General features: G+C 38.3%; 4 protein-coding genes across 21 annotated transcripts; 3 read left to right on the top strand and 1 right to left on the bottom strand.

Moving 5' to 3' along the window:
* Positions 1 to 21,127: 21,127 nt before the first annotated feature.
* Positions 21,128 to 24,001, top strand: LOC103025634 (carbohydrate sulfotransferase 12-like). The gene has a single exon (XM_007255222.4). It carries the CDS (start codon positions 21,743 to 21,745, stop codon positions 22,934 to 22,936), a length of 1,194 nt encoding a protein of 397 aa, XP_007255284.3. The 5' UTR covers positions 21,128 to 21,742; the 3' UTR covers positions 22,937 to 24,001.
* A 6,014-nt stretch (positions 24,002 to 30,015) lies between these two features.
* On the top strand, positions 30,016 to 55,494 carry senp6a (SUMO specific peptidase 6a). 7 transcript variants are annotated; one of them, XM_049479608.1, is made up of 25 exons: positions 30,017 to 30,376; positions 30,532 to 30,642; positions 34,613 to 34,706; positions 36,117 to 36,180; positions 36,748 to 36,851; positions 37,132 to 37,281; positions 37,579 to 37,599; positions 38,559 to 38,632; positions 41,869 to 41,966; positions 43,049 to 43,445; positions 44,036 to 44,274; positions 44,559 to 44,699; positions 45,286 to 45,319; positions 45,514 to 45,702; positions 45,799 to 45,989; positions 46,208 to 46,464; positions 46,717 to 46,833; positions 47,013 to 47,135; positions 48,155 to 48,247; positions 48,380 to 48,720; positions 48,837 to 48,913; positions 49,325 to 49,413; positions 49,722 to 49,790; positions 53,252 to 53,402; positions 54,530 to 55,494. In XM_049479608.1, exons 2-25 carry the CDS (start codon positions 30,612 to 30,614, stop codon positions 54,758 to 54,760), a joined length of 3,375 nt encoding a protein of 1,124 aa, XP_049335565.1. In that variant the 5' UTR covers positions 30,017 to 30,376; positions 30,532 to 30,611; the 3' UTR covers positions 54,761 to 55,494. The 7 variants fall into 7 exon arrangements, with proteins under 7 accessions (XP_007255281.3, XP_049335565.1, XP_022520795.2 ...); XM_022665074.2 differs by having other exon boundaries at positions 30,017 to 30,440; XM_007255219.4 differs by having other exon boundaries at positions 30,016 to 30,642; positions 36,751 to 36,851.
* A 6,904-nt stretch (positions 55,495 to 62,398) lies between these two features.
* Positions 62,399 to 229,485, top strand: myo6a (myosin VIa). 9 transcript variants are annotated; one of them, XM_049479581.1, is made up of 36 exons: positions 62,399 to 62,556; positions 95,326 to 95,451; positions 106,335 to 106,404; positions 106,558 to 106,631; positions 108,671 to 108,800; positions 110,563 to 110,668; positions 111,571 to 111,626; positions 111,712 to 111,809; positions 112,614 to 112,778; positions 119,599 to 119,679; positions 127,426 to 127,606; positions 134,631 to 134,775; positions 141,722 to 141,879; positions 144,920 to 145,011; positions 149,128 to 149,200; positions 160,450 to 160,577; positions 160,996 to 161,091; positions 162,194 to 162,364; positions 165,251 to 165,289; positions 166,359 to 166,452; positions 168,535 to 168,665; positions 170,439 to 170,516; positions 171,933 to 172,062; positions 172,927 to 173,017; positions 176,402 to 176,552; positions 183,438 to 183,646; positions 186,126 to 186,204; positions 194,724 to 194,881; positions 195,177 to 195,212; positions 195,609 to 195,644; positions 198,847 to 198,885; positions 200,553 to 200,656; positions 210,850 to 210,981; positions 217,455 to 217,481; positions 226,039 to 226,257; positions 227,749 to 229,485. In XM_049479581.1, the coding sequence occupies exons 2-36, from the start codon at positions 95,335 to 95,337 to the stop codon at positions 227,946 to 227,948; spliced, it is 3,894 nt and encodes a 1,297-aa protein (XP_049335538.1). In that variant the 5' UTR covers positions 62,399 to 62,556; positions 95,326 to 95,334; the 3' UTR covers positions 227,949 to 229,485. The 9 variants fall into 9 exon arrangements, with proteins under 9 accessions (XP_049335538.1, XP_049335539.1, XP_049335540.1 ...); XM_022665038.2 differs by lacking the exon at positions 62,399 to 62,556 and adding an exon at positions 67,523 to 67,649; XM_049479582.1 differs by lacking the exon at positions 195,177 to 195,212.
* A 2,702-nt stretch (positions 229,486 to 232,187) lies between these two features.
* LOC103023947 (interphotoreceptor matrix proteoglycan 1) lies at positions 232,188 to 282,546 on the bottom strand. 4 transcript variants are annotated; one of them, XM_049479574.1, is made up of 21 exons: positions 282,163 to 282,545; positions 277,107 to 277,319; positions 271,102 to 271,268; positions 267,199 to 267,233; positions 267,044 to 267,109; positions 266,758 to 266,823; positions 266,573 to 266,638; positions 266,411 to 266,476; positions 266,223 to 266,278; positions 266,005 to 266,144; positions 264,965 to 265,114; positions 261,432 to 261,490; positions 260,739 to 260,759; positions 259,425 to 259,618; positions 259,123 to 259,178; positions 254,982 to 257,418; positions 252,047 to 252,636; positions 249,258 to 249,477; positions 245,503 to 245,713; positions 238,602 to 238,685; positions 232,188 to 233,109 (listed from the first exon to the last, which is right to left on the bottom strand). In XM_049479574.1, exons 1-20 carry the CDS (start codon positions 282,227 to 282,229, stop codon positions 238,646 to 238,648), a joined length of 4,920 nt encoding a protein of 1,639 aa, XP_049335531.1. In that variant the 5' UTR covers positions 282,230 to 282,545; the 3' UTR covers positions 232,188 to 233,109; positions 238,602 to 238,645. The 4 variants fall into 4 exon arrangements, with proteins under 4 accessions (XP_049335531.1, XP_049335533.1, XP_049335536.1 ...); XM_049479576.1 differs by having other exon boundaries at positions 277,107 to 277,316; XM_049479579.1 differs by lacking the exon at positions 260,739 to 260,759 and having other exon boundaries at positions 282,163 to 282,546.
* Between the last annotated feature and the right edge of the window lie 5,812 nt (positions 282,547 to 288,358).

Below are 288,358 nucleotides of genomic sequence, written 5' to 3'. Positions count from 1 at the left end.
TGTTTAATACGCAGATTACAGTCTGATATACTCACCTCCGAATGGTGAAAGAGCTAAGCACGGTTAGCGGCTAATGATAATACTACTCGGGCCCAGGTGCTGGAGACCTAAACTAAAACTCCTGTATGATACTTCAGCAGAGTAGCTTTACTGCTCCTTACAATCTGTCTGGTAAAATTCATACATAAGGCGATTTTTGGGAAAATGTAAGTACTTTAAGTGCACCTTATAGTGTGAAAAATATGGTAATTGACCACTTACAGCTGAAAAAAACTCGCTACACATTCCTGAGGCAACCGACCTAACATAGCACTGATTCTTGAAAATTTGGATAAAGCAGCTTTTAAATACGAAAAAAAAAAGAGTTAAATTACAAAATTTTACTTGGCTGTTTAGAAATGTACAGGTGCAACCTCCTATTTTTCTTTTTCAGAAAATATGTGAAAATAATCCAGAAAATATCTTGGGGGTTTTTTTTCAGTACAAACAGATACAATAAGCTAATAATTTTTTGTTTATTGGTTCTAATATGTATTTGAAGTGTTTAAATCATGCACTGTTGTTAGCTATTTAACATAATACAATGGTTACTTTAAGCAAAGTCAAGTTTTTATTTACCACACATATTTTTGTATTAAAAGAGACTATTACTTTAATAGCACTGCAAAACATTAAACATCAATTAACTAAATGAATAAAACTCAAAACTTCCTCTGACAGTGGGGATTTTAGATCTGATGGTTAAGTTAATGACTTAACAACTTCATTTAACTATTTGGTCCAAAAATGATAAAAAAATCAGCAATATTATTATAAAAAGTACAATATCCTCATATCATTAAATATCAAATCATCATAGTAAAAATAATGTAATTCCCAGCAGGAATAATGTACTATGCATCACTGAGATCATTTTTAACTGTCAAATAATGGCCCCTATTCAACATTATGTTCTTATGTAAACTATGTGATATGTAGGTAGCTAGCAGGTGCACTATTTGCATCCCAAATTATGTAAGCCAAAACAACATGGCATAGTAGTGCATAGAGAGGGAAGGCATATGGAAGAAATATAAGGGTACATACATGAATAAAAATGAAACATTACAAGTCATATTGGTATTTATTGTGATTATTAATACAATTCTAGCCTCTGTTGACGAGCATTTGGAGGTTTTTAAAAACATTTATTTCATAATCTAATCCAATATTTGTCATATAAAACTGATGGTAGTTTGACATGTTTTAGCAGTGTCCAAAAATATGAAGAAGTTAAGAGGAAAATATCTTGAAACATGCAGTAGAGCTGAAGGTTTGAAAATGAAATGTAGTTGACTTTGTAGCTGCCTGATTTTATGTCTTTCATAAATATCTAACAGTGGTGACGAATATGTAGGACACATTTTGAGTAACCACAAAATAATAGCAAATATTTCACTCACTCTCATTCTCTTTCATGTGGTAAATATATTATTTAATTAAATTATTACTTTTTTTAAATAAAGTTTAAATAATTATATCCTATCTGAGGACAACTGATTTTGTATGCAATAGTCCAGCATACAGATATTAAATTTATACAAATTATGAATAAACCTATAACAGAATTGTACACAAGTTATTCATTTCCAACAGAATTAGCACTTTTCTTAGTGGGACATGTTTTATCCAAATTCTCAAGGATTATGGGTAAAGTCAGTCTGTGTATAAAAAATAAAAGCTTGAAAGGGTCAGTGTATCATTTCAATTGTCTGATCATTTAAGGCTAAAAAAAATGAAAATTTTCAGATTCTTTAAGTTACATTATATCATCAGATTTTTTGTTACAAGATGCAAAAATGGAAAAATCTTAAAACAAATGAGAGAAGACTAATTTTTCAATTCTGTTAAAAGGCAGAAAGGAAAACCTGAAGAACAGGTACAGATACATAAAAACAAATACATTTCTTCTTTACCAACGTAAATGTAAAACATTAAATAATTAAGTTTTATACCCAACTTAGTCTGAAACGGTCAGAAAAATGAACTGATATACTCGAAAGCTTTATTTTCTTCAGTTGTTCGAGTAGAATAGACTTATTTGTTAGTGTTTATTGGTTCTTTGCCACCATAGCTATTCACTATTAGCTCTATTTGATAAAGCCATATTTGCATTTGCTGAATTTGCATTCATATTTGCTGAAATGTTTCTCCTTTTTTGGTATGTTTTGGAAAACAGTTGTTTTACTTTAAAAAATATAAAAGGTTTAAAATGTTGAAAATAATACAATAACAATAAAATACAGTAGCCAATTACTGCAGGGTTCCTGCGGGTCCTTAAAAGTCCTAAAATGTCTTACATTAAAATCTTGATAATTAAAGTCTTAAATTGTCTTAAAAGGTATTAAAAAAATTTTGATGGTGTGTTTAATGCCAGTGGGAAAGCACATACTAACATTAGCGGCAAGTTACTGGGGAGAGAAATACGGTTATCGTAGAGCGACCTTACATAATCAGCAAGCTAGCTAACATTACTGGGGAGATACCTAAGGTTAGCGTAGAGCTAGCTAGCGTTGTGTGTGTGCTCTTACTGTGAGACTGCACCGAAAGGGGGGGAGGGAGGGCTCCACGCTGACAGTCACGCTGTCTACTGCTCTCTGGTCCAATGAAGGTAATTTAAAAACAAGGACATTTCCTCACTTTCTGAAAAAAAAAAAAAACCCGGGACGCCCGAGACAGGACGTGAAATACAGACATGTCCCGGGAAATACGGACGTTTGGTCACCCTACTTAACGGGAGAGAACTAGGGTTAGCATAGAGCTAGCTAACATTAGCGGAGAGCTAGCTAACATACTAACGTTAGTGGCGAGTTTGCTACGTTACTGGGAAGAAAACTAGGGTTAGCAGAGAGCTAGCTAACATTAGCTGTTAGCTAGCTACCATGCTAGCATGTTCTGAATCACAATGGAACAAAACTGATAAAGAAAATTCATAACAAATGGGAAACGTTAAGTTTTAATTTTCAATACAATAAATTATTTTCTACTTAAAAAGTTAAGAAGACTACATTTTTTGACCTTAAAAAGGTCTTAAAAAGCATTAAATTTGACTTTAGAAATGAAGCAAGAACCCTGTAATGTGAAAAGAGGCAGTACTGTGAATATTAGTATAATAATAAAATACAGTCTTTTATATGTACTGTAATTAAATGTTCAGTATGCATAATGTAAAATGTACTGCATCAGCTGCCAGCAAGTTACTGTACAATTCACAGTGTTCGCAGGTTTGACAGCATGCTCTACAACTTAAACAAACGTACAATTGTTTGAACCCGAATAGAGGTGATGTATTCACATCAGTAAAAATAGATGTTTATCTGATATTAAAGAGATCAGAGAACAATTTTAATGTTTTAATATTTAGCTAGATAAATGATCTTCATATCTCTAGTATCTTTAGTATTAAGGTCTTTATATAAATAAAAAGGTTCTATATAGCATCAAAACAGTTTTGACAATGAGTGACAATTATGAGTCAAAAACTTGCTTAACAAAAACATTAAATTAAATTACATTGAAATGTCCAGCAAAGACCTATAACCTGTGTAGCATATTTTTTAACAAATGCAGATTTTGAGGTAAAATACAGTTAAATAAAAACTTTAAGTGAACCTCTCTTAACTCCCTATCTAAATTGTCTAAATGTCTAACAAGTTGTTGTTATGTGAAAAAGAACATAATAAAATCATTTTAAGTAACAAGGTGGTAGGTACTGAAACATTTCTAGTGTATTCTCAAACATGGTTTTCAGCAACTTATTTAGTGTTAAATTAGCCCAAAAGTGCTCATGGTGAGAAACTATTACAGTAATTACACTAATAACTCAGTAACGTGAAGTCTCTAAGTGACATATACTAAACATCCTAAGAGCATCACAGGACACGGTGTGAATGTGTGTTTTCATCAATCTCTCCTTATTTATAGAATATAGGTGTGCTGGGTTAGTTCTGTAGATAAACTCCTTCATAAAGTGTATTTTAGCTTTTACAGGTCAAATACTTTAATTAAAAGGGTTACTTTCTATATAACTAACTCTGATAACATTTCTAGAACAAAATATTAAAATACAGGTGTTATGTTATAAAGGTTACATTGTTGTCATTTATGTTATGTCAGGATTTTAGTCTTAACAAATTTACAGTCAGACAGTAAGAAAAAACATGAATGAGTTGCTCACTGAATTTATCAGATTAATTTTGAAATTTGAGTGGGCCTGGGCTCTTAAGGGGGTTAAAACAGACATATGCATACTACATATGAGATATTTAAGTGCATATTTATGCAGTATATAAATATGATGATCTGCTACTTTCAGATCAGATTTTTGGGATTTACATTCTTGCCTAAACTTCTTACATTCACAAAACATTGAAAACACGTATAGTGCATTTTACATATGTAGAAGCTCTTCAGGATTTCTGTATCCAAATAATTTGTAGTCTGTCCCATATATTTTGTAGAGTTTCCTCCTCCATTTAGTGGGAATACCGGAAAACCAAATCTTTATCCAGCTTTTATCTGTTATGTTGCTTCTGCTCTTTGGGAACTGGACGATATTGTCGACCTGAAGCATTCGTAGCAGCTGAGCAGCATCTTGTTCTACAGTCTCCATTTTTCCTATGAAGTCATAATCGATCAAGCATGGGTGACACAGGTGAGCAGCTTGTCTCCAGTGCTCATCCAGCAGCGTGTATTTTTCTGCTGGTAAGCTCAGTATGTACTGGATGAAGTTGGAGAAAGATGGCACAATGCCAGCAGCAAATGCTTTTTTCGCAGAGGCTGGTGGGTTAGATAGATAGATAGATAGATAGATAGATAGATAGATAGATAGATAGATAGATAGATAGATAGATAGATAGATAGATAGATAGATAGATAGATAGATAGATAGATAGATAGATAGATAGATAGATAGATAGATAGATAGATAGATAGATAGATAGATAGATAGATACTTTATTGATCCCCGGGGGGAAATTCTTGGCATCCAGCAGCAGGTTACACAATACACAAAGTTAAAAAAGATAAAATATAAAATATAAAGATACATATAAATACAATCAAATAAGAAATAGAATATACAGTGTAAATGTACAGTCTTCGTGTGTGTGTGTAATGGAGATGGAGAATGGAGGTAGTGCAGTTGAACACAATAGACAGTGAACACCAGTTGATGTGCATAATGTGAGGATAACTGATGTCAGCCAAACAGAAAGTGCAAATACACAGTTATATAATAATTTAAATTAAATTAAGCAGTGCAAAAGATACGTAAACAGTGCAAAAGATACGTAAACAGTAGATGAATTAACTAGTGAATGAACTACTAGTGCAAAATATGGTAGAACTATAAAAAGTGTTCTAGGCATCAGCAAGTCTGAGAGTGTGTCCATAGCTGGGGGTGTGTCCATGGTGTGGCCAGAGTGGCCGGAATGAAAAAGTTTCACAGAGTCTTTAGTTTGCTGTGCTGAGAGGAGTTGAACAGTCTTATGGCCTGAGGAACAAAAGACTTTCGGAGTCTGTCTGTGGAGCAGGACTGGGACAGCAGTCTGCCGCTGAATGAGCTCCTCTGCCTGGTGATGGTGCTGTGCAGAGGGTGGTGAACATTGTCCATGATGTTCAGCAGCTTACTGAGGGCTCTCCTCTCTGCCAGTGGTGCTAAGGACTCCAGCTCTAATCCCAGCACAGAACCAGCTTTCCTCACCAGCCTGTCCAGTCGTCCAGCATCCCTCTTGCTGATGCTGCCTCCCCAACACACAACAGTGTAAAAGAGGACGCTGGCTACCACAGACTGGTAGAACATCAGGAGGAGTTTCTGGCAGATGTTGAAAGCCCTGAGCCTTCTGAGGAAGTACAGTCTGCTCTGAGCCTTCCTGTAGAGGGAGTCAGTGTTCACTGACCAGTCCAGCCTGTCGTCCAGGTGCACACCAAGGTATTTGTAGGATTTGACCACCTCCACGTCGACCCCCTCGATGGAGATTGGCTGCTGAGCAGAGGGCCTGGACCTCCTGAAGTCTATGCACATCTCCTTGGTTTTGGAGATGTTCAGCTGCAGATGGTTCATCTTGCACCACACCACAAAATCCTCAACCAGGGTTCTGTACTCCCTCTCATCACCATTACGCACACACCCCACGATTGCAGTGTCGTCAGAGAACTTCTGCATGTGGCATGACTCCGAGTGGTATTTGAAGTCTGATGTGTACAGTGTGAACAGGACTGGAGAGAGAACAGTCCCCTGTGGTGCTCCTGTGCTGCTGATCACTGTGTCAGAGGAGCAGTCCCTGATCCTGACATGTTGTGGTCTCCCAGTAAGGTAGTCAGTGATCCAGGTGACCAGGTGCATATCCACCTCCATCTCCATCAGCTTGTCTCTCAGTAGTAGGGGCTGGATGGTGTTGAAGGCACTGGAGAAGTCGAAGAACATGACCCTCACAGCACCTCCCCCCTTGTCCAGATGAGAGTGAGCTCTGTGCAGGAGATAGAGGATGGCATCTTCCACTCCCACCTTTTCCCGGTACGCAAACTGCAGTGGGTCCTCAGCATGGTGGACCTGAGGTCTGAGTTGGTCCAGCAGCAGTCGCTCCATGGTCTTCATCACATGAGATGTCAAAGCAACCGGCCTGTAGTCATTCAGCTCCTTCGGGTGTGCCTTCTTGGGAACAGGAATGAGACAGGTTGTCTTCCACGTGGCAGGAACTCTCCCTAGACGCAGACTGAGGTTAAAAACATGTTGGAGGGGCTCACCCAGTTGAACAGCACATGCCTTGAGCATTCTGGGGCACACTCTGTCCGGGCCAGCTGCCTTCCTGGGGTGAAGTCTCCTCAGCTGTCTCCTGACCTGGTCAGCAGTAAAGGTTGGTGGACTGGAGGAGATGATTTGTCTGCCAGTTGATAGTGTTGATGGTGGTGATGATGAAGATGGTGGAGGTGAGGGTGATGATGGTGCTGATGAAGATGGTAGAGGTGAGGGTGATTGTGCTGATGGTGATGAAGATGATGATGGAGGTGAGGGTGGTGGTGGTGGTGATGATGATGACGGTGATGATGTTGATGAAGATGGAGGTGAGGGTAATGGTGGTGGTGATGAAGATGGTGGAGTTGGAGTTGAAGGTGATGGAGATGGTGGTGATGATGGTAGAGATGGAGAAGATGTTGGTGATGCTGCAGGAGGGTAGGAGGAGGGGGCAGCAGGAGCAGGACAGTCAAACCTGTTGTAAAAGTTGTTGAACTGGTTTGCTCTGTCCACACCGCCATCTACTGGGTTGCCGTTGTTGTTCTTGCACCCAGTGATGGTTTTCATTGCACCCCAGACTTCCTTCATGTTGTTGTCTTGCAGCTTTCTTTCCACCTTCTTCCTGTAAGACTCCTTGGCCTCTTTAAGACGTACCTTGAGTTCCCCCTGTACGCGCTTCAGCTCTACCAAGTTTCCGTCTTTGAACGCCCTCTTCTTTTGGTTGAGGAGGTCCTTGACGGAGCTGGTAATCCAGGGTTTGTTGTTTGGAAAGCAGCGTACAGTCTTTGTGGGAACAGCAACATCCATACAGAAATTCAAGTAGTCCGTAACACAGTGAGTCACCCCCTCAATGTCCTCACCATGTGGGTGCAGCAGCATGCTCCAGTCAGTGGTGTCATAGCAGTCCCTTAGGGCTTCTTCTGCTTCAGGAGACCAGACTCTGAATGAGCGTGTGGTAGTGGGCTGCCTCAGTACCAGTGGTTTGTACTGAGGCTGCAGGAACACCAGATTGTGATCTGATTTCCCCAGCGGTGGTAGTGGAATAGCCCTGTATGCATCCTTCACATTAGCATACAGCAAGTCTATGGTCCTGTTTTTCCTGGTGGGACAGTCCACAAACTAGAAAAAGGCAGGCAGGGTAGAGTCCAGCGTTACGTGATTAAAGTCACCAGTGATCACATAGAAGGCGTCAGGGTGCTGTGTCTGCAGCGCTGCGACGGTGGAGTGGATGACGTCACACGCCGCCTGCATATCCGCTCTCGGCTGGATGTAAACACACACGAGGATCGCGTGAGAGAGCTCCCGCGGCATGTAATAAGGTCGGAGACTCACCGCTAACAGTTCAATATCCCGACAGCAGATCACCTCCTTCACGTACACATGTCCAGGGTTGCACCATCTGTTGTTAATAAACAGCGCGATTCCTCCACCTTTCCGCTTCCCGCAAAGCACCGGGTCCCTGTCCGCCCTCACTGAAGAAAAGCCGGGTAGCTGCACGTTAGCATCCGGCGTGTCGGGGGTGAGCCAGGTCTCGGTGAAACACAGCATGCTACACTCCCTGTAGAGCTTCTGATTCTTCACCAGACAGGCTAGCTCGTCGGTTTTGTTGGTCAGTGAGTTAACATTCCCCATAACCACCGACGGAACTGAGGGTTTGTACCTCCAGCGCTGCTCCGACTTCTTAGCCTTTAGCTTAACCTTTAGCATAGCGCCGGCCCTGCAACCTCGGTACCTCCTTCTCAGATCATCCGGTATTGTGTGGACAATGCCCCCACGTCCCGCGGGTCGGAGGGCTAGCAGTTCTTCCCGGGAATAAACACGGTATTCCTCGCTGCCCCGCATATTTACACCAAAAATATCCTTAGGATATAAATAAGATGCACACTAGACGTGTGTAGTAGCACAGAGACGATAAATAAACGTAAAAAAACTCAGAAAAACACACAAAGAGACGGAGCTACTGGAACAGGCAGCCACTCGCGTCGGCGCCGGAAGTAGAAATGTTGCCAAATCTTTTCAGAATATCGACAGCAACGTACTTATAAAATGGCTGGTTTTCTTTTAGAAATTTGTCTCTGAAGGCTGAAATCAGTCTAACGAAAGGATCTCTGACAAACATGAACTTCTTGTAGTGCTGCAGTTTGTGTTTCATCACCTTTCTGGGATACTGGTTTAGGTACTGCTTGGGGTTGCCATGAATTTGTTCCTCAGGGATGTCTGAAGGGTGTCTGTAGGGAACGCCATCCACCTTTAGACTCTCACTCAGAACAATCATGATCCTCTTCCACTCAGAACATGCAACCTTTGGAACATAGCAGTAGATGATCCCATGCCGGTCGTCCACAAGCAGGTTGCTGAGTTCAGAGTTCGGGACTTCATCCACTGAGCGCCATTTCTCATTGATGCCTAAGGTACCATTGCTTTCACACAGATCCCAAATCCGCTTCTTTCTGGCGTATTGTCTGTAGTTGAGCTCCAGAGGAATCGGAGTTGAGTGAATCTTCTTCTCACATTTCCTGATCTCCAGCTCTTTATCCACAGCCCATTCGTCCTCTTCATTCATCTCCTCATCAGAAGTTTTGAATGAGTTCAGGAGCAGGTCTCTGTTATGGACAGTGTCAGCTTGAAGTGATTCAATTTTGTACACAGATCTAAGAGGTGCATCTTCTCTGCTTCCATCTTCCCAGTGCCCGATGATATAAAAGATCAGGGAAATTAACCCCGGGAATAAAATAAAGCCAAACTGTTTAAACTTTGTCATTTCTTTCAGAGTGTCAGAGAGTTGTGAGGGGTGGGATGGTTTTGTTGTGAAGCAGTTCGTCTTGGAGATTAGCTGTTTAAGTCATCACACTGGTTTTGTGTAAGAATACAAATAGGTTTAGTACAACCAGTCTGACCACAGTTGAGCTTTTGGGAAAAATCTGCTCAGTTTGAGAAATCTAGACATTCGTTTCATTCATGGGATTGGACATTAATACACTTTATACTATTAATGAAAATTCATTTTCAAAACAGTACTGAAATTAAATAATTTGCAATTGAGAAAAAAATCTTGCTAGTCATCAGAACTGACTACAGCTGTCACGTCTATTACTGACTGTGTAGTCCAAAACCAGGACTCCTCTGTATCTGTCAATGGACAATCTCTGCCTCAGGACTCCAACCCCCAGAATGTATCTGTGTCTGACACGTGTCCGGACTCCACCAATCAGCGCGCCTTCTCTCGCTCGTCATCTCCGGAATTCTGAGATTGCTTTCAGCTGTTTGTTATTATCTCACTGTATATAAGTCAGTCTATTTTCACTTGTTTTCCGCGAAGTATTGCCACTGTTATCCAGCGACATACCGAGCGTTCTCTATCTTTTTGTATTACCGTGTATGACCCGTTTTTTCCCTTTTGACTCCGTTTTTTGTCTCGCCCGTTCTGCTTTGTTTACTCTGTGATCTTCCGGTTTTTGACTCTGTATTTTGGCTCAGGTTTACTCTTTGTCTATCGTTTCTGTTCTAATGCATTGGTTTATTGTCTCTCTGGTTCTGACCCTCGCCTGTATTACTACTACGATCTCTGTTTTTGCCCCATTTATTAAAGCCTCATCTAGTTTTTACCGCGTGCGTCTGACTCCGCTCTGTAACGTTACAGAATACTTCGCCATCATGCAGACGGCGGATTTTGAGGCTCTAAAAAACGCCGTGAGTAACCAAAATCAAACTCTCCAACAGCATCAACAGTTATTTGAAGGTTTTTCTCAGTCCGTGACTACTATGGCGCAACAACAAGCTGAACAACAGAAACAACTCGCATTAATGCTTGAAGGTATGAAACAGCTTTCTTCACAATTACAAACACTGGGTGCGACTGCTGCTGTGTCTGTACCATCCTCTGTAACTCCTTCAAGCACTAATGACCACATTTTTCCGGTTAGTAAACCTGACAAATTTGATGGATCACCTGATTTATGTAAAGGCTTCCTGCTACAGTGCTCAATTTTTTTTAGTAACTCACCACCCAGTTCTGATAAGGCTCGGATAGCATTTATGGTATCTTGTATGACTGGTAAAGCTCTGGATTGGGCTACTGCTGTTTGGCCTACTTTACAAAGTAGCTCATATGATCAGTTTGTAGAAACTATTCGCACGGTCTTTGATTATCCTCATGAGGGCAAGTCTAGTGGAGAATTAATTTCCAAAATTCGTCAAGGCAACCGCTCTGTAGCAGATTATGCTCTAGAATTTCGCACTCTCGCAGCCAGTAGTGGTTGGAATGAACCTGCTCTTTTAGTAATGTTTCGCAATGGTCTTAACTCTGACGTCTTAACCGAATTAGCGTGTAAGGATGAAAATTTATCTTTAGATAATCTTATTAAACTCGCTATTCGTCTGGATCAACTGTTGCATGAACGCAAACCTAAAAAAACAAGTTGGTCATTCAGTCAGTCCCCTGTTCGGACCTCATCCAACCCTGTGAATCTCCTTCGTCCTGCAACCCTCCCTCGTCCAGCAGTCTTTCCTTCCCGAGATGACAGCGCTCCCGAATCCATGCAGTGTGACACATCACGTCTGTCACAAGAAGAGCGTCTACGCAGACTTCATGGTGGTCTATGCATGTATTGTGGCGGGTCTGGTCACGTAATACGTGATTGTCAGGCCCGTCCGCATAGACGTCAGGCCCCAACCCCTGGAAAGCGCGTGGAGACTACTTCACGCGCTAATGTGGTTAGTGTTCCCACTAATAAGGGGTTGGTTTCAAAGTCTTTCCTGTTACCTGTTGTTCTCTCCTACCGCTCTTCTGTTTCTGTGTTTGCAGCACTGATTGATTCCGGAGCAGAAGGAAATTTCATTCACCAAGATGTGGCTGCACAGCTGAACCTCCCCACTCAACCCCTGAACAACGCATTGCGGATTTCTGCTCTGGATGGAGATCCTGTGGGGATGGGACTGATATCATTTAAGACTGACTTGGTGAAGGTAGCCACTAGTTTTTTACATGAGGAGCTGCTTAGCTTCCTAGTAATTGACTCCTCTGAGTTTTCTGTAATTCTGGGTCTGCCATGGCTGGAGAAACATGATCCTGGTATATCATGGTCAAAGCAGGAACTCCTGTCTTGGTCCCCCTACTGTTTTGAGCACTGTCTTAAGCTCCCTAGTCTGTCTGTTGGGTCCACTTCTATTGAGAGTCCCGTCAGTTTAGTGGAAGTTAACATTCCTCCGAGCTATCAAGATTTCAAGGAGGTCTTTAGTAAGGTTAATGCTACCAAGCTACCCCCACACAGACATTATGACTGTGCCATAGAACTTGTTGAAGGTGCTACATTACCCAAGTCTAGAGTGTATCCTCTCACTCAGGCAGAAGAAAGAGCTATGGAGGAATACATTGAGGAGGCTCTAGCTCAGGGTTTCATCCGTCCGTCTACGTCCCCTGCTGCTTCTGGTTTTTTCTTTGTACAAAAAAAAGATGGGGGCTTACGTCCCTGCATTGACTATCGTAGTTTAAATCAAATTACCAAACCTTACCCTTATCCGCTTCCTTTAATTCCAGCAGCCCTAGAACAACTTCGTGGAGCCACCATTTTCACCAAATTAGACCTTAGAAGTGCTTACAACCTTGTCCGTATCAAAGCAGGTGATGAGTGGAAGACAGCTTTTGTCACCACTAGGGGGCACTACGAATACTGTGTTATGCCTTTTGGTTTACGGAATGCTCCATCTGTTTTCCAAGCATTTATTAATGACGTTTTTCGTGATTTGATTGGCCAGTTTGTCATTGCATTTATAGATGATATCTTAATCTACTCCAATACGCTTGAGGATCATGTCAGTCATGTGCGTCAGGTACTTAATAGACTTCTAGAACACCAGCTGTATGTTAAAGGTGAGAAATGTGAATTTCATCTCTCATCCACTACATTTCTCGGTTACATTATAAGTCCCACAGGTATCACCATGGATGACCATAAGGTAGATGCTGTAGTTAACTGGCCCACTCCGAAGTCAGTCAAAGATTTGCAAAAATTCTTAGGCTTTGCTAACTTCTATCGCAGATTTATCCGAAATTTCAGTAGTATTGCTGCCCCTCTTACTGCTCTCTTAAAGGGATCAGCTAAAACCTTGGCATGGTCTATTGAGGCCGAGAAGGCCATGCAGTCTCTCAAGGAGGCTTTTTCTTCAGCACCCATTCTGAAACATCCTGACCCTAGCCAGCCTTTTATTGTAGAGGTTGATGCCTCAGAAACTGGTATCGGAGCAGTTCTTTCTCAGAGAGTTGGTGAACCTCTGAAATTACACCCTGTTGCCTATTACTCACACAAACTCACTCCCACAGAGAAGAATTATGGTATAGGTGACCGTGAACTCCTTGCTATTAAGTTAGCTCTAGAGGAATGGAGACAATGGTTAGAGGGAGCCAATCATCCGTTTCTAATTCTGACTGATCATAAAAATCTTGAATACTTACAATCAGCTAAAAGATTGAATCCCCGTCAGGCTCGCTGGTCTTTGTTCTTTGCTCGTTTTAACTTTACCATTTCTTACAGACCTGGCAGTAGAAACGGTAAAGCTGATGCTTTGTCTCGTCTGTATGCTGACGACAACACTCTAGATGCTCTTTCTTCTGAGACCATCCTGCAACCAGGTGTGGTTGTGTCATCTATCAGATGGGAGGTCGATGATGAGATTGAGAGTGCTTTACAGGATATGGAAATTCCTATCCAGTGTCCCCGTGACAAGAGGTATGTACCTCCTCAGTTTCGTGACCGGTTAATCACTTGGGCCCACTCTTCTGTCACTTCTGGTCATCCTGGTGAAACACGCACTCATCAACTCCTGTTAAATAGATATTGGTGGGAAAATATGTCTAGTGATATTCATAATTTTATCTCCTCTTGCTCTGTTTGTTCCCAGTGTAAAACTCCTAAAACTTTGCCGGCCGGTAAATTGGTACCTTTACCTGTCCCTGTTCGTCCATGGTCTCACATAGCTGTAGATTTTGTTACTGATCTGCCTAATTCTCAATCCTACACCACTATTCTTACCGTTATTGATAGATTTTCTCGTAGTGTCCGTTTCATACCCTTTCAGTCTCTTCCCACAGCTTTTCAAACTGCTGAAGCCCTTTTTAATTATGTATTTCGTTTTTTTGGCATACCTGAGGATATTTTGTCTGATAGAGGCCCTCAGTTCACGTCTCAAGTTTGGTCTGCTTTCTTCGAACACTTAGGTGTTTCAGTCAGTCTTAGCTCAGGATATCACCCCACTACTAATGGGCAATGCGAACGGATGAACCAGGAGCTAGGTAAATTCCTCAGACTTTATTGTTATGAGAACCAAAGAGACTGGGCCCGTTATCTCCCCTGGGCTGAAATTGCCCAAAACTCTTTGACTAGTTCCACCACCGGACTTACCCCTTTTCAGTGCGTATTAGGTTACCAACCACCCATCATGCCATGGTCCGGGATCACTTCTGATGTTCCTTCGGTCGATGACTGGATGAAAAGGAGTGAAGAGGTATGGGAGCATACACACCAACGCATTGAATCTGTACTTCGACGCCAGAAGGACAAGGCTGATCGTCACCGTGGAGATGCTCCTCCCTACCGACCTGGAGACAGAGTCTGGCTGTCTACGCGGGATTTCCGCCCTACTGAGGGAAGCAAAAAACTGTCTCCTAAATATATTGGTCCTTATAAAATTGTTAAACGTATCAATGATGTTACTTACCGTTTAGACCTTCCAAGTCATTCTCGTTTGTCTAATTCTTTTCATGTATCTCTGCTCAAACCTGTGGTTACAGGTCCGTTAGATGAAGCTGTGCCTGGCGGGACCCCTCCACCTCCGGTGACCATTGATGGGTCCCCTGCGTTTGCTGTTCGCCAGTTGCTGGACTCCAGACGGCGTGGTGGTGTCCTGCAGTACCTTGTGGACTGGGAGGGGTACGGTCCTGAGGAGCGGAGCTGGATTCCTGCGCCCCAAGTCCTGGACCCTGGCTTAATAGCGGATTTTCACTCCCGGCATCCTGAGAAGCCAGCCCCTCGTCCCAGAGGTCGTCCTAGACTCAGGCCCACCTGTTCGTCCAGAGGTCGTCCGAGGAGGAGAGTCTCTGTCCAGCAACTTAGTGGCGACAGTCAGAATTCTGAACTGGTCACTGAGAGGTCGGTTGGTGGTCGTCGCGGGCGACCTCGTTCCTCAGCCTGCCCGGACTCTTTGGGGGGGGGAACTGTCACGTCTATTACTGACTGTGTAGTCCAAAACCAGGACTCCTCTGTATCTGTCAATGGACAATCTCTGCCTCAGGACTCCAACCCCCAGAATGTATCTGTGTCTGACACGTGTCCGGACTCCACCAATCAGCGCGCCTTCTCTCGCTCGTCATCTCCGGAATTCTGAGATTGCTTTCAGCTGTTTGTTATTATCTCACTGTATATAAGTCAGTCTATTTTCACTTGTTTTCCGCGAAGTATTGCCACTGTTATCCAGCGACATACCGAGCGTTCTCTATCTTTTTGTATTACCGTGTATGACCCGTTTTTTCCCTTTTGACTCCGTTTTTTGTCTCGCCCGTTCTGCTTTGTTTACTCTGTGATCTTCCGGTTTTTGACTCTGTATTTTGGCTCAGGTTTACTCTTTGTCTATCGTTTCTGTTCTAATGCATTGGTTTATTGTCTCTCTGGTTCTGACCCTCGCCTGTATTACTACTACGATCTCTGTTTTTGCCCCATTTATTAAAGCCTCATCTAGTTTTTACCGCGTGCGTCTGACTCCGCTCTGTAACGTTACAACAGCTTGCAGCCTCTCTGTACATACATAAAAATGAACAAATTAATTGAAGTATTATTTTAATGTCTCCTGATTGCCAGAGGTTAGTAGGTAGTAGATAAATGTGATCTGGTCATGTAGCACAGGCAGAGATTTTAGTATAACAACAAAGTCACATGTGACACTACTCTATCTAAAAGAGTGGGGTTCACACGTCACTTATCCTCTTTTTCCTTCTTTCATTCCAGGCCACATGCAGCTCACTTCAAGCAGGTTTTTCTCTCACTGAAGTGGAATTAATGGAATTATTGGATTTAATTCCATTAATTTAATTCAACTGCACTACTTAATCTAACACCCTTTAGGAGGTATTGGCAGTCTTCTGGTCATTCTGGGACAATCTGCTACTGCTACTGTAGAAGTTTTGTCTTTGGGTGACTTCTTTGCCTCGGGTCCTGCTTTGAGTGTACATGGTCTTACCAGTTCCACCAGACTCACAATTTGGACACCCAGTTCTCACGAGGGCAAGGTTCCTATGGACCCACCTGCCTTAGAAGCTATGCAACCGACATTTTGACTTCTCCTCCAGAGCTTCAGCTTTCATGTAATTAGACTGTCAAATAAAAGCAGTCATTGGTTCCTTTAAGCCCTGTTATCAGGCTGACGACTACAGTTCATGTGTCACCCCCCACCAGCCCCTTTAGACCAACGCTTTACTCGTTTTACTCAAGCCACCACATTGCAGGCACTAATCAGATTATTTTCTCAAAACAATTGTGAACATAAGGAGCATCAAGGCATCTCCCTGTGAATATACTTTGAGCATCAGAAGTCATCAAAATGATCTTCCTGCATTACAGTTTAACAACACTCGACTTATATAGTCATACTTTGTAATATCAGCTTTTCAGCCTTTGCTGCAGTTTGCCTTTTAGGATGTATGGTTTCAGTTTAAAATCCCCCCTGAGGGCATCAGGCATGAAATTTCAACCCTACTTAGATGACTGGCTCACTTGCTTTTCTTCTCTGGATCAAGCATTGGTGGACATTTGTGAGCTGCATCACCATGTCTGGTCAAGTTCTCTCACCCCTCTCCAGTTTATATCCCAATTTATAGACATGATTCCGGACTGCTTGAAGTCAGCAACATTATCGCCAGAATGTATTCAAATATTCAAATGTAGATTGCAAGATTAGGGGCCCTATTTTAGTGATCTATAGGTGAGCCGTCAATCATGCACCGCACAGCTTGATTTACGCCGTGTCAGTGAGTTTTTGCTATCGAAGCAACAGCACAATATGCCTTGCATGGCTTAAAACGAGCAAAAGGTATGTACTAATTCTTACAAATTAAATAATCATGGGTGTGTGTTTTAGGCGTAACATGAAATAAACCAATAAGCATGTCACTTGCCATTCCCTGTAAGAGTCAGGTGCGCTCTGACTTTGACAAATTGGTATTTTAACGCTGCAGTGCTTCTGTGCCTCTCAGCAGAGGAAACTGACCTGCTCTTTCATGCTGTGAAGGTGGTGAATAGATCATGTACGGGAACAGCAATGTTATTGTTGATGCAAAAGTTGGGTTTTTGCACTGGTGCATTTCCTTGTCCTTTGTTATAAACGGGTGTGTGCACACTTTAAGTTTGCATGGCGTGCCTGATTTGCCAAGATAGCAATGAATGTCTGACTGTTTACTGTTGTCTAGGCTATTTTTAGATTTCTGTGTTTTATTCTGTGTTTTCTTCTACCAAGAAATCAATATGGCAGACATTTACCTAAACAACTTACTTCCAGACCTCCACGCCCATCGATGTAGGTATATATTTATAAACTATATTCGTATATACCCTAGGTCTCAGCCCAAACAATCACAGGGAAAGCATTGGTGACTACTGACAGTAAATGCACGTCTCATTTCTGGTCATGGACATGCCCTTGTCACAGACACCCCCCTGATAGGATGTGTTTTTCTCCAGCCCTGAGAGTCATTTGCCTTCTACTAAAATTGGTACTCCCTGTGCTGGCATTAATAAGAACATGTCATCTGACAGGTGTTTTCAACCTGACAGCAGACTACCTGTTGAGATGTCACCTCGACCCTGGGAAGTGTGGTCTGCAACCAAAGGTAGTGCAGCATATCTGAGTTTGTTATGTTGTGGCGCCGGTGGACCTGATTACCAGCAGGCCATTTGCTCTCTGTAATGGTTTTCCCTCACAGCGGAAGGAGGGAGAACCTTTGGTATGGATGGCTTTTTCCACATATTTGCTCATAGGACCCTATTTAGGCTTTTATCGCTTTTTTCCCGTTACTGAATATCCGTGTATGCACTCACCTTTGCAGTAAAGAATGTAACTGTGGTTCTGTAATGCTAGATCGATCCTACAGTACGCCAAAGCAGCCAAAACATTAAGTACATACAAAAACTCACCAGTCAGGCGGCCTATTAATTTGTGAATTAGTTTCACATTGAAGGACAGCCTTTAAAAAGGTTTTTTAATTCGATTTGACACAATATCTGTCTTATTTGCAGTCGAAGTTCTATGATAGTTAGCTAACTATGATGTGCTGAGGAGAGATGTGAAAGTAGTTTGATTGTAATAGTTTAGCGTCTGTAATTAAGTGAGATGACAGGTCAAACTAAATAGGCATTATGTGTCCTGCTTCAAAGGAGATACAGTATCATCTGACAAGCAGCACAATGCCTCTTTGTACTGGTACAGGTTTACTGGCCCCTATCTTTTAGCCCCTAGCCCCTTGGGTCCCCCAACAAAAAAAAAATACTGCATACTTATTCACACACAAACACACGCTCACTCTCACACACACACACACACACACTCACACACACATACTGTACAAATTTACTGTATGTGTCATTTGAGAAAGGTGGCCCATATTTTTACACAGCGCTGTTCACTGACATACCTGGCCTGTGTCCAAGCCCCACCTTATTTAGTTGTCCTCCAGTTGCTGCTGGGAATATGATTTTAGTTAGAAGCTAACAAGACATAAAACACAGGTGGTCCAAAAATACAGGAATTCTCAGTGTGGCGAGAGGATTGACATTGAGTTTTTTTAAACATTTTCATTATAATGTCTTAGCTATGTATTTAAATCCCTGTGCCCCCCCAACTTATGTTATAAAGTTGTGTTCAAGATTACCTCCAGTACTGATCACCTATTTTATTTAAAGTTAAATGTAATTAAATGTTGGGGATTTGTCAATGTCAGGCATGTACAGTGGTTGTCACGTCTTGGCCTCGTCTCGTGTCTCTGTGTGTCTTCCCCACGTGACCTGTGCTCCCCTGTGTCTCCCGTCTCAGTACTTTTCCACCACGTGTCTCATTTGTAGCTCCGCCCCTTCCCCAGGAGTTTCCACTTCTAGTGTGTTTCCTGTTTGTTTAAATAGCCCTCCTCTGCCACTTGTGCCTCGTCGGTCTTTGCACCATCCTCTGTTGTTTTGTCGCTCCTTGTCTCTCTGTGTTTCTCCGCGTTTCATAGCCCTAGTTCTTGCTCAGTATTTATTTCTTGTTTAGTTTTCTAGTTTCTTGTTTCTTCCTCGTTTCCCCAGATCCCTGCTTAGTGTTTAGTTCCTTGTTATTTCCCTGTATATATATCCCTGCCTTGTTTAGTTTTGTATTTATTCAGTGCCTTGTTTGTTTCTTTGTTTATTTACTCCTGGTTTGTTTGTTTGTTATTATCTATCTAGTTTGTTTAATTTATGTTCTCTGGTTTCTCTCGTTTGTTTTGGTTTATGGTTATTTGTGTATCTTTGTTTCATGTTACTTATTCCTTGTTTCTTTGTTATTTATTTAATCAATTATTTATTTATTTCGCCCTTACCTGCACTTGCGTCCGCTTTCCTCCTCACCCTGCCTGGGTCATTCCTGACAGTGGTACGTAAAAGTTTGGGCACCCCTGGTCATTTTCATGATTTTCCTTTATAAATCATAGGTTTATAGCTATTTCAGTTAAATATATCATATAGCAGACAAACACAGTGATATCTGAGACGTGAAATAAAGTTTATAGGTTTACAGAAAGTGTGCAATAATTCTTTAAACTAAATTAGGCAGGTGCATAAAAACAGAAAAATGACATCAATATTTATTAAATCCTCATTTTGCAAATAAATAACAGCCTCTAAACTCTTCCTATAGCTTTCATTGAGAGTCTGGATTTTGGATCATTCTTCTTTACAAATCATCTCCAGTTCAGTCAGGTTTGATGGTTTCTGATCATGAACAGCCCGCTATAAATCACACCACAGATTTTAATAATATTCAGGTCTGGGGACTGAGATGATCATTCCAGAACGTTGTACATGTTCTTCTGTATGAATGCTTTAGTAGATTTTGAGGGTCGTTGTCTTGTTGAAGTAGTGCTGGACGAAATGGCAAAAATTTATATTGCGATATATTCCTTCATTTCGGTCGATTCAATATAAGTTCGATATCAATATGAATACTTTGAAGGCCTCCAAAAAACCTTCAAAGTATTTATATTGATATAAAAAACTAAGAATCCTTACAAAAACTATATAATACTTCAGAAATAAAAATGGTCAAAATAAATCAATGCTCAATTTTATTTGCATATAGCAAAATAAAAACATGATATCCTTGTAAAACATAAACCTATAACCTATATACCTATTACCAATATAAATAACTTTAAATTACAACAGAGGCAGAGCTTCTTATTCTTTTGTAAACCAATTTAACAGTTTAAAACTTTAAATGAATAAATAAGTGCTTTAACAAGGATAAAGAATACAAAAAGCCTTCATATACATAAGAGGAACAGGACATCCCCATTAAATAAACAAACCTATAGACTTTATCAGCTATAAATAACTTAGTTACAACATAAGCTATAAAAGCACTTCAGACAGAATAAGGAAAATATTGTATGTATCGAAATTGCTTTAGGTGATGTAACAGATTAGATGTATAACCGCTGCTAGTTGATTGTGTTCAGCTCTGCTTAAATGCAGCAAACTCACTCAATGATGAGCAGCTTTATCAAACCCGATGACAAATCATCTGTTATCTAACAATGTGCGTTTGAAATGATTATTATAATTGCTATTAATTATAATGATGCAGCATTTAAATGTTTATCAGGGTAAAAGTATTAAACTTGTGTTAAAAGTGGAAGTAGAAGAAGGAAATAATACTCCAGCAGACACAGTTACAGCATTTGAGTACTTAAATGGACAGTAGTGCAGTAGTTCTACTTCCTTACTTGTCATCTTTGTTTATTGTTTTACATTTATTTGTTTATATAAAATTGGTTTATATTTGTTTATTGTTATGCAACAGAATGAAACAGAGAAAGGAAAGAGAAGGAAATGGCACGTGGCCACAGCCTATAAAAAAATAATTCTTTAAATAGAAAGAGAATGCAATGATTTGCAAATCTCATTGAACACAATTCTTTTATTCTTTTTTTTTACTGCATACCTTGGGAAAAATAAAACTATCTAAAAGTTACCTGAAATAAACTGTTTTACAGTGGTGTTTTGGAGATACATGTTTGTCATTGGGCAGCAATGATATCAGATATTGAGACATTTTACCATCTTACTAAAAACCTTAAACTCATTCAAAAACATTTAGGACTGGTGCAAAGGCTGAACCAGTACGTGGTACAAATACAGATTGGCTCTCAGAAGTAAAGATGGGCAGAATTAGCTTATTATTATTTAGGATACGTTATGCACTACAATCTGTTTTTTTTTCCTTTCAAATGTAAGTTGTAACTTATTCTTCATTAGAAAAAAAATCTAAATACATCATTAAAAGCCCAGTACTGACATGACTGTATTACTGTCTTCTCTTCTTTCTATTCAACTTACTTTCTTCATTCTTCAAGCTGAAGTTGCTACAGGCTATGGGAGAACAATAGACTCCTTGCCCATTGAACTAGTTTCCCACCAGCATTAGCACTGGCGGAGCAGTCAGTTTGAAGTTTTTGTATACGCGATTTGGATGTATCTTAAACATTTGCTGCTGAGATTAGTTAAGTTAAATGTTGGTGAGATTTAGACATAAATAGATTTGAAAAGTTACGTATCATGTTCAGAACCAGTAAGGTCAACGGTTGACATATCATGAGGAAGACCGCCACCCCTAAAACGGATTATTTTCCAGTGAACTTGTACATCCCTGAGGCCCTGCTATTTTGTTCATTCATATTCAGCGTCTGGTGAAGCAATGAATATGCCAAGATTTGTACAGCTTTTCTTTTGCCTGGGATCTTTCTCGCTGGTTTTTGTGGTTTTTTGGAATTTAGATGTTGGAATAAACAAGTTTTCTTTCAACTCTGAACATGTTATCACTTTACAACAGTGTTCAAACCAGCATCAAGACCAGTTTGAGTCCACATACGGAACGTACAGTCTGGAGACCACTGGACCTGCAGCACTGAACAAGGATCTGGAGACCAAGGAATCTGAGGATGCGTTTGTGAGGAGCATGAGGCACGCTAGTCCCAAGGTACTGGATCTGCAATACACACAGTATGCCAGAAAGAAGTTGATTCACAACCTGTGCAGCCGCAGTGCGTCTTTAGGCTTTTTAAAAAGAGCCACACTTAACGACATTCCACATGATCAGTTGTCAAACCTCATTGTGGATGACCGGCATGGAATAATCTACTGTTACATTCCAAAGGTTGCATGTACAGAGTGGAAAAGCATCATGATTTTCCTGAGCGAGAGCTTGAAGGTGAACGGCGTTCCCTACAAAAATCACTCGGACATTCCCAGAGACCAAATTCATGGCAACAGTGTTGTCTATCTCAACAGGTCCCACAGGAATGTGATGAACAAGAAGATCAAGAAGTATAAAAAGTTCCTGTTTGTCAGGCACCCTTTTGTCAGGCTCATTTCTGCCTACAGGGACAAATTTGAAAAGAAAAATGACTACTTTTACAACTACCTCGCTGTTCCTATCATGAAGAGGTACAGGAAAATTTCACCGCCAGCCAGCGCGGAGCGTGCTCATGCAGCAGGTATACGTCCAACATTCTCCGAGTTCATCCACTACATTGTGGACCTTCCAGATTATTACAGCCTCGCCTTTCAGGAGCACTGGAGGCAGATGTATTACCTGTGCCATCCGTGCCAGATTGAATATGATTTTGTTGGGAAAATGGAAACCATGAACGAGGATGCACAACATCTGCTGCACTTCCTCAAAGTCGACCACATCATCCAATTCCCACAGAGCCCCAGCAACAGAACAGAAGAGAGCTGGATAAACGACTGGTTTACTAAAATACCCTTCGAATGGAGAAGAAAACTCTATGAAATTTATGAGCTGGATTTCAAGCTCTTTGGATACTCTCTACCTGAAAACTTCCTTGAAAATGCATCTCCTGCTCAAAGTGTTATTTCATACACATGATGTGCTGTATACTGGATCCATCTGGATCAGTGCTTCAGAACTTTTCAAACCAGGTTACCAGCTGAATCAGCAGTGCAACAAAAATGAATGGATTCAATATCGGACAACCTATGTTTTATTTAGCACTCTGACAAATAAGTTAGCATAGATTCCAGGAACCTTTGCTGTTTATCTATAAAAAAAAGTTGTAAATAAGAAATGTCATTAAAACAGGTTTAATAGGATCCATGTTTCTGTAGCTAAATGTCAATGGATCAATACAGATTTTAAAATGTAGCTGTAAGCACCTCAAAACATTCATATCAGTGTGATTAGCATAGCATTGTGACATTATCCTTTTTCATTTTTTCCTTTGATTGAAAACCTTATTGTAGTCCAAATGGTATCTTGGGTATCTATCTTTCTTTGGAGAAAAGTGAGCTTCTCTCTCGATTGCTTGGGCTATTCTGCAGAATGACAGTTTGCAGAAAGTGATATGGTATTACATTTAAAGGTCATATCCTATGGCAGTATAGGGTGCATTTCTGTTTACAAGCATTTAAACTGTCCCAAATATTATACAATGACTGGAAAGCGATTCATTGCATTGCATAACATAATAATAAACATATGGTAACTAAAGTGTTCCTGACACAGTTTCAGTGCACTGCTGTCTATTTATGGTATAAGATGATTCACAGTGACCATTACTCATTTCATTTATGCAGCTCTTTTTTAAGCATAGCTGCTGTAACTAAAGGAGGACCTATAATGTATGTGTGCTTTAAAGATATCTGAGCATCCCACATTTAGACAACTTATACTATACAAAGAAAGCAAGCCTGAGGATACTGGATATAAAGTAACAAAACCACAGCCACACTATAATGTCGGTGGTGCCACATAATTTATCATTTTATCTGTTCAGGTCAGTTCATTGAGAGTTCATTTTATTTCATTTTGTTTGTTGTATGTCTAAAACCTCGGAAATTGCAAGGGCAAGAAAACTACACTCAAATCAAAATTATTTTATATTAGACTAAAAGGATATTTGACTAGTGAAACCTTCTATGATGCTAAATACAACAGTGACTAATTGAACTCAGGTTTTGTGTTTAACAGCTAAAGATGTTCTTTTCATGAAATTCTGCAGTTTTTTCCCAAACTTGCTTTTTATAATTGCTGCCAAACCAGCCATGGCCTAAAGGTGAAAGAGAAGAGAGGCCCTTTCTCCTCACCCTTAACAATGAGCCAGGCATTTAACTTGCGTCCCTGAGTGCAGAGGTGGCTTCCATTGTTCCAAGTGTGTGTTCTCATTTTAAAAATGTACTACATTACAGGTTACTGGATTTCCTTTTGACATTTTTTGACAAGGCTGTTCCTGCACTCACCCATCTCCACATCATGTTGGTAGAGGTACATTAGCCAGGAACCAAGTCTTGCAGCTCTTTATTCTCACTATGTAATGACCCTGGACTGCTTATCTAACCTTGGTATGTTTATCCCTCTATGTTTTTATCTTCTGTTGCTGACCCTGCTTTTCCATGTTTGTGTTTTTGCATTGCTCTTTTTTAATAAAGCCTTATGTCTGATCCCTGCCTGGAGTTTTGTTTCCACCTGTTCCCCCTTATGTAAATACCCTGTCTTTTGTCTGTTGAACTATTGTGTAGACTAGCTCTGCATACGAAGCGTTCTATTGGTTTTCCCCAAGTTCCATGTTTACCTACTCATTAGTGCTGAAAGAAAACTAACTGGAGGAGTATGTAGATGAAGCCAGGGGCAGTGCCTTGGTATGTAAATATCCGGGACTCAGCCCAGTTAATAAGGACATGGGCCAGATATATTCAGTAAATCCATTCCTTAAAAAAAGTATGCAAAACAGTATGTCAACAATGGATTTCATGTAACAGTGTATTAAAAAAAAGCTTACTTGTTTCTAATTTGTTATTTTATGACACACTGAAACAAATGATTGAAAGAAATATTAATCATTATTAGTTCTAAGAGGGCCTACACATGAAAAAAATACTTTTTAAGAATTACTCATATATCCCGTATGTTTTTGCATATTCTTGCTTCTCCTAACCTGTTCTTTCTTTCGATCAATACTTCAGATTTGAACAAACTGTAACAAATGCTAACGCTGAACTATTAAAATAAATGAGTTTAGCAACATTCACAACTCACCTATTAAATGAATTACTTTTGCAACATTTCTTTGTCTTATTATCTTTCTCTATACTTTTTTCAGACTTGCTTTACCCTTGTGTGGTGTTCGGGTCTGTGGTACCCGTTTTCATTTTTCATCAAATGATACTAAAAAAATATTTTTTATAACTCAAACTCATTGGCATTGGCCCACACACACATTTATATTACATACAGTATGTTTGGCCAAGGGCTAATAAACATTGCTTCATTTGTAAATTTGAAACTAAACAAATTTTCTACTCATATCTTGAGTTAAATTCATTTTCTTTTACATTTTATTAAAAAACTAATAAAAAAAGAGTAGCACTTTTTGAAAGAAATGTAACATAAGAAAGGTACAGGGCAAATATTAACCATGTAAGCTGTTTATATTGCTCGCAATTTAGGTGAAGCAAGCATGTGTAAAGCATTTTAATGTAAAATTGCTTAATTTTGCTGTATTAAATACAAGTAACAAAGTAAACGAGTTACAAAAATATGAACACCACACAAGGGTTAAACATTGTCACACTATTGAATTCGTTGCTGTATAGTTGCTCAAAACATAAACAATTACTGTAAAGAAAAAGTATTTGGATTTGCCTTGAATCCCTAGAAAACCATATCAGCCATGTCTGCGAGGTCCTATGTTGTCTCCTTGATAACAATCTCTACACTAAACAAGAAAAAGTTGGTTTAAAAGTGAGTTTAAAGAGCCACTAAACCCTAATCCATATTTTTTGTATTTTTTTTAAAAGCTTTGTCAGTTACGATTAAAAATGTATCAAATTAATAATTGTAAGTATTGGTCATATTTTACTTGCATTTCACTCTTAATTCTATTAATAGTATTGTTGTCAGTTGCTGTAGTTGTGATAATTGTGACATAAATAGCCTGAACAATACATTAATGACATGATTTCAGTCACAACTCTCATATTTTGGCATAATATTGTAACTTTTTGCATGTAAATCTAAACAAATGAAAGTTTAAAACAAGACTGGACACATGAAAAAAACAATGTTAACTAAATCAGATTTCTTTCCACATAAAAGAAGGTGCTACACAACATTGTCAGAGAAGCTAACCAAATCTGATCCCCTTTCACCTAAAGGCAGATCCTACAGTGACAAATGTCAGACTAGCTGACCGAATCAGATCCCTCTTCCACATGAAGGCGGATCCTATGTACACCTGGTCAGTATAACTAACTGAATCTGACCTCCTTCCACCTGAAGGAAGATCCTATAAATTCCACCTCACTGCAATGTAGATGTTTAAAGCTGATGATTTATTAACCAAGTTTAAACAAAAGTATGTAGTCTGATATCTTATTTCCTTAACTCTAAATAGCAAATGAAAGTAAATATCAAAATTTGAAAGTGATAAAGCAACTTCATGCAAAATATAATTCAGTTATAATGGGACAACTGCCACAGCCATAGCCATTATAAAGCTTTCCCTGAAGTTCCACATTACAGTAGTATTTCTCAAAATGGACTAACTAAAACATGTACACACAGTGTGGTTCCACACACCAAATATTTGGCTGACATTTTTCTCAAGAACCTACAATTTTGATTACATATGCCCAACGCTAAAACTTTATTCAAAAAGGAAACACAAAATTAAACAAAACTATGAGAGGAGGAACTAAGGGCGTTTTCACACCTGTAGTTGGTGTAGTTGATGAGTTTGTTTACTTGGAGGGTTTCCCCCTTTATTTGGTTTGTTTTCACACAGACAAAAACCTAAACGCACCAAAAATGTGCCGCACCCAACCACGCGAGCACAGTGTCTCCCCTGATTGGTCAGAGCTATCTGGCATGGAAGAAAGAAAGTAAATAAAGCGAGATGGTTCTATGTTCCAGACCAGTGTGTATAGTTGTGCAGTGTGAAGCTGCTTTAACATTGAACGCAGAAAAGAGACTGGGATTCAGCTTCCTCAACTTGGCAACCTGAGTGAGCTTTCCTTCTGGGTAGAAGTGGGCAGGGCAGACAAATCTCTGCGTTGTTTTGACATTGGACTTCTGTAACCAGGGTTGCCAGTTTTGCGTTTTTCCCACCAAATTGGGCTTCTTAGAAAACCCAGTTGTGTGGTCCGTTTTTTGGGCTACTTTTAAAAATAACAGCTGTTGCCAAAAAAACAGAGAGAAATCACAATGTAACCAGAAACCACCAGGCTATGAAAAAATAAAAAATAAAGTGGAAGAGGAGAAGTCAGGAGGGGCAAATAAATGCACTTGACTTGGACATAAAACTGTTGTAAAAAAAAAAAAAAACTAATAAAACTCTAATGTTACAATATTGTAATTGACTTTAAGATAAATAGCAATACTGATAATAAATCTCTTATAAACAAAATACACTCCAAGTTGTTTTGCCATTTGCTTCAGACGTGTGACAGACATATTCTAGTTTTAAACTTTTGAAGGGCGGGTTTTAGACTGACTTAGGGCTGGATATTTCTGTTGGACCTGGCAACCCTGGCTGTAACTATTTCACAGGCTCGCTCTCTTTTCCTACTGAACGCTTCTTTAATGCTCTTTTATAGAGAGCCTGGTGGCCAACTGTGGGACTGCACACTGCAAAACAGACATACAAACACACGGGCAGCATGCAGACACTCGCACGCAGGAATATTACAACCCGGGGGGTCATAATCATAATAATTGAACACCTCGGATGCAGACCTTGGGAATAAACTTCATATAAGGCAGGTTTCCATCCAAACCTTTCGAAAAAAGAATGCGCAATTTCCAAATTTCGGCAGGAAAAAATGCGAATTAAGCCGTGTTTCCATTCACTACAGTTATGCGAATAAACTTTAGATAACGTGGGAGAGGACGCCAAACAAGCATGGAGAGGTTTGATTCTGATTTGCTCTGTGCAGAATTATTTTCGTGTCCATTTGCCATCTCTACATGGTGATGATGTTTGCTGTTCAAAGACGCCGGGCAGGACGAGCACTGGAAACGTTATTAAGGGCGGAAATCTCGGCGCGACCACGGCGACAGCCACCGTATACCTGGGAGCGCAAACGAAACAAACTGTTCTGGGAGAACATCGTTCAGAGCCATTTTTCTGATCAGCTTTGGATTCGGCATTTTAGAATGTCCAAAACAACTTTCGAAAAGCTGTGCGTCATGATTGGACCATATGTAGGGCCACGTATTTCCAGTCATCGCCCACCTGTGCCAACTGATAAGAGAATCGCCATCGCCATATACAAGCTGGCCACCTGTGCTGAGTACAGAGTAGTGGGTGAAACATTTGGTGTAAGCGTTACAACAGTCCATCGTTGTGTGTACGCTGTATGCCAAGCAATACGAATAAAACTAATGAACCGGTACATTGCATTACCGGACGCGACGGAGGCGCGAGAAATAGCACAGCGCAATAACGCGGCGCACCATATACCACAGGTGATACGTCATTTTTTATGCGAAAAACCCTTTTCCATCCAGTTTTTCCGAATTTTGGCGATGCGATATTCTAACTTTTCCACCCCCTCCTAGCGTAAAAATCGTTTTGCGATATTTGGGGCTTTTTTCGAATTTTTGACTTTTTCCATCCAGCTTTTTTCATGCGCATTTTCAAAATGCGCAAAAACTAGGTGGATGGAAAACCCTCTATAGAGTTCAGATGCGCTTTAGATGCACTTCTCTGGAGTCATCTAGCGGAGGACAGCTGGAGCTACAGCCCGTGCAGCAGCAGTAGTGAGCAGAGAGTCCAGAGCTGCGTTATAAAAAACGGGCAGAAAAACAAAAAATAGCTTATCAGTGAGAGTGAACTGACTCAGGCTGTCAGCTCAGCTTCTGCATTTTAGGATTATAGTAATTGTGTGTGTGAGCTGACAGGAATAGATCTTGTGTGTTTTTCCAAAGATCGTAGTGATGTTATTGCTCTCCCATTTTAGTTAAGAAATTAAATTATTTTATATTTAGCACTTTTGCCTTTAAGGAGAAGAGATGTTTGACTCTTTCAGATGGAGGTGGTCTCGGTCCGGTTCCAGATTAACTCTGGAGCGGTTCATTTGTGGTGTGAGAACGTGATCTGGTCTGTCAAATATACTCCTCATATTCCAGCTAAACTGTTAATCAGGTGGAGTTTAACCTTATTAGTAGCAGTATAGTTGCTCAAAACATTTACAAATACAGTAAAAAAAAAAAGAGGGAAAAATTGGACTTGCCTGGAATTCCTCTATTTACTCAGGACATGTGGTCTAACTGTGAACTACAAATGAACAGAAGTCAGGTTAGAGCAGTGTTTCTCAACCCTGTTCCTGCATATTCTACTGCCTATGCCCACTGTTCTACATATTCTAGAGCATTATCTGCTTTAAGGCACTTAATAAAGTAAGTGGTGGTATGACACTGCTGGATATATATAACGATTGATTGATTCCATCAATAGATTTTTTCTTCCCTGATGGCACAGGCATATTCCAAAGATGACAATGCCAGGATTCATTGGGCTGGAATTGTGAAAGAGTTTAGGGTTCAGGGCGGATGAGATCATCATTTTCACACATGGATTGAGAGAGTTCACCACAGAGTCCAGATCTTAACCTCATTGAGAATCTCTGGGATGTGCTGAAGAAGACTTTGTGCAGTGGTCAGACTCTACCATCATCAATGCTACTGCAAGATCTTGGTGAAAAATTAATGCAACACTGGATTGAAATAAATAGTGTGACGTTGCAGAAGCTTATCGAAATAATGCAACAGTGAATGTGTGCCGCAATCAAAGATAAAGGCGCTCCAACCGAAACATTAGCGTGTGACCTTTTTTTGGCCAAGCAGTTTAGTGGCCTTTTACTCTCGTCTCTGGAGTCATCTAGCGGAGAAAAGCTGGAGATACAGCCCGTGCAGCAGCAGCACTATACAGAGACCAGAGTCCAGGGCTGCGTTAATAAAAACGAGCAGAAAATAGCTCATCAGTGAGAGTGAACTGACTCAGACCGTTAGCTCAGCTTCTGCATTTCAGGACTTAGTAACTGTGTGTGTAGGCTAAATAGGGATAGAAAGTGTGTATTTCTCCAAAGATCTTTGACTAATTTGATTAGATAAAAGAATGCATGAAGTTTTTTGTATTTTTATTTTCTGTATTAGTCAGTAATAAAGTCAGTATTAGTTAGTTTAGTAACTTAGAAAATCACGTGTAGGAGCGTGTTGAAGGGAGCAGTGATCTGAAAAGGCCACTGAGAGTTTGCCTTCATCCAGAGCTCCTCAGCAGAGATTCAGCGTTTAGATTCAGTTGGTGGATAAGTGAGTAGATTAGTAAAGGTGTGTGGTGGTAAAAGCAGTACCAGCTTGCTCCTAAAATAACTTGGTGAGAGAGCGGAGTGTGTTTTCTTCAGATCCCTCTCTCTCTCTCTTTTTCTGTGTGTGTTGACGCTGCGTCCCCTGCTTTGGACTTGCAGAAGAGCTTGAGGTGGCTACAGCTCTCTCCCCTCAGCAGAGAGACAAAACAGCTTCAGCCCGGTGACAACATGGAATAAACATGGCCCACAAGAAGAGCCTATTTATTGAAGGTCAGTAGCTCGGCGTGGAGCTGTTCTGCAGGCTGTAATCAGCGAGAGGGGTGTTGGTTATGTTTGTAGATATTTGTTGCTGAACTGCGCGGATTTAAAAGCGTTTAAGCTCGCGGCCGCTCTGACTATGAATATAACTAGCCTAGCTAGGCTTATTTGTATAGTTAGCTAAGCTAGCTAGCTAGCCGTTAGAGCTAATCTAGCTATGTAGCTAACTAGCATGGCTAGCTTACCAGCAGGGTGGCCATTGATTGTTTGCCTTCAGCTGTGTTGACTTGTGTTATAAAAATGTGCAAACCTCGTATCTAAACATCGTATATAAAACCATAAGAGCTCATAATATAATAGGCTAGCTAGATATATAGCCAGCTACGCTGAAACGCGCACTAAGTCGCTAAAACAGTTACGCTAGCTGGCTAAAATACCTCACATTACAAAAAAACAGGCTTTTCGTTTTTGACTCTTTCCGCTGTGGCGGCTAACGTAGCGTAGCTTAGTTACCAAAGCGTAGCTTAGCTTAGCTAGCGGTAGCTAAGCTAACTGGCACCCTCCTCAGAATCCATAGCTAACGCTAACTGGTCTATTAAAATCTGCACGCCCTGACATTTCGACACGAATATTCTCTTTTAGCCAATCCCTCGTCTCTCAGGGCGGATTCTTACTGCACTAAACGAATCTCTCTCACGTAGCTAGCTACTTAAATGGTCACAAGCAAGCTAGTTAGCATAGCCCAGCTTAGCTAGCTAACTAGCTAAATGAGCTGTAGGCAGCTGTATGTAACTAGAGCAGTAGCAGCAGGCCTTATGCACAAGCGTCACATTTTACAGTAAAAGGCTTGTGTCCGTCGAGGTTTCTCAAGACGGCCTTGTTTTATTTTAAGCATAAAATGGATGTAAACTAGGCTATAATTCATTGCAAGTCGTGGTCTGAACGTTTTTACTCTTTGTGTGCCTACATAATGCTGTTAATTGCGCCTTCAAGTGCTTAACTAACTGCAGCTTTGTCTATAAGCACTGTTCGCCTCATATCTTCCCCTCGTTTTGATTTCGATCAATTTCTTTACAAAATTGATGCATAAAAACTGTGTGCAGCATATAAGACCTGGCGCATTATAAGTGAAGGCCCTCTTTAGTAAGTTAACGTTATAAAAGACACACAAGCACATGTAGGTTACTGTATTTGTTCTTCTAACTCAAGTTTCTGGTCCACACTACAGGTTAACTAACTAACTTACTGAGCTCACAACTGACACAAATGTTTATACCTTAAACATGGCCTCAGAATAACTGTTCGGGGTTTACATGGTGTGGTGTTTTCTGCTGATGTCTACATGGATTTGGTTAGCTTAATTCAGTCAAAGGTGTGGAATGTGGCGTCTGGTTACATGTTTATTATTTTTTGTGTGCATGTAGACCTGATGAAGCCTTTAGTGAAAGAAAGGCCTATCAGTGCATCAGGTTTAGAAATGTATACCAATACTGTGGTATGTGAAACATGTGGGTTATGCTCCTGATGGTCGTTCATGCTTTCAGGTGATACATGGCTTCTTGTTTAGGCTGTGGAAAATGTAGGCTGACTTAATGTTAGATGTGTAAATTCACTTAAACACTCTGAGTTTATGCATATGTCTGTTGTCATATGTCTTTTTAAGTGTAGCTAAATGTACACAAAATAAATTAAGCAACATGGCCCTTTGCCTACATGCAAGTAAAGTGTAAAGAGTAAATCACAAGAAAAATCTTTTCCCATGTCGGCTGCACAATCTTGGTTTCACCAGTCACCATGTCATTATATAATTCGTGCTACACAATACTGGAAAGACTGGAGTGAAATTACATATATATTCTGGTAGATTTTCAAGCTATGAAAATGGCATCCTTTTGTGTCAAGCAGAAAATTAGCTTTACATGACATCACATGAATATTTCCCATGCTGACATGGTGATGGCGATGCTGAAACAGTATATTGTGCAGCTCTAAACAGCACTTTGTATCTTTTAAATATATGATGCTTAAGTGTTGGGTAAGTTAGGCTACAATCATAGACTCACAGTAGACCAACAATCTTGGATTTCCATTATTCTTAAAAAGTTAGTTAAGGGTTGAATTAAAGGTGCATTTTAGGATCCTGTTATGTAGAAAGGTTTCCAAACTACACTGTAACAGACACAATACATAATGATAAATCAGCTTCATTTTCCCCCACCTCAAAATAAGACCTGTTCATGACTCTCTGCCTTGAGAGATGATGTGGATTTATAAGACTGAGAGAAAGCATACAATGCCATAAGCCTGGCGCACACTACATGATATTTAACCACATTTAGCCTACTAAAAAAACCCAGTCGGAGATGATTTCTTGAGAGCTGATTTGGAAGCCATTGCTGTGTGGATAAATCAGTCAAAAACCTTCCAAACTACTAAACTAACTGGTGGCCCTAATATTTTCAAAACTATATTTGATTTTTTTTTAAAGCAACTTTAGTGTAAGATAATATGCAACAGAGTCTAAGACTGAAATCGCTAGAGCCAGCTGTCTAATCCTTTTAAAGATATAACTAATACACCTACTGTTTTGTTTAACATTTTAGCAAATGTAATATGTGCTACCATTGCCCAAAGTAGTTTAAAACTGTTGTGCAAAATCTGTAAAGAACTATAGTTAGAACAGTGTTTTGCCAGCCACAACTTTATCCATAACTTTGCATTGGTATTTTTCGTTTCAGTGATTCTCTTAACAAATAAAAGCATTGCCAATTTACTTCCGATTCCAATTCACATGGTACTGATTGTTGCTTATACATGGCAAAAACAAGTGTATAGTGAGTCGAGCAACACGCTGCCACTGAAACGTGGTTGTCAACCAGCATAAATATGGTTAAAATGTATGAAAAAAAAAATCAATAATTATCACTACCATATCAGTATATGGGTGGTGTGTTTTAAGATCATGACAAGTGTCATATATTTGTCCTAAATGCACACATTTTATTTTATCTTATTTTATTTATTTTGAATTTGCATGGCAGGAAGTGTTAAGTTTTGTATTGCCTTTTGCATATACAATATGCTGAATTATTTGTTTGTTATTTATTTTAGTATGTTATTTATTTTAGTATTTTCAAAACACAAAGGATGTCTTAGTTTAAAGCTTACTATGACCTTTCATAAAAACATACAGGAATAATATAGCAATAATTGAGTTGCATAGTGAAGTTATCTCTACCTACTGCCACTGTTTTGGGAGAATTTGGCTTGAGCTTTGTTTAAATATAGCTTATATTAAATGCAGTACAGGCTGTATTAACCTCAGGGGAGAATACATAACAGTACATTGAGCATTCTGTAAGGTACATAACCGTGTATTTAAAATAAACTGACAAAACATGGTTTATACCAAGGTGTGAATTTAGTAAACATAACTAGCCTACATTTGAACTTGCACACTGCTGGTGCAACTTGAAGGTGTTTAAGTTATCAAATCTATGAAGATTTAAAAAAAACCTGTAGTGTATACCAGGCTTTAGTTGGAACTTGAGAACTGTACAGTAGAATCATGACTCTTATCTGCTTCCATAGCTACTGTTAGCCACACCCTTGAAGTGTTTAGGTGGTCTAAAAAGAAGGGCCTTTTTTGGTGTATTCTTATAGAGACATTTCTGTTCTGTGGCTGTAAAATAAGATGTTTTGACCTTTCTTATCTGGGTCAAAAATCATGCTATTCAATGCTACAGATGATGTGAGTTTTTGACCTGACCTAAAAGAGAGCACAGACATAATAAGACACACAGATGATTTACACTTGTTCTTTTTGTTTTGTGTGTATGTACGTGTTAAATTGAAATTCCTCTCCATAACGAGCAATGGATTGCACTCCCTGTAGTGAGAGAGCGTTCACCTAGAGTTCTTGTGTGGCTGCATGTCTGTGCTCTCACTGTGTGGTGTGGTGTTCTTTCTTTATCTGTCTTAGCTCTAGATAGATCAGAGGCCAAGAGAGATGGAGGGTTCAAGCAGAGCTGGAGTTTTTCTCTCTCTGATGACAGTGAAGAGGAGAGGAGAAATGAGTAAGCACTTCTACAAAGCTTGTCTCAGCATCCAGGGCTGCCACGGCTTTGCCATTGCCCTCTTTTCATAACCGAGAATGATGGCTTCCATCCCGTCTATAGTCACTATAGGGAAGCTGTTGTTCCGCTTGCTAAAGTACGGCAGTGCATGGCCGGGGCTTTCTGCACGCGTAGGAGAAAGAGCTGCAGTCTCAGCTTTTGATAGAGGGATCGCCATGTTAGGTTCCTCCCTTCAGTCAGGTTAACAAATACTGCAGTCTTGTCTATATCCATGGGCAGAGTGAGGGACATTATCATGGGAGATAAATGTAAAAGCTCCAGGCTTTACTTTCATTGAGTGAGCAGCACATCCTGTTCAGCTCATTAAGCAGGTCTGTGTCCTCAGATGACAGGATTCAAGTTGCCAAAAGCATCAGGGCACACAGATCATTTTATGGATGAAAAGCAAGAAAGCCCCGAACCTTGAAGGCTAGCCTGCTCTGCTTATCTCTGCTTATAGTTGAAGTTAGCTAAACTAAGCAGTCATCAACTCCAGACTATGGGTGTGCACAAATCCTCAAGTTACTATGGTGCAGTTTTTAATGCTGGCACTAAAGTACTGAGGACTTTATTTTGCTTAATTTTTGAAAGACATGTAACATATATTGGCTTACTTTTATGCCAAGCAAGCTTACTACTCAGACTGAAATTAGCTATGTCAAGAAACAAAAGTTTCTAATACTTTCTAATACCGGTGAAAAGATTCCCTCTAAAGACTTTGACCTCGGTCACCAACAGCACTAAACAGATCTGTTATCTCCAGTTTAATCTTTTACATTCATGTTGCATGCCCACAGTTTAGATATGTATCTGATCTAGAACATATATATATCTAACTCAAACCTGCCCACACTGCACTGGAAAAAATAAGATAAGTCGAATTTAATTGGCTGCAATTTAATAATGTGAATGTAGTCCGATGTTTTCACCCGTCTCTGTGTTTCATTAACTTTAGAGCGTACTTGAATATCATATCTAACAAGAATGCACATCCCTACTCTAGATCAATAACCGGTAGGAATGATGAGGTGAGCAGTGAGTTTCAGTCTAAAGTTGAACCTCTGATTTCTGGGTCCAGTTTAGACTCAGGTTATGTTGATTCGGGAAGATGTAAACTGCCCAGGATATTGGAGTAATGTACGCTTGATTAATTTTTTTAGAAAATGATGTTCATTATAATGGGTATTAGACTGAACTTGAGTCAAAAACCAAAGTGTTTCCAGTCCGTAATAAAATAAGAGTCGTGTTCGAAGCAAACATTTCTGTACACAGTTGTTTGTGCAGCAGTTGTTCCATTTTTTCAGCACTGTTTGAGCACTGTGTGTGTGGCTTGTTTCACTAAGGTCTGTCTTCCTCCTTTTTGCTTCTCAGCACTTCCCTGGTGACCATGGATCAAGTGGGTGGTCGGCAGGAACTTTCCCCTGAAGGGATGAAGGTACTCCCCAAGATGCTCACTCACTCCCTCTCTCTTCAGTCTTCTCATTCTTCTTTTTATGTCTTTACCTCCCCCTTTGCTCTGTCACAGTGACTTTTTTTCTTTTCTCCTGTCCTCATTTCTTTCTATTCTGTCCTGGCTCTTACTTGATGACTGGAATTTCTGGAATTATATTCACATTTTTGTTCTTGTTGGTGCTTTGTGTCTTATCTGCCCACTGCTGGTAGTGGAAATTTTTGCTGAATCTGAAAATGCTTTTCCGACCATTGTAAGACAGAAAAGAATGTTCCATTAGAATTCACTTTGCATTTAGATTTAGTTCACTGTTCTTGTCCCTAATACATTCTTTATAACCTAACAGTAACACAGTTTTTAGAACAGGAGATGAATTGAGAAAGCCTGTCAGCTAAGTAGTGCATCCCTCCCCAAGGTTTAGCAAATACGGCTGCTGAATAGGTGCATTCACCACTGAAGCTGAGTTTGCTTTATTCTGTTCCCCTTCATCTTCTTCTTTTCCTTCACACTTGCACACTTTTTCCCCTCCTCTCTCTCTTCCCCTGTACACAGCAGGCTCCCCCTCTGAGGCACTTTGGTCCTATAGAGATGAAAACGTATGAAAGACGGCAAAATCATTTCAAGACCTTCAACAGAATGGGAACAGGAAAGCCCAGGTATTGCTTCACATGCGGTGTTGCTCCATTGTCTGATTAATTTAATAAATGTGTTTATGTAACCTTAACGAAAAATGTGTGGATGATTTGGTTTGTTGGCTGTGTTTTTCACATGTATTCCAAATATATTGTTCAGTGTCATTTATGTAGGTTTTTACTATTATATAATAGTATTACGCATAAAACAGCATGAATTACACACCAGGAATACATTCACCATATGTTGCTAAAATCAAATATTATATTATTCTAATGTGTCTGTTTCCACACTGTTTTTCAGTGAAGCACCACACCCAGTGGCAATCTCCCCACTGCCCAACAGAACAAATTATTTAATTGTCAGTCCAGCACCCTCCCAAGGCGTTGTAGTTCAAGGGAGACTGTTTCAGCACACTCATCTTCCCAGTCCTGTTAGGAAGCCTGTCCAAAGGTAATTCATTAGACATGTTTGTTTCTGTTATGATTGCTCCACAGTGATGCATCTTGAGCTACTGAAAGAATACCTAGTTAAATTTATACTACTTACCTATATCTGTGTTTGAGGGAGTGCCGTTTGGTTGTATGAACTAATGGTGCTGTTCTGAAGAGGCGAACTTTCAAATCAGAAATGGTGTTCTATTCTCTTAATAGAGGTGTGATCTGTTAGATACAGTAATATATATTGTACAAACAAATAATATACAAACATTTACCTTTCATTTGTCTACATTCCTTTCCCAATTTAAAGCAGCCTTGACTTAAAAGAAAGGTACGTTTTGGTTCGATCATCCTGTATGTTTGGTCTGCTGCAGTCATTCAGGATTAAGGAAGGCGTGAAATTGCTGCTGTGTTCACTCATTTTTAACTTTTCAAAATTCACCTAGCTTACCTATAATCATGAGTCTGTGGGAATGCGTTGAATAATGCTTGCATGCTTTAAGCTGCATTTCATGTGATACCTGACTGTTTATCTTGGTGTGTGGCCACACAGTGTGCTTGTCTGCTTAGTGCAGAATCTAGACCAGGGGTCACCAACCCTGCTCCTTGCAGAGCTACCTTCCAGCAGACTTCAGCTCCAACCACTAATCAATACCACCTGATCTGGATAATTACTGTCTCCAGTAGTGATGATCAGTTGAATTATGTGTGTTAGCTTTGGGATGGAAGTGTACCCTGCAGTACAGTAGCTTTCTAGGAACAGGATGACCCCTGCTCTAGTTTTAGTTCTTATTTTACATCTGAATCATGGGCTGTTTCTGAAACCTAAAGGATGCCCTTTCAGACAGTATTATGAGGCAGTAGTATCTTATACTATATGTATTGTATTTGAAATATTTTAAATGGTATGCCTTTCAACATTTTCTCAAATATCAGAGAATTAACATTCTCTTTACAGGCATATGTTTTAAGCACAGTTGTGCACACAAGCCTTGTAGCAATGGGTCTCTTCTGTTGTGTATTGTGCAGCACTTGTTATACTTGTTGTGCATATACTTATATGCCAGTGAGTGGTTCTGTCTTTGGGTCTAAAACACACATTTAGGCAAAAAATGCCTGTTGATGCAGCTTCTCCACAACCCACTCATCCTGACCCACAGTTCGAAAACCCACTATGGGCAGCAGGGAATCAAGACAGCTACCCTCAGTGTCAGACACAGTTTTGCTTTTTTGTGTATGTGCTCATGTTTTCTGCATATCTATGTGCTGAAATGTTTTCTAACCCTGCAGACCTGACTTCACCACTCAGCCAATCCAAAGAGTAGAATTAGACAACATTATTCTCACCTGTCCAGAGATATCAGGTAAGCATTAACACTGTTCTGGTGTTCTTTACCTGTCCGAATACAAATAAACAATTAACCTAATGGTTACATGGAACTGTTTTTCTATGTGAGAAAGCACCAGCTTCGTATAAACAGCAGTCCTGACAAAGTATTATCCAGTTTTGTCTGCCTTCTAATGTTATTACCTGAAAACATTAATTCATCAATTTCTTTCATCAACTTATGTTGAATTCCCTTTCTTTACTCAGGACTTATTCTGCATATGACTACTAATATTTTGGTTGTTTTTGGGTATAAAACAAAGCTGATGTAACATATTGTCCCTTATTAGAATCAGCAGGTATAGATCTATTCCAGGTGGAGTAAGCTGATGCTTTCCTTCACCTTCCCATTGCGTGGCGTTGTTGGATTTTCTGGGCATCCTAGGTACCTGTTAGCCCTTTCTTAAACTGGCTTCATTCATGTGCTTTTCAGCGAACCAGCCTGCGTTTGCACAAGTTTTAAAGGACTGCGGATATGTCACAGAAAAACTCACCAAAAGATTGAGTTGCACAATTGTGCTGAAGAACCTACTATTCTTTGGTTCCAGCTGGGAAAAAATCTTTTAGGGTCCTAGAACCTATTTTTGTTGGTGGAAATGTAACAAACGTTTAAAAATTGGGCGCACGAACCTGAATGGAGTCAATTCCATGTTTGTGGAAAATGGATGGAGGTTGCAAGGCTAAACTTTATCTTGACCTTGAACTTGACCCAGACCCAATTAGGACTGTTGAACCCTGGACTGGGCCCAACAGAGAAAGTATTAGAAGATTATGTGCCAAGTTCTGCTGTAATTTGCAATTAGTCTGATTGACAGCACACAGTAAAACTGCTGTCTGTTGGTAGAACAGAATGCTGTCTCCATTTCAGTGCCATTTCTTTCTCAGGCAGTATTGTTTGTGCTAAAATCAAGGCTAAGTCTGTCTTGCTCAAGATCAGTGCTCAAGGGCGGTGTGATAGTCGAGCCAAACTGTTCTGCGTTTCCTGCATTTCTTCAGGACTGGATAGAACCTGGCTTTTATGCTGATATAGGAGCCACTATCCTTGTCATCATAACAGGACGACAAGTCCGTTTTCTGTTCATCTTAAAATGGCACCTACTCTCAAAATCCATTTCTGTGGCCTGGTTTTGCCTGCAGGTGCCCGTTGACTGTAGCTTAATGGGAAGGCTGTGTTCGTTCACGCACGGTAAGATGTGCTGTTGCATGACTGAGAGAATGGAGGAAGGAACAGTGTGTATCATGGTTGTGCGCTGTCCAAGATAGCACAGCGCGTGTGTGTGAGCGAGAGTGCCTGATGATTGAGGCAAAGCTCCATGCTGCTGTGTGCATCTCTGTCTCCGCACGCCAGAGGGGATTGCTGGCCTCTGATTAATCGGTGTGTCTCCCAGGAGGGGAGAGAGAAGCATAGAGACGAGAAAAGGAGACGGAGGAAGACAGCACCTCAGTCCTCAGAAAAGAGGATTTCAAAAGATATTTCCTGTTGCCGTGGCAATGGCTGAATAGAATACATAAATGGTCTAGAAAATGTGCAGCTAAATAACCTTTTTGAAGCATTGAGTCACAGCTCTCATTTCTGGAGGCTTTGCCTCATGTTTTTTCATTTCTATGTGTGGGATTTTTTAAGGCTTGCATGGTATAGATAGTGTTTTGGTTTATTAATTTAACGGGGTTAAAATGTGAATCAATATTATTTAATGGTAATGGGACATTCTATGTACTCTTTTTGCCCTAACATAAAATACCCAGTTTTTGCACCTAAAATCCTTTATTTTCCCATATAAAATCATCAATGCGCCTTTTAATCCAGTGCATTTTATGTATGAATTTCACCAGTCAGGTTATAAAGAGCAGTAAAGCCACTCCGCCAAATTGCAGTGTTATACAGGAGTTTCAGTTTAGTTCTTCAGCACCAGGGCCGGAGAAGCATTAGCATTAGCTGTTAACCGTTATTTCCCTGTTCAGAGGTTAGTTTATCGGCCTGCAGAAAAGTGTAGCATAAGCAAAATTCAAACTGCACATTTTATTTAATTACTTACTTTATTAGGCACTTTTGATGCACTTTTTCCAAAAGCTCGCTGTATTTTTAATGTCTCCCAAAAACATAATTTGATGAATCTGTAGTCTATAATTAAGAATTGTAATTTAAATTGCCTCTCAGTTGATATAAAATGCTGCTAGAACTACTGTAATATACAGGAAATGATAAAAGTGCCTGTGTAAAATCTGAAACATGTCACTATGTCTCAGAAATGTGTTTGTTATTGCCTTATGGGATAAGGTTATAATTCCTTTAACCTCCTATGACCAGCCATTGGTTTTTCGTGCAACAAGATCTGGCCTGCACATCAGATAAATAGGTCTGGAGCTCAAGTAATAACTAATATTTAAAATAATGGTAGGTTGGGTTTTTTTTGTACAATTACAAAATGATTTCTATGAACATTTCTTTCATATCAAAGTGAAACCTGTAATTGTAACTGAAATAACCCTAAATGAATGAATATCAAATCATGAATATCAAATTGAGTTCAACTGTAAATTATCTATAGAAGTCGAATGAGACAACAGCTTATGTTGAATTTGGATGTAATTCAAAGTACTTCTATATGGTCAGTGGAGCTGATGAAATGGATAGTAGGTGGTGATAATAATCTGGTATGACTTTCAATATGTTTATTCTTTATCATGCAAGTAATTAATACAGTACTGTAACAAATGATGCAGATTACACATCAGATTGTACATTTGTTGTTGTGATTGGGGAAAACATTTTGACAAATTATTTGGTAGATTAGCTGATCACTATTATAATCAAGTCCTGATTACTGTTGAGTTTGGAGTTGTGAGTGGAAGAGTGCGCTGTTGAAAAGCTCTGAGCAAGGAAAATGTGTTTTTTTTTTTTTTTTTTTTTTTCCCTCCAACAGTGGTCTGAGATTTCCTGCACGCCTCTTTATTGTTCTTGATGCCTTGATCGGCCATTTGGTCAGCTTTGTGGCTTGAAGCAAACAAGATGTGCACCTCCAGTATACATAAATAATAAATAATAAAACAACAGCTTTTATTTTTATCAATGTTTTGCTTTCATTCCCTGTTAGCTATATTTGTTGGCCTCTCATTTATATTTAACTTGAAGAAAGTGTATGTCTTTTATCTGATGAAGATATAATGTCTTTCTAAAGTTCTTTTTTTCGATGCTTTTTGCTTGTCTTATAGACTCAGAGAATCAGACCTTTAAGAGGTGCATCCAGCAGAAACGGCGGCCAGTGTTTGACGGCATGGGCACAGTTGCTACTTCTGGCACAACATTGGAGGTAAGGGATGTAGAACAAAAAATACATCACTTATGGCTCCAGTTCTTACAAGCTCTAAAAATGGCTTATTCTTCTACACTGCTGTTACTGATAGGGAGCTGATGGGAATAAACTTCACTATATGAGCAAAAAGGTTTGGGAGTAACTGTAGTAACTCCACTATCCAGGGAAGGCTTTCTATTACACTTCAGAGTGTTGATGTGGGAATTTGATTGCTTTTAAAAGAAAGAATAATGGTGAGGTCAGATGTTTGATAATTACCACCTTACCTCATCTCTAACTCCCAACTCATTCGAAAATATTGGATGGAGCACCATCATTGGATGGAGAGAACAGTATCCTTAGTATAGGGTTGATGAAAAACCTGGAAAAGTCATGGAATTTGAAAAAAGTCCAGGCCTGGAAAAAAAAAATGACTGAGCTGTTTTTAATTATTTTTGGGTTTTAGAAATTAATGTAATGTTATTTCCAACACGATGCTTATTAATATTCTATTGTTACAATTAGATAATACAGTGTCCAGATTTTGCTATGGTGGCATTGCTACCGGTAGAACTGGATTTAGAACACGGTTTGAAATTCTCTACACCAGGGGTTCTCAACTGGTCTCAGCCTGGGACCCACATCTTAAATCATAAATACAAATCAAACAGATTTATTTAAAAAAATAACCTTCAAAAACCCATTTAAACATACATATGCATGCAAAGCAAAGTTTAGAGCTTTTTTTAATAAAATATAGAGGAACATGACAACTACATGTATAAAAGTTACTGCAATAAAATTAAATATCGAAATTGCACAAAAAAGGCCACAAAATTAGAAATTTCACTTCTCTCTGGCTCTTTTTTTTTTGCTTAATGTAAAATATGATTACAAAATCAGATGAGCATTTTATGTTTTTTATTTTAAATAAAAAGTATTTATTTTTTTACAAGCTGCCCATGACCCATTCAGAACATTTCCGTCATCCACTTTTAGGTCAAGACCAACCAGTTGAGAATCGCTGCTCTACACCTACTGATTTCTACAAAGTGAAAATGCCCTGTCTGAACTCTCTCTCGGTCTCTCTGTCTCTGCAGCCAGATGAGTACTTCACAGTTTGTGGAAATTGCGGCCAGCAAAGTGAAGACCACATCAAGTGTGAAAACTGTGGGAGTCGCTTGCCTACAGAGAATCACGCCCTCCCTACCATTCAGTCCTCTCCTGCCCCTCGACCCCCCATTCATTCCCAGCCATCCCCTGGCCCTACCAACATGCAGCTCAGCAAGAGCTTTTATGGCCCTGCCTCAGGTGGGCGCTCTCCCCAAGTGGACATTGTCATGAACCCACCGGCACGAATCACACGGACGAACCTGCTGCTACCACACAATGGAAGGCCCGCTGCAGCCACAGCGGGAAACTCTGCATCATATGAAGCCAAGCTAATGAAAGGCAAGAGACAGCCTCTCGCCAAGCAACTTGAAATCAGTGACCCAAGTAAGTATCAATATCATTGAAGTCAATGAGAGTCAGAAACCATAATGCGTTTTTGTTCTGTGTTATGAGGTATCTGATATTCCACGTAAGAGATTCTCCCAGAGGTCGTCCAAGGCCTGATAGTGGGTGCCAGAAAGATGTGATTTTTAATTCAGTTCAAAATGACTGGCGCACAGTTTTGCATGTATCAGGCATACTTCACAGATGACATTACCACCCTCAGTGAACAGCGCAGTTTTTCAATAATCAATGTATCAGGACACACCTGGTTAAAATAGCACTTTTAGTCTGAACCCATCCATTTTTTTGTGAGCAGAAGTATTGAAAGTATTGACTCTCAGGTGTGATGTCTTCTGAACTGTGCAACAGATACAGATATATATTGCTGAAGAGATAAAAGCTGAATTGTTAATATTTTCCTATTAAACTTTTTAGCTCCAAATCCATGTTTTTAATCTACAGCAGAAATAAATTGGATTGGTTAAAACTGTTCCAATACTTTGAGTGGACTGCACACATGCATTTTTTTATGAATACTAGCAGAGGCAAATCCTGTTTTGCATTCTCAAATGGTTTGTATAAATTTGCAGTTGTGCTGTCCAGTGATGAAGACGAGGAGGCAGATAATGCCAGTACAGGCAGCGTCAACAGGCTGGATAGCATCTCTCCAAGGCCTGCTGACTCTGCCCATTCGTCTCCGGCACCCTCTGGTGGTAGGGTGGAAGCTGCGGTTAAAGGAGTTGTAGAACATGAGGAGCATGCGTGTGAATTCTTCACAGACATGGACCACAGAAATGTAGCACCCAGGAGAAACCGCATGAAGGATCCAGTAAGAGCCTGACTCATAGTAAATCTGTAATTTGTGCAAAAAGTATAGAATTTAGCAATAATGCTAATAATGAATTGCGGTATAATTAAATGTATTTTGGTTGTAGTAGTAGTAGTAGTAGTAGTAGTAGTAGGTGTAGTTGTAGTAGTTGTAGAAGTAGTAGTAGTTGAATTTTCTTATTCTATTAGTTTTTAAAAATAAACTCTGCAATTTTCCATTTTCTTTGCTTTAAGGTTAATAATGGCATTCATTATTTTATTTCAATGTGTTCAATGTCCTTGCAGTTTGGGAATGCTTTATGTGAGGACCCATCTCCATCTAAGAAGCGCAAAGTGGGCCAGCCACCAAAACTGGAGAGCATTATTCTGGAGTGCAGGAGTGTACGGATAGGAAGTCTTCGCAGGATGGTGACCAAACCAGTCATTGTGAGATTCTTTCATTATTCAAAACTGTTTGTGTTTATTGAACCTGTCTTAAGAATAATTAATAAAGGAGAAATTAGTTTGTAGTGAAACATCACTTTTGTTGAATAGCCTACCTCTGTTCACCCTCAGCATTCTGAAAGTAAATTAGCTGATGCTCACAACAGGCTTACAATGCTAGTGATGGGGACATAGCTCTGCCCATGCCACAAAATTACTATTTTTACACCATTAATACACTCAAAGTAGCTCCAGACTTCATTGTTAGAATTCTGAGGCCCTTCAGAATGCTGGGGGTGAATGGAGGTGGTCTGTTCATTAAAGCTTGTACTTTTATTATTATAACACCAGTCTATTTCACATTGGAGTTCTCCTTTAAAAATAAATTTGATACACAATATGTCTGTCTAACATTTTACAAAAAAAAAAAACACCTTTTCTTAGCCAGTTGATCAGGATTGTAGGGAAATGTGTTTTTTTTTAATGTATTTATTTTTTATTTTTTTATTTTTTTTTATCAATTTTAGAACATGCACGTTTATAACTAAACATTTGTAAATTATTATCTCTATTTCTCTTTTATTTTTAGTTCACTGTAGAGTACATACAGCTTGAAACAGAGGGTAAGTTACTGCATTTTCAAGTTTTTGGGAAGCTTGAAAAACAAACTTAGTGATACGTGGGTTATTGTAATTTTTAAAAGAACTGTGTTAACCAGTAAACATGCAAACAAAATGTAAATATATATCAACGAGGGCTAATACACTTTTCAATGAACACTCTTAAGAATCTACACTTTTGTTTTTTTATCATCCAGGTCAAGAAGTAGATGTGCTAGAGAAGGTGCGTCTAAAGTCGTCTGAGCTGACGCTGTGCGAGTGGTGCTGTGTGAGGAAATTGCCAGTCATCTTCTTCCAGACAAGTGACAGCGAGTGCCAGAGGCTACGCACCCAGCTACAGATGTCCCAGGAGAACGGAGGCTTGTGGTACGACTGCAGTGGCAAAAGTGAGTTCCGGAGCACAATTTAGTTTAAAATTGTCAATTTAGAACTTTAACTGTGACCAGTATTTTAATTATTTCTCTTTTATTCCTTTCTTCTAGACCTGGATGAGAAATACATAGTGTTGATATTTGAAAATGGCCTTTCAATGCAAGAGCAAATGATTCTGGAAGACATTCTGCGTGAAATTGCAAGAAACAACAACATCTCTGGCTTTCCTAAGAGACTATCCTTTGATGAGGCCAATGTTAGACTGGTTCAGTATAACAAAGCAACAAAAGAAAAGGAAAAGGTGAGGGTGACTTTTACACATCAGTGATTTAAAGGCAAAAACGGCAAAAACTGCTAAATGCAAAAACCAAAACAAGGTAGTTTGTTATTTTTAGTTTAATATATTTATAATTTTTATTTTTAGATGACGGGTATATGGTTATTATGCAGTATACTCTGAGCATAATTCTTTTTTAAATGAAATGGCACCAGTATGAGCTTTGGTTTTTCCCCCCTTAGGCAAAAGAGCAGAAAGCGAAATTGGTTTCGACTTCAACAACGACAACAACAACTGCAGCAACTATAACCGCCTCAGCCAACACTGCGACAGCAACGGTCACTACAGAAACAGCAACAGCAGTAACCCCGCCCCCCAGTGCGTCAACAGAAACGACGATCAGGACGCGGGCGTCAAGACAGCTCCTTGCATTCTACGATGAAGAAGATGATGATGATATGGCAGAACTTCATCCTACATTCACAGGCCCAGTCATAAAGTAAGAACAGTTTAATGATAAGATTGTGTCTTAAAACCCTAAGTTTGTGGTTCATCCTGCTATTCTTAAAATTTGCGTGTGTGTGGGGTTCACTGTCATGTAAAAAATAAAGCTCATTTTGCTCCAGTAAATAATCTCAGTATTTTAGTATTTCGCTCCATTCACACTTGACCATATTTACTTGTACCACTGTCAATGATTATAGTCCAAATTGGAAATAAACTTTTCTCCTGTTTTCTGTTGACCTTTTAGGTTAATAGTGTATCCCCCTCCGCCTGCTAAAGGTGGAATCTCTGTGACAAATGAAGACCTTCACTGTTTAAACGATGGAGAGTTCCTCAACGACGTCATCATCGACTTTTACTTAAAGTTAGTTTGGACCACTTTACCTACTTTATTCCTAAAAATGTATTTTGTTCTATGATAAAAATATACTCTAAAAACGATTTATTCACTTTGGGATCAAACAAACAATAATTAAATAATGTTTCTATTTAAAGGAAACATATTAATGATTTCCTTGTTTTTTTACTTGTTTTTTGTTATAGGTATTTGTTTATAGAGAAGTTGAAAAAGGAAGATGCACTCAGAAGTCATGTTTTCAGCTCCTTTTTTTACAAGAGACTCAACCAGAGAGAAAGGAGGAATGCACAAGACATAGCCAACTTACCGTAGGTTTCTTTTAGAACTATGTGCAAAGATTGAAATTATGATTTATTGCATTGTAAGGATGTGATCTGGTTATTTAAAAAAAAAAAAAAAAAATTTGCTTTCTTGTTGCTATTTTGCCAGTGTGCTGCTTCTAACCATGCTTAACACTGATTTGGTTTGTATTGAGCCATTGTATAGTTGTTCTTTTTCATTGATCATGAGTTTTCATGTCCTACTAGAGCTGGGCGATATGGCCCCTCCAAAAAAATCTTCGATTTTCTTTTAAAAAATCCGATTTTCGATTTAAATCGTTTTCCCCCTACTAAAAATCTAATTAAAGACTATAAAGAGAATGGTTAAAAACTAGTTCTTATTTATTAAGTTTTCACTTTAATGTCCCGTTTGTGGTTAAAGTGCAACCAGAAACAAGCAAAAAAACAATTGTAAACAGTGAAAACATCTAGTAACTTTTACAAAGCTTTACAAAGCTTTACAAAGCTCCAACATAGTTTAGCTACTGACACAATGCACTCTCAAACTTTAAAAAAAATAAAAATAAATAAAAACAACCTCAAAAAACAAATTGAAAGAAATAATATGGTGCCCTTTTTTACTAAACTTACAAAATAGAAAACAAGTACAATTTAATATGCTATTAAGTAAAGACTTTTCCCCATTGGGTTTGAATTACAAAACAAAGCTTTTAAATAAGTGCCAGTGCCATATTCTCATGAATATGCAAAAAATCATAAACTGTAGTGCATACAGGAGGAGATGCAGGAGGTAGGGGCGAGGGGTGCGCGCGGGAAGGAGGGAGGTGTGGGGGGTGTGCGCGGGAGGGAGGGAGAGGCTAAGCTCACTCTAAAGTACAGGAGCCCACATGGGAGCGTTGGTGGTGAAAATTAAAACTCAGAGAGAATCGATTTTCATTAAAACAAATCATCCTTAACTGTAAATTCGAATTAATCGATAAAATCGATTAATCGCCCAGCTCTATGTCCTACTCATGAATATAACTGTCTTTTGTAATCTGGATTAGGATACAGAAAAGGAAACACAACCGGGTTAAAACATGGACGCGGCATGTGGATCTTTTCCAGAAGGACTTCATCTTTGTTCCCATCAATGAGTCGTAAGTCATTGTTAGATAAAGTATATATATAAAAAAATCACCTGTTGGATTTGATTTATTTCATGTATGATATATACTTCAGGTTTAAGAATGGTTATATTTCTCCCCGTCCCTTTTCTTTTACACGATCAGGGCCCACTGGTATCTAGCCGTGATCTGCTTCCCAGGTCTAGATGGAATCCAGGTTGAACCGAACCCTCTGTACCAGGCTCAGCCCTCGTCCCATTCCCGGACCAGTGTCCCATCCTCAGCCCAGCTTGGGAACTCCTTCATGGCAGAAGGAGGTCTAGAAGAGCCCTCCCCCCACACAGAGCCTATCTCCTTCAGCAAGTTTGAGCTTAATGCTGAGGAAGAGGCGCTTTCCGAGCACTCTGAGAGTCAGGCGAACCTGCCTCCCTGTGCACATAGACCATCGGAGCTTACCTGTGGCCCAGGGCACGGGATAAATGGACAGGTTCAGCCTCATTACACAGGTCAGTTGTAGAAAGTTGTGTGACTGTGGAACCATTCAGTGCAAGAGAAAGTTATGTATGTAATTATCAAGGATTATGAAATCTGCATCTTAGCAGTTTTCTTGTTTTATTTTTAGATGCTTTGCGCAGAATCAGTGTGTGCTATGGCAATGATGACACTGGAACCTTCTCTGATGACCAGAGCTCATGTCATGTAAGTGTTTGTGGCATGTGTCAACATATAAGCATTATATCACAGTATCATAATGTAATTTACCTTCTGAATAGGTGCCTTGTGTGTTTTTTTTGTTAGTTTTTTTTTTTGGGAAGGGGGGAATGCAGTTGCTTCTCAGCTCGCTAGCAGACCATACTTGAATTAATAGTTAGGTTTGTTCAAAAATAGCACAATAAAAAAATACATTTATAAGTTATATATAAAATAATAATTAAATATTGTAACAACTCTAGTGTGTGGATTATCCTAAAAGTCCTGTACTTGTGTGTTGTGCTTGGGGTGGTGTCTGAATTCCAGACATCTGCATTTAAAGGTTTTTTAAAATGACCTTGAATGTAGTGTGGGCTTTACAACATACTTTGCCTGAGTGTAGCACTGTTTGTCTGCCAGGATGAATGCAGTGAGGATGGAACATTGGTAGATGACACTGGGGCTTCAGAGAACATGGAGTGGACCTCTAAACCCACCATATGCAGACAGTAAGTATACACCGTTTATTATGGTAAGCCTGGTTATTAATAATAAACTTATGCAATGTAAAGAAAATGCCAGTAGGTGGCAACATACTTTCACACAGAGTCCCCGTGACTGAGAGAACTGTAAAATGCCCACAGTACCTCTAGTAAGAGGGGGATACTTGCCAAACACTGATTCTGTGTATTAGCAACATACATGATGAAATGATTTTGTTTTTATTATTATTTTATTAAAATTAATGAGAGTATATTCACTGCTTAGTACTTGTCATTTATTGTTGTGCTCTGCTCTTTTCTCTCTTTCCTCTCAGACCCTGTATTCTCATCATGGATTCTTTGCGAGGCCCTGCCAGGTCAACAGTGGTGAAGACCTTGCGAGAGTAGGTTATCACTCATGCTCTCTTGATTTTTAGATTGCACTATTGGTCTAAATCAGAATAATATGGAAGCACTGATGTGCATTTGCAGCAGCACTCTGAAGCCAACCCTCCCAATCTGTTGTATCAGCAGAGGAGTGATAATGTTCAGCAACCTCACTTCTGGACTTTACTTAAAGCCGGGGGGGGGGGGGGGGGGGGGTTAATGAAACAACTATTTATTATTGCCCACCCATTTTTCCCTGTGATATGGAGCTAATGTTAGTTATTCGCTAGCTTCTTGTTGGAAAATTACATGTTCCACCTCTGTCTCAGTAACTGCTACTGCATCATTTGAAGGTCTCATTTCATAATTTTTTCATTAATTTTAAAATGTCTAGTTGTGGTCTCTAATGTAAATGAATGCCATGTGACATTTTTTTTTGTGTGAAAAAAGTGCTCAGGTGTTTCTATTTAGCCCTGCATTAGATCACTAAATTACAGGTCTCTTAAGAAAGTCAGCATTTGGCTCCTGCTCATGAATATTCATACATGCTCTTTCTGTGGGCGAGGCCGTGAACTCGCTGGTTGATGGAGACACAATGCTTTTTCTGATCGACTCATTTTTCAGAGGCTTTTCAGAACTTTTCTAGCTACTGCAGACAATGGAGGTTGAGAAACAGTTTTGTATGCAGCATGCATATACAACTCAGAGAGACCTATAGTTTTTCACAATGGGCACAAAAAAGTGGATTTTATTGGAAGGAGACCTTGAAGTGGGGACAGTAAATTAAGCTAGCTAGCTACAGAGACTAAAAGCAAACAAAAAGCAATGCTTGTTGTAAGGAAAAAAAGGCCTACAGCTACAGTGCATCCGGAAAGTATTCACAGCGGTTCACTTTTTCCACATTTTCTGACGTTACAGCCTTATTCCAAATAGTATTAAATTAATCTCTTTCTTCTAAATTCTACACAAAATACCCATTATGACTATGTGAAAAAAGTTTTCTTGAGAGTTCTGAAAATGTATTTAAGTATTTACAGCCTTTGCTTAATACTTTGTAGAACCAGCTTTGGCAGAAACTACAGCCTCAAGTCTTTTTTTAATAAGATGCCACAAGCTTGGCACATCTCTCTTTAGGCAGTTTTGCCCATTCTTCTTCACAGTACCTCTGAAGCTCCATCAGTTTGGATGGGAGACGTCTGTGCACAGCCATTTTCAGATCTCTCCAGAGATGTTCAATCGGATTCAAGTCTGGGCTCTGGCTGGCCCACTCCAGGACATTCACAGAGTGGTCCTGAAGCCACTCCTTTGAGATCTTGGCTGTGTACTTTGGATCGTAGTCCTGCTGAAAAATGAAGAGTGCTCTGGAGCAGGTTTTCATCCAGGATGTCTCTGTACATTGCTGCATTGATCTTTCCCTCTGTCCTGACTAGTCTGCCAGTTCCTGCTGCTGAAAAACATCCCCATAGCATGATGCTGCCACCACCATGCTTGACTGTAGGGATGGTATTGGCCTCATGATGAGCAGTGCCTGGTTTCCTCCAAACATGACGCCTGGCATTCACACCAAAGAGTTCAATCTTTGTCTCATCAGACCAGAGAATTTTGTTTCTCATGGTCTGAGAGTCCTTCAGGTGCCTTTTGGCAAATTCCAGACGGGCTGCATTGTGCCTTTTACTAAGGAGTGGCTTTCGCCTGCCCATTCTGCCATACAGGCCTGATTGGTGGATTGCTGCAGAGATGGTTGTCCTTCTGCAAGATTGACAGAGTCACCATCGGGTTCTTGGTCACCTCCCTGACCGAGGCCCTTCTCCCCCAATCGCTCAATTTAGATGTCCTGCTGGTTCCAAACTTCTTCCATTTACGAATGATGGAGGCCACTGTGCTCATTGGGACCTTCAAAGCAGCAGAAATTTTTCTGTATCCTTCCCCAGATTTGTGCCTCCAGACAATTTTGTCTCCGAGGTCTACAGACAATTCCTTTGCATGTCAGAGTGCAAACACCAAGCATGAAGTCAGTCATCTGTGGGACCTTATATAGTCAGGTGTGTGCCTTTCCAGATCTTGTCCAATCAGCTGGATTTACCACAGGTGGACTCCATTTAAGCTGTAGAAACATCTCAAGGATGATCAGTGGAAACAGGATGCACCTGAGCTCAATTTTGAGCTCATGGCGAAGGCTGTGAATACTTACGTAAATGTGATTTCTTCGTTTTTTATTTTTAAGAAATTTTCAGAACTCTCAAAAAAACTTTTTGGTACTGTCGTTCGTAATTTGACGACTCTTAGGCCTCCCTTAAAGGGAAGCCTTGGGCTAGCTTAAAATAGATTCTTAAAAGATTATCTAGTCATGCATCGATGTAAAGTTCTAAATTCAAAAGAAAGAAGATAAAAACATCAGACGAGTGCCTTGAGTCAAAGAAAGGAGAAGACGAGTCGTTCCGAAGTTCTAAGTTAATCTTTTATTGTCTTGAAGTCAGCCAGATTCAGTCAGAAGGATTCAGTCTTCTGATGGTACAAGCTTCAGTCTTCTGAAAACACAGAGGAATACATGCTCTTTTATACAGTATCTGGGTGAACAACGGTGGGGGCTTTAAGCACCACCTTTAGACACCTGGTATGACTCAGCATATTTCTTATCTGTCTCCCCCTCACAGCCGTACCCAGTGCAGACTGGGCCTTACTGAGGAAGAGCAGACAGAGTTTTAACTGAACTCAATAAACTCGTTCATATATGGCCAAATTGTACTAATATATGAGTAATATAGCATATATTGATCCCTAATATCCTAATTTAGGGTCCCACAGTACCACTTTTAAATAAACCTTTATAAAGCGTTTATACATGGTTTACAATTTGTTTATTAATAGTTACTAATTAGGTTGTAAATGCCTTATAAATTATTAATAATCAGTTATAACACATATGTAGAAAGGGCAACAAGGCCCTGTTGTTTGCCAAATAGTGAACCCACAGCCATCTATATTGTTGCCCTTTCTACGTATGTGTTATAACTGATTATTAATGATTTTTAAGGCATTTACAACCTAATTAGTAACCATTAATAAACTAATTGTAAACCATTTATAAACCCTTTATAAAGGTAGTCTTATTTTAAAGTGGTACCAACTTTTTTCACATGGTCATAATGGGGTATTTTGTGTAGAATTTTGAGGAAAGAGATTAATTTACAACAGTTATAAAAATTTTGAACAAAGAAAAAACTACATTTGTGGATTCCTTTAAGCACTACTTGGCCCTCACCCCTCTATCCCAACAAGAATTGTCACCCTACACCAAGGTGTGAACGCACAAAACGGATGTTTAGGTATAATTGCTAGGGGCCAGGGTTGAAATAGGATTGGGCCCTTGATGCAAAGATGTAGACTTGTTGTAGATCAACTTTGTCATGTGATGTGTGACCTTCAAGCCTGAGTCGACCTGTGACTGTGTGTACACTGTGCATGTATTTCTGTTTAGGTATCTGGAGGTGGAGTGGGAGGTGAAGAAGGGATCACGGAGGAGTTTTGGGAAGGAAGTGATGAAGGGCTCCAGCCCACGTGTGCCTCAGCAGGACAACTTCAGTGACTGCGGTGTTTATGTCCTGCAGTACGTCGAGAGCTTCTTTGAGGTGGGTTTGAGGAGTACTACTTCAGGCATGAAGTTACTGATGGTTCCAAATTGACCTCTAGATCTGTAGCAGTAACACTGTGTGTGGCGTTAGTGTGCATACGGCTTCTGTTACTACTGGGATATAAGCGACTAAACAGCATATAGGAAAATTGAGTTTCAGGGCTATTAATATACCACACAGTTAGTGCTGAGCGACTCCATATCATCTGTAGAGCTATTGTGCCACTATTCTGACAATCAATATGTCCACAGAAACATTCACATCTGTATGTTTTCATATTACCATTACTATAACTATAAGGGCCAAGACAACTGAATATACTAAATTGCATGACCTGCTCCCAGTGTTTGAGTTAATTCACTGCAAGCAAGATATCATTATCATTTTATTTATTTATTTATTTTTAGAAAATAATAATGATAAAAAAAATAATGATAACCTAATAATCTATTTTATCCTAAAATAGTTGCTCTCTGTGGTATTTTACTGAGTCAGCAAACTGCACTGGATGATCGAGCATGTTGTTGTGGATGGTGAAATAAATGCAAAATATAGGATGCTAAGTGGCATCCCTCCAGAAACCCCCAATAAATAAATAAATCCACACGGTTTTCTGGACACATTTCACACAAGGTCTGGTAACTTGTGTAGCAGGTGCAATGTTATAATGTTTCCCAGCTCTTTTGCTAGCCTGTCAAATGCTCTGAAAGCCATGCAAATAAATGCGTATTAGAAGTAGTATAGTGTAGAATTAGTGCCTTTTTTGTGTTCTTTATTATTTCCATGTTGGATTGCTATTTAATGCAGTTAACTTCTTTTTAATGTAACCTTAAAAAATAAAAAAATAAGAAACACGTTTTTATTATTATGAATATTATTAAATGTTTACATAGTGTTTGCTCAGCATATGCTTAGAAGACTAGTGGAAACATGCTAATATTCTTGTGCTATTTGCAAAATAATGCTCCTGGGCTGAAAGCTTGATAATGCAGAGCTCTATATTTAGCCATCATCTGCAGGGTTTTGAAAAGGGCAAATTATAACCATTGTGTTAAAGTTGTTTCTTTTATATGGAGTTTTTTTTTTCTCTAAATCTGGATCTTTTTGTATTTTCTTTCCAAAAGAATCCTCTGCCAAGTTTTCATCTCCCTATGAACTTATTGGACTGGTTTCCTCAGCAACGAATGAAAACTAAACGTGACGAGATCAAGGATCTCATCCTGAAGATTCAATCTCAACAGCAACTGGACAGGGAAAGTTCTGGGCTGGCAGAGGCCTGTGACAGTCCCTGTGAGGACTTGGACGTTGGAGACGCCTTAGAATCGGCTGATCTAATTCCACCGAACAGCTCGTGAACTCTGCCCCATGCTGCTATGCTCTTACTATGACGTGGTCCTGTTGGCCCCACTTCCTGCAGCGGCGGCGGCAAGTCAGGGCTCTCCGTGATTGTACGCTGCTGGACGTTTCTGCCGTTACTTCTTCTGAGAACTGTTTCCGTTTTCTCCACCACACCCAGCCCCCTGCATTAACAAAAGAGCAAGAACAATTTTTAATTTGTATTAAATAAACACGTGTACATACTCTGGAAGGTTTTTTTGTTTGTTTTCTCTGTTGATTTTTGGGGGTTTTATTGCTGCCTTTGTGGAACTGACGTCTCCTCATCTCACTTCTCACTCTTGCACCATTTGTGGGGTTATAGAAAAAAAAAAAAAGGAAAAAAAATGTCCATAAGATGATTTCATGAAGATGACAGATGGCCTTGGTCACTTCGTAAGCCTGCAGGATTCGCTACAGTACTGTCCAATGTCCTGTTCCGTTTGTACTTCAACTCATGCTTCTGACTGTAGAAAAGAATTTGCTGTTTTTAGATTGAATATCCAAAACAATTTGGATTTTTTTTTCTTTCTTTTTTTTTTTTTTTTATAAACATCTAAATCCTCATGGCATAACACAGTTGCTAGTCAGTGCCTGTCGAAGCTTTGTACGATGTGACCACATGTAGGTGGACTTCATTTTCGATATTAAACTATTTGAGATGCAAGAGTGCACATCTGCCTTAGTTCCTACAAATACAAGCATTTGAAGTGTCCGTCACGAGTGCTTTTTTTTCTATTCTTTACCTGTCTGCAATAATTGTTATATAATTATTACATATGGATATGTAATAAAATGAGAAAGTTCATTACAATACTTGAGACGAAGCTCAGAAGAATGACCGTGTTTCTTGTTTAAAAAAAAAAACAGCACTGAAGACAAGGTGCAATAGTTATTAGTTATAGGCACAGCAGTGTAATATGGATTTGTCACAGTAACCCACCTACATTGTGCACCTAAATATATTCATGTATGAAGTTTTTTTTTTTTAACTTAACTTGATCAGTTTTTTTTGACATAGTAATATGACATAGTAAAATGCTTACCTTTTATTCTTCCATAAACAGACTATTTGTGCAGGTGAGGCTGAACAGTGCCTCACCACTCAGAGGCAGATAAATATTCATGATGGTTTGAAAAGATTGACCTCTCTATGATCAGTTCTTTTTGAGAGTGTTCTTAGTTTTGTAGAACTCAAGACTTCATGAGTAAGCCTGGAAACACCTTTTACTATTTTCTTATATATTCCCCCTGCTTTGTGAGCATCAATTATTTACATTTTTACATATAAGAGTGCTAGACAGTGGGGCTGTGCATTGGCAAGATGTTGACAAAGCAATACAGCTCATGAAACAGCGGTTACGGAAAAGTTGACTTTTTATGACGTGGAATAACATTGGAATCTTAAGTAAAATGCTGTGATCAACACAAAATTAACTGTATGACACCAACCTTAACATAAACTCTCAATCAAAATATAGTGCTGCTTTTAAAAATGTACACAGTGTTGCAAACCAAAATATCATGATTCTTTGATATATCTTTATTCACACTAGACAGCTGCTTAGAGGAGCTCATAGCTGCTGATTGTTGGAATAAGGTTTATAGAGTCCATGGGCCCTATATTACACTCTGCGCAAGGTATGTTGCGATGCTCATTGCTATCTTACACCCCACCAACAGACTATTTTCACACCTTGCGCCTGTGTCATTAGTAGTTGGTTTCTATGGTCCAATCAGTTGATAAATTTGTTAGTTCTCCACACAGGCATAAATGTAAACGCACCAATAATGCACATGAGCACAATGTCCCCTCTAATTGGTCAGAGCTGTCTGGCGCAGGAGCAAGAAAGTAAATATAGTGTAAGATTCTGTGTTCCAGTGCGTATATCTGTGCAGTGTAAAGCTACTTTAACACACAACGCTGAAACTCTGCGCTTTCAAACTGTGTTTTCAATGGAACGTGCAGCACAGGCGTAGTAAACAGAATCGCTGTGAGCAAGAAAACGCGCACATGCATAATTCATTCTGAAACTGCTTAGCAGAGACAGCGTTTGTTCATAGCTGTGGTATCTGGCTAATATATATCAGATTAAACTGCACTTAATCAGCAGTTTTGCTCAAATAAAACCAGTATATTTTATAGCTTTTTCTGATTGAGACCAAATCTCACCACAAGCGAACCGCTCCAGAGTTCGTTTAGAATAATCGCATTTAGGTGCGGATCAAAACAACCGGACCGATACCTGCTAGAGGAGGTGGTCTCGGTCCGGTTGTTTTGATTCACACCTAACTGCAATTACTGTTTTCACACCCGCTTAATCGAACTATAGTCTTTTTTAACCGGATCAAATTGTGCTGGTGTGAAAACTTTCTAAATAGCATTGATGCTTATAAATATATATCTACGCTGATGGGCTTGGTGGGCTGGAAGTGAGATGTGCTCAGGTAAATTTCTGGAGTATTGCTATCTAGGCAGTGGAAAACAAGTGTGCCACTGACTACAACTGATTAAACCCCTGACAACAGTCACCCTTTTGAAGTTGATTGCTTTCTTCTAAAGAAGGTACGCCATGTACTCGTACACACGCAGCAGTGCACAAATTCAACTTTCACATCAACAAACAGAATAAAGAATAAAATAACATTTCTGTTCCCGTAAATCACCTGCTTGTGCACCTTCACAGCGTGAACGAGCAAGTCACTTTCCTCTGCTGAAAAGCACAGAAGCGCTGCTTCTTAAAATACCAATTTGCCAAAGTCAGAGCGCACTTGGCTCTTAAAGGAAATGAAAGAGCCAGGTACGCTCTAAATGAAAGAAAAGTTTACTCTTTGAGAAGTCATAACAGTGGAATTTTAATGTGTAAAATACACAAAATTAACTTCCTCTGACACCAACCTTAACATTAATTCTTGATTAAAATTTAGTGCTGTTTTTGAAAATATAGATCTGCCAAAGGCAGAGCATACCTGGCTGTTAAAGGGAGTGCTTTGTTTATTTCACGTTACTCCCAAAACACACCCATGATTAATTAAAGGTCACCTTCCGCGAAAATCCGATTTTTCTTGTTTTTTGTGGAATACAGTAGGTCTCTCCGAGTTGAATGTGTACACCTGCACATTAAACTGTTTTGCAGCCCCCATTGTCTGCAGGAGCTAAGCAAAGAAATCCCCCCTCCCCCCCTCCGAAAAACGGGTGAATTTTGAATTATCTTTCTGCCTACGTAGGCAGAAACTCACAGACCAGCCCACCTTGGCTCGAGAAACTCCCAGAGGCGGAGCTGAAGCGACGCAACATCACCGCTCATCAGTTAGGAGGTGGGAGGCAGTGAGCGGCAGAGCGGTGGAGGGGCGTCGCAGTGCTCCTAGCCAATCAGAGGAGAGATATTTGCATGCTGTTTGCATGTATGAATATTCATGAGCAAAGCTGGAATCCGGTCATTTTGGACACACCCCTAAAACAGTCCATTAAAAAAGAGCTATACAGAGACACCTGAGCACTTTTTTTTTACAAAAACGGCTCACATGTCATTCATTCATACTAGAGACCACAACTAGACATTTTAAAATGAAAGAAAAAACGAAGGAAGGTGACCTTTAAGAGAATTAGTTCTGTACTTTTCCTGTCATTACGATAGCAAAGATACCAAGCTAAGAGCTGCAATCTTGGTGAAATTTTACATGGACGTTTCTTAAGCTGAACACAAATACATTTCTCCTGTTTAATATTTTGAAAATAAAAACTTCTTTTAACTCTATGAGTTTCGGAGATTAGGTTTTCTTCGACTGCAGAGGGATTTTCTAGGTGTTTTTTATGCCTGGAAAAGAAGTGGGTCTTATTGTGTGGCATGAATGACACACTATTTGAGTGTACCTGGCAAATAAAGCTAAGCTGCTGATGTGCCCAGCTTTCAGCGCAATAATGGACAGCATCAACAGTATTACAATTTTAAAAGCTTTAGTCGGATCAGTGGGATTCAGCATCTCACAGCTTAGATAAATACCGCTGGCCTTCCTTGGTCCCTGAAAAAGTCAAGTGTCCCTGTTTCCACATCCGCCGGGTGATTTCATTTGTCAGTGTTTCCGTCAGGGCCTAAAAAAGCTGTTTGTGCAGCTTGTGCCAGTGCACGGTAATGACTAGTCAAGATGGACCAATGTAAACGGTCTCTGCAGCATCTGCCAAAACAGTGGTGCTTTCTTCTCTCTCTCTCTCGTATATTTTTTTTGGGAATGACTAAGCAGAGCCGTTGTCTTGGAGAACAGACAGAGGACCAGGGAAAAGGCTGTGACCCCATTTATTGTCAAGCTCAAACGGTTGTGAATGTCCCTGCTCCGACATGCATGACCTAACGAGTGTGGATCGGCTTTCGGCCTTACATAAGATCACTTTCAGGGCTGAAAGCAAGAGTGACGGCTAGCGTAGAATTACCAGGGCACTTAAAAATTGATGATCAATAAATTGGTGTGGGCAACCCATGGGGATTACCTCAGGTACTGAAAATAACTAATGAGATCCTGGTTATTATATGTAAATTCTGCTTACCAAGACCACCAACCACAGAAAGAGAGAAGCTTGAGAATAAAAACACATGGGCCTTTAAATACGTGCAGCCATACATAAAAACGCTCTTTTTCCTAACAAATCAGCTGATGCTTGTTTCTCGTACCTGTGTAACATGATTCACAGATCGTGGCTTGCTGATATATTCATAATCTTTGAACTTTTCCATATTTTGTCACATTACAACACAAACATAAATATGTTCCATTAGAATTTAATGTGAAAGACCAACACAAAGTGGTATACAATTGTGAAGTGGAAAAATTATGTAAATTATGCGTGATACATTTTTTACAAATAAATAAATGGAAAATGTGTGCAAAAGTATTCAGCCCCGTTTTATCTGAATGCAACTAACTGCATTTAGAAGTTGCCTGATGACTGCTAATGACTAAAAAGGGTCCACCTGTGTGTAATCTAATCTCAGCACAAATACAGCTGCTGACAGCCTCAAAGTTTGGTTAAGAGAATATTGGGGAGTAAACAGCATCATGAAGAAGTCCAAAGAACACAGGACAGGTCAGGAATAAGGTTGTGGAAAAGTTTAAAGCAGGTTTAGGTTACAAAAAGATTTCCCAAGCTCTGAACATCTCACAGAGCACTGGTCAATCCATTATCATACAATGTGATTTACAGATTTTTTTAGATTATGTCTCTCACAGTGGACATGCACCTAAGAGAAAAATTTCAGATCCCTCCATGATTTCTAAGTGGGAGAACTTGCTAAGTCGCAGGGTGTTCAAATACTTATTTTCCCCACTGTATATCACCATGTGGTTCTATCCTTCACTGTCTCTGGCTGGTTAAGGCTGTGATATGGGCCTGTGTGTCGGTTGTTGAACCACAGGGAGACTTTCAAAGTCACAGAGGCTTTTTTTTCTGGTTGCACGTGTGACCAAGTTGGCCACATTCTAGAGCCCTGTTTCAAGACCTGAGAGAAAATAACGTATTTCAACCACTTTTCGCAATGAAAAGTAGGTGTAGTATGTGAGTGTTGTAAAACAGTGCAGCAACAGTAAGAACACTAGATCTCGTAGATCTCATTTATTGTCATGCCGCGCTTAGCTACTGTCTCAGCTACTGTCATGGAGGTCTGTTACTGTCTCCCGGGGCTCAGCTACTGTCTTGCAGAGCTCTTTTACTGTCGTGTGGTCCTAAGCTACTGTCTTGTGATGCTCAGCTACCATCTTCTCAGCTGCTGTCTTGCTGAGATCTTTTATTGTCTTGCAACACTCAGCTACCCTCTTGCAGAGCTCTTTTTTTGGCACTCGGCCCTCAACTACTGTTTCGCAGAACTCTTTTACTGTCGCATGGTGCTCAGCTACTGTCTCCTGACGTTACCATCTCACGGTGCTCTTTTGCTGTCTCACTATGCTCAGGTACCCTTTTGCGGAGCCCTTTACTGGCTTGCGTCACTCAGCTACTGTATTGCGGAGCTCTTTTATTGTCTTGTGATGCTCAGCTACTGCCTCACGGAGCCCATTACTGTCATGCGGTGCTCAGCTACTATGTCGCAACCTCTTTTACTGTAGCACTCAGTTACTGTCTCGCGGAGCTCTTTTGCTGTTGCTCATCTACTGTCTCACAGAGCTACTGTATAGCAGAGTTCTTTTACAGTTGTGTGCTGCTCTGGAACCGTCTCGCAGACCTCTTTTACTGTTGCGCTTCGGTCAGCTTTACTCAATTTATTAATTATTTAGGAAACTTCTTAAACAATGGGTCAAGTGCAAAAGAGTAAGAAAAGCAAAAAATGTGCAATGCACTGGGTAATGAGTGGTGACTTGCTGAAAACAGCTGTAAGCACATATTGCTTAAATGTCCTGAGCCACTGTTTACCACACCCGTTAACCAGTCCTTCTCCCCATACCTTCTGCCCATACCACATTAGTTAACCAGTCCTTCTCTCCATACCACACCAGTTAACCAATCCACCATTGATGTTCTGCACTAAGGTCTGCACTTGTTGGACTGGTCAGAATACCTTGGGACAGAATTCAATTGTTAGTGGTGGGAGCGGGAGTTTCATGGGAAGTGGAGTGGGACCGGAAGTGGGACCATATATACATGTAAAAAAAAATTCTGCATAAGGTGGCTAATTTTTTACCTCAAACACATTCCATAAAAACTCCACGTTTCTGACTTATGAACTTAAGCTATAAAATAAAAAAATGTATAAAAATAATTTTAAAAAATAAATTATAATAATGATACTACTACTACTACTACTAATAATAATAATACATGTATTCATTTGTTTAATTGAATTATTTTGAATAATAAAAAAAAATACATATTTTTTATTCCTGCATCAATCCCTTCATCCTTTGTACAGGCCTAAATCTACCTCTACTACAGGATTCTGGATCTGGCTGCAATCGATGCTTCAATCTTGAACAATGCATTCAGCACTGAGAATAACTCAAAGAAATTAAATTTTAATCCGAACTTGAGTATAATAGACACACGAGTGGCGCAAGGAAAGCTGCAAAAAAAAAAGGAAGCAGTTTCAGGTTAATAGCCAATGAAAGGAACGAAAAACCCTCAAGATATTACTGATAAATACCGAAGACCAGGATGGACCCACAGACGCGCACACAAACCGATGGGACAATTTTAGCATCTCATATTTACCTGATAGCATGTGTTTGGACTGTGGTAAGAAATAGGATATTGATATCCAGCACTATATTGTTGTTTTAATAAATACATAAGTAACATTACACTTCAACTAGTAATTTAATTAATTCAATTCGGTTTTGGCGGGAGCGGACGATAACGGGACTAAACCAAGCGGGAACGGGTTTCTAAATCAGTCCCGCACAGACCTCTACTCTGTACTCCTGTGAGTTTTCTCTGGTGTACTAGATGTACTTTAGGTTTCTCTGACGGGTTTGTTATTATTTTTAGCTGCAGAATCTCCTCACTGTTTTCACACCGGGCCGTTTTCCAAACCGAGACCGCGTGCACGGCGTCGAGCGCGCGCCCTGCTGGTGACGCAGCGACGCTGCTGCGCGGTCCCGGCCCCCTGACGTCACGGCGCTCCATTGGCCCAGGAGGCTCCGTGTGTCTGGAGGAAGCGGAGAGACCGGGAGAGAGAGAGACGGAGACCGGGACCGGGACCCCCTTCACCCCCCCAAACACGCGCTTTACAGGTTAATGTGAACCAGCGCGCGCGCACACGCACACCGCAGCATCACGGGATAGCAGTGAACCGAGGTAAGCGCGCTCCGGCGCTCCCGGGCTCTGTTAGCTCGCGCTCCGGTGGCAGGAAGATAGGAGGAGCAGGCGGTGTGTTTGTTAGAGGGAGAGAGAGAGAGAGAGAGAGAGAGTGAGAGTGAGAGTGAGAGAGAGTGTGTGTGTGTGTGTGTGTGTGTGTGTGTGTGTGTGTGTGTGTGTGTGTGTGTGTGTGTGTGTGTGTGGACACGGGGGCCGATGGACACCGTTGTTTGTCGACCCTCCTGGTTGTTGTTTGTGCGGTCCGGCTGCACAGCGCTGGGACGAGGGCAATGGTGGCTGCAACATTAGAGAGAGAGAGAGAGAGAGAGAGAGGGAGATTGTGTGTGTATGAGAGAGAGAGAGAGAGAGAGATTGAGAGAGATAGAGATTGAGAGAGAGAGAGAGAGAGATGCTCGTTCCCACGCTGCTGTGAGCAGCAGGGCTGAGTGCACGGCAGCGGAGCAGATTAGATCCCTGCAGCAGCTGATGCTGCCTTGTTTTCAGTGTCCCTCCTCCCCCATACATCCACCCGGCCTGACTTTGCTTATCCACACACAGCTACCTGAACAGTGTGTCTGAGATACTTTTCTCCATGAGTACCAAAAGTCATGTCCCTGGCGCTGTACTGTAGTCTTGTTTTGTTGTCTTGTTGTAGTCTGTAGTCTTGTAAGTTACTGTCTTGCTTTAGATGTGTGTTAGGGGTCTCCCGCATTGAATGTGTATGTGATTATTGATTTCTGAGTCGTTTGTCTGTTCTCATGGACAATTTTAGCTAGATGCTGCCGGTCACAATCATTACCAAATCATTACCAAATCATTTTGGTAATCATCACCCACTGCCAAAAGTCTTGGGAAAGAAGGGTGTAAATTTATGATAGTGTTACTTCAGGCGATGCTTTGGGAACTCCCGCACTTGTATTGTTACTATAAGTTTTGAGATGTTTTCTTGTGGATGAGACTGAACGCTGGCCAGCATGCTCATGGCAAGGCCAGTGGGTGCCAGGGTTGTCTATGCGAACAGACAAGCAATGTAACAGAAATCACATCCAGCTGTAAGCTTCCATGGGACATGACAAAAGTCGTGTCACATGGCATCTAGCATGTCAGTGTATGTTTTACTGTGGAAGAACAGAATGGTTAAGTGAGGTTGGGCTACTGCACTGTAGTATTATTGCATATAAGTGCATATTTTTTTCATATTCATTTTACAGTGCTTATAGTTATTGTTTCTCTATAATGCGGATCCAGGTAGAATTAATTTCAAATTCCGAATGTTTATATATTGGTATCAGTGGATTGTCTACATAATAAATATTAGGTATTAGCATTGATTTACAAATTCTCTATCAGTGCTTTCCTAATTAGGGCTAATATATATTTAATGCGTTTAATGTGTGTATCCGAATAGCTTCACATGTAACGAAGGCTGATTGGACCTAGCTGCCTATCATTGTGCTAAGTAGGGTCATACTACCCCCCCCAAGAGAAAGTAAAGCCAATTTGCTCTCAGGGACTCCCAGCCACTGATGACTGTGGAATCACTGGGGATCAAACCAGCAATCTGCTGATTATAGCTTGCACTATTTAGGGGACACTTTTGAGATTAATCTGCACTGAATTGTGTTAGAATTACTTTGGCTCAGCAGCACTGCTTTTTTTTTTGTAGGTGGCTTATATGAACATGGAGGCCTTTGCATTTCTGTGTTCTAGCTTTCACTCATCCATAAAGCTCTAAAAAGTTATTGTCACAATGGTACTTTCAAGTGTTTAGATGTGAAAGAAGGTCCAGTTCGGCCTTTAGGTTGTATAAAAGGCTTTGCTCATTCATAGCAGTCAGAGAGTGTCGGAGCTATACTTATTGTTAGGTAAAAACTATTAATCGGCAGTCTTATTGAACTTTTTCCCTTTCCATTTCCACAGCCACAACCTTTACCCTGACATTTTGCATGGCTGTTGTTTTATGGGTGCAATGACATACAAGTATTGGACATAGTGAGAGGACCTGCTCTTCCTTTCATCTTCTGGCTGTCGTAAAAATAACTGCAGAGCAAAGGGCAATGAAGACATGCTCATCCTCAGTTTCAGGACTTAAACAGATACTGGGTCTCTTTCTGGTTATTCTGTAAGACAAAATTATAGCTCCTTTTAGTTCTGTTCATAGACTTTATTCTAAAGGGTCATGAAGCTAAATTCATTAAATGCTAAGCTAACGTCATACTGCACACAAACTGAAGTGAGCAAAGCAACCTTGGGTTCACCTCAGCAGTTTTTTTTTTACTCTGCTTTAGAGTAGAAGCCTCTGCACTGTAAACGGCTGCCACCTTGGTGATGTTGTCCCCCGGGATAGTGTTACAGCCTGTTTTACCTTCCACAGACAGAGTTGTGTTTGATTTTAACATGAGGGTTATGGAGGCTGTCAAACCGAGTGCGTCACCTTACCCTGTTTGACCACCATGACACGCCTACAGGTGCGGTTACCTAGGTGTTGTGACTCAGCTGTTCAGCCTGGGCTGAAGGCTGGTTGTAAAGCAAACCAACGAATGTGAGGAAGTCAGGTGTTGAGAATTTAGTGTTAATAACAGATTAGATTTCATGAGGCCTGGATGTGCTGGAAGTTGTGCAAAAATGTGTTAATATTTAAGAGTGTCCTACATGTTAAACTATGTTGATAATTATTCATAAACTTCATTAGGGTAAGGGCATATATGTGTTCACTTTATCTGTAGATCAGGGATGGGGTGTTTTCCAGACTGATTTTGTATGATTTTATTGGCTATCAGCAGATTTTGTGGTGCCTTCTGGGCACAATTAAAGGGGATTATTGAGAACTTGCAGCATTGTGGATCGTTTTCATAAGGGAACAAAACAATGTAGAGTCTGCAGTTTGGAATTATTTTAAAGTAAAGCATCAAAACACAACACACTGTCTGTGATTCTAGTGCTTTAATATGTCTTTGAGCAACTTTTCCTGCAGACATTTTTTAGTTTTCTGCTGTTTTTTCCCAAGCCACTCAAATTCTATGTGAAAAGACACAAATTACATCTTTATTATTATTATTGCTGATTGGGGACACCACTCTGGGAGTATGTAATTTAAAATATAGCATAAATAGTGAATTCAAAATGGGGAGGAGTGGGCTGATGCAGATATGTTAAAGACATTCTTAGCATAGTGTATTACCACACTCCAGCTCTGTAGTTGACAGTAGACTGAAATATCAGTTTTGAGTGTGACTTTAGTGTCACATCCCATCTCTCTGAGCTGCTTGAGAACTTTCTGTTTGGAGGAACTACTGCTTTTTTCTGGCCCCTTTCTCTGTAAGGGATGAAATATCTCTACATTCTGTTATTCGGTCTTTGGATTGTGGTCATGATTTACAGTATGTGTAACTGTCTAAATTTTCCACCCAAACATTTCCAGTGGAACAGTTTTAATATATATCGACTCTTTGACACTGAAAAAAGGTGATTTAAATCATTAAACAATAAAACACAACAATAAATTAAAGAGGCCCAATCACATCATCATGGAGCTAACATACACCACACATTTGACACTACCTTCATTCAGAAATCATGTGTCTTTCTGACTCCCAAATGGACTAATATATCTTTCATCTGTGACTCAATATTGATAGTATTTTTGTGTCATTTCAGTCATTCAGCTGCTGCACCTGAATTCTCTCTGCTCTTTATTAAAGACTTTTGCTTAACCATAGTCAACTTTGGATGTTTTAATAGTAAGCTCTTGATGTAGATTTTAGGCATGGTTGCATTTGATAAAAACACACCATTTACGTGTTTAAAGACTTGTTTTTGCCATGTCACAAAAACAACCACACGTTTTTATATATTCAGACTGCAACACTTCCAGCTTACACTAAAGTTTTTTATTTTATTTCAGGCCAGGTTGCTTTTTTTAAGCAGATCTCTATCCACAGTAGAGCTTATTTTCATATTTTAGCCTACTATAGAATAGTATAGTAATCAAAACAATTAGTTCAGTACTTAGTTTGGGAAATGGTTGTGTAAAATTAGATATGACAAACGTACCTGGACTTGAGGTGGGAAAGAGAGAAAATAATTGCCAGAAACAAGTGGGACAGTTTGGAATTGTGAGTTCACAAAAGCCCACACAGTTAAAAACATCTCTCAGGCAAATGTTAAAAAGTTATGCATAGTGCTTCAGCCAGGATTGTGTATTACATAAGGCATATTAAGAGGTGGCCTGTCAAAAAAAAAAAAATCATATCTTGATATTCTTAAGAGAAATAGCATTGCATGATATTAGTATTTATTAATATTTATTTATAACACCATAATTCACAGCATGCTGTATGTTTGTGTAGTAAACATCTAAGTATGTGTCTTGTGTATATGCACCTTGTATATACTTTACATGTAAATATTGCTAGTAATAAACATAAGACAAGGTTGATGTTTATTACACTCTTCATGGCATTTCACTGATTGAGTAAACTGCAGTGGATTATGTTGTTCGGCATGGTGAAATTGATCAAAAATGGTAACTTGTAACTGTAACAGGTGTGATGTTAGTTTATAAGCATTTTTATACTGTTTATAAAATAGTCTTGAATATATTAATATTTGTAAAACATTGCCCAGCCCTACATTTGAATTGTACATAAACCCACATGAACATCATACATAAACTGAATGCGGTATTTTGCTCTTTGTTACATATAATTGTCTAGCTCTTCATTAGACAGTATGTCTGTCTATACTTGTCTGTCCACATTTGTCTCTGGAGAGGCTTTCTGCTGCTGTTTTGTGCTCTGCCCAGCTCTGTCATTAGGCTGTGTATTCACCTGCCTCCCCGCCTCCGTTTAACTCTGACCACATCCAAATCAGCCCGGCCTCTGCCTGTTGATCACTATAGCAACCTGGCCTGGGACTCTGCTTAGGCTGAAGTAATAGTAGTCCGTGACTGCGACATGCTTTAGGCCTCCTCGCAGCCTGAGCGCCAACCTCAGTCAGCGAATGAGGAATTGCCCAGTGTAAAGTTCAGGTGGAAGTCAAGGGGGCAGACACATCCAGTGCCGTCAGGGAGTCGGACTGTCTTTGGTCTTCAGGTTAGTTTTCGCTGTTTTTTTTTCTAAAGAGAAAGCTTTTTTTGGGTTCTCATCAAAATAGAAAGCTTCCAGGGCAAAGATAAAATAAAAACAGATACAATATAACAAACATTACTTATACTTTTTACTTGGCATGATTTAGGAACTTTCTAAAACTGAAACTTTTTCAACATTGCTGTTACTGGCTGAGCTTAAAAAACTGCCAGCTATTCATTCATGTTTTGTTGGTGCAAAAGTTTTAAATGAAAGTGTTTTGCTTGCTATAGTGTTTGATATACTTCATTTTTGTAACAAACAAGCCACCTCTGTAGCTTTATAACATTTACCACCTCCCGTAATCTAGATGGCCACCTGACTCTGGTTAATGATGAATGGAAAATACATCACCGGTACATTTCTTGGCTATGATGCACCTTCATTGTAGACTAACTTGGCCCTTGGACATTAATCTCTTTGTAACCCAAATCTTACAGTAGACGATTTTTGTTCCTGCTCCCAACTACTGACTAATGCATGAACTGCGCGACTAAAGGTTCCATGTGTAAAAGTGCCAGCGCACGTATGAATGAAGGTGTTTTGTTCTGGGGCTGTTGCTGTGGAGTTCAGCCCAGGCTCATTAGATGGCTTTAGCTACAGGAAACTCTGACCCATTTTATTAAGTCACTGTTTAGCCATGGCCAAAATGATCCTAAATAAAGAATTTGTTACTGGAGAGATTGTTGTTTGTTATTGTTATTGACCACTTGTGAGAAATGGACTAAACTTACTGTAGCTTATTGTAGAGTACAATACTTATTTGGACATTGCAGAAGTATGGCCAGGCCCAGCAGATTAAGGTACCCTTCACATTGTTCATAAAAGAGGTCAATAAAGAATGATCAGACTGGATGGAGCTGAAAGAAGACATTAGAAAAACTTAGATAACTACACTGCACATTTGCTATGAGCTAAAAAGCATTTCAGAATACACTAGAGGTCAAACCTTGGGATGGATGTGCTATAAAAGCAGATCACATCGGCTTCCACTTCTGTCAGCCAAGAACAAAAAGCTGAGGATGCAGTCTCACCAATCCTGGATTAAAATGGCCTTTTGAACCATCAGCCATTGTTTGACGAGTGTAGATTAGGGTGTGAGTGTATACCAGGCTGATTGAAACCAGATTCTTTACCACACATACATTATACGGTATGCCTAACTTCAACAAACTGTAAAGCAGATGGTTTTATAAACCAAGTCTGCATAATTTGGATGCTGTGGACACTACAGTGGCTGGCAGTGTTTATCAGCAGTCTTTATTCAGTTCTTTATCATCAGTTCTTTATTCATTATCGTTTTCTTTTGGTCATGAGTCATGTTTTCTCATGTTTCCCCTGCTGCCTAATCCCCTGTCTGAAGTCCTGCCAGCTTGCACTACATAAGCATTGGGGAGTCCAGATAGTCTGAACAGACACTGTTACCCTATCAGCTCACTCGGGCCTGGTCTGCTGTGTGGGGGTTTTCTGAGGTCAGCATTTTGTGTGGAATCCTGTCCTGTCTTGATGGACATCCTAAACACTATCGCTATGTTTGTTCAGTAGTGGCGCCAGAGCTGTTCTGATTCCATTCACTTGGAAGTGGACTTTCTTAAGTTACAGCCTATCACTATGCACCAGATCTCATTAAGTTGTGTCCAGTACTGCCATACGAAAATGTCCTCCTAATAGGGGTTGGTTGAGTAGTGCTGAGGGGCTGGAAATGGAAAATAAATGTTCCATTTGGTAAGCGTGTTTCAGAAGACTGCCAGTAATGCTGGCTAACAAAAGGTACAGTCTGAAACAATTTTGAACATTCTTCTTGTGTTGTTATTATTATAGGAAGACTATGCTTTCTATGCTATATTTTGTCTCAGTCCAGTTATGTTCAGTTTCATTAAGACTGATCCAGTATACATCTGGTGGGCAGTGTCACTGGTGGTGTTGATCCCTTTCAGTTGATAGATGGTCTTGGCAGTCCATCCTGAAGTAAAAAATCAACTACAGACAGGGACAGAGACTTAAAAAAAAAAGATACATTTCTATTTTTTATTTTATTGTCTCCCCAATTTACAAGGCCAATTAACCAACCCGCTCATTAGGACTCCCCCTATCACTAGCAATGCCACAACACCAGAAGGTTAAAGAATTGCTAATGCCTCCTCCAATACATGTAAAGTCAGCCACTGTCTCTTTTCTAACTCTAACTTTTCTCAGAGCACCATCTACCCACCCAGGGAGACCAATTGTGCCAATTGTGCTTTCTCAGGGCTCCGGCAGCTGATGGTAAGCTACATGAACAGGATTCGAACCATAGTGATCATAGTGGCAGCCCTAAACCCGCTGTAAATTACAAACAATTAATCACCACAATTAATTTTAAACAAAACAATTCAGATGCAGTCGAAGTTCAGACTTTCAGCTTTAATTCAGTGGTTTGAACAAAATGATTGCATGAAAATGTGAGGATCTAAAACACCTAAAGCAACACAATTCCTTCATTTTCTAATACATGGTTGAAAACCCTTGGTTGGCAATGACTGCCTCAAGTCTTGAACCCATGGACATCACCAGATGTTGTGTTTCCTCCTTTTCTTCCTCCTTTATTTAAATATAACCTCTGCTTATATTGTATTGAATTCGTTTTTTAAAACGTTATTCAGCTCTATTCAAAAAGGTATGGTTGTTGTAAAAGGGCTGGGTCACACCTAGCCGGGGTGGTACCAATGACTGTGTGGGTGGTAGCATAGACTGTGTAAGCTCTGTGGAGGCAGCCCTCAGGGGCAGGTTTATTTAAATAAGTAGGCTGTCTCTCCACAGTCTTTCTCCCTCCTCTGGTCTCTACTGGGAACGGCGACACGGTGTCCATCTTTTTTACAGTCTCTGGTAGCAATTTCTCAGATGTTTTTTTCTGTTCTTGCAGCTTAAGGATGGTTTGTTTCACCTGCATGGAGAGTTTGACTGCATGTTTTCTTCACATCAAATCAACTCCAGGCATTCTATCTGCTTAATTGAGAATGACATAATGAAGAGATTGCCCACACCTGCCCATGAAATAGCTGTTGTGTCAATTTTCCAATTACTTTTGGTCTCATTAAAAACTCCTAAACCTTTAATCTAATTTTAATGTGGATACCCTCAAATGAAAGCTGAAAGTCTTTAAGTCTATATTGGACATTATATAACTATAATTTGAATATGTTTTAGTAAACAGGTGAAAAACTAAATTTGTTAACAATTTATAAACTGTAAATATTTATAAAATGTAGAAATTGGTACTTTATTCACTGAATATTAGACTTCGAATAGGCTGATAATACACCCATCAGTGCATTACTACTTATTCCTACTTCCCCCTACTTACATTTCAATAAGTTATATTTGAACAATTATTATATCATTTTTTATTTTGTTGTCTTTGTTACGCCTAATGTATAGGAACTTAACTTAGTCTCAAAAGCTTATTTTACAAGATCTGGTTATTCATAAGCAAAACTCTTTTAAAACTTCTTCTCAGTTAATTATCTTTTTTTTTTTACTGGCAGAGTCATGCCACAGTCACAGTCTTTTTATTGGCATTAGAGTTTGACCTGGAAAGGATAGGCCTCTGGTCTGTCAATCTTTAAACTGTGTGAAATGTGTGGAGTGAGCTCTGTAGTTAGGTATCTAACACTGCTTTGCTGATGTCTGCAAAACTTTGAAATATGCAATCTGCACTGAACTGAGGATCAATGAGACGGAGACCAGGAATCTCCCAAAAGAAAAATAAAATCTAAGCTTTTATTCCTAATGTACTCAAATTAATTAAGTAGAAAGCTGCACACTTTTGTTCTGAAAGAAAGTGAAAGGAGTGTGTAGGGTGTGACTGACCGGTCTGTCGTTTTTTTGTACCCCTCTATGTGTTGTTAAGGTGTGGCTGGAATTAGCTTTAAATGATTTTCACTGTAAACTTGTTTTGGCTGGTAAGGTCAAAGCTGTCAACATGCACAATTCAAATTTGCTGTAACATTTAATAATAGGCATTTTGAAGGAGTGTCTGGGATGACAGCATTCTTTTATCAGTTCTGTTCTGGTGACTTAAACTTCTGTCACATTCCTTGAACAAGCTGATCACCTGATCCAACTGGAATTTATAGTTTTCAGGTTTTAAAACTCTAGGGGAGGATATTGCTCAAAATGTGCACCATAAAAGTTGTACATTTTAAAGCCAAGCCCTGTTTAGGACATCTTGCAGTGTATATAATTGAAGGACCATTCTTAGGACAGCAGTGTGTCTTTTCATATGCATGACTGGTTCTGACACACAGGCTTTTTTAATATTTTTAAACATTATTTACACTCACTGGAAGCTTAATTTAGACACCTACTTTGTTGCTCCACCCTGAAGGCAGGACTGACCTGTGCACAGTTGTGTTTGTCATCAAATAACCCATTAATGACCAGTGTCTGATCACGGGCATTGTTGCCTAGATATGTTAGGTTAGATTGGGAGATTGATGTACGGAAAACCTGGCAACACTACTGTGCTTGATACATGTTGTGATTGTTGACATTCAGTTTAGGCCAAAAAATGAGAGATTTAAGCATTTCTTACATATATTAGATAAACAAATTACACGTTCATTAATGTATATCTTTATCACATTATTTCTTTCTATTTTATCCCAATCCACTCATTAGGACTGTCACTAGTAAATCCGCCAATATTAGGAAAGTGCAGGTGAGCACATGCCTCCTTTTTCCTCCACGTGTGAAGCCAGCCACTGCCTCTTTACAGTGTGTGTTTACAATTATTTAGCATTACTGAGTAGCCAGTGCGCTTGGAGGAAAGCGCAGTGACCCAGCTTTGATACATCAGCTAACAGATGTCAGTGCTGACGGACATCACCTTGGTGATATGGGAGAAGGCGCCATCTACTCATCCAGCGAGAGCAAGGCCAGTTGATGCTCCCTGCGCTTGGATTTCCAGGAGGCCTAAAGTGGCAAGTTATTTGTAGAAGACCCTCATAGTTGGCCCATGATGTAATGAATCTGATCACTGCTGGTTCTAATTGATTCTGTATGGTTGGTGTACAAGGGTGTACAGTCAATGAGTTCAAGTACAGGGTGAGTGTACTGTCAGTTTATTCTATACCACACGCATGATCATGCATACACTTTGATAATAACTTGAATTGAACATTTAGATGTATGACTTTTTGGTAACATTGTATTTTAACTGAGGAAGCTCTATGTGCTGTGGAGCTAGCAGGCTAGCTAATCAATTTAGCTGGTTTCCATATGTTATGAACAGTGTGAAGGTAATGAAAGCATCCTTTGATTTTAACAAATTAAAAACAGACATATTGACATTTAGTAGGCCAAAGGGGAACCTGTATAAAGAATGATTCTGAAGCCTGGTGTCACTTTCTCAGACATAAAAATGCTCTCATTAGTAAGGTTAGCATTGTGGAAGCTGTCACTCTGTCAGCACCTCGTTATTTATATTGTAATGTTTGAACACTTATGAAGCATCTTGGCAAAAGCTTTCAGACCTTTATGCAAATCAGACCCATTCTATTTTAGATCTTGTGGCAACTTCAGGCTAATGTGAATGATGCAACTGCACCGAAAAAAAAAAAAAACACTTTTGTTGCTCCTTCAGAAATGCTAAAGACTGAATAATAGTATATATTACACTCATATGTTCAAACTAGATTTGTCCAGTATTCACTTTTTTTATACCGTGTCAAAACGTTACCTTGGTATACAGTATTACCAAAGGGCAGGGATGTGCATAAGCTGCTCATGGCATGTCTGAATGTGGCTACAATACCATCAAAATCTGGGTTATTTTTAAGCTGATAAATAATCAAATGCAACAGTCATTTCATTTACAGACTAAGTGAACTGTGCACATTGAAACTACACCTATTCACATTTAGATGAGAATGATAAAGCAACTGGACTGACAAAAACAGAACATTTTTTTCATGGTGTTTGGTTCTAAAGCTCACTTGCTAAGCTAACCTCCAGTACAGATACACAGAGTATCAGAGCAGAGAGCATGGAGTATCAGAAATATTGCAGACACTAGACATGATGGGTACATCACTCCAGCCCTCTTTTGTTCTTATCCTTATTTGCTCATCACTCTGGAACGGGTAAAATCTAGACTCATCAAACCACATGATCTTCTTTCATTGCTCCAGAGTCCAATCTTTAGTCCCTAGCAAATTGAAACTCTTAAATTCCAATCCCTTGAGTTCCTTTTGCATTGTGCAAGGGGAAATGCTCTTACTTTCGCTATTAAACATAGTCCTGACTTCTAGTGTTGTTTTTTTGTGATCTGATTTAATTTTAGTGATCGCCGATCACAACCGTTCCAGGTTTTATTTTTTCCGACCATATTCCTTCCGTGAAGATGATATCCTCCCCCCAATGTCCTTCCACTTTTTAATAATGTGATGGGCAGTTCTTAACCTGTTTTTAGTAGTTTCAGCAGTCTGCTTAGATGTTTTCTCTGCTTGATGCGTGCCAATAATTTGACCAGGGTTGGGCGGTATGAAGGTATTTCGGTATACCACGGTATTTAAATATGGTGACGGTATTGTAAAATAGTGACGGTATATTAACCACGTGACGTGCCAAACCTGAACTTTGAAAAACGGACGTTTAAGACATTCTGCGCATCCACAATGAAAGAGCAGTAGGAGGGGTAAGCAGTTGGAGCTCCCTGATTGGTTATGGGGTGTGGATTCTCACTGAGGAGATCATACAGCAAAAACTCAATAAACTCTACAGGTTTCACTAATTTTCACCAAAATTATCGCCACAAATAGCCACATTCGTGCTGAAGTGACAATAAATCCCTAACAACTAACCAACCACTGAAATGATCAGATTCATCAGTTTATCCTGCAGCATGGGGTGTTCAGTGTGAGTTACTCAAAGTTACATCTGTTTCCTTAAATATTCCTCATCTCCTGTTTCTCTACAAAACAGTTTTTTTTTGTCACTCGCGCTCATATTCTAATACCGTACAGAATTCTGCAGTTTCCTCAGAGTTTTCTGTCATTATTTCGCAGCTAGCTCGAGCGCTGTAAATATAAGCAATTCCGCGGACCGCGAGGCGCTGCCGGTATCTGAACCCCGGCTCCCCTTCGCGAGCAGAAACGGCACAACCCCACCCGCTGTTAAGCTGCTGTAGTGGATACAGCACTCATAAATAAATTAACAAACACAAAAATTAGGGTATTCAATCTGTAATTTCAGTTCGTTTTTATTTTTTACTTTTAATTTTCTTTTTAATAGTTTCAGTTAAGGGGAACTTTCACTTTCAGTTTTCGTTATTTCGTTCGTTTTCGTTAACAGTAATACGTTGTTATATGGTGATTATCAGGCCGTAGCTTTATATAAAATAAAAATAGTATTAAAAAAACAGATGACTATTTCCTGGAGCCTGGACTGACCCGAGATTTTCCATTACTTTCCTCGGGCCGGGTCTCGTCCGGGCTGAGAAATAAAAATCAAAGTATCCTGCTATTTAAAAGAATGGAAAATTTAATAACAATAATAATATAGTTCTGCATACTACAGTTTAGATTGTCTGCCAGAACCCGAGCGTGAACGCGAGACTGAACCCGAGCGTGAACGCGAGACTGAACCGGAGCGTGAACGCGAGACTGAACCGGAGCGTGAACACGAGACTGAACCCGAGCGTGAACGCGAGACTGAACCCGAGCGTGAACGCGAGACTGAACCCGAGCGTGAACGCGAGACTGAACCGGAGCGTGAACGCGAGACTGAACCCGAGCGTGAACGCGGGACTGAACCGGAGCGTGAACGCGAGACTGAACCGGAGCGTGAACACGAGACTGAACCCGAGCGTGAACGCGAGACTGAACCCGAGCGTGAACGCGAGACTGAACCGGAGCGTGAACGCGAGACTGAACCGGAGCGTGAACGCGAGACTGAACCGGAGCGTGAACGCGAGACTGAACCGGAGCGTGAACGCGAGACTGAACCGGAGCGTGAACGCGAGACTGAACCGGAGCGTGAACGCGAGACTGAACCCGAGCGTGAACGCGAGACTGAACCGGAGCGTGAACGCGGGACTGAACCGGAGCGTGAACGCGAGACTGAACCGGAGCGTGAACACGAGACTGAACCCGAGCGTGAACGCGAGACTGAACCCGAGCGTGAACGCGAGACTGAACCGGAGCGTGAACGCGAGACTGAACCGGAGCGTGAACGCGAGACTGAACCGGAGCGTGAACGCGAGACTGAACCGGAGCGTGAACGCGAGACTGAACCGGAGCGTGAACGTGAGACTGAACCCGAGCGTGAACGCGAGACTGAACCGGAGCGTGAACGCGAGACTGAACGCGATCTCATCCGCGCGTTTAAAGCTCCGCAACATTTAATAAAAACAGATTAATAGATATAAAATAGGAAAATAACTAAACTTAGCTCAAAATGGTAAAAGAAATATAATCTAACGAATTCTAAAATAACGAAAAATAAATAGTGTACACACAGGTACAAAGCTAAAAAAATATACATAAAAAATAAATCATCCGCGCGGTTAAAGCTCTGCAGCATTTAATAAAAACAGAAAAATAGATATGAAATAGGAAGGTAACTAACTAAAGCTTAAAATGCTAAAGGAAATATAATCTATAAATACAAATTCTAAAATATCAAAACACAGGTACAAACATAAAATAATATAAATCCCCCCCCGCCGGTAATACCATATACCGCCATATAATCTGACTACGGTATGACGGTATGAAAAACTTCAATACCGCCCAACCCTAAATTTGACTCTTCTGAAACACACAGGATGTGTCTTTCCACATGGTTGTTTAACTGATGCAGTGAGTAGCTTCTCATTTTTTGGAATTAACTATATTGTTGCCAGCTGAAACATAATCAAAATACAGGATTATTATTTCCTTAGTTGAAATACCTAGCTCATGGGCTCCGAGTGGTCAAGCGGGCTAAGCATGGCCACTATGATCAGGGGATTGCCAGTTCGTATCCTGTTCATGTAGCTTGCCATCGACTGCCGGAGCCCTGAGAGCACAATTGGCCTTGCTCTCTCTGGGTGGGTAGATGGCGCTCTTTCTACACATCGGGTAATGTCGCTCAGCACAAGGCGTCTGTGAGCTGATGTACTGTGTGCTGTACTCACCAATGCTGCCTTAGCAACAAATCGAAAAGAGACAGTGGCTGACTTCACATGTATCAGAGGAGGCATGTGCTAATCTTCACTCTCCTGTTGTTGGGGGCATCACTAGTGATAGGGAAAGTCCTAATGAGTGGGCTGGCTAATTGGCCTTATAAATTGGGGAGAAAATGGAAAACATTTTGAAATACAGGATTATTAAGTGGGAGGCTCTTACCTATTTAATTTGCTTAGTTAGGAATGATAATGCTAGTCTATCAGCTTGGGGATCCCAGGCCACTGTGGGTTTATAGTTCTCAATCCCACCTTTAGACACTTTTTTCGTCATAAAGTCCTTCATCAAATCCAAATGGCAAGAAGAGTGGGACCAATAGACTGCATGAAATTCAGCCATTGTTAAGACGGACAATCTACAAGCACAGCTCAAGATCAAATCAGACAATCTACACTACGTAGATAACTCTAATCTAAAACATAGACACTTAATAATGGATCCCGCTAACGACGAAACACATCCTCATCGACTGTCCTGCCATATAAGACTATCAAGAAAAGAACATTAAAGACCTTTTTGGAAAAAGAACACAAAAAAAAAACACCCAATTGTAATAATATATGTAGCGAGTTATATTTTCTTTATCATGCTATAACTCTTGAACAACTTTACACTGTCAGGATATATAAAACCAAGTGTATGCAGCAAATAGCCAAAAATGTGCTGAAGTGGCAAAAAAAAAACAAAAAAAAAAACAACAACCAACCAACCTATCAGCTTGGTCATGCAAGTAGACCTACATGGTGAAGCTGGCCATCTGTTTCTGTCAACCTATTTAATTAAGAGCTTGACCAGCTTAACCAGCTTAACTAGCTTGGGCAGCCTGACAGTGTACTTCCACCAAAAGTAATTTAGTTATTAACCCAAACCTGTTCTGCTTATTATAAAGCTATGAGTGTAGCCACATTTTCTCTCTCTCATTAAAGCTGTAGCAATTTTAGACCAGTATTTTTATTTAATCAGGAGGACAATTACTCTGCATTTGTGTGCCTCATATTAATGTCTTGCTGGGTGAGATCATGAAGCTCAGAGCTTTTCTGTGTTCTTTGTTAGCCACTCCTTTGGTCTCATTGTCACCGTGACATATCACTGCCTTTTGTGTTCAGCCAACACAGTCCCTGGTCACATGACTGCCTTGGCCAACACAAAGTCCACAGTTACGTGATGGCCTTACTGTGACAGTGAATCCTCAGTGATCTGCTGCAACAATCCGCGTTTGTGTGCTGTGGAAGAGGAGTGGGCCCAAAGTGGCATAACACACTGGCCTCTGAACCAGGCTGTGTTGTTCATAAGAAGTCTCCTTCTTATGAAGTTCCTTTGATGTGATGTTTTTATTATTTTTATTTGAATTTATTTTCCCCTATTGTTCCTTAACCATCAGTTAGGCTATAGTCATTTCACAGCACAAACTGCTATTTATACCTCCTTAAAAGTGTGTGAAGCTTGTTTAGCATCTCCTCAGGCTGCTGGAAATGCAGCATTGCTGAGTGTTTCAGAGGAATGCTCAAAGGAGTGCTAATGTCTACTCCATCCAAAAAGAACAAAGCAGACTGGTTTTGAAGGCCTCAGAGGACACATGGCACAGCTCAGAGCTCAGATTTAGAAGAAAAAAAAGCCCACTTCAAAGTGCACCTCTGTGCGAGTACAGATTTTTATACTGGTTGCCTGATATAACTTTGTGATTTTGATAGGGTGGTGCTTTGGAAAAAAAATGCATAACAAGTATTGCAGAATCACAGTATTGTTACATGATTCTTTTTGTGGACAACATCTTATTGTGAGATGCCCTGTGATTTGTACCATTAATAATCAAATTTATTGTAATATCTGTTCCAATATATTTTTAAAAGCCTATTTGCGCAGGCCCATAAATGGCCAATAAAATCTGATAACGGAAAGTAATTGCAAGAAGTATTTTTTCTACCTGCTGTGTTTAGGCAATGAAAGGTCCATGTTCATTTATGATCTACAGCTCTGGAAAAAAATAAATGACCACTTATTAAAAATTATGAGTTGTTTTGGTTTACCAAATGGATTAAACCAAGCTGAACTACTTGAAATTGTGCACCAGAAGTGGCATAAAGTTACTCAAAAGTAGTGTGTAAGACTGTTGGAGGAAAACATGCCAAGATGCATGAAAACTCTAATTAAAAACCAGGGTTATTCCACCTAATATTGATTTCTGAACTTTTCTTTGCATTATTTGAGGTCTGAAAGCTCTGCATTTTTTGTTTATTTCAGCCATTTTACATTTTCTGCAAATAAATGCTCTAATTTTTTTTTCATTCCCCATAAAAATTGGAAGTGTGGCATACCCAATATGTTCATAATCTCTGGAGGCGGACTTTTCCCGGCCCCCCTAATTATCAAGTCTTTTTGTTAGTAGCAGTAAAAGACATCCAGTCCAGTCTTTCTTAGTGGATAGTCCTATTGACCAGAGACTCCTTTCCCCACAAACATCATAGCATCTAGATGGTAGTATAAATCTAAATGTTCGATCAATCTTGATCTTCACACCATTATATGCCTGTGAAACTGGGTGACTTGCCATGTTTTGATGGCAGTCGCTACTGTCAGTAATCTACTGGAATGGCATTGGGGTTTCTTCACCACTAATGAATAATATAGTTTTATTGCTATAACTGCAAAAGTTAACTGTAGTGAACAGATGTAAATATATTTTTTCTCTAATGGTAATCAAGGAATTTGTGTTGTCTTATATGTCTAGCATATATCTTTATCAACAGGTGCTGATTAAGACAGTTAATTAGACTATTTAAAAGTCATTTTAGGGTGGTTTTGTACAAATTCAGTAAAATATTTTATTTAAAAATCCTGCATAATCAAAATCATTACAGAGGTTGTGTTGGTGGTCAGTGAGGTACTGAGATGCTGGTTAGAAAAACACAGGTTTAATTGCTGACACTTTTGTGGACTCTTTTATGTTGTGTACAGTTCCACCAGCAGATCGCTTGATGTACTTTATTTAAGAACTGATTCGATAATATGGTAGATGAAATATTTGGATGTTTTATTTATTTTTTATTTAGTATTATTTAGTGTATAGTGTATTTTTGATTTTTTTATTATTATTATTATTTTTTTTTTTTTAAAGTGTTTTGTCGTATCGTTATCGCAAAAATACCATAATATATTGTGATATTATTTTAGGGCCCTAGTACTATGTATATATTTTTGAAAAAAAGAAAAAAAAACATATGCATCTCAGATAGCTTTTAGCTTTTAAATATATTGGGTATCTCAGTCATTAGGCAGTGCTGGTTTATAGCATCAGCAGCAGCATATACCTTAGGTCCTAGTGCCCGGTCATCTCTGTAATGAAGCTAAATAATAACCAGTAAACATTTTTTGTGTTTTAGGAATTGAATTATTTATATTAAATAGTAACTGGCATTGTTTAGAAGGAAGTTGTAGGATATGTTTTTTTAATAAGTGCTTCATATGTAAATTCTTCTTTTTTTCCAAGATAAGCAAAACTCTCTTAAATAAACCCTAGCATTATAGCATTATGTGTTTGGGATGATTATATTTCCAAATGTCTCAGACCAATGTTCATGTTTTGAACCAGTTACTTTATATACGGTCATTGTTTTATACAGATCCCTTTGGCTGCTTTAGTTTAAAAAAATCTAACAATTTTAACTATTCTAACATTTGAATTATTCTAAATTTCATTTGGAATCAATAAAATGTATATCAAATCAGTTCTTCATTCATGTAAAACTTTTTTTTTACTTTCTATTAAAAAATACTGCCCAAATAAATTGCATTATGTTTAATTATGGTTATCTGAAATTCCCCATTGTCTTATTAGTGCAAATAATATTAATAATCATATTGGAATTAAAAATATCGATCTCCATTTTTAGTTAAAAAAAAGAAAAAAATTAGAGGGTCTCTCAGTTATAAAGTAGCAAAGGGTGTAAAATTGATCAAACAGATTGTCAGTTTAATTGTGGGGTTGGCGCACAGTAGATCTGTTACTGGTAAATACAGATTTCTTGACTGGGTTTGGTAACACATCATATTGTTGTTTTACTATGTCTATCTGCATGTTGAGGAACTGAGATGTATTAAATTGTGAACACTGATATTAACCTACTGAACTTACAACAGCCTATGGCTTAAACTGATATGATTAAAAATATTAAAGAGAGAACACAAGACATACGAGCTGTCAATAACAGCACTTTTATTCAATTTACTTATTCCTACACACTCTCTGTAAAGTCTACTAAAATAATTGGCTAGTCACGTTAGCCTTCAGTCAACCATCGTTATAGCTAACAAGTAGGCCTATATAAGAACAACGTAAGCACTCTAGCTATAGCTTGTAATATTGTCTCTAATGTGCCTTTTATTTATACTGTAATATGGTATTTTTTACTATTTTATATTTCGCACTGTATTTTATGTTTTTTTTTAAATAAAGACTTTTGAGTCTCTTTAGTTAGCTTTTAGCCAACATCCTGTCACAACTATAGTGGATACTAACTGTCTTAGCCATTAGGCAGTGCAGATTTAGAGCAGCAGCAGCAGCATCTCATACCCAAGGTCTTAGTGCCCTGCTTTTCTGTAATGAAGCTAAGTAGTACAGAAACAACTTTATAGGAACTAATAATTTACATTCTTGTGAAACCCTTGCTGAACGTTTTCAGAATATTTATTTTCTTTTTCCTGAGATGAGGAAAATTCCCATAGATGGGACCTAGCATTAGGGTTTAGTGTCAACACTGGTAAGTTGAGGAATACAACAGCCCTCTTGTGTGTGTTTGGGATGATCATATGCCCAAATGTCATTGACCAACGTTTATGTTTTAAACAAAGCTCTATATATATAGTTCCTCTATATAGACTACATTGGGTCAAAGGTTGTGTTCAGGTCAGTTCAAGCAAATCAGGTTAAATGTCCTTTTCTGAGGGAAGACGGTCAAGCTCAGGAAGTTCCTAAAGTCCTTGACTTTTCCAGTGCCAAATGTTTATTTTCATGCAGTCCGTCAGAGCAGGGCTGATGAAAGACTAAGTAAACAACCAGCGGGCACACCCTGAGTGGAAGCACATTTCCTCTTAATAAATCCCCCAAGCCGAGCCAGTTATAGACAGTACCGGTAACCAAGAGGTACACTTTTACTCATTTATACTGAAAAAGCCAATCTCCGTTTTTTTTTTTTTTTTTTTTTTAATGTTCTCCCAGATGATAATATTTGTGCATTGTATGTGTACCCAAAGGTGTCAAAAGTATTGCTGTTCATTATAGAAGTATAGATACTAGGGCTTAAAATACTAATTTAAATGTTGAAGTATCAACACAAGCTTTTTACTTACATATAAGTTTTAAAGTACTGCTAATTAAAGTACTTACAGTATAAAAGTAAAGTTAATATAAGGAAAAATACCTCAGCATACATATAGGACAAAAGCTTAGGCTTTTATATAAAAATAAGCTTTATTCTGATTGACTGTCCTGTATTGTTATATTGTCCTATATGTATGCTGTAAAATACTGTACAGAAGACAGGCAAATACATGTATAAACTTAATAAATAAATAATGTGATTTACCAAAAAATGGTTGAAAAAAGATGTTTATCTGCTGATTTTTTTAGTATATGGACAGTACATTTTCAAAGTCAGCATCAAACATTAACATTTATTCAAACAAGGGAAGAGTCGTTATTTTGTTTTTGTTATATGGTTTCTTTAAAGCACAATGATTGGTTCTAAAAATCATTTGTTTAAACAAAGTATAGGAATATGATATTTTCCCACAAGAATTTGCATAATTCTAAAATTACCTGCTAATACAAATTTCATATCCTATGTTTTTTTGTAGGTTTATTATGATACATTTCTACTGGTCTGTTCATCATGAAATTGTCACAAAATGTAAAGAAAAAGCACCAAATCCAGGAGATAACAAGGAGGTACAAGGTTTACAGAATACCCAGCTGCCATGAAACACCTGTAGCAAAGAAACCATTTACACTTAATAATAAAACTAATAAGTGCTTTTTTTTGGTTTCTTAGGCTCCATCTGTTGGAAAAGATAAACTAAATAAAGCATGCACCTTTAATCATATCAGAAAATGCTCTGAGGTTATAGCAGTAGATGCTTGAGCTGCATTGAATAGAGGCATTAAACCACTTCATATGTCTTCATTAGTGAAGGATTAGTCAAGACTGTGACATTTCCCTTGTGTTTTGTTTATGTGTTTATTCCACATCTTGTTTGATTAAGTTATCTGTTTTATTCCGCTCAGGCTGGCACAGACTCCTGGGTTGGTCGACTCATTCGTTCGGTAATTGCTCCCCTGTGAGGCTCAGTGATTGCTTTACAAATATGGAAGTTAGCCCAAGCTGTTGCAGACTGTTCTTCAGAGCGTTATTCGGAGTGTGGATAACTTGTGTTTAAAGATCTTGTTTTTCTAAATTCAGAGATTTTTGCTGATGTCACAGAACATGCATTTTCCCTGTAATACAGTTATCAATATACAATTAACTAGCTCTAAACGTCCAGCTCAAATATTACGTGTAGATTTGTGTTGGTATCTGCATGGGTTCTTCACATTTATGTGGAAAATAAATATGTTGTGTAAACATTTGAGGAGTTTACTTGGGAGTTTCGACTCAACTGTTGAGGTTTTATTGCATGGAGCTCACAATACAGAGGGTTTGTTATGCTACAGTGCTGTTTGGCCGTGCTGTTCCACACAGTGCTTTGCAGCGCTTCCAGGAGTATGGCTGTATATGAAAGATGCATATAGCTCTGGTAAAAGATGAAACATGAGTTTCTTTGATTTTTCCAAATTGAAAACCTCTGGAATATAATCTAGAGGAAGATGGATGATCACAAGCCATCAAACCAAGCTGAACTGCTTGACTTTTTGCACCAGGAGTGGCATAAAGTTATCCAAAAGCAGTGTGTGAGACTGGTGGAGGAGAACATGCCAAGATGCATAAAAACTGTGATTGAAAAACAGGGTTTTTCCACCAAATATTGATTTCTGAACTCTTAAAACTGTTATGAATATGAACTTGTTTTCTTTGCATTATTTGAGGTCTGAAAGCTCTGCAGCTTTTTTGTTATTTCAGCCATTTCTCATTTTCTGCAAATAAATGCTTTAAATAACAATATTTTTATGTGTATTTTGGGAGAAATGTTGTCTGCAGTTTACAGAATAAAACAACAATGTTCATTTTACTCAAACATATACCTATAAAAGTCAGAGAAACTGATTCAGAAACTGAAGTGGTCTTTTAATTTTTTTTTTCCAGAGCTGTATCAGAGGATAAATTAAAACCAGTATTAATAGTTCAGCCCAGCACTTCCTTTAGGTGTTATCAGAACAGCAGTACCTGATCTCATTATGCTCTAATGGTTGAATGCAGTCAAATCCCTTAACAATGTTCCACATTCTATTATCTATTAATCTACTTATGAATTTCCTTGATTTCAGAAGAAATGTTTTTGATGCATTGATTGGCTAAGAAATCAGTGCCATTCATTCTTATGTGAACAAACTTGCAAAGAATCACAAAATACATTGATGTCTGCAAAAATATTGAGGTCATGTCCATGCATTGTAGGATAAGTTGATAACAATTTTCATGACAGTTTATTTAGTTGGTCCGTGTCCGTGTAGTTGGTAATTGAGGGTGGGCATTTAGCAGAAAAGTTTTTTATCAAGCTAAACAGGCGGGCAGTCATTAACTCAGAAAAGGTGGAATTAGTTCTGTTTTTTGGAGTTAGAATATGAGCAATTGAATCTAAGATCTGAAGAGAATGTGAAAACTATCAGATGATAAAAAAAGTATCAAGAGATAAGAAAAGTTTAAAAGGTTCAGAGGCCCATCTTAGATTGCTTAAGTGTTCTGCTCTTTATCTCTGATGCATGAGTTTAAGTTGTGTCATGCTTTCACTTAATCATAGATTGATCTAGCAGCCAGCAGTGATTATTCAGAGCAAGTATGGGCAAGTACACGCACACACACACACACACACACACGCGAATGTATGCCAAGGACGCTCACTAGTTCTCTGATAGTATCTCCAGTTTTTTACAGCACTATCTTTGGCAGTTATTAACCTTTGACATCAGCATGTTGGAATGAATTTACCTTCTGTGTGTTGCAGATCTTTTACTGATGATTTCCTGCTGGTGATTTAGGCTTATCTGTAAGCCAGAGACTGATATTGCAGATACTGCAGCTTAGTTCTCTTGTTGCAAATCCTGAAGCCTCTCTGCACTGTTCAGATTTTTACACAAAACAGCAAAAACTGAAATCCTCCCTGTTAGACTGAATTAGTTTTCACACCTGTAATTAATTTCTCTAGGCAGGTTCAGTTGATGATTTTGTATATTTGGAGCGTTTCCCCTTCGGTTTGCTTTGTTTTTTCACAGGCACAAACCTAAATGCAGCAAAATATCCCCAATAAACCATGCAAGTGTGTTGTCTCCTCTGATTGGTCAGAGCTGTCTGGTGTGGGAGCAATAAAATAAATATAACAAGAGGGTCCTGTGTTCTAAAACAGGCCTTATATTTGTGAAGTGTCAAAGAAAATTTGCCACTGCTCTTTCCTGTAGTTATGTAGTAAATGGAGTTGCGTGAGTGTAATACAGCCTTTAGTGTGAAAACAGCTTAGCATGGAGCAGTAATAGTAAAAGTAGTAGTAATAATCTGGCTAATATATCAGCTGTGCCTGATAAACAGTCATTTAGCTCAAACCAGTGCAGTAAATTTGATAGGTGGGTCGGATCGAGACCAGATCACATTCTCACCACAAACTAGCTGCTCTGGAGTTTGTTTGGAACCACACAGAGACCACCTCCTCTCCTGTGTTTTCGTATGGTTGTTTTGGTCCATGCCCTGTTTTCACACCTGCACAAACGAACCACACCAAGGGAACAAACTTGTGTCGGCTAGACTCTTTTAATTCTCTTTGAACAAAAGCATAACCTTTTAATGTCTGTTCTATTAGATCCATTAGGCACAGTTCAGAGAATGCATAGAGCATCTGTACAATAGAAATTCAGAACATTGTTCCTCTTGACAGTGCAAATTGTAAAGTGATCTACTTGTAGCAGAAGTAGTCTAAATGTAGCTGAAACCTCTATTGTTGTTTGGGGTTAGATTTGTCTCTAATATATGTTGCTTATGTTACATATAGGGCTAGGCAGTCCTGTTTTTGTATACTTCAATTTTAAATATTGTTGTGTATAAATATTTTGTATAAGATGAACATATTAATTGCTAGGGCTGTGTATTGCCAAGAACCTGGAGATACGATACATATCATAATACAAGGCTCACAATTAGATATATAGGGATATTGATTTTTGTTTTTTGCTTGTTTTAGGAAAACTGTTATAGTTTAAAAAAAACAACCTTATGGATTTAATCTAAGCAGAAAGATATACTTTGTAAACAATCAGAACAGTGGGGGCGCCACTTTTTTAACAGTTGCTTATAATCATATATATATAAAAATGCTTGCATCTTTATTTATGTAAACAAAATAAAAACATAAACACTATAAATAGACCTTTTAAAAGGTGGTTCACATTCTAGTATGCATGTCAGTTTTTATTGGGGTGGGCGATATGGCCCTAAAATAATATCACGATATTTCATGATATTTTTGCAATAATGATATGACAAAACACTCACTCACTCACTCACTCCCTCATCGTCACCCGCTTTATCCGTTAAGGGTCGTGGGGGGGCTGGAGCCTATCCCAGCCGCCATCGTGGGGAAGGCAAGATGCACCCTGGACAGGCCGCCAGTCCATTGCAGGGCAGACAGACACAGACAGACACACTCACACCTAGGGGGCAATTTTATCCGACATCCAATTAGCCTGCAGGTGCCGTCTTTTGGACTGTGGAAGGAAACCGGAGCACCCGGTTCAAGAATCCACTACTGCAACAAAATGAAAATTACATTTTATTACTGCATACGATATGATGCATACGCCACACACAACTGATATATTAAAAAATACCATAATTTTATTAATTAAAAGTCAATGATCCAGAATGTCATAATACTCCAAATATCTCCATATATCTAGGATTAAAGTAAAATAAATAAAACTGGACCAATGTAATCTGTCTCTAGTAGGGGTGGGCGATATGGCTCTAAAATAATATCACGATATTTAAGGGTATTTTTGCGATAACGATATACTTGGCGATATAGGAAAACGAAAATATGAGGAATATATAATAATATATAATAAAATAGGAATATAGTATAATAGTATAACAATATAATCATAATGTGGCAAAATAAATAATACAGCATAAAATAATATAATGCAGCAAAAAATATTGCAGAATATTTAGTGCATGCATATAAACTGCAAACTAAAACAATTATACAATAAATACACCTAAAGCTTCACACTGAATAATAGACTACTTTTAAGACAGAACAGCCCTATTATCACGATATGGATTTTTAATATCATGATATTTCTGTGTCAAGATATATTGTATACGATATAATATTGCCCACCCCTAGTCTCTAGTAAATATATAATGGGAACGAGAGCAGTGTGATTTTTTTCTTTTGCAAAAAACAGTAAAAAGTAGTACTTTGATAATTAGGGGTGGGTGATATGGCACGATATTTCAGTGTATAATATTGTTCGCAATATTCAATAATGTTGCCGATATTATCTCTTACGATACGATATGGCACATCCCTAGTTTTTCATTTTTTAATTAGTGTCAAATGATTAGTAAAAGAAAATGTTTCTCCAAAAAGAAGTTTCTTTAACATCAAAACAAAAATATAGATTTTTTGTATATATACAAACTGAACTAAAATCTACAATTGTAGTTTATTTGTAAATATAGATTTTTTTTTGTTAGGAATCCTGCTGGCAATTTCATTATTTATTGATAAAATAATTTATTTGTTCAGTTGCATAATCTGAAAATAGTGCAGTGGCGTGTATGTAAATCACTTAAACTTCCAGTTTTTTTAAGCCAACAATGGTTCTGTTTTTGCCTGTTCCTGTGAAATATATATAAGAACTTTGCTACGTGCTAGATGTTATCAGACTGTCAGATTTGAATGTGTATCAGTATTACTTGTTCCTACATGCCCTGTGTAAACATACTGTCTGCTGTATTTTTTATTTATTTATTTTTTAATATATACAGTACTTTTTTTAGATTTATAGTTTGCACACCATCCTTGTATGAATTATCGTCTTAGAGCAGCTGTACATGTCCTGTCAGCTCAGACCATTATATCGAGTCCGAGAACATAGCCTTCAGTCTGCCGTCCCTGAGTGAGAAGAATGAACCTGCTTTCTGAAGTACAGAAATGTGTCAAGGCATATCTCTGTGCTGTCATCACTGCACGGCTGACCTATCTCTGCCTTTATAGCTACAGTCTCTAGATGACAGTAATCAGCTTTAATAATCTATTAATCCAGGTCAGTTAGTGCTCTCGCTGTGTTTACCAGAACACTGGAGGCCTGACTTTTGTTTTCGGGATCAAAGACTACCCCGCTGATGGATGTGCTGATGTCATACATGCTGGAACAAATTCCTCACTCTTGCAGTTTGTGAGAGCTGACTGCATTTTCTCATTTAGCGCTGATCACAGCCGAGTCAGGGCTGTGTCAACGATACAGGTAGCAGGAAGCCAGTTAATTAGCTGTTTTAGCAGAAAGTTTCATTACTTTTAGCAGAAAGTGTATTATGTTATTCTAGCATTTTTAGACCTGAGCTAGTTACGTAATCTGAGTAAGAATTACAAATAAAATTATAACTAAACAAAGCTGCAAAATGGGTACAGTTGATGCTTATTTTTTTAGTTTTGCATCATTTAGAAAAAAGACTAACTGTAAATAATAAAAGAACAACATGGTTGCTTTGTCGAGCCAGTCTCCAGTCTCCAGACTAAGATACCCAGGATGCACCACACAGATGCTCATGATCACATGACACTACACACAGAAAGTCAATCACCAAATTACTAACACCTGATCACTGGCCTATATAAACCCCTCACTCCACTTCACCTGTGCTGAGTATTGATGGATTATCCTTGAATGATGCGTTTCTCTTTGCTTGTGTTTTCTCTGTGCCTGTGATTTCTCTCTTGTTGTCGACTCTGTTTTTGTATTTACCGATTGTGATTTTGGATTGCTCTCTGATATTGCCTTGCCTGTGTATGACCCCTGGACTGTTAATCGTGTACGGTACATTTTCTCTCTCTTGCTGCTGTTCACTGGTATTGACCCTGCTCATTCTGACTACCTCTTGTATTGCCCCTTTTCTCAATAAACCTGATGTGTTTGCACATGTCTGATACTTGCTTTGCCATGACATGCTTAGACTTGACCTTTTGAACATTTAAAAAAACAAAAGAGGACAAAAGCTTCTAATATCATCCAGGAATGATGGTATATATATTAAAACATATGTACTGCATAACGTGTTTAACCTAAACTCAATTTGTTGACTATGTGTAGAATTAATCTTAATTTATTTTCCAGTTTGACAGTGTGTAATGTTGTATCGACTGTAAAAACAATTGTATCAAAATCTTATAATGGCTCAGGTACTGCGATATTGTAAAGCAGGGCCCAAAGTGATTCCACCCTTATAGTCAAGTGAAGTTAAGATCTTTTGTCAAAATTGCTAATCTTACCAATATATAAGGCTAACTAAATTAAGTAAAGCTAAGCTAAACAAAGAAAACTGTAATAAAAAGAACATCTACACAGATTTCTCTCCTGAAAACTGTTTATTTGGGTGAATAAAGCACTTTAGTTTATTTACAGTAAGCTTAGATTCCTGAATTTCTCCAGCACTAAGTCTGGAGCATTAGCATTATCAGCTAATTGCTAGCGCCTGAGTGTCCCGGTAAGTCAGGGTGATATTAGCTAGCGGTTCGTCCCACGTAGCTTGTTTTAACACGGTAAGTGTGCAGGCTACAGTCCAAAAATATTCCACTCTGAACGGCAAAAGAGCTAGTGTGGTTAGCAGATAATGCTAATGCTGCTTCAGCAGTGTTAGCTGGGGTTAGGAGCAGGCTACAGGCTGATAATACTCGCCTCTGAACGGGGAAATAGTGGTTAGTGGTTAATGCTAATGCTACTCCAGTCCCAGTGCTGGAGAGCGAAACTGAAAATCCTGTATAAAGCTGTACTTTAGCAGAGAGGCTTTACAGCTCCTTACAACCTGACTGGTAAAATTCATACATAAGAAGCACTAGATTATAAGGTGCACTGACATTTGTGGAAAAATTAAAGGATTTTAAGTGCACCTTCTAGTGAGAAAAATACATAGATTTACCATAATTTTAAAATGGTGCTTTGTAGAACCAACAACAAAGAAGTCTTCACTAGTTTAACAAGGTGGTGAGGCAGCTATGCATCTAAATTGTCCTTTAGTTATCATAGTGCTTTAAATAAACTTGACAATAAGCGGAAACTTTCAGAGAGTTTATAGCCATCATATTGCGCTCATGTTTTAATGTATAGTCGGAACCCAATCAAATTGCAACACAAGAAGCAGGAAGTTGTCCGCTGTGCAGCGTTATGTTTAGCTCAAATTTGTGTATGTAAATAGGTATTTTGGTGTGCAGGCTCATTGGCAGAGTGAATGAATGAATACCTGTGTCCTGGCATAAAGCTTCTGTCATCTGTGGCTTAAAACAAAGCCACAAACTCTACAAGGACTATTTCTGTCTGAACTGAATGCAGGAGCTCCCTTGGATTATACATGTTACCCCCTCTCTCCTTCCACAACAGCCATATTTCAGCCCTGTGCAGCAGAACACATGGTTTATCACTGCTGGGTTGTGTGGGTAACGGCCCAGGTTAATAAAGTGGAATGTTCCACGTCACACTCCCAACGGATCAAGTGACTGCAGAATGAAACAAGGTGCCCTGTCCAGACACTGAGGTTGTTTTCTCATATTATAGCATTGTAGTGCCGGTCTAATCCCGAATTAGCACCAAGCTCTGGAGGCTCAAACACTCACGTTTCCTTACATGACCCCCTGCCCCCCTCCCCAGGCCAGCCGGTGTGCTTGTGTTGTGATATGTCTGCTATATGACATTTTGAGGAGGATCTGAGTGGCTTTGTGCTGCTTTGGGGAGAGAATATGGTGTTCGTTACGCATGGGAAGTGGCTTAGGCAAGCCTGAGGCGAATAATTAATAGCTGGACACTGAAAGTCTGATTCATTCTGGAAGCTGGGATCGGGCCAGGGCTGAGGCCTTTTGTGTCTCGGCATATGGTGTCCCTTAAGGACCAGTTTTAGCAGAACAAAATCCCTGGGGAAGAATGGCTAAAAAGACAGGCTATTCATACTAAGATCCTGATGTTAATCACATGGTTTATAGGAAATTTGCAAACTGTGCATTAGGGGTGGGCGATATGGCCCTAAAATAAAATCACAATGTTTCAGGCTATTGTTGCAATAACAATATTTTTAGCAATATGAGAGAACACTTTTTTTTTTTAATTAATTTTAAGAATATATACTACTAGAACAATTAAATAAATAAATAAAGTTTTATTTAATATTAATATGTTTTATACATTTAGTAGAAACTAAATACATTTTAATAAATACATTTTAGTGTTACAAAATTAAAAATATAATTAAAGTAAAGGAATGTAACCCCAAATATTTACCACAAAAAATGTGGCATATTTGATGCCTGCATATAAAGTAAATTAAATAAGTAGCAAAATAAATGCAAAATAGACTTCCAAGAATATTGTGATATCATACTATTTTTTTCCTTACAGATTTTATCTGTATTGTTGCGAGCATCTAAAAATGAACATGCCAAAGAGGCTTATGTAACTGAAATGATTTGGCCAAAATAAGTGTTTAATTTATTTGAAGTCATAATGTCTTTTATTAGTTTGTCTGTTGGGATATAAAATTGGTCAGTGTTTAATAAATATTCGTAAAGGTAGCTTTGTAATTTATTCAGTTGTAAAATAAAATAGCAAAATAAATGTGTTCAGTTTTCGGCTTTTGGACAAATGTATAATTTCGTTCTGTTTCTATTTTGGACAAAAGTTTGCTTCATTACTAGTGATGACTTACATCACAATATAAATAGATGAGTAAATTTTTGATGGTTTTGTTATGTCAGATATATATAGTAGAGGTGCGTCATAATCATATAATATTTTTGATATTTGAAATTTAAAACTGATATTGCAGATGATGTATGCTATAAGTAACAGTCTCTCCTCTATTTTGGGTGGGGGGGTGTGGAGGACTCATTTCAGTCTTCTCCGTCCCAGTTATCATTCTGCTTCTACTTTCAGTGCCTTTGAAATTAGACAAGCTGAACGAGGGACAGCAATGGATACACCTTAAAGCAGCTGAATTAACAAATTAAAAGTAGTGTATAGGTATTTTCTACAGGATATTAGTGAAACAAAATTGTAAACTACTGTTCTTATCCATGTTCAGTACTGAGCTCAATTCTAAATGCTCTTTGGGTCAGCAGATATAAAAGCCATGTGTAGCTGCAGGTTAAGTTAAAGTGGGTGGGTAGTTGGTGGAGACACTGAAACATATAAAAAACGTATGCTAACCATACATTAAACAACTTTAAAAAAACTCTGAAAATACTTTTAACAGACTAAAGTCTGACACTCTCTCACATCTAAAGAAATCTAAGATTTTGCAAAGACTGGGAATCTTGCAGGGTCGCTATTCGCAAGACCGCAACTAGATTCTTTCTCAGATTATTTCCCATCATGCTTCTGGTGGAGTTTAACAGGAAGAAAAGCTGAGCAGAAACAGAAGCACCTTTTGGCCACAGCTACCTTTGTGTGTGCAGTGATTTGTTCAGAATAATCCATTAAAAAAAAAGACAAGCCACTGGAGAATGTAGACACGACCCTGGTAGAGTTAACAGAAACGTTCCCCGCTTGCATTGCGGCTTTCTGTGGCTCTCCTATTGGTTGTTGCCATGGCTTATGCAAACAGTGACGTGAACAAAGTCTCAAGATCTCAATATTACTAATACACTGTTGATTTTATCTGAACGCAGGATGAGAAAAGGACTGAACTACAATTTTCAACCCTAACCATTTTACACTGAACGATAGAGATGACACGATCGCAACTAGACTCTAGCAAGACTCGTGATTTTATCCCGGCACTGTAAATTTGTCTGCAACAGTGAATTCGCTTGAAAATCATTTGGTGTAAGGTTGGCAGTCAAGTACTAGCTCCACAGTTTACTCCAGCACATGCACAAGAGTGTGGGTTTTCTGTGGTCAGCAGTGTTATTGAGGTTTGTTTCTGGAGTTGCTTTATTCTATTTTGGAGATATTTTGTTGGGCTGTGTGGTTGTGGTCGGGTTTCAATGGGCCAATTTGTGGATATGTTTTGATGACTGGACTTGAGAGAGCTGAGAGGTGGAATAAAACATGAATGGTTGAAGTACAGGCCAAAAGACCTTCACTGGGTTCTTCCATGCAGATTGTCTCATACCTCGGAGATGACATCAGTAATCAGTAACGATAACTAAATAAAGACAGCATAAAAAATAAAAATGAGACGAAATTAACTGACATTTTCGTCAACGAATAGAAATGAGACAAAAATGTTTGGCAGGGACGACATCCAATCAAAAGCTGATTTAGTTTTGTGAAAAGAAAGGACCAGTTAGAAAGAGATCCAATCACTACTACTACTAAGCGGAGATGGAGAGGCGGGACAAGCAGAGTAGTCAACCAATCAGTACCGTTAATGTTTCTGATACATAACTCACTCATTAAGATCAGATCATCTGTTTAGTCCCACAGTGGGAACAGCTACAGTAGGTGTGCTGGGTTAGTGCTGGAGATAAATCTCCTTTAAAAACTGTATTTTTACGTTTACAGCTCTGTTCAAACTATTATTTAACCATTCAGATGTTTTATGACCTAATTTCTAGAACAAAATTTTAAATGGGAAATATTTATAGTCACATACCTACAATAATAATATACATTAAATCATGTGTAAATATAAGTATATTTCACATTTAAACATTAACAGTATTTTACATCTAGTTAATAAATGTTTAGTTTTTATAAGTGTGTAGTTAATAATTCAAGGGAACTGATGAAAAAGCATTTACATTTACACCCTTTACGTTTTAGTCGACTAAATTGACTAATTTTAGTCGACTATGTTCTTATGATATTTAGTCGACTAAAACTAAAAACATTTCAGATTACTAAATTATGACTAAATGACTAAAACTAAATGCTATTTTCATCACAAGACTATGACTAAAACTAAATCAAAATTTGTTGTCAAATTTAACACTGATCAGTAGCCTTGCTGCTAGTGAGCGGAGAATATGTGAAGCTGTGAATTCTCTCAGGCAGCTGCTTGTAATTAATCGTCTTTGGTTCCAATCAGTGTGTGTCCTGATTAGTAGACAAACACATTCAGCCAAGTCCATCAGTTCTGTATATAAGTGGAAGTAGACTGGATTGTATTCGAGCCTCTGGTTCTGGCTGCACCTGGCTTGGCTTTGGCCCTGAGTCATTAGGGTTCTGACACAACATCAGCCGCTGTGGTCCGTTCTGAATGCAGCTGTCTAGGTAGTCATAGCCTTCAAAGGCAGCTCTCTGATTCAGCAGCATTTTTACCGATAAGGAACCTTATAAAGCAGCACATTTGTGACACGCTTTGGAGTCACCATACGTCATCACTCCTTGTTTCATAAATGTCTTATTTATTTGCACATAAAAGTGTGAAATTTACCCATCGCCATCTCAAAAACACCCTGCACCCTGCAAAACAGACTGCACTAGTTTTGTTTTGTGTACAAAAAAGATAGAAATGTGCTTCCTAAGCAAATTAAAGTTTGATAACGTATTTTCAATATGATACTGTTATTTCACATTATATGCATGAATAAATAAAAAACAAGTGAAAAAGAAACTTGTGAATCTACTCCTAATAGAGTTAAAAAAAAAAAAATCCAATCAAAATATAATGGGGATAGAGCATCATTGTTTGCATTCGTTATTTCATGTTTCACGTATATATATATATATATTTCTTTATACTTTACTGGTTTTTTTTGTGCAAGGTCTGTTTGAGGGTAAATTTCGCTTGGTGACATATAAATGTTTATATTTGGTCATAAAAAAGCATATGGTGAGATTTTATCAGGTTCAGTAGATTTTTTTTTGTGAAAATAATTAAATTTATTTTATATATTCTTTCTCATTATTTGTCTTCTTTGTATCTTTTACTCACTTCAACATTGTCATTAACTTTCTTTGGTTTTATTGTTTTTCACTTCTTTTATTTTTTTCTCTTCATCTTAATAAACAATTATAATTCAGTTCTTGTTGTTTTTTATTGTTCCTGTTGTCTGATGGTGTCTGTGCTGTCTCCTGCTTGCAGTGTGGTGAGATGGAGGATGGGAAACCGGTTTGGGCGCCCCACCCTATAGATGGGTTCCAGCTGGGCACCATCGTGGACATTGGAGCGGACAGCTTGACCATCGAGCCCCTAAAGGAGAGAGGAAAGGTGAGATGACCTTCCTGCTAATCCCATGAACAGACCCTTAAGACTCCCCGCTGTGGGTTTGAGTTTCTCATTGGTTCATGAAAATGAAATATTGTTTTGTGTGGCTTGAACTAAGCTACTACTGAGCTGAGTTTGGGGGAGAGGAGGATGTTCCATGACCCAACGTTCACACTAGCAGACGACAGAACAGCAAGCAACCAGTCATTTTTTCTTGAAAGTACGAGATTTGTAGCAGTGATTTGGTGGCATGCGCCTAGGCGAAAAAGTGCCAAATCAAGCTGGGATTTGATCAACTATTGACTAATGAGTAATGATGCTTTGAATTCTAAAATCATTGACCCAAAACAGCTAGTAGCTGCTCTTTTTTCTGTTTCTGTTTTATATGACCATTTGGGAAAAAATAAGGCATGATAAATAGGGTTGTAACGGTACATAAAATTTACAGTTCGGTTCACACCTCTGTATAAACCCCAGGGTTCGGTACGTTTTCAGTACGGTTGGTGGTAAAAATAAAGAGGCTGGGCATTCTGTATATCCTCACCTTTATTAACTTCATTATAACAATGAATCTTGATTATAATCATGTTTAGTTTTTTGGGATGGAATGTTGTAACGGGGCTTGAGCTCTTTTATTAAATGCTTGAAACCAGGGTTCTCTATTTCTGTCATCATGAGAGACTCCAGTTTAGATCTTATTGAAACAAACAATGAGCCTGATTGTGGCGCTTTATTTAAAACAAAAACAACAGCATTACTTTAACTACTTAAACTACAAATATTTTTTTCTAAGCAAATTACTGGATGCATTTCAGTGTTTAAGTTCTTTTTTTTTTAATCAGCATTAGATTGTTAAAATTTAATTATATTAGTGGTATCAATCACTTAAAAATGAATTCAAATCATGAGTAATTTTTTTAATCCTGGAATTTCCCAGTATTATTGTGAGGGGATAATAATAATAGCGTAGTGATGTTTAGGTCTGGCAGAATATATAAATTTTTACTTTATTATAATATCTGAGAGTGTGAGAGAGAGAGAGAGAGAGAGAGAGAGAGACACAAGTGCCCAACCCTGCATTTACACTGGAAAGCGACAGGAGGCCATTAATTTCCTTTGGCAGGGCGCGATTTTAGCGCAGTACCGGTTGTGAACAATGTGAATGATCTGCGTTTTTGTGCGCACTCTCTGTTTGTGTCTCTGTGCTCTCTGCCGTGTATTCTGTGTGCGTTTGCCTGAACCGAACCGTGACCTCCGTACTGTGACAGTTTCGCAAAGAATACACGAACCGTTTCACCCCTAATGATAAAGCATGAAGAAAAAGGGATAGCTTAATACTGTATGTAGCTTGTTTGATTAGCCAGCATGCAAACTAGACACACCGATACACACTAATACATGAAAGCGTGGCTTCAAACACACCCACAAAGAAACAACAAAAAATGTAAAATCTAGCAAATATAGAGCGCTCTAGTGCTGCTAATATCCTGCTTATAAAGAGTATTCTGAGCAATTTGTGTAAAGGCAGGCTTATAGACTCAGCATTTTGTCATAAGACGTCTGAAATACAGTCATCCTTAGGAATCTCTTTATGCACAGCTGTAGTCAGTGAGTTAGTCTTGGTTTTAATAGTGTCTGAGTGGCACCAGCTGTTTTCTGCAAGAAAGAGTGATATTGTATGTGAGGAAAAAAAAGACAGAGAAAGAGAGCAAAACCTCCCATCTGCCCTGATGTGATGTCTGATGAGTTTTCATCAGCTAAGTATGTGTGTACCAACAGATGGCAAGCACCCTAATGCAGAGAAAGAGTGGGTGTGGAAAGTGTGAGAGAAGCAAAGGAGAAGGAATAGTTAAAAGGAAAGGGAGAGAAAATAACACGACACCACGTCACCCTCTTTTGAATGGTGGAGCCTGAGCCAAAAGCATTCAGTAAGGGAGCAACGTCTCTGGCTCAGCGGCAGCCTGGCAAAGAAGGAGGCTTGATACTGAGGGTTATGTCACCCCTACACACACACACACACACACACACACAAAGGCATACACTTGTTTTTACATAATGTCTGGTGTATATTTACTGTTATTATTTTTTTAGGAGAATGCTTTCAGAGTGTTTGTCTTCTAAATTAAAATAAGCTTGAGAAAATACTTATAAATTCTTATTTATTTATTAATGTTACATAAATTAATTAGTGTTCTGATCAGTTAGAACTTAGAACTATTATTATGCATGATTGAAATGAAAAGACAAGACTTTACTGAGCATATAATTTATTTTCATATTATATGGATATGTATTACCACTGATGCACTTTTACTCATTAGTGCACAACCATATGCACTGATGCCATTGGTCCTCCTCTCTCAGGGTTTTGTAGCTCACTAGTTACACTAGTATTTGTGAACACAGGGTCCACAGGGTACACAGCCTGCGTAGTAGAGTATGGTTCAACTCATTCAACCCACCCAGCCTCCCTCTAACTGCCTCTAGAGCTGCAGTCTGTGTTGTGGAATGCACAAGGAATGCCCTCCTCTGGAAGTCCTGAAAGCACGGATGCAGAGCCTCTGAGCCAGCGGGGGCTCCCTGCTAATGTAACACTGCGTCTGACCATGTCTGACCCATGCGGTCAAAGGTCAACTAACATCTGTGCCACACACGTTTTGTGTTAGTTTGTTTCTTTGTAGTAGTTCTCATTTAGCTTAAAGATAAACCAAAACCTTTTCAAACTCTTTCAACCTCTTTTAAATGTGAACTGTTGAGGAATACAGTATATGTTTTTGGTTTATTAAGCTACATTCAAATTACCAGGCTGAAGTGACTTAAATCTGATTTTTTGCTCAATGTGTCAAAATCAGCCCTGATTTTTTTCATGGCTGTGTGAACGTGCCTAATCTGATTTTTTCAAATCAGATCTAAGTCACTGTCATATGTGGTCCTAAATCTGATACATATCCGATCCATGGACATACAACATGAATGTGAACAATCAAATCGGAGTTCATGCGGTTTCTTATGCTTTTGCGCTGCGCTACGTGCTTATCTCTCGTACCACACATCTCTTAGTGCAGATGTAGCTGCAAAAACAGCAAAAGCAAACTGCCTGACCTTTTTTCACTTTCTTGACCTGAGTATGTACTTTAGACCAGCTGTTTACTCTCCACTCCAGCAAAAGATGCTCCACATATGAGCTCTTAACTCATCCATTCAGGAACAGATTTGTTCACATTACACACAGATACAGGTCACTTAAATTTACGAATGTGAACTGTCAGGATAGCCAAATCAGATCTGAGCAAAAAATCCGATTTGAGCAATGTGGCTTGTAATGTGAACGTAGGCTTGTAAAGTTAGGTAAAGCAAAGCTAAGTAAACAAAACTGTAATAAAAAAAGACTTTATTTTGTAGTTAAACTATGATGCTGGGTATAAATATACATGGATTTCTCTCCTGAAAACTGTTTATTTGGGTGTTAGTGGCTAACTGCTTCAGCAGTGTTAGCTGAGGTTAGCAACAGGCTACAGTCAAGTCAAAGTCAAAGTCAAAGTGGTTTTTATTGTCATTTCAGCTATATACAGAGTACACAGTGAAACGAAACAACGTTCCTCCAGGGACCATGGTGCACATAAACACAGTGTAGACAGAACAATAGTGCAACAGTACAAAAGTGCAGACAGACAATACAACACAATACAGACAAAGAATAATAAATAACAAGACAGTGTGCAAATTATGCAGTGTGCAAAAAGTGTGCAAAAAAGACCAGTGAGGTAGTAATTACCTCTATTACACAGTGTGCAATAGAGTCCAGTGAGGTAGTAGGGTTTTTAGTGCTTTCCATTTTCTGGGGTAAGTGGGGTAAGAGTGTGTGTGCATGTACAGAAAAACCATCAGTTCAGTCTCTGCAGTTGAGGAGTCTGATGGCTTGGGGGTAGAAGCTGTTGCAGAATCTGGTCGTGCTGGACCGGATGCTGCGGTACCTTCTTCCCGAAGGCAGGAGGGAGAACAGTTCGTGTGAGGGATGAGTGGGGTCATTCACAATGCTGGTTGCTTTGCGGATGCTGCGGGTGGTGTAAATGTCCGTGATGGAGGGGAGAGAGACGCCGATGATCCTCTCAGCTGTCCTCACAATACGTTGGAGGGTCTTGCGGTCAGAGACGGTGCAGGTCCCAAACCAGGCAGTGATGCAGCTGCTCAGGATGCTCTCAATGGTCCCTCTATAGAAGAGTGTGAGGATGGGTGGAGGGAGACGGGCCTTTCTCAGCTTCTGGAGGAAGTAGAGACGCTGCTGGGCTTTCTTGGCTGTAGAGCTGGTGTTCAGGGTCCAGGTGAGGTTATCTGCTAAGTGGACACCAAGGAACTTGGTGCTCTTAACAATCTCCACAGAGGTTGTGGAGGCTGACAATACTCCCCTCTGAATGGGAAAATAGTGGTTAGCAGCTAATGCTAATGCTGCTCAAGCCTCTGTGTTTGAGAACTAAACTGAAACTTCTGTATAATGCTGTATTTCAGTGGGGTGACTACTGCTCAATTCATATATAAGATGCACTGGATTATAAGGCACACTGATGATTTTTGGGAAAATTAAAGGATTTTAAGTGCATAGTGATTTTTTTTTTAATTAGGTTAGTAGTTCTTTATTTTATTACAATTATTATTAATGTCACTTGATTAAAATCTGATAAATCTGATAAATAATTGAGAAAAATTGGGGAAAATAAGTGTGTAATGTGGTGTGCTTTTTTACATTACTATTAAATCTCAGGACAGTTGATGCTTTTTAAATTGGAATATTTTAATATACAGAGTAAAAGGTTAACTGAGATGTTCAGCATCAAACACGAGGAATCTTTAATGAAAGAAATGAATGTAAGAATGCTAGTGGGTCAAACAGTTGGACAACTCCTCTGCATTCCAGATTTACCTACTTTTAATAGATAATTGGTTTGATTATTCTAGGTAGAGGCAGGGGTAAAAGAGTGACTAAGATTTAATCAGTTATAATAATTGATTATACGAGACCAGGCGCTGTCGTAAAAATAATGGGAAGTTAGGGCCATAATTAATTTTGACAACATGTTCTACAGGGTCAGAAACCATATATGCAATCTTATCTGAGCTGCAGTGTGTATATTGATGTGAGCGTGTGATCATTTAGACATTTTGTGACATTTACTACAACATCAAATCCTCAGCGCCTTAGTGATTTATTATGTGTGTGAGACAATGAGAGGAGTTGTGTTTTTGCAGTGAGAGAAGCTTGAAGGCAAGCAGTTACGTCACACCATTTAGTACAATGGTATTGATTTCAAGCTGTGCAGTTCTTACAACCGCTGTCCGGTGGCCTGTATTTCCGTCTTTTCTTTTCTATACACATTGCACTCACATAACCTGACTCTTACACTCTAAAAAACCCTGTGGCATTTGACACCAAGTAACTGGCAGGAGATTATTTATGTCCAGTTAAATTTAATGTAGAACTGCTGTAGAACTGCAGTCTTGTTGTTCCTTAAAATTCCACAGTAAACCGTGCTCACGTGCCTGGCCATTTTCTGTGTCTTATGTTTTTTTTTTTTTTTTCAATTTTTTTTTCTCAATTTTCTCCTCAATTTACATGGCCAATTATCCAACCCACTTATTAGAACTCGCCCTATCACTAGTGATGCCCCAACACCAGGAAGGTGAAGACTAGCACATGCCTCCTCCGATACATGTGAAGTCAGCCACCGCCTCTTTTCGAGCTGCTGCTGATGCAGCATTGCTGAGTAGCATCACAGCGCACTCGGAGGAAAGCGCAGAATCTGTTCTGATACATCAGCTCACAGATGCCTTGTGCTGATGGACATCTCTCTTTGGAGTGATGTGGGGAAGGAGCACCATCTACCCACCCGGAGAGAGCAAGGCCAATTGTGCTCTCTCAGGGCTTCGGCAGCTGATGGCAAGCTACATGAACAGGATTTGAATCCGCGATCTTCTCCTGGTCATAGTGGCAGCGTTTAGCTTCCTGGACCACTTGGAGCCTCCCATTTTTTTGTTTTAAAATAAAAGGAAACTGCCTGTTTGGAAGCCTTTGGACTCAGTTGGACCTTCTTCCTTTGCCCCTGTTCCATTTTAGCATTTTTGGTGGTGGACAGGGGTTAGCATGAACACTCATGTCCTATACTAGGGTTTTAATAATGTTAATTTCTGGATTTTGTTGTTTTCATGTTTTCTTGTGTTTTTGTGATACTTTTGTTTTTCTCTGATGCAGAACTTGACAGAACCAAACAGCGAACACACAATTACCCACTCCACCAGTAGAGAAATTACAAATAAAACATGGACATCCCCAGGACAGGGTTGCTGAACGTTTTATACTGATGGAACTGGTGCTAATTTGTCTTTGCATTTAGTACCCTTTTATGGTTTGTCCATTCTCAAACCACTGATAGTAGGTACTCACCAGTACTGACCACTTTTGGGCAGTCATCTGCTATTTAGTAGATGTATAGGCGAGGTATCTACCCTATCTGATTTAGTTTGGCTTGTATCAAAGTTGCACCGATTATTATTCACATATATCCTGCAATCAAAACTCTACATAAACTGATCAGCTACCATCAATCATATATCACAGAGCTTGATATTCACCCTTATGTGATGATCAGCATTGTGATATTTATAGTGTCTCTCCCACTGCTGATTTTTGATCATCTAAAATACGTTTGATTGCTGCCAGATAAGGGCATTTACTAAAAAAAACCCTGCTTATTTTAAGCCCATTGAAAGCTTGTAAGCACCCTCAGTAGGGCAGTCTGGGTAGTTTAGTGCTTGTAACAGACAGGACTTTTATTATACACTTCATGATATATCATTAACACAAACCATTCACATCACTGCTCTGGGTGCACTGCATTGAGTGTGCAACATTTCTACTTATATCCCAAGAGAAGTTTTAAAATGACTCGAGTTCTGGTTCATCTGTCATGTGCACAGCACTGTCATTGTCTTGGTGACATGCTAAAAATTAATTTAAGAGCATTGCAAAACACTGACATGCCAGAAGTCAAGGCGCAGCAATATGTAAATTGATCATTAAGTGCTTCTTGAGGGAATGGAATGGGAAGGTATTATCTTGTAACAATACTGTACTGTATATTTCTCTCTAAAGGATGGATAGATTATCTGTCTCTAACAAAATACTTGTAAAAAAGACTTGTACTAAATGAATGGGGTTTAGAGGTGTGCCAGATCATATTGTACCCAATAATATTGCCAACATTTTTGAATATCATGAACAATATCATACCCTGAAATATCAAGCCATATCTCCCACCCCTAGTTTTCACATCAGGCTACTACTTTTTGATGGTTTAAGCAAAAGAAAAATTCACACCGTTCTCATTTCCCATTATATATCTACTAGAGACTTGACAGATTTTATCTGTCCTGTATCATTTATCTTACTTTAATCCTGAATATATATAGATATATGAAGTGCATTATTATCATCATGCCATTCTGGATTATTGAATTCTGTTACAAATCTGATTAAATTATTGTATTTTTTAATAATTTAGTTAGGGGTGTGCCATATCATATCTTATGCAGTAACACAATTTAATTAAAATGTAATTTAAATTTTGTTGCAGTAGTGTATTCTTGAAGTATATTTTTTTAATTCACTGTTTTGTCATATGACCAAGAGTATCGTTATCGCGAAAATACAATGAAAAATGTGACATTACTTTATAAAAACGTGATATTATTTTAGGGGCATATCACCTACCCCTAATGGGGTTTACATCATTTTTCCCTGCTTATGCAGGCAAATGCTAAAACTAGTTATTCAAGCTTCCCTTTTCGCCTTAAACACATTTTTATATTATATATATTATAAATTTAAAAAAAAAAAATATATATATATTTATATACATGTTTTGCAAAAGACAAAGTGTGTTTATGTGTGGCCCACTCTTCCCTGCATACTAATTTCCAGGAAAGCAGCATTCAGGAAATGATTTCAAAGAGGATGTCGGATGTCAAGAAGTTCCAACGTTAGGATACTTCCTGCAGTGATAACAAAGCAGCAAAACACAGCAGCTGTTCTTCCTCAAACTCTCGATCAATGGGGGCTGCTGCCTGAGGCTGTAAATCAAGCCTGTCTGCTCTCTCTTTCACAGCATCAAATATTGCAATTTACATTTACACAGTACAGTGAGAGTACATGAGAATAATGCATCTTCCTGATTATAGTCAAGATTTTTGTATTGTTCTGTATTTTAAATTATGAGTTTTTTTTTTTAATCAAAACAGGTGCATTTAAAAACCATAATCATTCTAACCAAAGCAAAACACCACATAACACCAATACTATGTGTGCTGCATCTCTCCACGTTAATTGTTTTGTAGGCTGTTAGGCTACGTTCATATTACCAGGCTGGAGTGATTTAAATCAGATTTTTTGCCTAATGTGGTTTAGATCAGATTTTTTCATGGTTGTGTGAACGTGCCAAATCCATTTTTTTCTAATCAGATCTGAGCCACTTCCATATGTGGTCTTAAATCCGATACATATCCGATCCATGGACATTTGACATGAATGTGAACGGTTACATCGGAATTCATGCATCTATTTGCTTTTACACTTACCTACACATCTCTTGGTGCAGCTGTGCAGCTATAGCTGCAAAAACAGCAAAAACCACCACCTGGCCTTCACTTTTTTGTTGTTGGTGAAGAATGTGATGCACATTACACACAAATACAGATGTTTTGGATTTGTGAATGTGAACCGTCAGGATAGCCAAATATGATCTGAGCAAAAAATCGGGTTTGAGAAATGTGGCTTATAATGTGAATGTAGCCTTAGTTAAATAAAACCAATTGACTTTTTCTCTGGTTTAATTAAACACTGCCTACTTCCTATAATTATTTAGAATTTCTGTAGATCTTTAGTAGATCCGGACTGAGAACACTTTTTTGGGTCCACACTCTGGTCTTTTGGTCTGGACTGTGGTTCATGCCCTCTTTCACACCTGCTACTTTGGTTCCCAAACTGAAAAGTCCCCTTAAACTAGTAGCAGCAGGGCAAAAGGACTGTTTGAAGGTTCCTCTTTAACAGGTTTTACATTTATCAAAAAGAGCATCTAAGAATCTAAGGCTACTTAGACATCGCAAGTTATAAAGGTGGGTAAGTTAGACAGTGGATGCAACATATGTGCAATAGAAACCTGTTTTTATGTTTTGCCTGGACGTGGGATCATGCAAATGTTCCACGTGTGTAGGTGTAGGTAGGAATGTGTATATACTACTATATAGACAGTATAATAGTGTCCTATTCATTCGCATTCAAATGTAAAACCACTACTGTGTATTGTTTGTGTGCTGGGTTACTGGTACAAGTGGTATGAGTGAATTAGATACAGCAGGGCTTCTGGAGTTTTTAACTCCCTCAGTGTAACTGCAGAGCATACATCTACAAAGTGAAGCAGCAAGGTAGAAGTGTGTATTAGAGTGTGTGACAGTGAGTGAATACAGTGAATTTAAAAACTCCAGCAGCACTGCTGTGTCTGATCCACTCATACCAACACAACGCACGCTAACACGCTACCATCACCATGTTCAATTATAGAACAGTATTCTACAGTATTAGTAGGCAGTAATAATTCATACAGTATATTATTATTTTTACATGTAGAGAATAATTAAATCGCACGCACAAAGGTAACCCAAAAAGTTCAATTTCGGCTTCATCTGACCACAGAACTTTCTCCCATGACTCCTCTGGATCCTCCAAATGGTCATGGGTAAACTTAAGACAGGCCTGGTCGTGTGTTGATTTAAGCAGGGGAAACTTCTGTGCCATCCATGACTTTAAACTATGAAGTCTTAGTGTATTACCCACAGTGCTGGCTCTCTTCAGGTCATTCACTAGCTCCTCCCGTGTAGTTCTGGTCTGATTCCTCAACTTTTTTAGGATCATTTATATGCTCATGAGGTGAGATCTTGCATGAAGCCCCAGTCCGAGGGAGATTCACAGTCATGTTAAGCTTCTTCCATTTTCTAATAATTGCTCCAACAGTTTATCTTTTTGTCTCTGGTGTCTTTGGACAGCTCTTTGTTCTTAGGCATGTTAGTAGTTGGAGTCTTACTGATTGTTTGGGGTGGACAGGTGTCTTCATGCAGGTAACAACCTCAAACAGATGCTTCTAATTTAGAATAATAAGTGGTGTGAAGGAGGACTTTGTAGAGGAGGACTAACAGGTCTTTGAGGGCAAGAATTTTTGCTGATTGGCAGGTGTTCAAATACGTATTTGCAGCAGCAACACACAAATGATTTCTAAGTGGGAAAACTTGCAAAGTCACAGGGTGTTCAAATACTTATTTTGCTCACTGTATGTACATGATAAAGTGAGTCTGGCACTCTCTTACATGTTCTCTTGCACTTTCTTTCTGTCTGGTACGCAAAATTGTCTGTATGTTTGTCTGTTTGTCTGTGTGTGTGTGTGTGTGTGTGTGTGTGTGTGTGTGTGTGTGTGTGTGTGTGTGTGTGTGTGTGTGTGTGTGTGTGTGTCTGTCTGTGTGTCACACATCAGGCGTTGTTCAGATCTTGTTACACAACATGCCTTTTCTCAAAATACAAGCACAGATGCGCACACACTCCTCCCTGAGAGTGGCTTTAATGCCACTTCTAATAAGATGCAGATAACCAAGCACACACACACACACACACACACACATTAAAAAAGTATATCTCTGCATGACAATTACTTTTTGTACATTCTTATGAATAACTTGCCTTTAAAAGACATGAATATTCACTTAAACAATGTAATGAAGGGTTACTGTCAGAGTGAGTCATATTTAGTATGCACAGCTTGCTGACACTGCTTTATTTTCTCTCTCTGCAGCCATTTCTTGCTCCTGTTAACCAAGTGTTCCCTGCTGAGGATGATGTCAACAAGCATGTGGAGGACAACTGTGAGTGATCCAGCTGGGCTGCTTTTATATAAAGTCCACAGAGGGCTTATTCTCTTTATGATCTAATGACATTTCTAATAAAATACGAAAGACTGGCTCAGTTTTCTACAATTTTCTACAATTTTCTTTGTGTTTGTGTTTTTTCTGTTGCAGGCTCGTTGATGTACCTGAATGAAGCCACTCTTCTAAACAACGTCCGTGTGCGCTACAGTAAAGACAAAATCTATGTGAGTATTTAAAGCAATACTATGGATAATTTTCTCCTCTCCCGCCACCTAACTGTGATAAGGAGAATAGTACGCTTGGTCCTTGTCGTTACTACGCTGGTCTCAGCATGCTGCTAACTGCACTGTGGAACATTGGTAAAATGGGAAGGACATCCTGCAATATCACTGTTCCACCTTAGTTCACATGCATCTTTCACTTTTAGTGACAGTTCTGTATTTCTCTGCTTGTCCATGTGTAAAGTTTGTCCTTACTCCTTACTGTTAAAGAAACCAGGAGAAGGAACACCAACTCTGACATTATGCTGCTTTCAACTCTGCTGAAAATATGTAGTAGAAAATCGTCTGCGTCTCTGTGTAGGCGACCTGTGGGCAGTAGATTTCACTGCGGAAGGCAGAAGAGCAGTCTGCCTGAGGCTTTGATACAGTATAGCTCAGGAGAGCACAATATGCTTTCTTTCAAAGTCTCATCATGCCGCTCATTCTTCACAGCTGCAGTCTTCTTTTGTGCGCATCCTGGTTTTTTTTTTTGTTGTCTGCTTTGCTTTGATGGTTGCCTTTGTCTCTCTTTTTGTTGGACGTTTGTCTTGCTTTTTTAGCAGCCTTTATCTACCTTCCCCCAGTATCTGGTGCTGGTGTTTTTACCTGTTTTATGTTACCTGTTCGCTTTAGGGAGTTGAAACATAGACAAGAATGTGGGCGTTGAAAAAAAAATGTGTGATACAGTTTCTTTTTCAGCTATTAAAGAGACATCTTAGGTTGAATTATACAAAAAAAACCTTACATAAAAACCCATAAAGGCACACACACACACTACACAAAAACACATTGATTTTTTTTTTCTTTATGGCGGAATATCCCCACCACTTTCTGTAATAAACTAAATACAGCACATATCATTTCGGTGCCATCTGGTGGCAATATTGCACCATTGCAGGCACTTTGCAATATACATGTATGTTGACCTGTGCTTCATTTATGAATTAAAACCTTTATCAATTATTTTTATTTTTTATTTAAGACCCATTTTATTAACTAATTAGACTTGTTTTTAAAGTGTATTCATGGCTAAAAATCATTCTGAGCTAAAACACAGTGAATGGGTGAAGCTAAACATATACACCCCTGGAAAAAAAAGAGACCACTTAAAATTATGATTTTCTTTAATTTTACCAAATTGAAAAACTCTGGAATATAATCAGGAGGAAGATGGATGATCACAAGCCATCAAACCAAGCTGAACTGCTTGACTTTTTGCACCAGGAGTGGCATAAAGTTATCCAAAAGCAGTGTGTAAGACAGATGGAGGAGAACATGCCAAGATGCATAAAACTGTGATTTAAAAAACAGGTTTATTCCACCAAATATGGATTTTCTGAACCCTTTATGAATAGGAACTTGTTGTCTTTGCATTATTTTATCTTTTTGTTATTTCAGCCATTTCTCATTTTCTGCAAATAAATGCTCTAAATTATATTTTTATTTGGAATTTAGGAACAATGTTGTTTGTAGTTTATAGAATAAAACAACAATGCTCATTTTACTAAAACATATGCATATAAATAGTAAAATCAGAGGAACTGATTCAGAAACTGAAGTGATCTCTTAATTTTTACAGAGCTGTTTATTTTGTGATCTTGCAATGACTGAATACATTCAAAACACTCTTAGATACAGTGGCCAGAGGGTCCATCTTACCAGCCACACCCAAAACCCAACCCTAGAGTTATGTGTATAACAGACATTCAGCCAATGATGTAGTTTCTGAACAACTTTTTCCAGTGTTCAACTGGAAACACAGTTCTGGTTATATATGAGATGACGTACTGTTTATAATAGCTTGGTAATAACAGAGGTAGTGTATGTGCTCTAGCATACTGACTCAAATGACCAAATGTACAGTATTCAGACATTTTAATACTGTCTGTTTTTATATTACATTCCCTGTTTCGTTCTGTCCATGTGGTATTGCTGCTCTAAATACATACTTGCTTTACTGACAATGTGTGTAACCGTAGACATTGTTTTTTCCCCCCCTGTAGACTTATGTGGCCAACATCCTGATAGCAGTGAACCCCTACTATGACATCCCCAAGCTCTACTCTTCCGACACCATCAAGCAGTACCAAGGCCGCTCACTGGGCACGCTCCCTCCTCACGTCTATGCAATCGGTGAGAGACAAAGACTTCAGCTACTGAACCTGGTTAAACCTAAATGGGGAATTCAGTCAGAATTGTTCACAGGGGTGAAGAGTGGAATCAGTTGTCCCAACCAATCATGCTTATTGTTTCTAAAAGCTATATTAGTGTCAACACAGAATATGTGCCCTGATTCTTCAGACACTGTAATAAACCAAAGCCTAGGCTGCTGGATTTCATGACCGCTGTGTCATAGAAGCATTTTCAAAGCTCTTTTGTAGGACAGTTCTACTGTGGACCTGAAGTAATTTAGCTGCAGTGTAAGCTTTAGAATGCAGCTACAGAATTTTTGATATCAGTTTTCTGATTTTGTTTTTTTTTTGTTGTTTTAACCATAAGAGCATATAAAAAGTCATGCCTATTAGGGTCAGTGAATAAGATGATTATGTAGAGCTGTGTGATATGATCTCAAATCAATATCATGATTAATTATGTAGACCTTAATTGTGAAACATCCCCAAAACATAATGTTTCCACCTCCATGCCTGACAGAGAGTACTGTGTTATTTGGATCATACTCAGCATTTCTCTTCCTCCGAACACGGCGAGTAGAGTTAATGCCAAAGAGCTCAATTTTTGTCTCATCTGACCACAAGCACCTTGTTCCAATCACTCTCAGAATCATCCAGGTGTTCATTGGAAAACTTAAGATGGGTCTGCACATGTGCACTCTTGAGCAGAGGATCTTTACGGGCACTGCAGGATTTTTATCCATTACGGCCTGATATGTTACCAATTGTTTTCTTAGTGACTGTGGTCCCAGCTGCCTTGAGATCATTAATTGCCCTTTGTGATCAGTTGCTCAAATCTGTGGTTATGTTAGCATTGTATATAATACCACAGCTGTACATGTCAGATATGTTGACTCTTAGGTACACTATTATTTTGATTGGTAGGAAAGTTTTTAGATGTTATTGGTTGTCTTTAAAATTGAACTTCCTGCTCTTTGAGTATTTATGTATATGGTTGCTGTTAAGATATAATAGGTATAATTCTTTGATAATCATAAATTGTGGTTTTGCTCTTTTTAAATGTATTTAGTATAATTCTTTGATAATCATAGATTGTGGTTTTGCTCTTTTTCAATGTTTTTATTTTTGATTAAGGAACTTGTTGGGCAGTGACATTGTACCAGATACATTTTTCCAATATTAGCATTGTTAATATGGCAACCCCTGACTACATTTACTGTCTGTGTAAAGAAATGAGTCAGTAGATTTCCCTATAATGCACTTTTCCCCACCAAGCCAATTTAAATCACTGAACTTTGTCTATATATTTAGTGAGACTCTGACCATGTTGTCATGTTGTAGAAATGGATAAATATTGCATCAGTTTTGCTCAACGGCTCTTAGTAATACGACATGGTAAACGTTTACAAACAAGGAATTGAACCCCAGTCTGCTGCATAGAGTACAGCGGTGTTATCAGCCAAGGGGTACCATATGATTCATGTTGTATCTCTGTCGTGTATGCTGGAAAATGATATGTATTCGTATCAAGGAATGATTCTGATGGATGAGGGATGGCTCTACACAAAATTATATGACATAAAAATAACCAATGTTTTTTACTTATTAAGGCATTTTTAATCTCTTACTCACTGTTTTTTTAAAAGGTGTCTTAATTAGCTGCCACAACATTGACACTAACTGATAGTGCTGTTAATAGTGCTGAGAACGCTATGTATGCTGTGTACGTTGAGTAGCTAACAGCCTGTGTGTTTTTCTGCTAGCTGATAAGGCCTATCGCGACATGAAGGTACTAAAGATGAGTCAGTCCATCATTGTCTCTGGGGAATCAGGAGCAGGGAAGACTGAAAACACCAAGTTTGTACTCCGGTAAGGACATAATTCTATGTTTACGGAGCAATTAGGATAATCTAGCTAACATGTAATGAAATTCTATACCTCGTCAATTACCATGATGCAAAATGCAGAACTTGGCTACATTTACATTACAAGCCACATTGATCAAATCCAATTTTTTGTTCAGATTGGATATTGGCTCTTGACTGTTCACATTCACAAATGTAAGAGATCTGTATCTGTGTGTAATGTGAACAAATCTGCTCCTGAAACGCCTCAAATGCTCCCATTGATACATAAAAAACATTATATTTGAGCGAGACGATTCGTAGCTTTATAAAGGGAAATGGATGTGTTAGCAGCTCATAGCTGGTCTGAAGTACATGTTCAGGTCGTTTGCTTTTTGCGGTTTTTGCAGCTACAGCTGCACAGCTGCACCAAGAGATGTCTGGGTACAAGAGAGAAGCACATAGTGCATCCGTAAAAGCAAAAAGACTTTTAATTTGACTGTTCACATACATATCGCATGTCCATGGATACGGATACTGGTTTGAAAAAAAAAAAAAAAAAAAAACGGATTTAGCACATTCACACAGCTATGAAAAAATCAGATCTGAGCCTCATTGAGCAAAAAAATCAGATTTCAGTCACTTCAGCATGTTAATGTTGAATTGTCTATGAATATCAGATTTAAACTGTATGTACTTTTTATAATATGTACTTTTTTACTTTTTATATATAATATATATATAGTAATATAATATTATTTTGTAATAATGAAAATTGTAAATGTATATAACCTTGATACAAAAAGCACCCAGACATATGACTTTGGATACATTTTGTGTCATTTGGTGCTTTTTTACATAAATCTAGAAGGCTTTACTGACTGATATTGACGTCTCCTTGTTTTTTTTGTCTCTTTTTTATCACAGCTATTTAACAACCTCCTATGGAACTGGTCAGGACATTGATGAAAGAATAGTTGAAGGTATGTATCTGCTCTAAATCCTGTTGGCTTAACACACTGACTCACTCAGGCAGATTGTATTTGACCTTTAATTTGGACTGTGCAGCGAATCCTCTGCTGGAAGCATTCGGGAACGCGAAAACTGTCCGGAACAACAACAGCAGCCGTTTTGGCAAGTTTGTGGAAATTCACTTTAACACAAAGGTCAGTGTCTCCTCGATTTGGACAAGTAGAACGTGCTCTAATATAGCTTAATCTTAAGTGTTCTCTCAAGCAGTGTTGTGTTTGGATTCTAATGTTATAGAAGCTATGGGTAAGCACTGATATTCCAGTGCAAACTGTTCATCTGGGACCCTTAAGTATGTTCTGTCTGAATCAGTTCAATCAAAATGCCTGTAAACCCACACCTACAATGGTGGCAGTCAGATTTGTATACCTTCTTAAAATTATATAAAATCTGATTAGAAATCCTGATTAGTTAATGAGTTTAGCTTGATTTACTCAGATATTGGGTCGCTTGGATGGTTGAAAGTTGAATTTCTAAAGTTTTCTGGTTGTTTTTGATTGATTTTAAAAGATGACCTCATTAAAAAAAAAAAAAATCACTCCCAGTTATTTGAATGATGTGTGGGGTCATCTCTCCTCTTTGACTACTTTACTCTAATTGGATTGTCTTGTTTTAAGATCTATCTTAAACACTTAAAAAAGAAAAATTGATGGTGTTTCTTAGCAAGTAGCCAAAAACTATTCTCAAAAAACACCCTAGAAACTATAATTTTAGGAAAGTTTGTACTGCAGTTAAAACTCTATCCAGTAGATGGCAGCAATAAAGTAGTATTTATGATGATCCATTAAAATGATCATGCCAGACATAAGTATTACAGTGCATAGAGGTCTAAACATTTATGTACTAATTTCTTGAACACCACATTACTGTTGGTGTGTTTGCATGTACATTGGGAATGTGTGTATTTATTGAAATGTGTGTTATGTTAATGTGGTGACCAGAATGCAGTGGTAGGGGGCTTCGTGTCTCATTACCTGCTGGAGAAATCTCGAATCTGCAGGCAGAGCCAGGAGGAGAGGAACTACCATATCTTCTACAGACTGTGTGCAGGAGCTTCTGAAGACATCCGGGAACAATTTCACCTCACCTCTCCAGACTCTTTCAGGGTGAGTGCAGCAGTCTACAGTTATTAATGTCCTACACAGAAACTATATTATGGGATTATTAAAATGCATTTTAATTATTTATTACCACATTTTCCGCACTATAGGGGGCTTAATACAACACTAGTAAGGAACAGGGGTGTCTCCATGTTTTCCTTCTTATTTAGCAGGTCTGACCGCTAGGTGGCAAGACTGTAATTCTTAAAACATTTTCTTTTAAGGTCAAACGAGCACTTAATCTACACAAATTGAAATATAATTGTATTTACATTTTATTTTATGTTCGACAATGTCAACTATACAGCTCTGGAGACCACTGCAGTTTCTGAATCTGAATCTGAATCTGATGTTGCTATTTATAGGTAAATGTTTGCGTAAAATGAACATTGTTGTTTTATTCTATAAACTACAGACAACATTTCTCCCGAATTCCAAATAAAAATAGTCATTTAGAGCATTTATTTGCAGAAAATGAGAAATGGATGAAAAAACAAAAAAAGATGCAGATATTGCAGAGCTCAAATAATGCAAAGAAAACAAGTTCATAATCAACAAGTTTAGAAATCAATATTTGGTGGAATAACCCTGGTTTTCAATCACAATTTTCATGCATTTTGGCATGTTCTCCTCCACCAGTCTTACACACTGCTTTTGGATAACTTTATGCCACTCCTGGTGCAAAAATTTAAGCAGTTCAGCTTGGTTTGATGGCTTGTGATCATCCATCTTCCTCTTGATTATATTCCAGAGTTTTTCAATTTGGTAAACTCTTATAAACATTTTTAAGTGGTCTATAGTTTTTTCCAGAGCTGTATTTTTAATAACAAAACATATTTATTTTCACACAAAAAAAGGGACAAACCTTAATAACTCCCCCACAAACATAACTGAAGTATTGATTTAAAGTTTAGAATCTAGTAAAATGAAATAGGGGAGGGGAGGTGGTTCTCTGTAGAGACCTTCAACAGCACCAGGGCCGACAGAGCCTATGCTCTACTGGGTACATTTCTAAATATATGTAAAATCATTTTGATGATTATTAATATGGCATTGATGTGGTGACTGGGTGCTGGCCATCTACCCACAGATATAGCATGAATATAAAATAACTCAAACTGGAAAGGAAAGGTATATTTTGTGAATTTTAAAGGCTGTATCTGTTTCTTGTAAACCATCTTTTTTCTTTAATAACATTTGAACGGTGGGTAAAAAAGTGTAGCTTAATGTAAATTCTCATTGTTAGAAACCAAAAATACGTCACAGACACGTCACAGAAGCTGAATGGAGCTTGTGGACTGGGACTGTGAAGTAATGCTACAGGATTTTACACAAATATGACTTACATATAAGTATACATATAAATATGAGTTACACAGCATTACACATTTTTTGCAAGAGTTGCCCTGTCTGCTTCAACAAAGTTCCTTACTACAGGAATCAGTGTGGAAAAGATAGCGGCACTATTCTCCCATTTAAAATCAGTGGAGCATTAAATAGATTTTTAAAGCTGCTATTTAAGGAGAGAATGTTACATAATGTTGCTTTAATAAAATCACTGTGCCCCACTGCAGGTGGCCGATGCTTTTTTACTATTAAAGTGTCTTCATGTCTGCAAAAAATCATAAAAGATCATGCAAGCAACTAACGTATATATTTCGCACTATAAGGTGCATTTAAAATCCTTTCATTTAAAAAAATAAAAAATAAAGGCTCAGAGGTATTATCACCTGTACCCTGCTGCCCATCCCGGCTAACACTGCTGGAGCAGCATTAGCATTATCCATGAACTGCACTAAGCGTTAGTTCTTTTGTCATTCAGAGGTCAGTGTTATTGACTTGTAGCCTGCTGATGACTCTAGTTAGCACTGCTGGAGCAGCATTAGCATTACCTGCTAAGTGTGCTAAGCTCTAGCTCTTTATTGGACTATAGCCTGCACGTTTACCGTGTTAAATCAAGCTACGTGGGATGAACTGCTGGCTAATATCACTCTGGCTTATCGGAACACTCAGGGTTCCTCAGTGTAGTGAGAAGTACAGTTTTGTTTACTTAACTTTACTTAACTTAGCTTTACAGTATATGCTAAATTAGAAGAAAAAGATAGTGAACTCCTTTTCCTTACTAGTGTTGCATAATACGCTTTATAATTTGGTGCGCCTTATAGTCCAACACTGAATGTCCAAAACATTTGCTAAATTAAATCTGGTACCTAACTGCTAAATGAGGTAAGCAGGAAAATCACCAAACTGCTGGACCAAGACCCACACTGAGATACGTACTGCATCTAGGCCTTCTAACCAAGTGTTTTCTGAAACAACAACATTTTTCTTAGCTCAGCATTGTTAGATCCACCAGACAAATGTCATTATGCACATGAACACTTTAGTCTATGAGTTCCAGAGTAATTTTCACTGTGGGGCTCTTAGCTCTGGTTCCTTGAGGGGCAATAGCACACCTCGTCTATGTGCAGCTCTTTAAATGCTTAAGAAGCTTCATAATTATCTGGTGAATTGAATCTGAACAAACATAATGTGTAATGTCCCAGAATTGAGAGATGAGAGAAAAGTTTAGCTGTAATGGCTTTGTAATCAGTGAACACCTGCATGATTTTTTATTTATTTATTCAAATTTTTTTTGGAGACTGTTTTTGGACTGTCCACTAGATGGCAGGATAGGCACAGCAAAAAAGTTACACCTTCAGTTTTCTTTGCCACTTTTAACCTGAAGTTGGTGTAGGATTGGGGTCTTCATTTGTCTACCTCCTGTCCTTACTGTATTGAGATGAACATTACAAAACCACAGCTCCCACGCACTTTTTCTTTGTTTATTAGGGATTCATTTCAAGGGGATTGCGCAGTCTGAGTACATAGCATAGACATTTCTTTGTTATGCAGGACCTTGAGGTCTTTTGCAGAAGACCTTGATCGTCGCCAGCTTTCTTTTTAAACTTTTGGCTCATGAGAGTTTTTGCCACTTGTGATTTTTTGCAACAATAGTTTCTCTGCTCTTTGATGTGCTTTGTTTAAGCAACAATGCTGAAATTGAGCTGAAGGGCTGTGAGATCACAGCACTGTTGTGCTGATCTGCGCAGAACTGAGTGCCTCATATGGAGATAAGAATCTTTTGAAGTGATGAAATGGGTGAGGGACGCTTGACAGTGGGCCCTAAAGGAAATAGGGGATTAGTTGAGCTCAGTGTGTAGATCTTTCAATAAGACGGCATAATGTACACTTAAGCCCCGTTCACTTATTCAAGGTAGCGTATGAACATATGTGTACATATGGGCATGAAATGCACAGTTTACCATTGTGATGTCGTTTCATGTAGAATTTATCTGCTTTGGCCAGTTTCTCACTGCAGAGACACTGTTAACTAGATATTGTTTAGGTAGTGAACCATCTTAATATGGACTTTTGCCCATGCCTGCTATAAGTGTATTGCACTGGTCTGGCTAGTTTTTGTCCCATTTTTCTCTCAGTTTATGTGGCCAATTTTTCTACCTATTCAGCTACTAGACAACTTTACAGTAGAGAGATAGACCCTACTTAACTTTCAATGGAATGCAAATAGTGTAAATAGAGTTTATTTCAAGTAATTTTAGAGTATTTCTATTCAAGAACCAACAATGTGATCAAGAAATTTCAACACAGTGTAAAAGACAGTTTGTGTGTTTGAATTATGTAGTAAAGTAAAAATCAACAAAAATGGAGATGCTTGTTTTTTATTAGAGAGTGACGAGATCTCCCATCACTAGTAATGCCCCAACACATGGAGACTACCACACGCCTCCTTCCAGTGCAGCGACTCTGTTCCGATACATTAGCTCACAGATGTGCTGATTACCATCACCCTTTGGAGTGATGAGGGAAAGAGCGCCATCTATCCACCAAAAAAGTGCAAGGCCAGTTGTGCTCTCTCAGGGCTCTGGCAGCTGATGGCGAGCTGCATGACTGGGGTTCAAACCAGCAATCTCCTGATCATAGTGTCAACACCTTACTCTGCTCGACCACCTGGAGACTTTGCTGGCTTATTTTCATCCTTTAGTGTCATTTCTCAGTGTGAAAAACGTCATGGAAAATGCAAAAATTGATGCTGTGCTTACAGCCAATGTAGGCTATGTAGGCTGTGGGAATCTGTCGAAAGAAAATCAGCGATCAAGGGCCAGAAGATCCTGGAAACTGTAGGCAAAGCACAAACTACCAAAACACAAACACTGAGTAAGCTAGGTTAGGTAATCAGTCAGTTAGGAAGGTACATAATGCGATTTTCATCTAAAAATGGACAAAGTGATACATGGATAACTGTTGTAGTTGTTGTAGCCATCATAAATAAGTTTGTACTTATTTAATGTTTAACAACCCCACTGCAAAAGTTATAGAAGCAAACTACCACCACTTTTACGTACTGATCAAGCGTAGAAGAAGCTAAAGTTATCAAAAACTCAAAAACTCTCTTCTTCATTCCATTCTCTCGCGCTTTATCTGCACCCATTTAGCCTTTCTGCTGCTAATCCATATAGACACCCACCTGCCTGTCTGTCAACTGTCCATGTTCATCCTCCTCCTCCTCTCTTTATCTCCCTCATTCTCCATCTCCCTGCTCTACCAGCCCATCTGTAATAAAAGCCTTTGTAGCGTGTTGTCTACTGACTGGACAGCCCACTCATATTGTTTCCCCTCTTGTTCTACACCCTCTCCGTCACCTTGGAACTTCCATCCACGCTCATCATTTATCAGCGCCTCTCCAGTGACAGCAACCGCAAAGCCATTCATCTCCCACTGTAGTAATTAAAAGGGGGGGACAAGGAATTTCTGTTCGAGCTGACTGCTGAACACAGTATGTAGTGACATTGCCTCACACAGCTAACACCACCAGATGTAGATGTAGAACACATGTAGCGAGAGAATGTGTTTATCAGACGGACTCTCCCTGGACAGCCCAGTAAATGAAGCTTACGTATCTGTAGAATGCCGTTGTTTAATATGGACACGCGTGACTAGAGATCATGAGCCTGACTCATCAGATCATGCAACCTTCTTTTACAGCTCCAATGACCATTGTAGGTGCTTGCGTCTCATTGTGGGCACCTGGTAGGCAGGTTAGTTGACCAGAACCTTGGATCATGTAAAACGGTCTTTATGCCTGAACATATTTCCTGCTTTGAACTCATAAAACAGGATAGCTGACAGTACAGTTACTGTCTAACATGCATCCCAGATTGCTGCAAATCTGATATGAGCCATTTGGTCATAGGTCTAAAGGGATCCACTTTCTGACTATGCCATCTTAATGTGAACATCGGAGTTGGTGATGAGAGGGAATCAAAGAAGGAATAAGAGAGGGAGTCATTTAATGTGTCTGTGGTGGAGTCATAAAAAGAGTTGGTGGGGGAGTCATTTAAGGAGTAGTGGGAGAGTTGTGGAGGTGTCATTTAAGGCCTCTGTGAGGGAGTTGTGAATGAGTCGTTTAGGAAGTCTGTGAGGGAATCAATAGAGGAGAAGGTAAGGGCATTATTTAAGGAGTCGGTTGGGTCATTTAAGGCCTCTGTGAGGGAGTCATGATGGAGTCCCCTAAGGAGTCAGCAACAGAGTTGTTTAAGGAGTTGGTGAGGGGGTCAATAAAGGATAAGGTACAGGCATTATATAAGGAGTCATTAAGGGAGTCAACTAAGGAGTAGGTAAGGGAGTCATTTAAGGAGTCGTGGGAAAGTCTTGGTTGGGTCATTTAAGACCTCTATGAGAGAGTTGTTGGTTGGGTCATTTAAGGCGTTTGTGAGAGTCATCAATGAGTCATTTGAGGAGTCTGAGGGAATCAATAAAGGAGTGTGTAAGGGCGTTATTTAAGGAGTCATTGAGGGAGTCGATATAGGAGTAGGTAAGGGAGTCATTCGAGCAGTTGGTGGGGGAGTCAATAGTTGAGTAGGTGAGCCATTTAAGGAGTCGTGGGGGAGTCTTGGTCTGGTCATTTAAGACCTCTGAGGGAGTCGTGAATGAATCTTTTAGGGAGTCTGTGAGGGAAGCAATAAAGAAGAAGGTATGGGAGTCATTTAAGGAGTCGTAGGGGAGTCGTTGTTGGGTTATTTAAGGCCTCTGTGAGAGAGTTGTGAATGAGTCATTTAAGGAGTCAGAAACAGAGTTGTTTAAGGAGTCAGTGAGGGAGTCAATAGAGGAGTTAGCGAGGGAGTCATTTAAGGAGTTTATAATGGAGCCATTAAAGGAGTCATTAAAAAAAGTCCATAAAGGAGGTTGATAAAGGGTCAACGAGTAAGTCAGTAACTCAGTTTGATAGTTAGTTTAACAGTGAGTTAAGTACAAGCTAAGCAGGATCATAATGTGTTTGCATCTGGACAGAATGGAGAACAAAATGCTTGGATCCAGTATGTAGTTGCAGCTGTCAGGAATAAACTTGTGTTGGCTGAGTATAACTGGGTTAAACATACTTGTAATTTTCACCAGACTGTAGCTCTAACAAACCTGAATAAGTTTTCACTACAGAAAATGCTAGGAATAGCTAGAGCTAATGTGAGGAACAAATCATTCTATCCCACAGTCCCAGTCTTACATCTGCAGCAGTCATTAAACTGAATTTGCATATAATTTTCCTTGTAGCTCATTTCATTAGCTCGGTGTCTTGCCGGGTGAAGTTTTTGTGTTTTGAGATTTATGCTTAGGGGGGCTCCACTTCTCTGCTGTCTCAATGACGCTGAAAATTGCAGCTGCCAAGAGCTGAGATGGTCGTTTGTCACTTAATTACGCATGAACATGATATTTGGTCCTAACCACTGTCTCCTGTTTCTTTTTTTGTGCTTCTTGTTCTGTGATGTAGTACCTGAACCGGGGATGTACACGCTACTTTGCCACCAAGGACACGGACAAGCAGATCCTGCAGAACCGCAAGAGTCCAGAGGTAATCTTTAATATCCCTGCTGTCACTGTGGGCCCAGACACTTCATCTGTTTCTCACTCTATTCATACCATATTCACTGGATGCTCCACCTGCATTCTTTCTCAGACTAGGATTGTCTCAAATAGGGTGCTGGCTTTTCACACAATCAAATTATCAGCATACTGTGCCCTCATCAAATTACCATTTTTTGAAATTGTAGTGTTTGTGCTGCTATTTCACTTTTACCATCAGTAAAAAGGCTAAGAATCAGTTTGAGGAGAAAAAAAACTAAATATGTGTTTTTCTCAGACAAAAGCACAACCAGCAATGTGATCAACCTTAGTTGTTCTAGTACAGAAATGCTCAAGTGAAATCTATTACCAAATAATAACATTACTCACTTATCTGCACACAATTATATTAACTGCTGGCCTATGTTGATGTTTTATTCCATTTGAACAATATTCAATTTCTGTACTCTAAGTTCTTAAACCAATTTCAAATGAAGAATGTCATATATTATTATGAAAGAGCAAGGTTAAAGTGTCAATCTAATGTAAAACATCACTTTGCAATTTATGAACAGTAAATTGTCTAATCTAATCATCAGCTCTCAGTTGCCTTCTTTTTAAACTGAAATAAACAACAAAAACTGAAAAATACTGCATTCGAAATTGATCTTTATTAATCCCTAGAGTGAGTCTGATGTCTCCTCTGATCATCTGAGAAGTGCATTGTGAGTTACTTTCACTACGTTATCAACAGAGGACCATTATGTTAACAAAGGTTGCTGAACCACTTAATTTAAAACTAATAAGATGCTCTTAAATATTTGGAAAACTCTAAACACTGGCAGTGTGAAGGACCCAAAATTAAACGTTAGTCTGGTATAGTTGTTTACATTTTTTCAAAGCCTTACATTTACAGTTTCAAATGATCAAAAAAGAACAAAAAGCCAAAATTAAAATTTAGAAGAAGCATCTGCACGCTCCTGATTTCTGAAGGTGCCTCGTTTATCTGTACAAACAATTATACCCAAGTACAAACAAGTTTGGAATTACTCCAAAAAAACATAAATAAGCCAGATTCATGTTTGCAAATGCACACAGGAACAAAGACCTTAATTTTGGAGACATGTCCTGTGGTTTGACAAAACTAAAATTGAACTGTTTGGCCATAATGACCATTGTTACATTTAGAGAAAAAAGGGAGAAGCTTGCAAGCTTAGAATTCCATCCTAACTGTGAAACACGGGGGTGGTAGCATCATGTTGTGGGGTTGTTTATAGCAGGAGGAACTGGTGTACTTCACAGAACTGACAACATCATGAGAAAAGACTATTATGTTGCAATACCGAAGCAACATCTCAAAACATCAGCCAGGAAGTTAAAGCTTGGGCACAAACGGGTCGTCCAAACGGACAATGACCGAAGCATACTGACACATAGTGGCCAACAAACTAGTTACAAAGTGGCTTAAGGTTACAAAGTGGCTCAAAGTCAATGATTTGGAGTGACCATCACAAAGCCCTGATTCCAAACCTATTGACAGTTAATGGGCAAAGCTGAAAAGGCAGGTGTAAGCAAGACGACCTACAAACACGGCTCAGTTACACCAGTTCTGTCAGGAGGAGTGAGCCCAAATTCCTGCCGACTATTGTGAGAAGATTGTGGAAGCATATCCAAAACTTTTGACCCAAGTCATACAGTTTAAGGGCAATGGTACCAAATACTACTAAAATGTATGTAAACTATTGATGACTTTGCAGAGAGTAATAAAAAATGCCTTAATGATCTCTCTCATTATTCTGACATTTGTCAAATATAAATAATTTTAGTTAATCCTAATTGACCTAAAACAGGAAAGGTTAATTCTGATTTCATGTCAGAAAGTGAGAAAAACATGCATATGTGTCTTTTTATACAGTGTATGTAAACTTCTGTTTTTAACTGTACGTACTCTCTTCTTTTTACTTGTAGTAAAAGGGACTATAGTACACTAAGAATTGAGAAAAGTTGAGAAATTCTAAACCCCCCCCAAAAAAAGGAAGCTATTTGCTAAAAAGTTTATCTCCAGAGCTCCTCAGGTGAATTGAATTGGATGCTTACCAAGTATTCAAGAGGACACACACATACACACCTGTAACACTCTCACCTGCAGGGTATCGATGATGAAACAGACAGAATTGATTTAGTGCCCATCCGAAGAGAGCACTTCATGCTCGTAATTAATTATTCACAACGAGTCCACTCTACCCGGCCCCCGATCCACAGCGGCCCTGCAGGAACAGCCAAATTAATTATTATTGTTTGCAGAAATAGCCCTTACTACACACTGCTCGCGCTGCCAGCCTCCAGGAATAGAAATGATTAATTCATTACAGCCTTGTGAAGTCTGTGCTGGCCGGGGAATCATATTCAACTGGATTGTTTTCATATTAATTAGAAATATGCATCAGGGGGTGGTGCCTAAGGCTCATCCAGGTCATACAGGGTTATAATGACATATGCGTTGTCCTGCCCCATAATCAAAGTGTGTTTATCTGTTTTTAAAAAGTTCCTTAGAGAGTTTGTGTGAGTTTGTTTTTGCTTATTTTTTGTTGAGATTGTTCTTTTGGGGTCTATTGGGAAGTGAATGTGTGTTTTGGCATGTACTTGCATGTATACAGGGTCTGTGTGATTGTTTTTTTGTAGCATGGCTTATTCTTTGTTAATGATCTCAGCCTCGGTGCCATCCTGGTTTGCTATAGTCTGAAATGTGTTCATTAACCTTCTGAATATTTTAATGAGGAGAAATACATTATGCATGTATTAATGAGAGGACAATAATGAGAGCCTTTCTATTCCACCCTCATAACAGCATAACTTACAAATTAGTTTTCTAGTAGTAGTTACTGAATAATGTGCTGCAGTTACTGAATAATGTAAAGATGTAAAGCAGCAACAACGATTGAATAGTAAGTTTTAGTGTGTGACAGTTGAATTTACACTCTACCACTTATGGATTTAGTCTTGGAATGAAATATACTGTTTGCTCTTCGATGATGGACTCGTTTAAAAATGGTGATATCTGCTTTTATTAGGTGGCTATATATTGCCCACAGTAGCCAAAGCAGCCAAGCAAAGCTTTATAATTAGCATCTGTAACAAAACCATTGCATTTTTTTTTTGTTTTTTTAATTTTTTAATTTTTTATCCTATTTTTTATATATTTTTTATCTAACCTATTTTCCTATTTGGGGGTTTGGAATTGTTTGAGATTCACTGTAATAACTTAAATACAAAGGTGTCAGGTTCAAATTATTTGGGGCCTTACTTGGGTATTAATTTGGGGTAATCTCTGCTTTACTGGAGTAATTTTTTCAGACGGCTTTTTAATTCTTCTCCTTACATTTTCACCCAATTATCTGAACTTACTGTTTTTTTCTTACCTTTTAAAAATAGCCTCATTACTCTTGTTTAATTTCAGGTTAGTGCACTGTAGGCTCTTGTAGCTCGACCTAAAGTTTTGTCCTTGAGGGCTTTTTTTTATTTCTTTATTCTTACTTTGATACTTTATGTACATTTAAATCCAGTACTTTTACTTTTTTCTTTGAGCAAAAAGCTTGAGTTGATACTTTGCATTCTACAGAAGTATTTTACTTCTACCTGAATAATGAATTTCAATACTTTTGACACTTTTGCTTTAATGTACCAAACTTATTATACTGTGACAATAAAATACAGTTGTCAATTCTAGGGCACCTTTACTGTACATTTGTGAAGGTGTCATCAGAAGAAAACCTTTCTCTGCTTCTTTACCACACCATCACTTCAAAGCACACCTTAAATATATAGTTTCAGAGTTCATTTGAATTTACATGTTAGAATCATTAGGGTTCTTTTACAAATGAAGTCCCCAGTCCCCTGTTCTGAAGGTTTTGTTTCTGAACTTATCTTCACAGCTCATGAGTATTCATGTCTATGTAATTAATTATAAATTTTTTTGTGTTGGCTGGAAACTCAACCCAGTGTTAGACAATAAAGACTTGAGCAGGATTTGACGCATTAGTGGACCAGCACTGCAGCCTATAAATAACATGGATGGCACCTGGGCAGTAATTTCTGATGTGTTGAATTATGTATAACTTGTGCATGGCTTTGTTTATGCTTGTAATCAAGGGGGCTCCCTCCTTTGTACTCACACACTAATAATTTTGTGCCATCTGCTCGCCTTGTTAATCTCAGTTGAATGTCTTATTGTGTTGCTTCTTCTTTGTATATCGCAGGACATGAAGGTGATTATAGAAACACAATCGGGAATGGTTTTAATCCGTCTTCTCTCTCCTCTCGAGCACCTGACATAGCTCTGACAGAGTGCAAACCTGTGCCATCAGTGATCGGCACTGTCCCAATCCGCTTATAAGACCCTTTGTCCTTTTTTTTGCCCTTGCGCATTCCTGAGACGTGAAGAACGTGCTCAGGTTTATGAGGCGTTTCGTTAAAGACCCCTCATGATGATTTCACCTACAATAGCCCATCTAGCTATTCTATCTTGTCACCTAGGGAACTGCAATAATGCAGGTGATTTGGGACCGTGCCAATCATTAAGCTACAGCGCTCAATATTTATTTGACCTTGCTTTGGTGGAAAGAGGAAGGCCCCTGTGCTGATTGCTGCGGCGTTGGTGCATGCTAAGCAAGGCTAGCATCTGCTATTGGTTTCATTCGTTTCTTTCCTCTGTTTCATGGGACAGGACGGGGTGGTATGGTGGGGTGGGCTGTTGCAGGCAGGATGAAAAGCCCTATTTGAAATATATATATATATATATTTTTTGTGCTAAATGCTGGTTCGGAAAGTCACAGCACTCTGGTATTTTGTGGTGGCCGCCTCCAGGGAAAACCCACAAAAATCCATGACGCAAATTCAGTGGCTCAACTTTAAGCTATCCGTATCCTGTTAAGTGTGATCCCTGGCCCCTGGTGGGGTGTAACGGGTTGCCCAGCGCTCCAGACAGATAAACCAAAAACCTGCAGCAGTTACTTTAGCTCATTTTGTATCAATATCTGCTGTGTATGCTAAACGCTGTATGCTGAAACTTCCTCGGCAGACCTTGGTGATTTTAGATTTAAATTAAGTTTTAACCACCTGTGGGACCTTACCCTTTTTACATACAATCACCTGACCAATATGCAAATTAAGAAGTAAAAATTCCTAACTTCTCCAGCAACTCCAGCAACTTTCAAAAAAAAAAAAAAAAAAAAAATGCTAAGATTTAAACTAGTGCTGGGCAGTATGGCCAAAAATGCATATCACGGTATTGTTAGGAGTACATATAATATAAAACACTAAGGCTTTTAATTACGTTTTTGATTAGGATTGGGTTTACTTTGTCCCACAAAATTACACAATATATGAAGAAATCAGACTTTATTATTTGGAAAATAGCTGAAGAATATAAACAATAGGCCTTAAAAACAGATACGCTAAACAATTTTAACACAGTGCCCTTTACAAAAATAAATATTTAAAAAAAAGTTCCATACGCTATGAACAAACCTAAAATACTCAATGTTTAGGTATTCAAAGAGATATTTCTCAAAAGTTATATTGCACAAGTTAAATACAAGTTTAATAACAATTTACTATAAATTATTCCTAAAGTCATTAGAGGCATTACAGTCTCTTAAATCAGCTACAATTACCTTCTTTCTCCAGTTAACAAATACGTTTAAATCATCCTATTAGCTACAGTATTAATATATATTTAAAAGGGCTATAGTTACTGCTCTGTTTTACTGGGATAAAAACACTCATACAGTAGAAACAGCAGCAGCAGGAGGTTCTGATTTCTCTGCAGGAGGGAGCTAGACCAGCCTTTGATTCTCTTCTCTAACGGGTCTTTTCTGCACGGAGCTCCGCAGCGCCCTCTAGTGATATGGCGGTATGAGAGAAAGGCAAACCGGTTCAAGTTCAGCCCGCGGTATACCCAGTAAACCGGTATACCACCCAGCACTAATTCAAACATAGCCAGTGTCACATTTTATTGACTTCCATTAAAAGTTAAGAAAGTTGCTCGCATTACAGTGACAATATAGAAATCTCATGTTTAGCCCGTTGTTGGCAGTAAATCTTATTATTGACTTGTTGTAGTCAACTTGTTGTTACTGCTTACAGAAATGATTTGAATGACTGTTGACTGTTGACAGTTTGTCAGCTACATTGACCTACTTAACCTCAAGCTAAAATTAAGAAGAAGCAGAAATTGGAATTTAGTTTCTTGACTGATAGGTTCAATCTGGAGTAAATGAGAAATGATATAGGAGTGACTTATTCACTGAACCATTTCTTTGGTATTGAAAACAAAATGTAAACAAATATGATTGCATATATACAAGGTCAGTGTTTCTGACAAACAGCAGACATCAAAGGTCACCCAAACCAAACACCAAGTTAACACCAAGTTATCTAGTCAATAATAAGATTTGTTGCCAACAGCAAATACATGATTTTATATATAATAGCTCACACAAAAACCTTGGATCTCCACAATGGCAATTTCTCAGGAAGAGGAAGTCAATATTTATACATAAATAAATAAATATTTTTTAGATTTTCTAAGGTAGTTGCCCCATGCTTTGACACAGCTTTTTAGTTTCAGTATTCTCACCAGGCTCGAAGAAGTTTCACATATACTAAATGCTTATTTCTTGCTGGTTTAATTAAGGGTTTACAGAATAATAAAAAAAGGAGACTTAATCTCAGATATAATGTTTTATAGTGATTTTTTATCATTGAAATTTGAAATTTCACTTAATCTTTGAATCACATTGTGTTTTTGATCAGATGTGTCCAAACATAATCTGGAAATGTAAACATTCTAGATTCAGAACCATTTATAAATGGTTCTATACTATTCGGTTATGTTAGGGTAAGATGATGTCGCTCTAAAATAATATAATAACATTAATAACATTTAATTATTAATAATAACACTAATAATAACAGTAAATTATTTTTTTATAATAATAACACTGGAACAAAATAAATTATGCTTTATTTAGTATTATAATTTAAATTGTTGAACTTCTATTTTGTAATACTTTGTTTATTTTAAAAACAGTATTAACTTACCAATGATACTAAAGTGTTCAATATTTAGTGCATGCATATAAACTGCAACGTAAACTATTATAAAAAAAAAGTCCCTAGATTTTTACAGTAAACAGCAAAACAAATACAGAATAGACTACTTTTGAGTCAGAAAACTGCTATTACAATTTTTTTTTTATGTTTACGAAAATTATAGTGATATTATTGTGTACAATTATAGAAAACGGCACACCATTATATTAGGGTGTATTCTTCCCTTATGGTAATGCACATGAGGCTAATTAAGGAGCAATGGGTGGGTGAAGGATTGATGATGAGCGGGTGGTGCTGCTGATGCTGAAAGCTGTTTATATGTTTGTTGTGCTGCAATGCCAATGTTCTGTGACCTTCATTAAAGCGTTCCATCAAGGACACCTCACTACTTAAAATTGTTTGAAATCTTAAAATGGCAGCTAGCACTGTTAGTCCGGCTTGAATTACAGCTGCTCTTTTAGGCTTCTCTGGTGCTCCTGTGCTGTTTTTTTTTGCAATGGAATTCTGCCTTGTCTTGGTATTTGCCTCATCTTTCTGGTGGTGGCTTTTAAATTTACCTGCACCACTACTGCACTTATACTCTCCATATGAACAATAGCTTAACCTTTGACCTTCTAACACTGCTCTGTGTGTGGTTCCATAGCACATGAAAGCAGGTCCTCTAAAGGACCCTTTGCTGGACGATCAGGGGGACTTCAACCGGATGGTGGTGGCAATGAAGAAGATCGGGCTGGATGATGCAGAGAAGCTAAACCTGTTCAGGGTGGTGGCAGGAGTTCTTCACCTGGGAAACATCGACTTTGAGGAGGCTGGCAGCACTTCAGGTAAAAACATCCCTTTTCACTGGGATAGGTGGATTGATAGATGGGCTATGGGATAGGTGGGTAGGCTGGTAGGTGGACAGGTAGGCTGGTAGGTGTACAGGTTGACTTGTGGATGGGTAGTTCGGCTGGTAGATGGACAGGTACGCTGGTAGATTAACAGGTTGGCTGGTGGATGGGTAGTTCGGCTGGTAGATGGACAGGTACGCTGGTAGATTAACAGGTTGGCTGGCAGATGGACAGGTAGGCTGGTAGATGGACACGTACGCTGGTAGAATAACAGGTTGGCTGGCAGATGGACAGGTAGGCTGGTAGATGGACACGTACGCTGGTAGAATAACAGGTTGGCTGGCAGATGGACAGGTAGGCTGGTAGATGGACACGTACGCTGGTAGATTAACAGGTTGGCTGGCAGATGGACAGGTAGCCTGGTAGATGGACAGTTAAACTAGTAGATTGACAGGTAGGCTGGCAGAGAGACAGGTAGGCTGATAGATTGAAAGGTAGCCTGGTAGATGGACAGGTAGCCTGGTAGATGGACAGGTAGCCCTTGTAGATGGACAGGTAGGCTGGTAGATGGACAGGTAGGCTGGTAGATGGACAGGCAGCCCTTGTAGATGGACAGGTAGGCTGGTAGATGGACAGGTAGGCTGGTAGATAGATGGGTTGACTGACACTATTGGTAGATTTATTCATTTATCTTTACATGGGTAAATTAAATGACTGATAGACAGAAGGATTCCGAGTTGGACGGAATGAGTGATACATGGATGGGTTGACTATTACATAGATGCTTAGCTGGTAGATGAACAGGTTCATAGTTAGACTGAGAGAATGGTGTGACTTGTTGGATGGTTTTACTGGTAGACAGACAGATGGATTGAAAGGTGATGGATGTGGTGATTGTGGAGCTGCAACAACTTATCTATATATATTTAATCAATAATGTTGATAAATTGTAGGCAACAAATCATATTATTGATTAGTCTGCTTGCTTATAGAAAAGATTTGAATGACTATTGCCTTCTGGCTTTGGTCTGCCACACTGACCTTGAAGCAGATTTCAAGTAGCAAAATTTGGCATCAAGTTTCTTGGCTGATTTGTTCAAAGTGGGAATAATGTAAAAGTGATATTTCACAGAAACCATTTCTTTGGTATTGAACACTGCAATGCTATCCTCGGTATCAGTACTAATGTAAAATATTCTGGAGTTATGACAGCGCTACAGAGGGGTTCTTTTCATCAAGTACCGCAGCCTCCAGGATTGTGGATATGGTAATGAAATAAGGCCTTTGTTGTTTATCAGCTTTTTAATCATGTCTCTATAAGCTATTAAACTGCTGCTAGTAATTCAGGAGAAAACAGCAGACTATATTATTTTGAAGACCTCTCCCTGTTAATGAAATGTTCTCTGTGAATCCTAATACGACAAGGAAGACTACAGCAGTTTGACACAAAGCGCTGATGACTCCGAGACCTAATTACTTTGAGTTTAACTACAGAAAGGCAGCAGGAGCCACCGTTTCATCTCAGATGTAAACACGACAGTCTTCTGGGAGACTGCGTGACATTGTGTAGGACTATAGAGCGGCGGAGAGCTTCTGGCACTTGTTGGAAAACAAGATCTAATCACTCTGTTGCTCACTCATTGCTTGCGGGCTGTAGAGTTGAAAGGTCTGTTTAATAGAAGGCGAAAACTGCTAGTGAAGGATGCGATATGGAAAATCAGGTCCTCGGCTTCAGTGGCAGTTTTACTGTCTGAACATTATTACTGTTACTGGCAGCCTTTGTTGTTGAAGGTAAACAAAGAGGCAAGGAAATAATGGCCTTTCTGTATCTCAATGTGTGTGTTCTTTTTTTTTGTTTTTTTTGTTTGTTTCAGTTGTTCATCAGTGAAGGGTACCGGTGATTCAGAGTCACGCTGTGGGAATGTAATTAAAAATAAAGAACATGAAATCTTGTGTGTAATGATGACAAAAGAGAGAAGACAACTACACTCATTCGGCACAATGGGCTGATGAGCTTATTTAGTTTCTGAAGCCCTGCTGGTAAAAGAGCTTTAAATGTCTCATAGCCTTGACTTTTAAAGATATCTGCTCATTAGAGAATAATATAAATATAATAATATAATATATTAAATTCATATTCATATTGATCATTTCTGATTATATTATACAGTACTTTGGTTGAAATATTATAAAAAGTAAAAAAAATAAAATAAAAAAAAAGAAAGTTTACAGAGAAACCACTGGCACACATATATCCATTTATAATCATTAAGAGTCATGTGGAGAGAGGGTTGAGTTGATGGATGTTGAAAATGCATGATGATCACATGATTCCTGGAGAGTTTCAATAGTTCAGGGAGGTTCCTGGCAAAGCATCTGAACTCGTAATCACTGAGACAGAGCTGTAATTTTTGGTAATTAGTAATCATGCAGACATGGATTTACAATATTGATATGCGCTGATGTGTATGTAGCATGTGTTTTTTTTATTTAATTGTTTTATACATGTAAAATTTAAAGATTAGTGTGAATGACCTTGTGATGTATGTAACATTACCCTGCTTGCAAAGTGTGAAGCTGTTGGGGAAGGAATTAATCTCAGATCAAATACATTTTCTAACATTAACAGATCTTTAATTCATGACTATTTTGGGAATCCCACAGTAACTCACAATAATTTTATTACTTGAGTAGGAGCCAAATTTGTAAGTCTTTGTCTTAATATGCTATTAAAAATGGAACAGTAAAACACACCACCCAGATGCAGAATACCACATTAAAACACACATTAATATATTATATATGTCTGTGCACATGCAAAGTATATTTCTTCTACTGTATTTGTCTTTTTTGACATATGTAACTAATGTCAAATGAAGTTAGTCATGAAATTCCCTTTCCTTCACATTGCTTCCTCTATGTTGAGGCTGCAGCATGATTTGTTTTTCTAATAACAAAGATAAAAGTAAAAATATTTTTCTTAATCAGTAGGAGCAATCTTATCAAAATTTGAGATTACAACTACTACTGTGTCTGTTTGCAATAAGGGCTTAAACTGCCTGTGTCTGACTAAATTGAATAAAATCTCAGATTTCAAAATATAAGTACACAGGCTACACAATATTGATAATAAACAAATAATAAAGGGAATGAAAGTCTTGTTTTTTTTTTTGGGCTTAGTAAACGTTTGGTCAAAATATGGCCAGATATCAAAATGACTTGCTTGATGGTGTATAATGAAGTAGACCACAGACAATGGCTATTATACTGTTCATATCGATATCGGAATTACAACATATTAACTGAAATTAAGAAATACAGCTCTGGAAAAAAAGAAACCACTTAACAATTATGAGTTTCTTTGATTTTACCAAATTTAAAACCTCTGGAATGTAAACAAGAGGAAGATAGATGATCACAAGCCATCAAATCAAGCTGAACTGCTTGAGTTTTTGCACAAGGAGAGGCATAAAGTTATCCAAAAGCAGCATGTAAGACTGGTGGAGGAGAACATGTTCAAGATGCATCTTTTTTTTTTATTTCAGCCATTTTTCTGCAAATAATGCTCTAAATGACAATATTCTTTTTGGGAATTTGGGGAAACTGTTGTCCCTAGTTTATAGAATAAAACAACAATGTTCATTTTACTCAAACATAAACCTATAAATAGAAAAATCAGAGAAACTGATTTAGAAACTGAAGTGGTCTCTTAATTTTTTTCCAGAGCTGTTTATTGTGATATACATTTTGGGCAAATTGTACAGCCCTAATTTAATGTGCTTCTGCTTTATGTTGTTTATTAGCCCTTGTGTGTGTGTCTTGTTTCTCAGTCTTCACTGTGATCAATCACTTTAATAACACTTTCAGCTCGAGCTTCTGCCTATTCTCAGATACACATGAAGAGACAAGCAGAAACACACACTGTTTCAAATGGAGTCTCTTCAGAGGACTAAAATTAGTAACTGTTCTGATGAGTGTCTTTCTTTTTAACGGCAACATTTGACTTTGCATTGTAGTCCTAATTGAAAAGCATCTGTCTATAACCTCTGCTTCGTGTAAGAAAGTGAGCTACAGCTCATCACAGCCCACGCCTTCTATACTGCAAACGCACTGCTGAGGCCCATCAAATCGCAGTATATTAAATAACCCGTTAAATGATAGTTAACCTCATTAACCTCTCTTTAATTGGCATAATGTAATTAGTGTTGTGTAACCATTTAGTATAGCATAGATAAACTGCCTGTGTAAAGCTACACCTAGGACTGGTCTGTGTTGCATTTGCAGAGTCAGACAACTTGGGATTCCGATTAGTCATCATCAGTGAAGTGGTACATCTTATTTCTCCTCCTCTTACTGACATTCTAATCAGTTGCACAGTCATTATGGTACAATTCAGTTCTGCTCTTCAATGTTTTAATCATCATACCTCCTCAATTACTGTTATTTTTTTAAATAAAAACATGCTTTATATAAACACTTTATATAAAGTCTGCTTTCATAAGTACATTAACACAGGCATATCCTGTAAATAATATATTGTATAACTGTAACTAAGTATTTTTGAACAGTCAATGTCAATAAGAAAAAGAGTTTTGTGATATGTTACATTATATTTTGGTACAAGATTCCTACACTAATGATGGACATTTGTTCGTTCTGTCCTTCACAAATATTAGAACTAGAGGCCTAGCGCATAAGAACCTTCATTAGATATAGTGCTTTTAACTCTCTAGATCTCTGCATAATTAATTTAAAACAATCTTATGTCATCCCGGAATAAAATGCTTATAATATGTTTTGAACATCCAGTATAAGCCTTATCCGTACGAAATAAGTTTCTTAGGTGTTCCTGGGGTAATTTTCTCTTTTATGGGGGGTCCTCTGTAATTATCTACTGTTTTGCATGCAGAAATGCAGATCTTAAATTGAAATTTGCAAATGTAAAGTTCAAAGTAAACAAACTGTGACACTGAGCAACAAAGGCAAAAGACACAAGATTCAATTTGCTTTGAATAGATTTTTTGTCTTTTCTTCAGCATATTCATTTTCTCCCCAATTTACCTTTTGTCCATCCCCCAAAGTTTGTACACTCTATGGCCATCTTTTGCAATGTTATTTCCAGTCAAATATCAGACTTTTAAATACTTGAAACTGAATGGCGTAACCAGCAAACTGATTAGCATTTTTTTTTTTTGATGATGATGAAACTTTATACATTGTTTATTTATTGTTTATTCATTAACTGTAAATGACTTTACAGTGCTAGCTTGCTAGTTTACAAGCTTCCAGACAGACAAAGGAGTTATTTATGTTATTTAAGTTATTTATTTTGCAAAGTTTATTACACTGCCAGTTCAGCACTTTAAGGTTAGCCTAGCAGTGGTTAAACGGGTTAAAAAGTCTGTTTGCTGCAGAAACTAGAGCATCTGGAATAAGCGAATCTGTAAATATTGCAGTAGGATCATAATATAATATAATATGATATTGAGGGTCTGTAGCAGTCGTACCCCGGCTGACCATATAAACGCTTTGGCTGTGGTGTGATTTTAGATTTGATAGTAAACACAGTGAAGCTCAGGATGAGGGAGAGGTGGAGAGAGAGAGACTGAAGGAGAGGGACAGAGCCAGTTTATTGTGGGGCGCTGCAGGCAGAGATGGAGGGGGTGATTTGAGAACTAATGAAACCAGTTTAGCTCTGAAATAGCTCTCAGTAGGAGACCTGATCTCACTCATACATCACCCTTTGAGCCTGTAGGACAGGCAAACACACACACACACACACACACACACACACAAACACACCTGGTGAAACGCTTCATACACTCAGCTCGTTTGATGTGAATTTACTATGATAATGTGAGTCTTGTGGATTTTTAACAGGTTTCAGGTTTTAGCTTAAAAGTAGGAGGCTGTAAAAGTAAAGAATGGTGAAAAGACCTGTAGATTATTTTAAATAGAAGTGTTTTGAAGAAAGAGGAAGCTGTAGAACAGGGGTCACCAACCTTTTTGAACCTGAGAGCTACTTCTTGGGTACCAATTAATGCGAAGGGCTACCAGTTTGATACACACTCGTGAAATTACAAATTTTCTCAATTTACCTTTAATTATATGTTATTATTAATAATTAATGACATTCATCTATGTGAAGACACAGATATCAATAGGCAACACTATTATTATAAATCTCTGCAAGTGTTTACATTTTATATTATATTTTAATATAATATTACATATTATATTACATTATATTGTATAATAATATATAAACTATAGGCTATCTCTAAGCTAATATTAATGTAATATAATCTAAAATTACATCAATGCAACTGTGATTTAAAAAAAAAAGAATAGCAACAAAAATGCTATTTTTAGACCAGGCCTGCGGGCTACTCATAAGGTCCTTGCGGGCTACCTGGTGCCCGCGGGCACCATGTTGGTGACCCCTGCTGTAGAACATCAAGAATAATAAGGTTTAAACGCATTATTATGATTTGAGGATTTGCTGGTTCAGCATGATCCTCCAGGTTATGCTGCTTGCTGTCAGCACCTGAAGTCTGGTCTTGTACCCTCAGTGGTGGGTTGATGGGTTGATTGAAGCCTGGGAGCTGCATTGAACTGGGGGCTGTAGTTACAAGCAAAGGGCATTTATTTATTTATTTAATTATTTTAACACTTGTTCCAGAAATATTAGTTTGCACCCAAGACTGATTGTGGGCTTGTTTATGGGGAGGGGCTCATTATATTGCGGGTTTGCTTTCACACACAAGAACCCTGGGTCTGGAAGACATGCAATAGTGAAAACACCTTTAGTCTCAAGTGGCTCTTTCTTTTACCGTGTTGGGGTAAAGAAGTCTTTATTTAATTACATGTGCACCAATAAGAGATCAGGACGCCACTAATTCAAAGAGCCGTAGAGCGGCCATGGGTATCTTAAGCTCTCAAAAACCATTAATCTCAGCAGTAAATAAAATAAACGTGTGTGTGTAAATGTATATTTTTGTATGTGTGTGTTTTCTAGGTGGCTGTATCTTAAAGAAGCAGTCAAATCCTGCTCTGGAGCACTGCGCCGAGCTGCTGGGTTTGGATGAAGAGGATCTGAGAGTCAGTCTCACCACCAGAGTCATGCTCACAACAGCAGGGGGCACTAAAGGCACAGTCATCAAGTGAGACTCTCTTTCTCTCTCTCTCTGTTTTTTTTTTCATTCTCTCTCACACACGAGCGCAGAGCAGGTGGAAGTAAGCCCTCTTCTTCCATTAAGCAGTGCTGATGCTAATTGACTTAGCGTCTGTGTGCCACTGATGTGCTAATGTGAGGAATCTTCCCGTTTAACAGCCTTTGTCCACTTCAGCTGCAGTCTCCACAAAAGGCCGGCTGCTGTAAACCACTAAAAGCTGCGCTAATCGAGGTTTCCGTCGGATTGGGAGATTAATAATTGCATCAGAATGTCAGCGAAATCCGTTGTAAACATCAAAGTGTCACTAAATGCCATTTGTCACTCTCCTGACATTTTTCTAAATGCTGTGTGTGCAGTGACAAGACAGAAAGGGATGATTAAGCCTGAACAAGCACAACGATTGATGCTGGAATAGTGTTTCTGTTATCATTTTATTTTATCCTTTAAAATAAATGGATTATTATTATTATTATTATTATTATTATTATTATTATTATTATTATTATTATTTGTAGCAGTCTCCATCAGAACGATCAGATCGTCTGAATGCGATTGAAATGTTATTTTGTATGTTTAAAATATTGTATATTTCCTTTGCTCATATAATCTGTTGATTTAGATTTAGTTTTATTCTGTGTCCTGCTTTACTTAAGCTGTTAAAAGCTACTGTCTTAGTTGCAGAACAGTTAGTGGTATTAGTACAAGTAGTTATAGTAGTGGTGGTAATGATAAGATTAGTAGTAGTGATAGTGATACTAATAGAAGTATTGGTATAAGTAGTGTTAAAGGAGAGACGAAGGGAAAAGAAGACAGAATGGTTCGTGTTTGTGCCTTTCCAAGCTGCAACATTACTCCTCAACTTGTCACTCTACTGATCACTCTACATCTTGCCCAGAGATTTAGCTTACGCTGCAGCTTGTATACAGGGTTTTTTAATAAACTTCTTCTGCACTCTAAAAGTTTTTAATTCCTCCTTTTAAATGTCAGGGCTCTCCAGGTTCTACAAATGAGATGTGATGCTACTTTGAGCCTGAATAACTGTGTAAATTGAGATTTATCTGCAGGGGAAAGAATATGCCCTGTATGATCCAGTCTAAAGAGGTTTTTGGACAAACGGAATACATTGCTGGATCTCAGAAAGCTGCAGGAGAGCAGTGGTTGTACAAGTAGTGGTTGTAGTCATATTAATATTATTAGTATATAGTAGTAGTGGTATTAGTAGTAACAATGGGACTGGTGGTGATGGTACAGGTGTTAGTAATAGTACAAGCAGTGGTAGTAGCAATTTAAATAGTGTTAGAGGTACTTGTACAAGTAGTGGTGGTAGTAGTAGAGTCTAGTAGTCTAATAATGGTATATCATTATTAGTGGTACAGTTTTTAGTAGTGAAGCAAATAGTGTAAATAGTAGTAGTGCTGTCAGAGATAAAAGATTAACAAAGTAATAGTAATAGTGATGGCAATGGTTTTACCAAAGCGTTGTAGTAATAATTATAGGAGTGTGTGTGTGTCATAAATACATGTTGGACCTCCTTCCTCTGGTTGGGTGGGTTATCTCTACTAGGTAAACAGCGGAGTGTCTGTAGACAAGGTCTTGCTGTCCATTCCTTTCTCTCTCTGTCCCCCTTTTATCTCTCTTTCACTATCTTTTAATTATTTTTATTTTTGTAAACTTTTTTTGTCAACTTTTTTTTTTATATATATATACCATATACAGGGTTCATACAGTCATGAACAACCTGGGAAAGTAATGGAATTTAAAAATACAGCATTTTCCAGGCCTGGATAAGTAAAAAAAAAAAAATACCCAGAAAGTCATGCAAATTTGGTCTACAAATGTTTGTGTTTCAGTGTATTGATGGAGAAAATCTATTTTGAGCTAACAAATACGTCATCTTAGAGTTAATTCAGTAATTTAGCCCTACACAATGGAGCTATCAGGATCTGACACACATTTTATTATTAGAGCTTGTGTGTCAGATTCATTTTAGACCTACTTTAATCAATTTTGATTATGGTTTTAGTTGATTTTTGCTTTTATTGTCCATGTCTGCACTGATGTTCTAAAAATCGTATGGTCATGAAAATTTGCCAAGAAAGCATAGTAAAGTCATGAAAAAAAAAATTGAAATTTATTGGTTAAAAAGTTGTGTATGAACGCTGCATATAGATAGATAGACTTCTGCCCCCCCCCCCCCCTCTTTTTCTGCATTGAACTCCCACTCTTTCCCATTCATTAGTTTCTTTCCGTCTCTTTCTGTATTCTGGCTCCCTCTCTCTCTTTCACTTTTTCTGTCTTTCTCGTTCTCTCTCTTCCTCCTCACCGAGCCACTTTTCTCCTCCATTATCCTCCCTCCCACACTGACCAGTGTGTTTTCTCTCCCATATTCTGTTCATTGTGCTGTCAAGGTTTTATCTCTTTATTTATAGAGGAGAGAGTAATGAGGTGTGTATGTGTTCACCTTATGCGTGGGTGGGTGGCTGGCTGGATGGGCCTGTGTTGCGTTTGTGTGTGCGTGTGCTTGTTTGCGTGCATGTGCTTGTGTTTGTGTGTGTGTGTGAGACATTCTCAGAAAGAGACAGAGGGAGATGAATGGATGTTTAGAGTGAGAAGCTCTCTCTCATTTGTCAGACAGACAGGCGCTCTGTCACACTGGAGGAGAGATTGGCGTGTTGCTGCCGGGTCGTTTGTAAACTAACTGTATTAATTCGGCAGTAGCACGGTGGCTGAAGGGCAGCGGAGGATTGAGCCGGCCTTAAGCACTCTATTTGTGAGTGTTACATAAGAGGAAAGCCTGGACTAACTCACTAAAGGTTTAGCTGGCAGGACCGCGTACGCAGACCACTGACCTTTCAGGCACTTAAAGTAGTAGTTCAGCTTAACGGTTTCCGCTTATCCCATTTGTACTCGACATGATGATCGTCTGAAGTTTGCTTCTGTAGTTTTGAACAAGCGTCGGTGTACCGCTCCAGTATGACTGTCAGCACACTTGACCAATATTGGCAAAACATTAATTTCACATTTAGAAATTTTGTTTCACCTCCAGAACCACCTTTGTACCAGTGTGCAGTTTCAATTTGTACCAGGTTCACACTACATGATTTTTCAGTCTTCAGTCATTGTGCTGTTCACACTACACGACTGGTTGTGCTGTAATCCTGAGTCATTCAGTTGTTGAGACTTTCACACTTAATGACTGATCAGCGACACGGCGTCACAAATTACACGATTTCTCACCTGGCTGCTCTCCAGAAACACGTTTCATCACGAGAACACACCTGAACTAAACACACACAAAAACTAGTGATGCCGTGCCAGAGAATCTCTATAGAGGAATATACGCACTCACAATGAGTCCAACATGAATGGGTTCATATGAAGCAACTGAGCAAAATCAGAGTTTATAAATGTCTGATTAGTTTTATACTAAAATATGTACTTATGTCCTCAAAACAGAACTATATCAAATGTTTGTGTACTGCAGACATCATTTTTTTTTATAATTTTATATAATTTTATAAACCTTTTAAACATGCTCTACCTTTATCTCCAGGATCAGCTCGCCAACCAATCAGCTCACAGTAGCAGTAATTCTAGTGCTTTACAGTGTAAAACTGTAAACAGTGTTTTCTTAAGATAAACTGAAATATACAGGCACACTTTCTTAGTTTTTTTTAGTAAAATACATTATTCTGCTTTCTAAAATTCAAGAAATACTCAGAACTAGTTCATAACTATTTTTAGTTTAAATTTAGTTAAATTAATTAAATAAATTTTAATTTAGCTTCATTCACCCCATTGATAGAGGACTCACTCACTGGCTCCCTCTAGAGTTTAACAGTCATTTACTGATATAACAGGGGGAATGGTTGGGTGGTCAGGCTCTTCATAAACAGCTCTGGTGTGTTTTGGAACCGTGGTTCTCTTTCTGTGATCTCATTGTCTGTATGTAGCCGCTGCTCCTGACTCCTAGTCGCTGACTGAGTCAGATACTAAACATGTTGTTTATTGGCCGTGCGTCTGCGACTGGTCGGCGATCAGTCGTCAACAGCTCGGCGAGCGTCTTTCAGTAGTTCACACTACACGACAGCACGAGCACAGAGTGATCCCCTATTTCCTTCCGAGCAGAGTTTTTGTCGGCGATCAACGAAAAACTGTCGTGTGAACTGTTGTGTGAACCAGGCATTAGCTGTCATGCATGAGTATTTTCTGGTATTTCCCTGACTATTGAAAAAGATGACTCTTCTTTGTCTGTGGAAACCAGGTGAATGTTTTTTATGCAACATGTATATTGAAATGTGGATATGTCTTCTTGTTAATATGATACAGAAATCATCATAAAAAATATTAAGCCCTTTAATTGCCTCTTGGGTAAAAGTGAGTAGTCTCAGCTAATAGCAGATCCATGTTACGTACAGTACCTGTCAAAGATTTGGACACACCTATTCTCATTAAATGTATTATTTTTTTTATTGTTTTGTAAACAAAAAGTCTTTAAAAACGGAATATGTTTTATATATTTTAGATTTTAAAAGTAGCCACTTTTGGCTTTTAAGGACAGATCTGCACACTGTTGGTATTTTAATATCACTGCACTTTTCATGTGTTTAACAATAGTTGCTGCTTTTTTCTTAACGCTGTGAAGCTCAAGCTCATCCCAAATCACCTCAAATCACCATCTCAGTTGGGTTTAGGTCGGGGGATTGTAGAGGACAAACACTTTTTTACTGTTTTCTTCATATTTCCATATGTTTTTTTGTGTCTTTAACATTAGTTTACAATTCAATACAGATATAATGAAAGACAATAACTGAGAAGGTGTTTCAGAACTTTTGACTGGTACTGTTTGAGTAGATGTTTTTAAACAAATGAGGCCAGAGAGTGTATAAGTATTAGGTAGCTCTTTCTAGTAAAGTGGTCGATGTGTGGAAAATCTTTGTCCTGTGTGTGTTGCTTTGGGAGGCAGACGCTGGACCTAATTGGCTACTTAGACGTACCAACATGCAGTTGTTGGGAGTCTCTCTTTAGATTTTTTTTGTTTATTTCTTTCACAATTTTCCCATTTTCTCCCAATTTAGCTAGGCCAATTGCCCCACCCATTCAGCTGCTGCTCAACTGCATATCCACTATCACTAGTGATGCCATAACATCGCACATGCCTCCTCAGACAGTTGTGAAGTCAGACTTCGCCTCTTTTTGAACTGCTGCTGATGCAGCATTTTGAGTAGCATCACAGTGCACTCAGAGAAAAAAATGGAGCGACACCATCTATCCACCCAGAGAGAGCAAGGCCAATTGTGCTCTCTCGGGGCTTCGGTAGCGAATGGCAAGCTGCATCACCGGGATTGAACCAAAGATCTCCTGATCATAGTGATCATAGTTTTTTATTCCACTGGACCACTCAACACTGACGTTCAGAGTCTCTGTAAAAGTATTTTCTATCTGGACAGCTGAGGCCTGTTTTCTTTTTAGCTCTTTACTCAACATCAGATTCTGGAAGCATTGGGGATCATTGGGTAATCTTGTTGGGTGGCTGGCATGATTAAGCCACCAGTGTGATATCTAAAGACCATTTTTGCTGCAATTTTTTTACTTACAGTTCTTTCAATTGTCATGCAGTGATTTTTTAATAATTGGTCGCTGAGTGTAAATATAAGGTACTGTTATTAATCCAACAACCAGAAGGTTGAAGAATGAGAATTGTTCCTAATCAAATAACCAGTAAATGGATAAATAAAGTAGGTGTTTTGTAGTAAAAGTCTTTACTGTATGCTAACCTTTTTCTCTGTTTGGCTATGTGGACTTGATAATGGTGAGAAAATAATTTAATTAATTTAATTGTCTTAAAGAAGCAGCAGGGCATGACAATTTAACATTTAGAAGATGAAAAGCAAACAGAATCTTTAGAGCAGGGGTCTCAAACTCATTTTTGCCGAGGGCCACATTGACATATTGGCTGTCCTCTGAGGGCCAGATGTAACTTATAAATATAAGAAAATGTAACCAGATGTAATACAAAATGAATGTAATTACTCCTTAATGTTAAATAACTCTCAATATACTATTTATTCAATCAAATATTACAGTTGCATGGAAAAATGGTTGCTTGTTGCTCTATTAACATAAATCCTTTTAATTTATAAGTTATATTAACTTTGATCAAAACGTTTGATACTGAAATAAGGCTTAATAAATATAAAATCAAAAATTGTGAGCTGTGACAGATTTAGCATTTCCTCAGATTTAGCAGTTCCTCATCCAACCACTAGTCGGAGCTGCAGCTGCAGCACCACAAGCCCGCAGTCTTTGCTTAGTCAGAGCTGCAGCCCAGCCACGGGCTACAGGGCTCAGCTGAGCCAGTCTGGAGCGTTTTTAAAAATTTGTAAGTTCTTCTGTGTATGAAATAAAATAACCCCACTAACCGGATAATACAGCTCTCTACAGTTCATCTTTCAGCCCAAGCAGCTAACAGCAGCAGTTTAGAGCAGCGTCACGGAGGCACTGCTCGGATTACATTATAAACAGGTCAGTTAGCGCGCTGCTAACCTCAGGATGTTTATAACTACGGAGTTTAGTGGACACACCACGGCTGCAAGGTTAGACTGTTGAAGGCTACTGAAGACTACTAAAGCAGGCAACGCAGCGTAAGCAAAAAAAAAACAAAAACCACACACACACCAAAATACAAGTTAAGATAAAATATGAAAACGAACATAATAAAGCATAAATAATTAAATTGAATTGCGGGCCAGATGTATGTTTATTTTGTTAACCCGTGAGGGGCCGTATGAAACCGCGTCGCGGGCCGCTACTTTGAGACCCCTGCTTTAGAGAGACTGAGATTGTGGGCAGATGATTAAAGTTACAAAGCACTTCCATCTTATAATTCAGGTTAATAATAATAATGTGTGTTCTCTCTCTTTGTGTCACTCAGGGTTCCTCTGAAAGTGGAGCAGGCGAATAACGCTCGGGACGCTCTGGCCAAAGCTGTGTACAGTCGCCTCTTTGATCATGTGGTCACCAGGGTCAACCAGTGCTTCCCCTTCGACTCCTCAGCTAATTTTATTGGTGTGCTGGACATCGCCGGCTTCGGTAAGAGAATGCGTGTGGTGGTGAGGAAGAATGTGGGGGCACTTATTATAAAGTGGGTCCAGAATGTGTGTGATAAATGATGATGAATGTGAACAGTGGTATATAATGTGACTAGACTTATTCAGCATTTACTGTTCTCAGTGTTCTCCTCCAAGCATGTTGAGATTTCCAGTGATGTTGCTTTAACCCTCCTATTATTATGTTAATTTGTCAGAACCAGCAGTGGTGTTCCCAGATCATATTGACCCGTCGCATGGTTAATTATAAAAAAAATCCTAACTAACAGTGTGAATATTTCACTACTAACTCCATTACTAATTATCCTATCAATATAATTAATATTTAGTGCAATAGTGTTCCTTACCTCCAACAGGTAATGGTTTAATTAGGATAATTTACTCGTTTTTCATTTAAAAAATACATGTTTAACCTTTTTTTAACGTTTCCCTACATTATTACTTTTGAAAGACCAACATATAAACAATAGTTTTACATAACATTAAAACATAACATTGAAATTTAGTTTTTTTTTTTTTTTTTTAGGGGGTGGTTGCAAATATTTGAGATGACCCATTTTCATATTATATGTTGATTACTCTAATTAAGGCAAGCAGAAGTTTCATACTGAAAAAATACTTTAAACTATTTTTTTTTTTGGCTTCAAACTTCAAGACGTAACATAACAGGAGGGTTAATGCAATTTTAAAGATACCACCTCTAGCTAAGCCACCACTCCTCCTAGTAAAGTGCTTTTCTGCTCATCACAGAGTAACATAGCAGTTACCCGAGAAACAGTAGACATTCTGTCGGCTCCATCCAGCCTGACAATACTGTGTTGAACTCAATCATCAATAATGTCTTTGCAGAACTGCTGCTCACTAGATGTTTTTTTTTTACACCATTCTGAGTAAACTCTGTTGACTGTTGAGCTGAATATTCCAGGAGTTCTACAGTTCTAGAAATACTTAATAAAGCCTGTCTGACACCAAAAATCATACCACACTCAAAATAATAGATTTTTCCCATTCTGATGTTTGATGTGAACATAACCTGCAAAAAAAATCCATTGACAAAACTGGATAAACATAAACATAAAAGGTGCATTCAGAAGATATAGCCCCCTCCAAAAGTATTGGAACAGTGAGACCCATCACTTTATTTCTACTGTAGACTAAAATAAAATGGATTTGACATTAAAAGATTTCAGTTCAGAAGATAGCAGCTTCTGACTGAACCCACACATTGTTCTTGTGAGCAAAATTATTTGGAACAGATAAACTTAAAGTAAATTAAAGTAAATAAGACTTAATATTTAGTTGCAAATCCTACATATTCAGTAATTGCATCACATGGCAAAACATGGCTTTTCCAGGCAGTGTGTTGTGGGTCATTATCTTGGTTTTGTCTTTTTTTAAATACAAAAGCAAAAGGTTTCTGTAAATTTCTGAGTTTAATATACATCAATGAAGATTAATGAGCCCGTCTCAGAATAAGCCATGTAAGCCCAAATCATGACACTACCTCCCCTGTGTTTCACAGATTAGCTGGTATTTTTGAGATCATGAGCAGGTCTCTTCTTTCTCCAAACTTTAGCTTTTTCATTACATTGGTAAAGATTAATTTTGTCTCATCAGTCCATAGATAGTCCACAGGCTTGTCTCTGTACTCCTTGGTTAATTCCAGCCTGGTCTTCCTATTTACCTTGATAATTATTGGTGTTCATCTTATGCTGTAGCGTCTGTACTTCTGTTCATGAAGTCTTCTGTGAACAGTAGATTGTGAGACCTTCACTCCTGCTTTGTGGAGGTTGTTGCGGATGTCACTAACAGTTGTTTTAGGATTTTCTTTACAACACAATGTTTCTTTCATCAACTGCTGTGGTTTTCCTTGGTCTACCTGTTTGGTATCTGTTATTTACTACACCAGTGATGACTTCTTCAGGACATTTTAAGCAGTTGTTCTGACTATGGACAATATTTGTACAATGCTTCTGATTCATTTTCCAACTTCTCTCAGCTTCAAAACACACCTTTTCACAACCACTTTTCCAATACTACTTTTTCTCACAAAAAAAATTGGGTGGGTTCAGACAGAAGATGTTACCTTCTGAACTGTGTATCAGATTCAGATGTAAATACCTGGAAATAAAAACTGAAATGTTAAAACTCAAATATTTTAGTCTACAGCTAAAATGAAGAGATTGACCTCAGTGTTCCAATACGTTTGGAGGGCACTGTATATACGTATATTAAGCAAAAAAAAAAACAAATCTGCCAATATAGTAAATCACTGATTTTTTGACTTAAATTTGAACACAACATTCAGAATAACTTGAACGATTACCTTTTCTTTTAAGTCAAATTGCTTAAAATATGGTGAAAATTGTAAGTAAAACTGATTAAGATTAATCTTACATTTACAAAAACAAATGTATTCTTAAACCTACAATGCTTAATAAGTCAACATTTTTATCAGAGAAAAAAAAATGATTTATTGCCTTAAAAGCAAATAATTTCACCTCACTAAGATGTAGTTTTTGCAGTGTGTCCCATATCTGCATGATTTAATGCACATGAATGAATGAGTCTATAGGCCTTTACATTTACCCTGAGGCTACAGTGTGTGAGAGTGTAAAAAATAGTGTCCAAGTCCCAGATTGCATTTTCTCCTGGAAAAGCTTTAGGATTGCATGTGTCCTTTGTAGCCCCTCTCTGGTCATTTTCTCTGTGGGGCTGAAAGTGAGGCAGTGAAATAGTCTCTCAGTGTGACACACTTAGCATTCATGAGCTCCTCTCTGCTCTCAATCACTCACACAGCCTCACACGCCTCTTTCCTTCATCTCCTTCCTTCATTCTCCATCCTTCTCTCATCTTCCTTTCATCGCCTTTTCTCTCTGCCCTTCTTTTTCTTTGTTCTTTGTACTCCTTCTACTTTCCCTTGTCTTCTATTTTCTTTTCATTTTGCATCTTTCCCCCTCTCTTTCTCTCTCTCTCTGTTTATATCTCACTCACTCTCTCTCTCTTTCTGTTTTTCCCCACAGAGTATTTTGAGCACAACAGTTTTGAACAGTTCTGCATCAACTACTGTAATGAGAAGCTCCAGCAGTTCTTCAATGAGCGAATTCTGAAAGAGGTGAGTGGACACATTTTTCAAGCCGATGAATAGATCAGAGAACACTTTCTCCATCTCCCTCTCTCTCTCCTTCTTTTTATTTCTCTGTCATGGAGATTTACCTTCCCCATCTTCCACCTGGGGTCCCATCGTCAAGCCCCTGAGGCTTTATATTTGTATCTAACTTCATAGACTGAAAGTGCTGATCTGGTGTCAGTTTTTAAACTACATTTTCTGATGATCGTCACAGTATGCTTAAGAAACAGCAGATCCCAGGTCAGCCCTACCACTTTAAAGCAGCCCTGCACACTGCAGTATGACCCTGCCTGGCTTTGTGTGAGGCAGAACCACAGGTAGGTTCGGGGAAAAAAGGTCTGAAACATTTGAGGATAAAAATATGATGGAATTTGTGATTAATTATGCCTCGCACTCAACAACGTTTCAAATATCCCTAATGAGAAATTCTGCTAAAAGAATTCTAAACTGTTTTATGTTAGAAACATTTTTTGTGATTGCAAAAGAAAAAAATATATATATTCAGGAATTTTTGGGCTTTGAAACAAACACAAAGTCGAGTCTTTAAATGTGGGCAAAGTTATGTAATGTTCAACTGATTGAGATTTCTCTGTGTCAGTTTTTAAAGATATTAACAGTGAATCTCGTGGCCTAACAACCATAGTGCAACCTGAAATGCTATTGTTAAATAGTGACAATCTAGCAGCCTAGCAACCACTGGAGAATTGCTTAAGCTGCATAATCACTGTTCCTTTTTGTCTTGAAATACATTTTTCTAGTAATTTTATAATAACGCAATAGGGATCAGAGATAGGTATAGTAGTGAACTAGAAGTACTTCACTACTGTATTTAAGTAGTAAAATACTGTTTTTGTACTTTACCGAAGTATTATTATTTTTACTTCACTGCATATTTTCAGTTTAATACTTTTACTCTGATACATTTTTAATGTGCTGCCTCGTTACCCGTTACCAGGGGCATCGGCAGTCCTTTTTTAGGGGCTCAGAAATCGGCAATGATGTCAGAAATACGTTGTGTGTGTGTCCAGACGTGTGTGTATGCGCACGCATATGTGTGTGTCCACATGTGTGTGTGTGTCCGCGTGTATATGCGTATGTGTGTGGCCAGCCAGCCAGTCAGTCATGGATATTGGGTTGATTTTACAAAACAAGTAAATAAACATTTAATAAGTCTAAAGATTTAAAAATATAAAAAAATAAAAAAATACACTGCTTGTGTTTGTACTACTTGTACTTTTACTTTCAGTAGAAAATTTTAGAAAAAACTACTTGCAATACTTAAGTACAAAAAATGTTGAATGCTTCACTTACTTCTACTTAAGTATGATGCTTCATGAACACTTCATGAACACTTCAAAAATACTTAAGTCACTTTTATGACAGATTGCTAGTACTTTTACTCAAGTGTGGATCTATGTCTGCCAGTGATGCATCAGTACCAAAGTAACAGAAAGGCTGTATTTCTTTTTACAGAGCTTGATGTAACCAAAACATGAGTCACAGTGTTTAGATACACAGATCATTAGCTTTAGCTGCTGCCAATGCTTATAGAGTTTCCTGGGCACCGTCTCAGACGCCTGTCTCTTGCCTATGCAGATGGCCGCTGGCCAGAAGTTCTGTGAATGTGCTAATACACTCGCCATTAACTTTCTTACTGTACTTCCACTCACTGCCCATTTTAAGCTTCATCTTCTTTACAGCTTCATGATGTACAGTAATGTGCAGCAGTTCGTTTTTTACAGTTCTGGCTAAAAATATACTACAGGTAAAACTCATAACAGCCCATTTTTTTCAGTTTTTTATTGATTATTGATTTAAGCAGTCTAAGTACAATTAATTGTTTGAATTGCCTGGCACAAAGTACAGTAACCTCAAACAGTACAAAGCTTCCATAGTATAAATTTTAAATTGTAAGGGTTTTTTAGGGAACACATAATTGGTTAGTATGTTACATTTGGTCTGTAACAATGTAAATAAATTGAGTTGTTGCTCAAAAACCTTGTATCCAAAAACCTCCATCTTCTCTTTTGAATCTAGAACTGGTTCTTTACATTGTCTCAGAGTATCGTGATGAATAGACCTGTACAAATGCTCCAAGAAGATTTCAAATAAACTTTTAAATTTTTTTCCATAGAAATTTAGGATGGTGTTTTTCCTCTTCTCTGAAGTTGCTTTTTTAAAGATAAAAAAATGGTGGCCAAAAGCTAAGATTTATGAATCATTTAACTGTATGAAAGCTGTGTTGGAACAGTTTGTGTTACTGCACTCTATAGGGAAGGTATTCAAAGAACCTTCCCTATTTTGATTGCTATCATAATGTCTAGGAAAAACAGAATTAATAAAGAAACATAGAATAGATCTTACATCTGGAAAAATAAAAAATAATGCCAGACGATCATAATACAATTTCCTTATTATCAAAAGACTTTTGGAGCTTAGACAGGCTGAAGGACAGTAAAAAGGTCATTACTAAAAAAGAAGCAGTAGAAAACCAGGCCTGCCTAATAAAAAATTGGCCATGTTCTAAAACTTTTGACTGTACTAGTGCATCTAAAAATAGAATATAAATGAAAATGATTTTATTTCGGTAATTTAGTTTAAAATGTGAACCTCTTATATATTATATAGATGTATTACACACAATGTGATCTATTTAAATTTATGGCTTAAAGCCAATGAAAACCCAAAAATCAGTGTCTCAGAAAATTTGAATATTATATAAGAACAATTGGTATTATTGGCAGTGTGGGCAGTGTGCCAAGTCCTGCTTGAAAATGAAATCCGCATCTCCATAAAAGTTGTTGTCAGCAAAGAGAAGCATGAAGTGCTGTAAGATTTTGTGGGAAAACGAAACTGCTCTGACTTTAGATTTGATAATAAAACACAGTGGATCAACACCAGCAAATCACATGTCTCTCCAAACCTTCACTGATTGGTGAAACTTCACACTAGACCTCAAGCAGCTTATACCGTGTCTCACCACTCTTTCTCCTGACTCTGATTCCTTGATTTACAAATGAAATGTAAAATTTACTGATGATCAGTGATGGTTTAAAGAGTCATGACATCTGCTGGTGTTAATCCACTGTGTTTTATCAAGTCTAAAGTAAACCATAATCAATGAAACCATAATCATAAACAATAAAAGAAATAAACGCTAAAAATAGATCACTCCTTGTGTAATACATCTATATTATATATGAGTTTCACATTTTGAACTGAATTACTGAAATAAAGAAACTTTTAAATGGTATTCAAATGTTTTTAATGCACTAATATATGAATGTATACAAGTTCACACCCAAAGCCTAGTGTTATGATATTTATAACGGATTATCTGATTTGGATAATCCGTAGACTTATTTGTACTGTAGGCCAATATTTGCTGTGTTTTAAAGTTTGTGACTGAGCTGCTAACTCATTATGAACCAAAGATATATATTCATATTTCCTGTTTTGTCTGGTCAGCTTTATTTAATATCCATGTTAATATACAGCCACAGGTCAACACACACAGGCATGTATCAAGCAAATGATCAAATTTGAACACACTCGCTTTCTCTAAAAGACTGCAAAAACACAGAAGAATTCACCTGCATATCACGCCTGCAACACATCTCACACAAAAACACACAAAAATCTAATTGAGACAATGAAGCATTAAAGCTACTTTGTTGCCATTACTTTTGACTACATAAACATGTAAGGAGAGCTAGTTTGTCTGAGGACAAGTGAAGAAGTTTTTCATGTATTGTTTTGTCCCATTCTTCCTGCAAACACGTCGTAATGTGTACCACCACATTTCAAACTGTTTTTTTCTTCTCTAAAGTTTTCTATAAATTCTCTATTTAGGAAAGGTCAGTACTGCAGACAGGCCAGTCCAGTATCCAGACTCTGTTTTCCTTCAGTCATACCTTTGTTAATGTGTGCAGCATGTAGATTTGCATTGTCCTGTTAAAAAAAATTCCCTGCATTTGTGCCTATATATATCTTTTGTCTAATCTACATGTTTCAATATTGTTTTAGTTTTACTTTGTGTAAATCACAAGCACTAAATTATTCTAGAGTTTTTAATGTGTTTGTATTGTGTTTGCCTTTCAGGAGCAAGAACTGTACCAGAAAGAGGGTCTCGGAGTGAACGAAGTGAAATACGTTGACAATCAGGACTGCATAGGTGTGTTTTCCTCCTTTACACACACACATACAGTGTAAAGCCTTTTAAGTTAGTACATAAATAGCCGTACTAAGTTAGGTTTGGGCGTTTTGACGTTTTTTTGACGCACATGTTCTTGTTGCTATGGAGGAATATGAACTGAGGATGTTCCTGTTACCCATTAGCTTCGGTCTCAGCCCTTGTATGCTCACACCCACATATCACATTAACTGGATACCAATCTGAATTGGAATTAAGGCTGCACAGTACATCGTTTAAGCATCGTAATTGCGATGTGCGCAGGCACAGTAGTCACATCACGGGATCTGCGATGTCACTATTAAGACCAATAAGGCAATAAGAACGAACACGACATGTTGCAGTGCGCACTGTTTCTGTGTCTGCTGCTGCCTGAGAAGGGCGAAGGGGAGGGGAAGCGCAAGGGGGGCGGGGGGGTTGGAGCAGGAGTAAACACGAGGTAGCCGCATGACCCTCCACGTGGTTGGACACGTGCTTGTAAACACAGCTGCAGACAGTCTATTCAAAGCTGTGCACCTCAGTTCTGCATAGTTTTGCACAGATATTTCCAGTTACAACTGAATTCACACTTTTAATCCCTGAAAAATGCTTCTATTTACCTTTTAAAAGACCATTTAAATGCTTTATTTTTACTGTTTTGCTCTTTTCCTTTGGGTTTTGAGTGCTTGGCTGACTCTAAAGTGCTGACTCTCGGTCTGTCCGGATCTCTGTCGTGAGAATGGGGGCGGGGCTGGAAATGTAACGGATCCTACATTGTTTAATATCGCGATATGTATTGCCAAAAAATATCATGCAGCCAATCCACCTCAAATGACATAAATCGAAATAATCCATGTCATTTGAAAGCTTGATTTGAATCTATAAGGATTTCACATATTAAACTTGTGACATGCACTGTTGTGACCTGATGAGAAACACATCAGCTATTGGTCTGTGGGCAGCTGAGGATAGATAGAAATGGTGTTTTTTTTTTTTTTTTTAATACACTGGCATTGTTAGAGGTCATGCTAACGGTGGTGTGAACCTGGACACCAGTCTGTGGCATAAACATTTAAACGTAAAAAAACAAGCACACAAATGGTTGATAGGAGAACGTAGCTTCTCCATAGCAAAGGGTGAAGAAGGGCCGAAGAGGCATAGAGGAGGAGGAGGTACTATTGGGCCTTACTTGTAGTACCATAAATGAACATGACAACAATAATTTTAGCTGCCCTCTATATTGCTAGTTGTGCAATATAGTTGTGCAATTTTTGCTGAGACATTACTTTTAGCCAGTTTTACTGTTCTGTTTTCTCCTCTGCTCTCTGACTTACAGTGTTGCTGGTGCTGTAGTCTAACATCATTTAATAAAGCAGTACACATCTGTAATTTCTGTTCAATTGGAGAACAAACCAGTTTCAGGTCTTCGTGCACGCTGCTTCTGATGCCATGCCGTGTTGGATTTTGCTGTGTGCCTGGATTGAAAACCCACTTAACCTCAGCCACAGCTACAATAAAATGTGTAAAACTATTGAGCCTTATGAATCAGCAGAATAAAGACTTATCAACACTAATATAACCTGATACACACTGACCCCTCCAGCAAAACGCAATATCTGCAAGAGCTTAAAATCCATTTTTTCTTGTTTTTTGTATAATACTGTAGGTCTCTCTGAGTTGTATATGATGCTGCATATAAAACTGTTCTTCAGCCTCCGTTGTCTGCAGAAGCTTGTAAAAGAAAAGCTTCAGAAATACGAGTTGATCAGAGAGATGTTAGGTGTCTACGTCAACCAGTGCTGAGAGTCTGACGTTAAGTGAAGTTTAAGGGTTAACTTTACCTAGCACTCAGTGCTGTATCTTTATAACTATAACGATAGCTGTATCTCTGAAAACATTTTGTTCTTTGAGTTTCAGAGCTCTAAAATTGACTGTGGAAGGAAGGCTGGTAGACGTTCTCTGCTGCAGTGCTGTTAGCCAATCAGAGGCGATATATTTGCATGTATGAATATTTATGAGCAGCAGCCAAATCCTGTCTTCCGTCAGAGTCCTCCAAATCAGTGATCTAAAGCAGGGCTAAAAAAGAAACACCTGAGCACTTTTTTCTCCTCAAGAAACAGCTAATATGGCATTTATTCATTCATACTAGAGACCACAACTAGACATTTTAAAATGAAAAAACAATGGAATTAGACCTTTAATGTATGGTAAAAATTATCTGGTCAGTGATTCCAAAACTAGAATCCTTTCGAAACATTGAATTTCCGAGAAAAGAAGTTCCTAATATTTTTCCACACAGTTAGTGTACTTGTCTTCGTAGCCATGTATATTGTGCTCTTAGGATGATACTCTCTGTTTGTACTGCCCTGTACGTCCATTATCTTCCAGACCTCTTTTTCTACACTTAGTCTCTGCTGCACTTTCTGTTCTGTTCTGTTCTGTCTGTGTATTATGTCTCCATTCTCCTGTCTTCACTGTTCATTCTGTCCATTCTGTTCTGTGTGTCTGCCTTTTCCTGTCTTCACCATCTGACTGTCAAAATGTTCATGTCTACATAGTTTGCATTTCTACACAGTCTTGTCTGTGTATATTGTCTTATCTGCAAAGTTTGTCCTTCTGTCTGTCTGTATATTTGTATATACAGTACTATCTACCCTCTCTATTTGTCCTTCTGCTTGTTGATGCTATCTGTTTATACTGTCTGTTCAAGCTGTCCTGTCTACACTTTCTGTGTATCTGTCTGGTTGTCTGTGACACTCTACTGGAGATGTAATAATATAGTATAAAAGTAATCATGGTATGGCGATCACGATTCAATGTACACAGCCAGCAGATTCCAAGAGCGCACAACTGGCCTTGCTTTTTCTTGGTAGGTAGGTGCTGCTCTCCTTCCTCATCACTTGTAATGTAATGTTAGTCAGCGCAGGCATCTGTTAGCTGATCTATCAGAGCTGCGTCACTGCACTTTCCTCTAAGCGCGCTGGCTGCCTAGCAGTGCTACATCAATGGCGGTTCCAAAAGAGGTGGTGGCTGGTTTCACATGTTTTGAAGGAGTAAACCTGAAGTAGTAGGCCATTGGATTTGAAACTCTAATGTTTAAGAACATTGCTATTGTATTTGTAGTCTTGTATATCCTTGTCCAACTTTTTTTTCCTTTAACAAACTGAGGTCCAAAAATATACAGCTCTGGAAAAAAATAAGAGTCCACTTAAAAAAGATACGTTTTTTATTTTATTTTACTGGAATATAATCAAGAGGAAGATGGATGATCACAAGCCATCAAACAAAGCTGAACTGCTTGAATTTTTGCACCAGGAGTGGCATAAAGTTATCCAAAAGCAGTGTGTAAGACTGGTGGGGGAGAACTGTGATTAGAAATCAGGGTTATTCCACCATGTTTTTATGTTTTTTCTGTGTGTGTGTTTGTGTATGTGATTTACTTATGTTTTCTCACAGTGAGATAACACTGAGCAGCTGGACCTCATCAGCCTCCTTCAGTAAAGGAGCTCCAGCTCCTGCATGCAAGCTCTGTCTCACACACACACACACACACACACACACTCAATGCCTTCGACCTCCCGCTGTTCAGCTCCTGCCCACCGCTCATAATGAACAAACCATTCTGGGATTTCCAGTATGAGCTGCACCCTTAATGAACCTCTACCCCAGGAGCATTACATCCCCTTTTCATTCAGACTTCTCTCATTGTTTCTTGTTAAAAGAAAGTACACATATTATCTCCCCAATTTATTCGGCCAATTACCCAACCCACTCACCAGGACTCCCTCTATCACTAGTGATTCCCCAACACCAGGAGGGTGAAGACTAGGGTGAAGTCAGCCACTGCCTCTTTTTGAACTGATGCTGATGCAGCATTGCCGAGCGTGTTCAGAGGACAACGCAGCGACTCGGTTCTGATACAGCAGCTCACAGACACCTCATGCTGATCGACATCACCCTTTGAAGTGATGTGGGGAGACAGAGCGCCATCTACCCACCCAGAGAGAGCAAGGCCAATTGTGCTCTCTCGGGGCTCCGTTAGTCGATGGCAAGCTACAGAATAACATGGCATAAACAGGTAATCTCCTGATTATAGTGGCAGCTCTTAGCCTGCTGGACCACTCAGAGCCCACTTATCTTAGTAGTTTGGCCAGCTGTTTTTGTTTTTTAGCAGTTTATTAGAAATTTAGTTCTGGATCTGAGTAGCACTGTATGTAAAAAAATAAATAAATAAATAAATAAATTTACAGTTGCAAGAAAGTCATGTGAACCCCCCTCACTGTGAATGTTAACACGTTGTGTTCAATAAAACCATGCAAACATATCATTTTTGTGTGGTATTAGTTTAAGCAGACTGTGTTTGTCTATTGATGTGACTTAGAACACATTTAATGACCAGCTTTCAGGAAACAAGTAATCCCAAAGTGTTACATACTTTTTTTTGCAACTGTATGAGTATGAAAGCCGCTGTGGTATCTGTGGTATACATCACCATGCACTTTTGATAGATTGATAGATGCACTTTTTATGAGATTATTATATTTTTGGGAGGTCCACTGGACTGATCCTAACTGTTGTTTTGAGCTAGATTAATCACTAAATGTTGACAACTAATTGAGGACACTGTGGTGGTTAGATAGGATAAGCCCTGTTGTTTAATGATATGTCTTTAGTTTACTCAACTCCTCAGTTATAAAGCTCAGAACACTGGTATGTAGCTGCCGGCTCAATAGGGGCCTGAATAGCAGGTTATCTGCAGTGCTAGCCAACATCCCAACTCAAGCCAGGTATAACCTGTGATGCTAACAGACACAGCAGCAGCCAGACTTTAGCAGGTTTAGAGCATATTGGCCCTGATGCAAAACCTTTTATTACACATTTATATATTGATATTTAATTATTGTCTACCTCTTTGTATCATGACGTGCAATTTAACATGGGTGTGTTACATAAAAAAAAATAAAAAAAAAAACGTTAGTGAGCTGATCAGCTGATTGTCACACAGCTATTGTTCTTAAAACATAAAACAGCTTAGACAGATATACGGAGTCTGACTCATAAAACTTCCTAGCTTATTTACTGTGACATTAAAAGTACTTTATCTTAGATTTACTGGAGGCTTTATAAGGTCTGTCTGTATAATCTGGCTGTACCACATATAGTAACTAAACTTGCTTGTGATTTTATGGATTACTAAGAAACCCTGCATGCATCTGACAGTTAATATAATTTTATATCTTTTAAGTCTTGATATGTAATCTTTATTTTTAAAATGCTGATTCTAGTCTACTGAATCTGTTCTTTTACTTTCTTGTCTTGTAACATTTTTTTTTGGTCTTTCTTGTGACTGTGGGTGAAAGTTGCGTTTGATACTGTGCACAGTATATTGTTTCTTTGTTGTTTTTGATGTCCCTATAGAACTATCACAAAAATTAGACCCTGTTTATGCCTGATCACTTAATGCATGTATCAGGACCAAAGTATCAACTCAAGCTTTTTACTCAAGTAAAAGTGCTGCTTTCAAAACTGCTTAAAGTATAAAAGTAAAAGTAATATAAGAGAAAATCCAATTAGATTTTAGGCCTATAGTGCACTACCCCGCACCCGCTCCCCAAAACACATTTTTCTAAAAGTTATAATGATTATAATGTTATATTAAAATATCAGTGTTGAAAAATTTGGGATGCACTACGCTCCTTTTTTTTAGTGCAAATATGCCCATTAAAATAAATATATTTTAGTACAATATAAATATATTAAAGGAGCTTAGTTAGTCACTTGAGTTCTCTTGAGTCTCTGCACGGATCATCTTTATACTAGACTACATACATCTGCTATGTTCTTGCTGAGAGTGTGGCAAGACGTGTGCAACTGAAATAGATCATGTAAAAACTAATAGGGTGTTGGAATGGTATATGTTTTTACTTCTCTTCCAACCTCAATTAAATTCACTCTGTCTGGATGAAGAGGTTTATCTGGATATTTCTTTTTTTTTTTTGAAAGATGACGAGTCAGAATGAAAACAAGCTGAAATAAAAATAAACAAGGTAATTTTTTTAATGTAAGAAGTATAAAGTTCAGATAATTGTGTAAAATTGTAAGGAATAGAAATAAAAAGTCATAATAATTACTTGAGTAAAGTATAGATCACCACAATTTGTACTTAGTTACTTGTTTGTCACATCTGGACATCAGGACTAATGTGAATGAGGCCAAACCACATAAATTGCAAGTGTAAACATACCTGATACACATTTTTTGCACTATATGGTGCACCGTATTATAAGGTGCACTATCAATAATCTATTTTCTGGTCGATTTTCAAACATAAGGTACACTGGATTATAAGGCGCACTGATTAAAACGCTCTGTAAGAGATTTGCCTCTGTAAGGCAAATAATGCCTGCTATTAAAAAAGACTGAATAATGAATAACACAATTTAAATAAATATAATAAAATGTGAAATGGAAAATAACCAACTAAACTAAACTCAAAATACTAACAAAAATATAATGTAACAAATTTTCCAAACATAAAAACAAAAAACTCTACACAGCAGTAGAAAACAATTAAGTAATTTTACCAAAAACACCTTATAGTCAACAAGTGAATTATCATATTCCATCCTACTTAGCAACCAGATTTCAGTCTGACTAACTAGAGATGCATTTATAACTACCAAGTGTTGAAGTAAGTTGTTAAAATCTTATTAACATACAGATACTGGTCACATAAAGTTTCTCCAGCATTTGTTAACTAAAACAGAAGTTTAATGGCTGATATTTTTCTCTATATGAAAGAAAACAAATATTGAAATAAAAGGTAATAAAAAACAATAAAGCAATAAATTACTGAAATGAGCCTCATATGTATTCTTCAGTTATAGCATCCTCATTATCATGCTGAGAAAATAGCAGATCATTGTTCCATGGAACAGAAGTAAATGGATTAGTAAGTGCCACAGACAGGTCTTCTATTTTCATATCTCTTTGTGTTGTTACTTTTCTAATGCAGTGTTTCTTTCTGTCTGTCCTAAATTCTTTTTGCTGAGATACTGTGAGCTCTGTTATCATAGCATTCTAATTTGTACTGACAGCTGGACCGCTACTGTGCGTAGAGCTAACTTTCACGTTCATAATTAGGTCTTACACACTCCACTGCCCTTGGCTATACATAGAGTGCTGCTCGAATCAAACCCAGCTCAAATGGAAAATACCAGGCTGCTGCTGTGGCTGGGAATCAGACTGCTGGGTGTAAAGAGAAGAAAAAACACTGAAAGAAGCTCTGTTCCTCTGTGAAATGAGTGTACGCATTCTTTACTTCAATCCAATTTGATTTGTATTGCACTGTTCAATTACACTTTTACAACAGACACTTTACAGCAGTCCCAGAGCAGCTTTATAGAAATGCACTCGCAGAGCACTAATGATCAATCTCAGGCCAACAACTGCAGTTAAAACTCCCTATGGGCATTAGAAAGAAACACTAAGAGTAACCAAGAGTCAAAAACAGAGCCTCACTAAGAGGATGAGATTAAAGCATTTAAAGTAACCAAGAGTCAAAAACAGAGCCTCACTAAGAGGATGAGATAAAAGCACTTAGAATAACCAAGAGTCAAAAACATAACCTTTCTAAGAGGATGAGATAGAAGCACTTAAAGTAACCAAGAGTCAAAAACAGAGCCTCACTAAGAGGATGAGATAAAAGCACTTAGAATAATCAAGAGTCAAAAACATAACCTTTCTAAGAGGATGAGATAAAAGCACTAAAAGAGACCAAGAGTCAAAAACAGACCCTCACTAAGAGGATGAGATAAAAGCATGTAGAGTAACCAAGAGTCAAAAACAGACCCTCACTAAGAGAATGATATAAAAGCACTAAGACTAACCAAGAGTCAAAAACAGAACCTCACTAAGAGGATGAGATAAAAGCACTTAGAGTAACCAAGATTCAAAAACACAACCTTTACTAAGAGGATGAGATAAAAGCACTTAGAGTAACCAAGAGTCAAAAACAGAGCCTCACTAAGAGGATGAGATAAAAGCACTTAGAGTAACCAAGAGTCAAAAACAGAGCCTCACTAAGAGGATGAGATAAAAGCACTTAGAGTAACCAAGAGTCAAAAACAGAGCCTCACTAAGAGGATGAGATAAAAGCACTTGAGTAACCAAGAGTCAAAAACAGAGCCTCACTAAGAGAATGAGATAGAAGCACTAAGACTAACCAAGACACAAAACAGAATCTCACTAAAAGCATTAGAACCAAGCACTAAAAGGAGCCAAGCCAATTTGGGTTACTGCGACTCTTTTTGGACAGTGATATCTGGATTAATTAGACTTTTACATTAGGTAGAAGGAATAAAGGCCATACGGAAAGTAGAAATGGATGTGAGGAGAAGGAAACATACATGACAGCAATGAGTCAGGGTTTCAGTGGTGGGAAACAGTCGCCTGTCAAACAGAATTCACAAATATCACAAATTTGAGATTATCTCTGGAATTAGCTAGGACCAACAGCAGCCCAGAGGTGACTAGATCCTTTCTGAGTTGTGGATCTTCTAGTGCTGTTTTTTTCTAATGCAAGTTTTGCTTCCTTGTGCACTTGGAGCTTAAAGTCTTGCCTGACTCCTCGAGCAGTAAAAGAAGGATGCTTGGTCTTATTAGTTCTGTTTTATTTTATGTCGCTTGGATTGCTAGTGATGCATATATATATATACAGTTGTGGTCAAAAGTTTACATACACTTGTAAAAAAACATAATGTTATGGCTGTCTTGAGTTTTCAATAAGTTCTACAACTCTTATTTTTCTGTGATAGAGTGATCGGAACACATACATGTTTGTCACAAAAAACAGTCATAAAATTTGGTTCTTTCATAAATTTATTATGGGTCTGCTGAAAATGTCACCAAATCTGCTGGGTCAAAAATATACATACAGCAACAAAATTTGTCAATTTTGGTGATGTAGCGAGTTGTGTCAATCAAATTAGCTTCATGTCATGGCCTCTTCACTTCTTGTAAGTGATTCTGATTGACTACAGCTGTTGACTTCTCATGAGCCCATTTAAATAGGGCTCATTTGACCCAGTGATTAGACTCAGCTACAAAAGCTACAATGGGAAAGTCAAAGGAACTCAGTGTGGATCTGAAAAAGCGAATTATTGACTTGAACAAGTCAGGGAAGTCACTTGGAGCCATTTCAAAGCAGCTACAGGTCCCAAGAGCAACTGTGCAGACAATTATACGCAAGTATAAAGTGCATGGAACAGTTGTGTCACTGCCACGATCAGGAAGAAAACGCAAGCTATCACATGCTGCCGAGAGGAGATTGGTCAGGATGGTCAAGAGTCAACCAAGAATCACCAAGAAGCAGGTCTGCAAGGATTTGGAAGCTGATGGAACACAGGTGTCAGTCTCCACAGTCAAGCGTGTTTTACATCGCCATGGACTGAGAGGCTGCCGTGCAAGAAAGAAGCCCTTGCTCCAGAAAAGGCACCTTAAGACTCGGCTGAAGTTTGCTGCTGATCACATGGACAAAGATAAAACCTTCTGGAGGAAAGTTCTCTGGTCAGACGAAACAAAAATTGAGCTGTTTGGCCACAACACCCAGCAATATGTTTGGAGGAGAAAAGGTGAGGCCTTTAATCCCAGGAACACCATGCCTACTGTCAAGCATGGTGGTGGTAGTATTATGCTCTGGGGATGTTTTGCTGCCAGTGGAACTGGTTCTTTGCAGAAAGTAAATGGGATAATGAAGAAGGAGGATTACCTCCAAATTCTGCAGGAAAACTTAAAACCATCAGCCCGAAGGTTGGGTCTTGGGCGCAGTTGGGTGTTCCAACAAGACAATGACCCAAAACACACATCAAAAGTGGTAAAGGAATGGCTAAACCAGGCTAAAATTAAGGTTTTAGAATGGCCTTCCCAAAGTCCTGACTTAAACCCCATTGAGAACATGTGGACAGTGCTAAAGAAACGGGTTCATGCAAGAAAACCATCACATTTAGCTGAACTGCACCAATTCTGTCAAGAAGAGTGGTCAAACATTCGACCTGAAGCTTGCCAGGAGCTTGTGGATGGCTACCAAAAGCGCCTAGTTGCCGTGAAAATGGCCAAGGGACACGTAAACAAATACTAAAGTTGCTGTATGTATATTTTTGACCCAGCAGATTTGGTGACATTTTCAGCAGACCCATAATAAATTTATGAAAGAACCAAATTTTATGACTGTTTTTTGTGACAAACATGTATGTGTTCCGATCACTCTATCACAGAAAAATAAGAGTTGTAGAACTTATTGAAAACTCAAGACAGCCATAACATTATGTTTTTTTACAAGTGTATGTAAACTTTTGACCACAACTGTATATATATATATATATATATTTTTTTTTTTTAACCTGTGGAAGGTGTGTGTTTACCTAATTCCACAGCAGATCAGGTCTACCTTGTAATGATAGTTGAGGGATCTGCTGTAACATCTCGTTGCCAAAAGTCTCAGGATTTCTTCATAGGTCTTGTCAAATGTGCTGTTTTGGTCAGGAAAGTAGCAGCATTTTAGGCAGGTAGTGTCAATGGTTTTACTGATAATTTTTTTTAACCGCAATAATTTTTGACACACAGTTAACATGCTGGAGTTTCTTGCTCGGAATTTGTCTGAAAGTTACAATAATAAAAAAACAAAACATTTATAGCAAGAGCTCTGGCCTGCTGAGCCATCTGTCTTCGATCATATAAACATGTGTTTTTGAGCTAATTTCTGTTTTATATCATATATATATATGATCAGAAAAAGGAATCTGCAAGTGCCTTTGTGTCCAGAGTAAAAAAAGTTAAATTAATGTAAATGTTACTTTAATCTATATGTTGTTACTTTATTTTTTCATAAAGATCTGTTTAATCTGTTTAGTCCCAGGGTGGTTGTACTTTTTTTTTTTTTTTTTTTAGTTATTTAAGACATTAAAATATTTTTATATTAGAAGCCCAATGTCTGCTCTTAATAATAAAAAGTTAGTTTTAATGTAAAATGGTCTAATAGTAGTATTATACTAGTATATTATTACTGTGGCACTGTCTTAAAGCTCCTTTGGGAGCCCTGAAGCAGGAAAAAAACATTTTCTATAGTGGCTTTTTAAAATTACGATATTATCGTTTTATCGCAATAATTTCTGGGACAATATATCTTCCTGAAAATGTTGTTATCGTGACAGGCCTGCTTACATGATATGTTGTTTGTGTTGTTTGTGTTTTAGACCTGGTGGAGTCAAAACTAGTGGGCATCTTGGACATTCTGGATGAAGAGAACCGTCTACCTCAACCCAGCGATCAGCACTTTACTGAGACTGTCCACAACAAACACAAAAACCACTTCCGCTTGACTGTGAGTAGCTGCACTGCTGGAAGAAAACATGGCTGACATTTTGTAGTTTTGTTAGCTGAAAGTACACCTGGGCTTGGTGACTGTGAAGCCCAATTTATATTTCTGCGACGAACCTACAGCGTAGCCAATGCATATTCATTGAGAGTGCACTACGCAGCGGAGCATGTTTATACTTCTGTGTGCACGTATCAGCGTATCACGTAAACTGCAAAGGCGGGAATGTGTGGGAGGGGACTCTAGGCTACGTAGGGGACTTGGTGACTCGTAGGCTACAGTGTAGGTTTGACGGAGAAGTATAAATTGGCCTTTACCTGGGGGCTGTTCTAGAGGAAGTAGAGTGATTGTAGTTGGATAAAGAGAATGAAAGGATGTTTGTGTATCTAAGTCTGTGTATGTCTGTGTGTGTCTGCCCTTTCAGGTCCCCAGGAAGTCGAAGCTGGCGGTGCACAGGAATGTGAGGGATGATGAAGGATTTATCGTCAGACATTTTGCAGGAGCAGTTTGTTATGAGACGGTACACAAACACACACACACACGCACACACACACCTCTTAGTGTTCTGATGGTGTTGAATGTCAGCTCTGCAGTATATTGATGGCTAGTTAACACCTTTCTCCGGCCGTTTAGCAACCTGTCTTTTGCTCTGCCCCAGAGCTTCCTCTCTTCCTGAACATTTGTGGTGAACTAATAAAAGTGAATATTTGTGAATGTAAACATGCAGAAAGGTAGAAGCGTTAGCACTGTGCTAAATGCTGTTATGTCATTGATGTCATTTTCTGTCCATCTTTCAATTTTACTTGTTTTTTGTGTTCGTATTTGTTTCTATCTTGATTCTTGATTGTTCTTGATTCATTTCTCTTGACCCTTTTTCTTTCATTCTGTTTGTGATTCCCTTTTTTCCCTTTTCTTTTTATTTCTTTCTCTTGTTTCTTCATTTATCACTTTATTATTCACTTTTATCTTATCTAAATTATGTTTAATTTTTTACTAGTTATTTATTTGTTTGTTTGGCTTTGTTTCAGTTAGGCCTATCACAATAGCAATTTTTTGTGAGCGATATATCATCTCGGAAATTATTGCGATAAACAATATTATTGTTATTTTAAGACCAGTCACCGACATTTATACAAAGCATTTACACCCCTTTAAATACAACAAAAGTTTAAGTAATCATAGCTTGGGAAATGTATACTCTTTTCTTTACCTACTGCAGTCCACACCATGTGTATGGAGTTGCAGTTATTGAAGATTTTTTACAGCTTGACTGGCTAAAATACTGTTCTTTTTAATTTAACACAATAGACGATATCGCGATTATCAAATATTATTGAGGTAGTGCCTATTTATTGTTCGATAAGTCGATAATGTAATTATTGTGACAGGCCTTGTTTCAGTCTTTTGTTTTTCATTTTTCATTTTGACTTTCTCTTTATTTTCTTAATTTTTCTGCTTTTATTCCTTTCCTTTCTGCTTTTATTACCTTATGTTTTCTCTTTTTGATTTTTTTTTTCGGTTTTCTTTGTTAATTTTTTCTTCTTTTTTCCCCTTTTGTTTCTTTGTTCCTACCTTTAATGTGTTTTATCTTTATTACTTTATTTCTGTTTCCCCCCTTTTAGGGTCAGTTTGTGGAGAAGAATAACGATGCTCTGCACATGTCTCTGGAGAGTCTCGTGAGCGAGTCTAAAGATCGGTTTATACGAGAGCTTTTTGAAAACTCCATCAACTCCAAAGATGTCAAGCAGAAAGCTGGTAAACTCAGCTTCATCAGTGTGGGCAACAAATTTAAGGTGAGGCAGAAAATTTACACTTCTGAACATTTCACTTGTTTACGTGTGAGTGTGTGTGAGTGTGTGTGAGTGTGTGTGAGTGTGTGTGAGTGTGTGTGAGTGTGTGTGAGTGTGTGTGAGTGTGTGTGAGTGTGTGTGTGAGTGTGTGTGAGTGTGTGTGAGTGTGTGTGAGTGTTTAAGGACCAATTTTAAAACCCACAACCGGGTGAGAAGTGAGTTTTATGTCAGTAATAATCTGTTTAACACAGCAAAGGGCAGTTAGTAGTATAGATTTGTAGTTAGCCCACAGATGCCCCAGGCACACAGCTAGCGCACAGCCGGGCAGTGGAGTGTGTTCTGTGTCTCTCTGAGTCCTGTGGCATGTGGAAGCCTATGTGTGTGTGTGTGTGTGTGTCTACATGTGTGTTTCTCTTATGTCTTTCCTTCCTGCCCTTTTTTCCTTCAACTTTTCTACTGTTCCCTTTCTCCCTCTGCTCTCTCTCCACCCCTCCCTTGTGATTTGTGCCAGATAAAAGGAGAGAATAGAGAAATGATGAACAAAAGAGTGAGGAAGTGGGAGAGAGAGGTGGCTGGTGGCTGAAGACTAAAAGGAACCTTTAGTTCACTTTCCTTTTCTTTTACTGCTTTAATAAGACCCAACCTCCTGACCTCTAGTGTTCATATGTTCTTCAAGGTGCCCATTTGCATTTAAGCCACACAACAGTAGACCGGTGCCTTGCAAAATAGAAAAGACCAAGGTTAGCCTGAGAGGCTGGAAGAGGGTGGGGGACAAATTGTTGAATGAATAATGGCAGTCTGGCTGCAGTCTAGTTTATAATAAGCAGTTTTATATTATTTTTTTTATATGAAAATATCATATTTTAATTATATTTTTAATTAAGTAGTAGGAGTAGTAGTAGTATATTTTTGTTTTGTTTTCTTTGGTTTTACTATGAATTGATGAGCTGCTGAGTTCTGAGTTTCTTCTTCTGAAGTCTCCATTGCTCCACCAGCCGCTAACGATCAGTAAAACTGAGCCGGATCCACTTTTAGAGGCTGAAAATGTGATGTGAGTATGTAAAGACGCGTGACGTAGACAGAAGAACTCCTGCAAAAAGTGACCTGACACCCCAGTTTTTAGAATGAACATATATTAGGCATAGCAGGGATGGTCGTTTCAGCACACTGGTACCATTAATCACAATATTTTAGCACTTCTCCACTCAGAAATGCTTCTGCTTTCAGTTTAGAAACAAAATAATATGAACTGCCACTTTAAGTGGCACCTGTTAGGATCAGGGGTGTAGCAATGTTTCCCTTGTAATTCAGCAGACTAAACTAAGCTAAGTAAAGTAAACAAAACTGTAATTCTTAAAAAAAAAAAAAAAACATTTTGTAACAAATCTGGCAAGTTAACCATGCGCTAGATGTTAATCTACACAGATTTCTCACCTGAAAACTGTTCATTTGGTTAAGTAAAGTTCTTCCATTTATCTTCAGCAAGCTTAGATTTCCAGATTTACCCTAAAGCTGGAGCATTAGAGGCTAACCACTTATGCCGCCTAACTGCTGCCCGACAGCAATACATTGAGGAACCCTGAATGTTCCGGTAAAACATGACGATATTAACTAGCTTGTTTTAACACAGCAAACATGCAGAATACAGTCAGATATTACTCTTCTCTGAATGGCCAAATGGTTAGCATGGTTAGTGGTTAATGCTAATGATGCTCCAGCAGTGCTAGAGGGCGTTAGCAGCAGACTACAGGCCAATAATACTCACCTGTGAACGGACAAATGGCTAGCGCTTAGCGGATTATGCGGGTTATTTCTGCTGCAGAACTAAACTGTATAATGCTGCACTTCAGCTATATGTAATGAATATACTGCTCTTTAAAACCTGACAGGTAAAATGTATACATAAGGCACACTGATGATTTTTGAGAAAATTAAAGTATTTTAAGTGAGACTTATAGTCTGACAATTACAGAAAGTGCCATCAGGAAAGTATTTCACAAAATTACCTGCAAGTCCAGGTAGTGGCCAGTTAGGGTAGATTGGATTTTCTGTGAGCTAGTCATTCAGATAATAAAGAAACTGAAGCTTGTTTTAAGCTTTGAAAGTCGCAATTTGTCCAAAAACAAATTTGCAGTTCAGTTTTAATAATAGGGTTATTATTCACGCGGCTTTATTAATAAATGAAGGCAGCAGAGCCGCTGCTGGACGACAGATCAGCATGTTTGTACTTTGCTGGGTAAAGCGCTGCTGTAGTAATGATAGTAATGTAGTAATGATCTGTTACCCAAATCAGTGTGGATCTTCCCCTGCCTGCAGTGAGTGCCCTGTTCCAGCTTATCTAATAATCTGAGACTGTAGGGGGAGGGAAGAAAGGAGTAAAGGAGGAAAAGAGAAAGAGAGAGATGCTATCCTCTGTCTTCCCATGCACAGTGAGATGCATATGAATGTAGTATCCTCGGAGGCTGTATCTGTGAAGACGGTGGCCTAAAAGCAGTTGTCAGCCAGGTATCCCACACTGTTTTGCACTCACATGTTTGTGCGTCTGTGTGTCCATCTGCATGGCGTTCCTCAGCAGCCATGTGGAGAAAGCGTTCCTCTCCTGCTCTGCCTTCCTTTGTGTTTCTGTGTCTCCCTGTCTTTTATGCTGTGTCCGTTCTTTCTTCTGTTCCTCTGTTTTTGTCCTTGGCTGTCTTTGTGTCTGTGTGTGTTTTGAAACGTCAGGGCTGTGCTGCACAATTGATCCTAACATTCCTGCATTGGAGGATTCTGTTGTGGACGGCTTTAGGCTTTGGGAGATGAAAATGTAACACGCACGTGTTTGTGGTGTGGCATAAAGTGGTCGAGTTGCACCAAGAACAAAAAATATTTTGTTTTTTCTTGATCTGACAGACCCAGCTGAACATCCTACTGGAAAAACTTCGCAGCACGGTAATTATAAACATGCACTCTTAAATCAGCACATTAATGATTCCACATTGTTCTGTTTTACACTAAACGAGGTGTTTAGTTGGTGTCTCGAGACAACGTCTGTTTATCTTTACTGCCCATTGGTAGACAGCACGGTAGCTGATTTTTGAGTCCCAACCGAATTTGGAAAAATATATGAACTTTACATGACCCCACTCTTCTGCCACAGGAGACTCTATTAACAGCTGTGCCTACTCCTGATTTTTTATTTTTTTTTTTGCCTCAAAAATCTTTGCCTGCTCCGCACATCCCATTTAAAACCATGTGTTTCAAAGCACAGGGGCAAATTTCCACATTTACTGTGAAAGCAGCTCAATTCAGCTGTTTAGATGTGAGCATTCAGAGTGGTTTAACTGAAACTTACTGACACTTTAGCTCCCTTTTTATTTTTATTAATGTCTGTAGTAATGCAGCAAAGTTGAGAAATTCATCTTTTGCCTCTCTCACACCCAACCCCATTTCTCTTTTGTAGCCCCACCCCTTTTTCCGAATGTAACAGAGTGACAAATGAAGGGTTAAAATCCTTCCCTTTAGAATTGGGGCAACCCTTTATGCACCCGATACAAATACAGCTCTGAAAAAAAAAAAAAAAAAAAGAGATCACTTCAATTTCTGAATCAGTTTATCTGATTTTGCTATTTATAGGTTTATGTTTAAGTAAAATGAACATTGTTATTTTATTCCATAAACTACAGACAACAGGTTTTCAATTTGGTAAAATCAAGAAAGTATGTACTTTTCTATGTTAAGACAATTTTATTTTACAAGAAATATTAGGGTTCAGTTCCTCAGCTGGGAAAGGCCACCATGCTACAAAATTAAGATATTAATTTACACAGTAAAAATTTAGTTTATGACTAGACGTAACTCCTAAAACTACTGTGTACAATCAATATTCTAGCTGAGCTATTCCATTAAATGACTATATCAGTAGACAAGGTTTGATTAAACTAGGTTATTTCAACAAATCCACTTTGTGTATCTGTAGTGTGTAGTGTGTCTGAACTTCAGATGTGTTTGTCTGTGACAGGGTTCTAGTTTTATCCGCTGTGTGAAGCCCAATCTGAAGATGGTCAGCCACCAGTTTGAAGGAGCTCAGATTCTCTCCCAGCTCCAGTGCTCAGGTCAGAGCTTCACACTCAGCATCTTTACTCACACTTCCTTACGAGACACGACACAAGAACTCTTCATCAGACTTTTCTCATCACGCTCTCTTCTTTATCCGCCTGCTCTGCTTATTCTGAATTGAAGAGAAACCGATGCCCATTAGATGACACATGTTTAGGATAATGACTGCAGCTCATCACCCACAGAACAGCTGTATTATCTGCAAATTAAGCCCTCATTCAAGACGTTTTGTGAATCAGTGCCTCTTTATTAGATGAGTTGCTGTAGGTGTAATGTTCTCCCAGGAGTTGATTTTGATCTCTGCTTTAATGGAATGAAGCCTGATTTCTTGAAATGTGTAGATAAAGTGTACTGATATTGATTATATATAATATTAAAGTTTTACTCAGCTCTTTTAGACAAGCTGATGCTTTTTCCCAGTGTGAATATATAATATTCACACTATATATATATATATATATATAATTTTGCTTTGTTTGTAGAGCTGTTGGGCTTGTTTGGTTTCCAAATTTCAATTCTTTAGTTTTAAACTGTAGTTGTAAGTCTATCAGTACTAACAAACAATAGAAGTCAATTTAAGCTGGGGTTACACTACGAAACTTTTGCGTCTAGCCTGCAGATTTTTTTTTTTAATAGGAGTCAAACAGTTGCAGAGAGATAATGAAATAGTTGGGATTTTGAAATAGTAACAATTTTTCTTTTTTGTTCCTTAAAATGTAAAAAAAAAATAAATAAATAAAATAAAATTATGTGGAAAGAAGTTTATAATTATATTTGATAGATATGTTAACCACTAATACAGGTTTAGGGTTTAATGGATAAAAAATAATCACAATTTAAATCACAATCTTAATATTCTGTGGAAAAATCGCAATTAGATATTTTGTCCAAAACGTGCAGCCCTAGTTCAAGGTTATTATTGTAAATGTAAACAAACTAAATAACTAAAACTGGATGTCAAAAAACATTTTTGTTAACTGAAACTAATAAAAGCGGTAATTAAAACAAAAAAACGGTAACTAACTGGAACTGTATTGAGTGTTTATAAAACAAAAAAAAAACTAAACTAAACTAATAAAACTAAACATTAATCAAAAAATAAAAACTAATAGAAATAAGCAAAACCCGCTCTAAAACGAATTAAAACAAACTAAATTGGAGGATAAAAAAACGAATTAAAATTAGACTGTAATAAAAAAATTGAAACTAAATAAGCATAATCTGGTAATGTATACTGGTCAGCGACTCAACAGCCAATGAAAACTGAGCATGAACAGTAAACACAAGAACTAGTCGATCTACTAGCCGTTTTCATTTTTAACGCTTAAACGATGCAGTAGCTTCACTCTAGCTCTAGTACACGTCCAATAGTACAGCACCAATTAAGATGGGATGGAATTAAGAAGCTAAGAAACATTTGCCTCTCATGTAGTGTAGCTTTTACATACTAGTCTGATGCTCATATGGGTTATATTAGGGTTGTTTGGGCAGTTTTGTTTTTTTATGAATATTCAGGAGTGTAATGTTGATATGGCTGCATGATGAGATAATAGGATTCGGTACAACACCAGCTTTCAGCATCTATTGTTCCTTGTTGTATTTCATAAGTTCATATTGTGCTCTAATTCACATCCTTAAGTCTGCACATATTTATAGAAACGATTTGATAAACTATTTGCTTTCAGTGTTGGATAGCAAAATAAGCATTTTGGCACCAGTACTTAACTAAAGTAACAGCATTTTGACATCAAACCTATCTTGGCTAATCTTGCAAGGTTAAGAAGCTTTTTTTAAGAATGGCACTTTTTTGTAGTATATGTTTAAAGGGATCAGAAAGAAAATCTGACGTTTTTGAAAAAGAACAGTTAATCTTAAGCTTTTCACCCACGCCTGAGGTTAAGTAAACAAGCTTATTTTGTTTTTTCAGACTCTTTCAGCCTCCAGGTGCTTCTGTTTGTGACTGAAATACTGTGCAGGAGACCAAATCTGCACTGAGCCTTTAAAGAAGCTGCTTTCTTTGATTTCTTACAAGTTTAGTCTGTGTGGATTTAATGTGAGTTTACTGTGCTGTTTCTCAGGGATGGTATCGGTCCTGGACTTGATGCAGGGCGGTTTCCCTTCCCGAGCGCCCTTCCACGAGCTCTACAACATGTACAAGCAGTACATGCCCCCTAAGCTGACACGCCTGGATCCTCGCCTCTTCTGCAAGGTCAGTATCCACGCCTATGAGCTTTTTTCAGGGCAGGGGTTATTTTAGTGGATTTCTGCATAAATCAGCTAATTTGGGCAAGTTAAGAGTGGTTTGATGTCATTTGGTTCATTAGAGAGAAACCTACAGATTTTTTTTTATTATTATGCATTTTTAATTGTACTGGATTATAAGATCAATAATTGTCCATTTTCTCAGAATTCTGGAAAAGGTCCTAATTCAGCCAAGAGTAAAATGTACTCTATATTCCCACTTGTGTACCAGCGCACTTTGAGTGCTGAATTTATGCAAATAAAAACAAGGCTGTGTTTGAGGCCATGCATTTTTAACCAACATAATAGCTTTTAGAGGCATTAATCTCCTTAAGTGTCTTGTTCTATTTGCCACCACTATGAACAATTACTACTCTAGATTTCTCTAATTCTACTCTAAGTTGACTGTAAATGACTTTGTTTACATCTTAACATTTTAATAATTCAAACATTTAAAAAATATTAATGTTATGAGGTAACTGTAATGATCACAGGCTCCCATTGCCTGCTAGTAACATTAACCTCATGTAACCTTCTGTAAAAATATATATATAAAACTCTTTAAAAAAAAAAATTAAAAGACCACTTCAGTTTTTGAATCAGTTTCTCTGATTTTGCTATTTATAGGTTTATGTTTGAGTAAAATGAACATTGTTGTTTTATTCTATAAACTACAAACAACATTTCTCCCAAATTCCAATTTATTTGTAGAAAATAAGATAATGGCTGAAATAACAAAAAAGACGCAGCGCTTTAAGACCTCAAATAATACAAAGAAAACATTCATATTCATAAAGTTTTAAGAGTCCAGAAATCCTTCACCAGTCTTACACACTGCTTTTGGATAAAACTCCTGTTGCAAAATTTCAAGCAGTTCAGTTTGGTTTGATGGCTTGTAATCCTTGATCTTCCTCTTGGTTATATTCCAGAGATTTTAAATTTGGCAAAATCAAAGAAACTCATAATTTTTAAGTGGTCTCTTATTTTTTTCCAGAGCTGTAAACTACTGATTTTTAAAAATTAAAATTAGGATTAATTGCTCACTTCATATACAGTCCTTCACACCGTAATATATATATTTTGTCTCTTAAGTTTGCACTAGGAGATGTCATTGTAGTTGCTTTAAAATATACTATATAGTAATAGTAATAGCTTGGAGAGACTTTGTTTAAAATGTAAGCTAATATTGGAATTAATTTATCATTTACTGTACTGCACTATTCTAGTAGTGCCACATTGCAGAGTGATGCACACTCTAAAGTGGTTCTGGTTATTAATTAAAGCTGCCTCATCATTGAGCTTTAATGCATATGTTTGTCTGTTTGACTTTTCATTAAAGAAAGTCATATTATGTTAAGCAAACTTCAGATATCAAGTATTAATGCCTTATCATATGTGTCTAATAAAATGTATATTCAATTTTAATTGGTTAATGAACTTTGTTTTGGGTCGAAGATAAAATTCCGAAAATAGCTTTTTTAAAACGTCTCAATAAAAAAAAAAAAGTTTTATTAGTGCTACTTCCTGGCTGAAGCTACATTCAGAGTCTTAACATAAAGAAACTTTTTTAACACACGCTGCTAAAGACCTGATATAAACTCTTCAGTAGCCAAGGACAAAGTCAGCCAGTGAAAATATGTAACACAGCAGCTGGGTGTTTATGGTTTTTGTCTGAATTTCCATTATACTGTTCTGATATAAACATGCATTGTTGATGTGCTGTTCCTCTCCTCTGCTGCAGGCTCTGTTCAAAGCTCTGGGCCTGAATGAGCACGACTACAAGTTCGGCCTCACTCGAGTCTTTTTCAGACCAGGAAAGGTGAGCTGCTCTTAATGGTTGCCATCGAGATGTACCCAGGAGATAAAGGCCTGCGATTCTTGCTGAACACGAGTTAGTAATGCTCTCAGCGCTCTGATGAGAGAGCAATTAGAGGAAGATAGTAAACCGCAACTAGCAGATGGCGTTCTCATTTCTCACTAAATGAATAATTTACCTGCGGTAAGGGTGTGTGTGAGTGTGTGTGAGGAGACTGTAGCAGATTTCTTAGGGGAGGAGAGAATGTGGGCTTTTTTGAAAATGTCACACTGTCAGCTTACTGTTAATGAAGGAATGGAAATGAGCAAATTAACCCTTAAAGGTCTGAAGTCTTCAAATCTACACACACACTGTCTCTGCTTCAGCTCTGATTAGAAATAAACCCCAAAATTTCACACCTAAACCACCTTTACACACTTACACCCCCTTTCTTTGTTTTATTTCTTTTTTTCTTTACTTGTTTTTTGCTTACTTCCTTGCTTTCATTTCCCTTCTTTCTTTTGTTTCTTTCCCTTCCTTTTCCTCTCTTCCTTTCTTCATTCCTTATTTGTCTTCCTTCCTTCTTTTACTCTTCTTTCCTCTTTTCCTTTTGCGTCCTTTCCTTATCTGTCCTTTCCTTCCTTCCCTCCCTCTTCTCTTCTCCTTCCTTTACTCTTCTTTCCTCCTTTCCTTTCATGTCCTTTCCTTATCTGTCCTTTCCTTCCTTCCCTCCTTCCTTTCTTCCCTCCCTCTTCTTTTCTCCTTCATTTCACCTTTTTCCCCTCTCCTTTCGTTTGCTTTGCTTATCTTTCCTTTCCTTTATTCCTTCTTTTTTCCTTCTGCTTTCTTACTTCTCTCCTTACGTCCTTTTCTCTTCTTTCCTCCTATCCTATCCTTTCTGTCATTTTTCCTGTCCTCTTCTTTCCCTTTCTTCCTTCCTTTCTTCTTTCTTTCCTTTCCTCCTTCCCTTGTACCTTTCTTCCTATTCTTTTTCCTTTTCTCCTTTCCTCCTTTCCTGTCCTTTCTTTCTTCATTCCTTCCCTCTTTTTTCTCTTCCTTCCTTCCTTCCCTCCCTCCTTCCTTTCTTCCCTCCCTCTTCTTTTCTCTTTCATTTCACCTTTTTCCCCTCTCCTTTCGTTTGCTTTGCTTATCTTTCCTTTATTCCTTCTTTTTTCCTTCTGCTTTCTTACTTCTCTCCTTATGTCCTTTTCTCTTCTTTCCTCCTATCCTATGCTTTCTGTCATTTTTCCTGTCCTCTTCTTTCCCTTTCTTCCTTCCTTTCTTCTTTCTTTCCTTTCCTCCTTCTCTTGTACCTTTCTTCCTATTCTTTTTCCTTTTCTCCTTTCCTCTTCTTTCCTCATTTGCTTTTCTTTCACTTTCCTCCTTCCTTTGTGCTCTGCATGTGTTTTAACTGTTATTATTCTCTGTTTTCTCTGTCAGTTTGCAGAGTTTGATCAGATAATGAAGTCTGATCCGGATCACCTGGCTGAGCTGGTCAAACGGGTCAATAAGTGGCTGATTCACAGCCGCTGGAAGAAGGTGCAGTGGTGTGCACTGTCTGTTATCAAACGTACGTAACACACTTTTTCTGCACACACAAACACACACATGCATACACACTAACGCACATAAACACACTTACGTACATGGCAACATTTTTTAATGGTCCTGGCTTAAACAAATCTGCTGAACTCGATAGGACGGAACATTGCTTGTGAGAACTGTGTAACACAGCATGCTCTATCGTATCAGTCCTGTTCTGTATTTCGTAGCTTGTCCAAAAATGCATGTGTAAAGCTTGTCCTGTAGACAGGTCTCACAGCACAAATAAGACTGCATGACTGCAGGGGGAGCTAAAGAGCAGGAAATGCTATTTGTCCTATAGGGCTGCTTTGAGCGAGCTCAGATTGGGTTGTGTCTGTGTTATCTGCACAGCGCCGTATTTAAAAGTTTCGAGGTTTATACCCTCAAGTCTTTTTCAGCTGCGTGTGCAGAAAGTTTTTGTCCTCTTCTGTCAGCAGTTGAAATGTGTCCGCTATTGATTCCTCGTTTCCTGAACCTTTGGGTGCGGAACATTCGAGCTGCTCCAGCGTCTGTCCGCGGGATAATTTTTCTGTCCCGTTTCACAAAAGTGATGCAGGAGCTCTTTCTGCAGCTTCTCCAGCTCACAAACACACACACACACACACACACACACAAATATGCAGGCTCATTTGTAAGTGTTACGCATATATTATCCAGGGCACATACTTCCTACTGGTAAAGAATATGTGGCATTGTCAGCATCTCTTCCAATCATTCTTCCGTCTCTGTCTGTGAAACTCGATTCTGCCATTTTACACAGTACAGTTTGGCCTTTAAGCTGCAATAGAAGTCATGGTGAACTTTTCTTCTTCTCTTTTTTTTCTTCTTCTCTTCTCCTTCACCACCGCAGTGAAGAATAAGATTCTGTACCGGACCAGTGCCTGCATCAAAATGCAGAAGACTGTACGCATGTGGCTGTGCAAGCGGAAGCACAAACCACGGTAAGTGTTGCTTTTAGCCTTGACCAACAATTCATGCATTATTAAATGTCCCTGTATTACAAGTAAGGGCCTGTATTATGCAAATAATTTTCTTCTCTTTCACATGACAAGTGATTTTTTTTTCCCTTTGTGCAATCATGTTATGATTAGTTTGAAAATGTGTGCAGAAGGAAAAACTTTTCTATTTATGCTGCCCATTATAACATAACAAATACAGTACTGTAATACAAACCATTCAAAATATTGTTTACATTTGATTAAAATGAAATGAATGTAATATTAATGTATTTTTGCTCTGAAATACAATTCACTTGAAATCTAATCGCATCAGACTGGCTTGTAAGAGGTCTCTTCGGAGGCTGGATGATCTATATCATTCTGTCACCATTTTATTACAAATGACTGTTTGCTGAATTCTCTGATTAATTGGCCCTCTTTACCCACTCATTGCTATATGCACTAATTTGCATAAATTTTATCTAATTTTTCATACAATAAAATATTGTGTTGTATTGTTGGATTTTAGTTTTTGTCAGTATTATACAGTGGTATGAAAAAGTTTAGGTACACTGATAATTTTCATGATTTTCCTTTATAACTCATTGGTTGTTCAGATCAGCAATTTCAGTTAAATATATAATATAGCAGATGAACACAGTGATATTTGAGAAGTGAAATAAAGTTTATGGGATTCACAGAAAGTGTGGAATAATTCTTTAAACTAAAATGGGCAGGTGCATACATTTGAGCACCCTGGTCAATTTATTGATTTAAATACCTTTAGCTACAATATTGGAACACAAAATTAATTTGGCGAGCATTGACCCTTGACCTACATACACAGGCGAATCTAATTATGAGAAAGGGTTAAGGAGTATGGAAGTAAAACAGTGTCACCAGACTTTGAAATTTAAAAGCACTTGAATTTTTAGCACTGAATTATTTTACGTGATTTTTTTTGCCTCTGAATTAAACACTTTAATTTTTCAGTATATCATTTTCACTTATTTTATTTTAATGTAAAAAAAATTCAAAAGAAAAAATTCAAGTTTAAAAAATTCAATTAAAATAAATTCAGGTTGCTCAAATTCGACCTGTCAAATTCAACTGCTAAAATACAACGCTCAAAATTCGCTGTCAACATCCGGGACACACAGGATGAGCAATCGATTCAGTCTTCAATCGAGCCAACAACCAGCCAATCACATCATGCTCCGAAGTCACATCACAGCCCCCTCCGCTGCTCCTCTCGAGTAGGTGAGTGTAGCTGAAAACAGGGCATTTACCTCACCACTGTGGCCATGTAATATCACTTAAACGGTGTAGAAATCCTCACTTTAACCACGGTTTGCTCTGTGGTTTGTAAACATATTAAATTAAGATAGATATCCAGATATACCTTGTTAAACTAACTAACTAAATAAATAAAGCTCCTCTGTTCATTTCAGAAAGAGCTTCAAACACGAACACTAGATCAATTATTCATAAATACAGCCAGACTGTGTGGAAGATAATTACTACTGTAGAATCTGAGATAGTAACTTAGTTTGCTAAATTATAGCTACCTATCTTGCTAGTTAGCTGTGGGACTGTGCGATTATAGACAAGATACTACCTAGTTAGCGGTTTGTTTAGCAATACCGTATTTACACTTTGCTGCAAAGTATGTTGCTTAGTGTACTGGCCACTGTCTAAATAAATATATTGAGCTATATTACACTTACTGTACCCCTCTCAGCAACCTGAATTTATTTTAATTGAATTTTTAAAACTTGAATTTTTGCTTTTGAATTTTTTTACATTAAAATAAAATAAGTGAAAATGATATACTGAAAAATTAAAATGTTTAATTCAGAGGCAAAAAAAATCACATGCAATAATTCAATGTAAAATAATTCAGTGCTAAAAGATTGTTCAACATCATGGTTTAGGAGAAATATATATATATAGCTATCTCAGAGAATTCAGCTGTCAGTTTCCACTGTGAGGAACATAGTGAGGAAATGGAAGAACCACAGACACAGTTTTAGTTAAGACCTGAAATGGCAGAACAAGAAAAATCTCAGATAATCAGAGGAGAAGGATGGAGAGAACAGTCATAGTCAACCCACAGATCAGCTCCAAACACCTACATCATCATCTTGCTGCAGATGGAGTCACTGTGTATTTTAACTTGCCTAGTTACAGGTTGATTACATAAAAAAGCTTAAAAAATGATCTAACATTATTGGAAAAGATCATGTTTAAAACCTGTCAATTGAACAGTGGTATCTAAACTATTTTTTAAGTATTTGCATGGAGAGTTTTGTTAAATCAGAACCATTATTGAGCTCTTCTCCTAGTGATGAAAACTTTTGGCATGTCTGTTTTTGTTTTTTTGTTTTTTTAATTGAGGTGTCTAACATATGGCCTGCAGCCTGGAACTGGCCTGATAGAAGTATTAATTCAATCTGCCTTTTAAACTTAGAATCCAAGCTCTCAATGATACCTGCTTGATTATTGAACTGCTTATTATAAGAAATCTGTTCTCTGTAACCCACACTGATACAGACCATTATGAACACCGTGGACATAGAGAAAGTTAAACTCTCTGAATCAGTCAGAAACTTATTTAGCTGCAGCAAGACAACGGACAGTCCAAGCCAGAGGCAGAACCAATTAAAATGTATATTTTGGTAAGAGGTTGGACTTTTTCAAACAGTGATGTCAGCACAAGTTCTGAATTTGCTGAAGAACTTCCACAACTCAGAACTTCTACTCATTTTTCAGTTCATTATTTTTTAATGTTTGTTGTAGTTTCTGGGTGGGAATTGGAGATGAGCACATTGGAGAGATAAACATGGGAAAACAGAAAGCAATTACGTGTTTTCCATGGAATAGTTCTTTGAATTTTCTAAAGGATTTAATGTGGAAGGCTTATTCTGCTGTTGTAAGCTGCACTAAAATGACTTCTAGAGAGTTTTAAAACTGTTTCGTGAGCTGTATTAAATACATGTTTAATATAATTAAATGTTGCAGTGGGATTCATCATCTAATGGGTAGTGCTCAGGGAGCGGTGACCTAAATGTAAATTGAAAATTTGCTCTCTGACACGCAAGAGTGATACTAATGACATTACAGTAATAATGTAAATATTAAATCTGCAACGTGTGGGGAATTTAAGTAGCTCCTTTGATGAAGCTGCTGCTCCACTCGGCGGAGTGATTTAAAGTGATTTAACTATGTCCGCTTTGCAAATGGTTAAACTGCCCAAGTCTGCTGGGAATTAAAGTCATCAGGCTGAGGTCAGCTGTGGACCGCAATTGAATAGGAGCTCAAATAGATGCTTGATTAAATCTTTTATGTGCGTGTGTGTGCATGTGTGTGTGTGCGTGTGTTTTTCAGCATTGACGGCCTGGTGAAGGTGCGCAGTCTGAAAAAGCGGATGGGGAAGTTTAACGAGGTTGTGTCCGGCCTCAAGGAAGCCAAACAAGAAATGAGCAAACAGATCCAGGATCTGGACGCCTCCATCGATGCGCTCATGTTCAAGATCAAGGTGTGTTTCTCTCTGTGCCTGGCAGGCTGTTTTCTGTGTGTATTAACCCAACATTAAGGAGGTAACTCTTCTTTTTCTGCGGAGGTCCTGATGAGAGCCAGTTTCATCATCACGTTTTGATTGTCTTTGCGAATTAACTTTTAAAGTTCTTAAAATGTTTCAGTTTGACTGACCTTCATTTCTTTAAGGATTTTTTTTCCTTTATTTAGTTGATTAGTTCTTGCCATAGTGTGAATTAGAACATTACTCTAATAGAGCTTTTCACTGTATACCAATTCAACCTCTTCACAACTTTACAACTATGCTCTAAAACACATTAAGGCACAAGAAATTCAAGTAATTAACCCATGACTACTTTAGCACAGCTGTTAACTGTAAGCCAATCCAAGGTGTGTTTCTCTCTAGGCCAGGCAGGCTGTTTCGTGTGTGTATATGTTAACCCAACTGCCCAACTGCTCAACTGAAGTTTGGAGACATTTAAAATTGCTAGACCTTACAAAGTTTCCTATTTAATTTTTGGGTAGATCTTAGAGAAGTTATATTTTAGTAATTTTTTCATTGGAAATGAATTATAGCAATTGAAAATAACAGAGCATAGTTTAAGGTTTAAGGAAATTAATTTGTTTAATCAAATTTAATATCAGTGCAATTTTCAAAATAAAAATAAATGCTGTTTTTTGCAAGGAAGATTTGTATCAATTGCTTTAACTGGAAAGAAAAGGTTGCATCTTCATCAAGCTACATCAAACTAGATGGGCATTCATCAAGGGGGTCCCCTCTCATTATTCCTCTTCACTTTCTCATTAGAGCCCCTTGCCCAAGCCATTCGCCAATTGACTCTTAACTCACAGATTACAATTATCCTCCCTCATCACCATTTGTCCTTAGCAGGTAATATGTTTTTTTTAAATAGGCCTTTAGACTTTATTACACCTCTACATAAATAGCATAATGCTTTAAAGGTCTCCTTCTGCTAAAATCCACTTTTTCTTGTTCTTTGTGAAATACTATAGTTCTCTTTAGTTGTATATGTATTCTGAATATGAAACTGTTTCTCTCGTTGTCTACGTCAACCAGTGAGTTTATGGCCTCGCCCACCTCAGCTCAGGACCGCCCACAGGCAGTGCTAAAGCTGCTAGTGCTAGTGCTACAGCTTACATCTTCTGTTTACACAGCTTGTTAGCGTTAGCTACGTATCTTCTGTCAGTAACTATAGGTTTAAATCGGATCTCCGGTTGATTCTGTGTAGGGCAGCCTACACAGCCTGCACCACGTCATTGATAATGTGCTATATTTTTACGACAAAAGCCCAATTTATACGGCTATGCAGCGGAGCACATTTATATTTCTGCATGTACTTATAAGTGGCTCTGTGTCTCACGAGGCCTGACGGACCAATCACGCAGAACTATAAATTGGGCTTAAGGCTGTATCTCGGAAAATATTTTGTCATTTGACTTGTAGATCTGTAAAATTGACTGTGGGGGGAGGCAGGTAGGCGTTCTCTGCTGCAGTGCTCTTAGCCAATCAGAGGCAATATATTTGACAAGAGCCAAAATCCTGTCTTTTTTCAGAGACCTCCAATTCAGAGATCTTTACATTCAGCAAACATTACAGGACAACGTGAAATGTGACTCTCATGAAACTTTCAGCTACATTACTTGTAAAACTGGTGATGGTCTTGCATTTTCCAACTGACAAACATTTAATTAAACAGTAACAGCAGTTACATCTTAAATTTGAGACGTTAATGAGCAAGGTTTTTGCATTGGTGTGTGTGGGCACGTGCCAGCCTTTAAGTGTGTGGCCACTTCTTCACTTCTCTCCGTGTGTTCATCACACTCGACTCCGGGGCAGGTGTCTGAGTAATCTGAAAGAACCCAGATGAAGGTTCTGCTCTCTTTAATGAACAGACAGGAGAGTGTGAGAGTGGATGTGATTAAGCTCGACCTCCAGCAGATGCCAGCTGATTAGAAGAGCTTAGAGATGAAGTGAGCAACAAAGATGATGGAGGAGGAAGTTCTCTGATGTAATTAAACTCAAGTGTCTAATATATGCAACCATGTGTCTTTGATTTAGATATATACACTACATGACCAAAGGTTTGTAGGGTATGTACACAGTAAAACGCGCATGATGTGCATGCACAACATCTCATTCAGAAACAATCCTTACACGTTAGTTTAGAAGAAATATTAACTTTTAATGAATAATTATTATTTTTCCGTATACACAATTAAAGTGTTAGTACTGCATGTATCTAGTTGTGTCTTATATATTATTCCTAACTAGTAAGATAAGATGTAGTTGTAGTTTCATGTCACACTTTTAAACTCTTTTACAATGGTGCTATATACATTTTTATTATAAAAAAAAAGTAAAAGTGTCACCTTTTTAGGTGAAAAAAAAAAGGAAAGCTTAAAATATGAAACATGCTTGGATTATTCACTGCATCCCAAGTAAGTCATTAATTACAGTGCCAGTCAAAAGTTTGGACACACCTTCTTATTCAATGTCTTTATTTTTTCTACATTGTAAATTAATATTAAAGTCATCCAGACTATGCAGGAACACACAAGGAATCATGTAGTAACATAAATGTTAAACAAACCAAATGGCTTTAGGAGGTAATAATTATTTTTCTGGGGTGGTCCTGATGAGAGCCAGTTTATAATAAAAATTTTAATTGAGACTGCACTTGAGGATACTTTTAAAGTTCTTGAAATTTTTCGGACTGACTGACCTTCATTTCTTACCTTCAAGTATTTTTTCTTTATTTAGTTAAGTAGTTCTTGCTATAATATGGCTTAGAACATCACATTACAAATAGAGCTATTCACTCAAACACATTAAGAGACAAGAAATTTGAAAAATGAACTCTTGACAAGTTCAACACAGCTGTTAACTGAAAGCCTGTATTCCAGGTGACTCTACTTCATAAAGCGGACTCAGAAAATCCAGCCAAGATGTGTAAAACTGTCATCTAAGCAAGAGGTGGCTACTTTGAAAATTCTAAAAGATACTGTGGTTTAACTTTATTTTTAAGTTTACTAAATAATTCCAAGTTTTTTTTTCAAAGTTTGGATAACTTTAGTATTGATTTACAATACTTTAGAATATTTAAAAATAATAAAAAACACTAAATATCAGGTGTGTCCAAACTTTTGATTGGTACTGTATATTCATTTGATATTCCGTCAAACTATTCTTATAATAAAAAAGTTCATAATGCCTTATGAATGCACTGTAAGGTGTTCTTAGATGTGGAGTTTTTAAGGAGTGGCTGAAGAGTCATAATGCATAATATAGATATACATTGAAGGGCATTTTTATAGCCATGTTTGTAGTGCCTTAATTGTGTGTTGTAACTTATTATCAATGTGTTATATACTGTATGATACAGAGATGGTACAATTATTGAATGAATTAGTAAAGAATTAGGGGTGTAACGGTACATTCACGGTTCGGTTCACACCTCAGTATAAACCCCACAATTTGGTACGTTTTCGGTATGTTTTCGGTATGTTTTTGGTACGGTTGGTGGAAAAAATAAAGAGGCTGGGCATTCTGTATAATCTCACCTTTATTAACTTTATAATAACAATGAATCTTCATTATAATCATTTTAGTTTTTTGGGATGGAATGATGTAACGGGGCTCGAGCTCTTTTATTAAATGCTTGAAACCAGGGTTCTCTCCTGTCACCAGCATTTTTTTAACTGCTTAAACTAGAAATATATTTTTTTCTAAGCATATTACTGGATGCATTTCAGTTTTTAAGATATATCAGCTTTAGATTGTTCAAATTAAATTATAGTAGTCGTAATAATTACTTAAATTTGAGAGAAAGAGAGAGAAAGAGACATACAGACAGACAGACAGACAGAGAGAGTGAGAGAGAGCACGCAAGCAAGAGAGACAGACAGACAGAGAAAGAGACAGACAGACAGACAGAGAGTGTGAGAGAGAGCACGCAAGCAAGAGAGACAGACAGACAGAGAAAGAGAGAGAGCGCAAGTGAGAGTAAGTAAGTAAAAGGGAGAGAGACAGACAGACAGTTTCCACGTACCGAACCACGACCCTCGTATCCTAACGCTTCGCAAAGAATACACGCACCATCACACCCCTATAAAGAATGTATCGCTAAGTTTTAAAAAGGCTATGTTTATTCCTCTCAGTGTAGTAACACATTTTTTCATTTGTTCATTGACGCATTTGTGATCAGTATAGATGTACGTCTTCATCGCGGCGTCTCCCTCACTCCTGATGATGAACTGTAGCTGAGCTGTAATGAAAGCAGGAGGCCTGCTCCGTGACAGTTGCTGTGAGAAAGTTGGTAACTTCCGACGCAATCTCTGACCTTGATTATGTAAGGGGCTCGTGCAGCGTGCATTATAAACCGTGACACATATCCAACGTCCTCTCAGATATGTCGTTACCTCTTCCCGGCTCTCCAGGACGACGCGCTCGAGTGCTGCCATCCCGGCAGCTGCTGATGCATATTAACCAGTTTTTCGCATCTGTGTCTCGTTGGCCGCAGATTCTGATATTCAAATCGATACCATTGAGTGTTAAGTAACCATGACTGCCGCCCAAATTGGAGGCCGTCGCGAATACCTTAAATGCTCATGAATATAGATGAAGAGGCTAATGAGAGGAGAAGGAAGAGATGATCTGAGACGGTATGAGGGTCTGGTTTTGGAGAGCGGTGAGGAACAGAGAAGAAGCCTTGGCGCTTCAGATGTCAGTGCTGCAGTGGAAGTGGAGAGTTGTACCTGGTCTACAGGATCTGGCCTCCAGTGGTGTCTCCAGAGACAAGCTTTTATCTTTAATTTACTGCAGCTGCTGCTTCCCCGAAGAGACCAGAGTCCTGCAGTGAAGAGAGAAAAGCAGACTTTAGGTTTTGGACTTGAGAGATCTGTTGTTGTTGTTTTTATTGTTGCCTCTTTGTAAAGAACTGAAAGCTATGAAAATTGAAGCCAGAGATCCGCAGCTTTTTAAACTGCAGCTAATGCAACATCATTGACCAGCTCAAAATGCTTGGAGGAGCCGCTCATGCAGCTTTGCCATCAAGCCGCCGGCGCTCAGAGGGAGCAAAATTGGCCTTTGGCCTTGCTCCCTCGGTGGGTAGATGGCGCTCTCTCCCCATATCTCTGATGGGTGATGTCCGCAACACAGAGCATCTGTGAGCTGATGTATTTGAACCGAGCCGCTGCGCTTTCCTCCAAGTGCACTGTGATGCTACTCGGCAATGCTGCATCAGCAGCAGCTCGAAAAGAGGCGGTGGTTGACTTCATATGTATCGGAGGAAGCATGTGTTATTCTTCACCCTCCTGGTGTGTTGGGGCATTACTAGTGATAGGGGGAGTCCTAGTGAGTGGGTTGGGTAATTGGCCATGTAAATTGGAAAGAAAATGGGAAAAATTAGAAATAAAATTATTAAAAAGAAAAAAGAAATGCTTGGAGGAGAACACTAATTCTGTTACATGAGCTAAGAGACACACTGGTTACACAGCTTACACAGATTGATGAAGTAAAAGGGAGGATTATTCTACATACCCAGACAGAACGTAGCCAATTAGGCTGTCTGACTTCTGGCCACAGATGGTTCAAGGTCAGAGTTGGTTAGCAAGTGTTTCTCTTCACCTCGGTCAGTCATTCTGTTTATTAACCATGACTTATTTTGAATTTGAACATGACTACTTTTTAAAAGAACCCTTTTAAAAAATAGTTAGTCATCTTGAAAGCAGTTATATGTTGCTTAAGCTTCAGTAGCTGTAGTGGCAACCAGCATTTCCTAAAATAGTTTGGGTTTACTAGAAGTAAACACGAGGTAACCGCATGGTCTCTTACAGCTTCTTTATCTGTTGTTTTTAGGACAGGACTTTTTATAGGCCACTCAAAAACATTTAGCACAAGCATTTAGTTTCATATATTCATATATGAATTTTCTTTTTGTCTTTGCATTATAGAGGCTATGTCTTTACGTCCTGTTCCTGCCAGAACACGCCCCTTTAGTCAGACTAAGTGGCACATTCTACAGCCTGGCTGTGTTTTAGGGGAAACGGGCAAATAAGTAACGCCACAAGTGATTCTAAACTCTAATGCGTTACACTGAGGCACCCTCAGAGGAGTTCTCCGGTAAACCAGGGCGATATTATCTAGCACTTTGTCCCTCGTAGCTTATTTTAACACGGTAAACACGCAGACTACAGTCAGATATACTCCCCTCTGAACAACAAAAGAGCTAATGCTATGCTATGCTAATGCTGCTCCAGCAATGCTAGCCGGGGGTTAGCAGCAGACTACAGGCTGATAATACTCACCTCTGAACAGGGAAATAGTGGTTAGCGGCTAATGCTAATGCTGCTCCAGTCTTAGTGCTAGAGAACTAACTTCAGTGGAGTGATTTTTCTACTCTTTACAACCTGACAGGTAGAATTCATACATAAGGCTCACCGTATTGAGACACACTGACTATTTTTGGGAATATAAAAAAAAAAGAATTTTAAATGCGCCTTATAGAGCAAAAAATACGATAGCTGATCTAGACCAGATCAAGTAAACTATAGATCTTAAAATGCCCTCAAAATATGATGTTTTTACTGTTAAATGCAATATAGTATTATCTATAATCAAGGCATAAAAAACATAATTTGTGTTATTCAAAATGTTACAGTTTGGCTGGTTTGCTCATAAAATATAATCCCAAAGTGCTCATGGATTGTTTTGGTGCTTTTCAAGAATGTCAGATGATGAACTGGTTCTCAGAGTGGAGTCATGGTCACTAATATCATTAGTATTTAAAGAACACTGTACAGCTAACTACATATTTCCTTACACAGAGTGCATAACTGAAGTGCTGTTGTGTGTTTCTATACCCAGAGCACCATCATGACCCGTATCGAAATCGATCACGAGCACCAGGCGCTGGTGACCCGCTCGGAGCAGCTGCTGACCACCATGCAGAAGCAGAAACAGCAGGAGGAGGAGCGAGAGAGACTGCGCCGCATCCAGGAGGAGATGGAGAAAGAGAGGAAGAGGAGAGAAGAGGACGAGAAGCGCCGCAAACAGGAGGAGGAGGAGAGACGCCTGTAAGCAGATGCTGGGTGTGGTTAATACAGTAGATAGGTCTTGATTGGAGAGAGAAATGGCCACAAGTGGAGGCTGTAGCTTATTAAAAAGGAAGTAAAAACAGATAAAAAAGACAAACAAACAAAAGAATGATCATTAGGCTGACATTTTAGCCCTTCCAATGAAAATGCAGTCTTAACAAAAGCACTTTTTAGTTCTTTATGTAAATCAAAACAGAAAAAGGAGAAATTGAGAAGTTTTCTAATTGGAAAGGCTCATTTGTTGTTGAGGAGTAAAACAAATTATATACTAAAAAGAGACCTAGAAATAACAAGAGAACAGAAAGTTTATATTGGACATGAAAAGAAACAAAAAGTGAAATCTATATTCCAGAAAAGATGGACAGACAAAAGGACTCACTTAGCATGCTTTGTCATTACTGTTCTCCTTTAATGGCTCATAAAGTCTTTATAGAGGCCTGTAGCCCTGTGGCTCCGTCTCCAATCAGTGCCTCTTAACACCAGCCGTTTGGGACGAGGCCAGGGCTGCTTCTGACTGAGGGCCAAGTTCACTCGTCCCACACTCACCTTCCCCTCCAGTGAAGGGCACAGCGCACAGGACACCAGCATAAACCACGCAGTAATTGAGTCAGTGCTGTTGGAGCGCAGCCATATCAGGAGTTATTAATAAAGTCACGCACCCTATAAAACGCAGACAGACAGAGTGAGAGAGCGAGTGAGCAGAAGAGAGAGAATGGAAAGGGAGGGGGGGGTGACATGACGGGATTGTGTCGGAGCTGATGGTCTTTGAAGTGTCGAGCTGTGGGGTTATTGATTGGGGATGTTCGCTGAAATGGCCAGCTCGCTGGAGTGGACGTTAATGGCGTAACTCTGGCGGGCCATCTTTCTCTCTCTCTTTCTCTCTCTCTCACTCTGTCTCTCCCTGTGTGTGAGTGTGTGGTTGACCTTCCTCGTCCGTCAGCCCTCAACGGAACAAAAGATCCCGTCTCCATTATGCACACATTCTCAACCCTCCTTCTGTTCCCTCCCGTAACACTCGTTTATACGCTCACTCACTCGCTCTATCACTCTGTCTCACACACACCTGTACTCCCATTTTCCGCGCTGGGCATTTCTTCAGAATGTCTAAGTATGTAGATTATTCTGTGATTATCAAGTGAATATCACACTGAATGCTCTCTCTACCTGTTTAAATGAATTTAAAACAGGTGCTTTTGAAAAAAAAATTGGACCCTGTTCAGTTTAACTGAATTCAGTTCAGTTTGGTTCAGTTCAGTGGGCTATTCTGGCTTAACAGGTGTGGTCATGATTAATGAATCAAAGATAATCATGGTATCTGTTGCATGTAAATAAAATAATGATCTATATTCTGTTGGTTAATGAAGGTTCACCAGGAATCATAAATTCTCTCAAAACAAAACGATTTGCAGATCGATCAGCATCACAGATGGACATTTGTACATTCATATTAAAATACCCAATTCTCCCAAGCTCCTTCTACTAATAAGTTATCTTAAAGTACGTAAATCCTGGACAAAGTTATATGTGAGAGCTCTCAGTTCGTTTCCAGTTTTTTCACATTAGTTGAGTGTTATAAATACATCAGTTATGTGCAAATCATGAGGTTGGGTTTCCTGTTTATGAATAGGGTATAGTCAAAAATTGTCCTATACATAACTGTATTTATTGATTATATATATATATATATATATATATATATATATATATATATATATATATATATCCTAAGTAATCATATGTCTAACCAAATAGTGTTAATAAACCAAATTTGGTAAGTGATAATTCCTATATGTTAGCTTTAACAAACATTTAAATTCTTATGCACTGGATAATGGATACCTTCATGTACAAATGCAAATGTTATATACATATCTATTGCAGTGTCTTATTATTACATTATTAAACTTCCACACTGATGGTTGAACAGATCAGATAAGAAAGGGCTCCAGTTTTTATTTTTTAACTGTTTCATGCCAGTTTCACGTAGATGTCATGAGGGGTCAGGAAATTGGTTTGGACTGATTTGGACATTGTGACCTGGCATTGTGCTTCATTACTGAGTCATGCCATTCTTACCTGTAGCAGGGCTGAACCAGAGGTGGCATTGCAAAAGTAGAACTCACAACAAAAAAAATGATGTTTTTACAGTTTTTTGACCATAAAGAAACCTTTTCCCTTAGTATTCAGTGCATTTTGTTGCAGTTATGTAAGTAAAAAAAAATGAAAAAGCTTCCACAAAAATATATGTATTACTTTGAAAACTTTTAATAACAGTTTTTTTTACTTTGTGTATACACTGTTTCTCATTTTCATATTCATCATCATGGTTCATAAAAGTAGTTCATTCCTGCAGTTGTTGTATCTCTGTGATTGTGGCCTTTTGAGCGTCTCTCTCGTTTATGTAGTGAGTTTCACTTTCTCACTTTAGTGTTCTCTCCGTTCTGTCTCCATTTTTTAGGAAAGCAGAGATGGAGCTGAAGAGAAAGCAGGAGGAAGAGGAGAGGAAGAAGAGAGAAGAGGAGGAGAGGAGATTGCAGGTGAGCTGATTGCTTATGGACACAGGGTGCTTGGACACTAGTGGCCCTTCTGGCTCAGTCAGCAGTGTGTGAGTTGTGTGCTGCTGCTTCTTAATGTAATGTGTGATCAGAGCATCAGGATGAAGGCTCTTGGCTTGTTGGTTGGTATTCGTCCTGTACTTTTTGTTTTTACACCCATTCTTTGTGTTTCTTCGTCACTAAAGTAAAACTTATTATATGACTATTATAAACTAATTGTTAGTTACTATACGAACAGTTTTCTCCTAGGTGTCTAAACATTATCGAAGCTTAAAGCATCTTTCTGATTCTAGTCTCTATAAACCAACTATGGATTTTTTTCAAAATAATTAATAAAGCACTATTGTAAGTCACTCTAGAGAAGTGTGTCTGCTAAAAACACTAAATGTAAATGTAAAGAAAACTAGGGCTGTCAATGTTAAAGCATTAATGCATGTGATTAATTTGGAATTAGTAACGCTATCATTTCTTTACGCAAATTTGGTGCGGTTGATACGTCTTGCTGCCCACATGTTGTGCCCCTTGTTGGCTTCATCTCCCTCCAAACCGACAAGTATATACTAGTATTTTAATTAACACCACCAATATAAATATAATTGCATTTTACATTTCTTATATTCATTCTTTTATTTACATTTTAAAAATCCCTTATAAAAAGGTGAGCCTTAAGAACAAGAGCAATTAATCACAGTTAATCACAAAATATTATTATGATTAATCGGATTTAAATTTTGTAATCGATTGACACCACAAATAAACTACATGTAAGCTATGATTTGAAAAGTGGAAAAAAAGAGTACATCATATATAATTACTGTATGTGATGAAACAGTATAAGTCATAAGAACTGATGGATCACTTCATACTACAGGTGGACTATAAGTATAATTAATACCACAGTTACTTCCGACCCGGCTGCAATGTGATTGGCTGAGAGGCATTCTATGAGTGCCGTTATCAGCTGGTAATGCACTGTAACTGAAGCTCTTCACACAGGTAAACTAGCAACGATGCAGCTCCTACCAGCCAAACAGCGCAGCTACAAACAGAGCAGCAATGGAACAGTTTTAACTTGCAGGGTTTTTATAACCAATCAGATTATATTTTCTGGTTCTCTTTAACTCAAAATCTTTTAATAAACAGAGATAATGAAACTGTGGTATAGTCACAATAATACACTTGATGTTTGTGCTATAACATGTAATAGTGCCAATATTACGTTATAGCACTCTATCTCATGTATTATTTAATTATACATTTTTTGTTTTTCTTATTATTAAAATATGTAATCTCTATAACTAAACTGTAATCTCTTAAAGGGATTTTACTGTAAAAAAAATAGAATTAAAAATGCTGCAGGCAGAACTGAAATAAAACTGCATGTCTTACTACAGACTCAGTTTTACTCTAGTAATATTCTATAGAAGAGAGATCTTCACTGTAGATCAGGCTTGAGGCCATTCTAGTCACTTTAATCAGAACCTCTGGCCCGAGGCATTTAGCCTGGAGCACCTCTCTCTTCCTTGCTCTCTTTTTCTCTCTCACGCTCTCTCATGCTTCCTCTCTCTCTCTCTCTCTCTCTCTCTCTCTCTCATTTTTTCCACTCTCCCTCTTTAAGCTATAATGGTGTTACTGTAATGAGAAAAATATTGCTAACGCATTATAACAACATTAGCAACGACACTAAAAATTGTAAATTGAAAAGATAATTGAAGCAAGTCTGACAACAGAAACAGTAATAGTGAATAAAATATTTTTATTTATATTATGTAAAAACGGTTCTGGTAAATTTACAGAAATATGTATATACAGTTCAGGTCAAAATCTAAAATTTTTGCATTGTAGATTAATACTAAAGTCATCCAAACTAATAAAAAAGTTAGGAATTATTTAGAGAACAATGTTTTTTTAATTAATCAGAATTTGTTTTATATTTTGGATTGCTCTTGCTTAGATGACAGCTTTGCACATGATAGTTTCCCAGTCAGCTTTTTTTTTGACTTTCAGTTAAGTTAATGTGTTTAAGAGCATCAGTTGTAAAGTTTTAAAGAAGTAGAGGTTAGTATACAGTGAATAGCTCTATTTGTTTAATGAACTAATCCATATAATAGATAACTTGGATTTAGATAACTTAATTTAAATGTAACTAACCTAACACTTCTCAACAATTTCTTTGTCTGGCTCTATGGTATAAAACCAAGATTAACACTGTCAACTGTGTTGTCTTTACCTGGGATGCTAATGGCACTTAAAGGTCTCATTCCACTAAAATCCACTTTTTTTTTGTTCTTTGTAAAATAATTTAGGTCTCTCTGAGTATATGGATGCTGCACATTAAACTCTTCCTCAACTTCCTTTGTCTGCAGTAGCTAATAAAAAAAATGTTCAGAAAAACGAGTTGATCAGGAAAAGCACTGTGTTTATGTCAACCCGTGAATTAGTGTTCATGACCTTGCCCACCTCGGCTCACGACCGCCTACAGGCAGAGATGAAGGCAGGCACGTCTCGTCAGACAGGAGCTAACAGCGCTAAAAAACAGCATGGCAGTTCATTCCTGGGTTATTTGTACAAATGTCACATCAGCGTTTAATGCTTTGCGCAGTAATTCAGAGCTAAGGAACAAATGGTTAGAATTTGTCTATGGAACACCACTGGTGAAGTACATCCAGTGAAGTACATTGGATTTTTACTTTCTGGACCTGGACTACCCACCTCTGTGTGTAACTTTAGATTTACATAGGATCTCCGGTGGATTTCGCAATTTACACAGACTCTAAGACTAGGTCAGTGGCTGAACTGCACTTAGCAGAGCATTACACATGATGTAAAGTAACATATGACATTGCAAAGACTGTTATTAGTGTAAAAATGTCTTTACTTTAAAACGTTTCAAACTGTTGTTGTACGTCTCGCGGAGGTGACATGCAAGAACCAAAATCTTGTTTTTCACTTCCACTCCTCCACCAGACTAAAGCAGAGTTATACTGGATCACTGGAGCATTTTTTTTTTTTTTTACAAAAAACAGCTCACATGGCCTTCATTCATATTAGAGACAGTAACTAGACATTTTCTTTTTACTCTTTCTTTGTCGCTTTCTCAAACTTTTCACTTTCACTCAGTCTCTTCTGAGCACTCTTTTCCTCATTAGTCTAGCTTATTCTCTCTCTCTCTCTCTCTCTCTCTTTTTCGTTTGTTCACCACAGGCTTTCTAAACAAACACAGTGGAGCTGTTGCAAATTAAGCGTTCTCACCTCAGGTTCACGCTGGAACATTGGTACTCGCAGCTTTGCTTCAGGGAGAGCAGCTCCAGCCTCGTTCCTGTTTATGGCCGTTAGAGCGGATCAGGCAGCTTTATGTTGTTTGAGTGACTGGAAACATTGTGGGAATGCATGTAGAGCTGCAACGCATCTGAGAAGCAAAAGCATCTGGCCTGCAGGCACTCATGAACAGATGGAGGATGGAGATATAAACTCATTGACCTCTTGATTAGAAACTCCTACCTTTTACTTCTGCTCTCCATTTTACTGTGCCAACTAAGATCGGTGTTTATTATAAACTGGCTATTGAACGAATATAGGAAGTAATACATAATCTTATAAAACTGGTTGTTCATTCAGTGATGTCCGATTATGAATGTGCCTCTGATACCATTCTTACACACACTCAGTGCACTGTTAATATCCCGCTGAGTCATGGGACACAGAGAGACGGAGGGAGCGGTGGATGGTGTAGAATACATTGTGGAGGAGGGAAGATGGTAATATTGTTTAGCACAGAAGGTCACCCTCCCTTTTTTTCTGCTTCCTGCTTCTGTGCCGTTCAGACGCTTCTCTGCTTAGCTCTGCTATCTCTGCTATCTTTCATACTTTTCTTTATTTTCAGATATTTTCGAGCTACAGTGTCTGAGCTCATTATTTAGATTAGCACTAGCACTACCATATTTTGTTTCTTATTTTATTTTTTTCTAGTTTCTTTTGGACATTTTATAGTAGAGCCATAGGCACAGGAATCAGAAAAGTTCCTGTAGAGTACTTAAGAAGAAATCTGCAAGATGCCTCCTTGTGTGGGTTCAGAGCACCTGTGCTGCCAGAACTGCTACAATCTTCTACAAAGAATGACTGTTTTGGACACAAATTTTCGGTCCTTGTTATCAGAGTTTAAGGACTGGCATTTCTGCGCTAGCGGACAACGGGCAGGGATTTTAACGGAGCAGCGAGCAGTGGAGATGAACAGAACTGAACCAGCAGATCATGTGGACATCCCTAATGTGAGTACAGCTGAAAGATATGGGCAAAACCAGCAATGGGTTCGCATTGGAGCTAAACCCAAACGCCATGCCACATACAGCTCTGTAGTATCCTCCACTCCTGCTAACATAGCACATCTGGCTAATGCTAATGCTAAAGCTATTGCTCGGAGATCAGAGCACAGAGCCAGAGGAAATCAGTTCCAGTCACTTAGTTTGAAAAAATAGATTTGAGCCACTGCAAGACCTTAATGACTTTCCTAATACCAGCCAGTATGATACAGAAAGAACCAGAAGATTCAGCCATTCACAACACCCCAGGAGAGCCACAGGGCTCCAGGCTGTGGCCACAGCAGACACCCTTGTTTTGGGGGATGACTCTGTTCATGGCATGAACAATAATCAGAAACTCATTGTTCGATGTGAGCCAAACATCACAGTTTCTGAACTGAATGAGAAGCTTCCAACACTACTGGCTGAATACAGAACAGTGAAACGGATCATTGTTCATGTTGGAAAGAACGATACAAGGAAAGAGGAGTCTGAGGTGTTAAAAAGGGACTTTAATGATCTTTTTACCACACTGCGCAAGTTCAACATCCAGACATTCATTAGTGGTCCTCTACCTGCAAGAGGCTGCAATATGTTCTCTAGGCTGTTGGCTTTAAACATATGGCTTCAGAAATCCTGCAGGTCAAACGGACTGAACTTCATTGACAATTTCAATCTGTTTTTTGGGAAGAGAGAGTTTTTCAGGAGAGATGGACTGCACACCAACAAGAGGGGAGTCAAATTCCTGTCAGAGAACTTCATTTTTTCTCTGTGCAACTTCTCTGTTCCCACTGGTGAAGACACGTCAGCTTTAACACCCAAGGACACTCTGCACTACAGAGACACAACATCTTCCCCCCACAGAGACTGCGGAGTTATCGGACGGGAGCCATGTTCTGCTGTATCAGCTGCCGGAAACCTGCCATCCACCTGCAGTCTTGATACATTACCAACCAAGTTTTTAAAGAATGTTTTTTACACTCACTATATCAGCAGACATTCTTCAAATTGTAAATACCTCACTCATGTCAGGTGTTTCCCCAAATGCATTAAAAACAGCCGTTGTGAAGCCTCTCTCAAAAAAGAAAAATTTAGATACAAACTTATTGAACAATTACAGACCAATCTCTAATCTACCATTCATTGGAAAAATAATTGAAAAAATTGTCTTCAAGCAAGTTATGCACTTCCTGTCCATAAATAACTGTCTAGACCAATTTCAGTCAGGTTTCCGGCCCAATCATAGTACTGAGACTGCGCTTATTAAGGTTATCAATGACATTCGCTTAAACACAGACTCAGGAAAAATATCTATTCTACTACTGCTTGATCTCAGTGCTGCTTTTGACACCATTGACCACAACATTCTCATAGATAGACTTGAGAACCGGGTTGGAATTTCTGGAACTGTCCTAAAATGGTTCAGTTCATACCTTCAAGGAAGGAAATACTTTGTGGAAATGGTAAATAATGTTTCTGAGACTGTGCCAGTGACCTGTGGTGTACCCCAGGGTTCAATTCTTGGGCCACTCTTTTTTAATTTATATATGATTCCTCTGGGGGAAATCATGCGTGACTATGGGATATCTTACCACAGCTATGCAGATGACACTCAGATCTACATGGCCCTCTGCCCAAACAACTATGGTCCCATTGACTCACTGTGTAAATGCCTTGAGCAGATAAATAAATGGATGGGACAGAACTTTCTGCAATTAAATAAAGATAAAACAGAGATTATTTTATTTGGGAATAGTAATGAGAGGCACAGACTAGCTGCCTATCTGGATTCAAAAAGCCTGAAATCTAAAGAACTAGTGCGTAATCTTGGTGTACAAATGGACTCTGATCTCACTTTTAACAGTCATGTCAAAGCAGTCACCAAATCAGCATTTTATCACCTCAAGAACATCAATAAGATCAGAGATTTTCTGTCTAAAGCAGACCTGGAGAAACTCGTCCACGCCTTTATTTCTAGTAGGATTGATTACTGTAATGGACTCCTAAATGGACTCCCAAAAAAGACCATCAAACAGCTTCAGCTGATTCAGAATTCAGCAGCCAGAGTTCTGACTAGAAGTAAAAGAAGGGAGCACATCACCCCCATCCTTAAATCCCTACACTGGATACCAGTATGTTACAGAATAGACTTTAAGGTACTGTTACTGGTCTATAAATGTCTTAATGGTGCAGGACCAGCATATTTATCTGATGTGCTCCAGCAGTATGAGCCGAACAGAACTCTCAGATCATCAGGAACTGCTCAGTTAGAGCTTCCTAAAGTAAAAACTAAACACGGAGAGGCAGCGTTTAGCTACTACGCTGCTCTTAAATGGAACCAGTTAACAGAGAGCATTAGAAGAGCTCCAACACTAAACATGTTTAAATCCAGACTGAAAACCTACATGTTTGATCAGGCTTTCAGCTCAGCTTAAAACACTGCAGCTCCACACACTTTTATTCTGTAACGGCAATTTTATATTATGTTTTATTCATGCTTTATTCGTATTAATTCCTTGTTGTTCTTTTACATGTTTTTAATTTAATTCTCTTTGTTTTAATCATGTTTTAATCAATCATGCTTTATTCTTATTTTAGTTTTTATTTCCATTTTTACTGTTAATCTTTTACATGTTTTTTTTTTTTTCTCTGTGTATTTTCTAATTTGTAAAGCACTTTGAATGACCGTTGTGTATGAAAGGTGCTATATAAATAAACTTGCCTTGCCTTGCCTTGAGGCCTGACCACACCCTTCCTCAAAATGTAACTCTCTCAGCATGGCCAGCTGAATTCTCCTCCACACATTTTCTCTCTGCTGCTCGTGAGTAGTTCTGTCAGCACTGCAGATAAGTTGTGAAGTGAGTGCTTAAGATAAAGTGGGTGGCAGACTCTCTGTCTCATGCTCTGTCTTTTTTTTCTGTCTCTCTTTCCCCTTTTCTGTCTCTGCTTAATTCCTTACATCCAATCTCTTTTTCCTGTTTTTCTGTATATCTCCTTTATTTTTCTTACTCTTTCTCCTCCCTCTCTTCCCCCTCTCACTCATTCTGTCTCTCTGTTGTTTGTCAGTCTTTCTTGATTTGTCTGTCTATCTGGTGGTCTTCTTTGTGGTCAGGAGGCTATCACTGGGGTGGGATGGGGGTCTCAGTGCATGTCTAATGTCTTTCTTGATTTTTCAGAGCATTCTAAAGTTTATGAACTCTCTTGCCCCCCCTCTGTTTTCTTCTGTCAATCGCTTTCCATACACAAGCCCACAGCAAGGCCACACACACACACACACACACACACACACATCTGCTCTGGTAAAAGAGAGACTCAAAGCTGATTTAAACATTACAGCCTGCAGTCTAAACAGAGGCTCAGCACGTCCTCAGTGTTTCAGACCGTGCTTCAGCACCACAGTGCTAATGAATGCTGAGTGCTCTCTGGCAAAAGTAACCAGCCACTGGCTGTGTGTTTTCCCCACACGACTGTCCACCCAGTGATTTCAAAGAGAAAATACTGGTGGCAGTAAGACAGAAAAGCCAATTAGCAAGATGTATATTGAAGAATGCTAATCAGCATATCTGTTGTATAATAATAATAATAATAATAATAATAATAGTGACAACAACAACAATAATAATAATAATAATAATAATAATAATAGTGACAATAATGATAATAATAGTTTATTACTTTATTTTTTGTTTTATGATTATTTTTATTACATTTAATCTCCATTTTTAATTTACGTTTATGTAATTGTTTACTTTCTGTTATTTGCATTAATAGATAACAGACTAAAGCTCATAAGACTAAACAAGTAGTTTATTTATTAATCATTTGTTTTAAAATGTTTTTTTTTATTTTTTATTTATTTTTACTTTTTTGGTTGTTTATCCCTACTTCTACTAAGTCACATGTTTTTTTTTTTTTTTCTTTTATCAGTCTTCATCTTTTTCATTATTAATGTACTTTTGGAATACATATTTGCTGTGTGTGTTGCCAGTGTCTTGGTGATTTGCATTGTATCTTTTTAGTTAACAGTGCTTCTGTATTCATAGTTTTCTTAAGCTACTGCAGAAACTTGTTATTTATTTATGTATTCATGTTTTTTTTTTTGCTGTACTCTTATATATAGAAGGAGCAACAATATTAGTGTTATTAAACTATAAAATATTAGAATAAAGTAATAAAAGTTTTTTTTTTTTCATGTTTCTGTAGGAGGAGATGGAGCGGCAGTTGGAGGCGGAGCGAGAGGAGGAGGCAGCGCGGCAGGCGGTGCTTGAGCAGGAAAGGCGAGATCGAGAGCTGGCTCTGCGAATCGCTCAGAGTGAGGCGGAGCTTATCCCGGAGGAACTGCCGGGAGATGCACTCCGCAGGTACTTGAATGGTTGTGAAGTTCTTCTGCAGTCTTAGCTGAATTGTATCTGATAACATTATGTTGTTGTGTTTGTCGTAAGGTGATTTGTTCTCTCCTGCCAGAGATTTTTATAGATTTTTTTGTCTTTATGGTGACCTGGTTCGGAGCAACTATGATCTTCTTGCTCCAGGCACCTGCAGATCTGTTTGATGCAGGTCGAGGAAGAGCAGAATTCTCAGAGAAGAGCTTTGTCTTGTCTGAAAATATTTTTTAACTTCTTTTTCTCTTTTTATGTCTATTTTCTTTTCTCTCAGTAATGGCAGCGTCCCGTCATCCCCCGAAAGAGTTATGTAAGATATTTAAAGCCCTACTCGATGTTTTGACCCCTGAACCTAGCTTATCCTGACCCTCCTGACACCCTACAGACTGTAACCTCCAAGCATGCAGTAGCAAATCACCAATCAAATCTGCTTCACACTAATATAGCTAACATATAGCTGTTAACATTATTATCCATATGTACCTATTAGACATCAGTGCAAGCGGAAGTGAGAATATTTAGAATTCTTAATTACACTAAGAATTACATGGATCAGCACATTGTATTTTCAAATTCCAGACTTTGCATTAATGGCAAAGACCTAATTTAACCAAAATCAAGGAGGCCGTGGAGAAGGAATCACCTTTTCTTAAGGCTCATAGTCTAGCAGAGCTTCGTTTAACCTTGTTCTCCTCTATTTTCACAGTGTTGCTGCACCACAGAAGCTCAAGAGCTTGACCATGTAGGTTACGCTCTCATCACTATATCACTTGTGTAAAAGTTTAATGCACATCACTGTTATGAAAGACTATATCATATAGTGACACAACAGTATGTGGTGTTGGGACACTGCAGCAGTAGTAGCACTGGCCAGTAGTGTGTTCTTTTTTAATAGTGTGCACTACCTTGTAACAACGTGAGTCAAACACATGATACATTGATGAGCCAAAACAATAACACCACTGCCACTAGAGCAGCTCTGACCTGCAAAAGCATGGACTCTGCCAGACCTCAGAAGGTGATAGTCTGTGGTATTAAGCTTCTTCAATAACTAAACTTAAAGTTCTGTACGGCACGTGATGAGGCCTTCTCCAGCGCATCGATAAGACGCTCATTTGGTTTAATGTCTGCAGTATTTAGAGGCCAGGGCAGCACCTCTATGCCTAAAAACGTCAGGAAGTGAAATAATGGCGCCATCACTTCCTCTTGTAAACAGCACCATCCACAGTTCCAATTCTTGCTTGCCCCGTGTAAGTGCTTTCTAAGTTGCACAGAGGTTAGCATTGTCTGAAATGATGCAAAATCATTATCATTCGATTCTTTGTGGAACTTTGCGGTGACCTTAATATCTCTAGATAGGTTGCATGACCGTCCCTCCTCTCCATCACTGGTCAGTGTGAGTGCTTGTTAGCAGAACAATGTGACAGAACAACGGTACCGTATTTGTTACACTCAGAGATGCTTAGACCCAGACACCTTGTCAGAGTTGCTTAAGTCTTAATGGCTGACTGTTCTCCCCTGGGTCCAACACATCAATAGTTTGGTGACTTTGACATGCACTTAATAATTAACGTCATCAACGAGTGGGTGCTTAAAGTTGTGGCTCATCAATGTGTACGTGTCTAAATGCTGAATGCACTGTATGTGTCTTGAATTGTGTGGTAATAGAGTATCCCCTCCCACCACTCTATATCCCCCCTCACACCCCTTAACTTTGCAACCACTGCAAGCGACATCCAACTAACTGTCATGCAAACTAACTATAACTAAGAAACGTAACTGTACTAATGACAAGGTAAGATGTATGTACACATTTGTGCATTCTTCTGTAACATGGATCAGCATCATCCTGCAATACACACTTAAGCATCGTCACCGCGATGTGCGCATGCACAATAGTCCACACTGCAGGCAATTAAATCAAACACTTCATGTTGCAATATATTAATTCTCGACACAAGAAGTAGATATACAGCACTGTCTCTGTGTCTGTGTGAGTGACAGGCTCCAGCTCCCTGAGAAGTGCGAGGGGGGATGAATGGGGTTGAAGTAAACACGAGGTAACTGAATGGCCTCCATCCACATGGTTGCGCACATGCTTGTAAACGCAGGTGTTGAAAGCTGTGCACCTCTGTCCAGCACAGTTTTGCACAGATATTTCCAGTTACAGCTGAATTCACGCTTTAAATCCCAGAAAAACGCTCTTATTTACCTTTTACAAGGCCATTTAAATACCTGCCGATGTTTTTCTTGGGTTTTAAGTGCTCATGCGCTGACTCAGCTTTTGATTGGTCCGGACGCGAGATAGCATGCAGGTGTGGGGGCGGGGCTGGGGACGTCACGGGCCCTGCATTGTTTAATATCGTGATATATATTGCCAAAAAAAGAACATTTGCAATAAAAAATGTTTCCAATATCGTGCAGCCCTAATACACACCCTCAGATTATCTTTTATCTCTGCAATTGTCTTCGCAACCCACCCATACTCAGTCTGGCCAACCACATTTAGATGTGAAACACATTTACAGTATATACACCCCCAAATAGGAACATCGTCCATTTTTCACAGCTCTGAAAGCTGGAGTGCGTGGTCTTCGGTTGTAATTTTGCCTGCTTGCCTAATGTGCTGTGTTATTGCTAATGACGGATTACACTTTCATAGCAGCAGCCCTCCTGAGCCCCTAACACTGCGTGACTATGGAGGTGTAGCACGTTCTCACACACACACGCACACATACACATATTCACAGCACCGCGCTGCCTGACTAATGCTATCTCTTCATAAATAAAAGAACAGGATTAGAGGGTGATGCGTCTGAAGGCATGCCGTTGCCTGTATTGATGCAGGAGTGCTTGACTTTTTTTTTTTAATATTACAAAATTCGCTCTGTTTAAAGAAATGAGAGCTGCATTGTTTTTTAGAGCCTTTCCAAAAAGTCTGCAGGCTGGGGTGACCTTCTCTCAAAACGTTTCTCAATGCAGCCACAGTCTCTCACGCACAATTAGCACTAGAAATATGTAGAGTACATATTTCTATACTTTTTATCCAATTGATTAAATGTGCTTTATGTTCTAATTGAACGACTTACAACTATGTAGAGGATAGAACACCACACCTTATTTCCTATGTCCTTATTTCTTTGTATCATTGTATGATGTGTGTAACCCTGAGGGAGTCCGATCACAGAGAGCTCAACAATGGCTGCCGCAAAGCACAATATAAACACGCCATACGTGTCCCATTTTCCAAAGTATGAGCCAGCCAAGCATGTCATTACACACCAACCTAATTGGCTTCAAAATAGCTTTTGTTTACATGTCAGCTAAACTAAAATAATGCTAGTTTGCTCTAGCCCAGTAATGGGGTTTTCCTGTTACGTTAGCATCACGCTAACAGTGTTGGATTTTGCCATTCTTAGCAGCTCTCTAGATTAGATAGCTGCAGGCATGATTTAAAGAACATAACAGACGTTTACATTATGAATTTTTTACATTAAATGTGACAGCTGGGCTGTTGAGTTAGAAATGTGCGCCTTTAGCAGATGATAAGCTCTCCTCAACAGGTTTCACCTTTTAAAAGACAGGCAATCAAAAAGCAGGGGGTGGGTAAAAATGACACTTAACCCCTACTTTGCACTTTCACACCGTGGCCACTTTATTAGAAACACCTATCTTATACATTCCTTCATTAGCCACTTTATTAGACATTCAGTAATCACGTTTTAGACATTTACTTGCCCCTCCACTTAATGATTGCGGTAATAGAAACACCTACATTGTTCTTGCACTCATTGCAAGTGTAAAAACACATTATTCTACATCGCTCCTGACCACTTTTCAAACACGTCCACTGGATGTTCATTCACTGGCAGTACACCAGTGTAAATCTATTAAGGTGATGTGAATGTATTTAACCTGTGTGTTGCATCCATCATGTTCCGTAGGGAAGAAATGGCCAAGGAAATGTCTGAGCTCTTGGCTAGGTGGGTAGAGCAGCTCCATTTGACTGGCCAATCTCCTGCCAGCATCTCCGCCAATTACTCCCCACAAAAATCCCTCCGGGGAGATTTAATTATAAATTAATTATGTGACTAATTGTGTAATTCTGAAAATCTTAAACAACCAGAATTCACTCACAGGTTGTTGTGCCCATCATGTGTTTTAATGAACACATAACCAAATGGATTAATCAGTTTGTTAATTGAGAGATCTTGTTAATGAATTGTTTTGATAATAATGTAATTAATTTGGTATTACAGTATGACTGATGTGTGTGTATGACTGGTGTGTGTGTGTGTGTGTTTGATGCTACATGCTAAGAAATCAACACTGTGCTGTGAATTGTGCTGTAGTCAGGTGGGAAACAGTGGTTGCTGACCTCTGTAATCAGTTATGCAGCTTGAGACATTAGCAGTGCGTCCTGCATTATATGAAATGATGTAAATCACAGTGTGAAGCTTCGCTGAACAGTGTTAAGCCTGTTGTATTGAATTAGCAGTGAAAGAGTAATATTAGAACTTAGTTTTATCATTAATGCCCAACCAGTATGCTTCAGAGACCAGTAAGTCTCACTCAGAATCCCAGTCTTCTCTTCTCTTCTCTTCTCTTCTCTTCTCTTCTCTTCTCTTCTCTTCTCTTCTCTTCTCTTCTCTTCTCAATATTTTGCTTGTACCTCCTGTTCCTTCTTCTTTCTAAATTTGTCTTCTCTTCTCTTCTCTTATTATTTTGCTTTTACCTCCTGTTCCTTCTTCTTTCTAAATTTGCTTTCTCTCTTCCCTTCTCTTTTCTTCTCTTCTCTTCTCTTCTCTTCTCAACTTATCTAATTTCTTTATTTGTTCTTTTCTCTTCTTCATTACCATTTATGCTAATTTCTTCTCCTTATTTTATAATCTTCTGCTTCTACCTTCTGTTCCTTCTTCTTTCTAAATTTGCCCTCTCCTCTCCTTTCCTCTCGTCTCTATGACTGCTATCTGTTCTGATCCCCCCTTTACCTCTGCTTTTTCTCCTTGTTTTCTTTTTCTTTTCACATTCGTGCTTTTATGTAAGGTTAGGCTGTCACAGTGTCCGGCAGTGAGACTGTAGAGGGGGTGAATGTAGGTGACTGGCCTAATTCACTGATTCACTATTTCTATAATGGACTTTCAGAGGTGTAGCAGTTAAAGAAGGTGAGGGAGAATGATAGTGATCAAGGGCATTTAGTGTGTGTGTGTGTGTGTGTGTGTGTGTGTGTTTGTGTGTGTGTTGTAATCACAAGCCTGAATGAGGTGACTGCACACCTTCATCCAGTGTTAATAATTATAATGATCATCCAATCAACAAAGTCCTCACCCGTGCTCACTCCTATCATTCATAGTCAGTTGTGTTTTTTCTGAATCACATCCAGACACTGAGTCATTTCTCCATTGTGCTTTTCTCTCCAGTCTAATTGAACCTCTCTCACCTCTTGTTCTTTCCTTTTTTAATACCTTCCTGCGATGCCACCTCCTGAATTATGCAATCACTGACTTTCTTTATTAGAACTGAGGTTTGCTCCTAGCAGGTTCCCTCTTTGAGACTTGGATGACTGTGCTGTGTCTAAATCTGTTTTATGTGCTTTTCTTGTCCTCTTTTCTTTTTTTTTTTTGTTTTGTTTTGGGGGTTTTTATGGCAGGGGTCCACAGGTGCAAGCCACAAAGGCTGCGGCCAATACCAAGAAGTACGAGCTCAGCAAGTGGAAGTACGCCGAACTCCGGGATGCCATCAACACATCCTGTGGTAAGTAATCTACATTAAAGCAATAGTTTGCCTAATGTATTGTCTTTGCCATGAGTCTAATTACTGTCATTTGCCATGTCTAGAATCTGGAGAAGTTTACTTCTGTAGTTTTAGACTAGAGTGTATCCCAGACAGAGAGATTAAAGGCACACTAGGTAGGATTTCCTTGATTATTTAACTTTTTAATGAAGTAAAATTACAGCTTGAAACACTGCAGCACAGCTGCAGCACTCCATTGAGGTGTAATAGGAGGAACAGCGGTTCTCTTGTGTCTGTGCCGTAGCTCCTCAGAGCTCAAACCAGATTCTGTAAGTTTTCCTAGGCGGTCGCAGCCAACGATCGCGAGAACTGCGCCTCTTTCTAGAACTGCGACCTGCTTTCCGACCGATAGTTCTAACAGTTCTACAAGGACTACAAAAACCTAGTTGGTTAATTCTTTACAGACGCTAACTAACATACAGACACTATGGCAGAAGCTGGAAAGAGACCGAATATGTCTGTGAAAGCCAGAAAACGAAAAAAGAGAGACTAATCAGGCTATAGACCGGACAAGAATAAACATAGAAATCTCTTTCGCTCATTGGTGTGAGCTAAGAGACACTAAACAGCTGAAAACAGACACAGAGCTGTCCGGCTTCTTGTTGGACAAGTAAGTAACATCTTATTTTGTTGCTCTGGTATTTTACTGAGATCGTCTTATGTTAGCTAGCTTCATATTCATAACGTTACTTCCTAAAGTTGTAGTCCGTGTTTTTTTGTTTGAGGTTTTTTTGTTTACGGTTTTGTTGTTTGTGGATATATATGATGGTTATAGTGAGGTAGTATTTACATATATTGTATCTGATCCAGGTTTTGTAAGCTTAGCTTGCAGTATATTGCTCCAAACTGAAATATACATTTTAGTCTGGGGCTTTTAAAGCTTCTACTGATACTGTGTTTTTGTTTTACTATAATTTCATGTTGTGCTTGTTTCGTGGTGAGGGCTAACAGTGCTACTCTGTAAACACACTGTTTTATTAGTTGTAGACACAGAAGAAACATTTACAATAAAGTAAAAGAGCTAAAAGAGACAAACTGATGATGGAGTTGAGATTGGTTGTAATTCTATTTGTGTGCTTTTTACATTCTGATGGAAAAAATTAGCTTATATTCAGGTGGATTTTCCACTATTTATGTAGTACATTTTAGTAGTAATAACAGCCTATTTATATATGTAAAACAATATATGTATATGCTTATAAACAGGTCTTTATCTAACGCATTTCCATTCACAATGATCATAACTTTGTAATCATTTATTAAACAATTTTATGTTGGTATTGTAGATAAAAAGTGCCAGGAGACGGATCCTGCCTAGTGGGGCTTTAAGCCTAGTTGAAGACTAAATTGTCCTCTTAACGATAAATCTCCATTTAAAATGAAGTGTTGTCCAAGTCCAGGCTTAGTCAATGGTCCCAGTATTATTTACTTTCCTAAAAACACCAGAACTTCTTATACTGTGTGATATCGTTTCACCCACTCTTTGTGCACTTTTAATGAGGAATAAAACTCCACAGCAGGATGTTGTATTTATATAAGGTCTGTCCATTCTGTAAAAAGTTTTATTTTATGCAACAAAACCACATTTTCCTATAGAATTTCTTGCTGACTCAACTTAAAACTTATTGTTTCTCAGACTCAGGCCTTTTCCTCAATCAGCTTCATGCAAAGAGTGGTTACATTTGAAGTTACAGTGCATGCAGTTTTACTAAATACTTTATAAATAGACTAGATGATCTGAGGCTCCTGATTGATGTAGCAGTCTCAGCATAGGTGTGGCCCCGTCCAGCAGTTATTCAGCATAACGCAGTGTGAAGCCTTGCTGGTTTGGTGTCTTCCTGTGTCTCAGAGGAGCTGCATGCAAACCTTGACCCTCGTGATGCTGAGAGCATTGTGCTTGCATACATTCCTAGCTAGCATATAGGAAATGGACACAAGGCCTTGAGATCAGAAGTTATTTCATGGAATAACGGAAGTCATGTAACAGCATTACTTTAACAACAGCACTTCAACACTGCTGTTTAAGAGGATTAACTTTATACATTTAACAGTATATTATTGAGAGTTTTCACACAGTGCGTGTGTATACTCAGCATAAAGAACATAAAGCTGACAGTGTGTAACCCTGAACCAAGTGACTGTCAGTATTATGTGTTTATTATCTAACTAAGCTGAAAAGCATGCACACAGTATGCATAACAGTTCGTTCAGAATGGCTAACGGCTGAATATTTGCATCCGTCATGACTGATATGACAACATATTACAGATATGTATTATATTATTACATGTTATGTAGAGATTATAGAAGCATAGCATGTTTTTACAAAGTCTAGCACATAAAAACAAACTAGGGCTGTGTCTTATTGGTTGTACTAAATAAATAAAGGATTCAGGTCTGTTTTATTATTTAATAAACAGTACTAAGTACTCAGTGCTGTCTGTTGGACGTGTGTTGTTCTTTATTACTTGTTAGCATCATTAGCCTCTTTCAGTGGTATGAAAAAAGTTTGGGCATCCGTGATAAAGTGTATGATTTTTCTTTTAAAAAATCATTTGTTGTTTGGATCAGCAATTTGAGTTAAATATATCATATAACAGATGAACACAATTCTTTAAACAAAATTAGGCAGGTGCATAAATGTGGGCACCCCAACAGAAACAATTTACAATATCAATATTTAGTAGATCCTCCTTTTGCAGAAAAAAATCTAAACTCTTCCTAAAGCTTCCAGTGAGAGTCTGGCTTCTGGTTGAAGATATTTTGGATCAATTTTTTTTCTTTACAAAACATCTCCAGTTCAGTCAGGTTTGATGATTTCTGAACAGCCTGCATTAAATCACACCACAGATTTCAATCATTTTCAGATCTGGGGACTGAGATGATCATTCCAGAATGAAGTACTTGTTCCTCTGCATGAATGCTTTAGTAGATTTTGATCAGAGTTTAGGGTCGTTGTCTTGTTGAAGTATCCAGCCCCGGCGCAACTTCAACTTTCTCACTGATTCTTCAACATTGTTCTGAAGAATCTGCTGATATTGACTGAAATCCATGTGACCCTCAACTTTAACAAGATTCCAGTACCTGCACTGAACACACATTTTACAGTGGGGAGCAGTAAAGTGCTTTAGCATACCTCAAGCAACTCTTTTGTGGCGTTTGTGGCGTGTGCTCAAAAAAGGCTTCTTCTGCAACTAGAACTGTATCTGTGGTTCTTCCATTTCCTCACTCTGTTCCTTACAGTGGAAACTGACAGCTGAAATCTCTGAGAGCTTTTTTATCCGTCCCCTAAACCATGATGTTGAACAATCTTTGTTTTCAGGTCATTTGAGAGTTGTGTTTTGAGACTCCCATGTTGCCGCTCTTCAGAGGAGATTGTGGTGCCCAAACTTTTTCATACCACTGTAGCTCTAATGCAGAATTAAAGAAGAAGCTAACTTTAGGAAGCAGACTTGTCTAACTTGATTAATTGCTTTTGGAGAAATGCAAATAGCTCTGTGGGAGATTTTTCCTGAGAACTCCTGAGTGCAAGCTGTTCTGCTTTTTGGCTGTTGCTGTAAGTTTAACTAGCGTTCAGACCCAAATAAAACCAGGCCCTGCACCTGCTTTTAAGCACTAAGGTTGATTTAAGAAACCCTGAAAGCAAAAATCACCTCAGTGATCTCATTCTGTGTTAAATTTAACCATACTTACCTATTTAAACTGTCCTCTACAGCCTTCGGTCATTTCTGTATGGAAGCAATAATGATAAGCAATCATGCTGTCATAAGTTATATTTATAAGAAGGAATGGAACTCTAATTATTGCAGTATTAGGACTTGTTGCCTTTGTGGTTCAGTTATAGACCTTAATAATTTCTTTTTACCTTCTACTGGTCAAAACTAGCACATTTCTTCAATGCATTATGGCTCACCATATATATGGGCTAGAGCAAGTTAAATAGTATTTTTATTGTTTTCAAAGTATGAGCTTTCATATGGAAATGCATTGAAAGAGCTGCATTGTGAATAACAGCAAACACAAATACCCAACTGCATTATCACACATCACATTATTCGTCCATATCGTACACCACTACCTTTCTATATGCAAAGACATTTTAGATTTTTTTATTTTTATGAATCTTTTATTGATCATTCTAATGTATAGTTCTGTAAATCCAGATACTATCATTATCAAATTCCCAAGAAGCTATTCTTTGAGAAACGCTTACAGTTCTTTGACATACCAGGCTACTTTTTCCTGATTAGCTAGATGCAGCATGAGAACCATACTCATTTACATAAGGTTGAACTACACTGATCTTTTTCGCCGTGCAGCTAAGATTTACTTGAGACAATACAACCCATCATGGCGCCATTGCATGCGGAATCTGGCCACAGTCTCAGGCTATTTAGCCCACTGGAGACATAGTGCATTTATAGGGGGGGGTGGGTGATTTGGCAAACTTGGCATTACGTCCCCCTAAACTTAAATAAACAGGTTTCAATAGAGATACATGTTTAAATTGTTTTATTTTTATAGCTATGTTTTTGTTTATTTAGACAACTTTGATACAACAGGAACGGGTATCATTGGCTGCCTCACTGCCTGTTTTTCAAAGTCATATTTCTAATTAATATGGTTTATAATTACTGTTAAATATATATATAACTCAATAAAAACAGTGATTTAACACTCTGACTGTAGGGCTTAAAGTGAAAACAACAGAAAATCTTTGCTTGTCCAGCACTATACACTGTCTGAGCATGATTCCTCCAGCTTTCTGGTGGCAGCTGCTGAACTTCTACAGCGTTTGGTGTTATGTGTGGTTAGCTAACTCTGTTACTCACTCTGAAGCTGGCCTGGCTTCTTTCGAGGGTTTTCGCTGCAGCCTGTAGAAAGGAAGGTTCCTCAAGGGAGGATTGGCAGGTGTGCTCCTGCTCCTATGACTGCAACAAAGCAAAGCAACACTGCTGAGGTAATTTTAGCTCCCAAATCAGATCGAAAAATCACAGAAATATTGACTGATCGCTGATCAAGTAAGTATTTTGGCTAAAAAATTGTCCGATCAGTCTTTCCATCTTTAATTAGAAGTAGTGTGTGTTCAATGTAAACCTCTACCTCACCCTACCTCTGTCTTGTGGCCATAGTCTAAAGCTTGGGGAGCGCCCACTGTTTCTGCAAGCATGTAATACAATTTAAGCTTGCTGTTAATCAGGAAGTTTTTGCAGCTTTTTTGATATGTTTATCATAAAATCTTGCGATAACAATAAAAGTATGCCTTGCAAGGATTTATTGGTTCATGATCAGTGAACAGACAGTCGAAACGTGTTTAGCGTTTTGTCCTCAGTTAGAAAATGCTGGTGGAGCTGAAGGTGGAGGGAAACTGTGCTGCTGATGGTCTATCCCTTGTTGCTATGGGCTACCAACAGTGCTCTCCCTTGCGCCCTCTCTCCCTACCTCTGCTTTTTTGTTTTTTTATTTATTGAAGGCTATCTGTAGTCCACTACACTTGATGATTATCATCAAGCACTGTATCACTGGAGTCGTTCTGGGAAAATTTATTGCCATTTCACTACTCCTTTTGCTTGTGGAGAAAAAAAAACAGGACCTTCCTTTTCGTGCTCGTTTTTTCACTCACTTACTGAGTTGTCACTAGTGATGTCTGAGCTTGTGAGCATGCTCAGACAGCCAACAAGTCATGACCCAGTTCGGCTCTACACTCACACTTAAATCTGGCCCACATTCCAATACAGAATAATGGAATTGACTTTGTCTGGATTCCGATACAGTTCTAGAAAGCTAAAAAGGCTGTATGAACATTTCACATGGTTGATTGTATGTGGGACACATGTGGACAAGACTTTAAGTGCCATGATAAATCTGAAGCTGTTTTGTCCCTTAATACATCTGCCATTGCTATAACTGACCCTTAAGTGTTGTAAGTGGGCCATGTTTGCCACAGAATCGTCTGCTAAACCGGGTGTTTAATGAACGAGAAAAGAAAAAAAACACACACACCTGGTAGAGAGATGACCACAGTCCTTCAGCTGATGATCAGTCGCAATTTGCACCACTAGACTACTACTAAACTCTAAATCAGAAAAAATGGGACAATATTAAAGCATTAATAATTATTATTTTTATAATAACAGTAAAACTGTTGTATTCCTTGTTTATTTAATTGCAGTACTTATTGCTATACAGTACACTGCTATACATTTCAAAAACAGTTTGGGATGGTAAAGCATTAACCACTCCTATAATGCCTCCTGTTATTCTCACAGCATTTAAAAGATGTTTGACACCAAGTGATTAAGTGATTTAGGTGTTATTTTATCCCATTCTTCTTGCAAATGCATCTTAAAGGTCTCATTCCATTGTTTTTCAATTCATTTTAAACAGTCTAGTTGTGGTCTCTAGTATGAATGAATGCCATGTGAGACGTCTTTTGTGAAAAAAGTTAAGTTAAAAGTTTAGTTCATTGAATTGGCTCTTGCTCATGAATATTCATACATGCAAATATGTCACCTCTGATTGGCTAATAGCACTGCAGCAGAGAACACCTACCTGCCTTCCTCCTACAGTCAATTTTACAGCTCTAAAACTCAAAGGACAAAATGTTTTCAGAGATACAGCCTTAGTTATAAAGATAAGCACTGAGTGCTGAGTAAAGCGACCCCGCGGCCGAAATATGTTATCAATGCCACGTTGCGAGCGAATAACAATTCTTTCAGCTAAACTAACACTACTTGTGGCGTGAGGAGGCGGGGGAACCGTGGGTCCGCCCCACGCCGGAACTCACAGCCATGTCTGTCCCAGCCGGTGTGCATTCAGGACTGATTAAGCAGCCGGCTGGGACAGGTATAAAAACTCAGCCTCAGCTCACTGAGGAGAACTCTTGACTGGGGAGCTGAGGGCTGAGGCTGCACGGACCATTAGAACTAAACTAAAGGTCATTATACAGACTCTAGAGCCCCATTAGGGCTGAGTATGGTTATTTAAGTTGTTTTGGGTGTGGTGGAGGGCATTTTTAAGCCGAAATAAAGGTACGTTTTGAGTTTATTTACTCCCCGTGTCTGTGTTATCTGTGCGCTTCCTCCTTCCGGGTCACAGTGGTCACGCCCCCCTACCCCAGGGGCCTACCACAGTGGTGGAGAATGCGGGCACCGCCCCTTTTGGGCGGGGTCCAGTGACCTGGTTGGAAGGAAGCCGCGGAGTGGAGCACGGCACGGGGCTGTGGTGGACTCAAAGCGTGCCTTTGTTTGGCCGCCCGAAGCCACACCTCAGTTTTGTTTTGCCTTTTTTTTTTCCCGGAAACATAAATAAATTTATAATGCCTCGCGGGAGAAAAAAGGGGAGGCCCGCCCCCGGCTACTCACCGCCTCGCTGGTGTGACGCCGGGGAATTCCCCTTCGTCTCCATACTCCTCGAGCCAGAGCCCGCCCCCAGCTACTCTCCACCGCTCTGCAGCGGTGACGCTGAGGATTTCCCTTTCTCCTCCCTCCTGCCGGAGTGGCTCCGTCAGCGGTGGGAGGACGCCAGCGAGAGGCGGCTGCAGCAGCAGTGGGCGCCTCGCCCCGAACTCGGCTGGTGCGAGTGGTGTCTGAGCCCCAGACACCGGGAGGCCGAGTGTGCTCACACCGGCCCGGACTTCTGCTGCTGCTGCGTCGGCCCGGAGGAGGAGGACGAGTTCCGCGCCTCTCTGCCCGGGCCACAGTCCGACTCCGCCCCGCCTCTCCCGCGAAACTCTTCGGCGGCCGAGTCGGAGTCGTGGAGGGGGGAGAACGGCCCTGACAAGAGCGAGGCCGAGCCAGCCGCCGCGCTACCGAGAGCCGCCGCGCTACCGAGAGCCGCCGCTCACCCAGCCCCGGAGCTACCGAGAGCCGCCGCTCATCCAGCCCCGGAGCTACCGAGAGCCGCCGCTCATCCAGCCCCGGAGCTACCGAGAGCCGCCGCTCATCCAGCCCCGGAGCTACCGAGAGCCGCCGCTCATCCAGCCCCGGAGCTACCGAGAGCCGCCGCTCATCCAGCCCCGGAGCTACCGAGAGCCGCCGCTCATCCACCTGTCCCGGTGCCCCGAGCAGCCGCTCCACCCGTCCCGGTGCCCCGAGCAGCCGCTCCACCCGTCCCGGTGCCCCGAGCAGCCGCTCGACCCGTCCCGGTGCCCCGAGCAGCCGCTCGACCCGTCCCGGTGCCCCGAGCAGCCGCTCGACCCGTCCCGGTGCCCCGAGCAGCCGCTCGACCCGTCCCGGTGCTGCCGAGAGCCGCCGCACCTCCCGCCGCGGGGCTGCCGAGAGCCGCCGCACCTCCCGCCGCGGGGCTGCCGAGAGCCGCCGCACCTCCCGCCGCGGGGCTGCCGAGAGCCGCCGCACCTCCCGCCGCGGGGCTGCCGAGAGCCGCCGCACCTCCCGCCGCGGGGCTGCCGAGAGCCGCCGCACCTCCCGCCGCGGGGCTGCCGAGAGCCGCCGCACCTCCCGCCGCGGGGCTGCCGAGAGCCGCCGCTGCGCGAGGCTGGGGGACTAAGGCTGGGAGGTGGGCTGCCATCTCCACGGGCCTCTCTCTGGAGGGGGGGGCCCAAGCGAACGAACTGCATCCCCCGCTCTCCTCACCCCGCCTCTCTTCGTTCGCTCCAGTCACCAGGTCACGCCTCACCTTCGACCCTGGTGGCTGGAAGCTTAGGGGGAGGGACTGTGGCGTGAGGAGGCGGGGGAACCGTGGGTCCGCCCCACGCCGGAACTCACAGCCATGTCTGTCCCAGCCGGTGTGCATTCAGGACTGATTAAGCAGCCGGCTGGGACAGGTATAAAAACTCAGCCTCAGCTCACTGAGGAGAACTCTTGACTGGGGAGCTGAGGGCTGAGGCTGCACGGACCATTAGAACTAAACTAAAGGTCATTATACAGACTCTAGAGCCCCATTGGGCCATAATTATGGTTTAAGTTATTTTGGGTGTGGTGGAGGGCATTTTAAAGCCGAAATAAAAGGTAAGTTTTGAGTTCATTTACTCCCCGTGTCTGTGTTATCTGTGCGCTTCCTCCTTCCGGGTCACAGTGGGTACGCCCCTAACCCCAGGGGCCTACCACATACTAAAATGCGGTAATTCTCTGTATGGGGAGTTTCACCATGTTGAAGCCCCAGAGTCCGCTCTATATCATAAAATTCGACCGAATGGCCGTCGCTTTGACTGGTGTTTTGTCGAGTTGTGCTACCTTGTCAAACCGTGCTCCCCTAGTGGTTATTTAAGGTATCATTAAAAAACACAAAAAGACAGGATTTGGCCTCTTGCTAGATGCGGTTCTTTTCCTGATTGACTCGTTTTTCTGAATATTTTCTTTTACTAGCTACTGCAGACAATGGAGGCTGAGAAACAGTTTCATATGCAGCCTCATAAACAACTCATAGAGACGTACTGTATTTCACAAAGAACAAGAAGAAGGGATTTTAGGGATACGTGACCTTTAAGGTGTGTAACAGTATGGGGTTATCATTTTTAGTTCCGAAATTCTCCACCCAAACTCTACTGGAGACAGATTAGGACTGCAGGCACTCTAGTCCCATATCCATTCTGCCTTTTTCCTGCAACCATTGCTTTGAATTGTATAGAGCATATGTTTACATAAGACCTCAGTGTACATTTCTGGATTAATGCTTCACTGCAGAAGTGTACTGACTCAAACCCTATACATGACTTTTGTATGTGTTGCTAATAACAGTCATCATTTGTCATAAGATTTAGACATCAAAATGGTTTAGACATCTGGTTCCTCTGTGGACAATTCTGACAATTTATTTTTTATTTTGCATCTTAACCAATAAACTGAGCAGAAAAATAAAATATACAAAAATCAGCCACAAGTTTCGGTGAGAATGGATGCCTTCCTAGGGTTCATACAGACACATTCTATTTGTTTATTTTACTTCTTAACCCATAAACTTAGCAGAAAAAAAACTTTTAACGCAAAGAGAATGTAGGGGACATAATCTCAGTCTGCTGGCTTTCAATTCCGAGTGCAGCGGAGATCTAGAAGTCTGCTCTGTTTGTGTGTCTCTCTCTCTCTCTTGTCTCGCTTCAGTGTGTGCTCATCTGTGTTTGACCTTTGCCAGACAGCGAAAGCTCAATTTGCTGTCTGTCTGATCTGGCTTTTCTGTCTTTTTCCACCTCTTCGCAGACATCGAGTTGTTGGCAGCCTGCAGGGAGGAGTTCCACCGCAGGCTGAAGGTCTACCACGCCTGGAAGTCCAAGAACAAGAAGCGCAACACTGAGACGGAGCAGAGAGCGCCCAAATCAGTCACGGATTTCGGTGAGAACGGAAACCTTCCTAGGGTTTATACAGACACACACCTGAGAATAAAGAGATATGGCAGTGGCAAATAATTAATGAAGTTGATTAAGAAAAAAAAGTTTACAAATAACATGATACAGGTTAGGATTTGAATTCAGTAATTTGTCTATGAAACACACAAGATGGATAAACTTTCTCAACATCTGTTGTCCTTTTTCCCTGATAATCTGCATGTTTACACAGCAAGAAGGTCAGCTGCTGTTTTCAAGAGCCAAAAATATGAGTGAATAAATATGGGTTTTGCCAGAGACTTTTATACTCTGAAATTAGTTTAGAGGAGCACCTATAAAAACCACCCCTAGGCATTAGGCATTTATTTATTCACCTTAGGTATTAAGCATTGTTATTAATTATAGAACTCTTAAAAGTATAAGTTCCTTGTAGAATTTTTAGAGGTTCTAAAAACTGAAACTGTGGGGGAACCCAGTAAATCTTATTTAAAGCAAGTTTTAAAGCACCTAAAGAGTAGGGGTGTGCCATATCTTATCATACGCAATAATATCGCAACATTTTTTTGAGTATCATGAACGATATTATACCCTGAAATATCATGCCATATCACCCATTCCTAATTATCACATCAGAGTACTACTTTTTTGCTGTTTTTAGCAAAATAAAAAAATCACACTGTTCTCATTTCCCATTATATATCTAAAAGAGACAGATTATATTGGTCCAGTATAATTTATTTTACTTTAATCGTGGATATATGGAGATATTTAGAGTTCATTATTAGTATCATGACATTCTGGATGAATAACTTTAGTTACAAATCTGATAAACCATATCATATCATATGCAATAATACTTTTCATTTTGTTACAGTAGTAAATCCTTGAAAGATTTTTTTTAATGGACTATCGTGATATTATTTTAGGGCCATATCGCCCACCCGTACTAAGGAGGTCATCACAGGCGACTGTTAGCTGATTTATTGGAGTTGGTGATGTGGTCCACTATTGATGCTGCATTAGCAGATTATTAAAAAGAACTTATCCAAAGAGACACGTGCTATTCTTTACCCTTCTTTCATTAATTTTAATAAATAAAATCAAATTCACCCATTTATTACAATGTAATTAAGTTCTAAAGTATTTACAAGCTTTTGTTTCTCCTGTTTATAAATAGTATGAGCTAAAAGCAGAGTTTACATTTTCTCTTGTAGCCGAGACTTAATGATGTAGATATGATAATACAATGAATCACTCTCACATACTTTCTATGCATGTTACTTAACCAAAATCTAAATGTGATAGGTTGTGCCCCACCCTGCCATATGTCTCTGTAGTCACACAGTAATCACAGCGTTCTTAGCAACAAATTTGGAGACACTTTTGTAGTACTGTCTGTGTGAGCTTAGATCTAGATAGTGGGTATGTGGATGTACGGTTTGTGTTCGTGTACATGTTCACACAGTTTATTTTAGTAACTTTCTCTTGCCATTAAACGCTTAAGACTGTTTTTGACCATCTGTCGACATGGCAGAGTTCTCTTTTCACTTCTGCATCCAGAAACGCTGATGACTCTCCCCAGACACACACACACACACACACACACACAAGAACATACTCTTACAGTCTTCTCTTTCCCAGACTTGCTGTACTTAAACATTCTTTCCTGTTTAACTGTTTGAACCAAGAGCCACTTAGGACTCTTCATGTATTCTGAATAATTCAGTAGCTGCTGCTGCAGAGCTGAATTGTGAGTTTTGCAGGTACAAGCCTCATGACTGTAAACTGAGACGCGGAGAATTAAACTGTTAACATGCCTTAGCCTGAGAAAGACCTAGAAGTGTAGAAAATACATAAATCAATGTTCTGCAGTACAATTACATATTTACGGTACTGTGCAAAAGTTTCAGGCACCAAAACAAATAACAGTAATCCATTTATCTCAGCAATATAAGTGTTATTACCTGAAAGAAGCACCACATATGATTTAAAAAAAGATGCAAATAAACATACATACAGTAAAGCATAACAAGCAATTCTCATTTTAACTAAGTATAAGTGTTATATCCTGTGAGTCAAGCTGTAGAACAATGTTTAGTTCCAAATTTCTCCTGGATGTTCATCAGCCAACATGTGTATATTATGTTCAGTTCCATCAGCAGCTCACCTGATTTACCAAATGTACCAATTTACCAAACCATGTGTTGATATAATGAGAACTATAAAAAAATAACTCTGTTAAACTCAGATGAGGAGAGATTAGGAGACGTTTTAAGGAAAACAGGGCTTTAAAAGCGCTGCTTTTTGTAAAATTGCTGTTCGTATTTATTGTAATGCTGTAATGTGTTTTACTGAACTAATAAACACTTATTCACAGATAAGAAGCTTTTTCTTTACTGAAATTCCCACAGGTGCTTAAAACATTTGCACAATACTATACATATATCACATATACTATACTATCACATATACTATACTATATCACTCTCTACTCCAGCTTGAATACCTTCAAATCAGTTATAGGAATCAACTCCAAAGTTTGCATGGTGAACGTAGATAGTTTGTGACTCAAACTTTCAAATTAGAAAGTGCAGGATATGATGAACACTTTTTACAGTTTACAGTCATTAAAATCTAATTAAAACACCTATTTTGAAGGCCTTTCATTGATATTACTTCATGAAATATGAAAATAGTTTATGTAATGCCTGAGTGGAAGACCTTGAGATTTGGATGTTTAATTCCAGGCATGTTTAATTAAAGTTCGAAAATTAGCGGTGGCTGATTTTAAATGTGTCACATGAATTATGTGCTAGCCTTCTCTCTCCTGGTGTTGGGGGCATTACTAGTGATAGGGGGTTTGGTCATTGGCCTTCCAAATTGGTGAAAAATGGGTTACAATTGAAGATAAATATTTAAAAAAGAAACCAACATAAAGGAAGCATTTTGATCAGATGTAGAAGCTGCTATCAGCAGAGAGTAATATCAGAACACCTCCCTCCAGCCCATAAGCCCTTGCCGCCTTCCTGTCCCCGCTGCCTGAAGTCACCATGGTGACGCACTGGTGCACGCTCCACTGTTGTTATTAACAGAGCGCGGCTAAAGCTGCCTGACTCATCTCTGAGGAGACAAGCAAGGACAGATAATGGGGCCTTATGGGCCATAATGCGTGTCAGAGAGGTAAAACGCACTCTAAACCAGTGCCTGCACATCAAATACCAGTACAGCCAGCTGAGAGGTGCTGCACACAGCTCTCCCTCCCTCTCCATTCATATTCCTTTATGGCGCAGATATCTTTTATTGCTGTGTGACTTGTCAGTGCCGTAGAACTCAGTACTTAAAGACAAGCTCGCAATATAGGATCGTATTCATGCAGCACAGATAATATGTATATGCAGCTCTGGAAAAAAAAATAAGAGAGCACTTAAAAAGTATGAGTTTCTTTGATTTTACCAAATTGAAAACCTCTGGAATATAATCAAAATGGATGATCACAAGCCATCAAACCAAGCTGAACTGCTTGGATTTTTGCACCAGGAGTGTAAAGCATAAAGTTATCCAAAAGCAGTGTGTAAGGAACTGGTGGAACTGTGATTAAAAACCAGGGTTATTCCACCAAATATTTATTTCTGAACTCTTAAAACTGTATTAATATGAACTTGTTTTCTTTGCATTATTTGAGGTCTGAAAGCTCTACATCATTTTTGTTATTTCAGCCATTTCTAATTTTCTGCAAATAAAATCTCTAAATGACCAAATTTTTATTTGGAATGTGAGAGAAATGTTGTCTGTAGTTTATAGAATGAAACAACAATGTTCATTTTATTCAAACATAAACCTATAAATAATAAATTCAGAGAAACTGATTCAGAAACTGAAGTGGTCTCTTAATTGTTTCCAGAGCTGTATTTACAATATTCTTTTAGAGTAGTTAGTTGTTGTTAAGTGGTTGACTGTAGCCAAACTATTTACAGTGGTATTAATTGAAATCATTAGTCTACAACACACATATAGAGAGATACAGACACTTTAGGGCGTTTTCACACCTGTAGTTTGTTTCTATGGTCCAAATTAGTTGATGAGTACATTTACTTGGAGCGTTTCCTTCCTCTGTTTGGTTTGGTTTCACATAGGCACAAACCTAAACATACTAAAATGCACACCAATAAACCATGTGAGCACATTGTCTCCTCTGATTGGTCAGAATTGTCTGCCGTGGGAGCAAGAAAGTAAATACAGTGAAAAGATTCGAAGATTTGATAGCTGGGTCATAGCAAAACCAGATTAAGGTCGTTTTAATCCGGTTGTTTTAATCCGTACTCGAGCGTGATTACTGTTTTCACACCTGCTCAAACAAACCAGAGTCCGTTTTAACCATTACTGTTAATAGTGCTGGTGTGAAAACTCCCTTAGACATCTTATTCACTAACCAAATTCACAGTTGAATCTATACAGATCTACATATTGAATGTTTAAATGTTAACACTAGTGAGAAAGTCTTACGAAGCCCTAATGTCTCTTTCTTTTATTAATATGAAGGTTTTGGCCCAAAACCTTTCAAAACATGTGTAGCATATCACCTGGGAAAAGGGGCGTGGCCATGATGACCAAGTTCTAAGCTGAACACAGAGAGAACACAGGTTCAGAAAATTTCTAAATGGTATTAAATTCAGTTCAATTCATCTTTATTGTCATTAAACATGGGAAATTAGTGCAAAAACAAAACACAAGGTACATAGACAGGAAGTACAGTAGACAACAGACAGCTGTGTCTGTGCAGTTTAGCGAATGCAAAAAATAACAGTCCCATAAGTCACTTGGTTGTAGTGCTCACCTCACAAACTCTTGCTCCCTGTGTGAGGGGACTGGGCTGGCTCTGATTTGCTCCATCTGGGGCTTGTTGTCCGCATCAGCCCCAGGTGTTCTTCACACAGGAAAGAAAAAGTATATTGTAAAACAGTGCATTCATAACAACAACAGTGTGATAACAGCTGTGTGATTGTAGCTTTTGCAAGCATTTCACACCAAGCCACTGTATATAAGTATAGAAATGTGCTAATATTTAGAAATTCAGGGGGATTTCCCCTTGAATGACCTTAGGATACTAGGGAATATGCTAGTTCTGAGCAGTCTTTAGAAATAAATCATGAAGAAAAGGTCCTAAAATGAGATTTTTCGGGGTATGTATGGGTTTGCTGAGAAAAAAAAAAAACAGGTATGTGATGGGGTTAGGGACACCTAGACACACTTTCACAAGGTACAAAAGGAGCTCATCAAAATCAAGAACTACTCATCTTACCTCTTTGATCAGCAGGTATCACACAAATGGTGTACATGGATACTTGTGGTACTAAAATAGCGAATAATACAAATACTCACGTGTTTCTTTGCCTAGTTTAGTGGTTCTTCTCTAGGCTGGACCATGTACAATGGTTGGATAATGAAACTGATACACCTGTCATTTTAGTGTGGGATGTTTCATAACTAAATTGAAGCAGCCTGGTGGCCAATCTTCATTAATTGCACATTTCACCAGTAAGAGCAGAGTGTGAAGGTTCAATTAGTAGGGTAAGAGCACAGTTTTGCTCAAAATATTGCAATGCACACAACATTATGGGTGACATACCAGAGTTCAAAAGAGGACAAATTGTTGGTGCACGTCTTGCTGGTGCATCTGTGACCAAGACAGCAAATCTTTGTGATGTATTAAGAGCCACGGTATCCAGGGTAATGTCAGCATACCACCAAGAAGGACCAACCACATCCAACAGGATTAACTGTGGATGCAAGAGGAAGCTGTCTAAAAGGGATGTTCGGGTGCTAACCTGGATTGTATCCAAAAAACATAAAACCACGGCTGATCAAATCACGACAGAATTCAACGTGCACCTCAACTCTCCTGTTTCCACCAGAACTGTCCGTCGAGACAATTAATTATTGTGGTCTAAAACCAGGTGTTTCAGTTTCATTGTCCAATCCCTGTATATTTTCCCTGTAATGACAAAGCCTTATATGGAAATGCTCCAGAATGCTTTTTTATTAATCATTTTCCAATTTAAAATTAACCCCTTAAAATGCCCCACAGGTGTAGGTGATACAAAAGCCTTTCATTCTGTATGTTTGAAAATTATATTGATTTAAAAGTGAGACTATTTTATGATTTTATTCATTATATTTTATATCAGATTTACTTAAATACTTTATATATTTTCTATTACAATTATCATTTTCAGTAACGTTCCTTATCAAACATGAAAGCTTCCTATGTAATGCTTGAATAGAAATCCTCAAGACCTCAAGATGTGTTTTAACCCCTTGTGCTTAAAGTGTTGAATCAGGTGCTTTACATTCCTTTCCATTATTTGTGATATTGTAGTTTTGTTCTTGATGTTCTTGTTTGTGTCTATTGAAGCTCTTTATATGGAACACACACACCATGTGATGCTGAAAGTGCGTAACAGACAGCTTGTTTGTTTGCAGATCTCCCCCAACATGCGAGAAAAGAGCGTAAGTGCTACTCGATGGTAACGTAACAGCACTAACAGCCGAGCCACTCCAGGCTCTTAATAACTGCTCCAACACCCTCTCCTCCCTCCCCGCTGCTACTGGTTCACAGGCTTCTCCTGGACTTAGACCCCTTCCCCTCCCCTCCTGCTGGAAATCAGTCTGTGCTCATATGGGCTCTTAGAAAGTTGGTGAAAGGAAGTGAATGCGCTGCTATGTAGCTCATTATCTGTCAAAAAAAAAAAAGCTGTATGTATGTGTGCATTTGGGTCAGAAAAGTAGACAGAAGGAAAGTTAAAGACCGCTAAACTCTCTACAGGTTTCTTCAAAGAAGTCATTATGTGTTAAAATCGAGGTTCTTACGGCATTTAATGGGGTGCTCTCTCTCTCACCAATGGCAGATTTAGCGCCTTTACAACCAGCCCACGACAAAAGCCTATTCTGAGCTAATTTTCTCGTTTGCAGCTACTAGTCTGTAATTTCATTTCTGTCCAGATCAGCCCTGTTAGTGTTTTTCCCCTCTGAGAAATGTACAGGCAGTGAATTTCCTGCTCTGATTATTTTAGCCCCCTCTAGATTCACATCTCAAAAACATCCCATCATAATTCTCCTAATTTGTCATCTTACTTTGGAAAAAAGACCCAAAGCACAAATACATGCTAAACACTTTTTCTGAAGGCTCGTTAATAGGCCGATCAAAGTGAAAGCTTAAGCTATAATGCTGCATTGCATTCCCAATGTGTACAGTGATGACAAATAGTCTTTTTGTCAATTTTAAGTAGTTTTTTTTTTTTATTATTATTATTTTTTTTAATAATTCAATTGAATTTATAGGTATATGAGCTTCAGTATATTATCAGGAGCATAAAGAAATACTCAACCTGAATACACTAAACACTTAACGCACCCTAAATCAGGGGTCGGCAATAAGCGGCCCGCGGACCAAATGTGGCCAGCATCCATGAAACATCTGCGAGGTTGTTTAAAATATAATAAATGATAATGAAAAAATAATAATAAAATGCTTTTCTGGCCAGCTTTTGTTTTTACATTCCTCCCTGGTCTCTCTGTTGCGCACGGTGTGACTTTAGTTTCCGCTCGTTCTTGGACTCCCTATCTCCTTATAAGGGCGTGTCCTAATTCACTAGCCGGGGCAGCGGTACTGTATTGGCGACCCTGACGACATGTGTTCGATAGCACATGAGTAGTGTGGTGTGTTTATTTATTTATTGTTTCCTTTCTTCTTGAGTTTACCTGCTTTGAGATCAGCTGTTCTGCAATTGGGTTCAACAACCCACTGGACTGGAGAGCTACTAGTCTGTAGCACTCCATCCCATTTCACTTCATTTTCCAAAACAGATTTTTTTTGTGGCCCATCATGTAATGGCTTGGAAAATATCTGGCCTGTGGCCAAACTTAATTGCCGACCTCTGCCTAAAAATAAAGAGGCACTGATATTTATACCACTCATTTTGATCAAATTACCTTTTCTGACAATCAAAATGGTGATGATGAGTCAAAAATTACACAGTAACGGCTCGAACACACATATATTGCATATATGACAAATATTGACATATTTATCAGTCATGAATCATTTAAGACAAGATATAAAAAGAATAACCATTTCATAACATGGCATCTGTTAAAGTGGTTACCATCTGAATTAATATATTTTAAAGATTTTAGAGATTTGGATCATTTATGTTAAAAACGTTTGATTTCTAAAGGCAACTTTTTCATAATTTCAGAAAATGTCATTCAAAGCAGTTCAATTCAAAACTAATTAAAAATAACTTTTTGTTGCGTTTATTTTTTTTTTATGGTGTTATTTTGGTTGCTATGGTGATACTATATGTATTATCGTATATTGCCATTTCTCTGAGACAGTCTTTTGAGCTTTAAGTTATAACTTCCAGTCATGTTAACAAAGGGTAATGTGTGTTAAAGTGTCCCAAGACTATTTTGATGACTGTATTAACTTACATTTTTTTTTTTTTCTAAGAAATAATGCATAGTGATTATATGATCATATACCCCCTTGAGATTCAGGGTTCATAGAAAATATGATGGTCCTCCTGAAACACTTGTGCAATATTTTGTACATGCATAAAGAAACGTTAAACGTTAACATTATTACAGATATCCCACTGATAAATAAATGTAATCCATGTGGGCCTAAATCTCCCTAAAGTAAGTTTAGATGCTCCCAGTAGCATGAAATGATGAGCAAGACACTCTGGCTGGGCTGTGAGTGGGTGGATGCAGTAAATTATCCGAGCAAAATTACGGTGTTAATTTCCTTATTTTATAAGCTAATAGTCAGAGAATCTGTATAATCTGTATCATGGAATCTGGCATGCCTCTCTCATGCGCACAGGTGCATTTACATCTTTAGGCTTACCTCTATTTGACCTCTATTATCGCATGTTATTATTGCAGCAGGATTAAGAAATGGGCTATTAGCATGCCAGTATAGGATGCTTGATATTATTCTGAAGCAAGAAGCCGTTTTACCAAACAATGCTCAGAGCAGTGAGAGCGAGCCTACCTGTCCACAGCGTTAATAGCTGGATCTATTGATCTTGACAGAAATATAATGGGTTTATGGACCCACCAAAAAGTGGTGGCCAAATGGCCCCGATTTGATTAAATTGCGTTTAGATGCTCTCTGCGCTCTTGTTACGACCGTGGGAGTGTGACGGGGGAGAGAAGTCCGCCGACTGATTGAAAGCGAAAACATCGTAATTGACTTCTTATTGGAGCACAAAGCCAAAGACTTGCTCAGGCATTCATAATCAAGTACTGATTATTGAGAGTGGCGTGAAATTAGGCAACTCAATTTCCTCATTGCCGCCGCGGCCCGAAGGAAAGCGCTGCAGCCGATGAGAACCCATTTGGCAGTGGAAATGAAGTTCTCAGAGCTCCGAGATTTGAGACGTTCCCCAGACCCAACGACGAAGCAGCCTGTGCTAGAGCTTATTTGTAGCAGTAAAGGTATTGGTGGCATATGTAGCAGTGGATATGAAAAAGGCTCTTTCTGTCCAAAACACTTCTTTGCCAAATGCTCCCTTGGGTGCTAGTGCTTGCCTGTGAATGCTGGCTGTGTGACAGTGTTCTGAGGAAGTGTAGAAACAGCATGTGGGCCACGGGGACGAAGCTTGTTATCTGAACTTTTGCGGCCCGTCTCTTTTCCATTTTCTGCTCCGTTTTTCATGTTCTTTGAACTGTCCTTTTGAATATGCTAATGTGGCATTTTTAAAAGATATTTTCACCAAGAAGAAAAAGGGTGGGGTGTTGAGGAAGCTCACGTCGAGCTGTTGACGCCTCCGTAGAAGTTCCTTCACTTTGTGGAGCCGCCGATTCGGTTAATGAGTAGAATCAAATCAGTAATGGAGCGGTAATCGACTTGACATTTCAGTCACTTTCCCGCAAGAAATGAAAAGACTGGACAACCCGTAATTCTTTCATTCAGCTGAGGTAATGCTGACACTTTAACGATGGGTTTGAGCTAAAGTGATGAGGTACGCTGCGTAGTGTTTGACTGCGGGACTGTATAATTACATTTATTACATATGACCTCCAATGTGACAAAACACATGGGTGAAAATTCAGGCTGACTGAAATGACCATACATTTATTAGACTGAATTAATAAATGTCAAAAATGATCATCTGTCACATTTAACGATTTTCATCTGGAACACATATGCTGGGCTGTACCCTTTAAGGGGCATTCCAGCCTGAAACTAGCTTTTAATATGTTATTTGTCACAATAGTTATTGTTCTTTAGAACAGCATTGCGTCCTTCAGCAACTTCAGAGAGCTTGTAGTTAAATATGCACTCTTAAGGACCTCTCTCCCCTTACTGATAAATCATTACCAAAGAGTTCTCCTGGTCTTTAGTATAGCAGTATATATAGTTCTATAGACTATTGTAGCATCCTTGTACAAATGTAGACTTGGTTACAATTTAATTTTTATTTAACACAAGTAAGACTATCCATAGCACTTGAGTAGTGGTGAGAAAGCGTGCTTGCTTTATTGTTCCATTATCTAAATGCAGAACATATTCCAGGGGGATTTCATGGTTAAATTCAATAACATTCATGACCACAGTGTATCTAATGAAAGCATATCTAATAAAGGAAATGCTGCAGTAATTAAGTTGAAGCATGACGCTGTAGATTCACCATAGTAATACAGTAAGCATACATTCAGATTATGCGTTAACTGTGAGAGATCACTAACAATTTCAGCATAAATGATCTACCCTTTCCTGCCTATTAAACGCTGATCCAAGCTTTCTAAATTTGTAGAAGCTTGTAGTTTAATATGCTGTGTTTCACTAAATATCCCTTGATTACTTCACAGGGCCTGTTTTCATGGATGTACATCTTAAGAACAGTTTTTTTTGTTTGTTTGTTTTAAGGATACATATTGTGGAGATTTTATTTTATTTTAAACTGTGCTCAACAGACTGTCCAGGATGTTTAGTTGACCTACCACAAATGCATAATTAAATATTCTCCTGATACTGTTGAAAAATCCACTGATAGGCCATTGGGAAAGACTCCTGTTAAAATATATTGGAGTAATACAGGCTAATTATGTGACATTATTGTATTGAATGTAATGCTAAGGCAAAGCACCTCGTGGACATGGATTGTAACTCATTCATTTTTAGCAGGCTGAATATACTCAAGAAGGGTTTAATTGTGATTTAATTGTTGTTGTCCTTGTTTATGGAACTAATCTGAAAAATACACAGTAATAGACAGAAACAGAAACTAGTAAAAATGAGTATCCCCAACCCATGTGGCATACAACACTTTATCATTCAATATTCAATAGCACCCTAATGTATCGTCCACACATTTCTTATGTTGACCATTCCTTATTTTATGGCTTTTTTTTTCATAATTATGATTTGGTTTTATGGCTAACATTGGTCAGAATAGCAAGCAGACAGGTTGCTACACTCATGTGGTCACAAAAAGTTCACAAACATACCTTTTAAAGCTAATCTTAAAATGTAATCTAAAATATATGAAGGCAAAACGATCAACATTTCAAACCTATTTAGTTTCAGTGAGCTATGAAAACAGTTCAGAAAATGTATTAGAGTAGTTATTTTAAAATTCATTTGTTGTGACTTTTCTCATTTGATTAAAAAAAGGTTACATTACTGGGTGGTGCTTGGTACTGTACAGAACATGTACAGTAACAGTCAAAGGTTTGGACACAATATTTGTTTTTTTGTTGTGTATTATTTACTACACTGTAGATTAATATTAAAGGCATAAAACTAAAAAGGAACATATATGCATAGGGGTAAAATGGTAGGTTTATATGGTACCAAAGTCCTGGTTCTGTGTATGCATTCTCATGGAGAATATGTGGTACATAGACAGCTCTGGGAAAAAAATAATAAGTTTCTCTGATTTTGCTATTTGTAGCTATTATAGGGTATTATAGGTCCAAAATCCCTTCATTTAGAGCATTTATTTGCAAAAAAAAAAGAGAAAAGGCTGAAATAACAATAAAGATGCAGGGCTTTCAGACATCAAATATTGTAAAGAAAACAAGTTTATATTTATAATGTTTTAAGAGTTCAGAAATCAATATTTGGTGGAATTACCCTGTTTTTTTTTTATCACAGTTTCCATGCATCTTGGCATGTTCTCCTCCACCCGTCTTGCACACTGCTTTTGGATAGTCAAGTCAAGAGTCAAGAGGCTTTTATTGTCATTACATCTGAGCACAGGTACACAGTGTAGTGAAATTACGTTCCTCTGGAACCATGGTACGACATGAAACAACAAGCAATAAAAGTGCAGGAGTGACGATGCAACATAAAGCTATAACACTAAATAAAAATAAATACAAAAGACAAGACAATTAAAAAGACAGGACAGTGCAGTACCGATACGGCATAATAAAGTGTATAGTGAGGATAAGGTGCAGAGATGTGTAACATACTGTAACATATAGAACATACAAGATCATAGCAGTTAGAGAGGTAGAGAGTTTATAGTTTATAGTTTTGTGCCACTTCTGGTGCAAAAGCACATATGGTAGTGGACAAAAAAGTGTTTGGCATCAACAAACACCTTACATATAAAAACCCAACCCAAGTTGTTTGTGACGAGTTGGAGCGCAGAGTGAAGATGCTACTTTGAAAATTCTAAAATGTAAAACATATTTTGGCTTGTTTATTCTATATGTGTGTCTTCATAGTTTTAATGTCTTTAAAATTAAAATTCAATGTAGAAAATAACACAAATAAAGAAAAAAAAAACATTATATGCGAAGAGCTCTGTCCAAGCTTTTGTAATGTACCCCTCAAAAGTACAGTGTGATCCTTAGGTCTAACTGCATCCCTTAAAAGTAGGGAAACCCAACTGTACAGGAATATAATACAAATGTTGTTTAACTTTAAGGTAATGGAAACAAACGTACATTTATGGACCAACTCTACACTCAATTAATATGTATATGGAGGATAAAATGCAAATATAATATAAATGCCAACATTATAAACCAACTACCCATTCATAGAGCTGCACACAAAATAATAAGGCACAGGTGTTTTTCCTACTGGCTTTTATTGCCTTGCACATTCTCAATTTTGAAGACTGACACCTCTTGAAGGATCTGCTTCTCCTAATATGCTATGAGAAGCAGGTACAGGCAGAGTGTGCCTCTCCACCTCTTCTTTTTGGCACACCATTCTTTTCTGCTTCAGTTTTTCAGTGTTTAGCTGTGGTGTGTGTAGCGCAGCTGTTTAAGAGCTATGGAATGATGCTGCTCATAATTGGATAGTCCTTAGGGTTTATGATTGCATCTGCATGAAAATATAGCAGCTTTGGGAAATGCCCATAAGGGTGAAATAGTAGGTTTATATGGTATGAAAGTCATGGTTCTGTGTATGCATGTGGTACATGTATAGCTCTGGGAAAAAATAAGTTTAAAATCATTTTTTTGTTCTGATTTTGCTATTTATAGGTTTATGTTTGAGTAAAATAACCATTGTTGTTTTATTTTGTAAACTATGGAAATTTCTCCCAAATCCCTTGATTTAGAGCATTTATTTGCAGAAAATGAGAAATGGCTGAACTAAAAAAAAAAAAAAAGATGCATAGGTTTCTGGCGTCAAATAATGCAAAAGAAAACAAGTTCATATTCATAACGTTTTAAGAGTTCAGAAATCAATATTTGGTGCAATAACCCTGGTTTTTAATCACTGTTTTTAAGCATCTTGGCATGTTCTCCTCCACCAGTCTTAAACACTGATTTTGGATAACTTTATGCCTTTACTCCAGGTGCAAAAATTTAAGCAGTTCAGCTTGGTTTTATGGCTTGTGATTGTCTACCTTCCCCTTGATTATATTCCAGTGTTTTTTAATTTGGGAAAATCAAAGAAACTAATAAATTTTCTCTCCTATTCCAGAGCTGTAGTTCACTAAAATAGGGCCCAAAGTGTGTTTATAATGAGATGCTTGCTCTATCATTTAAAGAGGGAAGCACAATCCAGTACATGAGCTTGTTTATACTAGAAGTCAAGCTATGATTGAGCTTTATTAATGTGTTTTTTATTGAAGATATGAACCAAATAAAGCACATCTAAAAACACAAAGGTGCAAATAATTGTCAGAATTTTATTATTTATAAAAATGTTTTATTGAGTAAGAATTAATACAGGAGCATGAAAAAGTTTAGCAACCCCTATTCTTAGTTGCAAGCTATTGTAACACATCAAGCTGAATTTAGCTCAAGTTAATATTGTCTTCAATGAAAATGAAACAAGAAACAAAAATATACCGAACCATGACTTTTGCATACTGTTCACTGCCTCTATGCTCGTTAAGCTATGAAAACTGGGCCCTGTTCCTTTCATTTTCCTTTCAGTCCTAGTAACAGAGTCTCTGTAGATGAACTACAACTGTGGCAGATCCCACACAGTTTGATTTAGGAAAGAGATTTAGTGTCCTTTGTTGGAGTAAAATGTTCCTCTGAAGTGATGCATCATTTTGCAGTTGGCCACATGCCCTCAAATACAGAACTCCAGGTCTGTGCCATTTGTCTCTTACAGTAATGTTTCAAAGCCAGTTTGTTTTACTCTGTGTATGTTTCCCCACATATTTCTCTGGATCTTCTGAATTATGAAATTATACATTCAGCACTGGTGTATAACATCACCAGCTGCTCAAATTGTAGGCCACTGCTGCCAAAGTCACTTGACTTCTACCCACAGATTTTACAGCTTTTTCTCTCTTTTTAAAATCATCTGTTATCCCACTTATCATTCTGTAAACATGTAACACTTCTGATTTTTTTTTCAGCTTTTTAAGTAAATTGTAGAGTTGTAGCATAATCATTATGATATATCATTATGAAAAACACAGATTTAATCACTGATTTTAAACTTCCATAGTTTCCATTGTTTCTGAAGTCAGTCAAATAGTGCCCTAGATCCAGGGCTTCTCCAGTGGCAAACTTCAAAATGATGATGTAACATTCTCGTGAAGCCTTTATAACAATGTCTCTGCTCCTACAGCCCAGCAGAATGCACCTCCACCCATCCCCACACGGCAGCATGAGATCCTGATGAACCGGCAGCAAAGATATTTCCGTATCCCCTTCATCAGACCAGGAGATCAGTACAAAGACCCCCAGAACAAGAAGAAGGGCTGGTGGTACGCCCATTTCGACGGTCCCTGGATTGCCCGGCAAATGGAGCTACACCCAGAAAAACAGCCAATAATACTGGTGGCAGGTGAGCAGAGAATTGGAATCAGTGAGTCCCCCATTTGTTTTATTTATTATCTACACCTATTGACTACATTATCAGAAACATGTACCTTGAACTTCCTTCCCCTCAGTGACCACTTTATTAGAAACACTCCCAATGAACTTCCACTCAATGGACCTCCTTATTAAAACACCTACCTTGAACTTCCAGTAACCGCCCACTTCATTACAAATAACGACCTTCTACCTCCACTTACTGACCACTTTATTAGAAACACACACAATGGACTTCGATCAATGACCACCTTAATAAATCACTTACTACCTTGAACTTCCACAAACTGACTACTTTTATTGGGACCGACTGTGGAATTTATCAGAAACATTGAAATTGACCTTTCGCCCACTTTAATAGAAATAAGTACTTTGTACTTCCATTTACTGCCCACTCGATTAGTACAAAACACCTGTTTTGCACTTTAACTTCTTCTGCTCCTCTCAAACCCTTCTTTAAAGGAGAACTCTGGTGTAAAATAAATTTTGGGTGTATTAAACGTGATAAAAAGTACTTACCTTTGTTGAAAAGCCAACCTCCGCTTTCCTGCAGCTTTCTGAAATCCAGTATTTTGTGCATTTGGGGCTTTTAGAATGAGTAAGACGGAGAAAAGTTTGAGATAAATCGCTTTTTACACTGGCTCAAAGTAGCTCCTTACCGCATTGCTAGAATCAAGAGAGCCCAGACAATACATTTAAAACATTAAAACTGCACAAGAAGTTTATTAAAAGCTGCTGTGTACATCCCGTTGCAAAGGTTAATCTCCGGGGGCCAACAGCTTAAGTTTAAGTCACAATAAATCAATTGTCGAGCACGAACAAATAGGTAGGATAGTTGAGCAGATTGCAAAATTAATTCTTTGGAAATACATTAATTCCATCAGTTGCTGAAAATATCTGGTTAATGTTGATATCAGAATGCAAAGAACCAACAACAAATTCCATAAACATTGCTCCAACTGTTTTACTATTCCTGCTCGACCGTTGAGGTTGAATTATTGTGACTTAAATTTTGGATGGTGGCGTCCAGAGTTTTACCTACGCTATGGGATGTAAACAGTGGCTTTTAATAAAGTTCTAGTGCAGTTTTAAAGTTCTAAATGCCTTGTTTTAAATGTTGGAGCTCTCCGGATTCTACCAATGAGGTGTGGAGCTATTTTGAGCCTGGATAATAGTGAAAAAAGCGATTTATCAACGGGGGCAAAAAATGCCCCATTTCACTCAAAAAGCCTGTTTGGGCAAAGTGCACAAAATACTGGATCTCAGAAAGCTGCTGGAGAGCGGAGGAGGGCTAAGTACTTTTTATCTTGTTTTAATACACCCAAAGTTTATTTCACACCAGAGTTGTCCTTTAAACCTTTAGCTGCAAGCGTACCCAAGTTTTTTTTTACTCTAAACACTGTAATTGTGTCTACAGACGGTGGATTTTTTTAATGTCTTGTCTCCCTGTGTGTTTCTGTAGGTAAGGACGATATGGAGATGTGTGAGCTGAGTCTAGAGGAGACTGGTTTGACCCGTAAGCGAGGAGCGGAGATCCTGCCCCGGCAGTTTGAGGAAATCTGGGAGCGCTGCGGAGGAATCCAGTACCTGAGGACCGCCATCGAGACCCGGCAGGCTCGACCCACCTACGCCACCGCCATGCTCCAGAGCCTGCTGAAGTAGACCTGCACCGTTGAACACTGACACACACAAACACACACACACTCATGTGACCAATACTTACGGCACTGCCACACTAGATGGGTTCTCGTAGACTTGCGTACGTGGACTCCTACTCCAGGTGTCTAGATCAAAGGGAAGAATGCAGTCGCTAGCGAAGTCCGCACTGAGAGAGCAGTAGGACTCACTTTACATGTTTCTCAACTTGTCAGTGAACTTTTATTTGTTTGTTTTTTTTTTAATTGCTAGTCATCATTTGTGTTGGTCCTCAATGTTTGATTACCCTTTCCGATTGTGTCTCGTCCTTAAAATTCATGTTCCTGTTGATTTAAGCTGAATCACGGCATTGGCTATTGTTTTGCATTTGCATTAGTTTGTCTTTGCATAATTTAGTTTTTTTTTTTTTTCGTTCCCCCACAGAACATCTATAACTCCAACTAAGAGGCCTTAATAACTGTAATAATTACCAGGGTGATTCTTTCTAAGCTGCCTCTCAATGCAATGTTTCATTTTTTTGTATATTATGCGATAAATATTTCTAAACAATAGCTGATAATTCAGGTTTTCCAGTAGGAATGTCCAGATTCAGAAGCACATCATTCGCAGACGTAACATTCTATAAGACTTCACTTTATATAGCAGTAATGTTGTAAACCTACTTAAATGAAATTTTTAACCATTCCGTTTTGATACGACACTTGTGACTACTGATAGCATGGGGATACACAACTGGAAAAGCAAACGGTTTCAGATTTTTTGAAACCGTGAACAATATACATAATACAATTACAAACAATATGATAAATAATGTAGTTGTTTCTTTTTTTCTTGACTCTCTTTGTGCTAACAATATCGCTTTGTCACATATGGACATTACCTTTGCACTGAGAAGCTGTCAAAAAAAAAAAAAAGTACAAGACATCATCTGCAGTTTAGATTTAAACACACAAAAGATGCACTATATTTTCTGAGCAACTTTTCTAAGACCTCCTAACCATCTTGACTGTACCTAACGCTCGTCCAGCTACTACTGAATGTATAGAACATTTTGAAATGGCATTTTTTCCTCTTGCGTAAAGATAACAGTTAAAATATAAGGGTATTTGGCGAGCCACTTTGTACTGTTCAGTTAAAACCCTCCTAGTTTTTCATTGTAATTAACTACAGCTTTAGCTACACCAGAATCCTTACAGAGATTTTCCTTAACCTTGGGAAACAAACACAACAAACAAACAAAAAAAAACATTTTAATGTGTGTGAAATTAGAAATTTCTTTGTCAGTAAATCAAGGATGAACTCTGGGTATAGAAATTTATGCAATACTTGATTAACCATGCATATATATGTAATATGTATGTGTGTGTAAAAACTGTGTCGAATTATGTGTGGCTTGGTTGCTGTCGGACCAAATATGTATGCTAGCAAATAAGTGAAGACTCTTGGGGACGGGAGGGACAGAACTCTGTACAAAGCTGAATAACATCCTTTAGCTGCTGTGTGCATGACCTCACCAACCGAATAAACTTGTCGGTATTCTTCCTATGCTGTCCTGTTCTAATGCACTTACTCATCCCACACATCGGCAGTACAGGACCTTTATATACACAGTGCTGAGCAAATCGTTTAAAACCATCCTCTGGGCAGTACCTTTGAATGAATACCTTTGAATGAATATAAATCATTAGAAATACAGAAAAAAAAGTTTTATTTCCAAAAAAAGAAGCTTGTATCGTTAACCCAGTTCTTCTCTAAAATTAGATTTTTAACCTGTCATGTCATTTTTGTGCAATATTCAAGTATGATTTATTTCTACAAAAAATGTACAAATGTACAGCTCTGAAACAATTAGGAGACTACTTGAGTTTCTGAATCAGTTTCTCTGATTTTGCTATTAATAGGTATATGTTTGAGTAAAATGAACATTGTTTTATACTATAAACTACAGACAACAATTCTTCCCAATTCAAAATAAAAATGTTGTCATTTAGAGCATTTATTTGCAGAAAATGAGAAATTGCTGCAATCACAAAAAAGATGCAGAGATTTCAGACATCAAATAATGCAAAGAAAACAAGTTCATATTCATAAAGTTTTAAGAGTTCAGAAATCAGTATTTGGTGGAATAACCCTGGTTTTTAATCACAGTTTTCATGCATCTTGGCATGTTCTCCTCCACCAGTCTTACACTCTGCTTTTGGATAAGAGTTCTAGTGCAAAAATTCAAGCAGTTCACTTAGGTTTTATGGCTTGTGATCAATCATCTTCCTCTAGATTATATTCCAGAGGTTTTTAATTTGGTAAAATCAAAGAAACTCGTCATTTTTAAGTGGTGTTATTTTTTTATTTTTTGGTATGATGGTTGCTTCTAAAAGTTATCAATAAGCTTTTCAAACAAATAACCAATTCCAAGTATCGACCATTTCACCTTATTTGCTTTGTTTAGACCTTTATTTCCTAATTCATTAAGGCACTTTATAATAATTTTATAATACTTTTTATTGTAGTAAAGGCAAAACACTGATTTGAGATGGTTTTTATATGATTATTTGTTAAAAGAGGTCATCTGCGGTAGTATAAACATTTAAACATTTAGCTAATGATGGTAATGAGCAGTGCCTGTTCAGACAGCAGGAGACAAATGGACTCTGCTCAGGGCCATTCGGAATGTCTCATCTAACTTCTCTGAATGACTTTGTTTACACCTCAGTAATTTAATTACATTTTGGAGAAATGTCTTATAAATGTGATTATGCTGTAGGAGCACAGGCAGCAGATCCTACATCAGCACACTGGGTCTGCAGTGAAGGTGGATATTTGCTCTGATAATAATCACTTTAGTGGATTTGAAATGAAGCAATCATGCTGTAACTGTGCTCAAAGTGTGGACTTTACGCTTATTTATCAGGGGTCTTATAAAAATGCTGCATTAATTGTTTAGGAAATTTTGTGTTTTTTACATTGAACTTCCATTTTCACAGCCTCAAGAGTAATTGATGATTAAGTGTCAATTAAGTCTTGAGTTTCCCTCTTTTAAGATGCTTTGCTGTGTCTTTCCTGCAGCCGTCTTCAGCTACTGCATGTTTGTGTTTCTTCTTGCTTTAGTCTGACATCAAGAAATGGAAGGCAGCTCAGCTGGATTGAGGTCAGGTGACTGACTCAGACATTAAAGTGCCATCAACATCTGTCCTTTAAGAAATTTTTGGTGGCTTTTTAAAGTACAGGGGTTGGACAATGAAACTAAAACACCTGGTTTTAGACCACAATAATTAATTGTGGTGACGGACAGTTCTGGGGGAAACAGGAGAGTTGAGGTGCACATTGAATTCTGCCGTGGTTTGAGCAGCCGTGGTTTTATGTTTTTTGGATACAATCCGGATTAGCACCCGAACATCCCTTTCAGACAGCTTCCTCTTGCATCCACAGTTAATCCTGTTGGATGTGGTTCATCCTTCTTGCTGGATACTGACATTACCCAGGATAACGTGGCTCTTGATACATCAAAAAGACTTGCTGTCTTGGTCACAGATGGACCAGCAATACGTGCGTCAACATGTTGTCCTTTTTTGAACTCTGGTATGTCACCCAGAATGTTGTGTGCATTGCAATATTTTGAGCAAAACTGTGCTCTTACCCTGCTAATTGAACCTTCACACTCTGCTCTTACTGGTGAAATGTGCAATTAATGAAGATTGGCCACCAGGCTGCTCCAATTTAGTGATGAAACCTCCCACACTAAAATGACATGTTTCAGTTTCATTATCCAACCCCTGTATGTTGTGTCATTATCCATCTTTACTGTGAATCTGTGAACCTATTACTTCTATTAGCACATCATTAATAAACACTTGTGACTCAGGTCCATTAGCAGCTAAACCTGCCAAGCGATACTGCTACCTCCACCACGTTTGACAGATAATGATGTGTGCCTCTGATCATGAACACTGTCTTTTCCTTATACTCAGTTTTAATTTTGACACAGAGGAGAGACAAACAGAAACACAAAAGAGGACACTTTCTTTAGTTTTTAGCTGCAACCCAACTGATGAAATAAATGACAAATCACTGAAAGTCTTTGTGTTTGTGCGTATGAGCAGATTTTTTTAATGGTGTGTTGGTGGAAGTGTGACTGAATGTTAAAGACTCTGCTGATAACTGTCTCTTAACAAAGAAAAACAAAGAAAAGAAAACGTCGCGGAAAGTGCGTCTCTTGAAGAAGAAGAAGAATTAATGAAAGACTTGAAGTTAAATTGGAAAAATAATTTTATTTTCACAGCAGTGCAAAGTTTATAAAAGACAACAAAAATGATCATCCTCTCTGTTTCCATCTGCGTTGCAATGTTTTGAAATTCATTGCTATCCATTGCTATTCAAGCATAACAATGGCCATATTCCGACGCTGTACGAACAATTAACAGCAAAAAGAAAAAAGAACATTAATTCTAACAATGTAAACCAAAGAAAGAAGCTAGAGAATTTCCACAATCATTAACTACAGCTAAGAATAATTAACAGAGATTACTATCCAACAAATTTAAATGACTTTCAAAAACGTTTCTTTTGAACTGCCTGGCTCTTTTAGTTTTTTTTTTTGGCTTCGCTAATTTCAGTCTGCGCAGACTAAGGTACTATTTTATAACAATTAGAAACCCAAAGCATGCCTCAAACACACACACGCACACACACACACAAAAGGTAACATTTTGTTCGAGAACATTTAAAAGCAAGTTAACACATCATTCTTGTGCTTCTCCCAGGGCAGACAGAACAATGATGGCCTCATTGTGAGGAAAACAATAGCGAAAACCCCCTTTTTCCCCCAGCGGTGAACAGTCCCTTAATGCCCCTACCCTGACCAAATTGATGTCATCCCCTTTGACTCCTGTTCTTTTTCGTCAATAAGTACATCATGGCTTTGTGTAGTCACTGGAAAAGGTGAATAATAACCCCTAACACCACCCACTCCCCCCCAAACACACACACACACACACACTGGTCCACTGCAGTGCTTCAGGAATTCAGATGTAACCGCTGTCTATTACTGTAGAGCTCAGGAGCGGCAGTGTTCTCCGAGCAGTTCATTACCAGCTTTCACATTTTAACACTCTCTACTTTAGTCCTCGACAAACATATTACGAAGTCCTTCACTCATCCGGAAGTCTTGGTTCTGTGGAAAAAAAAGGGAAGATAAATGTTAAATACATAACATTTCAAGCTCAAGTCCCAAGGCTTCGCACTACCACAGCAACAATTTAACCATTCAGGCCTTTAAACAATGCCTCAGTTAGTGTTTCTAAAGTTCAGTGGCTTGATTTCCTAAGGTATAAGAGCCCTGTCCTTCTTATTCCAGTCAACGAGGCAATTCTACACTGCTACAATTACAGAGACAGGCGGGCAAATTGGCTCAAAACACGATCCAGCTAATCACTTAGCGTCAAAGTCAGTCCGCTGTAATTAACTTTAACCCCTACTAAAACGTCTGAGTACCCTCACAGACTGGAAAAACATTGGGATTAGAACATAGGGTAAGATCCAAGAGCTAGATCTGGTAGCTTTACAAATTACAAATGAGCATAATCACCAGCCATATGCTAGTAAATCTCCAGATCCAAAATATATGCAGGTCTTCCAAACTCCCTTTTAACATCCAGTATTTAAGCAATAATACACGAGAGGAAGTGCTGTAACGTTTAATATTGACAGCAGTGCCAATATTACACGCTATAGCACGAACCTCAAGTGTATTATGCGAGTATATCACAGTTCCATTATCAATGTTTATTGAAAGATTTTGAGTTAAAGAGGACGAGAAAATATGATCTGTTTGGTTATAAAAACTCTACAAGTTAAAAAAGTTCCATTACTGCTCTGTTTGTAGCTGCACTGTTTGGATTTTAAGAGCTGCATTGTCTTTCCCTCCAATATGTAGTTGGCCAGCTAAGACATTTTTTTTTTTTTACTTTTAAGTTTGCACTGGAGCTATGAGGCTATTGTAGCTAATGCTGCATACTGCTAATACCGGTCTGCTAATACCTGTTTCCACCGGAATGGAACCGGCACCATTCTGGTTTGCGAACCTAATTTTGAACCGGTTCACCGCGTTTCCACCAACAAAAGTAGGTTGCAGAACAAGGAATGTTCATTTGCAGCGGGAATAATGTTTTATGTGACGATTTGACGGTTCCACTAAAATTGGTGGAAATGCAGGCTGGTTCACTTTTTTTTATAATCCCGAATGGAATTGATTCAAGTACCAGAGTTGTTTTGGTGAAGAAGCGCTGTGTTAGTCCCATGAAGAACCATGATTGTTAAAGAGATATATCAGCATGAAGAACTTCAAGTGAAGTATTAAAAGCATACAAACATGGTTCTTCATGAACTCAATCAAGACAACCATTTTTATGAGTGTAGATATAGTTATTTTATGGTTAAACTAATTTAGGGTGATAAGACAACCAAAAATGATGTGCTGAGAGTTATGAATAGCTTTTTTTTTTTAGCTGAACTGGTAACAACATTTTACATAATGGTATAAACAGTGGTACAAGGCTTGTGCAGTCTTAAAGGGTCTATTTGTGCTTTATTTTTACCCGTCTAAAAATAATGAACATAAATACAAGTCATGTTTGAGATTGTATATAGATTGTGTATAATGGTAGTATTTTCCTGTTTTCTATTTATTACCAATATAAAGAAATCCATTTTTACCACAATGAACTCCTTCACACAGAACCACTCTGAATGGCATTGTTTACATCATTAGTGTAAATGTTAACGTGAATTGGAAATCTGTACTGTGACATTTCTAAGAGAAATGTGGTACCAGAGAGGGGCTCAGATTTTCCTGCAAGGGTTTTAGCTTGATAATAGGTTTGAGTGGGGGAAGAGGAATGTGAAATATTATATTAATTAATACCATTTTGCCCCACCTACTGGTGCATGAGGGCAATGTGTTTCAGCAGCAGCCAAAAGAATGTTTTGAGTAAAGGTTATCGGATAGTGAAAACTTTTTCTTTGAAATTATTTATGTGATAAATTATTCCAGCCTACTTTTCCAATTTTGCTGCTGTTTCTGGGAAAATCCCCCAAAAAGCCCAGTGTTCATAGTTTAGGCTACTTTTGTTTTAGAGGTATGTAAAGAGTTTAAATAGTTTCCCTGTTTCCTCCCGAAGTTAAAGGTAACACATTTACCACAGTATTTTGCTTTTAATTCAAAATCTCTATTCAAAATGATGAATCCCTGTCCAGGTAACTTCCTCTTGGTGTTTACCAGAAAGGAGGAGTAAGAGAGGAAATTAACCATGAGGAGGAAATTAATCCAACCATGTAAAAATGTCTAGAGTTTATATCACACTCTCGCCTGGAAACAGAGAACATTGATCTATAATCTCAAGAAGATTTGATTATTTAGTTTGATTATACATGGCATGAAGCAATGTGTGAACATGGAGAAGAGTACAGAATTCAGGCATTTAACTCCTAATACTGCTTAAAGGCTAAGCACCAGCTAATATGAAATTTACTAAAACATAAATACAGCCTAAGCTTCTAACTTGTGATTAGCGATGGTTCGATTTTTATTATTTTTTTTTTTTACCACAAATTTAAGGAATACAGCTTAAAAGACTTTTTTTGGCAACATCCGCTGTCTTTGTAGTTTGTCACATGTCATACGTGACATAGAAGGTGGAAAACAACTCAAGAAGTTGAACCAGATGAACTGGTGCAAAACTGGTGCAAAATGACCCAAAAGTGTTGTTTTGTCTGCAGTAAAGCGATGTACAGTGAGACACCTGTGTACAAATGGCCAAAAGACCCCAAAATATCCAAAAAGTATAAAAGGGCACACTGGAACGGCTGCGCAATCCGTTATATGTAGCGGTCACTTCACTCCTGAAGATAAACTCGACTAAGGGATTTGAAAAGCCGCTGTTGTGCCAAATTTAGCACACCAATGTCCCCAGCAAAAGCACCCCTCTGATTAGTTACTGATTAGTGAAATGAGACTTATTCAAATTTATTTGGTCAAAATAAACAAACTAATGTCAGCAGACGGTTTTAGCTTTCAATTCAAGTGACATAGCTTTCCCTCTCTCGAGAGAGGGTGCTTTTCCTAGAGGGGGTGCTGTATTAGGCACAACACCGGACTACCACGATGACTGAATCTTAAAACTGCTGCTTTTCCAACAAAATGGGCACGTAAAGAAGTTATGGAGAGGTGTTCAAGAGCTTCGGTGTCATGGAAGTAAACAGAGTAAGTGAAATGACTTCTTCTATTTCCACTGCATTAATTAGCCCTGCTCGTTAGTAATATTGCTCAGTGCCGTTCTCCATTGTGGTCTGGTAAGTGGTTAGCCTAAAGGCTTGGTGGCTTCTTGACTAAAACTATTTTAGGTAGTTGAATTATGGAGATTTATAGAGTTGTTCATAAATTAAACTTTTGCAATCTAAAATATACTGGCTAGCAGGTGTCCTTAATAGGTCAAGACAAAGTTTCTAATTTTTTCTTTAGTTAGCTTAGCTAAAATAGGTTAGCTACCTAAATAACGAATATTAGAAACTTTGCAGTGAGCTATTAAGGATACCTGCAGGCTCTGTCGAGAGAGGCAGATCACAGTCATTATTATTTGTACATTCTTCCCTACAATCACTGCAGATTTGTCTTCGTTGATTAAAAAAATCTGAAAAATCAGAATCTGAAGAACCAGCACTGTCAAAGCTAATGGTTGTTTAAGAGCGGCGCTGTTTACTGTTTTCCACCAGTGGCGTCAATCTGCATCTTTATGAAATTTCTGTAGCGACTCAGGTTTTCCCGTCAATTTACTTGAAGTATTTGATTTTAAAGTAAATTGCATTTGTAATTGTCATTTTTTATTCATGTTTATATTTTTAGAAGATAAAATAATGTAAAAAAATCTTCTTTGAGATTCTTTAGGAGGTGCTTAGCCTTTAAGCTGTGCATTTGCTGTTTTATTCTAGTTTTAACATAGCAGTGTCAGGGGGAAAAAAAATATGGCTCATATTCCTGAACAGGAGTTAAACCCTCCAGTTGATAATCTCCTTTTAAAATGCTGTGTAGTTACAGGACTTGCGTTTCTCACTGCCCTAAAGTGTAAAGTGTACAGGTTGGTTATTGCTATTGCTTCTAGTGACTGTTTGATACATTAGTCACATAGTTCCAGTGCAAGCTAAATAGTCTGTAGTTTTTTGTGGTAGCTACTAGGAATGCACTTATATGGCAATTGTGGGTAAATGGTGGTACCTGATATTTTTCATGAACTTGTCTGCAGATATTAATACATAACCTTTTGTAAAGTGCAGAAATTGTGACCAAATTTCCCTTGGTTAGGATTACACATGAATGTAACAAATACAGTATAAAAAATATATGGACATTCAAACATTCAGTGCTACACGAGTACAGTAAATACAGTTGAGCACTCCTCCAAAGGAGGAGAAGGCCAGAACAGAAACAGTGAAGGTCACATTGAAGTCCGAAAGGCCAATTAAACCTAATTATAGAATAGTTAAATAGGCAAATTAAAGCACTTGATTGACTGCTACAGATTTTCAGGAAGGTTTAGCAGACTCTGGTATGGTTGTTCTACCATGCCAAAATTTCTGCACAATTATGGTATGACCATCATCAAAACCTGTCCTGTATCCTTACCACATAATTCTGTGTATAAAGTTTTTTAATGATCATCCAAACAAGCCTGATAAACTTATACAATTTAGTTCAGTTAAATATCAATCACACAATGTGTAAAAAAGCTAAAGATGAGAAGATGATGACATCTGCAGCAGAAACGCACTTCAAAATCCACAAAACACGACGTCCAAAGGTGCAAACTGAGGGTTTTGCGATGGCCTTCACAGTTCCAGACTTACACATCATCGACAAATTCTAAATAGAGCTCTAAAGAGAGGCAAATGCAATATGTCCCAAAATCACACAAAACTATAAGCCTTGAAAGAAAGAATTGGTGAAAACACCCCAAATTGAAAATCTTAGCAGCTACAAAAAGCATTTACAGGCTGTTATACCTGACAAATAAGATTACTAAGTATGACCATGAAGATACCCAAACATTTGCCTCTGGCCCTTGGATTTTACATTACTTTCCAAACATATAAAATAAAAAGGATCTGGACGAAATGAAATACGGAAGAAATGTTCCTACTTCAGTTGTATGCCTTCATTGTACATTGTAAATTTTGTATTCAAATTAACAGAAACTTTGACCCCTAGCCATCCACACTTTTTTGTAGCACTGTCACTGTGAATACCAATTAAAATTCCAGCCACATTTGCCCAGTGTTGATATACATATTATTATTTTTTTTTAAATAATATCAGACAATTCTAATATAGTTCTGATGTCACTGTGCATCACTAGTAGTTACACCATTAATAATGACAACACTGCTTTTTCACATCCTCAGGAAACATAAGGCACACAATGCATTGATCCAATTCGGATCAATCTAATGAGTTGAATTGAGCAATGAGTCAAACACGACATGGACTACCACCCAGGAGACTGATGGATTTAGGGTTTCTGGGGGCTATACTGGTAATATTAGCAAGTATTGATAATATTAAAAAAAAAATAAAAAAACAGAACAGAACAAAGTGCTGCCTTATGGCATCCATACCTCATTGAGATCTATAACACTGTCAAGATCTGCTGTGTGTATGATTAACTTGTCAGACCTGGCAGTGTGGTGGTGTCACGTTCTCTATAAAAGAGATGAATGCTCCATTAGAGAGACACAAGCTTTCACCAAACAAAAACACAAATGTGCATCACACGAAATAAAGAAAGGAATGGAAAAGGAGAAAAATATATATAGTCAACAGTACATTATCCCAAGGTAACAATCACAGGGGGGTGAAGCACGACAAGAGACGTTCTGAAAAGAAGATACATTAGTAAGGATCTCTATGTACAAAACAAAATCGTTGGAAAGTTCATGTTTGAGCGTGTTGGCAGTATCCTCTTTTTGGGGATCCTCTTTTGTTTTAATGCAGTTATTATGTACTGGAACTAATATTCACAGTGGTGTTGTTATTATAACCCGTAAAGTCCCAGGTCTCTTAAATCCTAAGGAGTACTACGTGTGGTTCCTGTTTTTGCACGGTTGTTTTTGTAAATCACTAGTGTGCAGTCCACAGTGTATACCTAATTGCATAGACCCGAACCCATTGGGACTCCCAGCAGGTCTATATTTCTGCCTTAGGCCAGGCAGGGAGACCAACAGACCTTTTTAATTATATTTGCTATGATTGTCTAAAGACCTATTCGGATGGGATTAGTGTTACCTGGGGTAAAGGAATCATTTCCAGACATCTTCTGTGATTTTAGTTCTGTTTGAATGTGTCATGTCAGTCATTTTTACTGGAGTGTGTACTCCTGTGTCAGTAAAGATTCCAGAGCTGTTCAGCTTCTGTAAAATTAGTTATAAGACCCTTCAAACTGAGCTTTTTAGAGGCCCAGTTCAAGCAGAGTTTTGAGAATCACTGGCAAGATGGCGGCACAAGCGCCGAAAAAAACAGTATTTTCCTTGTTAAAAAATACTACTTTATCATAGTTAATGTGTAGTTTTAATGTTTAATGTTCTTTTTATTCATAACAAGCATAAAAAAATGCTAGTAGTTTGTCTCATTAGCTAGCTTGCTTAATTTCCCGTTTCCTTAAATGGCAGAGGCTGTAGCATTTAAGGTGGAACGAAATAATCTTATAAAATAAATGCTCCCCATCACAGAGGAATTAAGTAATAGACAATAATAAGTAATTGCTGAAATACTGCCTCCTTTCTGAAGATGTATGATGCCCTAAAGTTAACTATTTAACCCACAGCTAGGTTACTAAACTTCAGAGTTCCATTGCTATAGTATATCTGTGTCGGGTGCTTAAAGGGTTGTCCCAAAACTTTTAACTTGTAACTCTGTTCTAAGGGGAAGGGTTACACTCGAAAAACAAGGGGTAGGAGTACTAAAGAGAATTGGGATTGGGCCGAAGTGTTTCTATAGCAGTGCCTGAAGGCTACACACATTATAACCTTGTAGCTGCTTTATTTAAAATTTTTCCCATTTTCTCCCAAATTTTTGCTTAACCAATTACCCAATCCACTCATTAGCACTCCCCCTATCACTAGTAATGCCACAACACTCCAGGTGGGTGAAGACTAACACATGCCTCCTCCAATACATGTGAAGTCAGACATTGCCGAGTAGCATCACAGCACACTCGGAGGAAAGAGCAGCGGCTCAGTTTTGATACATCAGCTCACAGACGCCTTGTGCTGCGCACATCACCTTACGAGTGATGTGGGGAGAGAGCACCATCTACCCACCTGGAGGGAGCAGGGCCAATTTTGCTCCCTCTGAGTGCCGGCAGCTTGATGGCAAAGCTGCATGAGCAGGGGTTGTAGCTGCTAATTTTAACACAAAAAAATGTTTATTACTATAAGTGGATTATAATATTTATCCTAGTTTTGAGTTTGAGTTGCCACTCCCATCCTAGTTACAGTATTTTATACCAAGATTTCTTATATCGAATCAGTTGTTTTTTGTTATGTTTTTTTTCTTGACACCATGTTAAAACTAATTCCATCCGAAAAGGGCTTTAGTCCATAAAGTGAAATGTTTCTTTTAGTTCTTTGTGATTTAGAAAATAAAATTCATTGATATGCATAGATAAGTGATGTACAGTCAGCATGTGTATTTACACTTTGGTTTGCAGGTAAGGCGAAAGCTATAAGCAAAAAAGAACTTCTTAAAATAATAAATGTTCCAATCAGCTACCAGTATGTCATGAGCCAGTCATATGTCCTTCCTAAAAAAAGCAATTTCTGAGTTTGTTTTGAGAGCGTAGGCTGAATAGTCATTGATACGCTTGAGATTTATTTTGCACATATTTTCTCAGCTTAGTTAATAGTTTATGATGCTGTTGTTGCTTAGCAATAATTAGACCTACATGCAAAAATAGTAACATGAGAAACAATGCAAACAGAGTTCTTCATTTTGATTTGTTTTTTATATTTATATTGTTGGAGCGAGAAATTGACAATTGGGCAATTTAAGGGGTCAGTGTTTGTTGGACTGACAGTCTGGACTATAATAACAGATCCAGCCTCTCACTGACCATCTGCAGAGACAGTGATAGACCCTGATCTACAGAAGCACAGTGTGGAGCACAGTATTCTCCTTCTTTAGAGCTTCTGCTCTGATTACTGGGTGCAGGATTACGCAGGACATGTGAAAGGTTCAGGGGGTAATCCTGAGAGGCTTGACCTGGGCCTGTTAGCCTCATTCCCCCATCTCAGTAAGGATACTGTTACATGGGCTTTACCTTTAAAACAATAAGCAACTAGGAGAAATACAATGGAGAAAGTACTGCTGCATTCCTGATACATTCTTGATCAAACCATTATGAATTGAATTATAAAAAGCGGAGCAATCTACAAATGCTGGCATATATATATATTGCATAAACACGTTTTAAGGACGATAAACTCTTTAATTAGCAGTAAAAGCCATAATAAAAATGGCAAACGTGTGCATATTTTACATACGGGGTGAGCTTAGGGGAAAAAACGTAGGACACTCTTTTTCTCAGATTTCAATATTCTGCTATATAGAATACATTGTAGGTGCAACTGTACTATACTGTCTTAAACTAAAGCATGCTGTACCAGTTCCTCAACAAAGCTTTCTATTAGTTATTCATTATTTAAATAATATACAATTCCAGTCAAAAGTTTGGACACACGTTCTCATTTAATGTTTATATATTTTTTTTACTTGTATTTTCCTGCATTGTAAATAAATACTGAAGGTCATCCAGACTATGACGTAACACATAAAGAATCATGTAGTAACTTAAAAAAAAGTGTTAAACAAGTAGTTTGTGAGGCTGGTAACTCTGATGAACCTACCCTGTGCAACAGAGGTAACTCTTGTTCTTTTTTTTCCTGGGGTGGTCCTGATGAGAGCCAGTTTCATCATAACATTTTTTATGGTCTCTGCAACTGCATTTTAATGTTTGAGATTTTTCGGATTGACTGACCTTCATTTCTTAAAGTATTTTTTCTTTACTTAGTTGAGTAGTTCTTGCCATAATATGGATTCGGACGTTACTCAAATAGAGTTATTCACTGTATATAGAGGTAACTCTACCTCTTTACAACTTTACAACTGCTCTCAAACAAATTTATTAAAAATCAAAAAAGCCTTTCCAGGTGACTCTACCTTATAAATCCAGCCAAGATGTGCAAAACTCTCATCTAAGCAAGAGAATCTAAAATATAAAAAATATTCAGACTTGTTTAAACCATTTTTGTTTACTAAATAATTTCCTCATAGTTTGGATGACTTTAGTATTAATCTACAATGCAGAACATTTTGATGTTAATAATGAAAACCCACTGAATTTAAGGTGTGTTACATTTGACTGGTTCTGAATGTAAAGAAAAAGATTGTTTTGTCTGACACAATAAAAAAATCGGAATTTTATGATGAATTTTAACAGTACAAAAATTTAATTTTTTTTTCTTTTATTAGCTTTAATTACAAATTGCATTATATTCAATAAAATGTTGCAGTTGTATATTGGTCTCTATAATTGAATTTGCTTTAATGGTATACCTTCGTTGTGTTAGTTTTCTGATGTCTTTACCTGTATTCACCCTGCTGAACTCATGTCTGATCTCATGTTCTAGAAAGACCTTGTTTTGGTTATTTTTGGACCCCTAATGAAGACGTTATGGCAGAGTAAGAAATGGACACTGAGAACGAAATCATCACTTGGATCTTTAGGTGAAGAATCGCCTGGAAGCACACGGATCATTTCTCACCTCAGCTCGTGTGCAGGTGTGAAATTACAGTTCTTACAGTTCCTGCCTTATTAGCGTCCTGAGCGACATTGATCCCTTTCAAATAAATCCTCCTTTTAAGGGTTTAAAGCCAGTCTGATTAGTCGTGGTGTAACGGTGGGTCTGTCTCTAATAAAGCCGGGACGGTCACTGTGTGTAATGTGCATGAAGAACATTCAACCATATAGGCAGAGGAAAAATAAACGTCAACACAGTGAAATTTGACGAAAAAAGACCTGCTTACACTAAAGCCAGTGTCTTTCTGGTCCGTACACATTTCCTGTACATAGATATCAAGAGTGCATTGATGGCAAAAACAAAGGTGAGGGCCCCCGCGAGGCAGGCTAGGAAAAGAAAAGGGTCTAGAGGCACGGAGACCAACTCTGCACATCTCTCCCCGTTAAAGTGCCAGAATTTACCTACGGGACATCTAAAAGGGTCAAGAGAGACAGTTAGAGCATCAACTCATGTGATAACACGTAGAGCAGACTGTTCATTAAGCTCTTAAGTAATAATGGCTTTTGAGCGTGTGTGTGTGTGTGTGTGTGTGTGTACACTTGTTTTTCTATCATTGCAGGGTCCCATTGTCTTTAAAGACAGGCCAAGTAATTACTTTATGAATGTGTTTTCAGATCTCCGCAGAGCAAAGAGCTTTAACCCTTAGAAGTTGAGCTCCTTTTGCCGTATTATTCAAACATAATGATGCCATTACTGCTTACTTACACCCTGATATGCCCAAATAATAATATTTAGCCTACATTTGATATGCACCCTGCATCAACAAGTTCAAGCCGTATTTTTGAGGGATTTATATTTGAAAAACTTAATTACATGAAATGTCCAACCCTGCCTTATTCTGCATGCATACCGCCGGCAATAGCAAATTGCTCAGTGATGCTCAGACCACCTGCAGTTGCTCGCTGGTGGGCTTTTGAGTTTCTTCCATCTGATCTGAAAGTTTCTAAATCATATAATCACAAGTAAATCTGGAAAGCATACTTTCCTTTCACTATAATTTCACTGAACCAAAATGAGTCATTATATATATTTAGATTGTTCGACAAAAAATGCATTATGACAAAAACAAGCAGCATTTTTAGGGTCGGTTATTGCTGGCTTTGTATTTCTGCCTAAAGCTCAATGAACCAAACCCTGTTTTGTCAGTGCTGGGTTGCAGCTTGTCGTAACAAACTCTAATTTACTGCTAGTTTCTGACAGCGCTGTCAATTTAGTCATTGGCTGTGAAATTAGGAATAACAACTATAGACTGTTTCTAATTACTGTGACTGTGATTTACTCTATACAGTAGATGATAGGTGATGGCCCCTGTTCTGATTGGATGTTCTGCAATTTGCCTAAATCAACATTAGGACAATACATGCATGATTTCAGTGTGAATAAGTGGGTTTTGAACTACTGTAGGCTGAATAGTTATATAACTATAATATAAATACCACAAAAATGCTTTGTTTGCATGTATAAACTCTATGGATTGAATATTATACCTATACCACATAAAAAATACAAAAAAACTTTTTATTCAGATTATTTTGGGAAAAATGTATCTAATTGTAATAAAAAGATGTATTCTATATATCTTTTACTAATAAACACCATGTTTGATATTAAAAGTTCAAAATTAAAATCTGCAAAGGAGCTTGTGCGTGAAGTTAACACAGTAATACAGATTTGTTATATACTATATGGTAATGACTACAACTTCTAAGGATTAAAACCATTATAACCATTATAACCAAAGATCATTACACGTCTCCATTTAAAGGAGAACTCCAGAGTGAAATGGTCTTTTGTTGTAGTAAAACATGATAAAAATACTTACCATTCTCCCACAGTGTTCCGAGATCCAGAAATTGTAACAGTTTGTCCTGGCGCTGGCTTCTTTGCTATGCGGAATCTATGTATATATATATATATATATATATATATATATATATATCTATGTCATTATCAGTACAGTAATGGTGGTTCCCGGAGCTGAAGCTAGCGTTACTGGATGTAAACAGTGTTTTTAATAAGGTTCTTGTGCACTTTTTAAGATATTAATGCCTCATTTTAAATGTCAGGGCTCTCCAGATTGTAGTAAGGAGGTGTGGAGCTACTTTGAGCCTGGAAAACGGTGGAAAAAGCGATTTATCAGGGCAAATTATGCCCCGTGTCATCTAGTCTGAAGGGTGTTTTTACAAACTGTTAAATTACTGGATCTCAGAACACAGTGGGAGGGTGGAGGTGGGCTATTCATCAAGGGTAAGTACATTTTATCATGTTTTACTAAACCAAAAGTCCATTTTACACCGGAGTTCTCCTTTAAAAGTTAAATTTTGCCTTGAGGTTGTAACAGTGCTTTGTGTAAGTCCCCACAAAAATAGAAAAATGCAGATCGGAATATAACAGTGTTTTTCACCTCTAGTGTTCTCACATGTACACAGACAAGATTTCATTTGAACAGTAATGAAAAAATGTCCACTACTAAGTAAACAAGTTTGCCAACAGACAGTCAGAAACTTGATTGAACTACGATGTGACGATGCTATGCAGCATAGACCCCTGTGAGTCAGGAAATTCCATGCTGTTTGGCATCAGCTCCAATTCAGAGATTTCTATTAAAAGGTTTTAATAAAAGCTTTAGTCTGGAGTATTCAGTTTGTGTGTGGTGAGGTACCTGCAAGCTGCTCCATGCCCTGGTACAATTTCACACTCGCCACCATTCAGACAGAAATTAGGATGGACTTCACACACGCTCCGGCAGGGCAGTCCGTCCACCGTGACGTATCCCGGATCACACAGACACTCCGCCTCCTTCGTCCAGCGGTTCACCACGCAGCGGGAGAACTCGTTGCAGGCCAGAAACTTGCACGGGTCAGCTCGATCACCTAGAGGAGTGAGTAAATTGGATGACATTAGTATTAATGAATGGCCTTCTACAGGATCTCTTTCTTCTCTTTAAGCATGCTGCTGCCACTGCAATGTGAAATTATTAAGGATAGGGGCAGGACACTCGTTTTAATGAGTACCTTCAACACCATGCTCGCAGCCATTTGAAGGAATCTGCCATCTCCATATATATATATATATATATATATATATATATATATATATATATATATATATATATATATATATATATATATATATATATATGAAGGAATCTACCATCTCCATATAGATATAGATATACATTTTTTTTTATAATTTTATTTCTAATTTTTCTCATTTTCTCCCCAATTTACATGGCCAATTACCCAACCCACTCATTAGGACTCCTCCTATCACTAGTAATGCCCCAACACACCAGGAGGGTGAAGACTAACACATGCTTTCTCTGATACATGTGAAGTCAGCCACCACCTCTTTTCAAACTGCTACTGATGCAGCATTGTCGAGCGTGAAGTTTTTCAAAGCCGAGCGCGCTTGGAGGAAAGCACAGAGGCTCGGTTCCGTTACATCAGCTCACAGATGCCTTGTGTTGTGGACATCACCCTAGGAGTGATGTGGGGAGAGAGCGCCATCTACCCACCCGGAGGGAGCAGGGCCAATTGTGCTCCCTCTGAGCGCCGGAAGTTTGATGGCAAAGCTGCTTGAGCGGGGGTTCGTACCGGCAACCTCCCGCTTATAGTGGCAGCGCTTTAAGTAACTGAACTGAATCATAGTTTGCAAGATCCTACAGATAATCAATTTTTCAGCGGTTTTTAGAATAAATTTATGATTACAACCATGGTTAGATTTAGGAACAGGCTAACGATTAGGGTCAGATTTAGAATCATGGACAATATCCAGGGCTGTTTTAACGCATCTGTGGACCACAAGCAAAACTGGTCTCCTCCGACACCCCTGGACCCACCCAAAGCCTACCAGGAACCAAAGAATACCCTGCAAAAAAAATTCAGCTCAAGACCAGCTGCTCACTCAGAAAAAAAAACAAACATACGCTCTGCTGGCCAGTGCTCCCTATGCCGGGTGTGTTTTTTTGGATGACCAGCTGGTCTTGAGCTGGATTATTTTTAAGCAGGGTATTTCGTGGTTAGGCCCCAAATACATTGAAACTTCCCTGGTTATTGTCTATGATCCCAAATCTGACCCCAATTGTTAGCCTGTTCCTAAATCTAACCATGGTTGAAATCATAAATCTATTTTTAAATCTGCTGAGAAATTGATTATCTGTAGGATCTTGCAACCCCTACTTCAGTTCATTATACTATATAGCAGGGTTATGAACCTAAGACTTGCCTAAGGCCTAGTGTTTTATGCCTTTCTTTCTAGTTTATTAACCCAAAAATGATGTGTTTGCATATCTATATGGAGATGGCAGATTGCTTTAAATGGCTGCAAGCATGGTGTTAAAGGTACTCATTAAAATGAGTGCCTTTCTCCCACCCTTAATAATGCTTAATAATTTCACACATGTGCAGTGGCAGCATTGTTTAAGTTTACCCACACTTTATATCAATAAAATGTGTTTTGATAATGCAAATACTGCTTACATTATTGAAAGAAAAAATATATACCACTATCGCATAACAATCAATATATAAAGAAATTGAGCAGTGACTTTAAAATCCAATATACTGTCCTTTAAAATTGACACAGTAACTAATAGTATTAGGCCACTGGGAGAGAAATTTACTCTACCTTGTCACAGAATTTAAAGGGGCGCTCATACAGTATGATTGGTTTGCAATGGGCCTTACAATTAGTATATGTTAATAGTGAATTTAGAATATGTTTAATTTAAGGCACAAGCTATTTACATCAGGTGTATGTAGCAGTGTGCACTATTACTAAACTTATTTCTATGGAAGTCATTTTCAAAATGTTTGTTCCAAGTTTTGTCATATCTTTTGGTCCATTCGTCATGATATTTTCACACAATTTAAAGGGAACAACTGCCAGATTCAAATTAAAACAACAAAAAATAAGATACACAGTTTTTGCATGACTGTGATAATATTGGAAGTTTACATTCTTTCAACTGCCTTTTTAATTTTCACAATTTAGCATCTAGAATCTCTCTTTTACTCAATTACACCTAAATATTAGATTTGTGGACTACGATGGTCATTTTAAATCTAATACTTATTTAACCATAAGATGAATTTTCATTGTAAACTTGTACAGAATAAAAGAGGCTTGACATTGCTTAGCTACCACATTAATCCCAGTATAAATCCCAGACTATACCTAGGTAGTATAAGATATATTTTACCAGCAAATAAGATGTTCCCATTCATTAAAGCATACCTGTCAAGTCTCCGGTTTTAGACAGGAAACTAAAGAATATTACCCTTCTTTTCTGTTGTCCTATTACAATTTTAAATAATTTAAATAAAAGAATCTTAAATAAAAAAAATCCCATATTATATTATAATTAAAAAAAAAAAACTATTCCTGTGCCTCTCCAAATTGAAATGTCAGTAACCTCATGAGATCTGAAAAGTGAAGACATCATGTAAATATCTAGAAAAATGGGACATTTAATTTACTTTTTTAAGGAGGGGCAGGATGGGGCAGAGTTATGCATTCTGCATTTCAGTGTCAACAAAGGTATAGGTTCAGATTCTGATCATCTTATTGTAGTTTGTAAGTGGTTCAGAGGTGATTATTTTGGATTTTTTGTAAACCAGTCTTAAAATGTAAGGGGTACTGAAACGCTGGTGGGACGGCGGAAAAAAATCCTTTATTTTAAATCCAAAACTTGACAGGTATGTTAAGGTATACTGTACTGTGAAGTTTTGGATGAAAGGGTAAAATTAGCCTCTAATTGGCCTCCCTGTGCTGCAAATGCTACTTGTATCCTGGGTGCAAATAATCACTCGCTTAATTAAATTAGTAAGTAAGTTAAGTTACATTACTTAAATACACTCAATTCTAGAAACTAACTTATGTTACTTAACCTTGTTTTTATGGCAGGCGTGGCCTAAAAGCAAGACATAAAGCACCAACATCAACAGTTGAGGTGCCCTTCATAAAAGAACCAAACCACTAGCTATAACTGTAGGAAATGCTATAGTTAATTGTGTTTTTACTGCACTAATGTGTACACCTCTGATCTGATAAACTGCTCTGCAATGATGGCAAAGTCCTTTACTGATTTATTTTACTGTCTTAATGATGCAGAGATGAAGAAGAACCTTCTTATTAGTTTGAAGCTATAGATTCTTTACTGTTTGATTTAACTTTAATGAAGCATGAAAGAAAAGTAAGAGACACTGTCTATAATAGTGTGCAACTATTTACCCAGCATCCTGTCCTGAACAGCCGGTTCCACAAAGTCTAGACAGATCTCTTATTGACGCTTTAATGATTCTTTCCTTTCCTTTACTTCTATAATTTTAAAATCAATGCAAGTGAATCCTCCCATAAAACTCCCCTAAACTAATGTGTTTTAAAACGATGGGTACACAGCCGCAATGTGCTTACCTGGTTCCACGGCTAGCGAATGGCTGTCGATCTCTATGTCTAGACGCTGGGCAATCTCGTTGCAGAAGTCCTCCAGAACACAGTGGACAGCTCGGGTGATGTTGTACGGCACAGACTTGGCAAATTTCATCTTGCTGTTGACCACCACGCTCCCGTTCCTGAAGTTCAGAACCTCCAGCTGCTTGAATCCAGTTAGGTTGGACTGCAGGTATGGCAGTAGCTAGGAAGAAGAAGTAAAAGCACATAAAGATCATCATGATATTGTGTTTGTTTAGCTTCACAACAACATGATCTTCATGATCTTGTTGATGCAGCATCAGCTTCAGCTTCAGCTCCAGAAGTGCAATAGACTTGTCGTCTTGGTTTTGACCTTTTCGTCATTGGTTTTGTAACAATGTAGAAGGTAAAGTCACATTAGTAAAACTAAGTATAGATCTTGCAGATCTAGTGTTATAATAAGCTTCTGGAGCAGGTCTCACAATTTAATGAGGTCTTAGGACACCCTTATTCACACAGTGTAGCCAATTTCAGCTAAAAAAAAAATAAAAAGTAGTATAAGTGAGAGAAAGAACCACTGACAATTTTGGATTTAAAATGGGGAACAGTATAATAGTGTGTGGACCACAGATAATCAAGAAGAAAGTATGCCGTTAAATCAAGCTTTCAGCTTTATTTTTCTTTTCTTTTTTAAGGTTTTGTACGTTTTTAAGAATAAGACTTTGCCTTCAATTATGGCATACCCTCTTCACCCGTTATACACGAAGAAGCAAAAAGACCTTCTGTAATGAGCTCTGGTTTCCAACACTCACCATGCATCTTCAAGTGCAGTGCTTCAAAAACCCATTCCCCCCCCCAAAATCCCTGAAATTTTGCCTTCTTGAAAAAAAAAGAAAACACAGAACTCCTGCAGAGAAAACTGCAGTGATGCATGCTAATTTGTTGTCTTTGTCATTAAAACACCGTTCTGCGCTGAAGTGAATGTGTTTGATTTGTTCGAGGGAAAGACATGTGAGTGCTGTTTTTCTCCCTCACCCCGGGGCAGACAGGAAACAAGCGAGCTCTGAGAGATGTCTTTATCCAAGACTGTAATGAGTCTATCTACAGACGCCGGTGGCAGAAAACAGTTTGAATCTGTGGATTTGTCCTGTGATGGGGTCGTTCAGGATAGTGCTGCTTTGAAGTCCTGCTGCAGCTTTCCATATGTGAGTTTTCCTTTTTCCAGTTTAGACCTATGTACAGTAGATCAACTACAGTTACAGCATAGAGCATATTGTATTGTATTTCATCTTGAAAATAGGAAGTCTGTTATAATAATAAGTCTATGAGCCCTGTTTTCGATATCTACAAGGAAGCTGTCAATCACACACCTCACAGCATGATTTATGGCGTGTCAGTGTGTCTTTGCTATCATAACAACAGTAAAAACACGCCTTGCACAGCTCTAAATGCACAAAAGGCATGCACATATTTTCTTAATTAATTAATCATGGGTGTGATTTGGGTGTAATATGAAATAAACCCATCAGCATGTCACTTGCCATTCTCTTCAAGAGCCATGCGTGCTCTGACTTTGCCGGATTGGTATTTTAACAGCACAGTGCTTCTGAGTTTCTCACCAGAATAAGCACTGCCGTGTGTTCTTGTGAGTGTGTGTGATTGACAAGCAGAGGCGTTTTCCATGTCCAAGATAGCAATACTCCAGAAATATACATGAACACACCTCACGTTGAGATCACCACACCCATCAGTTGTAATTTAATGGCGCAGATGTAAGACATGAAAATAGACTGTTAACATGGTGTAATATAGCAATGAGCCTCACAACCCGTCTTGTGCAGGGTGTAAGATTGGACCCTATCTATGTACTTGAACCGTTTGCGAGTACAAATGCCATCAGCATGTGATTATTTGGAAAGAGATTGAAAAAAGAAGAGCGAATTTGGAGAACTTTGGGCTGTAGTTCATGCGACTTCTTCATAGTGTAGAAAGCAAATCTTAGTGAAGTCTTAGTGGAGTCAGGAATGAGAGATGACATAGTTAAAGGGAAGGAACAGGGTAGTGGACGGTTGTAAAGAATCATAGTAAACTGTAGGTTAATGTCTACAGCATGGGTCGGCAAAAGGTGGTAAGCATGAAACATCTGGGCCGTGAGGTTGTCTGAACTATAATAAACGCTAATGAGAAAAAAAAAAAAATAAAATGGCCTGTGGCCTGCCAAAATGCAATTTTCATTTAATTTTTTCCTTTTTTTAATTTCAAATTTTCAATCCCATTTTCTCCCAAGGCCAATAGCCCAACCCACCGCCTACTACTAGTAATGCCCCAACACCAGGAAGGTGAAGACTAGCACATGCCTCCTCCAAAACATGTGAAGCCAGCCACTGCCTCTTATTTTAAACTGCTGCTGATGTAGAATTGAGTAGCCAGCAAGCTTTAGAGTGACGTGGGGAGAGAGCACGACCTACCCACACAGAGAGAGAAAGGCCAATTGTGCTCCCTCAGGGCTCCAGCAGCTGATGGCAAGCTGCATGAACAGGATTTGAACCAGTGATCTCCCGATTATAGTGGCATCGCCGTAGTCCTCTGGACCACTCAGAGGCAAAATGTTATTTTCATAACACCACTTTCTGAGTATTGAGACTTCAAACTTGCCTTAGCAACAGGCAACCCAATATATATAGATATAAAACATCTAATATACCTTTTTACAACTAGTGACATTCACGCATTGTGTCTCTACATATCTACAATTCTTCATGAGGTGCTGGAACAGGTGCAAATTCACTCACCAGTTCAACAAATCTGTTTTCCAGTGTTCTGTACTCAGGAGAGCTCTTGTTAAAGAGGTCATCGGAGAACATCATATTTGTGACCCTCAAACTGAAGAACACCACTAACTCTTTGCCTTTGCTTGCTGTGGTCATTGAAGGTGTCGTCAGATATTTGAGGGGAGGAGCAACTGTGCTCTCAAATGGATGTTCTTCATTAGGGAAAGTGTACCCAGTGCCGTAGCTTAGAAGATCCATGGTCTCTGTGCTCAACACATCCATCTGATCCAGCTCCTTGGCGAGATCCTGCACATCAGTATCAATGTCCTCAGGTGGAGCCTCTCCCTCCTCTTCCTCTGTTCCTTCTATTTCCCCAGTGTCTTTGGCTTCAATATTCTCCACATTTGCAGGTTCTTCAGGTGATCTTGTAGATGATTTATCCTCCTCATGAGCAGGTACTGGTGTTATCACAGGTGCGTCTGTTGGCACCACTTCGAAAAGCCCCATGTCTGCAGATGCTGTAGTTGCTGTGGGTTGGGTTACTTCTGGGACTGATTTGGTATCATCTTCTCCCCCGTCAGGGATGAGGTCTGTTTCATCAGTGTCTCCTTCTGTAAATCAAAATTTAAATAAATTGAACATTGGGTCATTATGATTTCTAATCATTTTAAATATGCCATAGAATATTTTATATATTGTTTTTAAACTTATATTCTGTTACCTAGTTCAGATACAATTTTACATTCTCATTTAAAACCATATGATTTAAGTCGAGAATGGAACAGACTGGGCTCATAAACAATTTGATGAGCTGTGCTCTGATTGGCCGGTTTATAGTGAGGCACTCAATAGGGACTCACTCAAAAATCCATTCATAATTGGATTTTTGCAGTTACAGTGGCTTGCATATATATGTGTTCCTTGAACGTTTTCACAGCTCGTCACCATACAACCATATACTTAAATGTATTTTATTGAGGTTTTAAGTGATAGACCAACAGAATGTAGCACATAATTGTGAAGTAGTACAGAAATGATACATAGGTTTATAAATTTTAATCAAATAAAAAGTGTGACTTTCAAAAGTATTCAGCACCCTTTACTCTGAAGGGTTTGTTCTGGTTTGTTAGAGAACGCTAGTGAACAAACAGCATCATGAAGACCAAGAAACTCACAAGATAGGTCAGAGATAAAGTTGTGGAGAAGTTTAAAGCAGGGTTAGGTTACAAAAACAAATCCCAAGCTTTGAGCATCATAAAAGAGCACTGTTTAATCCATCATTCAAAAATGGAAAAAGTATTCTACAACTGCAAATATATGCAAAGATATGGCCATCCACCTAAACTGACAAATTGAGCACAGAGAGCACCTGTCAGAAAAGCAGCCAAGAGGCCCATGGTCACTTTGGAGGAGCTGCAGAAATCCACAACTCACAACCGTTATAGGACAACCATAGATCATGCGCTCCACAAATATGGCCATTGTTGAAAGAAAGACATGAGAAGTATCAATTGCAGTTCGCAATAAGCCATATGGGGAACTCAGTAAACATGTGGAAGAAGGTTCTGTGGTCAGATGAGACCAAAGTTGAACTTTTTGGCCTCAATGCAAAGTGCTATGTGTGGTGGAAAAATAATATTGCTCATCATCCTGAACACACCATCCCCACTGTGAAACATGGTGGTGGCAGCATCATGCTGTAGAGATGCTTTTCTTCAGCAGGGACAGAGAAGCTGATCAGAGTTGGTGAAAAGATGGATGAAGCTAAAAACAGGACAATCCTGAAAGAAAACCTGTTAGAGGCTGCAAACGACTTGAGACTGGGAAGGAGATTCACCTTCCAGCAAGACAATGACTCTAAACATACAGCCAGAGCTACAGTGGAATAGTTTAGACCAAATAATATTCATGTGTTAGAATGGCCCGGTCAAAGTTCTGACCTAAATCCTAATGAGCTTCTGTGGCAAAACATGAAAATTACTGTTCACAGATGCTCTCCATCCAACCTGGCTGAGCTTGAGCTGTTTTGTAAAGAAGAATGAGCAAAAATCTCAGTCTCTAGATGCGGAAAGCTGGTAGAGACAAACCTCAAAACACTTACAGCTGTAATTGCAGTGAAAGGTAGCTCTAGTATTAATATAGGGGGCCTGAATACTTTTCAGATTTTTATTTTGATTAAAATTTTTAAAAACATGTATCATTTTTATTCCACATCACAGTTATGTGCTACCTTGTTTTGGTATATTACTTAAAAGCACAATAAAATACATTTAAGTTTGTGGTTGTAAGGTGGCAAAAAGGGGTATGAATACTTTTGCAAGCCACTGTATGTGACTTTGTTAAAATAAAATATCCAGATTCAGGTTTTTTTTTTTTTCATTTAAAACTATATAATTTGATAGTAGAAGCAAACATACTGGGCTTATGAACATTTGATGGGGTGCACTCTGATTGGCTGGTTCACATCCAGGCACTACACTGGCTGACACAGAACCAAAATATCTAGAACCATTCATGTGCAATAGAGAGTCAGCCAAAAAATCTGTACATAATCGGATTGCTGCAGTTATATAATTTTTTCAAGCAGTCATAGATTAGTAGGATAGAATATAAAGCATTTTACTGCAACAATTACTTTATTAAATAGCCTTATAAACTTTTTATTATATAAGATCAAAGTATTGTAGTGGAAAGTAAGTGTCTCTGGGACAGCTGTTATATTTTTAATAATGAATTTTTTAAAGCCTAGTATTTTGTGCGCAGAGCTAGATAGAAGATTTGAAAGTGGAGACAGCACAAAGTCTAAAATTAGCACATTAATTCTTCCCAAGAGGATGGACTAATTCTTAGCGCTCATGCAAATGCATAATATTAATTCCATTAAATCATGGTATGTGTCTTTTTCTAAGCACAAACAGTGAAATATCACTTTACTTTAACATCAGACTATGATCACCTCTCTCCTCAGCAGGCGGTGGCTCTTTGTCTGGTGCAGATGTCTCAGTGACTTCATCAGGCTGAGCTTCAGCTTCTGTTGATTCACCGGGTTGAACAGCAGCTGCAGTGTCCTCAGAAGGCTCTGCTGTTATGACCTCTGCTACCTCTGATGTTGTTTCAGCTTCCTCAATACTTGGCACCTCAGGGTGTTTATTCTCGGGATGTGTATAATCCACATATTCAGGTAGACTTTTGTCCTCTTCAGGCAGTGAGTCCTCTATGGGCAGGAAAGGCATATTGTCTGGCTCCTCAGGGTGATAATAATGAGTGTTCCCACCAGGCTCAGCGTCTTCTGTTGGAATCTCAGGTGGAATAATCTTAATCATGTCAGCGGGAGGTTCTGTTGGTTCTACCTCCACCGGAACAGTAGTTTCACTTGTTGTATCATCCTCAGGTTCTATCACCTTGTCGTCTTCTGGCAGTTCTGGTATGTCAACCTCTACTTTAGGTTTTTCTACTTTAGTTTCTTCTGTTGGTCCTGATAAACCTGTTGCTGTATCAACCTTAATGCTTGGTTTTACTTCTTCCTCTTCTTCGTCTTTCTTGAGTTCTGGCACCTTAACAGTTTCCTCTGTAGTAATATCTACATCTCCAGCAGTCTCTTCCTCAGGTCCCATAATGATAACTTCATCCTTGGGTTCCGCAGTATCTTCTTCAGGCCCTGTTACCCCAGATTCTTTGCCAGGTTTTGCTGCTCCAGATTCTCCCTCAATTTCTGTTACATCAGAGTCTTTGCTTGGTTCTGTTTCTTTAACCTGTACTTCATGTTCTGACACTTTGCCTGTTTTTTCAGCTTCTATGTCAGGTTCTGCCAGCCCAGCCTCTTCCTTGGGTTCTGTTTCCTCAACCTCTGATTCTGCTACCTCTGTTTTGGGTTCTGTCACAGCAATGTCTTCTTTTATTACTGTTGCCTCAACCTCTTTATTTGGTTTTGCTACCTCAGTCTCTTTTTTGGGTACTTCTACTTCACTGTCTTCTTTCATTTCTGTTACCTCAGTCTCTTTCCTAGGCTCATCTAAGTCAGTGTTTTCCTTTGACTCTTTTACCTCAACCTCTTCTTCGGGTTTTGTTACCTCAACCTCTCCTTTGGGTTCTATTTCCTCAACCTCTTTTTTGGGTATGACTACTTCAGTCTCTTTTTGGGGTATTGATTCCTCTGACCCTTCTTTGGGTTGTATTACCTCAACTTCTTTTTTGGGTTGTGTTACCTCAACAACTTCTTTTGGTTGTGTTACTTCAACTTCTTTTGATTGTGTTACCTCAACTTCATCTTTTGATTGTGTTACCTCAACTTCATCTTTTGATTGTGTTACCTCATCTTCTTCTTTGGGTTGTATTACATCAACTTCTTTATTGGAATCTGTGACCACAACTTCTTTTGTGGGTTCTGTTGCCTCAACAACATCTTTGGGTACATTTATTTCAATCTTTTCTACTGGTTCTTGTTCTGTATTCTCAACTGCTACAGGTTCTGTTATGTCAACCACTGGATCAGACACTTCATGCCCTTGTTCTGCATTTTCCTCTTTAGGCTTTGCATCTAATGTCCCATCATCTGATTCCTTACCCTTGCCTTCAGATTCTAAAACATCAGCTTCATGGACAAATTCAGAAACCTCATCGACTGAGATGTCTTCAGATTCAGTGGGTTCCACATTTTCATCAGGTTTCTGATCCCCTCCTGGCCTGTTTACTGGTTTAGTCACTTCTGATCTAGTATCCTCAGGCCCTTTGTCTTCCTTGTCTGGTTCAGGCATATGTGTCTCCTCCTCGGTTGGAAGTATGTTTAAATCTTCCTCCTCAGGAATTGGCTCTATTGGCTCAGTAGGAGGCTGTAAGGTGATAGCTGAATCTGTTGTAACTGGTAACTCCTTGTCTTGAGGGGGAGGGGTTACTGTCGCTGTGGTGAGCAAAATCTGTGTTGTGGTGACTGATGTTGAAATGACGTCATCCTCCGGAATCATGTTGGGACTCTCTTCGCTAACAGTGGCAGGTTTTCTTTGGGTGTCAAGTTGTTCATCATTTGGTGGTAAAGGCAGCTCATCCTCTGAAATGAGGTTTGGAGTTAAATCCATATCTGGAGAATCTGTCTCCTCTTCACTAGTCCCTTCGCTTGGGTATTTGGTAAGTACTTTTGTCGGGACTGTGGAGAAAATGTCTCTTATAAGCTCACTATTTTCTACTGTTATTGTTTCAATCATGTGGGTGATGAAAAGCTCCTCTTCAGGTTCACTTGTTGGTGGTGTTGTTTGAGAGACACTTGGTTCTTTAGTGGCCGCTGAATCTAATAGTGTATCCAGATCATTTTCATCTTGAGCTGGTGAAAGAGAAATTTCCACAGCTTCTGGCTTTTCTGTCGATATGCCTGGGTCATAATAAATGTCTGGCTCAGGAAACTGTAAAGTAAAATATAAGATGTTACAAAATGGAAATAAAAAATAAAATAAAATAATGATGTGCAAAATGTCCCATTAATAAAATATGTTCTATTTTCCAAAATGTCAAATGACCATTAAGGATTATATTTTCTGTTGTTACTCATAACATGGTCATGATATGTCATCAAATATTAAGAAAACATGCTGAATTTAAGCACTGGCTGTTCTTGTCAGCAAAGCTTTTAAACTGTGCAGTACATCACAGAACTTTGTAAGCTGTAGCATCTGACTTTGCTCACCGCTATTCTCCCATTTCTATTTCTACAGTTAGGGTTGCCAGATGTAGACATCACATGGCAAACAGTGTGCTGCATCCATGGAAATGGGCTAGCTGCCTATGTTTCCTCTAAACAGGTAATTACTGAGCTTCAGTGAGGTTGCTAAACATAGCTGGGTAATTTACCATCACCACTGACATAATAGAGACTGTCGTATATATATTGACTGATTAACTACAGAGAAAGACTTATCATTGCAAACTACCATGTGTCAATCTGGCAACCCACGTGAGCTTTGCGTCTGCTGTAGGCATGTGACATACTTGCTTGCATTTATTAGTGATTATTCCTTTAAATGAAGTCACATCTTTGTGGCCTTTGCAATAAAGTTGGGCACCTTACACAGTTAGATTTAGTAGCACAACTTTGTCACATATCATGTTTTATAAAATTACTTATAAAAATTAGTTTAAAATCTAAAATCTTTTTAGTTGTGTTTTTTTCCCTTTACATGAGGTACACAGTTTAAGGATAGTCTTGTGTCTTCTTGCACAAACATTGTAAGGCCTATCCAGAGTTTTCTTAGTATTTAGGAAAAGGTTTGTTAGTGCCAACCTAAATACTTCAGTTTGTTATTCTGCGTTGGACTCGTAGCTATGGATCATTTGGCTAAATTTGTTAGTGTAGAAACCATCTTCTTGTAATCGTCAGCCTTTTAAGAGAGGGTTTAGCATTTTAAGTTTTTTAGGTTTTGCTGGTATTGTGTCAATTTCTATTTTTTTTTATCTCCAAAGTGTAATATTGCCTTTGCCATGTCTTGGACTACAGCCTTAAACATGATCAATTCACCCCATGCTTAACAGTTGGTCATTTCCCTCTAAATGTATCTTATCTAACTGAGGCCAAAGGGATCTATCCTGATTTATCAGTCCATAGTGCCTGTTTCCAGATCTCAGCTTATACTGTATGATGCTCTGTAGCATACCTTAAACACTGAGTTTTGAGATACGGCTGCAGGGTTGCAGGTGCAAGAATCAACCCCAGTGAAATATACAGTGAAACAGTGCACCATCTCTTTTTAATAGTCTACACCTAGTCTTTCAGCAGGTTCTTATAGGGTCAAAGACGGTTATTGATTTGGCTTTTATAACAGCATTTGAGCAATTCCACAGTATAGAACTGCAAACTGAACAAACCTCCCCTGCCTTGTTGTTCACTGAGACAGTTACTCAGAGGAGCCCATGCTCACAGACTGTTAGAACCAGATTTGAAGGGTCAGGAAAGTTATAAGCTTGTAAGTTTGATTGAGATGTAATTTCCTTATTTTAATTGATGATATGCCTCAGGTCTTTACACTGGCCACATTTGTTTTTTTAGGTTATGAAAGACAGAGTAACTGTATTATGATTTGCCATCAAGTCGTAGATTAGTAGTGTTAACTCACCTCAGTTGTAACAACTTCTAAAACCTCAGAGCCTGGAGTTGGTGTGAAGGTCTTGCCTGGCATGATGGAAAAAAAGCAACTGATAAAATAACAGCTGATACATTTTGTAGAGAAGAACTCTGATCAGAGTTGAAGTGCATATTTTTGCTTTGTATGCTAGACACAGTTTTGCTTTGGGCTTGTGCCGGAATAGTTCAGAAAACTGGTGACATATTTTAACTAGATTTCACAAAAATGACTCATCTTCAGGTAGGGTTCAATTATTCATTCCTCTGGCCACCTAAATCACATCAATCATCTACCTGGATCAAAGGTCAGCGTATCGAGGTCGATTGGTAAGGAAGACTCCTCAGCCAGTGCTTTTGTCACTGTCTCCCTCAGGCTAGGTCTGCTCGCTGAATTCCTTGTACCCATTCCGTCCTCCAGGCTGTCCTCACCAATGTCGGATGCAATAATCTCAAAGATGACTGCATAGTGCACTGATATTCCTCCAGATCTGTGGAGTTCAAATGACACAGCACACTATAATATGCCTGTATTCTCCTGCATGTTGATATAATGGCCACAGAAATAAAGGACAAAATTCACAAGACTTTATAGACCTTTTTTATTACTGTTTAAATGGCTTGACTGTAAATAAACATTTACAATGGATTATACCAACAAGCTACAGTTTTTTAATGGCTTTCAAGGCTTTTTCAACATTAAAAACATGTCATTTTAGCTCAGCAGCTAATGCTTTTCTTTTAGACCAAAGTTTAAAATGTTTATATAGGTTTATATAAAGGAACTAAAGTCATTAAACCTAATGACTGTTGCCCTAAAGCCCTCAATATCATAAAATTGAAAGATACCATGGATCATGCACTGCCAAGTGCCTGGGGGGCACCAAAAAAAAAAGTCTAATGAAAAATCATTATAATTCATAATCATAATCAGGGGCATCATCTGGCCCGGGCTTCTGGGGCTTCTGGGACCGCCTCCCTGTGTGATGTTTTATAAGTGGATGTGAAGTTTTAATAGGTTTGGATTTTGTGAAAGGATTAAAGAATACAAATTATGGAAATCACACTTGCCCAGACAGAACTGAATGAAATGCAGATGTGCTTGTCTCTGTAGACTCTCTAACGATTGGTGCTTGTGAAAATATCTTTAATCGAATAGCTTTAATAGAATAACATGATATTTTTTTGTAGGGATGATAAAGATCCTCTTTTTAATAAATTCTTTTGTGCAGTTAATGGTTCTTATGTGTAGTTATTTACTGAAAAAATGATCACTTTCTTACTTTAATACTAGGCTAGACTTTTAGTTTAGTGTTTTATCAAGATTATAAGATTTAATTTCCTCTTACTTATTTGCTACGTATTTGTTTTTGAAATATTAATATTGAGAAGTTTTTTTTAAGTTATTTTGGAAATAGGGGGGCACCACAAACATTTATGCTTAGGGCACCCAAATGGTTAGTGCTGTCCCTGGCAACACATACATGGTACACATATTCAGGACTAATGCTATTATACGTGGTGTCATATCATTCTTTTACTTCCACAGAAAAGACTTACTAACAAGACACGCTACAGTTGATCGACTAGCCTAGTGGATTATACTCTTACCCATCATTCCCATCTGTCTCGCTTCAATTTAGAGAAAGAAAAGAAGAGTTCAGCCTCATTAATTAAGGCACCATAGACATCAACAGTCAAACAGCCAATAGATGTATGACTTCAATGACATAACACTGCATTGATATTCATTTACATTCTAAAGTGTTCAAACAATTCATAAAAGGCATGTGGATTCTGTGAACGTGTGACTGTTTTACATAATGATCGTGCACATTGATTACCATCTCTATGTGACTCAACCTACATGCTTTAAATAATTATTCAGTAGTTCAAAAGCAAGCCGGAACGGCTAGAGATGATCACACAGTCTGGCCCGCTTGCTCTAAAGCACTGTAATATAAAGAAGGCAAAGCAAATGGCATTGCATCTGACAGTGAAGATAATGCTAAGATAATTCTAATGGTATGATACTGTAGGGACGCCAAGCCTGGATCTTTTTTTTCTTTCTTTCTACCAGCTGTGCTATTATCAGATGGATGCTCTGTCGTTACAATTAAGTCTGATGATTCTTTTAAGCCCTGTGGGTTCTACCACGTACAGCCGATGACTCAGACACTAATCAACAAGCTTTAATAGAGAGGATATGGCTTTTTGATGACCTCTGAAAATGACCTCATCCTCTGTCTTTTCCCTCTCATATCCTCTGCTGTTCAGAGCCTTAAGCTGGTCGGTATGACCTACCTGATTCCCAGCACTTGGATGTCTTTAAACCCGGGGAAGTCATCAAATACATGCAGCATCTATAAAACAAAGGAAAAAGAAAGATTTATCATAAGATCTGTTTTAATGCTATCCACTGTCTACTTGATTTAACTGTTAATATGCTAATTAGTCACTCCACCAACTGCTGCCTTGTCTTGGCCAATCATTATCTTGGATCTGAGGGGGAGACATTTGCATTTACATTCTCAGTAAACTAAGCCAACATGTATCAGTTGCACACCACACCTGTGTTTGCCTGCCTGATGAAGTAATGGTCAAAACATGAATAAACAACAACATTCGTAAAGCTACATAACACATGCCTTTAACCTAAATAAGCATTATTAATATTAATGGCTTTTACCAACAAGCAGTATTTTTTTTTTCAATTCTTCTTCAGTCAATGTTAATGTCATGTCTGTTCAGCAACTGATGCTTGTATACAATATGAGTCAAAAGTTTAGACACATCTCTTCATATTCAATTATTTTTCTTTTTTAAATGTAAGTTGTAAATGTAATACTGAAGACATTAATGCTATACAGGAACATGTGCAGAATTATTTTATAAACAAATTTGATAGATTCTTCTAAGCACCACATTTAGCTTTGAGGGCAGATCTGCACACTCTTAGAATTTTTCTAGTATTTCAGTGTCTTCATGAAGGAGAATCACCTGGAATAGTTTTCTCAGCATCTTAAAGGAGTTCCTTGAGGTGCTGAACAATAGTTTCTGCTTTTCCTTCATGATGTGAAGCTCCAGCTCATCCCAAATCAACTCAAATCACCATCTCAGTTGAGTTAATGCTGCCTTCAAGTCGTGTCGGAAATATCGTATTCACGAGATAAGAGCACATGAACGCCACCACAAACTATTTTTATATAAGCCCAGTGTTTGCCAGTTGGGGGTGTGTCAGTAACAAGAGGTGATGGCAGCTGCCAGGTCCTTCTTCTGCAGTAAACCGTAAAAACTTTGAGCTTATTAGCAATAGTTTTAAGCTGTACAGGTTTAAAAAAAACTACTAATATGAAAAAAGTCTAGTACGATTCACGGTTCTTATGAGATAAAAAACATCACTTACTTAATGCATGTCTTATTCGCTACAAAATAAACTTCCTGTTTTTATGATAATAGCCCAAAAGTATAAAACAAAAGTATTTTTCTAATGAGGTCCATTTTCACCCAACCAGAAAACACTTGAACACATGTCAAGTCATAATTACAACCTGTAACCTCGTAAGCAAAAATTTCTGAGGAGGATTGGAAGGCAGAAATAGGTCAGGGGATTGGGGAAGTCGAAACGTTTTTTTTTTTGTTTTGTTTACTATGTAATTTCACACGTGTCCTTTTATTGTTTTTATGTCTTTAATATTAATCTACAATGTAAAAAAAAATAAAGATAAAGACTGAATGAAAAGGTATGTTCAAACTTTTGGCTGGTACTGTAGGTTTATGTCAGTTGTGATGAAAGTAGAGTTATGGATGCTGTCCCTAAGAAGACTGTTTAAAAACTTAATGATAAAAAAGATGGCGGCCAACACTACCCACATGTATCAACTGTTACTTTACTAATTAGTGACTCTACCAACTGCTGCCTTGCCTTGGCCAATCATTAATCGTACTTAGATCTGAGAGAACACATTAGCATAAAATTCTCAGTAAACTGAGCCAACATTTAAAATACACTCCAATGTGAAAATGCTTCTATTTCCCAGCTGGGTTAACACACGAGTCTGTGATTAATGAAAAACTGTGACAAAAGAGGTAAAAACATCAGGGGAAATAAACACACATTCAGACATAAATAAAAAATGCAGACTGGTTCTGGCATTGCGTATTCTCTGGCACAATTTGATGAATTAAGCCAAGCCTATCTGTACCAGCGCGAGCTAATCACCTGGCCTTCCCTGGTATGACCTGTCTATCTTTGGTAAGCAGCTTTTCTGCATAGCCCTTCTCCAGAGTACAGCCACAGTAAATTCAGTGACGGTGTCTTCAAGTAAATAAATTGTGCATCATCTAACTAGACTATGATGTCTTGCTGGGAGGCCAAATGAGCTCATAATTCTGAGAATCCACTCATATTTTGAGATAAATATACATAAGACAACCCATTTCAGGTCTGGAACATTTTTCATTTTTTTCATTTTCATTTTTCAGCTCCTCATGGTGGAAACTGACTCAAACTTAGAGGTTCTAATGCTTACTATTCCAAAAGTGGTGAACAGCACTGCTTATTTAAACTACATGATAAACGAACCAATAAAGCCACATCATTACTCTTTAGACATTAAGCCAAATTTGTTAGGATATAAGGGAAACAAATTGGAACAAATTATACAAGACATACTCATTTCTTAATTTATTTTATTATTTTTTTATTTTACTAATAATCATTTATTATTCATTAGTTAGTATCACTTTATTTAGATGGTCCTCTAGAGATGCCTTATAAATTCTCAACTAACATTCAACTGCATGTCTATTAAATACTACTGAAGTCTAAGGTAAAAGTAAATTATGCTCTATTGAATGTAAACCTACACCCAACTCTAACCCAAACTTTAAACTTAACATTTTAGGGATAGATTTAAAGTTTAGGTTAAGGTTAGGGTTAGGTTTTAGGGTTGATTCATGGTTGAGGTGAGTGGTCCAGCAGGCTAAAACGCTGCCACTATGATCGGGAGATGGCTGGTTCGAATCCCAGTCATGCAGCTTGCCATCAGCTGTCAGAGCCCTGAGAGAGCACAATTGACCTTGCTCTCTCTGGGGGGGTAGAGGATGCTCTTTTCCCTCATCAATCCTAGGGTGATGCCAATCAGCACAAGGCATCTGTGAGCTGATGTATTGGAACCGAGTTGCTGCGCTTTCCTACGAGTGCACTGTGATACTACTTCTCAATTCTGCAGCAGCATCAGTTCAAAAACAGGCGGTGGCTGATTTCACATGTATCAGAGGAGGCATGTGCTAATCTTTATCCCACTGGTGTTACATTAGTGATAGGAGATATACAGCTGACTAGCATTTGAATGGGTGGGAAAGTTGGCACAGCTAAATATGGGAGAAAATTAGAACTCAATCTTCAAAAAATAGGATTAGGAGACAATCATTTTACATTCAACTTAGAGTGAATTTGCATTTATTAGATATTCAGTTGAATGTTAGTTGAGCATTAATGAGGCATCTACTATGTAATGGACCATTTATATAAAGTGTTATGTATATACAGAAAAGGAGATGGATGGACCAATAGGATTGAGAGGGAAAGGTGGTCGAAAAATTTATTTTTGGTTTTCTTTGGCTTTTGTGTTAAATACTGTTTTAATGAATAGAAAATAAAATAGTTATACAAAGTTCTAAAACCAGACTAACTTGTCCCTTAGTCTCATACAAACACCCTGATAAAATGAAAACTCAAAGTCAAATTGCCCACATATAAAGATAATACTAACACTCACTGAGTATCCTTAAAGAACCAAGACTAAAGACTAAATGACTCCCTAAACTCTTACCTGGTCTTGTAGGTGGCGTGAAAGGTCATGGTACTGAGGCGAATCAGCATCACCAAGCAGTTCCCTGTAGCCGGGGTCCACCAGGCTGATGCTGAACTCCACTATCTGAGCCACCAGCTCCTCAGGCACCACGTTGGGAATGTCCAAGTCCTGTTAAAACGATAACAAGCTCTGAAGAAATAAAGCTGTGTGGAGTGTTTTTAGAGAACTTTCATAGAGATCTACTGTACCTTTCTCAAGATTTCACCTCTAACAGAGGTTCCACACACAGCTCTAAAGGCAATCATTGGATGGATTAGGCCACTTTTTGTTCTTCCTAAATCCATCAGGAGACTCTGGAGGATCTCTTAATGCCTGTCACAAACTGGGTTCTCTATATTTCTACCAAAAATGTTTATTTTTAGATAGTATTATTTTATGTAGTAAGTATCTCATAGGGAAAATGAATATTTAATACAATTTGATGATGCAACCAACATTTAACATCTGCGTAATATTATGAACTAAAATTTTGATTGGGTTAGTATTATAAATGTAATAGATGTAAATTCTTCATATTTGGTGCTTTTCATGTAGCAGACAGAGATAATTAGTAGTATTGATTTTTAGCGTTGTACAGTTTAATATCCTGTTCTCTGAAGTCAGACTGACTCAGCACTTCTCATTTCTCTGTAATATTCCACTCAGAGATCTTTAATTTCAGGGCGGTTCTGAATTTTTTAAATGGTTGGGTTGTGCTTAGCAGTTCATATCCTGAGTGAAGACTGCATTTCCTTTTCCTTTAAAGCTAATATTCCAGAACATCTACAGCGGACTTTACCACTTGCGGGATGTGTTTAAAAATTCATTGTGAAGTATATTGAATGAGTTAAGAAACTTTCATCACTCTGGCTGTGATGTAAAAATGAAAGCTTTCACCTAGCTTCTCCATATGGCACTACCAGCTAATCTAATGTGAGTTTGCCTGCAAAAAGTGAAGAGTAACAGCTTTAATAGTGCAAGTCCCTATTATTTCAGGGTCTTCGTAACCATGCACTGACCTCCACTGGGAGTTCGTTATTTTCCTCTTCAGAGTTTTCAGAGCTTCCTGTGGGTTCTGTCGGGATGCTGGGGGGGAGAGCTGTGGGCTCGGGCACGTCTACTGGCACCTCAGTCTGGGCTAGGACCTCTTGTGGTTGTTCTGGGACAGCATGTTTTATTTTTAATACTGGAAATATCATGGGAAAACCAAATAATGTTTCTTTTTCTCTGTTCTTACCTGTTATTACTGGTGCAGGATCTGAAACTGGCTTCACCTGTGCTGTTGTTTCTTCTCTATGAATGCAAAATGAACATCTGTGCATTACACAAAAGAATAAAAGACTGTAGACAATGGTTCATGTGCAGCTATTTTGTGGTGGTCTTACCTAGGGGTGGGCAGCAAGACAAAAACACAACTAGTCCTACCTTTCTGGATGCCTGCCTGTAGTTTCTGGCATAGCTTCTGTTACCATCTGTGCAGTTGTTTCTTCTCTGTGAGTACACAATTAATATATACAGTTCATAATATATAAGAGCACACTGGTTCATATCTACTGACCCAGCTATGGCTATTTTTGGTGATCTTACCTTTCTGGAAATGTGTCTGTTGTTTCTGGTACAGACTCTGTTCCTGCCTCTGGTGTTGTGTCTTGTCTGTGGGTGCAAAATGAGCTTTTGTATTTTAAGTGTGCTAATTTTAATGTTGGAGCTTTGGGTTAGTAGATGTATGCATATGCTGAAACTATAGCCACTTTGTAGTGGACATGTCATACCTTTTTGGAATTGTGTCTGTTACTTCCGGTTTGGGTTCTGGTACCGGTTCTGCTGTTGTGTCTTCTCTGTGAATTCAAGATAAATTTAACATGTTATAATCTGTGTTATTGGCTTGATTGTGAGTATTGAATCTCTGATTCCTGCACTTTGACTCCATTCTGGCTGCTCTGTGGGTAGAAAATGAGCTTTTACACAGTAAATGTGCTATTTTTAATGTTGGAGTGTTGATGTTGTAGGTTTACAGATACAGAAATAGTTAATTAAGTCATTTTGTGGTGGTCTCACCTTTCTGGAACTCCATCTGTTGCTTCTGGTAATGGCTCTGTTACTGTCTCTACTGTTATGTCTTCCCTTTAAATACAAAACGCACAAGATTTACATATAATATACAATTTGCAATCATGGATATTGTTTCTGATTGTTTCATGTGGTGGTTTTACCTTTCTGGAAGTTTTTCTCTTTGCAGGTTCATTCTCTGTAAGACAAATCACAAAGAGTCCCACTTTACCACACTAGAACATTATGTTCTAAAACAGGGACACTCAGTCCTTAAGTCCACTAAAATGCTCTTTTTTCTTTGTTTAAGCAAATTATGTAGTATTAAACTTGCCTGGCTCAAATTATTAGTATTAATCTAGCTCCTCAAACTGATGCACATGCACATATTAGAACCTTTGGTGCAATTGTACTTTGCTCAGTACCAAAAAAACAATTTACAAACAGTTTATAAAGGAGTTTATTGTTAAGAACTGGATTGTAAATGCTTTAACCCTTTGATGCACAACAAAGTTTAAATTTCTATATCTTTGCAATAAATTAATAGAATCATTCAATATTCAAAGTATTCCTCAACTAACTTGTTTTTGATCATTGTACATTCTTATTTTATTTCTTTCCTGTCTTACTTTTTAAATAAAAGCCATTTTGTATCACTACTCCTCTAATGCACAACAATTACCCGCATTCATTTTCTATGGCAATTCATGTACGGCTGAGTTTTTCTCTGATATATTGTAGCACTAAATGAATTTAGTCATTCAGACTTTAAGTAATTCCTAAAATAACTCATATATTCTTGTTCACTTTTTTTTTTGTCTTATTTTTGATAAAAGCAAAGGTAAAAATAATATAATGATATATGATGATCAAAAACAAGTTAATTGAGGAATACCTTAAATTCTGAATGACTGAACTAATTTATTGCTAAGATATGACCATAGAAGCCATACATGAAGTTCCACAGAAAATGAATGTGGGTCATTTTTGACCCATGTTGCGCATTAGAGGTGGTATGCATGCATATGTTGCACATCAAAGGGTTAAAGCCCTAAATAGAAAGGGCGACAATGAACTGTTGCTTTTCAAATAGTGATCCCACATTCAATAATCCTGTGTATTAGAATAATGTTTATTCCATTTTTCTAGATCTTACTTTGTCTTTGTTTCCATTAGTCACACTTTAACCTATCATTTTTACACCATTGTAAATAAGTTTAACCATTTTATCACTAAGCTTAATTATTTTACAAGTAAAGATAATGTTACATTAACATTAACTTACATTAAATAACTAAATTAATATTATATATTATTCACTATATTATCAATGAACTCCTTTATAAACCATTTATAATCCCTTTATTATGAGGGTAGTCTTATTTTAAAGCGGTATCCTTGTGAGTAATCAGTGTAAATAAGATTAACTGATTTTAGTAACTCATATATATATATATATATATATATATATATATATATATATATATATATATATATATATATATATATATATATATATATAAGGGTAATTTGTCATGTTTGGATTGAGCTTCTTGACCAACACCACAACGGCCTTAAGACAAAGCTGTCTGCTCTATGAGCCTACAGGGCCTTTACAGCTCAATAATTCAGAATTAAACATGTAACATTTAAATAAGTCCATGTCAGGAAGCATTTGGAACCTTTATTTATGAGTCTGGACACAACAGCTCCTTTCTATTGACAGAAATGCAAGTGGTTTTATTGCTGTATTGAACCGGTGAGTGCTGCTATTCCTTCAGTGATTCATGTTGAGACATGGCAGTTGACGGTAAGCCATCACAGAGCTGTCATGCTGCACTGAAAATCAATCTGTGTAATTAGCACTGGTCATGGAGCACGGGCAATTCTGCAAAGCTGCAAAAACGGGGGTGGAATGGTTATCCTGCATTATCAGCTGCTTCGGGGCTTGTTGTATTACTGCTAAGTTCTATTTTATAGACTGTTGAGGTGAGACGTCTTTAAAGAAGCTAAGGAATGTTCTAAAATAATACAGGCTTGGGATGTTCTGTTTGCCCTGGATCTATATTGAAGAGCTCTATATATTTAGAGTGTTAAATCTTTAAACATGTTCCTTTCATGAATAATCGAACGCTCATGTATTCATTTGTATTCTTCTGCAATTTTCATTCTGAGTTTCAAGGTGTTAAGTTCCACAGGGGACATTATCAATGCATGAGCTGAGCATGAAATATACTTGTTCTTATTTACCGTCTCTAAGCTATGCATTTCATAAGACTAGACACTTAATCTTTATTTGTATACGCCTTCTCAGTTTGCTCAGATCTGGTATTTGATTTTCTATTAAATATTCCAGAGCATTCTTCAGCATACATGCTGACATCTGTCTTTAAGATATTTCACTTTAACTGCAGCGGTGACTGTGTTGTACAGCAAGTCAAGATATATCTGCTGTCATACAAGAGTATTGATTGTGAGCGATTCTTATGTGTGGCCTTACATTGACCCTCAAGGTAATAAAGTATAGGATAGCTGTCATGTAGCTGTTGTATAATCTGTTGCATGCAATAAAGAACATACAATTCTAGTATATGTATCCTACAGTAAGGAAAAAACAACTGGGGATTCATTTGCTCAGGAGGGTCATTCTGTGTGTTCATGTAAATATATATTACATAACTTAATTCCAAATTTATTAAAACTACTATACTCGGGCTGGGTGAATCTTCTTCTTTTCATTCTCTGAACAGCATTAATTCTTCCTAGTATGAACATGATTGAGATGGAAGATTGGAAACATTCCATTGAGATTCTGGTCTATGTTAAAATTATTGCATTTTATCTGAAGCACCATACAATTGCAAATCTTCAAATTGCTGTTTAAGACATGCCAAAGTTCAGTTGGATTCAGTTGGATTTAGATCTAAATCACTGGAAACTGTTAATGTTAATTAAACCAGTTTGAGATGCCTTTTATGATGAGTTTTATGAAATTCATGCATTTTCATGCTAGTATCTCTCAAAAGATGAAGGGATGTACAGACATAGTTACATAGCAACAATACCTAAATATGCTGCAGGTTTCAACCAATGATTGATTGGAATTAACAGGCTCAAAGTGTGCCCAAAACACCTTACCCACAGCACTGTACCACTCCCACTAGACTGGACTGTTGAGACAGCAAAGATTGGGTCCATTAATACAATAATTTGGTGCCAAATTCTGACCATTCCATCTGTGGGCCTTACCAGAAATCAAGATGCATCAGACCAGTCTATGTTTGTTTAGGCTAATTTCCAGGTTTGGTCTGCCTGTCCTACTGTAATGTGTTCTGCTGTCATAGCCTATCCACCTTAAGGTTGGATGTGTTTTACATTCTGAGATGCTTTACTGCTCAGGACAATTGTACAGAGTGGTTATCTGAGCTACTGTAGCCTTTCAGTCGGCTCCAACAAGTCTGAACGTTCTCATTCTGAGTTAAATCTAGAGAAGCTTGTGCTGAAGATCCCAAAAAATCAGCAGTTCCAGAGACCTGTCATCTGATGTTATACAAATCTGGAAAAAATAAGAGACCACTTAACGATAATGTTTTTTTTTCCTTGATTTTACCAAATTGAAAACCTCTGGAATATAATCAAGAGGAAGATGAATGATCACAAGCCATCAAACCAAACTGAACTGCTTGAATTTTTGCACCAGGAGTGGCATAATGTTATCCAAAACCAGTGTGTAAGACTGGTGGAGGAGAGCATGCCAAGGTTCATGAAACTGTGATTTCAAAACCAGGGTTATTTCATCAAATACTGATTTCTGAACTCTTAAAACTTTATGAATATGAACTTGTTCTCTTTGCATTATTTGAGGTCTGAAAATTCATCGATTTCTTATTTTCTGCAAATAAATGCTCTAAATGACAATATGTTGTCTGTAGTTTAAAGAATAAAACAACAATGTTCTGCTGTGTGTTCTCTGCTTCTGTACATTCAGTTGTGTCTTCTAAACCTCCTTTTCTCTTCTGTTGTACAGAACAATGAAAGCAATTACAGCGGATGTTTGTGCTGCTCACCCTGTACACCATGTCCATGTGCTCGTCAGAGCTGCTGAAGTTCTGGGCCAAGTCTGAGATGCAGAGAGAGTCGTGCTGACACGTGTGGACCCATCTCTGATACTCGCTGGTGCCGGGAATCCTGTCAAAGAAGATCCGGAACGCCTCCCATACTGCCTCCTGACACACTGACAGAGTGAAAGACAGTAAACAGTCAGGTGCTGCAAAATGCTTCAGATCAGTCATTGTGGACCTGCCACAGGTCAACAGACACCATCTTTTAAACCTCACTGCAGAAAAGAAAACATCTTTTTGAACATGAATTATGAACCTTGTGGTGCTCATACTTCATCCTGACCATATTCCTCTCTGGATAAACACTGACAAGAAAAGGATATATTGTGTGCGTTGTAACCCATCCTTTGCCACACCACCCCTCCCCCACCGCCCAAAAAAATAAATAAGGCTATATCATTTTTAGGTGATTTACACAGAGGGAGAACATGATTAGCAAGGGTTTACATGTTGCAAGTTTCCATTCAAAATGAAATCAATGAAATCAATGTTTTTAGTAGTAAAAGTACAAAATGTATATGTTTTATATACTATGTTTATATTGTGTATATGTAATATTTAGGTAGGTTTAGTAGGTCAATAATACAGTTTCTATTCAAATATGACAACTGAATAGAAACTGTAGAAAAAGTATGACATTATATACACATTATTGATTTTTAATAATTGTAGTATCTATAATCCTTTGTATGCCTTGTATATGCTTTGTATAGATGTTGGGAATAGTCACAAGTGAAGAAATATTGAAAAAAGAAATATGATTAAAACCTATTCTGTGATAGTGTGGCCCAACTGTAAAAAAGCATGTAAACAACAACAACTAGAGCTAAACTAAAGCGCAAACTAAATTCTTCTAATTCCTTCCCATTTTAATTTTATGATTTACTGTTGTACAGTTATAAAATGTCACCCACCATTATACAATTAAAGAGTCCAAAACGCATTTCATTCATAAGAAAACACCTTTGGAACCCCCCAAAAATAGTATGTGCCTATAATAATGTAATCATCTTATCATGCAACAAAAATGTGGCTACAAGTGAACTATTCACTGTTACAGATGCATTATGAACTGTATAAACTAAAGTTATCTAATACAGATTTTACTCAAGTGTGTATCAATTATGTAATTACATATTTTTGTAATAGGATGTGTGAAGCTTTTTAAACTTTCTTTTTATCTAGACTTTTTGTAATTATAAAATTCTTTCTTCAGGTTCTTCAGTTTAAAACATCGTCCTTCATTGATCCAAGAGTGGTTTTAATGTGCCGCAGCTATGAATTTTTGAGCCCCCTTTTTATAAGGGTCTATAATACAATATAAATTCTCATTTATTTCCCTCAGAGTAAAAGATGGCGAGAGATTTTATTGATTTTTAATAATGTAATATCTATAATGCTTTATGTACATGGATTGTATAGATGTTGGGAATAGTCACGAGTGAAAGAATGTGGAAAAAACAAAAAAACTTGAAGTATAAAAATAATAACAAAACATACTATTAAATATGATTACAACCTATTCTGTGGAAGTGTGGCCTAAATGTAAAAAAAAAACATGTATAAAACAACAACAACTAGAGCATAGTGACTTTTCATTGATATTCCTTGTCTTTTTAAAAGCACAAACTAAATTATTCTAATTCCTCCCATTCTTTAGCAAGTTTTACTGTATTGCCCACTTATTACAGTCATAAAATGTCACCCACAATTATACAATGAATCTTATTCATAAGAAAAGACCTTAAGAGCCCTTAAATTAGTATGTACCTCTAATAACTGTGTAGTTTCACAATCATCTTATCATGCAACACTAGTGTGGCTACTAGTGAACTATTCACCATAATAGGTGGATTTTGAATTGTTTAAACACAAAGTGTGCATATCGTCGCTGTCCAATGAAAAACACTTATCTCCAAAACAACAACTTTACAGGAGAGAGAAAAAACTTGTAAACGTTCAATACAAGTCAATGTAAAAAGAGTTTATTTCAGGTCAAATTGAAGAGTTTCTATTGGTCCGTTCATCCAAAAAATTGGCACAATGTAAGGGACAGTTTGTTTGTTCAAACTATGTAGTAAACAAAAAATCGACAAAAAATGGAGATAAGTGTTTTCATATGACAGCGATGATATATTATATTATTACATATTTGTAAGATGGTGTGTGATCTTTTTAACAAGACAATTTTTGTGATTATAAAATTCTTTTTTCCGATTCTTCAATAACATTTGTGAATGACCCCACTCATCTCTCACACGAACTGTTCTCCCTCCTGCCTTCGGGAAAAGGTACCGCAGCATCAGGTTCAGCACGACCAGATTCTGCAACAGCTTCTACCCCCAAGCCATCAGACTCCTCAACTGCAGAGACTGAACTGATGGTTTTTCTGTACATGCACACACACTCTTACCCCACTTACCCCAGAAAATGGAAAGCACTAAAAACCCTACAACCTCACAGGATTCTATTGCACACTGTGTAATAGAGGTAATTACTACCTCACTGGTCTTTTTTGCACACTGCAAAATTTGCACACTGTCTTGTTATTTATTATTCTTTGTCTGTATTGTGTTGTATTGTCTGTCTGCACTTTTGTACTGTTGCACTATTGTTCTGTCTACACTGTGTTTATGTGCACCATAGTCCCTGGAGGAACGTTGTTTCGTTTCACTGTGTACTCTGTATATAGCTGAAATGACAATAAAAAACACTTTGACTTTTGACATTGCTTTTTTGAAATATCGTCCTTCATGGATCCAAGAGTGGTTCTAATGTGCCGCAGCTATAACTTTTTGAGCCCCCTTTTTTATAGGGGTCTACAGTACAATACTAATTCTCATTTATTTCCCTCAGAGTAAAAGATGGAGAGAGATTTCTCAAAACTGGGCTTGTGGTTCTGTCTCTTAACTAAGCTCTATGAGGCTTAAAGAAAGTAGGAAGCAAAAAAAAAGAATAAACGAAAGTGTGGAAATGAAAAACATCTTAATGTGGGCATTCAAGGGCATTAATCGTGGTCGGCAGTGGTGCTGCTGTTGGCCTGGTCCTGCGTGTGAGCACTCCTCCTCTCCCTCCACCTCCTCGCAGCTCCTATAAACTTTGCTGAGATAAGAGTTTCTTTTTCTCACACTGCGAATATTACAGCTGTGATGCCTCAGCCTTTTTAATGTGCAGAGGAGTTTCATTCGCAGCCCTTCGAGGCGAACAGGCCATCGCCAATATTACATTTCTCATTCGGGGTGGCATGTGCACTAGCGCCTGATCGCTGTGCAAGAATGACAGCATGCCATGCATGTCATATATATGTCATATATGCTGAAATAATGTGCCTCAAGGTTGTCTTATGATACTGAATCCATGTTTCTAGCTTCATAGGTTAAAAGGCCTCTGGATTTTATATTTGATTGCTATTCTTATTAATGTGAGAGCTATTTCTCTGCTTTTTGATGTGCTTTAATGATATCGGAAGCCTACTAACTGTGATAGGGTTCGACATCAAAGTGATGCCACCATTTAAGAAGAATTAGGTAGTATATTCTTTATGTGAAAGATCAGAGAGATCATCACCAAATAATTAGCTTAAAATAGACCAAAACATCTCCAGTGATGACACCAGATGAAGAATGGTAGTCCAAGAAAGCATAATTGGCCTCGCTCGGGTCCCCTTATCATTCGGTGCGATGCTGGAAAATTTGACATTTACAGTTCTCCAGCATGTTGAGTTGTCCCAGGAATCTCTGTTAGCAGCAGAGGAAGCCCAGGTAACAGGTGGGAAGTTGTGATCATTAAAACCCAGAAGATCAGAGGTGATGTCACAGTCATCAGAGGCTGTGAGTCTAAGACAGCGTTACTGGCTTTGCTTTGTCTAGGTGAACTGGGTGAATTGGTGACTCCCATTACATTGGCTTCCTTGATGCGAGCCAATACTGGGCGTCTTTGAGTCTGCACTAAATAATGTGTTGAGCTGTCAAATTATGCTGAATTGTTGGCAGTTAAAAAATGCAGTGGTGCTTTACATGTTAACCTTTACCATCTCAGCTGGGTGGTGTCATGTAGTGTTATTCATGCCATTAATAAACTGGGGAGAAATGTGATTACCCCACTGCAGTGATTACCCCTTATACCCGGCACAGTTTTAGATTCTCTAAGATAAAGGAGGGCTTTATAATCATTTGATGGACTTGATTAGGTTTGTTCTGTATAGGGAGAATAGAGCAGGGGGTCCTAGGACTACACAGATATAAAAAGATATAAAAAAAAAGATGTCTGGGACACTAATACAATCCCTAACATTTAATCATAATTGGTCAGGGATTAATTCAGCAAAAATCTACTGGAGAAAACTAGTAAAAAGAGTATTTTTGTATGTGATGCTTGCTTGATCACTTTAAAGACAAAAAAAAAAAAATTGAGGTTGTGCACATTGCAAGTGCATTGATTTATCAGGACATGTGTAATTTATAGAGGTGACTGGTTAATCTAAAGCTACATCTATCCTATGGTATCACACATAGGATTTCCCTCTTTCTTTCCTTTCTGTGTTCTCTATTTATCTCTTCTACATGTATGGAGATGCCCTGTTCCTGATGTTCCCAGCCTGGCTCTCCACTGCCCGCTGTGTTGTTCTCCGGCTCTGCAACCCTGCACTGATTTACATTAACACACTCAGTATCTGTTTCTGTATTAGCTATAGCTCTATAGTTTGTGCCCATCACATTTTTATATTCATAAATTAGTACCTGTTATATTAGCTATAGCTCATTCTCTGTACTGTTATATTACCCATAGTTCACATTAATTCTCTGTACTGTTTTGTTCTGTTATTTGTTTGTTGAGTAGGATGGGTTTGTTGTATTGTATGAGAGTTTCATGATAAATCAAATATTTAAAATGACTCCAAAATAAAATCTTTATACACTGACGTCCATTGAAAGTTACGTTTTTTTTCCTTGCCCTGTAAAGCTACTACACTGCTAAAAACTAAGCTTGAAATTGTCCACCTTAATGGTTTTTAAGTCAGCTGACCAAAAAATATTGAATTACCCTCATTGCCTAAACTAACTTTATTAAGTGTCTTGTTTAATCTTGGTCTAACTAAATAATCTGTGTTGGCAAAATTGACAAATTATAGTTGAACCCTATTTGAGGCCAATCCAACTATTTTGCACATATTTTGCTCAGTTTGACTCTTTAGTTGAACAGGGTGTACTGAGCAATTCTGCTGGGGTTTTTAACCTGATGCTGGTCAAACATCAGGCTGAAGTCATTCTTCACAGGCTACTGTCTTCTCTTGTGATATATATGTAATAGTTAATTGCCTTTCCTCAGTGTTTATGTATGACAATAAGACAGATATATAACTGTCATAAATTCCCACTTTACAGTTGCTATCTTAAGTATAGTATATTGTTTCGCCCACTACATGAGTTTTTTTTAAATCATCTTTTTATTGGGTTTTCCATTATTTGTAACAATAGAAAATATTAAATATACAAAAGTATACAAACTCTGGGTTAATAGTATAATACAGAACATAAAAAAGTTTGTGTCTCCTAATGCAAAAATATATATAAGAACATATTTTTTTCCTGTGCCAAGTCTGAACACAGAAGGGACAACCAATATGTGAGTTTGATTAATGTAAAAACGTGTCGTTGACACTGTTTATCCAAAAGTCAGCAGAACTTGTAATACACATTTCATACAGTATAACTTAAATTAAGCCACCTAAAATCATAAAGTATAATATAGTAAAGTATTTAAGTTGATAGACGATTTGAATGTTTTTATAGACATGAAAAGTGTATATTTCTACTTTTTAACACTAGTAATGGTTTTTTGCAATATGTAAAAATCTAGCACCTCAAAATTTCAGTTTTACAGTGTATTTTGGAGTCTTTCTTTGGACACCGATTATGTAGATGTGTTTGAGTCTGAAGGGAAACTCTCACCTCTCAGTTTGTAGTAGGCCTGGTGACTGGCTATAACCTCCCTGAGGGTCTCCTGGGGGCACACCTTGACCCCCGAGTGGAAGAACGCTGACCTCTTGGTCCGATGCCTCTCCAGTTCAAATACGGACTTGATTCTGGACGTCTGCCTGGATGTGCTCAGCAGTTCCGACAGATGAAGGGAGCCAACAGCTTCTGCTGCTCGTTCGTTTCCTTCTGGAGCAAGAAGAAGAAGTATGTTTTTTAATGGTCATTCATCATGCACAAGCAGTGGCTATGTTGTGCATGTATGATTAATGGAGATGCTGATGCATTGTGGAGAGCTTGTTACTATAATGGGCGAGAGTGTGCTACAAACATATTGTTCCCCCCACACTGCACGTCTGCACTCAGCAAGGCTCATTATTAGCCTGTATTATATTTTAAATGGCTGTGTACTGAGGGGAAGAGTGGTAAATGCTGCTGAGTGTCACATGCAGAGACAGAGAGAAAAAGAGAGAGAGAGAGAGAACTCATCCATCAGTCCTTTCACCTCACTGGCAGCAGTAATTATACCCTAAATGATACGACGTAGCTGCTTCATATTGACAGTCACCAAGGAAACAACAAAGATTGGAATCCTGTTGGAATCCATACATTTCCATTTCATTTTCAGCACCGTCAGATACCTGATAACTCCCAGTCACTCTGCTGAACGCATTCACTAAACTGACCTATGTGAGCATCATTTTAAAGACATTTTAACGCTGATATCTACAGGGAGAGAAATGCCCCCCATCACACTCTCCCTCGCTTTTCATTTCCATTCCCGTGGGGTATGGGAAGCCCACTCCAAGCTGCGATTCTGTTGTTCTTTCCGAACAGGCAGCTCTCGGTAAACAAAGCTTGATTGTTTGACAGGTGGCAGAGCTGTCATAAGAATGGCGCTATACACCTGATCGATATGCTCTATTGAATATGTCAGTAGGTTCAGTGTGGAGGAGGATGAGAGAATCTGAGAGAAAGGAAACACTGACCAGGTCACCCATCTGCCATTTTGACAACAAGCTAAATATCACTGTATTAGGTTAATAGGCAGCCTGAGCAGTTCCTACACAGAGTCAAGGTTTAAGAAATATCTATTCTGAGTACCTGTATAACAATGAATCAGTGCGTAAGGGCAACACAAATACCGTAAAAAAAAGATTCATATTTAGACTGAATATAATAAAACACTTCCTACGAATCCTGTATTCATAATGCGCTATGAATTAATTTGTAATGTAATTAAATGACAAACATGATAATACCTTAAAATCACGATTTACAAGTTATAAGCTTGTAAAATAACTGTACCGTAATGGTAACAGGTTCTGTAAATGTCATGTCTACTAGACTCTATAAACATACTCAAAATATATGTTAAATACATAACTATTTTAAATAAATATTTATAAGCACATATAACACATAAGGTATTGTAAACATGGCTGTAAATATCTCTAAAAACATATAACACATTACATCTTTGTTTATTATGCATTAAAATGTGTGACCATTATGCATTGTCAGCTGTGTTTATATGATGTTATATGTCAATACCAATTCCAACCACTTGGAATCATTATTATTATTAAACGTATGTTACATATTGTAATAGAATATCTTATATAATTTATAAAGTATTATAATGTGTTGTTGTACACTCTAATTAAGGTAAAGATGTTCATCATGGGAGTATGTTATTAGTAGCAGATATATGATTTTAACCAAGATGTGTAACATATCACAAACACTCCTTATAATGAATTACAATCAAAATGTATAATACATAATAAACATATCTGTAATGTGTTATACATTTTACGCATATTTATATCCATGTTCATGATTCCTTATGAATGCATTATAATGTATGTTTATATCGTATGTTTATATAAGTACATATATTGACATACATAATACATTAAAATATAGAGTATAACATTAACATTGCTATACAATAAAAAAAAACATGTATAGCAACTTTACAGGACAAAGATAAAACATTTTTAATTTTCATTGAAAGTCAATGTACGAATATTTTATTTCAGGTAATTTTGGAGAATTTGTATTGGCCCATTTATTAAGAAATGTTCACATTATGTAAACGAAAAATCTACAAAAATTTAGATACTTGTTTTCCACAGCAGTGACAAAAACATGCTTAATAATGCTTTATGATGCCTCATAATTAATTTCTGTTAATGAAAAAAGTTTACATACTAATATAATTATGCATTATAAAACAGGTCTGCTACTGTTTGTTTTAAAAGTTACAATGCAATATAACATTATCTTTGTTTTAATAAATTTTATAAAAAGAGTTATAAAAAGATTTTATAAAGTTTTAACTTTAATATGTTTTTATTGTTAAATAAAAATAACATTTAAAAATCATTATGCAGGGTCACCAACAGTTGAAGTGAAGTGAGTTTTATGTGTCTTTTAAATGCACAGTATTTTATTGTTCATTTTATTGTTCTATATAAGTTACAGAGCTTTATATATACATAAAGCAAAATAAAGGCTCTGTATTTGTATCATGACAATAGTAATCATTTTAAAATGGCCTGATGCCCAGATCACCAGAACAAGATGTTCACGTTCATTTGTAGATTTGTAGGTTTTTTTTTTCTTTCAGTTCTAAATCACCAACACCATGTTTAGAAACATATGATAATTATTAGTGATTACATATTTTTCACTTCTATTCGGTTTTGTATGCATTAGAACCTAGAAACTTGGTACAATAATAAATATATGAATAATAAAAACATAAAAAATAATCAATGTTTAGGCATTGTGTTTGTTTTAAAAGCTATGTGTGCACAGTATATGAGGACAATGTGTCCTCTAATCTCTAATGATCCAGAGAAAGAGAGGGTCTTAGCCTGGGTCTTCTTCAAAATGAGAGATGCTGTGAAGCTTTGTTTCAAATTTCAGATTCTCTATGGTTTATTTGATCAAAAATAAAAACTACAAACGGTAAGGTTTTTGAGGACAGAACACAATAACTCAGAATAGTGTCCTAACCTGGTTCTTCTTTAGATCATGATTTATTTTATGCTGTTTATGCTGTATTTTTGTTTTAAGAATTTCCCATAATTATTCAAAATGGAGCTAGCATGTTGACAGTGGCACTTTGTTAATTAAGACCTTCCATTGAATAACTACATATCCTCCATTTCTCCCTATTGTGATAAATGAGTTAATCTTTCTTAAAAAAATACAACTTTTAGACATTAAAAAAGTAAAATGTGCTTTACTTAAACTGATACTTTGTCAATCATGAAGGCACTTAAAGAAAACAGCTGATTTCTCACACACTAAGAAAAGTAAGTACAGATTTGTACTTAAAGGAGTACAAAGCTTGTCGCTGGGGCTGTCCTTTATATTGAGGTACAAAAAAGTACCTTTCAGTGAAAGTCATTTTTTGTACCCATGTTTTTTGTGCCAGTAAAGATTATACACATTATAAACATTATCATTAACTAAATATGGCTCAAAAACTTCCAAAATCCAAAATTGCCTGCCTTTTTAAATAAAAATGTGCAATTTAAATATATATAATTTATTAGTGCAGTGATACAGAATACTGAATGTACCCTTTGGCTGGTTAAATGGTACAAATTTGTACTTATTGCTGTTAGAAAATACTTTGTACTTCAGAGGGAACAAATCTGACCCTGTAAAGACCAATATTGTACCTTTGAGTACAAAAAAGTACTCATATCGTACCTTACACACTAAAAAAAGAAAGTACAGATTTGTACTTAAAAGGGTACAAAGCTTGTCGCTGGGGCTGTACCTTATATTGAGGTACAAAAAAGTACCTTTCAGTGAAAGTCCTTTTTTGTACCCATGGTTTTTATGCCAGTAAAGATTATAAAAATGTTTGAATTATCATCAAGTAAATATGGCTCAAAAACTTGATGATCGAAAATTGTCTGGCTTTCAAAAAAAAAATGTGCAATTAAAATAGATATTGTTTATCAGTACAGTGATACAGAATACTGAATGTACCCTTTGGCTGGTTAAATGGTACAAATTTGTACTTATTGCTGTTAGAAATTACTTTGTACTTCAGAGGGAACAAATCTGACCCTGTAAAGACCAATATTGTACCTTTGAGGGTACAATTATAAAGAATGTACCTTTGAGTACAAAAAAGTACTTGTATCGTACCCCTGTTTTTTAGAGTGTAGTTTTTTTGAGTGGATATTGATATATGATATATTGTATTAATTGGAAGGGCTCAATGATGCGTAATGTTTTGTAAGTTACAAATAAACAACTCCAAATAAGATCACTGTATCTAATTAGTGGCAGGTTTCATTCACTGTTAACCATGTTAGCATGTTTGAGTAAAGTGGTCCTTTAATCCAATCTGGTATGCCACTGGCCACCCTGGTGTGCAATTGGCCGCCACACGCAGAGCGTTCGCAGCAGTCATAGCCTCGTAGCACATTAGTGTGCGGTCCTGCCAAGACGTTATGCAACGGCAGCAGGGCTGTTTTCGGATCTTGAATGTATTCTTGGTACACGGCAGGACAAAGCCGTGTTCGTTGGGTTTAACAAAGACTCTATAGGCTGCGATGTTACTGACTGAGAACAGCAATTTAGTGCATCACGATTATAAGACTTAGCTGTTTTTTAAAACTTATGGAATTAATGAGAAAGTTTGTCGATTGAACTTCTCATGAGGCATTGCATAAATCAGAACTTTTTTTTATTCACAAGGCTTTAGATTGTTAATAGTTCATATATTACTAGTGTTACAGCTTCAGACGACACAATACAATAAATTATATGTTAATTAATGTTATGTTAACATTAACACTGAAACCCATGTTAAATTCATATAAATAATACCAATAACCTTGAACCTTAAAAAATAGCTTCCCATAAAGTTCTATCACTTTTCTCTAGTTTTATTTAATGATTGGTTGGTAGCAAATCTACTAAATCTACTAAATCTCTGTGTCCCTTTATCTATTAGGTGTAATTGCCTGTGCACAAAGCCAGAGCAGAGTCTTACCTGTGCCGGCTGCTCCAGATAGAGCGAATAGGAATAGGCCAAGTAGAAACCCGCATTTCAAAGGCATGGTGGTACACGCAGCAGGACTTTCAGGTGCTCTAACTCAATCTCGACAAGCTTGTCTACCTCAGGTAGATGTCGGGGGAATGAGTCTAGCCATTGGAGTGAGACAGCAGAGACTGGACGTCTTCAAGCGAAGCTTTGAAACTCATAATCACATTGGTCTCGATGCCTCAATACAGTAGGTGGTACGAATTCCTTGATGTGACAGGAGGAAGCGATCAGCTGAGCCCACCCGAGTCAGGGGGTGGTGGAAGAATGTATGTGTGTGGCAGTTCTCGAAGAGCCGCAAGCCTCGGCGGTGAGGTTAAAAAAGCAGGCTCTGTTTCGGGAATAATCTGTTTATCTGCTGCTCAGACATAATCCCTGCTTTACCCCGTGGACCACGCCCGCGTTATCCTTTTAGTGGCTTTCTCTTTGAGCACCTGTCGGCTACGGCGTCTGTGACGGTTCTGACAGCTTCGACTGGCACCCTGACCCACCGCCACCCGGGTCTTACCCTTTCTTACCTAGGAGCCCCTGAGACCTGCGCTCAAACACCTACAACTAACTTTATTAATAGCCCAGCCTTCAGACTTTATCTCCTTCCCACAACAGCTAGAGCAGTTCATGGTTCCAGCAGACTGACCACTTGTTCTTTAGTGGGCAGGACTGCAGACAGTTGTTGTGTCTCCTAAGGACTTTAGAGAGTGCCTTTTTTACTGGAAGCAGAAAAAAAGAGGATTTATTTTAGTGGAGGCGTTTTAGAATAAGCCTGATGAAGCAAACAGCTTATTAATAATTTTAAAAGGCAAAAAACGACAACAATGCTATTTGAAATATGCATTATACTTGTACAATGATGCGGCACGACAAGTTTAGCCAACAATCACAGTTTCCAAAAATGTTGATTTAACACTGGCGGATTTACTGTGCACTGCTCTCACTAAAACTCAAATCCCGTCAAAACATATTTAATGTGAAATGTGCTTCTTTAGTTCTGCACTCATGCTAGCAAGTAGCTAGCAAATAATAAAAGCTTATAGCCACTAGTTCACACTAGTTAGTCCAAACTAGGGATGCACTGATACCGGTATGAAGTATGATTATAAGTAAATTTATTTTGTAGTTGCAGTACCGATACCTACTTAGAATTAAACAATTATGTAAGTATTATGATCATTATGTAATAGTGTAGTTCAGAGGTCGGCAATTAAGTTTGACCATGGGCCAGATATTTTCAGATATTGGGCAGCAAAAAAAAATCTGTTTTGGAAAATAAAGTGTAATGGGATGGAGTGCTACAGACTAGTAGCTCTCCAGCCCAGAGGGTTGTAGAATCCAATTGCAGAACAGCTGATCTCAAAGCAGGTAAACTCAAGAAGAAAGAAATAAGAAAAAATAACTAAAATAAACACACCGCTCCTCACGCGGTCCGAAACACTACCGCTGCCCTGTCTAGTGAATTGGGACATGGCCGGGAAAAAAATGCCCTTTTAAGAACAGGGAGAATAACAAGAACGAACAGAAACTAAAGTCACTCCGGGCGCAACAGAGAGACAGGGGAGAAATGTACACAAAATCTCACCAGATTTTTCATTATTGTTCATTATAGTTCAAACAACCTCACAGGCCAGAAGTTTAATGCTACAATAGCTACAATAGTTGTTAATGTAAAGTTTTGTTGTGACAGAATCACATTCTATATATATTTTTTTGCTTTTCCAAACAAGCATATTTGAAAGAAATTGAGAAATTATGCTTAAATTAAAAATACAAATTAGTTTTACTATATGGATGCATGTTTATTTTCCCAGCATCATCATGTGACGTCAGGACCACAGCATAATACTTTATCATGATATTGGGTCTAAAACTGATACCAGTACTCAGTACTCAGTATTCATGTATCTCTAGTCCAAACTGAATGTATAAAAATGATCTTAAACATGCGATTTCACTGATTGTTGAGAGTACTGTTTTTTTGTGTATTATTACCCATTTTATAACACTATCCAGTGACCTTACTGGAATATTAGGGGTCCCAGTAGGCCTGTCACAGTAATTACATTATTGTCCTACAATGCAAATAATGGACATGACTTTTCTTAGTAAGAAGAGTCCATCACCCTGAATGAGCCATTGTGATAACTGTTTAAACAATTAATGTTTAAATGTATTTTTGTTTAACAATTTGTATATTCTGAATATTTTTAACTAATGAAAAGAAATAGTGTACTTACATTCATTATATCAGTGATATAGATTTAAAATTAAATGTCTTAAAATCTAAATATTATTATTTATCTTTTTTCTGGGACATTACTGTATATCATACAAACAAGAACAGTTATCACAAAAGGCTTGGGTCCCAGTGCCAAAAAACGTAATAGGCCCCTACACACTTTTTAGCATATAACCCTGAGAATCATTTATATGCCTGTGCCTGATGCAGTCCTGTGCCTGATGCAGTCCTCCAGGTGTATGGTCATGTCTGGTTGAGAGTATGCTGTGCGCTATTGGCTGCCATGTGTGGATGAGTGCTAAGTATGAATGGTTGTATGTAAAACGAGTAAATTGTAAAGTGCCTTGTGTTTTTGAAAGGTGCTATATAAGTGTAGCTTTATTCAATCTTTGATGTTTTAATATATTATTAACATTTTAAGATTTTAGCCTTTTACCATCACCCTGGATTAGCTGTGTGGTGAGTAAGAGGAAGATACTGTAAATAGGCTTCAGGTTTGGGTTTCTGTAAATAAAATAATTCTGTGCGTGCAACAGTTACAGTATGTCAGCATCTAAATGGATGTACCAAAGAAGGTTTCAGGGAGCTTGTTTACCAAGACTTACCATCTGCACCATGGGCCCCAGTGTGACCTCCCCCCATTACTTACGCCATTGATACTTCCCCCAGTCTGGAGGAGTGAAGACATGACCCACCACTAGTATGTTTGGTGATAAGACCCAACATAGCGGCTTGTAAACCTTGTGGTCTCCCTCCACAGATGGCAGATTCCCAGTGGCAGGACTAGTTGGTGTATTTACTAGGCGAGCTTCACGGAGACCAAGACGAATCAATCATCCTGATTTTCCATGATACATTTTTCTTTGTTGTAATCGACAACCTGTCAACCCGGTAAGCTTAGGCATTTATCTCTATTAAACACTCGATAGTGCCATTTTCATGCAACACCTCTCTGGCGCACATCTCCAGGATGACATTTGATGAAGTGCTTCAGAAGCCCCCCAAATGCTTTATCTCGCCCTTACTCCTGCTGGCCTATTCTCAAAGGCTGCGTATCATATGGAAATGAATCCCTTCGCCTAAAGGATGTGATAAACACCAATCGTCTTCTAAAAAAAGTCCTTCAGATTCAGAAATGGCATTATTTGTTCTTCAAACAGACACAGTGAGAGAGGCGCTAACAGGGTGTTACGGACAGCTCCGCAGACTTGCACGGGTTTGATGGCTTCGTCTGGATGCCAAATGGCTGTGTCACCAAATGCTAACGTGCTTGACGTGCCTGATTCCGAGTCTGTGGTAACACTGACGTGATGGGGGGTGTAAAGTCATGCAGGATGCTTCTCGGTTGTTTCTTTAAAGGCTCTCCTGAATGTGCACTAGTGTTTATGGGCTAGAGCATTGATTTTTTTAACCTTTTTTTTGAGCCACGGCACATTTTTACATTGCAAAAAATCCAACGGCACACCACCAAACAAAAATGTTATAAAATGAAAAAAAAAAATTATAATTAGGACAGTATAGTCACCTAATTCATCTATACTTACTCGGTATATTACTAATGGGGCTCGCTCACTCACCGGCAAACAAAATATTCTGTCTGCTTGTTTTAAAACGTCAGATGTTTCATTGGTCCATGGCACTGTTAGCTAGCTTTTTTGATAAAAACAAAGCACAATGGAGTTAGTGTCGCCGCATCCCCGGTTGAAAGTAAATCCAAATGAAAGATAGCTTTCACTGTACTGCCTTGAGTTCACCGTCTTTGCTTTCTTTTGACTTTCTTTTCACTCCTGGGCCCTGTTCAGAGTTTGGATGCATCATTGTCCACTGTCACTGTCTCGTTCAACACTACAGCTGCGCTACATCTCCTGTCTCAGAGTATTACGCAATTAGCTGCTGCTATCTGCTGCCCCTACTGACATTGGAAGAAAATACATTACTTTTAAAACACTGTCACTTAACAATGTGCCAAATAATAACCAATTAAAGCAATTGGATCATTTTCCATGGCACACTGGTGTACCACGGCAGAGTGGTTAAAAAAACACTGGTCTAGAGTTACCCCTCTGTATTCATGAACTATTATAAATATAGATTTTGCATCCTAAGAGCTGTGAAAAGAGATTTCCCCTACATTGATTGGTAACAGATGTAATGTATCAAGTTAATCTCTTTTGGCTGTGAGTATGCCATACTATGTTAGCATAGCCGTAGCATTACCGCTAATCCTCTCTTTGTAGTCTGGCTTTCCTCTCAATTTAACCTTCGTTTGCTAAAAATAATATTTCCCTCCCGCCGGCTTAATCCCCATGCGTAAACAAAGGTCAGCCATGGCAAGAGGCTTGTGACTTTTACCGAATGGGAAAAACAACTGGGCGGTATAAGGCACTGTAATCCTATTGTGCTCTCTGTTAGATTCAATCAGGTGACTGAAGAAGCTTCCTTATGTCTTGTCTATGTGTGTGTGTGTGTGTGTGTGAGAGAGCGAGAGAGAGAGGAAGATAAGAGAAGTGCAGGTATTGGAACCAGCAGGTGTACTGAATTGGTGTATATATATATATATATATATATATATATAGTGTTTCACAGGCCTTTTGCAGGTGGTCGTGGCTTCTGGACCTTAAGATTAGGATCAGGCTTTCTGGAAATCTGACCTGAAATTGAGACAGTATTGTCAGTAGGGAACTCTTCTCTTAGAGGTTTTATTAGTATGACCCAAAGCCTTATACTCTTTTGATGTCATCAAAGAAACCGTGTTAGTCTTTTGGACTGAACAGACATTTCAAAGGACAAGACATTGAGCTGGACCCAGCTGCTGATAGAGACTGCCCAGGTCTGCAGCACATCTAAGAACATATGGCTGACTTCCAGCAGAGCCAATACCCCCTGCAGACTGCCTGCAGTCCTCTGGTGAGTTTGCAAACACACAGTGTTAGGAGGATCGTTTACCCTAATTGTATTCTGGGATGGATAAGCACTTTCTCAGGTCAGTGTTTCCAAGCCCTGGCCTTGAAGTACCTCTACAATTCACTTCTTAGGATTCTCAGCACATTTGGCCATTGAACAAGGTTAAGGTACACAAGGTACACATGTACCTGAACGATGTTGACATGACCAACAGATTCACCTTGGTGTTCAGGCATTGAAATAAGGTCCAAATGTAAAATAGTCTCATTATTAGTCGAGAACCTTGTAACCATATTTCTTGGTCACGTCGATTCTGAATAGATTTCTTTGTTGTAATGACATTCTCTCAACATCAGAGGGCTACGTTGAGCCCAAGCTCTGGTGATCAGCTCTTGGTAGAAGAAGTGGGCATTGTTACAGGTACAGGTGTTACAAACAGGCTGCGTCCAGAAACTTTTGCTACTCCTCCTCTCCTACTCTGGACACAGCCACAGTCTGTTTGCTGCTCACATGCTGTTTGAGTATTTTGAGTATTCCTTTTCCTGGGAAACCTGAGTGTTTTAAGCCCAGTGTAAAGAGTAAAAAGCAGAATGAACATGTTTTATAGATTAACTATGTTTTTTCTAAATTGGATTTGATACGATATTGATGATGTTTTTTTTTATTTGTAGAAGGACTTATTTTGTGGGTGCACTGCTCTGTTCTGGGTTTGAATAGACTATGGACAGTAAAATGGAGGATCTTGGACTTCTGTTTCCAAATTTATTAGACTTCCTCATGGGTGCTAAGAACCATGATGATCATGGCTCACTCTGCGTGGCTTCTGATTGGCCTACTGCTACTAAGACCCTGTGAATCAACTCTTCAATGAACTTTGGCTACTCTGGTGAGACCAGTACTTTTTTGTATTTTTTTTTTTTTTTTTTCAAACAGAGGCTCATCTCCTAAACCTAAAAGTCACTTAAGCTCTGACTGAGAATTGGTTGTATATTGGTGTAAATATTTTCG

The sequence above is a fragment of the Astyanax mexicanus genome, chromosome 1 (assembly GCF_023375975.1).
Source record: "Astyanax mexicanus isolate ESR-SI-001 chromosome 1, AstMex3_surface, whole genome shotgun sequence".
NCBI lineage: Eukaryota > Metazoa > Chordata > Actinopteri > Characiformes > Acestrorhamphidae > Astyanax > Astyanax mexicanus.
Note: the sequence above shows the minus strand (reverse complement) of the source record. Positions and strands in the feature narration are given on the sequence as shown.

Bases quoted from the DNA above. Each gene is read 5' to 3' on its own strand.
- LOC103025634 (XM_007255222.4), top strand. From the start codon at position 21,743: ATGAATATGCCAAGATTTGTACAGCTTTTCTTTTGCCTGGGATCTTTC.
- senp6a (XM_049479608.1), top strand. From the start codon at position 30,612: ATGGCCCACAAGAAGAGCCTATTTATTGAAG. The intron at 37,600-38,558 runs GTACGTTTTGGT...CTAACCCTGCAG, and splicing joins AGCCTTGACTTAAAAGAAAG to ACCTGACTTCACCACTCAGC. The intron at 47,136-48,154 runs GTAGGTTTCTTT...AATCTGGATTAG, and splicing joins CAAGACATAGCCAACTTACC to GATACAGAAAAGGAAACACA.
- myo6a (XM_049479581.1), top strand. From the start codon at position 95,335: ATGGAGGATGGGAAACCGGTTTGGGCGCCCCACCCTATAGATGGGTTC. The intron at 111,810-112,613 runs GTCAGTGTCTCC...TGTGGTGACCAG, and splicing joins AAATTCACTTTAACACAAAG to AATGCAGTGGTAGGGGGCTT. The intron at 200,657-210,849 runs GTAAGTAATCTA...ACCTCTTCGCAG, and splicing joins TGCCATCAACACATCCTGTG to ACATCGAGTTGTTGGCAGCC.
- LOC103023947 (XM_049479574.1), bottom strand. From the start codon at position 282,229: ATGCCTTTGAAATGCGGGTTTCTACTTGGCCTATTCCTATTCGCTCTA. The intron at 266,824-267,043 runs GTGAGACCACCA...TTGAATTCACAG, and splicing joins ACAGATGGAGTTCCAGAAAG to AGAAGACACAACAGCAGAAC. The intron at 266,279-266,410 runs GTAGGACTAGTT...TTGCATTCATAG, and splicing joins ACAGGCAGGCATCCAGAAAG to AGAAGAAACAACAGCACAGG.